A 288,358-nucleotide genomic window follows, 5' to 3' on the forward strand; every position below is an offset into this window, starting at 1 on the left:
TTCTTTGGTATTAGGATTTCTTGTTCATATCCGTCTCCAGTACGAAACGGATTAGTGTCAGATTCAAAAAGTTGTGAATTACGGTCAGAGAGTCTGTTACGATCCTCTCTCTTTCTCATGTCAGGGGAGTAACTCCTTGCATCTCGTCGTCTGTCAGAAACACGATCATCTCTACCCCTTTCACGCTCATCCTCTCTCCCCCTCCCATCATTCCGACGGGGGGATCCATCACGTTCATAGCGCCGATCATCACGGCGATCAAAATTCACACGTCGCCTCTCATCACCACTGTCATCCGAACCACGGTCATACTCATTCTTTCGCACACGGCGGGCACCCTCCTTACGATCCAAACCACGCTTACGAAACATGTCCCATAAGCGATTATTAGGCTCGCCATCAATGTCTTCCCTTTTGACACCATCAGCAATGAGAGCAAGAAACATGTCACGTCTAGAGAACTTATAGTCCCCACCAGTACGACCCTCAGGTCGGGATTGTCTTTCAGGTTTAAACCATTCACCCAGCTCACCAAGCTGACGAACAGACTCGAGCACAGCAGACAAAGGATTGCCAGTTTGATTAATCAATAGTGTCATCATGACCTGCTTATAAGCAACAGGGGAAGTACGTATAATGCGGTTACGCACAGAAGATGTTAAAAGACCATCCAATAACCTGTCAGCAGTACTAAGGAAGATACACGTTTTCATGACCTCCTCCTTCAAACGTTGCGACGCATCGCGCAGAGTATACCACGGTTTTTCATCAGTAGGCCAATCAGATTCAGTTGGATATTTATGATTACAGCCCTCAGACGCAAGCTGGAGCAAAGAAATTTGAACACCACCATTATAATTCCGAAAATGGTCCTGAATCGTAGAATCAGAACTTAAAGAGCAAAATCGTAAGCAATCAACAGCATCAAGCATAATACCGGCAGCGCCAAGATCATAAAGACGCACCATCCAGGTAAGCAAGGCCTCACCAGGCCGTTGTTTAAATCGTTGTAGGATGTCACTAATCTCCTGCTGAGTAAAATCTTCCATACAATCGAGAGCAATACCACCCGGATTACCAGGGGCTTGTTGTAATTTTCGTCGAAAAATCGGGTGAGCAGAGACTGCGGGAAGAGCTTCCGAGGAAGCCCGCATCTTAGATTTAACAGAACAATCAGGGCAAGCTACGTCATCCACACGGGAAGAACGAGCACGGTCACAATCGGGAGTCAAATCAATGCATGAAGCAGATTTACAATCACGTCCGGAGCGAGAAGACTCGCGCTTGTCACCCTCCTCTGCCGAGGAGTCAGAAGTATGAGAATCCCAGATATTACCGTCCCACTCGTCGGGGTTCCAATCCATTCCAGCTTTCGCTACAATCATACGCACCTTGCGTGAAGACACACGTCCACGACGATGTTTATATTTATATCGTGCAATACGGACCGCAGCTCTTTCGGCAATGGTCTGATATGTTTCAAGTTTATCGGCAAGCAATTTGTTTTGACAACGCAACAAAGTGTGCGCATTTTGCAACTCGACACACTGTCCTTCCGAATCTTTAAACTGTTTCTGTAGTTGAACAAACCTCTCATGCAATATTCTATATGCATTAAGAACAATCCACCCTCTGCGTCCTAAAATAGGAAGCTCATCACCCTTCACTACTGGCGCTTTCTGTAGGCATGACACCACATCGGCAGGCTCCGCCTGCTCCAAGCATGAAGACCAATTTTCACTCAAACCAGTAGAATCAGCCCACTCACGGGCCAAAGCCTCGTAAGGCGTAGATTCCCAGCCGGGAATCTGGATCGGTAATTTGAAAACCGACGTTGATTTTTTCGCAAACATAATGACACGCAAAAACTATATACGCAATTATAAACAAAATTTCATACGTACAAGCCGAGCGCAAACCAACGAGATTAAAACAACACAATGCACACAGGCTTCGTAAACAGTTCGTGACGCCAGATGTAATGGCTGGATTTTCTGTTTAGATGGGATCAGCCCCCAGGGGCCCCTGCGACCCAGCCAAAACGTACTCACCTTCCCTCCTCAGATCGTATTCACAATGAGTAGATATACAAATAAATATACAGGTCGCACCTAAGGACGGGGAATGACAATATATGTATGTACGGATTTTCTACAATATCTTATTCACATCAGTTGGCCTCGCGGTCACCCCGACCCAGACCGTTCTACCCTAGGGCAGATCTGACACACAATCCGGTGTGTCTACACACGGGCCTGCAGAACCCAATGCTCCCTTTTCCAAACTGTTCGCAATCTGGCGAAACTAAGCGCCAGTATCCTCCCTGGCGTTCTCACTTATCCAAGCCACAATCTGGTGGGTATTCCCACTGGTCTCCCACCCAGTGTTATCACTAACGCCGCATATCAACGACGACCACATTCCTATGAACCATTATTCGGGGGTATTGTCTCAGTGGTCTACCTGGAATAAAACTACAGTAATAACTTTGAATATGGTTTCAGATTATGTAGTGTACTCCCTGCTCTTGGCATCAAAGATCCACCCACTCCCTCCTTATTCAGTCACCATTTACCTGATCGGGATTTCTCATCCGTTCACCCAAACAGCTCCTAACTAGAAGTCGGGTTTATCAAGATTGAACATGAGCACCAGGCACACAATAATTCTATATGAATTAGGGTATTTATTAACAATAAACATAAATCACATTACTATGCAGCATTACATTTGCAAGAAAAAGGTAAAGATTAGAGTGCACATCCTACATAAATTGAGTGGGTATCACCTGGTTAGTGGGAAGTCTGGACTCGGCAGTCATCTAGGCTCCTGTCTCATCTCTGGGTCCTGGCTCGCCTTGCAGTCACCCTCAGCCGTCACAAGTACACGTCTGCACCGCTAGGCTCAACCTCGTCTGCTCTCCCTCAGGACCTCGGAACCTTGCTGTTTATTAGCTACCGTCTCTCTCTCTCTCTGTACCAGTGCGCTCCGCGCTACTTCTCGTTCAGTCTATCTCAGAGAGTTTCGGTCTTAAATCTTTCTCCGACTTCAAAGATGGCGACTCATCCACCATGAAAATGAATAATGGCAGAGATGCTAACGGCTAGATGCCGCCTACGGACTAACTAACAAAAAGACTAACACCTTCGCTAATATCAAAGCCCGTTCCTTCATGGAAATTCACGGCCAGTAACCTGCCGCCCACCAAATTCTTGTACCTCCCCGTACCAAGGACACTTTCCCAGCCGGCCGGCCTGAAGTTGTGTCTTCGGAGTGGAGAAAAATACATTCCTTCGATAAGGGTCAGCCTGAACCGGTTCTCTCCAAGCGAACAACAGCTTGAAACTAAAACATTACTCTCACCTAGAAAGCCTTCTCGAGCTACCGGGCAGAAAGCAAAATGGAGTCTGTCTCGTTTAAGGCCTACGGAGCCCATAATATGCATAGCTCCATGAAAAACAGATCGGCATGTTAGCAAATGAGTGAATCATGACTAGTACTTATATATCTATCCCCTAACTTAAATTCATAAGCCTTACTCTAAGGGAAATTATACGAAATGCCTTTATATATGTAAGACAGGGTCCCTGTCTATCGGCCTAATCCCTATGCTATGGGGGTGATAGGCTGGAGTCACACTCCATCATTCTCCATCTCCAAAGAGCTAGCAAAAAGACAGCCATAACAGACGCCTCGGCATTAGTGCACTCTAGAAATACCCACTCAGTCAGTCAGTCATCATGTGAGATTTGTTGGAAGGAACGGAGAGGCTGGGTTAGAGTATTCTTGGATTATTGTTATGTACAAAGGTTAGTGCTGGTGCTTTGTTTCTGTTTTAAGTAGAGTTCCAATGTGTCTGGTTTGTCCGTGTAATGATTTGCCAGTTTGTCTGAAACCTGGAGTAACAGGATGAGTTCCTTCTAGGCAATTTGGTTTGGGAAATTCACTAAGTATTTTATAGAATTCTTTATTTGCACATTTAGCATTTTGAATTCTGTCTGAATAGCACCTTTTCTTAGCTTTTTTGATAGCGGACTTGTGTAATCTGTTAATTTTCTATAGGTGAAGTTTGTCTTGTTTGTTGTTTGTTTTGAGCAAGGTATGTTGATGCTTTCTAATTTGTTGTTTTATGTCTTTTATTTCTATGTTTCTCCAAGGTGCTTTTTTTCTTTTGTTCTACTGTGTGGTTTTGAGTGGTATCAGGATGTCAAAAGCTTCCTAAAGACACTCAATTTTTTGACAGAATTTATTGTTTCCAGATTTGTACTGGATGTTAGTTGTGTTTCTAAGTGTTCCAAATTGAGCTTGTTCCACGGCCGATAGGTGGATGATGTAAGGTGGTTTTAGATGAGTCGTATAGTGTTGTTTTATGTTGGGAAGCAAGCAGGGGGTGGTCTGACCATGTGACTGGAGTTATAGTTTGAAAGGTCTCTAGTTCCCACAATAAATCTAGACATATGATACAACAAGCAACATCTTACCTTCAATAAGTCAGGACTATTGGCTTTCTGAATGGTTGCTGGTTGCATAAGATAAGTAAGCAACAACTATGGCTTGTTAATAGGGCTGCTAACGTCTCCGTGGTCCGCGATAAAAAGTAGTTGATACTGGAGGTCTGTCGAGAATTTTAGAGAAGTACGTGTTTTCGATCCGATGCAGAAAGCAAAGTTTGCTTATTCCTCATGGAGTTGCTACATGAACAGGTGGAGTTATTGCCTGCTTTATTCTCTGAAGAGCAGTATCATTTGTTTTCCATTCTTTACTTTAGAAGTGATGCTGTCCGTGTGCACATTAATATACAGAAGCCTCATGGTTGGATTCTGGCACAGGACAGCCGCTCCTTACACTCTATCAGGACATGAGCCGGTGCTGTGAAGCTTTGTACAGTGCAATACTGTCGCTACATGCCAGAGTGACCCACAGCGTGCAGTGCGGTCATACTCCCAGCTCTTACCACGACGGGAACACATGTCTTTCAGACAGCCCTCCAAAGCGAGAAACGTGAAAACAAGCTAGATACAGGACTCATCTGACACCATCGACTGTAAAATCTCTGTAGTAATGACTGTCTCTGTTGTCTAGTCTTCAAAGATCTGAGTAACCAAAAGAGTGCTGCTATATGAAACTTGAGCTTGTCTGTGCACTCTAACTGCTAGCTCTGCTGTCTGAACACTTTGTAATAGGTGCTATGAGTGTACAGGCACTACTCAAGCACTGTGCTACAGAACCCAGCGCTTCCTCTCTCTTTGGCGGAATTCCCCCCTCCTCTAGCCCCTCCCCCCGTTCCCTCCCTCTTTCTTTTTTGTCTGAATTAATCCTGCAGGCTCCAGATCTAAATGATCAGTTCTCATGTTCAGTGCTTTGCACAACAGAGACCGCTTCCATGACAGTTGCTAATCTCCCTTTGCAGGATGTAGGTTTACTGTTATTCAACCCGAATCTCACTCAGTCCCTCACTTCAGGCCCCGCCCTCCACGGGGTCAGTTCTGCCTCCCCCATTTAAAGTTGGTTTGACAGGCCTGTTCTTCCATCCTTCTCCCAGCCTGGCCCCTCCCTCTGATTTATCATATTTTCCTGGACCCCGCGCCTCTTGTGTTTCACCACACTACTTTTAACATACCGTGTATTTGTAAAGCGCACGTTCACACAAGGGTATCTTGGCGCTGAATAACAGATGTTTATTGTTACCAAACTCGATGGTTCTCCTTTTATTGACCTCAGAAGGATGAAAGGCTGAGTGGAGTCGCTAGAATTTGAACCTGTGACCATGAGCTTTAGCTCTAGCCCCTACAGTGGATGCATTAGTCCATCCAGACCCCGCACTGATTTGTTTGAAAAGGGAAATATTTGGATAAAGTTCAGTGGCAGTGATAGCAATAGGATGTATTCATTGTATTGATTTTTGTAGCAAGTAAAGCCAGAGAAGAGCAGAAAATTAAACAAGCATTGGCATAGCCAATAGGTCTTGCCTTTGGGGACCTTATAAGTGTTTAGCCATGCAACAGTTGATGTTGTTGCACCAAGGATATTGTGCTGCACCATGTTCAAACCAACCACTATACATAAACAAGCACTGGCATAGCCAATAGGTCTCGCCTTTGGGACCTTATAATGTTTAGCCATGCAACAGATGATTTTGTTGCACCAAAGATATTGTGTTGGATAACTAAACACTTATAAAGGTCCCAAAGGCGAGACCTATTGGCTATGGCAATGCTTGTTTTTAAATTTGACTCCCCTGGAGTATTGTCACGGGAACGAGTAGCAACACACACAGCAGTCCTTACGCACAGCTGTTTTCCCCTGCCTTTCCATTTCAGCAGAGTCAAAACAGACATATAAATCTTTCTCTTATTGCAACGAGTAGCAACACACACAGCAGTCCTTACGCACAGCGGTTTTCCCCTGCCTTTCCATTTCAGCAGAGTCAAAACAGACATATAAATCTTTCTCTTATTGCAGCTCGAACACAATGGATTTATGCACAGTTGGGCACAGTGAAAACATCATGTTACCTGTGGCCTTCTTGGAACACGCCCTTTGATGTCAACCAAGCCCACTTCTCGGCTCCAATGTCTCCGAGTCCGACTGCAGTGCATTGATTTTTATCATTTTGCTTGTCTCTTGGTGGTTTGTCCCCACAATTTCCCACTGTCAGAAACAACACCTGCATTCTCACAGAAACCATTGCAAGGCCATGTAGCGGGAAGTTCGTAAGAGCACAGGGAGAGGATAAATCCTCCCGCAACACAGATTTACTGCTCCTGTGGGTCGAGAATGGAAGTTCCTTCAGCAGACAGTAGGTTCTCGTTCACATGCGACTTAGGGCTGCGGTAATAGCTACTACACTGAAAAACGTCACAGTTTATTATGACAGCAATAAAATGACAATCACAAACATCCTCAGCAGATGTCTCCAATGCTGAAGTCAGTCATCACTGTTATGTGAGTGACTTGGAGCAGTAGGTGGTCTACACATAGGCCCCGGTGCTTCGGGATCGAATCACCCACCCTGATTAACAATACTGTGTTAAATTACCCATTTTGAAGATTTGCGCACTAATCACAGCAAGGCCAACTACATGAAGTAAGAATATGGGCTTCAAAAGTTGAGGAAAGCAGTAGACCCAATAAAATCATGCTCATGATGCTTTGTACCATAATCATCTTTCATACAAGGGAAGCCTTGGCTCTGAACCACATCTGACTGGATCCAACCAGAGCAAAACCAAAGGGAATGATGGACGGAGTGGTGAACATTGCAAGCACTCACCCCCAGTCAACTGATCTGGGTTTAATCCATCATCATTCTTTAGCTCACTCTGCCACCCCAGTTCAGACATGGCCATATGCAAATTAGTCTGCCCCTGTGTCTCATGGAAACAGTCCAGCCCGAACTGCCAAGCCAAGTCTTCCCTGCACCAGAACCAATCATCCTGGGACCAGTTTCTGGCTAATCAGTCGCCATCAGCCAGGCTAGCTCAAACCAGTGGCAAAGTGAGCAAGGGATCCACGTCTGGGCGAACAAAGCAAAACCAAAGGGGATGATGGACAGAGTGCTGAACATTGCAAGTAAGCATGAGCGAATTTTGCGGATCTCGCGTTCGCGAATTATGCGGATTTGCGGATTCGCAATCCGCAAAATCCGCGAATTCCCGCGAATTTGCGGATTTTTTTTTTTTGTGTTCGCCCGTGTTTCTGCCAGTTCGCGAGGGTTTTGTACACTTTCGCAAATTGCGAACTTACCTGTCGGGTCGCAAGTTTCGCGAACTTGTTGTTTCTACGTGTCCAGCCTGTTTGGGACACTCTTCTTCATCACTGCCACTCTCTGTCACCACTGCCACTCTCTGACTACTCATGCCACCCTCTGGCCCACCCATGCCACCCTCTGTTTCATCACCACACCCTCTGGTTGTCCAGTGTACATTATTTTCGGCAAAGCAAAGCACACCTTCCCTGCCTCAAGTGACCTGAATTAATTTGGGGCTGATAAATGTGTCACAGAATATTTTTTTAGCTGGCACCTGCTTCCTTAGTGCGCCCTGATTAGTGATCTTTTGCACTTGCTAAGTGCTTTCATTGTTGCAAAATTAGTTACAACACCTGCCCTGCCCCAACTGACAATAATGAATTAGGGGCTGATTAATGGATTTTAACTTCCAGCCTGGCTCCTGCTTGTCTCCCTTAGCTGTAATTCAGGACCTTTGTGGCATATGTGTAACTATTCTGAGGTTCAGAGCAGGGTCACATAATAGTTTCAACTGGCAACTGAACTCTGGAGGGGCCCCTCAGGAAGCACTACAGGAAATGGCTACTAATGATGAGCCTGAACTTTTGAACCTGGTAAGTAGTTACTTTCAGTTTTGCTAAAATCGTATTTCTGCAATTTTGCACTTATTCGCGGGGCGCGAACTCACGCGAACTCACGCGAACAGTGCGAGCAGTGCGAGCAAAATCCGCTGCTCGCGGATTTGCGGATTTTGCGGGAGATTCGCAAATCTCGCGGATTGCGGATTTCCCGAAAATCCGCAAAATCCGCGAGCGGAACGGATTTTCCGCCCATGCCTAATTGCAAGCACTCACCACCAGTCAACTGATCTGGGTTTAATCCATCATCATTCTTTAGCTCACTCCGCCACCCCAGTTCAGACATGTCCATATGAAAATCAGTCTGACCCTGTGCCTCAGGGGAACAGTCCAGTCTGAACTTCCAAACCATGTCTTCCCTGGACCGGGAACAAGCATCCTGGGACCGGTTTCTGGCTAATCAGCCGTCATCAGCAAGGCTAGCTTGAATTCAGTGGAAAAGTGAGCAAGGGACCCACGTCTGGGCATACCCTGCCAACTTAGGGCGAACAAAGCAAAACCAAAGGGAATGATGGACAGAGTGTTGGACATTGCAAGCACTTACCACCAGTCAACTGATCTGGGTTTAATCCATCATCATTCTTTAGCTCACTCTGCCACCCCAGTTCAGACATTGCCATATGCAAATCAGTCTGACCCCGTGCCTCATGAGAACAGTCCAGCCCAAACTGGGGGTGAGTGCTTGCAATGTTCAACACTCTGTTCATCATCCCCTTTGGTTTTGCTTTGTTCGCACTAAGTTGGCAGGGTATGCCCAGACGTGGGTCCCTTGCTCACTTTGCCACTGCACTGGCTGCCCCTTGAACAGCGTATCTGTTTCAAGACGCTCGGCATCACGCATAAGATACTGACAGGAAGTGCCCCAGACATCTTAGGTGATCTTTGCATATGATACACCCCTCCGGGGGCCCTTCGTTCGGCGAATTGCTTGTATCCCTCACATACGTTGAGCTAGATCTAGCGGTCTCCTTTAGATGCCTGGCCCCCACTCTCTGGAAATCTCTCCCCCTTCACATCCCCAGCAACCCTGACCATCAGGCTTTCAGAAGTCTTGTGAAGACTTGGTTCTTTTGCCAGGCCTAATTTCCTCTGCCCTATTCCCTGTCCCTGCCCAGGAATATTTCCCTTTATCTTATCTCTTGCTTAGTCTGGCTTTAAGCGCTGGGACACTCTTTGCAAAGGCAGCCATGCGCTTTATAAGTACTTTAAAGAAAAAACAGTAAAGAAAGAAAGAAAGAAATAGACATTACTCCTGTGACTGTGATTTTTGCCGTACTATTAGAATAGAAACAATTTTTCTCTTTGAGAAAGATACCAAACGAGCCCCAAAACCACAAAGTGAGAATGTGCAGTCAGAAAAGATAGTGAAAAATAACGCCCGATTTGTAGATAGCAGATAGTGGATACTTGGAAAAGAATGAGGTTCAGAAGACTGACCTCTTGAAGTAAATTCGATAGTCGCTTTGTTAGTCAACCATCTCTCACCATTGAATGTTCAAAATGCGTATAACTCTTCAGGATCCAAATATGTTCTGAAATCTGTAATCAGAACAGAATAAATTGACAGACTCCCAGAGGAATTTATTTAGAATTTAACGAGCGTAAGTAATTCCTCCAGTATTTAATTACTTAGGAATTTGCCTGAAAAGATTTGCTTGTTGTTCAAGCAGAATCCAAAATGTCAGCTCGAAAACAGCTACTGGTGAGCTTATTATAAGTCCCTAATAGACGATGAAGGAGAGCGAAGAGGGAACTACATTGCCATGTCTGACAGATCCAACTTGTCCAACCCCAACCCTTATATATTTTAATGGCCCCAAGAAACTTACTTCGTACAAAAAGTAGAAGTTCACGGTTTTAAAAGGTGATGCATTTCCAGTTGTGTTTTCAGTCTACCCGATTCCGTTTCAAGGGTGTCGTATTCCCAATGGTATTACCAGTCTACCCATTGCGGATGAGAACGATACTATGTGCCCCTGAAAGAATTCAAGCAGGCAATTATTTAGTACCCCTCCCGCTATTTTAGAACAACACTCTAAATTCTGGTGTCAGACCCTGTTTATATTGGGGTATGCTTACTTTGAAGTATAGCCGCAAGATTTCACCAGTATTTGGATGCTGAGCAGGGCTATGATAGGCCCCTGTAAAGAACGGAAAAAAAAGAAAGTGTCCATAAAATGTTTTATATACACGCTGTCCCTTTATAGGACCACCAATCAAAGTGTTGCCCCTGTTGACTGTTAAGATCAATAGAGGTGTCACAAACGTATATACTCCAGGTATATTAAGTTTTGTACCCCTGTTCGGTTCCCGTACATACGGCTACCCCCCACCCTTATCTGGATACTAACATATATGACTTTCTAGGACATGAGTTAGTCTCCAAGTGGAACCATAAGGAGTGTCCGGGGAAATGATTTTAAAAGACGCAAAGTCTTTCCCCGCACTCAATGTAGTGTCCTGAGGTGCAGGGTAGCGTTGCAGTCTACCCGCGTCCACGAGGTCACGCTACCGCGGGCGTGTGTCGTCACGCGCCAGCTATATAAAATAAAGAGGCGTGGCCGGCGAGTCAAATGGTGTTGCCGTGCCACGATAGCTAGCGCCACCCGCGACGTCACACTGGCGACGAGGGGCTAATCGACCCCAAGCTGTGCTGAGTGCCCCCCCCCTCTGCTTTGTAAGTGGGCCATTTTGAGGGCGGTTGTGTTCAGGCCCACGGAGACCACGAGGCCTCGTGGTTTGCCAGCTGCAAGCTCATGGTCCTGGGTGCTGCTGCCAGGGTGCCTTTGAAGCCCTTGTCTGTGCGCAACATCGTGGAGAACGGCAGGCAACACTGAGGGAGAGCCCACACCCGAGTGCCATGTGAGCCTACCACTGAGGACTGGGCTGTGCACCAGGCAGGCAGCCATTGTGGAAGAAGGGAGGGAAGGCCGGCCACACAAATAACACCAGCCATCGTCACCAGCGACCTCGGCCAGGCGATTTCCAGTGTGCCCAAAAGGTGTGCAGCACACGGGCCGCGAATCACACTGTGCATGTGCCAAAATGGCGTTGAATACCGCCATTGAGCCATTTGTCGTAGATGGGACTCCATCGTCCCTTGGCCCGCGCTGGAGAGACTGGACTGATCGTCTTCAAATCTACTTCGAAGGGGCGGGCACAACCTGTGAGAGGAGAGGAGCCCTACTTCTACATTTAGGGGGTAAGGATATCCACTGTATCTATAAAACTATAGTGGAAGCCACGCCCAAGACATATCACACCCTCCTCAACGCCTTAAATACGCACTTTGAACCCATGGCGAACAGAGACTATGAGAGGTTCATATTTTGCCAGGCCAAGAAGGAAGAGTCGTTGGATGCTTTCAACGGACGCCTGAAAGAGCTGGCCAACACGTGCGGATTCCGGGATGAACAGGAGGAAATCCGAGGCCAGATAATCCAAGGGTGCTATTCCTCGAAACTCAGAGTCACCATCCTTCAGGAGGACGGAAAGCCACTAGTGGACATCCTCACCATGGGCCGCTCCAAAGAGCTGTCGCTGGCCAGAGCCTCCCACATGGAAGCAACCCTTCACAGACCAGTCAAAACCGAAAAAGTCAACGTGGCGGGGAAAGTGAATGTGGTAAGACCAAAAGTACGCCAGACTGCCGGGAAAAAAACAGCAAGACAAGCGGAAGGAGTGCGGATATTGGGGAGGCACTCCCCACCGCATGCAGGACTGCCCGGCGAAAGGGAAGAGGTGCAGTGTGTGTGGGTGGATGAACCACTATGCAGCAGTATGCCGGTCAACGAAGTCAAAGACTACGGAAACGCCCTATATGCAGGAACCACCGCCAAACTCCAGAAACGACTACAACGCATACAGAACGCCTCCGCACGACCCATCCTCGACATCCCTCGCCACAGCCACATATCCGGACACCTGAGAAACCTGCACTGGCTCCCCGTCAACAAGAGGATCACTTTCAGGCTCCTCACCCACGCACACAAAGCGCTCCACGACATGGGCCCAGAATACCCCAACAGCCGCCTCTCGTTCTACGCCCCCACCCACCAGCTCCGCTCAGCCGGCCTCACCCTCGCCATCGTCCCACGTATCCACAGAACCACCTGGCTGCCAAGACATGGAACTCCCTCCCCACACACCCACGACTAACCCAGGACTATCTCACATTCAGGAGGCACCTCAAGACCTGGCTATTCGAGCAGTGATAGCACCCCCCTCCCTCCAGCGCCTTGAGCCCCTCACGGGTGAGTAGTGCACTCTATAAATATTATTGATTGATTGATTGAAAGAAGGAAGCCGCTCAAGCAATAGTGGAGGAACGCGACAGTGAGGACATGGATGATGAGACAAGTGAGTACCCGGTCCACTATGTGTTCGCAATTGACCAGCCACGACGGAAGAAGCAACATCTGCCAGAATGCCGAATCTAGATTCACCAGCAAGAGGTGAGGGCCGCCATTGACACGGGAGCGTCCATAGAGCTGATGGCGGCCAATGTGTACAACCAGTTGAGCAGCCGTCCCCCTCTGCGGGAGGCAAAGATCAGAGAAAGTCAGTGGGCCCACTCCATGGGTGTCCCCAATCGTAGTGGCCCGAAAGCCGAAGCAGCCAGGACAGGTCCGCATCTGTGTGGACAAGCGCCTCCCGAATGCGGCGGTGAAGAGGGAAAATCACCTAACCCCAACCATCAATGACATCTTGGGAGAGTTGAATGGCGCAAGGTGGTTCTCTAAGATGGACCTCCGGTTCGGTTATCACCAGCTACCGTTACACCCTGACTCTCGGTTAACGGTGGGCGGCCAGCTACGCTCCGTCTGCGGAGTGTGCGTAGTGCCGCCCACTCCGCATTTTGCGGAGCTGGCGGAGCCAGGCGGCACTACGCACGCTCCGCAGACGGAGCGTAGCTGGCCGCCACCCGCCTCCCTCCCGCCCTCCCTAAATACTTTAAAATAAAGGAACGCAATAATTTTAAAAGCACTTACCTTGCCGCCGCTGGCCGCTGCGTTCCCCGGGGCTCGTTATCTTCCGTCTTCGGTATTTTGCAGTAATGCGCATGCGCGGCCGCCCGCGCATGCGCATTTTCTCGTGAAAATGCGCATGCGCGGCCGCCCGCGCATGCGCATTACTGCAAAATACCGAAGACGGAAGATAACGATCCCCGGGGAACGCGGCGGCAAGGTAAGTGCTTTTAAAATTATTGCGTTCCTTTATTTTAAAGTATTTAGGGAGTCAGTACAAACTAGGTTCATCGAATCCTGCAGATTACCTCTCGAGACACCCCCGGACAGCCACGCAAGCAGAGAGAGAGGATGCGGAGGACACTGAGGAATATGTCCGGCTAGTACTGGAAAGGGCCTGGCCTCTGCCCATGAGTCTTGAGGCCATCATTGAAGCTAGCCAGAGAGATGAATGTCTGCAACTGGTCGCCGCAGCCTTTCGGTCGAATGACTGGCTCTCGATCCAAAGCACCCTGAGCAAGCGAACACTGCAAGCCATGTTGCGGGTTAAGGACGAACTGTCGATCGACAGCCAAGGCTGCCTCCTCCGAGGACCGAGATTGGTGATGCCTTCCAGCCTGGCTCAGCAAGCTGTAGATCTGGCACACCGAGGACACCAAGGCATGGTGAAAACCAAGAACCGACTAAGAGCCAAGGTGTGGTTCCCAGGCATGGACGCAATGGTCGAGCAGACGGTCAGAACCTGCACCTGGTGTCAAGCAGCAGGGCAACCAGATCGGCCCCATCCAATCATCACCAAAGACAATACCCAAAGTCCGTGGGAGTGCGTGAGCGCAGATTTCGTACATCTCCCCGATGGGCGATATGCCCTAGTGATCATTGACGATTTCATAAAATATCCAGAGGTGGAGATCGTGGAGACTCAGACAGCTACGGAAGTTATCACCAAGTATGAGAAAACCATTGCCACGCACGGAATATTTGAGGTGGTCAAGACGGACAATGACCCACCCTTCCAGGGACAAGAGTTTGCAGACTACCTAAAGAGCTGGGGAATCCACCACAGGAAAGTGACTCCACGCTGGCCCCAAGCTAATGGGGAAGTGGAGAGATTCATGCGCACGCTTAACAAAACGATACGCATCGCACATGCTGATGGATCACCAGTGGAAAGGGCCATCTACAGTTTTCTAAGAGAATATCGGCTGATGCCTCATCTCACAACCGAAGCAGCCCCGGGCCAGCAACCATGGGCCTAGTAGTAAAAGACACTATCCCGAACCATCCAAACTGGGTCCCAGCCAAGTCGATGCGGAAAAGACATTAGCCAACCGGACATGGTCCAATGACCAAGCCAGCACCCGGAGACGAGCCAAGGAATCCGACAGCCAAGAAATAGACAGTGTATACCTCAAAGACCGGCATTATGGAAGCAAATTCCGGCTCCCGTTTGAACACAGGCCTTGGACTGTTCTTCGCCGAACTGGCACCATGGTGACTGCCCAGAGGGGAGCCGAAGTTGTCAGTCGCAACGTCTCCTTCAAGAAAGTCCATTCAGGAACTCCAGATCGACCGGAACCCGACCATCTGAAGATGAGAGCCAGTTGGACTCAGACACTCAGCTGCTGCCGGCAACCCCAGGAGAGAGCCTGCCGAGCTCCCCGATAAGGCCTCCGGAAAGCAGAAACCCAACAAGAATGACACCGCCGGTGCCATTATCGAGGGGAGAGCAGTCCAGATATGGACTACGCCAGAACCCGGCACCATCTTCCAGGCTAGCTGACTTCATGGTTTGATCACTCAGAGACTGAAGTTTTGTGACTGGTAACAGATCCTCATTATTTCTATTATGTCCGATTTTGTGTTATTGTTCAATAAAGGTTAGAAGGAATGTAGTGTCCTCAGGAGCAGGGTAGCGTTGCAGTCTACCCGCGTCCACGAGGTCACGCTAGCGCGGGCGCGTGTCGTCACGCGCCCGCTATATAAAATAAAGAGCCGTGGACAGCGAGTCAGTCAGAGCCACGAGCAAACAGCAGTACCGGCTCCTGAGTTTAATTGGTGTCGCGGCACCGCGATAAATCGTGCTAGCGTCACCCGCGACATCACACTCACCTCTCATGCAAATGAGCCATCCGTGGTCGTGGGCTCCAAGTTCAATGATTAGCAAAAAGTGATGTGTGGAAACACATACACTCTTTAAAGAAATAGCGGACCCGAAAACGGAAAGAGTCAGATGTAGAAAAAAGAAGTGCTTCGGGTGAGGTAATACTTAGTCTCAAAAATATGTATTTGTGGCGGCCATATTGGAGAGGAATAGTCTGTATATTCGTCCCGTATTCCAGAGGATACAAAATACCTCTTGAGTCATAAATTGTTAACTTGGTGAAGAAATTAGAGGAATAAAGTAGTAAAATGCTTAGCACAGGTACCGAGCACATAGTAGTGAAATTTCACCATGTGCCAACATTGGACCCATATGCCCAATATTTCGTTTAGTTGGCAAACCCAAGTACTACGGTCTCCCCAGTTACGTCAGGTTACCTGGTGCGAAGCACAGGATCAATACTGTAATAATTAGGTCTAAAGCTTAGTGAGCTAAAAAGAAGATCCTAAAAATATTAGCATGCATGCACTGTACAGTTAAAAGTGATGGCACCCAGTGTGAGATAAAAACAGGATAGGCCCATTCGGAGACCAGGTACAAACATGTCTGGTCAAAACATTGTAAATTGCTTATAACAATACGTGTCTTAGAACACTCTATAACAGCCTTCCATGTTCACTACAGTTGGAGATTTCATGTTAACAATGTCTCATAAATGCTCTCAGAACATTGTGTATATGACAAGTGACTTCGTTGACAATCCATATATAGTCATATACTTGATTGAACATTCATTTATTAATATTCCCAGCACCCTGTATCTCAGTAAAACAAAAACACATTTAGCTCCTTGTCAAAATTGAACCCCAGCTCTACAGCCCGTAACTTGAGGATCTATTGTGTTGTAGCTCTTTTCAAGGTTAGTAATGTGTCTCCCCCTCTGGGACTACACTGTATATGTGTTATGCCATTAATCCTGATTCTTCTCATGTCCTCCGGTGTGTATGTTCTATCGAAATGGACCTTAACCCCTTCCGTGCTTTGAACGTCCAACGGTCGTCGCGTGCACTACCTCGCTGGTGCTGCGCACGACCGTTGGACATCCGAATCCCGTTAGCGCGATCGAACGTCCACACTGGGGCGGAATGTTCGACGCGCTAAACGGGTTAAAGGGATAGCTAGAATTGTTGTTACACACTTCCCTTACATGCTTTTGTATTCTCTTTTTGTGAGGGCGTAGAGTGCTCCCTATGTAAATGAGTCCACAGCAACAGATAATGCAATGAACCACATAACTTGTGTTGCAGTTTATAGTCTCGTATGGCATATCTTATTGGCGTATTATACTGAAAATCAGTCATTTTGTGCACTGCAAATTGGCAGACATTGCACTGTGTACATTTAAAGAAACCATGTGGTTTAGTTGGTAACCACGTGGCACCTTTTTCAAGGGGGGCAAGTAACGTGGACATAACTCCCTCAGTGTTGTGCCTCTTCTTTGTGACACTGTCAGTTTATTGGATATGAATGTTTCCACTGATTTATCTAGTTTTAGCAGATGCCAATGTTTGAGAAGAATTTTGTAGATTTGGTGGCTATGTGTATTGTAATTTGTCACTAATGCTATTTTGTGGTCTTTGGCATGAGTTTTATTCTTATTGTTGGCGCTTAGGAGGCATTGTCGCAACTTCTTTTGGAATTTCTCTTTTGCGCAGAACAGGAATTCGCTACCTTAATGGAACATTGGCCCCTCTTTCCTCCTCACATTCAGCACACAGACTAAAGAGAGGCTTACATTCAGTAGAGATTACTGCTTGGCCTGTCCTTGATGGGATTGTGTGGGATGCGGTTAGGTTTCAGATACATGGCCCCACAGAAGTTATTAATGTTCCTAATGTGCTTAGAGTAAACATGGGAGATGTGATTAAGCAAAATATTCGTTCTGATGATTGGGATCTTCAGGCCGTAGAAGCATTGTTCTCTGATTTGAAATATTATGCGGCCTTTGATGCTGAGGATTTGTACTTGGATTCTGTTAATTATGGTGATTTGTTTTGCTATCAACATTATGGGAATCATTTCTTACACAAAACGAGTTCCGTGAGGGTTCCGGTAAACTACACACAGTGGGAACATTGTCCTGCGCCTTTGCAAGGGAGCTCGAGTACATTTCTAGGAAAATACTTATATTTTACAGATTTTAATCAATCAAATCCTGAGTCGTTTTATTTTAAAGTGAAACAGAAATTCATGTCCAAGGTCAGACTTACCGATACGAAATTGCTGTATTCAAAGTCCTTTCTTGACAGGTTAGCTGTAGAGGGCTATGAGTTATGGAAGGAAGCTATTGACCTTAAATCGGTTTGGGGTACCAAAGATTGGCAGGTACAAGGCACTGAGGCTTTGCATCGTGCATGTCTCATCCCGAATCACATGTTGTTTTTAAATTCTACTATTTCCCAGACAACATGTTTTGGATTGGCTACTTCTAAAAAATTAAATGCACCAACCATCCCTGATTTGGAAGAATATTCAGGTTGGAATAATTTCACTACATTGTCCATAAGTGAGATGCGAGACCTATTGCACAATTCCTCCTTTAATATTTCCAGTTTTGATCCAGAGGGGTGGCTTTTGTGGCAAAGAAGCTCTGATTCTTGCCAACGTCGTTTTTTGGGTTTGTCTGAAGGTTTTAAACACATCAGGCCGGATCCCCGTTTTGAAACAGATCACACAGTTACTACTTATTCAGTAGGCAAATTGTGTCAGACCTGGTTGCAACATTCCACTTTGGCTGCAGTAAAACTGCATCTGTCACGTTTGAATGAGAATATAGACCTGAATGATTTTATAAAAGGCCCGGCTAGGGGTAGATCTAAACGCTTTATTTATGCTATTTACAATGAAATTTGGAAATTTTCACAAGTTGAGGCAGCTAAACGCCTGAGGGCTATTGATCAAGCAAATTTGGAAAAAGTGCTTGCAGTGGTCGATAACAGTATTAACATGCTTTCTTCCAGAATTTACACATTGGATAATATTGTTTCTTCTGTTGTTGATATTGTACATGATGAAGTGTCCACGTTCTACCATGGTCAGAATCAATTGCGTTCTGTAATGCAGTTTGCCTGGACCCTACAGACACTTAAGGCTGGTCGAGTTCCCTGGACCTCATTGAACGTTTCATCCCTTTTCGCCCCTTTTAATCTGACTGAAAAACAGCGCATGCTTTCAATGCGTGATGCTTCATTTTCTATGTTACATATTGAGAAGCTAGAATCCTTACCTTTCTCTGTTGCTGAAACCACTACTGCCACGTGGCTTATTCATGGATTGATTACATTACCATTTCCCTTATATAAATTTACTAACTGTATGCGGTATATTGCTATAGGACGGTATGAACCACTAGGCAATGCATTCCTACATGAGGCATGGTCCTTACCATACACATACAGATGTCTGAAGGATGGAAAAGAAGTGAATCTTAATGGTGAGGAATGCACACAGTCACCTGACCATTCATTAATATGCAGACACATTCAGTTACACGGTTCTTCTAATCAGGACCGCCCAAATTTAGCATGTGTTTTAAAAGGCACGCCAGTTCCAGCAGTGGTTCCCACATTTACATTATTGGCTAATGGTAGTTATTTGCTTTTAAACAACGAGTTATGTTGTGGGTTATTAATTGGTGTGGCTTATGTGGTAACTGTATCAGAGCGTGTGGTGTGTTGCAAGAATGTTCTATACCCACCCACGCATGGGTCTTCAGATGTCTCCATCTGGCCACGGATTCCAACCTTGGAAGCGAAGTTCAATGGTTTAAGCAGAATAAGGGCCCTTTTGTCTCAAAAACAAGTGACCCTGAGTTCGGCCCGGGAAACTTATGTCCTTCACATAGCTAACACCCGCACAGAGGTGCAGGCGCTTTTAAATACTGATTTGCCGTTTCATTTCTGTGAGCTAGTGCACCAGATTTTTAATGCTTCTTCCACGACTGGGCTCGCACATTTTTTTAAATTGGTTAGCAGTGGCCTCGTGACTACGTTTGAAAAGGTTTTTGGTATCATTCCCACGTTTTTCCACTCTATTTTTTCGAGTTTGTTTGGCGGACTACCTGTGTTGCTGGCTGTAGCCGCTGGCATTTTGTTGGTGTTTTTCTTCATAAAACATGGATGCCCATCCTGCGCAAGAAGCCGTTCAACGCCTCCTGACACTGTGCCGTAATCGGATGCTCAATTACTATGGAACTTTGCCGCTTGCAGCATTAAGCACGGCCTATAGATTGTCATTTCGGTTCACCGACTTCACGTGTGTCCAACCTGTGTTTCACTGCCTGAGCTGCGAGTTCGATTGGGCCATTGATTTGTGCCTATGCTTGAGGACTGCTCCTGACGTCGATTTTGATCAGCTAATGCGTCCCGTGGTGGCTCACGAGCTGTTCTGTTCTGGCGAAAGAGTTATGGCCTTGGCAGCGATAAATGGAGTTCTGGGCCAATGGGAGATCTCTGCAGCGGCGGATGCCTTTCTGACACACAGCGATCTGGTGAACCCACCGAGTTGTCCTCTGACGTTACAGGAGGATCCGATGCTGGAGGAGCACGTATGTTCTTTCCCATTGCTGAATTGGATTGCTGAACTATTTTCGGATGATGGCAGTGATTTCATACTGGAGGCTGTTGCAACTTTCTTTGCATATACTTTCCAATCATGACATGCCTGGGAGGAGTGCTTTGTTGTGAAATATGACTTTCCCCTCGCTGAATTGGAGGGATGGACTGTGTTCAGCTGATGGAGAGTTCAATCACGTGATGTCGCTGAGGATAAAGTCAATGTGGCACATGACTTTGGATATCGGATAAGTGCCTTGTTCTTTCTCTTACAGACATTTGAATTGATGCGGCCTGGTCCTACATTTCATATTTTTGAGACCTGGCGGATAACTTTTGGTTTGAAAGTTTTGTTTTTATTTTTAGACTTGAGGCCACTGTAGGCATTCATACATATTCATTCATACATATTTTTAGCTTATTTTAGCTCAAGATTATTGAACTTTGCTTTCAATTTTTGTATCTGATTTAGTATTGCCTTTTCCCTTATGTTTGACGGTGCTCGGACCAATGGGGGGGTGTCATATGGATACTTCGTTACATATATTGCGTTAAGTTAGCATGAGTGCATTACATGTTTAAACAGCCTTTTTTCCTTCGGCTTCAGTTTTGCACACGACACATACTTGTTGTTGTCGCTTTCACCCTAGAAGCGGTGAGGTGGTTTATTTGAGAATAATATGTTATTTCTATGCTATCAGCTTTGCCTGGTACACTTGGTACAACTGTCTGCACACTGAGAGCTGCACACTCTAAAATTAACCTAACACAAGGTTGCTGGGAGGCCTGATCCTCGCACCACATTAGACATAACACAAATAATGTTGATGCCAACATTTTGGGCTCTACGCGGGTTTAAGATAGAGTTACACGGAATGAACGTAGACACTTGGTGCTGCGCATGAAGAGAGCTGGTAGCTGTTGATGTGATCTACTCCTACTGACATTTAGAGGTATGGGTTCGCCCTGCTAAAGCCCGAATGAGACCTTCTTAGATATAAAATAATATGCTAAAATAGGGTGCGCGAAATATAGGTGATATAGATTTCTATAGATTTTGCATTATAACATGCTATCACCTTTTGCTTACTATGGATTAGTGACTATGCTGCTGACTCTGATTTTTATAATCTGCATTTTGGTATTATACAAGATACTGCGTTTGAGAACTTTGCATTGAATAATAAATATTTCAAACTTGCACTTGTGTTCTTTGACTCTCAGTTTTGGTTTGAAATGATTATATAACGAAAGAGTGTTCATGTGTTCCACGATTCCTGAGGTATTCTAAAGTTCATGTTCTGGTTTGTCTAAGACATGGATCATTCCATAATGAGCCATGAGACACTGTAGCTAGCTAGGTAAGGGGATTTCTGACACTGAGATGAGTTTTGGATCATCCTAACTCACTGAGGTTCTAGATCTCTATGCACAGTTCTGTGAGAGAACGGAAACCCTGCTACAGTGGACATGCAAGATTCTGATTTGGCGGGATTGGCGAAATGGGCCCACCAGAAAGCAGGACATTTTGGAGAGAGAGCCACTAGCAGGTGGGCCGCCGATCGAGGAATTTATATTCCTTTAAATTACATTAAAGATACTATTCTGCATTGTCCCATCTGTCAACATTCCAGACAACGAAAAGTACCACAAATTGTTAAAGGTTATTTACATCGAGGAAAATTGCCCGCTCAAATTTGGCAGATTGATTATATTGGCCAGCTCCCTATGAGCAAAAATTGTCAATATGTATGTACAATTGTCGATACCTACAGTGGCCTTTTGGTGGCCTTTCCTTGCAAACAAGCTACTCAAATAAATACCATTAAAACATTGGAATTAATCATATTATATTATGGTGTTCCATTTCAAATTCAATCTGATAATGCATCCCACTTTCGTGGAAGATTGGTACAGGAATTTTGTGCGGAAAACAATATAGAATGGGTGTTTCATATTCCTTATTATCCACAGGCATCAGGCCTGATTGAAAGGATGAATGGTTTGCTTAAAGAACAGTTGCGAAAGTTAACTGACGACCGCTATAAAAACTGGCGGGATTATTTAGTTCAAGCATTGTTAATTCTGAATAATCGTCCCTTGTTACATGCTGAATCTTGTGGTAAATAAAATTACCGGGACTATTTTTCTATACATTAAATGACAATAAGGATAGCTCAATAAAATGAGAGGCAGAGTCCGTGGTATCTGAGTCATACGGGCTTTAATTAAGCTTCTCGAGAAACTGGACATCGAGTTCCATCACCACTAAGGTTCAGGAAGGGATATTCAACATTTTATTAACACCACACATTATATATAGTAAAACTGTATAATTGAAATGAATACAGTAGGCGTAACAAGTGAAAAGAGAGAGATAAGAACACATGGGCGTAAAAGAAGGCGTGTACAAGGGCGTACACGGAGGTGTGCACTGGAAACGTCACAGAAGTGCCATAGGTGGGTGGATGCATAGAGAAATTCTGCAGGGTCAGCAGAAACCTTTACCCTGTGTGCGTGTGCATCTGAGCATGACGTGTAACTGGGGAGAGCTGGGGGGCTTGACTTTTAGCACTAGTAGAGGAGTCTGGTGTCTGGGATGTCAGAACGACCTGTACCTATAGCATATCTGGTATCTTGTGTTTAGAGGATGTGTTGTCTGAAGTAAAAGGTCTCTCGGGCAGAGGCCGTTCAATACTGAATGCTAGTGCGTGCATACGTGTCTTGGTGCAATGCGCGGGGGCCATGGGCCTACCATGGTAACGGGTTCAGTAAATTACTTGCATGGAGACAGGAAGGCCGGGCCCTTTGCTCTGCAGCCGGGAATATGTTTACCTTTTTCACTAGACTGGAATGTGTTTTCGAGGAGGCTGAGCAGATAACTGTGGCAAAATACTGTCTTGGCAGGCAGGCCAGGCCGAGCCGGGCACCGCTTCGCTGGGCAGAAAGTAAGGCAGAGGTCAGGGATGCATACCTAAACTGCAGCTTTCAGAGACAGAAAAGACTCGGAGCCTCAATTAAGGGCCTGGCTCGACTGAGCCAGAAAAACGTGAAGAACATGTGCTTTGCGTTATTTAAAAGTGCACCATGTAAAGACGTTGGCACCATAGGCCTAAAAGCCAAATTAACGTGGTTTTCTTGGAGGACTGAATAACTGACATGTTAACGTTGGACGCAAATGCATATGCGTCTTCATGGCAAGCACGGGAAGGGAATTACACGACATACATGGAACATGGGTGCATGGATAGGGTGCGAGTGGGGGACACATTGATTACCTAAAAATTTCTATTTCCTCATTCCCTCCTTGGCCCCTACTACACCCTAGGATATATCTATCTTCATGAGACCATCTATCTGTTCGTATAACATCATTTGCTCATCTTTTTTCATTCTGGAACGGGAACGTGAACTTGGACGGGGAATACAAGCTGTGGTGCACAAGCCGCAAAATCGCTGGCCCACATTGCAGACAGAGACAACAACTGAATACTATAAGCAGTATTATTCCTAGGAATGACAGAACTTTCCATCCCCAGGCGGCTATCACACTCCAGAGCCAACCGGACCAAGTCCAAGAGTCAGGGTTCTGGTGTATCAGGTGAGCTATCTCATGAAGCCTTGTTATTGCTTTATATACTGACGGCGCGTTATTAGGAATAAACACGCAACAACTAGATCCGATCACTCTACAAGCTCCGCCCCTATCGGCCAGGATGACGTCAAGTACAAGGCGGTTTTGAAGAACAACGAGTCTCATAGCAGACTGCTCTTCGGTCAGGTTACCTAAAGCAAAAGTAGTTTCGTTCACTACTGCTTCAAGAGTTCTAGTCAATCTTCGTATTATCTTACTATTTTGGACGGGACCTATGAACCAGAAGTATCCTTTAATATAATCCTTATACTGGTCCCATGCTGACTCAGAATAATCGATAACAGGAGGGAGGTCTCTCTTATGTCTTACATGTACAAGGTGTGAATTTCGATGATAATCAGGTGGGGCTAGGAAAACAGGTGGTAATAGGAATGCAATATAACATGTTCCATCCCAATCTAATGGCAGACGTACATAAGCTGTCTGACCACATATAAAATAAGAATGGCGGGAAGCTTTGAAAGTAGACTTTCCTTTATCACTGAATTCGACTACAGTATTACAATCACTGTGTCCTAGGTGTACTGAACCATTCTTTCTGACGCATAATTCGCCTTTCACTGGTAAAACTGTTATAAACGGCAAGTCCGAATTAGTCTCGGATTGAACGTTCAGAATCATGAGGTTAAGTGTAAAATTTCCTAATCCATACACTTCATTTTCTAGATCGGTCCCTGTCCTTTGGGGAAGACCTTCCTTGTCTGGGAAACATATTTTATTCATAACTGTATTCAGGTTCCCCCATATCCAATTGCCTTGGGAAACTGTGAACTTACTGTCTAGGGAGGACATTAAAGTAAACCATGCTCCGCACGAACCATTATGTGTAAACGGATAAGGAAAGAGGGGCAGAGCTCCCTTGTATTTCTGATAGGGAGGGTGTCGGCCACATACCCAGCAATTTGTGGCATTGCTGGTCTGGTGAGAATGGTGTAACATACGGATAAAAGTATTGTTGCGCATCGCTAATCGATAGGACAGCTCGTGAGGGGGCAGGTCACTGAAAGTGTGCTCTACAGTGTCATTAGAGGAAGTATGTACATGGGAACCAAGAGGAGGAAAGAAAACATGTAGCATTAAACTTATGCATACAATCGATATACTCAGAACAAACATAAAAATTAAAGTAATGACGCATCTGCTGTGCGGGTTTTTGCAATATTTTTCTCTCTTTTCGATTCGCCTATCTCTCTGACTATTTGGGTCTATCTTATACATGTCAGAAACCTGTCTAACCGCTTCACCCGAGGGGGACTTAAACAATTAAATGCTGTCTGACTTACTAGACCTCAACTTTGTTTTGTACTCCTGTTGTGGAGTTTTCTCTAACAGGGGGAGTTTAGAGTCTGTTTCGGGGCAGTCCTTGGGAAATGTCTTTGGACATAGTCCATGAAAGCGCTTGATGTGGCTGGAGTGGAGCCACCCTTTTCTTCCTTCAATCTTCACAGCGGTCCTCGTGGTCATCAACACCAGTTTCGGTTCCTTCCACCTGGGCTCCAGAGGGCTTGAGCGGTCAAAGTTGCGGACCAACACCAGGTCTCCGGGAACAATTTCATGCGGTTTCACCTGGGTGTTGTCTGGGAAGGCAGCCGCGACCTGTGAACGACAAGAGAGTAGTGCAGACATCAAGGAAGCCAGGTAATCTGTCAGCATGTTACTATCAACATCTGTAATCTTACGAGGCATAGGCGTACCCCACATATTTGGGGGACGACCGAAGACTACTTCATACAGGGACAGTCCGGTTCTGTAATGAGCTACCATACGCATGTAAAAGAGGGCAACCGGCAGGGCTACCATCCAATCTACTCCTTTTTCTGCACAGACCTTCGCTAACCGTGTTTTCAGAGTTTGATTATGTCTCTCAACGAGACCAGCTGCTTCGGGGTGTCGTACACAGTGAAATTTCCACTGGTATCCTAACAGGAGTGATACCTGTTTCATGAGTTCGGACGAGAATGGCTGTCCATTATCAGAGTACACGACACGGGGCAAGCCGTATCGCGGGAAGAATTCACGGACCAACTGTTTGGCAGTGGTTACAGCAGTGTAATCTGGGACTGGGTACGCTTCTGTCCATCTGGAAAGGGCACATACAACTACGAGGACATACTTGAATCCTCGGCATCTGTCCATCTGGATATAATCCATCTGGAGGACTTCAAAAGGATGGTCAGGAGGATGAAATCCACCTTGTTCCACGGGAATGCCTTTGCCTGAATTGAACTGACAACAGATCATACAGGTACGTACTTTCTGTTTTGCTGCTGCACGTAAATGCTTGTTGAACCAGAGATTCTGAATGCTGTCTAACATGGCTTTTTCTCCTAAGTGTGCTGGACTATGTGCTGTATTAATGATGACTTGAACCATAGAGTCGGGGAGAAACCATGTGGCTCTTCCCTTCGTCATCCATCCCTGATCTGTCTGGATCCCTCCTTGTTCAGTCCATTTCTTGATTTCATCTGGAGTTGCATGTGTCTGTATGTCGAGTACATCTAGTGTGGGATCCTTAACTGTCATACAATTAACTTTATCGGTTGATACTTCAGTCTTTGTCGTGTCAGTCGATATGTCTGTTTGAGTCTGAGCAGTAAGCTTGGCTGTTCGATCTGCCAGGTCGTTACCCTGGGAAATGGTGTCAGTGACTTTCGTATGTGCTTTGCACTTCATGATAGCAATGGATGCAGGTAAGTGTATTGCCTCTAACAGAGCTTGAATGAGGGGACCGTGTTGTATCTTGGCGCCGTGAGAAGTTAAAAAACCTCTTTCTTGCCAGAGGATACCGAAGTCGTGAACAACTCCGAATGCGTACTGTGAATCTGTGTATATGTTTACTTTCAGGTTCTTGGCTCGTATGCAGGCTTGGGTCAGAGCGATGAGCTCTGCTGCTTGGGCAGACAATGTGTCAATACAATGTGTTTCTATGACTTCAGTTTCAGTGGTCACTGCATATGCGGCCAATAACTCTCCTGTACTTGTTCTCATACATGAACCATCCACGTAAAGTGTCAGGTCTGGATCGGGCAATGCAATGTCTGTCAAGTCTTGTCGTGGCTTGGTTACGGTATTGATGACGTCCACACAGTCATGTGGCGTAGGGTCTGCTGTGATAGAGGGTAACAGTGTAGCAGGGTTCAGTATGTTGCAACGTCTGATTTCTATGTGTGGTTGGAACAGTGTCAGTTCATATCCTGTCAGTCGTGCTATGGTCAAGTGCTGAGTCTGGGTTCGGTTCAGGAGAACTTCCACGGAGTGTGGAACTTGTACTGTCAGGGGATGTCCTAACACTATGGAATCGCTTTGTCTGATAGCTAGAGCTGTTGCTGCATCGGATTTAAGGCACGCAGGCAGAGCCTGGGCTACTGGATCCAATGTACTAGAAAAATAAGCACAAGGCTTGTGTTTTCCTGCATGATCTTGTGTGAGAACAGATAATGCTGTGCCATTGCGTTCTGTGACAAAAAGTGTAAAAGGTTTGCTGTAACATGGTGTCGCTAAGACAGGTGCTTGACATAGGGCTTTCTTCAGTTCGTCAAAAGCTTGTGTATGTTCCTGAGTCCAAGGGAGGACAGTCGAAGTTGCTGCCTCCTGTGTTGTCAACTGTATGAGTGGCTTGGCTAGATATGCATACTGGGGAATCCATTGTCTACAGTAAGAATTGAGGCCAATGAAGGCCCGTACTTCCTTTTGTGTCTTAGGTTGTGGAAGATGTGCGATTAGTTGGATACGGTCAGGTTTCAACTGTCTACCCCTCTTGGACAGCAAGTGTCCAAGGTAAACCACTTGCTGGGCACAGAATTGTAGCTTCGAAGGGGACACTTTATGCCCCTTTTCGGCCAGAAAATACAAGACAGTCAGTGATGCGCGTTCGCAGTCACGTTCGGTCCGTGCTGTAATTAACAGATCGTCAACATATTGGAGTAGGGCAGTGTCAGTAGGCATGTGAATACAGTCTAGTTGTCGTTTCAGTGCTTGGCTGTAAATACTAGGACTCTCTGTGAATCCTTGAGGAGCACGTGCAAATTTGAAGCTTCGGCCATTTAAACAGAATCCGAAGAGATACTGGCTTTCTGGATGAATGGGGACACTAAAGAAGGCGTTCTTGAGATCGATAACAGTAAAGAACGCTGCTTCGGAATCAATAGCAGTCAATAAGGAAGAAATATCTGGGACCACTGGGTACTGGGGTATTATGCATTTATTTAGTTCTCGAAGGTCGATCACCAGTCTGTAGACCGGTGGTGCATTCGGGTCAGTTTGTTTAAGAATCGGGATGATTGGAGAATGACATACATAGGAGTCAGTTTCTACAACCACTCCTTGAGCAATGAGCTCGTCAATAATTTTCAGTAAGGCTGCTACAGCTTCGGGTGGTAACTTGTATTGTCGGATTCGTGGCAGTACAACTCCTTGTTTGAGAGTGACACGATATGGTGTAATATGCATGCAACCTACATCAGTCGGACCTTGCGCCCATAAATGCTGTGGTACATTCTGCAATCTTGGATCAAAATCTCTTAACACATAATGTCCTTTAAAATCACGTAAAAACAATCTCACTCCTTCCGGAGAACAACAAATCACTGCTCCTAGTGCTTTCAATGTTTTAATACCAAGCAAGTTTTCAGGACATGATTTCGTAAGTAACAAGTCTGTAGTACGAGACAATGGACCAATTTCTAGGGAAACTGGCTTTGACACTTCGTTAACAATAGGCTTTCCTGAAAATCCCAGGGAAACATTCTGTGAGCCTGAGAGGGGTGCCCCTGGAACCTCGTCATGACTGATGGTAGTTCTGCTCGCCCCTGTGTCAATCAAAAATTTTCTGTCTTTCCCTAATACCTGACTATGTACATAGGGACCCTCTTGATCTACAGGAACCTCGATAAGAGGCAAGCCAACCTCCCTCTCTAGGCTGTTTCATGAGTACTGCTGATAATCGGGGTAATCTGACTGTGCATACTGGTACATTTGTTGCGTGACATGTTGTGTGGCAGCAATGGGTTGGGGTTGGGGTACAGCCACTGTCTGTTGTGCATTCTGTGGAGGTTGCGTGTTCTGCGGATTATTCTGTGGAACATGCTCTTGTCTAGGTGGACGCGGTCTTTCTTTCGTCCTGCCTGTAGCAATATTGTATTTTAGAACGGCACATTCGTTTATATAGTGACCTGGCTGTTTACAGTAGTTGCAATTCCCTTTAACAGGAGCTGCAGGATGACTAGTCTGTGTCGTACCCCTCTTCTGACCATCAGCTGGGACAGACTGGGCAACCAGTACTTTCATTTTCGTGTCTTTAATACGTCTCTGTTCATGTTCCTCTCTAATTCGGTTCTGGTGGTACTGTAACATTTGTAACATTTGGGAAGGGGTATTAGCTTGCCATGTACTCTCAACCTTCAGTACTCTGTTTTTAACCTGTGGTAAGGAATTCTCGACTAATTTGGTCACAAAAAGATGTGGATACGATTCACTACTTGTTTTCAGGCCGCTATTAATAATGAAACATTTCTCGAATCTGGAATAAAAATCACTAGTGTCTTCGTCTTGTTTTTGTTTGCAGGCTGAGATAGCATCCCAGTCTTCCTTTTTCGTAGTTAGTAATCTTGGTAAAACTTGTATTAACAACTCGGGTAATGCTTTGGCTTTTTCCCCAAGACCAGTACCAGGGACTCGCGTATTTTCTTCGTTTTCTAATACTGCCCAATCAATCTTTTTCTCTCCCACTTCCCATTCTTTTTCTTTAAGTTTTTCGTAAATGCCGGCTGGCAACAGTACCTTTAACATTTTAAGGATATCGGGATACGTATACTCCCCCATGAGGAGCATGTCTTTTAATTCACGGTGGAACCCTGCTGGATCTTTATCATGACAGGGCACTAATTTTTTCATTTCCAATAATTCCAATTTGGTCAAGGGTGTATATACGAATACTCGTTGAAGCTCACCCCCTTCCGTCCGGACGGGATGAACTTCTCGTAGAGGATTCTGTCTGTCTATATAAAAAGGTTTCCTTACTGGAGGTGGAACAGGAACGAAATGTGGAGTCAGGAAAGTTCTGTATTTGTGTCGTTGTTCTAGAATGATATTAATTAAATCGGTACCTAGACCTCTCCATCTCTTTAGGAGTAATTCTTCCAATATATTATATAAGGGACCTGGATCAGAATGCTGACTTTCATACAGTGTAATGAGATGTTGAATCATGTACATACCAGCTAGTCACTGTTCGTCTGGGGAAAGATTCAAAAACGTTTGCGCTACTATGTCATCTTTATATACACTAGTATTGCCAGCCCATTGGACTGTTGACCGGGCCAGTTCTTGTTCATGCATGGTACTAAGTTCACTGTACCCTATTCGTTGTTTCAGTACTTTATCGGTGGCTTGGAATAGATGTTCAAGAGAACATTGTTCTGGTATGGGAGAAAGAAAACGTTTCTGGTTTTCTGGACGTATGCGTCTGTCAAAAGGTTTGTCAAAAGGTCTTGCCCTACCTACATACGCTATTGTATTCGGGGTTTCAGTTTCTATATCTTCGTCCTCTGAGACTTCTTCCTCCGCTTTCTCGGCTTCTCTCGCTGCTTTTTCCCTTGCATGTATGTCTAAAATTTCTTTACGAATCTTTCTGTACATGGACTCTATACAACTTTGTTTACTATGTTTACCATCAGCTATGTTGTCACTCCATTTTATCAGGACTTTCATCTCTTCTTTGTCTTTACCTGGCTGATCTTGTTCCCTAATCAGACAATTTATCAAAAACTGTAAGATCATATTTTGTGTCTCCACCTTGTTGTGTGCAATGGCCTCGTGAATACTTTCTGGTCTCTCCCCCGTTCTGATAAAATGATATATGTTATCTAAATGTTCTCTCATATCTGGAAAAATAGTCAAATAGTTTGTAACCCGTCGTAAACGTATTGAATATAGGATCATCTGGTCTTTGCCAGGTACTGGATCATATCTGCAATCAGTAAGGTACTGTTTAAGGGCTGTGTATGTAGTTACTTTTGGTGTGCGTTGTAATGCTGCTTCTCTGAGTGTGGTTCGTTTTATTTGAGGCGGGGTGATAGGGGGACCTCCTACTGCTCCCCCTGAAGCGGGATCGTCAACCATTACTGGCTGTGCTGTCGCTGGTGGCGGTGTAGGCGGTAAAGTAGGTGTAGGTAATGCAGGTTGGCCCTGAGTTGCAGGCGGATTAAAAGGATTGCTAGGGCCAGTGGCCGGAGCAGCGGCAGGTGAGACAGTGGGGGAAATCGTGTCATCAACGGGATTGTGAACAGGGTTGGGAGGATGAACATTTGGAGGAGGATTTCTGTTTGCATATTCTGGGACGGTGTCATCTAAATTAGAAGAAAGGAAAATATCCGCTGCGGTCTGTTTATGACGGAGTTTAGTCGGGACCAATGGTGGCGGCTAGTTACGGGGTACTTCCGGGGTCGCCTTGGGTAGGCCCTCGGCGAGAACAGGATATATGCCTTTCATAAGGGCATTTCTTTGTCTGTCTAATTGTTCTGCTCTAACTCGTTCACCTTCTTCTAGTAGCTCTCTTTCTTTGGCTTTTTCAGATTCTTCTCTACTTTTCTCTGCTTTCCTAATTTCTTTCTCTGTTCTTCTATGCGCTTCCTTACGCCACAATTCTATGGCATCTTTCTGGGATTGTCTGGCTTTCTTTTTCCATAGTGCTTCTTCTACTCTCATGATGCATTCAGCATCCCATGTCCCTGAGACAGGCCATCTATACTTCTCTTCCAGATCCTTTGTATAATCAACCCATAAGTCTAAGTACAGTATGGCATCTAAGCCATGCTTATGGTACATAAAATGACCTGGAGTGTCCCTAGGCGGGACGGGAACTGCTTCTTCGAGTATCCCTTTCCTAGTTCCTATCTGACGTAATTTCGAAAACAACGGCATATTTGAACTTACTTGAACGTGAACACAATAAACACAGTAATGAATAGCAAACAATCATTCATACCACAACATTAAATACATTAAAACATTTCAGACTGATTTTACCTGGTACATAGAAAAACATAAATTCTGAAAATCTCGAGAAACAATACTAGAATACTGAATCACTAGATGCACCGCTAAAACAGTACAGACATACCGATCCCATAAAGAGACACGTCGTACCGAATCCACCTAAGTGAACACGTCTGGACCGGGTCTGTGTACCCAGACCCGTCTTGACCGGGCACAAATTAATGAACCCGTCTAGATGCGTTCCCAACAACGGTACTCACCGGGAAGCAAAACTGAAGGCCTCGGAAACTGGACTGGACTGGACTGCTACGACGTCTACGCATGCGCTTCGGAACAGGTGGGCCTCCGGATACCTCGGACCTTGCTCTCTCGGCTTGGGCTCTGGTCGGGACTCTCCGCATTCCTCACCGCCTCGTCTGGATGCCGGACCGCAGTCTCCGTCTCCTCCGTGGGCCTGAGGGAGATAGCAGGAAAACCTGCAGGTGTGCACAGGAATCCGTCACGGCTGTAGAAGGGGTCAGAGGCCTGCGTACATCGCCGGCGCGTGATGAAGGGGAGGGGTCCCTATTCGGGCGCCAGATTATGTAGTAAATAAAATTACCGGGACTATTTTTCTATACATTAAATGACAATAAGGATAGCTCAATAAAATGAGAGGCAGAGTCCGTGGCATCTGAGTCATACGGGCTTTAATTAAGCTTCTCGAGAAACTGGACATCGAGTTCCATCACCACTAAGGTACAGGAAGGGATATTCAACATTTTATTAACATCACACATTATATATAGTAAAACTGTATAATTGAAATGAATACAGTAGGCGTAACAAGTGAAAAGAGAGAGATAAGAACACATGGGTGTAAAAGAAGGCGTGTACAAGGGCGTACACGGAGGTGTGTACTGGAAACATCACAGAAGTGTCATAGGTGGGTGGATGCATAGAGAAATTCTGCAGGGTCAGCAGAAACCTTTACCCTGTGTGCGTGCGCATCTGAGCATGACGTGTAACTGGGGAGAGCTGGGGGGCTTGACTTTTAGCACTAGTAGAGGAGTCTGGTGTCTGGGATGTCAGAACGACCTGCACCTATAGCATATCTGGTATCTTGTGTTTAGAGGATGTGTTGTCTGAAGTAAAAGGTCTCTCGGGCAGAGGCCGTTCAATACTGAATGCTAGTGCGTGCATACGTGTCTTGGTGCAATGCGCGGGGGCCATGGGCTTACCATGATAACGGGTTCAGTAAATTACTTGCATGGAGACAGGAAGGCCGGGCCCTTTGCTCTGCAGCCGGGAATATGTTTACCTATTTCACTAGACTGGAATGTGTTTTCGAGGAGGCTGAGCAGATAACTGAGGCAAAATACTGTCTTGGCAGGCAGGCCAGGCCGAGCCGGGCACCGCTTTGCTGGGCAGGAAGTAAGGCAGAGGTCAGGGATGCATACCTAAACTGCAGCTTTCAGAGACAGAAAAGACTCGGAGCCTCAATTAAGGGCCTGGCTCGACTGAGCCAGAAAAACGTGAAGAACGTGTGCTTTGCGTTATTTAAAAGTGCACCATGTAAAGACGTTGGCACCATAGGCCCAAAAGCCAAATTAACGTGGTTTTCTTGGAGGACTGAATAACTGACATGTTAACGTTGGACGCAAATGCATATGCGTCTTCATGGCAAGCACGGGAAGGGAATTACACTACATACATGGAACATGGGTGCATGGATAGGGTGCGAGTGGGGGACACATTGATTACCTAAAAATTTCTATTTCCTCAATCTCCTTTGATCCGTTTGTTTCCCCCAAATGTTGATGCGAAACCCAACACCATTGGCAATACTGTAATGTACTGGGAAATTACCCCCGGAGCTTTGGCTCCATGCAGAGCTACCCCAGGTTCCGCAGGCTTGGACCTGCATGCCATGAACGACATTGTACTAAAGAGTAAAGACCGAATAATTGTCGAGACTGGCATTGGTGTCTGTATACCAGCTGGAAGTTTTGGTCTGATCGCCCCAAGATCGGGCCTTGCCTTAAAAGGTGTTCAAGTACTTGGAGGATTAATTGACAGTGATTATCAGGGAGAGATTAAGGTTCTCCTGCTGAACAGCAGTGAGGTTGATTTATCGATTCAAAAGACTGACCGAGTTGCTCAATTGCTAACTATGCCTGTTTTCAGTGGTGAGATTCAGAAAGGCACTGCCCCAACATTGTTAACTGTACGAGGCCAAAAAGGCTTCGGTTCTACGGATAATCATGGAGCGAGAATATGGGTGCAATCGCCTAAACATCCCCTTGAACAAGCTGAAATTATTGCAACCGGTCATGACAACACCATTTTGGTGATGAGACCAGACAAAGATAGCTGGGAAGCTGTCCCAGCTGACAAATGTTATTTACGAGAATGAATAATGCCTGTATTTGATTTTCTTTCAGATCATTCTCTGGACTGCTGCTGCAGGATGTGCCGGCGTTGGACTCCTTTTGATCTGCTACGTCGGGAGAGGAGAAAACCCACAGACTTTGGTTGATCGGAAAACCCGAGTACCGCGTTCCTTCGCTGCGTGGGATTCATCATCAAACTTTTGGACCACCCTAGCCAAACGAGTTACTAATTCTCCGCATTTTTGCCTGACACCTATGCATTCTGTAACTGACATTTTAGCGACCTGCTTGGTTGCTGTCCCTGCCTCCCTTGAAACTTTGAAGCATATTTTTAATATATCAAATGCTCGACCCAATGTTATTCTGGGCGATTTCGCGGCCCATGAATTTTGTCCCTTATGTACTATCTCTCAGAGTCCATTCCCCCAATTCATTCTCAGATCACTACGTATAATATCACACAGGGTGATTTGTGCTTTTTCTTGACTTGTGATCCTAAGGCAATTACTTAATGTGTAAAGTTAAAATTGAGAGCCGCCACTTCTTTTTCGGCTCATGAACGTTTGCTGTGCTTATGAAGACTCCCACAATCATGTGTTTCTGTTAAAAATAACATGACCTGTAAAAGTATAGTAGTTGCTCCTAGCCATTACCGTACAATGTTGTTACCTTCTGGTTGGCTCTTTTCCTGCGGTAATTCCTCCTGGCCTTATATTCCTGCAAATATTTCCGGAGGCCTGTGTGCCATCACTAGATTGAGTTTATTGATGTTTTCCTCACATCCTAATACCTATTCCCGTATAGTCCGCGATTCCATGATGTTACATGAGGACTGTGATTCTTCCCTACATCTCTATTCCGTGTCGGCCAATCTGACCTTAGAGGCCGAGGGTTTGCAGGCGGACGGGTTGGGCAAGAATGACAGAGAATTCATAGATCTGGTATGGGAAACCCTAAAAAATCTCCTCTCTCCCTTAGATCTCAGACTCTCACGGATCGAAAATAATCTACTCGAGATGGAAAAGAGCATTATTGCTCTTGCCACCCTTGGTCTGAGAAGTCTTGAGAATAAGGGCGTCCCTGTCGCTGATCTAACACCCTTAGCTCCCACACCACAAACCCCCACACCACAAGCCCCCCAACCTCTCCCTACAATTCCTCGTACTGTACGCCCGGTCCCCAAACCAAGGACTGTGGCTGTGGATAAAATTCCAACTATTCCAAACCCTAAGGTCCCCAAATGTGCCCCCACACACCTTCCTGTTAATCCTAAACCTGGAGCCACCACCAAACCACATCCTGGCAAAACGGCCTACCAGTCTACCCAGGATTTTCCAACAAAGAATAACTTTAGAGGGGGTTACATTGATCTTCCACCGGAGGCCAATGATTTTGTGGTTGTCCTGACGGGTGTTCCCCAGATCGGCAACGACCAATATGAGAATCACTGGTCCCTGAAAAATAAAATAATGCATTGGCCTAATGTCAATAGACCCATCCCTAATGGCCTTAGAAGTAGAGTCCTGATGGTGCGCAGAACGACATGGGTGGGCCCAACGAGGAAAACCAATCCTGGGGATTGTATAGTTGTAACATTCGACGACCCCCACACGGCGCAGCATATATGTTCGTGGCCCTGTAGTGAAGGTTCCTCTGTTATCCCCAGGCCACTTTCCTTTTTCTATCCTCCACCTCCCACATACAACCAGTCTAATAATTGGTCACTAGTCCACTATCAATCAAGGAGACGCCATCCCAAGAATGTGGACCCTTACTCACACTGGAACGGCTTCCCTACTTCAAATAGATTCGGAGGCCTAGAGGAAGTAGATTGACGTTCCAAGTACCCGGATTACCACACAGTGGGGAACGTACTACCATTACAAGCGGAAAGGCCCTGCGAATCCCCCTATGTTTGTAAGGTTTCCCTAGATATGGATCGCCCTCTTGATTTGACAGGATCACCACACATTCCACTGCTAGAGGGAGGGTTGACAGCTCCGAGCAAGGTTGTACCAGCTGATCTGATCGCTTTAGGCGATCCTTGCCCATATGGTAGGGAGATACAGTTGGTTCCTTCCCATATTCCACCGATTTTATCACCCCAGGCTACCCCAGCTCCGGTCTACCCTCCGGAGGACATTATGGCCCCCAACAACCCCATAAATGAGCCCTTAGAAAGGCCACCGAGAGTGGCTGTGTCTTCTCCAATTGTACCCACTCACTCCACCATTCATTCTCCCTTGGAGGTACCATTGCTAAAGATTGTAAGCTGGAATGTGGCAGGGCTTGCTCGCAATCTTGATAACCCGGAATGGAATGCGTTCTTAGAGCCTTACAACATCTGCATTCTGCAAGAAACCTGGTCTCAGGAACCAAAACATAGGGCAGGGTTCACAACCTATTTTGTCCCAGCTCGCCAGCAAAGTGGATCCAAGGGTCGTCCATCTGGCGGTCTCCTGATATGGGTCAGCATTGCTCTAGGCTTAAAAGTGAGCCATAGGCCGACCCAATCTCCTGACCTACAGAGGATTTTAATTCACTGCGATGGGGGAAGGATGTTAGAGGTTTTTAATCTGTACTTGAGAGGTGCTAGTAACGGGTCATCAAGTCTGTCATCGACAGGCTTAAGCGATGACCTAGCTGCATGCAACATCAACTCCTATGTCCTCCTTGCAGGCGACTTTAATTGTTGTTTTGAACCACTGGCAAGGGAGGACATTTTGGAGTCTTTCGATGAGGACTCAAAAAGAGGAATCCCGATCTTGACTCTGGACCCAATTCCAAAATGGACGCAAAGTGCGATAGACATCAATGCACTTTGCATGGAACACAACTTGCGTTCAACGAATGGTCGATCCAAGTCGGATCCTAGGGGTGCGCATACATATAACAGGACAGGCCATACCTCGAGAATTGATTTTATCATGTTGAACTACAATCTCTGGCCTTTACACCAAGATATGGAGGTTATTGTGTCTACCGACAGCGATCACAACTCCCTTTCCCTAACCCTGTCTTCCCCGTGGCAGACGAAGAACCAGGTCAAGCCTCTCCACATTTGGAAATCATCCCATAACATTGCACCAACGAACTGTGGCAGACGTTTGAAGTGGGCTAAAGTCAAAGCAGACGAGGCTAGACTGTTGCAAGCTGGGAACATCTTGTCTGTGGTGGAGCCCCGGCTTGACGCCTTATGTTCATCAAGTACAAAAGTGTTACCATTATTTACAGAGACAATAGTAGCCCTGAGTGATCTGTTTGTTATTCCCCAACCCAAGTCCAGGACTGTAGCTAATGGTGTCCCCAAGGCTAGAGACAAATGGTATTCTGCCAAATGTAGAGCTGCTAAGGGGGATCTCATCACTGCAGTAAAAAACAGGGATCCAGCCGCTATTAAATCCGCAAGGAAATTTTATAAAAAAACGGTGACCGAGGCCAAGGAGAACTATGAATATCTTTTTTGGTGTGAGCTAACTGAGGCAAGTAACAGGAAGGACTCGAAGGGGTTTTGGGATCTTTTAAGAGCAAGGAACAAGCCCATTGACCAACAGATAACCTGTAACATTCCTGGTGATGTTTGGTTTGCTCACTTTTCTAAACTATATTCTGTGACACAGGGGATATCCTTTTCATGCCCGGGCCCCTCGACCAGCCCAACAGTTAAACCTCTTGTTATTGCCGACCCCTTCACTAGCCAGGAAGTCGAAAGGTCAATTGGTGGCATCGTTTCCAACAAGGCTCCAGGCCCCGATGGAATCCCAGGCGACCTTTTGAAGTCCCACTCAGTAGTGTGGAGCAGATTAATCGCTTCACTCTTAAACGAGGTTTTGTTGGGAGGTTCTTTTCCTGATTCTTGGAGGGGCGCTGAAGTTGTGCCAATTTTTAAGAAAGGTAGTAGGGATGATCCAGCCAACTACCGTCCCATCAGCTTGTTGGATTCAACCCAAAAGGTCGCAGGCAAGGTGGTTCTGGGTAGGATTTTGCAGTGGGTTGACGAGGAAAAAATTCTGTCTGATTTTCAGGCAGGCTTTAGAACAGGGACAGGCACCATCGAGCAGACATTCCGCCTCCTAATGTTATATTGGAAGGTGGTGGTACTGGGAGGGGGCAGCCTGTACCTAGTCTTCATAGACTTGCGTACTGCCTTCGACCTGGTCCCACGGGCACTACTTTAGAATGTCCTCGATGGACTAGGTTTACCACCCCACTTGCTGCTTTTGCTTAGAAAATTCCATGAAGACAATTTCGCCCAGATCAGATGGGGTGTCCAGGGAGAAAAAACATCTCGTATCCCAGTAGACAGGGGCGTCCGCCAGGGGTGTGTGCTTGCCCCCACTCTGTTCTCCCTCTATGTGAACGGAGTGGTGGAGCATCTTTTGCAACATCCTGCAGATGCCCCTACCCTGGCGGGCAGAAAAGTTCCAACGCTCCTGTTTGCGGACGACACCCTTCTGATATCTAAAACACCTGCGGGCATTCAGAAATTGCTCACAAGCTTTAAATCATTTTGTGACTCTAAGGGATTGGCAATAAATATAGGCAAGACTAAATTCCTTGTCCTTAACCCTCCCAAGAAATCCGTTACCTCTCCTGTCTTAGACTCTACTCCCCTTGAAAGAGTCAAAGAATTTGATTACCTAGGAATACGCCTCTGCGACTCCATGAGTTGGAAAGCACATCACCAAAAGGTATTCCTGATTCATAAAAGGGCCACAGGAGCCTTGCTCAAGGAACAGCGAGCCTCATCGGGGCATTGATAGATATCTACAGAGCGAGGGTTGTGAGCGCAGCTCTGTACGGGGCAGAACTGTGGGGTTTACAGAGAGTTGACACTCTGGCCCACCTTGAAAATAACTTTCATAAAGATCTGATGAGGTTACCCCACAGCACCCCTACAATCCCACTTCTGTTAGACACAGGCACTCGTCCAATCTGCGAGCAAGCTAACTTACGACCTTTGCTTCTCTGGTCCCGGATATGGAATGTCCCCGAACTGTGCAGCTATGCCGAAGCCCTAAAAGATCTTTTGTCGCTTCCTGGTTGCAGTAAGGTACCCTGGTTCAGGGAAGTCAAACGCCTACTTTTTGAGCTGGGTTTGGGTGACGACTGGGTCAACAAAACTGCGCCTCCCAAACAGTTCCTGAAGGAGGTGTATTGGCTATGGGTAAACAATAAGAGAATACGCAATCCCAACCTTTGCAATTCTGTCGCCCAGTTTTTGTTAGTTAAGGAGTTCCCTTACAGGGAACCCTATCTGGACTTAATTCATAATTCTGGAGACAGATCTTTGTATTTTAAATTTAGGGTGGGTGTGCTCCCCCTAGGATTGTTTACCTCCACTTGGAAGCCTCCACTTCAAACGCTTCCGTATTGCCCGTTCTGTGTCTCAAGGGTCAAGTCTGTCCCCCACCTATTGTTTGAGTGTAAGGCCTACGCAGCACCTAGAATGAAATGGCTAAAGCCCTTGTGTAGGAGCCTGGGAACAAGATCACATTCAGAAGCCCTACGCATATTGTGCTCAGATGCCCGTCCGTTTTTTGCATGTTGTATGGCAAAATTTCTAGGTTGGGCTTGGCGCATAAGAACCTCAAGGAAACTGCTGCTCCAGTAAAGTGCCCCTTGATGAACTATATTTCATACGGTTGTACAAATGTCAATGATATTCTTATTTGCACATTCGCTCTTACTGTTTTACTACCAGATATTAAGGTATTTTATATTATGTATCTTGTACTGTTTTTACTTGATGTTTTGTATTGCTTTTATGATATGTACTATATCGAAATAAAGCTATTACTACTACATCTCTATTCCAAATCTGAATATCTTAGTTTAGCGATCTCAATCATTGGTGTCCCAGCGTTGGCGGTTTACAACGCAAAATCCATTGGAAAAATGGCCTGTTGGATGGTAAAATCGATTAACCAAACCTCTACCATTTTATCTGACATGTTATTAGATGCCCAGGGTGAATGCAGAGCAATTCTGCAGAACCGCGCAGCAATTGACTACCTCCTGTTAAAGCATGGACATGATTGTTCTGACTTTGAGGGTCTTTGCTGCTTCAATTTGTCTGACCACACCAAGTCGATCCAGGCCCATATTGACAAACTCCACGACTTGACTGCAGAGGTTAGAAAACATATTGATCAGGGCTGGTTTGACTGGCTCTTCAATTGGTTACCTGACCTCCATTCCCTACAACAGATTTTAGGGGGTATTATGATTTCTATTTGTATTTTAGTAGCTATTTGCTGCTTTATTCAGTGCATTCCTTCTCTACTTCAATATTGTAGATTTGGCAAAAGGAATAGATCAATTAGTTTTGTTTCCTATTATTCTTCCACAGATGTTAGTTCCATATAGAAAATGGTTAATAGACTGGAGTCAAGGGTGAAGTGTTCTGACCGACTTTTTCGGCCCTCCTTGGAGGGAGAATGATTGAAGGTGACTCCAGCCTATTACCCTCCTAGTGCAGGGATTAGAACTATAAATAGGGCCTATTCATAAGGCACAGTAGTGCATTTTCGTACCCTTTTCCTTAGATCAGGGCTTATAAACTTAAGCTAGGGGATAGATTTATTAGTATTAGTGATAATCCGTCCTTTTGCAAGAGTGTTAGTATACCTTCTATGGAGTTATGCTTACTTCGGGCCTTGTAGGCCTCAAACGGGAGAGACTCCATCTTGCTTTTCACCCCGGCAGCTTGAGAGGCTTCTAGGTCAAGTGTAATGTTTTAGTTTCGAAGTGTTGTTCGCTTGGAGAGAACCGGCTCAGGCTGGCCCTTATCGAAAGACTGTATTTTTCTCCGCTCCGAAGACACAACATCAGGCTGGCCAGCTGGGAACGTGTCCTTGGTACGGGGAGGTACAAGAATTTGGTGGGCGGCAGGTTACTGGCCGTAACTTTCCATGAAAGGACAAGCTTCCATATTAGCAAGAGTGTTAGGCTGTGAGTCAGTCAGTCTGTAGGCGGCAGCTAGCCGTTAGCATCAATGCCATTAATCATTTCCAGACAGACGGTCGCCATTTTGAAGTCCGAGAAAGATCATGAAGCTGATACTCTCTGAGAAAGATTGAAGGAGAAGGAGAAGTAGCGCAGAGCGATCAGAGACAGAGAGAGACAGCAGCTAAGAAAGAGAAAGGTTCCAGGGGGGCGGAGCTTGCCGGCATCCATGAAAGACGTGTGAGCGCTGAGCTCCTCGCCTGAGCCCCTTTAATATTCGACAAATCTATCCTTTTGGCGCCTAGCCAGTCCTGAAATCGTTGGCGGACTCTCCTTCTACCCCCCGGCCTTGTGGGGGGCCTTTCCCCGGTCGAAATCGGTGGTGGTTTCGCTCCGCTGTTCGACGGAGGGCACAGTGGCGGACCAGGCCGTAATCTGCGGTCTATCTTGGGGAGCTGCCCGAGCTGCGTCACGCTACGTGCGGCCAATGGTACCGGAGTGAAGTCGGTCCACCCACTTGGTTGCTGCGCTACAGTTCCTGCTGGGTGTTCTCGGGCGGTGCTCCCGGAGGCGGCTGTGGTGGACCTGCCCACGGTTGTGCATTTCATGGAGAAAGACTGCTGATGCTTTGAGGTGCACTGGCAGGGTGCGGGAGACCCCCGGTGGATCGCTGTCTCCTCGCGAAGATTTTTGTCGGCAGCTGCCTGGCCCTGGGACGCCTCGGAGACCGCTGTGGTGCAATGGCTTGGGAGTGAGTTGGAGTGTGGGGGCTCTGTTTGCTTGACTTTGGTGGGGCCTGACCTCGTGTGAACGCCTAGTGGAGTGCTTGTCTGGCTCCTGGGCCTACTTATGTTTCGGCGCCCGCGCCCGCCATTTTGACTGCGCAACATCTCGCCCTGCGGAGCTTGCTTCTCCAGCGCCCCCTCCTCGCCCCACCAACACCACCTGGCGACTTCTTTACTAGCAGTGGGACACTTTGCTGAATGTCCACCAGGAACACTATGGGGAAAGGTGATAAGAACCAACCAAAACTGTCGTTTGACCAGCGGAAGGCGAAAGGTGCGGAGGGGCCGGCTACGGATGCCTCACCGCGGCCCACGGCTGCTGACAGTTCCTTATGTGCGGACATCCGTGAAATGCTGGGTGCCATGGAGAAAGGCTTGCAAGACAGTATGGCGGCGATTGGCACGAAAATAGATGCACTGTCCTTCAGGATGGACCGCATGTCCGAGAGGGTGGACAAACACGCTGAGCGGCTGGATATGGCGGAACGGCGGTTAACGGAAGCGGAGGAGGCCCAAACGGAGTGGGATAAGGATCGCAAGCAATTTAGTCGCCTACTCCAAGTCATACAAGACAAGACAGAGGACTTGGAAGCACGCTCACGGCGCTCCAACGTCCGCATTACCGGGGTGGCGGAATCTACCAACACTGGCAAAATGGAGTTGTTTGTGGAGAAGTTGCTCCAGACACTGTTGGGGGAGGAGGTCTTCTCCCCTATGTTCATCGTCGAGAGGGCTCATCGCACCCTGGGGCCGAAGCCGCAGCCTGGACTTCCGCCACGGCCGATTAGTGCCAAGCTGTTAAACTATAGGGATCGTGACTTGGCGCTCCGGCTGGCAAGGGAGAAGGGAAATCTACAATTCGAGGGCATGAACATCTCCCTCTACCCGGACTTCACGGCGAGAGTCCAAGAGGAGAGGAAGCGCTTCGCCCCGTATAAGAAACAGATGAGAGACCTGGGGCTGGACTATGCCATGTTGTACCCGGCGAGGCTCAGAATCAACAAACAGGGACACTCGCACTTTTTCACGGACCCAGCGGATCTGAAGAAATCGTTGAAGGAGTGGGCCAAGGAACAACGCAACAGCCCGAGGGGTCAGCAGGAAAACGCGGAGGAGGCCGCTTCCATGGACGGCCAGGGGTAATCTGCCTTGTGACCTTTTCGCCGGCTCAGTTGGACTTCATCTGTGCGTTTAACTCAGCTGCAGGTCCTATGAACCTATTTGCTTGATAAAGTGGGGTGTGCTTTTGCTGTTTGCGGATTACACCGCGGCTGTGGCATTGACATGACTTGCAGCCTGGTGATAGCTTTGGGGGGGCTCTCCTCCGACTGGGGGACCTGTTATTTGATGATACTCTTTTTCTTGGGCTGGTGAGGGTGCCGAATGTTGCTGGGGGGCGGGGTGGTGGAGCCACTGAGTTCTGTGGTCCTTGTCCTGATTAACTTGCTGTCTGGCTGGGAACCTCTGCCCCCGCGCTTTCGGCTTTTGGCTCCTCGTGGGCCTTTGGGTTTGTAGTGTGTTTCTTTGGGGAGGGCTGATGGTGGGTGGTGGTGAGTCCTGTCTGACCGGGTTGGGGTTGGTCGGCTGTGGGTGGATGGGCGTTTGCTCTGAATTTCTTTTGTTGATCGTGATATGTGGGTTGTTCGGGGACTGTTGGGGGGGGTTTGCTTGGGCCAGCTACTGGATTGTGTCTACTACACCAACTGTGCTACTCTGATTTGTTCCCTACCCTGCAATGGCGAATGTTGAGTCCCTAGGGCCAGAGGGTGACCCCAACTCTCTCAGACTGCTGTCCTGGAATGTGAGGGGGCTGAATGATTTTCGTAAACTTAGGAAAGTGTTGGCCTATTTGCAGCGGCATAGGGTTGATCTCGCCTTGCTGCAAGAAACCCACCTGCCTCTGACCAGTCCTATGTTACAGACCAGGGGTCTTGGGAGTGCTTGTGTTGCTGCAGGGTTCACCACACATGCTAGAGGTGTGCTTACGTGGGCTAATCCCAAATCTCAGTTGTCATTGCAACAGGTCGCTGTGGACCCGGAGGGTCGGTACGCGGTTGCCCGGTGCGTGGGTAAAGGCCACGATTTGATGGTTGTGAATGTGTACGGCCCCAACTATGATACTCCAGCTTTCTATGCCTCGCTGGCGAACCTCTGTCGACAGTATGAGGGGTCTAAGCTGCTATGGGGGGGAGACTTCAATTTTGTGTTAAACCCGGAGTTGGATAGATCGGTGGGTGCCCCTAGGGCCCCAGCGGCCTCGGCATTACTTATGCAGGCGGAGCTAGTGAAACTCGATCTGCTGGATGTGTGGCGCCATAGGCACCCGGGGAAGGGTGGTTTCACTCATTATTCAGCCTATCATAACGTCCACACGAGGATTGATTACTGGTTTATTTCCCGATCCCTCCTCGACTCAGTGAAGGGGTGTGCTGTGTTGCCTCGCACGCTATCTGACCACTCGCCACTGCTCTTGCTGCTTGATAAAAAAAGAAAAAAAAAAGAGAAAGGTTCCAGTGACTTGGAGGGAAGCAGAGGAGACAGAGCATAGCGGTGCAGACGTGTACTCGTGACTGCTGAGGTGTGATTCCGAGACGAGCCAAGGCACAGACGAGAAGGGAACCTAGATGACTGCCGAACCCCGACTTCAATTTAATAAGGTGACATCTGCCCCACATCTTTTAGTGTGCACATTCTAACCTTTTACTTTTCTTTGCAGGATATATGTTATAGTATAGTGCTGTGTTTATAATCATTGTAATAAAATACCCCAGTTCTTAGTGAACCGACATGTGCCTTGTATTCTTGTTCTATCAGGGTAACCTGGTCTTCTAGTCAGACATCGTTTTCATGAACGGATGTAAATCCCGGTCAGGTAAGAGGTGACTGAATAATGAGGGAGAGAGGGACCATTTGATGCTGAGAGCAGAAGGTACATGATTCAATTTGGAAAGCTGTGCTAATTCGTATTATTGTAGTATCATCCCGAGTAGCCAATGAGAGATTCCTTCCAAAGGTATTCATAGGAAAGTGATCGTCGTTGGTAAGCGGCGTTAATGGGAGCATCAGGCGGAAGCCTGATGTGTAGATCCGCCGGATTGTGGATCGGGTTGTAAGTAAGCGAGCACTGGAGAGACCAGTGTGTAGGTCCGCCGGATTTTGGACCAGATAAAAAGAGAGCACTGGGGCTGCAGCTCAGTGTGTATGGCATGCCGGATTGCGTGTCGAGTGAGCACTGAGGGTGATCAGTGTGTATGGCATGCCTGATTGCGTGTCGAGTGAGCACTGAGGGTGATCAGTGTGTAATGGTACATAATCAGAACTGCCCCAGGGTAGATTAGTCTGGGCCTAAGTGGCCGTGAGACTAGTTGGTATGAATAGGATATTGTAGAAAACCTATGCATGTGTATTGCTATTTTCCCCATCCTTAGGTACGAGATGTACATACATATACATATACCCATTATAAATACGTTCTAAGGAGGGAGGTGATTACGTTCCGACTGGGTTGGAGGGGCTCTTAGGAGCTGATCCCATCTGGTTCGAGAATCCGGTCGTTACAGGTATAGAGTGAGCAAACATCTAAAGTAAAAAAAGAAAATTCACTGGCCCACTCCACGTCTTCCAATTTGCTCAAAAAATCGCTTGTGTCCCTTAGGTACGAGGGAAGATTATATACTAGAGGCCGCAAGAAAATATCTATGTACTCCTATATGTGCTCTGTGGGAGAACCTATACCGGAGACAATAGGTCTACCTTTTGGGAAAATGCCTGGTTTGCATATCTTCGGTAGAATGTACAGGCATGGCTCCCTAGTTGTTGAGTTATAGAGATACTTGAATTCCATGTCCGTAATGTGACCCTGTTCCCTCCACTTAGTAGGTTTGGTATGTATAAGTGTGGTTATGTATTTCAAGGGGTTACCATTCAATTTAACGTAAGCCTGTCCATCCGTCAATTGTCTCTCAATCTCTTTAATATAGTCAACGTTTTGTATGATGATTATATTCCCTCACTTGTCTGCCTCTTTCATTATTACATCAGATTTGGAGGCTAGTACATTTTAAAGCCTTGTTCTCTTCTTTTTTCAAGTTCAAATTTACGTGGCCGATTAACATTGAGTTTGTCCTTCAATTTATGGAAGTCAAATGTGACAGCCTTGTAAAATATGTCCACCAAATTGTCTGGTTGTAAAGTAGGTGTGAACATAGATTTGTGCCTGAGGCCACTCTCCAAGTTAGGATCTGGCATGATATTCAAATCTGAAAGAATGTCTGATATTGAAGGAGGAGTGTTGAACAATCATCCGAGGATAATAATAAGTGCAAGTCTTGTATTTCTTTTATTGCCTAGTTACACAGCATTGGAGCATGATTTATAGAGTACAGAGGATCAGGTTGTTCTTCAAAAAACTTTTTTAATTTCAATTGATGAATGATTTTGAACAAGTCAATATAAATATCAGTAAAGTCTGGTAACATAGTGGGACAAAAGCCTAGTCCTTTGCTTAATACACTCAAGTCAGTTTTGGAGAGAACAAGATCAGATACGTTCACAATGGATACATCTTCCTTAGATGCTGTAGCTTCAGAAGCATGGTCTAAATTTTGGGACTGACTCAGTTCTCCAGATTGCGTGACACCGACCGGGTGGTGGCCCATTCCCTTGCGCATGCGGCTGCCTCGACCCCTCCTTGTTGTTTTGTGTTTTGTCTGCTGTAATTGGTCCGGTGCCTTTTCGTGTAATTTCCTCTAAAAAAGAGGAAGAGGTTGCGTTAGATGATGGACCTGCATTCGGAGATTCTGGATCCCCCTCATTGCCAATTTCACTGTGAATGCTCGAGACATGTAACTTTCTAGTGGATGCCATTACTGTTGGGATGCAGTGTTTCCAGTTCTGCATCAGAGGAAAAATTAATGGGTGTTTCGGAGGTCCAAGTCTGTGGCTGTAGGTGGAAGCTTTCTTACCCAACTAACAGGTAGATTCATCAAAGATCCGTTTTGCGAGTCTTTAATAGCGATTCATAAGGAATCGCTATTACAGACTGGCAAAACGGGATTCATGTAGGAATCCCAAAATAAATCGCGATTCCTACACATTCCTTATTTGCGATTAGCAAATTGCTAATCGCAAAAAAGGAATGACTCGCCATTCATTCCTATGGGCCTAAAGGCCCATAGGAATGAATGGGGAGTCATTCCTTATTTGCGATTAGCAATTAGCTAATCGCAAATGAGATTGCGATTTCAAGGGTGCAGGGGTGTCCAAAGGACACCCTGTAACACCCCTGAAATGTAAATTCACACAGATGTTACACACACACATGTCCAAAGGACATGTGTGTGTGTAACATGCAACTTAGAAAAATGCATTTAAATGCATTTTTCTAAGTTTTCGCTACTTACCACGAGGTTTGACTTCGTGGTAAATAGCGGTTCTAAATTGCGAATTCGCAATTTTTAAATGTTTCAAGAATAGAATTTAAGGAATCTCTAATAGAGATTCCTTAAATGCTATTCCTCGCAAATTAGCGAGTTCTTAAATAGCGAATTTTGCATTTGGGATGATGAATCCCAAATCCAATAATTGCACTCGCAAAGGTCCAGATTCTCAGAATCTGGCCCTTTGCGAGCACAATTTTGTTTTATGAATCGGGCTATAAGTTTTGGGACCCTTTGGCTATCAAAGGCCAAAACCTTTGCTTTTTTGGGCTTGCGCTGCAACAAGTAGATCTCTCCAAAATCCTTCATGTCATTTCAGTTTTTGCCTCGATTTGGGCAGTTTTATAAGCTTCCTTTCCATGGCTACCATACTTCTCGAACCAGTTTTGGTAGCCTCCATCACTGCATGTCTAGCTATCTTATAACACTTATCATATAACTCATTCTTGCTATTACCCTTTTCTTGCCCTAGCCTTCCGTATTATTTTCTTTAATCTTGATCAGTAAACTCATGAACATATCTAGCATAGTTTGCACCTTCGATCTACAGGTAATCGGGTCTTCCAGTGAATGAGCTACAATATTATAGATTTGTGCCAGAGTGCCAATGCTCCTTTCAATTGCAGGCCACTTAACCCTCCTCCTATCGTTGGGAAGAATAGTTGGATTAAGCAAACTCCCTTTGTGGAGGGGCTGGGGTGATAAACAAATCAGATAATTCTAATGTTAAGGCATTATGGTCACTGTCAAATCTCTCAATAACCCACATATCCAGTAGTTTGCACCAGAGAAATACATCAAGCAGAATTTAGTCAATCCCCGTTTTACATTTAGCTCTTTTATATGTGCAACTTGGCTCTTGGTCGGAGATGGAACATCTGTTACCAGCCCTCAACCCATATTTAAGAGTGAGAGAAGCAACTTGAAATGCGGCCCTCACATTCTTAACTGGATTTACTTGTCAAAAGCGCAGGATGCCCAGTTTGGCATCTTCTTTTTCTGTGACATTTATAGTTACCTTAAGAGGTTTGAAAGTAAAATTTAGATCCACTGGGAGAACTATGTAATTATGTAATGAGAGGCCCCTTCTCTTTCCAGGAACTCATCTAGGACCAACATTGTGGGGGAAATCTGGTACTGGGAGAGGAATCTATTGTAGATGTTAACCAAGAACACTGATCTAATACTAGTAGTACCTTTGATGTTATAAAGGCTAATAAATTACTGGAGTTTATACCATACTTTGTAATGTAAACACACAAATTAGTTTTAATCCAATTAATGAGTCCTCCAACGGACAACCCATGGGTGATGGTACTGCTTTAACAATGTAAAAAGTTTGTTAGTGGTCCATGTATCCTGGTAAAGGCATATTTCATAACTGTCGACAAACTTCCCCCAGTCCTCACATATAACTTGGACCAAAGACCAGCTAAGTTCCAAGACAGTAGCCTCAGTTTATTGGCAGCCTCTAAGAGCACAGTGGATTTCCTTTCCTCATCACTGGTCAAATTTGACATAGTAAGTGGTGCTGTGACCATTGGTACAAGGGACTGCCCTCCCACATCATTAATCGTACTGACCTCCGTAGGTTGTACTAACTCAGTTGGTGTACAAAAGTAAAGGCCTACCTTCATCAGACTGGTTGCGGGACAGTGGGATGGCAGTCCTGCACCTGTCAAATGTGACCTACCATGATCTCTGTCTGCCCCTTTGGAGTTGTATTATGGGTATTAGCCAGTGGGCTCCCATTCTTTGGATCAGATACCAACGCCTTACTTGGTGGAGAGTGTTTGAACTGGATCATGGATCCATTGGGTGGTAAAATACGCAGGTCCAGGTTGACCGGGCCATACTCCCTGCTAACAAAATCCAATATGATGTAATCAAATTCCTTGCTTATGGACCAACATTTTGCAGTTAATATTTTGGATCTTACAATTGAGCGGATTTGCCTAACCTGTCTTTTCCAGTGGATTGCTTTATTGGTGAAGGCTTCATTTGATTCTCCTGATGCACAAGCCAATTTGTTATGAAGACTCTATTTCTATTCCCTCTGGGCAATTTCAAAGGGCTGAAATGTCTGACCCCATGCCAAGGCCTGTTAATCTCATCCTCGCATGTCTTTCATCGTGCAAGTTTAAACCAGACAACCCTTTTAGAATCATCACAGGAGGTACCAACTTGCCTTTCCCATTCATACTGCCCTGATCGCGAAATCTGCCATGGGCCCAGGGGGCGACATACTGTTCATTTAAGCTCACTGAGTTCATTAAGTAATATACAATTATGAGTGTTTGATGGACTGTTCCCCTTTCCCTTCTTAGTCTCTACCTTAGAAGTTGTATGAGTAGGTGCATTGTTGCTATTATGCCCATTGGCAGGGTATTTAATCTGAAGAGCAAGGGGATCAAACTAATTGACGCATATGATATCCAGAGCTACTATTTCCACAACTATGGAATTAATTGGGTCAGAATCAGATAGTACTGTTGTGGAGTTGTGCTCCAATGGCTTATTTTTAGTTTTGTCTCTGGATTCAGCAGAACTGACAGCATTACAACTAGAGGCCGGGGACATAATTGGAGACTTCCTCAGGGGTTTTTGCTTCAGAAAGATGTCTGTCACTCTCCGGCCTGCTTTAGGTGGGTTATCCTGACCACTAAGTAGGCTTTCAACTTCTTCTATTAATGTTTCTATATCATCCACCACACAATACATGTACTGTAACAGGGAGCCAGCAGGCCTTTTAATGGTAGAGTAACACTCTGCCATTCAGTAATGTTAGCAATATGTTATTTAGATGTCTGACCACCAACCGTGTAGCATTTGCACTAGTTGTAAACTTTGTTTTGCAGACTTTGCTTTTCCTGACTTTAGTGCTCTGCACACTTTACCACTGCTAACCAGTGCTAAGAAGCCCTCTCCTTAAAACATGGTAAGATTGGCTTATACCCAATTAGAATATTTAATTCATTTGTAAGCCCCCCGTAAGGTGGCACTACCTTTGCCCAGGACATGTACATTAAATGCTAATAGTGAGCCTGCAGCACTGATTTTGCAACTGATTTAAGTAGTACTTTAAACATGTCTCAAGCTTGCCATTGCAGCCTGTGTGTGCATTTTGAAACTGCCATTTCAAACTGGCAAAATAAACCTTTTGTCAGACCCAAACCCTCCTTTTTAGTACATTTAAGACACTCAAAGGGTAGGCCCTCAGCAGCCCACAGGGTCGGGTGCAGTGCTTTTAAAAAGTAGGACATTCACTTTTAAGTTGTACATGTCCTGGTAGTTTAAAACTCTTAAATTCGTTTTTTACTATTGCAAAGGCTACCGCTCCCAAAGGACAATATGGGGGTTACCTTGTTAAATTAAATACTTTGTAATTTCCAATTGGGAGAAGGTAACCAGTTCCTGTTCGGTGTCTTTGGAATTGTAATGGAAAATCCTAACTCAATGTGAAGTCTGCATTACCCATTTAGTGCCTGTAGCCTTTCTTTAGGTCACATGACTGCGGAATTCCAGCATGGGCAGAAAGTGTGGGTGATAGAGCAAATGGAGCCCAGGTCCCTCTAAGACCATTGGATTGGGCCTTATGATATATAAAGAATCAACTCTTTGGTTGTCCTCCCCTCCTGCCCAGGCAAAATTCACAGCACTACAGCAGAGGTCAATTATCAAAAATTATTTATTGGCACACCACAGTGCAAAAACAGGTTACAGGACGCATTACCTCTTCCTAGACTTCTACTAGACCATAGAGTCCCACCGTATAGAGTGTCTCTTAAGGTGCACAAGTGCAAAATCCCTCTTCACTTTGTACTGCTCTTGAGCAGCTAGACTGTTAAATCCATATATATATATTTATATTCATATGTTTGACAAAACTGTAAAACTTTGCAGACCTGGACACCTGTTCCATTGTCAGAGAACTGAAGGTTACGTGGCGTTTTGGTTCATGGGGTGCAAAGAAAGAAGGGAGGGTCTCAAAACAGGTGTAAATTCCAAAGCTTTTCCATAGGCTTTTTAATTTTGCATACCACAAAATCTGTCAGATTTGAGTAAATTGGCTGCATTACCTAGTAGGTGAGTCTGTGGGGTTCAGCAGGTATGTATGTAATGTGGCGAGTTAGGTGGGAAGACTGTGTATAGAGGTGCACAAGTTGTATTAATTGGCGGTGGTGTGTTAATAAAAATGTGAGCTATAAGTATCATTCATAGTAATTCAAAGATGGTGCGTAAATGATAAATTTAACACATAACTGTAAGTTCAGGATTTCTAATGGTTGTGTAGTTTAGTTTAGCTGCGAACTTTAATTTTGGTTTGTGACAATTAAGAAATAAATAAGTGCGTAAGTGGTGTGTAAATCATAAATGTAAGACAGGAGTATAACTGTCACATGTATACCAATTTTATATATTAAATTGGGTTTCTATACCAAACATAAATAATGTTTTCCTAACTATAACTTAGTCTCAAAAGTTTCTTTTATATAGAAAAATGTAGTGTTGTGTACTTTAAAGATCACATTACACTACAATACAGATTTAGAGATTCAACCTCCGATTCTGAGTTGTGCAGAATTTGTGTGACAATTACAGCACCCGATAATTACGGCTACCCTGGTGTATCTTTTTTTTTCTAGATGGTGTAATTATCTTTTTTCTGAGTTCCCCATCTAATGATGAAGCCTAACATGTGGAATCAGCATGTACGGAGTACTGAAAGTTGTCACCTGGGTTTTCATGGAGAAATCTTTTAAGGAACAATTGGGGAGTATGGTGACAGGAGCACAATTCAGAATCCGATTTGTGCACAAACTTCTATTTGCGCTCTGATCTCAATTAAAAATGCAACTTGGGATCAGTGCCTGAGTAAAGTTTGTGAAGTTATAAAATGTAGGGATAGGTTACGTTCAACAGAGCTTTATCTATGTCTGTGTTGCTATTCTTTTAGCAGGGTAGTGCTGTAGAGTTCAAGGATATTATACTGCATTTTTATTGTATTTCTAGAAGGCTTAACACTCCTTACGAAACACTGAAATTTGCTGCTCTGTGAGAGTGCTAAAGATGGAGTGTGTTTGTAATGTGGCCTATAATGGTGGCAAATTTGTTGCACATGTTCAGAGTTGTGCTCTTGCCGTGTGTTGTCGCTGCATCAAGCAGTGGGACAGACCACACAAATGGAACAGATGACAGTCTGCTCAACAAGTGTGAAGAAAGACAAACTACAGAAGAGTGGACAAGTCACGCCAACTCTGGAAACTGGTATACGAACACACCTGAGCAACCCACTGTTCATCAAACTTCTTAGACTTTTCCGAAGAAGCATCAAGCAGTGGGATACATCACACGCATGGCACAGACGTCAGTACGCCCAACAAGCGAGAAGAAGAAACAAACCATATGAGAAGGGGCAATCCACTCAGACACCAGAAATGGGTAGGCGAGTGCACTCAAGACACCCATGACAATGAGAAATCTGAGAGGAGACATTTAACATCATATGAGAGGGGCAGAAATGTCCCAAAGATAGCTCCGACTCCAGGAGCAGGTCATCACAGCCTACCAGCTCAAGAAATTTACCAGTCAAGACATACCCAAAAGAACGTCCTCAAAGGAAATCAGTAAAAGACTCCTCCGATTTAGAATGCATGTCTGTACAATCACTCGGGTCAATGGAATCAAGATCAAGAAAACGCCCATGGCATCAATCACCCAAATGCACAATGGAATCAGAGAACGTTCTCCCCGTCCAGAGCAAAATATCACATGCCGATGACTCAGAACATTCACTTACCCCACCACGCAACATGTCATGTCAGTTACATTCATATCAAGACATGAATAATATACCTTCACCCCTGATGGGGTCCGCTAGGCTGACTCAAAGGGCTTGCAGAATGAGAACGAATGTATGGGACATTTACCCAAAATGTTGAGAAAAGGCTGTCTCATCACTCGGTAAGAAAGGCAAAATGTGTTGACAGAGGGAGGTCATTCTCAAGAAGGGGATGAGAAAGGAACATGCAGATGCCCGGATGGTCAAAGACTTTAACAGTCCTGAACGCAAGTGGGAATGGGTGAGGCAAACAGAGCAAGTAAATGGGTCCCAGAGCCGACTGTTGTTCTTGTGAAGCATCGAAACAAACGCAGTCCTGCGAGCTTACCGAACAACTTCACATGCGACCACTGACAAATGCCCTACTACTCTCATGTTGGGGCGACCAATCAGGACCAGGATACCCACTTTAGATGATGTCTTACAGTCTGATATGCATGTCTTTGAACATGAGGACATTGGTGCCACTGACCAGAAAAGACAAAGAGAAAATGAAATCATGTGAGGATGCTCGGAAGAGAGCCAGAACCCCATCCATTCATGAAGGAGACCGGGTGTTAGTCAAACAAGAGCCACAAAGGAATAGAGACTGCCGCTATCGAGCTGAGCCAGTAATAGTCATCCAACAAAAGGGAACTATGATCACATCGGAGTCTGAAAATAGGAGGATCGCGAGAAATGTGTCAGATTCCCAATAGTGCCCATCTGCAGTCACAGACACCCTGCTAATCCGTCGAGGACCCTGGCTAGTTAGAGTGCCATAGCTGGTAACGTTCGGCCGAAATCCGAGAATCTCGCTGAGTCTGAAGGCGGGAACTCAGAAGCTTACTGGAAACCGCGACGAACCATCCGAAAACCTGCACGGCTGATTGAAGAACTGTAAATATGTTCACACCCTCCCTAAGGTAGCAAGCTGTTGCCAGCATGATTGACTGTGCATTTGTTCAAGAGGGGAGATGTAAGAACGTGATTTAGGATTCTAGTAATTGGTGGGAGGAGATGTGGGAGGGACAGGAAAGGGAGGAGCGGAGGCGAAAGGAAAGGGGCAGAATAGAGTAGGGATAGAAGAGGAAGGGTCATGCTAAATAAAGCTCTTTAAATAAAGCATGTCGTCTGCCTCATCATTGTGGGGACGACGTGACAGTGATGTCCATTGGAAGGGAACCAAGCAGCCAAATGTGGTACAGATGTATACTATTGACCAACCAGAGTAAAGGAATTTTAAAAGGCAGGCCAACCAACGAACCAGAAGCGCTGGGTGTGTTGAGCAGCCCATTGAATGCCTTCGCAGAGCAGCACAATGGCAGCCCAGGCTTGACCTAAAAAAATCAATGCCTTCTCCGCTTTTCAAAAGTGTCAGAATAGCTTGCGAAACACAGCCAAACGTCTGCTAAAAAAATCCTTTTAGCCCAATGCGCCCGTTATAGATATTCAGCAAGGCACTGAAAATGTCTTTAATATCGCACACACATTTGGACTTTAGGGGCGTTAAGGCTGTTTTACGCAACCTTTTAGACTGATACATTACACAAAAGGGAATCATTTCTGAAATGTTTTACACTGTATAACTATGCATAACTATTTTGCCCTAATCCTGTAAAATGTCACTCAAAAGTGTCACTTGCAACGCAACTGATGGTCGCAAAAACACTTGTACACATGGCAAATGTCACATATAAGCAGTCGTAAAACTTGGCAGACGTGTGTACCTAGTTTACTGTCCTTAGAACTTTCTCCTTAGAATCATTCAAAACACTGAAGCGAAATTTTACGTCTCGGCACGAGGCCTGGCTGTGATAACGGATGCATTGCCATAAATCATTTACCATTCACAGCGATTACATGCTCTTCGATGTCGTACACATAAACCAGTCTACCGGTGTTCATTCCTCCAAAGCGAAAAAATAATTTTGCTACACTCATGCTAATATTTCGCCATTTCAACAGCAAACCGACCTACACAGTAGACCTCAGGGTGTCTTCTTGCGACACGCCGTCGTCATCACTGTGCGTCAATTACAGGAAGGAAGCGAATCCCGAAGCGATGGCCGTACGAGTGGATGATGAGGACTTGCAAAGAGTGAGACGCCGGTTTCATCAACAGGCAGAGCTCCTACTCCAGCGGAATCCAGGGGAGGAAAGTGGTGGGTACCTCAAAGAGCCTGATCGAAAAATGTTCATGATGCACAGCAGTCTGTCCCTTCTCTCACCGATAGTGTGAAAGTGTGAGTCGGCCATGTTAGAGTCAGGCACATAAAACACTGTTAGAATATTACACTGTAGGCTCAGAGCAGACCTTTCTGTGAAGTACTCCTACGGCGAGTTTACCAAGCTGACAACTTTTCTATTGCATAGCAACAGGCCCGGAACTTGGATTCGTGTTCTAGGACAGGAACAGGGATGGGTGCCCCCCACTCCCCGAAGATGCGGAGGGGTAGCTCCCATTTGTGCAGCAAGTGGACCAGAACTGGAACTCAGTTACCTACGTGGGCCATTGGACCCTGGTGATACCAATGCCAACATTTTAAAACAGGAAAGTGAGAGATTTTATAAAAACAAAAGAGAGAATGTAATTCTCCCATTGACTTCTATGAACGCCTGATTCGGTCTATTGTTATGTATGGGGCTTGTAGGTGTGCTACTGAAGGATCGGATATCAGAAATGCAATTTGTTTGAGGAAAAAGCCTACCAGACAGCTGCTTCTGTTTTCCTAAAACCATCACGGGGTCATTCAGTAAGATTCCTTGGGAATGCATTTTACCCGTTGCCTACTATTGATATTGTGGTTTGTAACTCACATCGTCTGGCTTTCTATCTGCTGACTTTGTTTGCTTTAGGCTCCAGGGTGAGTGTGTTCCTTCCACGGAGTAAAGTCATTTTTACTCTAGCTCTCCTTGTATTATTCGGCATCTGCTACTTTCTGTAAACAGGCGTGTAAATCTTGTTCTTATCTTGTCACATTTGCTGTGCATTCAAAGACAGATGTCAAATGTCAGACTCTGTCTTCCATTTGAGCTTGCTGTTTACTTTTCTCCCTCAGACTTAAAAGTGTGAGAATTGATGTGACAACCTTGCTGGATACTTGGGTTAGGAAAGTTATTTTTTTTCTTTGGCCCCCAAACACTGGAATAGCCTTCCAAAATTGTTGCGAGAGATTCCATCTTATCGAACGTTCAGGAAACCACTCAAGGCATTTCTGTATTAATTGCTCCCTCCTCTCAGCTATCTTCTCTTTAGGTGTTACTCTTAGTAAGCGCGAGATGCCCCATGGTGATTCGAGCACTATATAAGAACACCTAACATAACATAACATAACATTAAACAAACTGTGCAAGTATTTGTAAACTGTATAGGTTTATTAGTAAAACTGCATTTCTGTGCAAATGTAATGGTATTTTCAATACATACATGCTTACTCCATGCCACTCCACTCTGCATCACTCCATGCCATTGTACTGTACTATACTTCTCACAACTCCACTTTATTTACTCCACACCACTGTACTCTACTCCACTCAACTTCATTCTGCACCACTGCACTCTATCCCAATACATTCTACGCCAATGCACTGTACTCTGTACTACTCAACTCTATGCCCTATGCCCTACGCAAACCCACTGTAGTCTACTCTAATCTACTCTGCACTTCTACACTCTATGCACTACACAATACACCTCTTTACTCTATGCCCCTCTAATGTACTCCACTGCACTCTACCCTGTACCACTCCACTCTGATCTGGAAGATTCCACTCTAGGCCACTGCAGTCTAGGCCACTGTACTCTAAACCACTGCACACTACGCCACTGCTCTCAGTCATTCAACTCTACGCCCCTGCACTCAACTCTCAAACTCTTCAAATGTATGCCACTGCGCTCTGTGCCTCTCTATTCTACACCACTGTACTCTCTGCCAATGCACTCTACACTACTGCACTCTACAAATGTATACTCTGCAACACTGCACACTATGCAATTGAATTCTATGTAACTCTACTCTGCACAACTGCATTCTATGCCAATGCACGCTACACCACTGCACTCTACGTCGCCCTACTCTGCATCACTCAAAACTAGAAACTGTATTCTGCAGTACTCCACTCTATACCACTACACTTTGAACCACTCTATTCCAGTGCATTCTCTACCACTCTAGTCTGCACCACTGCACTCTATGCCACTCTACTCTGCAGTACTTGTCTCTGCACTCTGCACCATTGAACTCTGCTATGCACTACTCTAAACTAATCCACTGCATTCTAAGATACTGCTTTGTAAGCTGCTGAATTGTATGTCGCTGCACTCAACGCCACTGCTCTCTATGCCGGGCTACTCTGCAACACTGTAAGCCAAAGTACTCTTCACAAGTCCACTCTAAGCCATGCCATTGCATGCCACGCTATGTCACTTCGCGCCACTCTATGCCACTGCACTCTGCTCAACGCCATTTCATTCCACTGCACTGTACTCTGTATCACTGCACTCTACCACACTGCACTCTATGCTACTCCACTCAACATCACTCTGTTGTATGGCTCTGTACTTTACAGTAATCTACTCTACACCACTCTATGCTACTGCACACTACAACATTCTACTTCGCAACACTGCGCTCTATACTACTCTACTCTGCATTACTGCATTCTATGTCAATACACTCTATGCCACTTCACTTTGCATGAGTCCACTCCATGCCAATGCACTCTGCAGCACTCCACTTTACGTCACTGCACTCTTTGCCACTGCTTTCTACGGCTCTACACTCTACTGTGCACCACAGCGCTCAATGGCACTCTACACTACTGCACTGTACACCACTGCACTCTACTGTGCACCACTCTAACCAATGCCACTGCATTCTACGATGCTGCATTGTACGCCACTGAATTCTATGCCACTATACTCTGCAACACGCTACGGCAATGCACCATACACCAGACCCAGGACTCCGAAAAATCATTAAATTTTTTACTAGACCTGCATGTCTAGTACTCTAAAAAATGTAATCGACCAAACTGAAATGCACTTGACCTCAGTTTCTGGAAGTGGAGCAAATGTGACAAGTGAACAAGATTTAAAGGCATTTTTATTGCTCATTCACTTTGTGAGCAATAAAGATGCCTTTACACCAATAACATTTAAGCATAATGAAGCATTACTGGGCACAATAAGCCACAACATAGGGAACATAGAAATCGACTTAACTGCTGGTTGAGCAAGAAATGGAAGAGTACGCATCCCAGCAGTCCGTGCCTTTCAAGACGCTTGACGCTGCCTATTGGTTCACCTCTGTTGTTGACCTTTCACTAAGATCCATGGGAAAAATAGTTTTTTAATGTTGAACACTGGTGGTTGTGGAAAATAAAGAAAGTAAAGCATAATCCTCTCCTCCGGTACTGTCATAGAATAATGGTTTGTCAAAAAAGAAGACTATCAAAGCAGAGTCACTGTTATTTTAAAGAATCAAAAGCATAGCAACATTTAGTGTCCTATACCGTTTTGATAAACTTGTGAATGTCTCACACATTGAGTTCAATATATATATATTTAGGTTGTGTCCTTGCGCCCCTCCTTTTCTCCCTTTTTATTAATTCAATAGACTCTGAGCTCAAGCAAGTTAATTCTGATGCTCCGTTAGTTGATGGCCAGGCTGTTCCCATCTTACTTTATGCTGATGACTCCGTCCTACTATCCAGAACTCCTAGAGGCTGACAGAAATTGATGGATAAATTTGCGGGTTTTATCAAGGAAAAAAACCGAAAAATTAATAATTCCAAAACTTTCATCATGCCATGTGGAAAGAAAATGTAGAAGCTGAAATCTTTCCATATAGAGGGACAAAAAATAGAAGTTGTAAACAAATTCTGTTACTTGGGCATAACTTTTAGTAGTAACGGTTTGTGGTCTGAGGAGATATCAAATGTAAAAGCCAAGATGTCCAAAAGTGCCCACGGCGTATTTAAATTTGCAAATAAACTTGGCGACCGGCGCATATATGACATGCTACACATCTATCGTTGTAGATGCGTTGCTATTGTGCTTTACGGATCTGGTGTCTGGGGGCATTGTCGCCATAAAGATTTGCAAATAGAAGAAAATAGCTTCCTAAAAAGATTGTTATGCCTGCCCAAGTCTGCTCCCACAATAATAACTCACCAGGAACTGGGTCTAGAGTTTTTATCAGATCTAATCTGTTTAAGACTATTGTTGGTATGGAGAGCAATATGGCATAAAAAGGAAACTAGCTTTACGAGGAGTATCATTACTGATTCCCTCCATTCAGATAAATGCACACTGATCCCATGGATTGACTATGTTGTGACAACTGCAAGGGATCTATTCAATCTCAATCTCCTCGATGATCAAGAGAGTTTCTCTGATATTTCCAAGAAAAAACTCAAGTGCTCCTATCTACATAAGAAAGCCCTAGTATGCAGAGATACCACAATGCTGCTAACTATCCTCCAGTATTATTACTCTAATCGAGATTCATCTGGCTTTTCAAAATACCTAAAGGTTGTCACCAGACCATCCCATCGTTTTGTCCTTACTAGATTAATATTTGGAATTGTTCACCATTTGGTGGCATTCCCCGTAATGAAAAATTATCCCTCTATACCTTGTCCTTGTGATTGGGTCACCAAACGGAGTACTGTACATTTTTTATTGTTGTGTGACCTTTACAAACATCTTTGTGTTGTTTATTTAAAACCCTTATTCATAAAACGGACAGTTACTACGGTTAACTCGGCTATGAGATTGTTATTTTCCTTAGATGACCCTGACATTTGCTTTTATACAGCTATGTTCATCTTGAAATCCGTGGCCGCAAGGAAAAGCATGATATTTTAATTACTCCGTTTTATTGTATCTTCTAGATGCACCTAATCTGTGATTTTCTAACTTTTAATGAATTTTTTTTGTGTATGCATATGCTTTTATGATTGTTTTTTTAATAATCGAATAAAGCTTTTGAAACGAGTCCAATATTGATCCACATGTGTTAATTTCTGCTGCCTGTAAAGGCATTTGTTTCAGTTGTTAAAGGTCTGGCCTATTTTAGATGCATGTGTTCTTTCCTTATGTCTTCCTCGGAAAAACAATAGCTGGCAGTTTAAGTGATAAGGCTCATATAGCAAATAATACTCGGAAAGCAATGGCACAAGGCAAAAGTTTAATTTCTCTTTATAGATCTACAGGCAGAAGACACTTTGCCCTTTTGCTAGAGGTTTTCCGTGCTAAAATCCCAGCTTCTGTGGTAAATAAATTTACCGTATACTGAATTTCTATGCGGTATAAGTTCAATAAAATAGCTCAATCAAAAATGAGAGGCAGAGTCCGTGGAGGCTGATATATAAGGGTTTTATTCCATGTAATGGAATGGTTCGAACCATGGTATCATGTTCCATCACCACGAAGGTTCAGGAAGGGATAGACAATGCTTTATTAACAGTGCACATTATATATAGTACATGCATACAATGATGAGGAATACAGAAGGCGTAACAGCTGGAAGAAACGAGATAAGAACACATGTGCGTAACAGAAGGCGTGCACGAGGGCGTACACGGAGGTGTGTGCTAGAAACGTCACATGAAAGTGTCATAAGTGGGTGGATTCATAGAGGAATCCTGCAGTGTCAGCAGAAATATGTGGCTGGATGCGCGCGCAGGCAACATGACGTGTGATTGACGTGGAACTGGAGGGTGAAGGGGACTTGACATTTAGCACCAAAAGGGGAGACAGAAGTCTGGCATGTCAGAACAACCTAAACCCAAATCATATCTGATATCTTGTGTTGTAGAACTGTTTTATCTAGAAGGAAAGGTCTTCCGGGCAGAGGCTATTCTATACTGACTGCTAGTGCGTGCATATGTGTCTACGTGTCTACGTGTAATGCGAGGGGCCATGGGCCTACCATGGCAACAGGAGCAATGAATTTCATGCACGGAGACAGAAAGGCCGGGCCCTTTGCTCTGCAGCTGGGGAGATGTTTACCTAAATCACTAGACAGGAATGTATTTTCGAGGAGCGGAGCAGATAACTTGAAGGCTGAATTGTCTTGGCAGGCAAGCAGGCCGAGCCGGGCACCGCTCGCCGCACAGGGAGTAGGGTAAGGGTCATGGATGCAGATCCAGGCTGCAGTTTTCTGAGGCAGAAGGCAGAAAGGGCTCGATGGCAGAAATCAGGGCCTAACTCAACAGAGTCAGGGAAACGTGAAAGTGCACCATGTAAAGACGGTGGCACGGCATAATTAGGAACGGAATTATCGGCCCATTCATGGTGGATCTGAAAGAAGACATGTTAACGTTGGACGCAAATGTATTTGCGTCTTCATATCTGGTCATGGAGGGAAATTACATGTACTTGAAGCACGTACATGGAGCCGTTGGGGTCTACGTTAGGGGACACAATTGACCATAAAAATTCCAATTACCTCATTCCCTCCTTGTCCCCTACGGACCCTTCATGATATATCAATCTTCATTAGTCCATCTAATTGTTCATATAACATCATTTGCTCTTCCTTTTTCAGGCGGGATTTAGAACGTGGACTTGGATGGGGAATACATGATGTGGCACATAGGCCGCAAATCGCCGGCCCACATTGTAAACATAGGCAACAACTGAATACTATGAGAAGGGCTATTCCGAGGAAGGATAGGACCTTCCATCCCCAGGCTGATAACACGCTCCAGAGCCAACCGGACCAAGTCCAGGTGCCTGGATTCTGGTGTATCTGACTTGCAATCTTGTGGAGACGGGTTATGGCTTTATATACTGATGGTGCATTTTCTGGAATGAAAACACAGCAGCTCGATCCGATGACTCTACAAGCTCCGCCCCTATCGGCCAGGATGACGTCAAGAACAAGGCGATTCTGAAGAACAACAAGTCTCATAGCAGACTGTTCCTCTGTTAGGTTGCGTAGGGCGGAAGTAGTTTCATTCACTACTGCTTCAAGGGTTCTGGTTAGTCTACGTATCAGTTTACTATTCGAGACAGTGCCTAAATAGGGAAAGAAACCTTTATTAAAGTCTGTGTATTGCTCCCATGCTGTTTCAGTATAATCGACAATCGGGAGATCTCTCTTGGGTCTATTGTGTACTAGATGGGAGTCCCTATGATAATCAGGTGGGGCTAGGAAAACAGGTGGCAGAAGGAATGCAATGTAACAAGTACCATCCCAATCTAGGGGTAAGCGTACATAAGCTGTCTGACCACAAATGAAATAGGAATGACGGGAAGCTTTGAATGTAGACTTGCCTTTATCACTGAATTCAATCACAGTAGTACATTCACTATGACCTAGGTGTACTGAACCATTCTTTCTGACACATAATTCACCTTTGACTGGTAATACTGACATAGCGGGTAAGTCGGGTTTTGTATCGGACAGTACATTCAGAATCATGAGGTTAAGTGTAAAATTACCCAATCCGTACACTTCGTTTTCTAGATCGGTCCCTGTCCTTTGTGGAAGACCCTCCTTGTCAGGGAAACATGCGTTATGCATAACTGTGTTCAGATTCCCCCATACCCAATTGCCCTGGTAAACTATGGAATCAGAATTTAAAGAATTTATTAAACTAAACCATGCACCACAGGAACCGTTGTGTGTAAACGGGTACGGAAAGAGGGGCAGAACTCCCTTGTATTTCTGATAGGGAGGGAGTCGGCCACATATCCAACAATTTGTAGCGTTGCTGGTCTGATGAGAATGATGTAACATACTGATGAAAGTATTGTTGCGCAGCGCAAGTCGGTAAGATATCTCGTGAGGGGGCAATTCACTGAAAGTATGCTCGACAGTGTCATTTGAGGAAGAGTGTGCACGTACGGAAATAGGAAAGTACATGTGTAATAATAAACTTGTAGCAATAATTGTAAGACTCAGAAAAAACATAATCAATAATGCAACAATGCAATGGCTACGGAGAGATTTACAATATTTCTCTTTCTTGATCTGTTTCTGTCTATCCCTCTCTCTATTGGGGTCTAACTGATACATGTCAGGAACCTGTCTAACCGCTTCACCTAGGGGAGGACTTAAACAATTAAACTGTCTGACTTGCTAGACCTCAATTTCAGTTTGTACTCCTGCTGAGGAGTATTTTCTACCAGGGGGAGTTTAGTATCAGTCTCTGAAACGGGGCAGGGCTGGGAGTCTGTTTTTGGCGGAAGTCCATGGTATTTCTTAATATGACTCGAGTGGAGCCAGCCTTTGCGGCCCTCCACCTTAACAGCGGTCCTTGTTGTGAGAAGAACAAGCTTCGGCTCCTGCCAGCGGGGCTCCAGCGGATTCCTCCGATCGAAATTCCGGATAAGCACTAGATCTCCAGGGACGATCTCGTGTGGCTTCACCTCGGTGTTGTCGGGAAAGGCTGCAGCTACCTGTGAACGACATGATTGTAGTGCAGACATCAAGGAGGCAAGGTAATCTGTCAGCATATTACAGTCAACATCTGTGATCTTACGAGGCAGAGGCGTCCCCCACATATTCGGCGGCCTACCAAAGACCACCTCGTACGGGGATAGCCCTGTTCTCGAATGGGCTACCATTCTCATAAAGAAAAGAGCAACTGGTAAAGCTACTATCCAATCTACGCCTTTCTCTTTACACACTTTGGCGAGACGTGTTTTCAGGGTCTGATTGTGTCTCTCTACGAGACCTGCTGCCTCGGGATGTCGGACACAGTGGAACTTCCACTGATATCCTAGCAGGAGTGATACCTGCTTCATAAGCTTGGACGAGAATGACTGACCATTGTCTGAGTACACGATACGGGGTAAACCATACCGGGGGAAGAATTCACGTACCAGCTGCTTGGCAGTGGTCGGAGCAGTGTAATCTGGGACTGGATAGGCTTCTGTCCATCGGTAGAGTGCACATACAACTACGAGGACATATTTGAATCCTCGACAACGTTCCATCTGGATATAATCCATCTGGAGGACTTCAAAAGGGTGATCGGGAGGATGAAATCCACCTTGCTCTACGGGAATGCCTTTTCCTGGGTTGAACTGACAACAGATCATGCAAGTACGTACTTTCTGTTTTGCTGCTGCTCGTAAATGCTTATTGAACCAAAGGTTTTGAATACTGTCTAACATGGCTTTTTCTCCTAAATGTGCTGGACTATGTGCTGTGTTAATGATAACTTGAACCATAGAGTCGGGGAGAAACCATGTGGCTTTTCCCTTCGTCATCCATCCCTGTTCTGTCTGTATCCCTCCTAGTTCAGTCCATTTCTTCATTTCGTCTGGTGTAGCATGTGTCTGTATGTCGATTACATCTAGGGCGGGATCCCTAACTGTCATGCAATGTGTCGGTGTCGTGACTACTGTCTTTGTCATATCGATTGTGTGAGTATGAGTCTGAGCTGTATGCTTGGCTGTTCGATCTGCCAGGTCATTACCCTGGGAAATGGTATCTGTAACTTTCGTATGTGCTTTGCACTTCATGATGGATATGGCTGTAGGCAAATGTATTGCTTCTAACAGAGCTTGGATGAGGGGACCGTGCTGGATCTTGGCCCCGTGAGAGGTCAAGAAACCTCTCTCTCGCCAGAGTACACCGAAGTCGTGTACGACTCCGAATGCATAACGTGAATCCGTGTAAATGTTAACTCTCTTGTTCTTTGCTTGTATACAGGCTTGAGTCAGAGCAATGAGCTCTGCCGCTTGGGCTGACAGTGTGTCAATGCGATGTGTTTCTATGACTTCAGTTTCCGTCGTGACTGCATATGCGGCCACTAACTCTCCTGTACTTGTTCTCATACATGAACCATCCACATAAAGTGTCAGGTCTGGATCTGGTAATACAGTGTCTGTTAAGTCTTGTCTGGGTTTCGTCGTAATGGTAATGACTTCAACACAATCATGTGCCAAAGGGTCTGTCTCACTTAATGGTAAAAGTGTAGCAGGATTCAATGTATTGCAGCGTCTGATATCTATGTGTGGCTGAAACAATGTCAATTCATACCCTGTTAGTCGTGCTATAGTCAAATGTTGAGTCTGTGTTCTGTTCAAAAGGACTTCCACGGAATGTGGAACTTGTACTGTCAATTGATGTCCTAACACTATGGAATCACTTTGTCTGTTCGCTAGAGCTGTTGCTGCTACAGATTTCAAGCACGCAGGCAGAGCATGAGCTACTGGATCTAATGTACTAGAAAAATAAGCACACGGTTTGTGTGAACCTGCTTGATCCTGGGTGAGTACTGACAATGCAGTACCTTCGCGTTCAGTGACAAAAAGTGTAAAAGGTTTGCTGTAACATGGTGTTGCTAAAACTGGTGCTTGACATAAGGCTTTCTTTAATTCGTCAAAAGCTTGTGTATGTTCCTGAGTCCAAGGGAGGACAGTCGAAGACGCTGCCTCCTGTGTTGTCAACTGTATGAGTGGCTTAGCTAGGAATGCATATTGTGGAATCCATTGTCTACAATAGGAAGTGAGTCCAATAAAGGCTCGTACTTCTTTCTGTGTCTTAGGTTGCGGAAGATGTGCAATTAACTGAATTCGGTCAGGTGTCAGCTGCCTACCCCACTTGGACAGCAAGTGCCCAAGGTACACCACTTGCTGGGCACAGAATTGTAGCTTCGAAGGAGACACCTTGTGTCCCTTGTCCGCCAGGAAATGCAAAACTGTCAGTGACGCTTGTTCACATTCTGATTCACTACGGGCGGTGATCAATAGATCATCGACGTACTGGAGTAGGGCAGTGTTGTCAGGCATGTGGATACTGTCAAGTTCTCTCTTCAATGCTTGGCTGTAGATACTGGGGCTTTCTGTGAATCCTTGAGGTGCACGTGCAAATTTGAAGCTTCGGCCATTTAAACAGAATCCGAAAAGATATTGGCTTTCCGGGTCTATAGGGACACTAAAGAAGGCGTTCTTGAGGTCAATTACAGTGAAGAACGTCGCTTCGGAATCAATAGCTGTCAATAGGGATGAAATATCTGGGACCACGGGATATTGTGGTACAATGCATTTATTCAATTCTCGTAAATCGATAACTAATCGATAAACTGGAGGTGCATTTGGATCAGTACGTTTAAGAATTGGAATGATAGGGGAATTACATAGATTGGAGTTGGTTTCTACAACCACTCCTTGTGCAATGAGCTCGTCAATGATTTTCAGTAAAGCCTCTACAGAATCTGGTGGTAACTTGTATTGCCGAATGCGTGTTAGTACTACTCCTGGCTTCAGTGTGACGCGATATGGAGTGATGTGCATACAACCTACATCAGTGGGACCTTTCGCCCATAAATGTGCAGGAACATTTTGTAACCGGGGGTCAAAATCTCTCAATACGTAATGGCCTTTGAAATCACGCAGAAACAGTCTTACTCCTTCCGGAGAACAACAAATTACAGCTCCTAGAGCTTTTAGGGTCTTTATACCAAGTAAGTTTTCTGGACATGATTTCGTGAGTAATAAATCAGTAGTGCGGGACAATGGACCAACTGCAAGTGGGACTGGTTTCGATACTTCATTAACAATAGGCTTTCCTGAAAATCCAAGGGAAACATTCTGTGAGCCTGAGAGGGGTGCCCCTGGAACCTCGTCGTGACTGATTGTTGTCCTGCTTGCCCCTGTGTCAATCAAAAACTTTCTATCTTTCCCTAATACCTGACTATGTACATAAGGACCCTCTTGATCTACAGGAACCTCAATAAGAGGCAAGCCGACCTCCCTCTCTAGGCTGTTTCATGTGTATCGCTGATAATCGGGATAGTCAGACTGTGCATATTGGTACATCTGCTGAGTTGCATGTTGTGTTGCGGCAATGGGTTGTGGCTGTGGTACCGCTACAGTCTGTTGTGAAGTCTGCATGGGCTGAACATTCTGTGGAACGTGTTGTGGGGCCTGATCCTGTCTAGGTGGACGCGGTCTCTCTTTAGTTTTACCTGTGGCTATGTTGTGTTTCAAAACTGCACAATCGTTTACATAGTGACCTGGCTGTTTACAATAGTTGCATATCCCTTTAACAGGAGCTGCTGAATTTGAATTATTGGATTGTGTAGTACCCCTTTTATGACCGTCTGTTGGGACTGACTGAGCAACTAGCATTTTCATTTTCGTGTCTTTCATACGTCTCTGTTCATGGTCATGTTCTTCCCTGATCCTGTTCTGGTGATACTGTAACATTTGTAACATTTGTGAAGGCGAATTAGCTTGCCATGTGCTCTCGACTTTCAGTACACGGTTCTTAACCTGGGGCAATGAATTCTCGACTAATTTGGATACAAAAAGGTGTGGGTATGACTCGCTACTTGCTTTTAGGCCACTATTAATAATAAAACATTTCTCAAATCGGGAATAAAAATCACTAGTGTCTTCATCGGGTTTCTGTTTGCAGGCTGATATTGCATCCCAGTCCTCCTTTTTAGTTGCTAACAAACGTGGCAAAACCTGTACTAACAATCCTGGTAATGCTTTAGTTTTATCCCCAAGACCCAAACCTGGGGTTCGAGTCGTTTCTTCATTTTCTAATGCAGCCCACTCAATCTTTTGATCTCCCACCTCCCATTCTTTTTCTTTCAGTTTCTCGTAAATACCGGCAGGCAGTAAAACTTTCAATATTTTCATAATGTCGGGATAGGTGTAATCACCCATGAGTAACATGTCTTTTATTTCACGGTGGAAACCTGCAGGGTCTTTATCATGACTGGGCACTAATTTCTTCATTTCCAATAATTCCATTTTAGTTATAGGCGTGTATACGTAAACACGTGTAAGGGTATCATCAGCATTCCTGACTGGATGTACTTCTCGTAAAGGATTCTGTTTGTCAAAGTCAAAGTGAAATGGTTTCCTGACTGGGGGTGGAACAGAAACAAGATGTGGTGCCAAGAATGTTCTATATATGTGGCGTTGTTCTAAAATTGTTTCAATTAGTTCAGTACCTAGACCTCTCCATCTTCTCAGGAGTAAGTCCTGTAGTAAATTATATAACGGACCTGGGTCAGATGCTCTATTTTCATACTGTATAATGAGGTGTTGTGTCATGTATATACAAGCTAATCGCTGTTCTTCTGGAATAAGACTTAAAAACGTTTGTACTACCGAATCATCTTTATATATGCTGTCATCTCCGGCCCACTGTACTGCGGACCGGGCTAGTTCCTGATCACGTAGGGTATTGAGTTCTTGATAACCTATCCTTTCTTTTAGTACTTTGTCAGTAATTTGGAATACATGTTCAAGGGTACATCGCTCTGGTATCGGACAGAGGTAACGTTTCTTCTTTTCTAAACGAATGCGTCTATCGAAGGGCCTATCAAGACGGTACGGTCTAGGAAGGTTCTCTCTACCTACATATGCTATCACTTTTTTGTCTGTCAGTTGCGATGTTTCTGCTAGATCCTCTGTATTATCCTCCTCCTGTGAGGAGTCCTGATCATCTGATTCGAGTGGCTCTTCAGACTCTCGACGGGCATGTATTACTACTATTTCTTTACGGATCTTTCTGACCATAGCATGTACACATCTCTCTTTATCATGTTTACCATCAGCAATATTCTGACTCCATCTGTTCAATCTATCCATCTCATCTTGTGGAAAACCTGCCTGATCTTGTTCTCTTATCAAACAATTAACCAAAAATCGCATAATTAAACCTTTGTTCTCAACTTTCTGACGTGACATGGCGTCACCAACACTCTCTGGTCCTTCTCCTGTTCTAATAAAATGATACATTTTGTCTAGATGGTCTGGCATTTCTGGTAGCAATTGCAAATAATCTGTAACACGTCTTAGACGTAGGGACGCTAACAACATGGGCCCTGTTTTACCAGGCACTGTGTCATATCTGCAATCTGTAAGCTGTTCTCTGAGCTTTTTGGCTGGGGCACCTTTAGGTGTTCGCGACATTGCGAATTCTCTCATTGTCCCTCGTTGTAACTGTGGCGGGGTGCGGTAACCTCCTGTAGCACCTCCTGAAGCGGAGGCTGAGGCATAACCTGGCTGTAGGGTCGGTATCGGCTGTAACGTAGTTGGAACCTGGACCGTGCCAGACCCAAAAGGATTAAGCGGATTAATAGGGGGACCAACAGGTACGGGTGCAGGAAGCGGTGCAGGGAGGGTCGGTTGTTGCGGACCTGGGGGCTGATGATCATGGGGTAGGTTAAGGTCAGCAGGGGGTACATGAGCGGGTACATTGGTATATGAGGGAGCTACATCGTCTAAATAGGATGAAAGAAAAATATCTGCTGCGGTCTTATGACGTAATTTGGTCGGAACCAATGGAGGGGGCAGATTTTTCGGTGTTTCCGGGGTCGCCTTGGGCAGGCCCTCGGCCAGGACTGGATACAATCCTGTCAAGATGGCATTACTCTGTCTGTCGTGTTGTTCCATTCTAACTCGTTCTCCTTCTTCTAGTAGTTCTTTTTCTTTGGCTTTTTCAGAATCCTCTCTACTTTTCTCTGCTTTTCTGAGTGCTTTCTCTGTCCGTCTGTGTGCTTCTTTACGCCACAATTCGATGGCATCTTTCTGAGACTGTCTGGCTTTCTTTTTCCACAACGCTTCTCGGCATCCCATGTCCCTGTAGCGGGCCATCTCTGATTCTCTGCTAAATCCTTAGTGTAATCTACCCATAAGTCGAGATATAATACGGCGTCTAAGCCGTGCTTGTGGTACATAAAATGACCGGGAGTGTCCCTGGGTGGGATGGGAACAGCTTCCTCGAGTATCCCTTTTCTAGTTCCTATCTGTCTCAGTTTAGAGAATAGAGGCATCCTGTAACTCGATACTTGATACTTGATACTTACTCGAACTTGGACACAACTAATACAATAAACACAGGAATGAAGATCTAACAATCACTCATACCACGACATTAAAATACATTTAAACATTTCAGAACGAACAATAACTGAATAACTGGATACTGGATATACTGCTAAACAGTACAGATACACTGCTAAAACAGTGCAGACCGGGTCTGCGTACCCAAACCCGTCTTGACCGGACACAAATTAATGCACCCGTCTAGATGCGTCCCCAGCAACGGTACTCACCGGGAAGCACAGAACAGAAGGCCTCGGACACTCGACTGGACTCGACTCGACACGTGACGTAGGTACTTCAGAACTGGTGGGCCTCTAGACACCTTGGACCTTGCTCTCTCGGCTGGGCTCTGGTCGGGATCCTCCGCACTCCTTACCGCCTCGTCTGGATGTCGATCGCAGTCTCCGTCACCTCCGTAGGCCTGAGGGAGATACAGGAAATCCTGCGGGTACGCGTAGTTGTCCGTCACGGCTGTGGCAGGGGGCAAGGCCTGCGACGCATCGCCGGCGTGTAAGGTGGGGGAGGGGTCCCTATTCGGGCGCCAATTAAGTGGTAAATAAATTTACCGTATACTGAATTTCTATGCGGTATAAGTTCAATAAAATAGCTCAATCAAAAATGAGAGGCAGAGTCCGTGGAGGCTGAGTTTATAAGGGTTTTATTCCATGTAATGGAATGGTTCGAACCATGGTATCATGTTCCATCACCACGAAGGTTCAGGAAGGGATAGACAATTCTTTATTAACAGTGCACATTATATATAGTACATGCATACAATGATGAGGAATACAGAAGGCGTAACAGCTGGAAGAAATGAGATAAGAACACATGTGTGTAACAGAAGGCGTGCACGAGGGCGTACACGGAGGTGTGTGCTAGAAACGTCACATGAAAGCGTCATAAGTGGGTGGATTCATAGAGGAATCCTGCAGTGTCAGCAGAAATATGTGGCTGGATGCGCGCGCAGGCAACATGACGTGTGATTGACGTGGAACTGGAGGGTGAAGGGGACTTGACATTTAGCACCAAAAGGGGAGACAGAAGTCTGGCGTGTCAGAACAACCTAAACCCAAATCAGATCTGATATCTTGTGTTGTAGAACTGTTTTATCTAGAAGGAAAGGTCTTCCGGGAAGAGGCTATTCTATACTGACTGCTAGTGCGTGCATATGTGTCTACGTGTCTACGTGTAATGCGAGGGGCCATGGGCCTACCATGGTAACAGGAGCAATGAATTTCATGCACGGAGACAGAAAGGCCGGCCCTTTGCTCTGCAGCTGGGGAGATGTTTACCTAAATCACTAGACAGGAATGTATTTTCGAGGAGCGGAGCAGATAACTTGAAGGCTGAATTGTCTTGGCAGGCAAGCAGGCCGAGCCGGGCACCGCTCGCCGCACAGGGAGTAGGGTAAGGGTCATGGATGCAGATCCAGGCTGCAGTTTTCTGAGGCAGAAGGCAGAAAGGGCTCGATGGCAGAAATCAGGGCCTAACTCAACAGAGTCAGGGAAACGTGAAAGTGCACCATGTAAAGACGGTGGCACGGCATACTTAGGAACGGAATTATCGGCCCATTCATGGTGGATCCGAAAGAAGACATGTTAACGTTCGACGCAAATGTATTTGCGTCTTCATATCTGGTCATGGAGGGAAATTACATGTACTTGAAGCACGTACATGGAGCCGTTGGGGTCTACGTTAGGGGACACAATTGACCATAAAAATTCCAATTACCTCACTTCCCTACTGTATGGCACTGAATTACTTTATTTAGGAAAATGGGATTTTTTAAATACCACAGAAGGCAAAATCTCGTGGTATTTAACCACAGTTAACACTGCCTGTACTGTGGCTGCGTTTAGGTTGGAATTTGGCCTGCGCAGTAGTTGGGTTCAGGGCCTCGCAGGGATAGTGCGATGGGTTTTTAGCCTCGCAAAGAAAGAACCGGGTAGTCTAAGACAGCTTATTCGAAAATAATTACTAGGAACTCTTCAAGAGCATTCTATAATTGTAAAGATTGGAAAGAATTGTAAAGAATTTTAGAATTGCAGTTGACCTTTTACAATTAGATGAATCAGTACTTTTTACACTATCTGCATATCAGCTGAAGTCCACCCTGAAACAGGCTTCCTGGAAATTAAGCTTTAAGATGGACAGGGAAGGCCGTATTTTAAAGAAAGGTGTTTCTCTGGCCATTGATTCCTGCCTAATAAGAAAAATACAATCTTATGCTACTTGGAATCTCCCTCATGGTGTACGCCGCTTTTGGTTTTTATTAAGGCAGGACCTTCTTTCCCTGAATAATCTATTGTCCAGATGGCATGGTTCCTCAGCTATGTGTAATCTTTGTAATAACTCAATTTAGGATATCACTCATCTGCTCTTTGTTTGCCCGGCTCTTCTTTTACACCGGCGCAAGTGGTTGAGACCAATTTGCTTACAATTAAATATCTTGTCTGCCACTGCATTCATATATGCCATTTATAATCCACCCAATGAAATGTTTTGTCATAAAAAATTTAACTTTTTTAAAAGCTTTTTAAATATATATTAGAGGTTCATAAAATGTTTTCTCTTTTTGTATCTTTTATTGTGATTGTATGAAAATGTATATTCCTTTTTGTTATTCTTTTATATGGATCTCATTTGAGTTCCAAAATCATAAATAAAATACTTGACTTGACTTGAATGTGTTCTTTCCTGTAAGAACCGTATGTTGTTAATATTTTTGGCTGTAAAAACAAAAAACACATAGAGAAACCTATAAACAAAGATACAACTCAAAGAGGCACACACAAACACCCATGCAGCCAGACAACACATATACGGACTCATGCAGACAGGATATTGGATGATATGGTGTGCAGCCTGAGGTATCGCCGTTGACTGAGATTAATTCAAGCATTTCGTTATCCGTTTGTTATTTGAACATCGTAAATGCGATGAGTTTGTTACAACATGAGTCCACTGGAATTAAGCATTTGCTCACCGGTGAGCCCTAAGTAGGCTCAAACCAGTTTGGGGTTGCATGCATTCGTCTCTGGAGGGAAATTGACCTTCTATGAGAGCCTGGACTGTTCCTATTGGAGCAGAACAAGGTTGATTTGGATAAGGCCAACTGTTTCTAGAGTAGTACAGTAGCTGATAAATGATGCGCTGTAATGCTTGTCTGCACGATCTTCCGTGGCTGAGGTTAATTCAGTCATTCATTCATTCACTTTTTTCTCCAGTGTCATTTAAGGATTGCCAGTGTTTGCAACTGTGACCCATGGCATTCCTTTTGTGACCCTTGTTTCAAAGGCCACAGGAAAATGCTACATTCAGGAGGTAAACAAGACTCTCAAGCCATATGTACAATGCATTCTGTAGTTGTGGGACCACCTTGCCCCTTCCCTAGACTCTCAGCAGCCTCTGAGTTGCTGTTGAGAGTTGCTGTGGAGAAGTGTGGCTCAATGATTAGAGCGGCAGACCCTGATGCAGAGGTCTAGTCCGGGACCAGGGTTCAATTCCCCGCCTCGGCGGGTCTTGGGCTCAAAATTCCATGGACCTGCAATTCTCGCCTCGGTGCCTATTCCAATCATGGAGTCCCACTCTGCAACTCTGGGCAATAGCTTGCTTAATCTCCACAACAGCCCCCACAACGCTAAGGATGCCTGGCCTCCACCTTGGGGGTGCCCAGGAGTGGACTCCTCACAGGGAAAGCCAGGATGGGTTCCACAGCGGTATTCGTACAAGTGCCTTGAGTAGTGCGCTATACAAGTATCAATTTACATTTTACATTTACATAGGGGAGTGGTACAGGGTAGGAGCTTTTCCTCACTCTTATTTCATTCGCTGGGCTGATGAGTCAGTCAGAGAAGACAAAGGAAAAGTTTGGAATTCCCAGATTTTTCACTCTTCTACTAGGCTTTTCTGGCCTGTATGAAGCAAGATACAGAGATAGAGCAGTGTGTGAATGATTAACAGTTGAGGCTTACCTTACTTAATATGATGTTGCACTCCTCTTTCGTGGTTACTGGATCCATCTGAATTACTGAGCACTCTGTCTGGCTGCAAAATGTTCTGATGGTGCACGTTCCCCCATTCCACCGTGGTATGCGCCTCCAACGTGGGTGCACCAGTGTTCTGCAAGTTAGCATGTCACATCGGTCTGGAAGTGTCGGTAGTTTTGATCTGTCGCACTTAATGTGAGCTGTTATCTGGAACTTTTGCTATTTTTGCACCGCAAGAGCGCCAGAAATGTAATGGATTTTGCCTCAGGATTTATTTTTAAAAATAAGCTGTGAATTTTTTCAAGAATATTTTACAGATCAGTAATGATAAGTGTATAGTGTGATGATTCGAGGTTTTCTGAACAGAGCACCAATATTAAGCCATAGTCAGCTGAACGTATGGAGATACAATTGGTTGCATTTATATCAAAGCTGAGAGGCAACTCGTATATTCGGTCCACTTCCAAACATTCTTTTAAGTAATTAGTCCAACAATTAAAATTTAGACGTCACGTCCATTCAAGCCAAATTAATTTGAATACATTCTTTATTCATCGTGTATTCATATAAGAGCAGCCAATATGTTTTGCTCACAATCGAGCTTTACCAGGGCTGCAAAATGCAAAAATACTAAAAATATATAACCTCTAATAAAAACCTTCAGTGAATAATTAAGTACATACTTATAAAACATGCCTACAAAGAGCCACAAAAAGCAGTATAACAGCATACATACATGCAATCACATGGACTGAGAACAGTTGCATGAATTTTGGCTGAAACAAGTGAGGTCACATAATTAGGCCCATCATATTGACTTTTACGACTGGCACAAGCTAAGCCTAGAGTACTGAGGCGATCGTTCACCTGTTCCCCAACATAGGGCCGATTAGGATGGCGGACGGACCAGCATCCGTCCGCCACCCCCTTCAAGCAGCACCCACCGCAAGGTTAAATGTGCATGTTTTCATTTGCATGCACGAAGCGGCAGGCACCGCGTGTGCCTGCCGCTTCATGCATGCAAAGGCAGGGGGGTACCATAAGTACCCCCCATGTGCACCCCAACACCCCTGGGCCCGCAACCGGCCCCCATACTCAAAACACCACATGCTTTTCTGCGGCGGAAAACCCGCCATGGAAAAGCATGTCTCCGCCGGCATCCTAATATGGCTGCGCTGTCTGATAGACACCGCCGCCATATTAGAGCTTTTCCGCCGCGGCCGGAAGGCAACAGCAGCGGAAAAATGGCGGACGGAAACATGACCCCCCCCAGCCATCCTAATCTGGCGGGGGGTCTTTTCTGTGTCCGCAGCGGTGAATCCGCATCCTCCGGGCCAGCGGTGGCTTCCGCCGGCCCGGAGGATGCGGATTCACCGCGATCCTAATCGGGCCCATAGATCGTAGCAGTGCGGCACAAAGAGAAGCTAAGGGTTGTTTACTTTGTTGATGAACTGTTTGGAGATGTTTGTGGTATTCAGTGATAATGATGTGCTGTTATTGGTTATATTCCCATAAAAGGTTTAAATATGATCTCATTTTGTAGAACAAAAGTAAAATTCAACATATTGTCTGCAAAGCAAGGTTCATAGATATTAACAGCAGATATGAACCAGCAGGCAGACAAAATGTGCTGTTCTCACCTTGTTCCTCCTGTTTGTGACAGTCCTTATGTAGTGCTTAATCTCAACTCTCTTTTGATTTATTTATTTTATTTTATTAATAAAGTTTTATATAGCACGAACTTGACCCTAGAAGGGTATAAGAGCACTTAACAAATAGTTCAATATTAGAAAATAGATAACCAAGAAACATAAACGCTGACAATGTCCTTTGCAAATCAGGAGTGGGACAGTGAGTTATAAACCAGGACTCAGAAGGCGTGTGCAAGCCCTGGTTGGAGAACTTCGTCATATCAATATCCAGAGAATGAGTCAGTGGGTTCAGGGTAGAATTTGCATATTAAAAGCAGCTTGACTTCTTTTTTGAATGAAGTTATTAAAGGAATCAGTCTGATTTCAGGGGGCAGGAAGTTCCAGATTCTATGGGCCAATTCGAAGACTCAGTTGCAGATTTTCTTTTTCCGAAATTTTTAGGTTTCAACAGTAAGGTGCTGTTGCTTCTAGATGATCTGCCACTGCTGTGGCAGTTCCAGTTTGTCAGCTAGGTACTTCAATGTTGATTACTGCCTTTTAACATTGATCCTCATTCTCTTTAGTGTTTCCTAACGAAAAGAGACCTTCTTACAAGGCACAGTTCTCATCTAACTATCTCCCTCTCTTTCTGCACCAATATGTTTCTCATGTTCCCTATTTCAGTTGATGAGGGTGTTAGGATTCTCTCCCCTATTTTTACTCTTCCCTATTTTTACTGTTCAGGTGGTCGAGTACAATAATTGTAGACCTAGATACTTCTAATAACCACAAACGTTTATTGCTTTTCATTTTTATGAATGAATGACTGATGTTTCTAAAGGTTGCTTTTCAAAGCGTACTTTGGCACCACCCTCTGCCCACCAAAGGAAATTTCTGATCTAGCACAGTCTACAACTAAAAATATAGATAAAATACTCCTATGGGAACCTGCATCATGAACATCTGTCTACAGTTGTCTGCCAGTGCAACAGATATTTAGTGCTGAAATATTGAATGAGTTTATTTTCATATCCTCCTGTGGGCAATAGATTTTGGAAAAAAGTTTGGACTCCTCTTTAGGTCTCTCCTCCCAGAGAGTGCACACTGTTTTGTTGGAAAAGTCCTATGGAAGGCTTACCAAGAATTTAGAGTGGACTTATAGCCTGACCATTGATTACCATTTATTAGCATTACTGTCACTCTCATTTACTTGCTTCTTATTCAGTGGCTTTCCTAGCCCATCTTGTTCTGTCTTGCATTTGTCACTTCTCTGGAGCATAGCATCTTTACCATGTTTGACTTCACCGACTCGTATCCTTCAACTGCTCACTTTAAAGTAATTTTTTTTCTCGACTTGAGATGTCCATGAGAGTTCATGTTTTTTCCAGCTCTCTGCCTCGTGTGCTTTTCCCTCTCACCAAAAATCCACTACGCTCCGTGTTGCTGTTTATTTCATGTTGCAAGCTCTCTCATATGCTTCTTCCCCATCACATTTCCTCATCCTCTGTACTCTTTGTTGCTGTCCCACATTTGCTGTTTTTCCCTTCCCTCTACCCACTCCCTGTTCCTCCCCCCCCCCTTCTCCGTTTGTGCCTTACAACTGCTGTCTTTTTTTCTTAATTATGTTATATTTTATTTATTTTTTGGTTTTGGGTTTCCGCGTGCATTTAATTTTCTATGAAGCTAAAAAGAAAAGCACCTGCTCCATTTATTAGGTGTGCACATGCATGCACAGAGATGCTGTGCATCCTGGCTACAATTAATTGGCAATGCCAGTAGGTCTCAAAGGAGAAACCTAATGGCCTTTGCAAATGCTTGTTATTATTTACCAATTGATTTTCAATCAGTAAATAATTAAAAGAAAAATAGATGGTGCCCCAGTCATTTTGCAGAAGCTTGCATGGGTAATGATGCACGTGCGCACTACAAAATTATGGTGCCATATCATTGCACATTTGTTTTTCTATTGGCCATTTTGCCGATGCTATCTAGCATTGCCAAAAGGCATTGATAAGCTAGTTAGTACGAGGTGAGACCTATTGTCTTTGTAAATGCTTGTTAAAAATACATTCTTTGGAGAACAACTCCTTCTTCATCTACAAATCCCCTCATCTACAAATCACTCCCAATACAGCCTTCGTATTTGAGATATTTTGAGGGCTGCTGTCCAGCCCTAGCTCTAAATTTGATTTGTTCTTGATATATAATGATTCTTTTATGCAGCGCCGTGATGACTTGTTCTGAGAAGGAGAGCTACAACTATAAACATGAAGATATCTTTCTACTTTGTTTTTAGAGATTCCTGAAAAAGAAAAGACAAAACAAAAGCCACTTCACAGAGTTAATGTTCATTCGGTATTCTGGATCTTGGCATCAGTTGCTGCAACTTATTATGTAGAGTTTTTTAAAGTTTTTAAAGAACACGTACAAGAAGGCAGGTAAGCTAGCTTTATACCTATACTTTTCTCACTACTGCTGTTGTAAGACTACTGCTCTCCCAACAAAATATTATTCGGGACTCAGGTGATTTGCTGTATTATTTTATTAGCCTTTTAATAAAGACATCTAATTTATAGCATTGAGAAAACCGGCTTAAATTTTCAGATATGAATAGTCTCCAGGTTATGGCAGGAGGTTGATTTGTGAGGAACCTGTTTTTTGCCAAGTTGACCATGCATGAAGTGGAGTGGAAAGGAATTTTCTTTCTCGAAGGACCATGAATAAAGCATAGTGGAAGTGGGGTGTTGGAAAGCAGAGGTTCTTACCAATAAAGAAGCTATAGGCAAAGCTAAAAATCACATTTTCCAAATACTTTGGTTAAAAAGCTATGGGTTTAAGAGACAAATTGTCTTTTTTCTTAATATCTCAAAAACTACTGAACGGATTTACGCTAGTTTTCAAAAGAGGTCACTTTCTGGACCAACAACTAACTTTCTGACAAATTTGGTGTAATTCCTTTAGCAGTTCAGGCTGTAGTTGTGTCTAAAATCTTTATGAGAATTAACTTGGGGAAAACGCCTTTTAGGACCACCCCTTTTTCTCAGCTCCAGCTTAGTGGATCACAATTAAACTTTCAAGACAGCAGCTGGAGTGAGCGTCATACTAGTTTTGAAAGTTTTGCCAGGATTAATCAAACGACACCAAAGTTATTGTCAAATGAAAAAATACTCTTCCTATGGAAACTAGGTCGTAACTATAACTACCTACTAATAAAAAAATCCTAAAGGCCTTTAAACAGTTCCTCGAAAAATGGATTGGTTTCCTTCTCTTAGGCACCACATAGGCAAAGCAGACAAAGACCACTGAGTTTCCTGAAAGTTAAATGGCTTCCATGTGCACCCTGTTATATGATGAGCAGCGTAAACAAAGAATATCTGGTGAGTTCCGAATGCCTTGATGTGCGACATCACAGAGTGCTGCTCCTTTCCTGTCCAGAAGCATCGTGCTACCAGGCAGAGTGCCAGTAAGCCTGGTGTGCACAAGATTTCCTGCTTCCTGTATAGCGCTAGAGAAATAGTTGCCGCCTTGAGGATGCTCAAGGGTGGTTTACGTGCCTGGACACATTCCAAGTGGTTCTCAAGAAGAAAGCTCAAGCTGCAGATTTAACAGTCTAAAATCAGCTGGCACTCCGAAGAGGAGCCTGCGCCACAGCTTTAAGGTACAGAATATAACATAAAGTAAAAGTGCACTCACTGGAAGCACAGTCCAACAAATAGTTTCCAACAGAGTTTGAAAGTCCATTCGAGAAGAAGCAGGAAAGTATGTTGAGGTCTTTGATCCTGGGTTCTTTGTTGTTCTGAGATTGCTTGTTGCCAGTGTTAAGTTCAATGTAACACCAAAGGTTCCACGTGAATAGATTATTTGTATTCAATGAGCAGGAAGGTAACAAAGACCCAATCAACCGCCAACGTCTCTCTAACACAACTGTTTTCTAACATTCTAAATCCTTAGCAATCCTTGCAACACTCTAGAATACCCCAGGAAGATTCCTCCACACTGAATGTTGCGCTCTAAGATTCCATTCCATCCATTAAAGGCTTGAATAAGATTTCTTTAGATTAAGAAAAGAATGAATAACACACTACTTATGGCTCACGCCAATCCTGATGTGATGCTAGGACTCACTACTGGGCATGCACCATTTCCAAAATGCTAAATCAGTATATTTTGTGATTCTTATTTTTATTTGTTTTAATTTTTTGTTTGAGTGCCGCCTTCTGCACACTGAGGTATCATACTATTATACTTTTAAAGTTGGTTTACTCAGTGGTGTGCACTTTACAAGTACTTTCCCTAACTAACGGATTCTTGCCTCTTAACCACTATGAATGTGGTATTGGTACACCTAGTGAACTAGCATTTGCAATGCAATAGGTCTTGCATTTGTTAAAGTTAGAGCTGTTGTCATTGAAAATAAGTGTTTTTTACATTTTTTTTCAATTTCCAGTGGAGTTATTATATTTGCTTTACACTATTGCCATTAGTGTAAAAAAACAAAAGTAAAAAGCATTGTCACTTTCAACACCAACAGCTCTAACTTTAACAAACGGGAGACCTATAAAATTGGAAATGGAATCAGTCTCAGATTTGTTGGAGTCATTGACATTATAAATGCCAATGTATTTTACCTAGCCATGTTGCAGGGTGCTGTACTGTATGTAGCCAAAAGAAGTCCCATGGGACCTCTTTTGGTCACATACAGTACTGCACCCTGCAGAAGATATGCTAAATCCACCCTACCCATAATTCATTGTATGCAAGACTAGTATCATAACTACATTCAAATAGCTATGTCCATATATACAATTAGTAACTTTGAAATGTGACAAACAAATTATTATATTGATTCCAGATTAGGTTGTGCTCCGTTTGGAGCTGATGAAGGGAAATTTATAGAAGGTCTTGTATAAATGTGAGATGTGCTTGTGAGTAAAGTAAACACTGCTAGCCTTGCTAAGAGCCAAGCGTGTGTCCTGCCTAAAGGCAGGAAAATAGTGCTTTGAGGTTGTAATTGAAACCTTGGGAGTACCAACACATATAACACGGAGTACCACATGGGAGGTTACAAGAAGAGGCAAGGCGGTAATAAGGAGGCATTACTAAGCTCATTGACAAATGAAAAACCACCATTTACAAAGGACAGAGAAAGGAGGCAATTTAAAAGATGGCCGAAAAGTGGGTGGAGCTTTATGCCCATACCCTGAATACAACCTGTCAAGAAGAGACTGCTCAGGCACTGCCTAGGCGAGACCTAAAAATGCAGCTCAGTGTATCCTAGTGCAGTTGTCGGGGTTCTTGCTGTGTGCCCCCTCTGTCTGAGTTAATCATGTTTTTTTATCAGGGTCCACAGCTGAAGCTAAAACAAGGGTTTTTAGACTTTGCTGCACACAATAGTTTCCTTAGGTATTCAGAAAATCATTCCTGAAAATATCCATGTGATGGAGCAGAGGGAGAGTGCACTTAGTACTAAAATGCTGTATAATGTTTTGGTCCACCTATGTGTTCCTGGAGTATTTTCGTAAACATTTATTTAGCTGAAAATAGATACTTAGTTTGCTTTAATAGTAATTATATGTAATACATATAATGTTGCTCTTGAACAGTTGTCCACGATTAGCTGAGACCACAGTATTTTGCATTGATAAACTATTGCACTGTATGTTTTATCAGCGCCCCAATTTATCTGGCTCTAGGTTTCCTGAATAGAGGCTTTGCCTTCATTAGTGAAGTGATCTAAGAGTTCTGTTGCACAGACCCAATATGGTGATCACTACTGTCTGTGCCTTTTTGTATTATTTATAAACAGCAAATTTGAGTATTAATATATTAGCTACATAATTTCCTGCTGTTGGCCTAGAGGTGCTAAACCATTGTGCCCCTTTTGACCTATTTTGATAAGTCTGATATTCCCTCCGTTCAACAAGGACACCACTTAAATCAGAACTGTGATTTACATTCAAACCTTTGAACTGCTGAACCCTGGTTATTGATGCTAAAACAGATTCTCATATATTAACCATTATCTATGTAAATGTAAATGTGTAAATGTAAATGTGCTGGACTTGTAAAGCGCACAGCTGCCCGTAAGCGTCCCGGCGCTTGCTTAGGGAACCCGTCCTGGTATTCCCCTGTGAGAAACCACGGCAGGGTGTCCACAAGGTGAAAGCCAGGCATCCCGCCGCGAGGGGCCGTAGTGGAGATTAAGCAAGCTATTGCCCAGAGTCGCAGAGTGTGACCCCGTGAGTTGAGTAGGCACCAGAGCGAGAATTGTCGAGTCCGTGGAATTTTGAGCCCGAGACCTGCCGAGGCGGGGAATCGAACCCTGGTCCATGGTCGATCTCAGCTTCCGGGTCTGCCGCCTCTAACCACTGAGCCACGCTTCGCCATCTATTGTTTTCATCTGCTGTAAAAATGCAGAATAACTTGACTTCAATAATGCTTTGAACTGGTTCCAGAAACCTGACCTGAAGTGGAAAAAACAAGATTTCCATTAATCTCTCAACTAAGATTAATATTCTGAACTCATATAAGATTAATCAGTGAGGATGAGAGGTCATTTTACATGACTGTCAGAAGTTCACAAAGGCCTACTGATGGCCAGTAGTAATTTCTAAGACTTAACATGTATATTCACCTCAAAATCCAATTTAGTTTCTGGCACCCTTACTGTCGATGTTTTAACTATCCTCTCCGCCTAATTCCTAATCATCTGTCCTTGGCTATTCATCACATTCCAATTTGCCTGAATCTGGCTTGTACCCCTATGTATTCTGAAGATCCATTGCGCTTTTAATTGGGAGCAAGAAGGGTAATATTATCATACTTAATTACATTAAACAAATACACTTGTTACTTGTTGTAGTAGTTGTAATTCTTCATTGTAATAGTTCTTAACGGTCTTACACACATCTGGGATCCATCCTCTGATTATTCGTATTGTTTTTCACAGCTAAGCTGAATGAAACCTTTTTTGTTTTAATGCTCGTGTTCATTTAGAGCAAGCAACATTTTCAGCATTTTCTTATTTGCCTATAAAGCTCCATACACAGACCTTATCTCTTCTGTGGAAAGCTTTATTTTTAGGTCTGATCATAGTAATATAATTAACTAATTGATTTCAACTAAGCCGTTTATTCAAGTCAAAGCTATGTTCCCTACATTCAAAATTCACCGTTTTCAAAATACTAATTTTAGTTGATTCTCAAGAGTGGTTACTCTGGTAATCATGTTTCCAATAATGCCTCTTGATTGCTGTCCTTACCCGACTTCTGAGTGTAGCCTGTTGCACATATTTTATTTGTTAACTTTCTTGATTGCTTGTCATAAGTAATCACATCAGAACAGTTCCCCTAATTAAAAGATTCTGTGCAGACTTTAGGTAGTCCCATTTCAGTGTTGGGTGTCGATTCTTAAAAGTGAATCCATATTAGTTGTCTTGTCAAACCTTTTAGACAACCATCATTTGCATATATCCACAGAGCTAGAAATGTTGGCATTGATTGGACGTTTAATGTACTCTTTTTGACTATTCAACCAATTAAAGGAGGACTCTGGTTATGACTTATTCTCATTCCAATGATGGAAATGTCAGCAACATATCCCCTCTAGCACCTCTCCTAGGGATTGGAACGTCTGTACATACAGATATTACATGCTTGGCGCTGCAAGTCACAGTCTTTAAAAAGCACCTCCAACATAAAGGAGCAATTGTTTATCACACTGCAAGATATTCTTCTTTTATTCTAGTTGAGCACCCTTGATTACTAAGGATTTAGTTGAGTAAGGCCAATAAATATGATGGATCAGATCCTATACAACTGATAGTTGTGGTGTACCAGTGTATAAAGATTCTATTTTAAAACTGCCTAGATGTTCTGAGTGTCTTTAAGTTTCATCAAGATGTGCAGCTTATCAGTCCTACTACTTTCTCAGGATGACATCTTCCTGACCAAAGCTCTGAAAAACCAACAACACTATTGCTTGAGAGTTTCAAGCAGGGAAACTAAACCTGACACAGGAGGGTGCTACAGGGTTTGGAACATTCGCTTAATCCATTCTTTAAGTATATAGCAGAGCAGGGTGTGCCATATTGGCTGGCAGAAATTCAGCATAACCAGTTGGTGGTCCTCATTGACAGAGACCGTAGGGACCTTTCGGTAGCCGTTTGCATCTGATGTCGTCATTTTGCTTCCTCTTTATACACAGTGACACTCTAGAGGAAGATTACTCCGCCTTGGTACGCCTGTTGTTGGATTAGCTCTTTGTTTGTGGTAAGAGATTGAACAGCCTCTTGCTTTTTGGGAGATACTTTGTAATGGTAGTTTAATCTCTTGATCTGTAATTTCACAATTCTTTTAATACTATCTTTTCAAAAGCTGTCAATTCGGCAGAAATTATCCATGGTATAACTACCATTTTGAATTTTTAGGTCTCCTGGCAATGAACCGCGCGAAAGCGCAGTCTCGCCAGAGACCTATTGTAAGCAACTCTGCTTCCCAGGAGAGGGGACAGGAGCTGGCCGCGCGCTGGGGAATGGAGCGGGCCACGCGCACGCGAACGCGCGCTCGCTGTGGCCAGCTCCTGTCTCCTCTCCTGGAAAGCTGTACCACACAGCCCCTCCCCCTTACACATGCGCACACACAGAGACACGAGCACACCTACATACACGCACGCACACATACAGAGGACCCCCCCCGCACACACGCCGCCACACGCATTTACACACAAGCGTGCACCCCCTCTCCCCCCTCCAACTAAGCCCCACTTACCGGCTTTGTGGACTTCTGCAGACTCCGCGGGGCTCTCCCTCGGGCATGGGAGCACCGCGTCACCAGCACTCAAGTGGCGGGACTGTGTTGCACGGCAGAAAGAATTCTGAAGGAGGTCACAGGACGCGACGCGCTTCTGACGCAGCGTACAGGCCGGGCGGCTCTCCTCGGCGGAAGTCTGGACAACGACTCCGGTCCTGTTCACATCTCCAGCTGCCTTGGGCCGGGCGCGCCCTGAGCGGGACAGGCAGCGGGCGGAAGGCTGGGCGCTCAGCAGGTAAGTTTGGTGCCAGTGCTCTGGTGCTGTCAGGCGAGGAGGAACTTTAAGGCGCAGGCGGCCCGGGAAGCATCGGTGAAGTTCGGGCGGCCCGAGCACCTCCACCCGGGAGGGGCACCGCGCTGGAGAGCTCCGCGGCGGAGCGGCTGTCATGAAGAGGGCGCCTCGGCGAGCCATTCCTGCTTTTCATTTTGGCTTCCGACTGCCCTTTACGGAAGACCTCCCCAAAGTTCACATCATAATAGTGTCGGAAGGGGCGACCCCAGTACCCACGGCGGGGTCCCTCGATCATACCGCAGGAACGGGTAACAGCAGCCCCGGTTACCGAAAGACACAGATAAAGGCACTTAAGCAACCAAGTACCACAGTGGAGTTTGTTTACACCTGGGCTGTAATAGTTATTGGTTGGAATCACTGAGGCAATCAACGGTTTAAAAAAGCTGTGTCTTAAGTGCAAGCTCCGCGACGCCTTTCCACTTGGAATCAGGAGTTCTATAGCTTTTAAGAAATGCTATTTCACACATTTAGTTTAGTTCCGTCAGTTGTACACTTGCAGACATATTTGTAACCGCTAGCATTCTATAGAAACACTTAACGTTCAGGAGCCATACTGCTATCTTTGTCCTGCTTGATGAATATACCTCGTTCTTGTATGTGCGGTCTGGCACGTTTTGGTCTCTTTGCCAGTGCTGGCTCGTGATTCAGGGTATGTGTACAAATATTTTGACACGTCTGTAGCAGACAAAAACTTTTAATTGGATAGCACACTGAACAAACTACACAGCCATATAGTATATACATTTTACTGTTATTTTTCAGTGCAACAGCATACTCTTGCACACACTCTCACTGCTCACCAATTCAAAGTTTTCTGAAAATGTTATGCAACGCATTGTCATACACAATGCCAATAACTCAAACTTCAATACTGGGAGACCTATTGCATTGTAAATGCTTGTTTTCTCCTTATTGTTTATGTATTATGTATGTTTTAATGACTCCTACTCGTTCTCACTAAAATATTGGTCTATACTTATTTTCTCACAATTTGGGGTAGCTAAAAGTGTCATAGGAAACAGTAAGGACAAACGCCAGACCTTTATTTACGACTTCAAGTTCTTCAGAATTTTAAATTGTTTTGGTAAAGGTTTCTTCCGAGAGTAGTATCAAACAGACAAAAGATGAAGGGCAGAATGCTTGCAATAGTCGAAACCAGCGACGATCCACTCTTAGGAAGATTCTCTCAGCTATCATCTTAGTCCCAAAACTGTACATTTATGGCAGAGCAGCGAGAATACTAGGGCCTACTTCACTTTACTGCTGCTACTACTGGTAAATTTAAAGCTTTTACAGATGTATGTTTCTAGGCACAATGAAAGTGATTTCTACAAAATCACACAATTTTCTGTCATATAGTCACTAGAACACAGTCATGATGAAAGGTATTCCAGAACTTTATGGTCTGGTGCTGATCCTTAATTGCTTGCTTCCACTTGGTGGCATCCTGGAACAAAGTAAACTTCAGTCCTCCAGATTGCTGTTTACAATAGTGTTAAAAACAAACCTCTGTCAGCCTCTGATTGCTAATTATGTTTGTTTGTGGTATTATGTATTGACATAGTATATTTTTGTAAGTTTTTGTTGTGTGTTGTTTTATTTTGCTCAGATGGCTGCAGTGTCTGTAATGCAACTGGTGCTCATGTAAAGTGCTCTGATACCTTCGGGTCGAGTTTGTGATAAACAAAAGTGAAAGGTGTTCTGTTTTAATTTGGTTAAAGAGCTTTGAAGGTACATTTTGCTCCTCCTTTCACTTTCGACTTGCAAAAATTGTAAATAATCTTGTTCGTCGCCATCTCTTTCTTCAGCTGTAAATAATTATGCTGTCTGGGGCAAGTCATCAATTGGGATCTGGTATAAGGCATATTGCGACTACGTCCCCCAAATATGATTTGAATTAACATATGTGTGTTGGAAGCTGTACAGCAATTACACCGCTGCTGGGTCCCTTGTGGCTGAACCCTGGGCTTTTGCTGGGGGAAGCATGGGATTGCTGATAATGTGAGTTAGGCCTGTGCGGAATTTGCGTAGTCTCGCTCCGCAAACCTCAGCGAAACCGTAAAAAATCTCTGAGCAAGAGGAATTTCCGCAAACATGCGGAATTGTTGGCCCCGCCTGTTCGCGATGTGTTTTTGCTTGCTCGCAGGGAAATATGTCGCTAACTTGCCAATGCTAATGGGTGCGGCCATCTTGTTTTTCACTTGTCCTTCCCGTTTGCGATGCCTATTTTCTGTTCCAGGTCGCGTATTACATGCTCCTGCCTGTTCGCGATGAGTATTTCCTGTTCGGGGAACACGTATTACGTGTTCGCGATGATTTTTGCGTGTTTGGGGGGAAATATTGCGCAAACTTCCCAACGCTGTCGCGTCCATCTTGTTTTTCACTCCATTGGTATGGTTCTAGGCCTGGTTTTCTATCCTCCCTCTATCTTTGCAATCCTCTGTTTCTGTACACTTTAAAAAAATCTTTTTTATTTGTTATGTTATGTCATAGAGAATTTTTATTGCGCACTGTTACTCTAGAGTGTCCTGGTCCTTATCTATCTCTCTATTTTCCTGATTCTATATTTTGAGGTTTTTTTCTACTTTTTGTTACTTTTTCCACTACTTTTTTACTCTTTTGCTATAAACTTGCTTTTTCTTTTACTTACTTTTCCAATTCCTCCCTTTTCTTTTTCGCCCCACTTTCCTCGAGTCCCGGAACCATGTCCAAGGGAAAGAGCAAGGCTTCCCGCAGCCGCGTCCGCCTTCCCTGCGGAAGGCGGCGCCCACATGGAGTGCAGGCACAGGCCTTATTTGGTGAGGCAGAGGACGCAGCACTTGTTTTTTTTGTCCAGCGCCACCTCCTCTTAACCCTGGCGGCAAGTCTGGGTACGAGTACGGGCTCCGGGAGCTTCACCAGCAGTGGAGAAAGGTGCGCCAGGCAGTGTTTCGCTGCTCTGGTGTCCGGCGAACCGATACCCAGCTTATGCACCGATGGTCCGATATCCTGGACCGCTAGCAGGACCTGCTAGGAGTGGAGGTCACGGGGCTTGGTGAGTAGCCATTTAATAGTTCTACTTTATGTTCTTCTGCTCTGAGTTTTATATTGCGAATACATTTTTTCCAGAACAGCAAGAATGCTGCTGCTTACATTGCAGGTAAATTACATTTAAAAATCTTCTGTGATTGTTATGACACAGGTGCTCGGCGCTACTAGTCTTACTTATTTGCAACTTTGCACTCGCTTGGCATGATTATGTAATAGTTTACTTTAGAGAACTTAAGTTAGGCACTGCTAGAGAGACTCTAGTCCTTCCTTTGTCCTCCTGCCACTAAGAAGAGATAGTGGTGGATTGATAGGGTTAGTTAATTGTTATTAGTAGATAATTTTTTAGTGGTCTGCATGACGCATCATCTGTCACGTCACGTGTTGCTGAGTGCTGCTTACCCCAGTCATTAGTAGAACCTTTTGTAGTTTGTTTATTGAGTGGTAATATAGGCTTATTATCACTAGCAGAACATCAGCAGGGACCAACCAAATCTACAATTTGGTGTATGCAAAAATGTATCCATGTATCTTCCATATATGCATTTTTGAGGCTTAAAATAAATGGAAATGCAGACTTAGTGAACAATTGGCCCATCTGGAATAGGTGGGCTAGGTCAGGTGGTACTTGAGCTTAATGAGTATTTTGGAATTAGAATGGACACTGGAATAGTGTTCATAAATATATTAAATAATTACAAGACGGACCGCAAACCCCGCAATACTAGTTGACCAGATTTAGATAGGTCAATTTTATTGCAATTTTTGTTACCATAAAAAAATGTCAGCGTTTTTTAAATTTTTCTATTTGTTTCACACCAATAATCCATGTTTGTCTCTTTCTTTCTTACATCTTTCATGATGAGCAAACAGGAGCAGGAAGATGGGGTTGGAGTCGGCGGGAGCTGTGGAAGATGCCTCCCAGGGCCAGGAACGCTCTTCTATCGAGGGATCTGCTGCTAGCCCCAGTTAGTCCTCCTGTTGTTAATATTGATAATTATACTTCCCTAAAATTTACTGCACCAGCACCTTATTTTTTCCGAAATATTATTTCGATTTCCTAATTCTGTTTTTTACAAAATCTTTCTCAATGTTCAATCTAGACAATCAGTTTCTAAATTCTTGTAATCCCCGCCTCTAACTGCCTCTGCTACGACTCTACTACTATTACTATTAGTCTGTCTGTAGTTAAGCTTGCCCAGGTGGCTACTCTTTATTTAAAAGGTTTTAAATAAAACTCCGATTCACCAATCACTCTAGCCACTGAGTCCAGTCCTTTGGGTTGTCCTCTTCTAGTCTTCTTAATCTTGGGGCTTTTATAATAATATCCACCGACAAAATGCCCAACCAGATATTAACTATTTTTGATAGGATACTACTGTTGTAGGAATTCTGCACATACAAAACTATGCATAGGACGTTGTTGATAGGAGGTTGGACCTTCCTCATACCTCACCCGCAATCCCCTGACCGACTAGCTATAGTGTCTCATTAGCTCGCCGAACCCCCCGAAGAAACTCAATGATTAGACAACCCAGAGCATAACACTACACTCCCGACCTCTCAGAGTCGTGGAAGCAATGCACCCCCATTTGCTCACTCACTCATTTAAGTCTAAACCAAATACAATACTGCAGAGTCTACGTAAGTTCAAAAAGTTTATTTTCAACTCACAAGCTCTGTACGTTGTTCTAGAATGCAGTATACAAGCCAGCATCAACAGCAAAATGCATAAGATTAAAACAATAAATATTGTTACAACTACAAATCCAGAGAAGACAAAAGGAGAAGTCATGATAACTGAACAGTGGTTGAATAACCACCCTCCCCTTGGCAGGAATATCTTCTGTCTGTAATGAGAAAAATGGTGTGCATTAGTATATCGCAAGCATTTCGCAGTCGTGCCAAAAGTGCAGCATGTTCTGGCTAAGCAATACGGACTGACCACCAGAACTCCATAACAAAGTTGCTTTTTTTTCGAACTTGTATGCAGCGCTCAGAAGCAGTATGAGTTCATGTGGGCTCAAAGTCTTCTTACACAACAAGCTGCGAGGTAACGTGCGTAAAAATAAAAGACACAAAGCTAAAATGGTTGCGCAGCTCAGGCTAACTTAGCAAAAAGACTAGCATGACCCTAGAGACCATAACACTACTAGTGTCTACTCTACTCTAGTAGTACCAAATTTGTACTAGTGATGTCTTGTTGTATATGTGTGTATTAACTTTTGTTTGAATCTTGCTAGTGAAAAAGAATAAATAGGGGGAGGTGTATATGGCATATAAAAAAAATGGTGATGCTTTTTCCAGGTGAACTACCAACCACCAGTGCCGGGGCCAGCGACGATGGTGACACGGCCATTCTGGAGGGGGCAGGAGATGCAGCACCTGCAGGTGCTACCGGGGGTGAGACAGCAACAGTGGCGGGCAGTGGTAAGTTATCCTTACTTATTGACCTTACACTCGCTGCAAGGGTGTAAACTGTACTGTTCAGACTTGGTAGGTAAGAAGTTGTGAACAACGGTTGAAGAAGACACCCTTTACTTGGCATTAACAATAGCATTAGCGGTGGGATTTGAGTAACCAATGGCCTCTTCTATCTGACTTTAACTCAGCTGTGAAAGTTTTATGGAGAAGACTAAAAGTCAGATCAGATGACCTTGAACGAAACGGGAAAGAATCGTGGAAGGAGGAAGGATGGGCAAGATGTAATATTTATGACTGGCCAGAGAAGGTTATTTGGGATGCATGCATAGGTGGCTGATAGGAATCATATGTATGGGTGCTTGAAGGATGGGTGGAAGGTAAAAGAAAAGATGCCTGCCTGGGTGGGTGGGTGAAACTGTATGGGTGGAGGATAGCAAGACTCTTCAGTGGTGTTTGGGTCAAATTCTAAGTCAAGGCAAGCAAGGAAGGAAAGGACGCATGGGTGGTGGTTTAAAAAAAAGAAAAGAATAAATGTTTGTTGGTGAAACAAACTAAGGTTTGTTGAGAGATTAAGAAGAATGATAGACATTTACTTTGAATGGATGGATGCCTGGATGGTATCATCATAAATAGCATAGGTGGAGACTGCCACTGGATGAAGAGTCTTAGTTAAAAGAGAATGTGAAGGAAACTGCGACAGAGTAGCAAAGCCAAGGGGAATATAAGTTGTTTTTTTAGAATACTCCCTTGACCCACAGTAGTTTGCAAGCACAGCATATATATTGTGTATGTATGTAGTAGTTATCATCAAGCGCTTTCCACCAACTCAGAGGGCAACTCCCTACCTATGTTAATTTTTTTCCGACTGTCTCAGCCAACCTGCCATAGGTGGCCTATCGGCTGGTTACACAATCAAGCAAAACAAAGTACCTCATGTTGTCCCATATACAATCAATGATCATTGGATCAGATATCATTTGCCTTTTTCTAGAAGTCAGGGCAGGGTGAGTGAAATTAAGCAGTTGCCCTTGATGTAACAGAGTATGGCCAGTGCCACCCATAGTAGAAAAATATGAGCTTCCCCACCTGCAGACAGTAGTACATAAAACGAACTGGAGTCTGCGCCATGACTCTAGGATGTTTGTCAAGAGAGAAGAAGAAGACTGCTGTACTGTGTACTCCAGTCCATACATAGTGCCAGAAACTCCCACAAATGTTAGAGGCTGAGGAAGTGCGATGATAGATACATATCACAAATGTTGTGTACTGTGCTTGCTAGCGCCACTGTGCCACTGTGTGTTTAATTTGTGTTACTGTTTTGCTAAGAGTGTTGGTTAATAGTTTTTTTTCTTTCTTGATATAGCTACTCCTTCCTAAGTAAAACCATCAAGGTAGGAGTTGGCAGCCATGGCCCGGCGCCGGAAGCTGGAGGCCATCTGCCAAGAATACCCGCAGCTGGTGGCTCTGGCAGAGGAGGAGGCGGCGGCAGTCTCCTCCAATGCCCCGGACTCCAGCGAGGCCGCTCCTGTTGTAAGGTGCCACAGTCAAGCAGCCGCCCGCCACCGTCTTTCAATATCCAGCACTGCTGCCCCCCCCTGTGGATGCAACTGCAGGGCATATACGCACTGCATGCTCCTCCGGAATGTGCGCCTAGAGGAGCAGTTAGAGGACGTGAAGAAGAGGCTAAAAGTCCTGGAGAAGGCAAACCGAAGATCCCGCCAATAACTTGACCCTGTTGCATTGCCCCTTTTTTAATCCTTTTTTGGTGGGTGGGAATTGGGGGTTGCGTTGGGGTTTATAGACATTTTAGACATTGGTTGGACTTTATCGTTTTGGACATAGGTTGGGGTTTGGGAGAGGGGTGGGTTGGGTTGGGTGTTATGGGAATTTTTACATAGTTTATTTTTGTTAGGGTATGAAATTATATTTCTACTTAAACATAGCAATACGTTGTTAATGTATTGTGGGGGGATTACTGTTTAACGTCACATACATGGTTTCCTTGCTGCTGCAGGGCCGCACCCAGTGTTGGATTTCATAATCTGCCGATTTTGTAACACACAAACAGATAGATGCGGTACCCCTCACTGAGTGACTTGTCCTACTAGTACTGTCAGTCTCTCCTCCTAATCCATTATTATACCTCCACCAAACTTCTTATGTTACCTGTGATTGATGTTTACGTTTGGTTTTCCAAGAGAATGGAGATGCCATGGACCTGGTGGTAGTTGTAGACACTGGCAGTAGCATTTGCAAAAAAAGAAAATGAGACAGTCAGTCACCTGAGACTCTTGGAGGAGTAGTAGAACGAAGTAAATAAAACATAATGATGGCGGGGATAGCCTAGTAAAAAAAGTTACAACTGTAGTTGTGTCGAGCCACTCAACTAGGCCTACACTTGACACAAGCGTAACCTTTAGTGATGTGTGTAGTATGATGACCAATCCAGTCGATGCCGGCAATTAATGATGATGGATTAAGTTCCTTTGGTAAAAAAGTTACCTCGCAAATATACTGTTCATGGGTGGGCCAGCAGAAGAAGATCTTTGCCCTGCCTTGAAATTGAATTAGTGTTGCTTTTGCCACATCCACCCCAGTAAGCGTGTGATCAATTATTGGTGTACATTTAATTTAGTCACACCTCAATAAATCACACAGCCTGGGGGAAGAGGGTTAGGGTTTAATGAATGGTTGGGAAGGGGGGTTTGGGAAAAGGTTTGACAAAGAAAAACAGTACGCATGGCCAAACAACAAAACACAATCTTTGTAAATGACCATATCCATAAATCTGTTAAGGGAGTAAAAGGAAATGCATGCATGATGATGATAACTTAATGGTTAATGATAAGTAGTACTTACTAACTACTACTAGACATTTAGACAGTACAGGGTAGCAGTATATTAATATTTTGCCATTTGCCTTGCCTGTCTGCCCTCAGAGAGACCCGGATTACATACACTTTGTGTTCTGTTGTACCGGGCTTACTTTTAAAGATAGCAAAGACAATTTTAAAATAGCTGTAGGGATGAATAATAAGCAGAGAGCAAACATAATAATAAAAACAACACACAGTAGTAATGATTAAAGACAAAAAATGAATCAAATTATTTGAAACATGATGAGAGTTGATACTGTTACTGTATGTTATCCTCGTCAAATGGGGAGTTGCATCTCAGCATTCCTCTTGGTCCTCCCTTCCATGGATGCTCCGTCCATCCATCAATCTTGGGTGACGCCACTGCCTGCCTGGCAGATGTAGATTCATTGGTAAGTTAAGTGTGAGTTGTTTTTCCCCAGTATAGCACAGGGTAAGGGCCAGCCTGCAATTGTAGGTGAAAAAACAAAAGGGAAATTTAAAAATTAAGTAGAAAAAAAAGCATACATTTGTGGAGTGCAACAAGAACACTTTCAGAGACGGCATGGATGCATATTGTCTACTCTCGTCTGTTTCCAGCATTAACCTACAACAACAGGACAGAGCAGGCGCACAGCACCCTTGACCTATCCTCCATTTAGCATACATTTTTTGACATCAGACAAAGCACATATACAGCAACATAGCATTTTACAAATTAAGTGACTTAATCAATGCTGTCAGTCATACCACTACACTTGACTTCACCACTACACAGACGTGTAGGTCTGCTGTGGTTGTTGTTGACTTGTTTATCTTTTATGCCTATCATGAAACGCCCTGACTTATTCAATCAATCATCTCTGATTCTACTGAGTGACTGCGAAGATATTATGTCACTGTGGTCTTCATGGTGTTGTTCAACTCATTGTGCAGAGTACAGATTGAGTCCCCTTTCCATATTCCAAATGCAATGGATCGGCCTGCAGTAGAAGTAAACATTTGTTATTAAAACAAGAAGTGAAAAAATGCCTTGAGTTACTTTTAGTGTGTAGATTAGATAATAGTACACAATGAATTAACTTCATGCACAACAAACAACAATACAATCACTCAGTCAGCAACAGCGTCCAATGCATGGCATCATTCATTACCTGTTCCTTCTCATCTTCAGTTAATGCGGCCTCTCTCAGCTCGGAAAGGAAGATAGCTTTAGTAGTCAGCATCATGTGTTCCACTTCTTTTGGTGGGACTCAATGAGGCAAGATTTTCTTTTTTCTTCTATTATGCTACATCCAATCATCATCTGGCTTGAGGGCAATGGATTTAGGGCGATTCAGGAGGATGGAGGAGCAGGACTCGGAGGAGTGTACTGAAATGCAGACAGCTGAAACTCATATATGGCAATAAAAAGACTAGAAGACGGTAGTGATGGATTTGTTGTGATTCGAAGTTTCAGACCAGAAAGACAGACACACAAATAAAGGTAAATAAGGGAGGAATACAGTAAGAAGTACAAGCCTAATTGTCAGGGAAGTCTAGCTCGTCCTCAAACTCTGGGGGTTCAACCAGAAGTAGGTAATCATCGTCTAACCCACTACTTCCGTCACCTGAGCCACTGTCCTCATCTTCCTGTGTTGATTCATGTATTGTGTAATTCGGTGGTATAAAGTGCTGATTCATGTTTTTCATGGTTAACCACTCCATGTTTTTGGGCGAGAGATTGGTCCTTCTCACAGATACAATGGAACCAGCAGCACTGAAAACACGTTAAGAGACACTTGCAACAGGTCAAGCCAGATAGTTTATCACCAGCCTGCTGAGCACTGGCCATTGGCCCCTTTTCCCATACCAATACCGCAATGAATTTTGATCAATGTAGACCTCTGTTGGGTCATCCAGATAGGCCTCGACCGTCCGCTCAATGTTCAGGGGTGCTTCACTTTGTTCGGCCTCTTTTGTCTTTGCATCAGCACTGGATTTAGCAAGTCCTTGCTGTAAATACCAGTCCTTTGCCATTTTTACTGGGGCTGGTGATGATGATCCCGTTCTTGCTGTTGTTGATAGTGTTGGTGACAGCAGTGAGCCAAACGCACTGCCCTCAGGCTCTGAAATTGAACTTGACGCCAGATGCCCTACTGCAGTACTTGTTGTGGGTTTGAGTAGCGGGCCTTTAATCACCAGCCATTGATTTTCCAATTTACTGGCTGCCTCAGCTATCCAAGTTTTGTACTGGGACACCCGCTTCTGAAAAAGGAAGTAATGTCTTACTGTTCAGTGCCGATTTGTACAGTGTGTAGGAGAGTAGGGTCTGCAATCCCATGATCACCCAGATTTTTCGCTTTTGTTTCACTGGTTTACGACTTTCTCTGGCTGTGGGCCTGCCAATCAGACCCACAGCCTGGCTGTTCTCTTTCTAAATTACAAGATGTACCCTAGGTGCATATACCAATTGGTACTGGGCCACCTTATCAGACCCTGTAACCCAGGGCGTAGGTGTATCCAGGGCCGCCAGGGGCTGCAGCATGTATTATGCCACCCCTGACTGGCCTCCTAAATTTGACACAACTGGCTGCATGACAGCTGGGGCAAAGTCGTGTAATCACCCTTTGCTTTAGATATAGTAGCCCTATATCTAACCCTCCAATGGACACCCGAGTCCCTATCAGTCACTCCTATGGCAGGCCTTGACAATCCTGAAGGCAGAGTGCATGGGCTCGCGTGAACTAAGCTCTGGCCCGAGCCGAGCCCGGTTGCAGCTTGCGGAATCAAGACCCAATGGCTGTTCCATGATAACGCGTACCATAACGGTAACTTCGGTGTCGCGTTATCCAGACATGTCGAGTAAGGTGTCATACGAATCGGGATGCTGTCCTCTCCCCAACTCTGGCGACGAGGTTAGCATTCCGCCCTTCTAGAGGGACACGACATGTACGTAACTGTGAACCCCGGTTAAAGTTAACGAAGGCCTCAGTTCCACAAAATGGATGCTGCCACCACAGACACAAGTCTGACCTCCTGCTGCTGGGAGTCCTTCCAGCGAGGAGCACTTGGACAAAGGGTTTCCTGTCGAGGACGGTGTTCGCACCGTCCCAGACAGGGTTTGTGTATTCTGGGTAGGTAGGGCTTTTGCGAGAAGGTGACTGCGGAGTGGCACCCCGGTGCTCACTACGCATCTGCCGGTTAGAACCAGTTCCAGGGGCGACAGCCCTGGCCTGGGGAAAGTCCGGCAGGGGAGAGGGGTGTAACTACCCCCCTTCCTGGTCCCACCCTTAGGGCAGGACCTAGTCATGTTCCCACCCCTTTCTTTAGGATAAAGGCCGGAGCTGGGACCCTTCCAAATTAGATCATCTTTGAATCAAGAATACTTTCTACGAAAGGACTTCAAGACTCTTCTTAAGATTTCTCCCTTGTGACTAAGGAGTAGTCACCCTGCATCAGCGGGCACCATCTAAGAACTCTGCGGTTTGCTGTAAGTCCTTCCTCAAGGAATCCGACGGCCCAGCTCGACGAGAACCGGCTTCCCTGGCACCTCTGACCTCTACCCACGTCATCAGCTCAGCTGTGATCTGTGGGTGCGACGAGACCTCGAGGGACCGGCCATCATCAGAACCTGCACGCTCTTAAAAACCAGCACGACCATCGAGATAACTCTCTGGTGAGTGCTCTGGGGTCCGAGAAGCCCCGACCCTGAGCCGCTCTAGCACCGAAGCGCAGCCTCCCAGTATCTCCACGATCTGCGTGGGGCCCTTCTGCTCGCTGCTCAGCACGTTGTCTGGTCACTAGCCGCTGGCTTGTGCCCTTCTGTGACGACGACCAAGAATCAACACTGCCGGTCTGGTTGCTCCAGACTGGCCCTTGCTTCCATCTTTTGAGAAGCACCCCGGACCCTCCTGGTCCACTCAAGACGCCGACAGCGACATCCGTCGTGGGACAGCTCGCACCTCCACCGTGGTCGCCGACAACGCCTCCTGGTCCGTGAGACTGCAGAGCCTAGCGTCGCCCACTCACCTGGTCGAGGTGACGGCCAACTGGTGCCTTCCTGGTGCCCTCTGACTACTGGCTAGTAGTACGAACTTGGTCCCCTCTGCTTTCAGGTTTCATCGATCTCCGATCCAGGCTTGGATCTCTACGAACTATTCATCACTGGTCGCCGGCCAGCAACTCCTTTTCTTCCGGCTCCTGGCTCGTCAGCGAAGACCCCGACGCCTGTAAGACTTGTGCAGCCGCAGCCCTCGTGGCTAGGTAACTCGGCATTTCGGTGCCTGCATAGCCTCCTTACTCTAGGGTCCCGAGTCCCTCGCTTCCGACTTGCCTTAACCTTTCCGTGTCCTCGGACACTTGTCTTTAAACTGTGCACTTGAAGTATTTGCTAAAGAGATTTGGTTTGTGCTTAGTACCCTGTCCTCATAAAGAGTACAGGGCTGTTGTGATTCCTAATAAATATACTGTTTATTTTCATAACACTTGTGTGGTGTCCTTTCACTGGGTGTTCAAGGGGTACATGTGTGGTAAACAGCTGGCTTAACGCGCCCTCTCGAGTCTTTAGCCTTAGACTGCTCGTATCCACGCTACTAGGATAGCTGGTCTATAGGTTGACTTACAACCCAACACCATAAGGGTCGTTGGAACGATACATAGCGGTCGCTAGAATAGCGAACGTTGCATATCGGGCCAACTTCTCACATTGGTGGGCAGCGGTTGGGATTTGAGCTTGCTGTTGTTTTACCACACGTATCCTAAGAATATCTTGTTGAAAGATCGCACAAGTACTGCTAGTACATATAACTAAAGCTTAGAATACTCTGAGTTCTACTGAACCAGCTGTTGTAGCTCCTCAAGGCTTAGCACACCTTGGCTACAGCTCTTAGCAAGGAAAAAGTAGGAAAACACGTAGTGTAGGTAGGTGCATCACTTACACCACACTAGAAACAGTATGTCGGGCCAAGGAGGAAACCCCGAGTCTCCCCTTGTCAGTTGACCCTCCACAGGTCATCCCTTCAGGATATACTGTGCTGAGCTTCAAGGAGTTAAGACGATTGTGTCACTCCCGGAAGATTCAGCAGGGGTCTAACCCCACAACGTCCTTTCTGATTGGTCTCTTGGAGACTTATGATGCCAGGAGAGCTGAGAAACTTCGTAGCTCTTCTAATCCAGAAGGAGACATGCCTCCCCTCGAGGGAACCCGGGACGATCCTGACCTCATTCACCTCGCAACCGAGAACGAGGATGTGGAGGAGGATGAGGATGAGGATCTCTCAGGGGACGAGGCAGATAAGGGACAGGTAGAAGTCGGCAGACTAAGCAGGTCCAACTTAAGCAAACATGATAGCGGTACTGGGGGACCCCTGGGGCCACTATCAGGTCAGCTTAACATGGGGAATGGACGAGCCAGATCTCTATCAAGAGGCTCTGGCAGATCCCTTCATACCAACGGCTCTCACAACTCTTCTCAAAGAGGGATGACGTCCCCTCAGAGGAGAGTGTACGAAGCGAAAGAAAGGGCAGCTAATCTGCGGATCGAAAGGGAAGAACTTGCCCTGGCCAAGGAAAAGCTTGCTTTCGCTAGAGAGCAACAGTTAAGTGGGACAGTCCCCACTGGTGGCAGCAATGTACCTAGTAATAGGGAAAAGAGTTTCGATACGAAACACCTTGGGAAGATAGTGCCCCCCTTTAAACAAGGGGACGACATCCACAAATGGATTACTGCTTTGGAGAGGGCCTGCACTGTGCAAGGCGTTCCCCAGAGTCAGTGGGCAGCTATCTTGTGGCTCTCCTTTGAAGGTAAAGGAAGAGACAAGCTCCTCACCACAAGGGTAGAGGACGCCAACAATTACCAAGTCTTGAAGAATACACTCGTTGAAGGGTTCGGCCTAACCACTGAACAGTACAGGGTGCTGTTCAGGGATACCCAGAAAACGCAGTCTCAAGATTGGTCTGATTTTGTCGATTGTGCCACTAAGGCTTTTGAGGGCTGGTTGCTGGGCAGTAAGGTTACTGATTACAAAGGATTGTATAATTTGATGATGAGAGAACAAATTTTAAACAATTGTCAGAACCAGTTGTTGCATCAGCATCTTGTCGACTCGGATCTGACCTCTCCTCAAGAATTGGGGCAGAAGGCAGACAAATGGGTTCGTACGAGAGTTAAACAGAACCAGGGCCAGAATCAAGGTGGTCAGAAGAAAGCAGACCAGAAGGGTAAAGATTCTAAGGGGGAACAAAATGACCAGAAGTCTTCGACAGGTCCCCAACAACCCAAAGAGGGTGGGGGTCAGGCTCCCCAAAAGAAGAAAGAAGGCCAATCCAAACGATGGTGCCAGTACTGTAAAAGTAAGTCTCACTGGTTTAGTGAGTGCACCAAGAAAGGAGGAGGGCAGACTCCTGCCACTGCAGCCCCTAAGGCACCTGTGCCCCCTAGTACAGTCAGCAGTGGTAGTGCACCTCCCAAGGGTTTGGTAGGGTTAACCCTGGGTTCTGAGGGGCGTGACAACTTAGTTGGCACACTCACTCAGGCTGTCCTTGTCAGTACCGGGGACGCGGACGTGTCCCCTGACGTAAGCCCCAATACGTTGGGCAAATACAGACAGACGCCTTTTATCAATGGAAAGATGGCTCAGGCCTATAGGGACACTTGTGCCAGCGTCACCATGGTGACGCATAACTTCGTGGACCCTGGACAGATCATGCCAGGTACAGAATTCCTGGTGACCAATGCAAGCAATGTCACTACCAATCACAGTATGGCAATTGTAGCTTTCTCCTGGGGAGGGGTAACTGGCCAAAAGAAGGTTGTAGTTAGTCCAGACCTCCCAGTGGATTGTTTGTTGGGCAATGATTTGGAGTCGTCACAATGGTCAGAAGTGGAGCACCGGACTCACATGGAAATGTTAGGTTTGCCAGCACATGTGTTCGCTGTGACTAGGTCACAGGTCAGGAAATGCCCCACTGAACAGGTGCTGGATCCTGGAACAACGGACCAGACACCTCCCAAGAAAAAGAGCAGTAGGGTTAAGGCTGCGCCTTCCCCCTTGCCCCAGGTCGAGGATCAAGTCTCAGAGGAGGCTGACCTACAGGAATTGAGGGAAACTGAGCCGAGAGAGTTCGAACTTGATCAAGTTGAATTCTTGGGCTCAGGGGGACCCTCAAGGGAAGATCTGGGGAAGGACCAATTAGACTGCCCTTCTCTTGAACCCCTCAGACAGCAGGCTGCTGCTGAGGCTGCTGGGAACGCCACAGGTACCCACAAGGTATACTGGGAAGATGGACTCCTGTACACTGAGGCAAGAGACCCCAAGCCTGGCATGACCAGGAGGCTGGTCGTCCCCTTGTCTCAGCGTGGTTTCCTACTTACCTTGGCCCACGAGATTCCCTTAGCAGGTCACTTAGGCCAGACGAAAACGTGGGACAGGCTTGTCTCGCACTTTCACTGGCCGCACATGAACGAAGATACCAAGGAGTTTTGCCGCTCCTGTGTCACTTGCCAAGCCAGTGGTAAGTCAGGTGGCACGACAAAGGCCCCCCTTATACCAATGCCTGTGGTGGGGGTGCCCTTTGAACGGGTGGGGATCGACATCGTCGGTCCCATGGAACCACCGACAGCATCAGGGCACAAGTTTATACTGGTGGTAGTGGATCATGCCACCAGGTATCCTGAAGCTATTCCCCTTAGGACCACTACAGCACCTGTTGTGGCAAGAGCCCTAGTTGGAGTATTCTCCAGAGTGGGCTTCCCTAAGGAGGTCGTCTCCGACAGAGGTGCAAACTTTATGTCGAGCTATTTAACTGCTATGTGGAAGGAATGTGGTGTCAACTACAAGTTCACCACGCCCTATCATCCACAATGCAATGGGCTTGTTGAGAGATTCAACAGGACCCTAAAAGGGATGATTCATGGACTACCGGAAAAGCTTCGGCGTAGATGGGACGTCCTGATCCCCTGCCTCTTGTTCGCCTACAGAGAAGTCCCACAGAAGGGGGTTGGCTACAGCCCTTTTGAACTTTTGTACGGGCATCCTGTAAGAGGACCCCTGTGTTTGGTGAAGGAAGGATGGGAGAGACCTCTCAAAAAGCCTGCAACCAACATAGTGGACTATGTGCTTGGCCTCCGCTCGCGGATGGCTGAGTACATGGAAAAGGCATCTGAAAACCTTAAGGCCAGCCAAGAACTCCAAAAAGCTTGGCATGACCAAAAGGCTGTCTTGACTGTTTACCAGCCCGGACAGAAGGTGTGGGTGTTGGAGCCAGTGGCCCCAGCAGCACTCAAGGACAAATGGTCCGGGCCCCACACAATCCTGGAGAAAAAGGGAGAGGTCACCTACCTGGTCGACCTAGGAACTCCCCGGAGCCCCCACAGGGTGCTTCATGTCAACAGGCTAAAAGCATATGTCGACAGGAAGGACATGAGTTTGCTCATGGCCATAGATGAGGGACAGGAGGAGGAGAGTGACCCTCTCCCCGACCTGCTCTCTCAGAATCCTGACGATGGCTCGGTAGATGGTGTTGTCTTTTGCGGCAGCCTCTCCGACCATCAACAGAGCGACTGTAAACAGGTTCTTCAGTCGTTCCGACATCTGTTTTCTCTGACACCCAGTCAGACCGATTGGTGCACCCACGAGGTCGACACTGGTGACAGCCTGCCCGTAAAGAGTAAAATCTACAGGCAGCCTGATCACGTCAGAGACTGCATCAAAAGTGAGGTGCAGAAAATGTTGGAGCTGGGAGTCATTGAACCCTCGGATAGCCCTTGGGCTAGTCCCGTAGTTCTAGTGCCGAAACCTCACACCCAGGGTGGTAAGAGAGAGATGAGGTTTTGCGTAGACTACAGGGGTCTCAATGCAGTCACTAAGACTGACGCCCACCCAATACCAAGGGCAGACGAGCTTATTGATAGGCTGGCTTCGGCCAACTACTTAAGTACGTTTGACCTGACAGCTGGGTATTGGCAAATCAGGTTAGCTGAGGACGCCAAACCTAAAACAGCATTTTCAACCCCTGGTGGGCATTATCAGTTCGTGGTGATGCCCTTTGGTCTGAAAAATGCACCTGCCACCTTCCAACGGTTGGTGAATCATGTCCTTACTGGGCTGGATGACTTCTGTGCGGCGTATCTTGACGATATCGCTGTCTTTAGCTCCACCTGGGAGGATCACCTGGTCCACCTGCGGAAGACGTTAGAGGCACTGCAAGCAGCAGGTCTCACTATCAAGGCCACCAAGTGCCAGATAGGGCAGACACAGGTTGTGTACCTGGGCCACCTTGTCGGTGGAGGTCAGGTTCAGCCACTGGAGAGCAAGATACAGTCAATCAGGGACTGGGCTCCTCCAACCACCCAGACTCAGGTTCGAGCTTTCTTGGGCCTGACTGGATACTACAGGAAGTTTGTCAGGAACTATGGGTCCATTGCGACACCATTAAATGAACTGACAAGTAAGAAAATGCCAAAAAAGGTTCAGTGGACAGCGAGCTGTCAAAAAGCATTCGATGACCTAAAGCAGGCCATGTGCACGGCGCCTATCCTCAAGAGTCCGGACTACTCCAAACCATTCATTGTCCAAACAGATGCTTCTGAGTTGGGTGTGGGAGCTGTTCTTTCTCAACTGAATTTTGATGGTCAAGACCAGCCCATTGCTTTTATAAGTAGACGGCTGACCCCTAGAGAGAAGAATTGGTCAGCTATTGAGAGGGAGGCCTTTGCTGTGGTTTGGGCCCTGAAGAAGCTGAGGCCATACTTGTTTGGCACTCACTTCAAGATTCAGACCGACCATAAGCCCCTCTTGTGGCTAAATCAGATGAAGGGTGAAAACCCCAAACTGCTTAGGTGGTCCATTTCCCTACAGGGGATGGACTTCACAGTGGAACATAGACCTGGTACTGATCACGGCAATGCCGATGGGCTCTCCAGATATTTCCACTTAGAACAAGAAGACTTACCTGGTCAAGGTTAGTTAGTTGTTCCGACGTTTGGGGGGGGGGTCATGTAGGAGAGTAGGGTCTGCAATCCCATGATCACCCAGATTTTTCGCTTTTGTTTCACTGGTTTACGACTTTCTCTGGCTGTGGGCCTGCCAATCAGACCCACAGCCTGGCTGTTCTCTTTCTAAATTACAAGATGTACCCTAGGTGCATATACCAATTGGTACTGGGCCACCTTATCAGACCCTGTAACCCAGGGCGTAGGTGTATCCAGGGCCGCCAGGGGCTGCAGCATGTATTATGCCACCCCTGACTGGCCTCCTAAATTTGACACAACTGGCTGCATGACAGCTGGGGCAAAGTCGTGTAATCACCCTTTGCTTTAGATATAGTAGCCCTATATCTAACCCTCCAATGGACACCCGAGTCCCTATCAGTCACTCCTATGGCAGGCCTTGACAATCCTGAAGGCAGAGTGCATGGGCTCGCGTGAACTAAGCTCTGGCCCGAGCCGAGCCCGGTTGCAGCTTGCGGAATCAAGACCCAATGGCTGTTCCATGATAACGCGTACCATAACGGTAACTTCGGTGTCGCGTTATCCAGACATGTCGAGTAAGGTGTCATACGAATCGGGATGCTGTCCTCTCCCCAACTCTGGCGACGAGGTTAGCATTCCGCCCTTCTAGAGGGACACGACATGTACGTAACTGTGAACCCCGGTTAAAGTTAACGAAGGCCTCAGTTCCACAAAATGGATGCTGCCACCACAGACACAAGTCTGACCTCCTGCTGCTGGGAGTCCTTCCAGCGAGGAGCACTTGGACAAAGGGTTTCCTGTCGAGGACGGTGTTCGCACCGTCCCAGACAGGGTTTGTGTATTCTGGGTAGGTAGGGCTTTTGCGAGAAGGTGACTGCGGAGTGGCACCCCGGTGCTCACTACGCATCTGCCGGTTAGAACCAGTTCCAGGGGCGACAGCCCTGGCCTGGGGAAAGTCCGGCAGGGGAGAGGGGTGTAACTACCCCCCTTCCTGGTCCCACCCTTAGGGCAGGACCTAGTCATGTTCCCACCCCTTTCTTTAGGATAAAGGCCGGAGCTGGGACCCTTCCAAATTAGATCATCTTTGAATCAAGAATACTTTCTACGAAAGGACTTCAAGACTCTTCTTAAGATTTCTCCCTTGTGACTAAGGAGTAGTCACCCTGCATCAGCGGGCACCATCTAAGAACTCTGCGGTTTGCTGTAAGTCCTTCCTCAAGGAATCCGACGGCCCAGCTCGACGAGAACCGGCTTCCCTGGCACCTCTGACCTCTACCCACGTCATCAGCTCAGCTGTGATCTGTGGGTGCGACGAGACCTCGAGGGACCGGCCATCATCAGAACCTGCACGCTCTTAAAAACCAGCACGACCATCGAGATAACTCTCTGGTGAGTGCTCTGGGGTCCGAGAAGCCCCGACCCTGAGCCGCTCTAGCACCGAAGCGCAGCCTCCCAGTATCTCCACGATCTGCGTGGGGCCCTTCTGCTCGCTGCTCAGCACGTTGTCTGGTCACTAGCCGCTGGCTTGTGCCCTTCTGTGACGACGACCAAGAATCAACACTGCCGGTCTGGTTGCTCCAGACTGGCCCTTGCTTCCATCTTTTGAGAAGCACCCCGGACCCTCCTGGTCCACTCAAGACGCCGACAGCGACATCCGTCGTGGGACAGCTCGCACCTCCACCGTGGTCGCCGACAACGCCTCCTGGTCCGTGAGACTGCAGAGCCTAGCGTCGCCCACTCACCTGGTCGAGGTGACGGCCAACTGGTGCCTTCCTGGTGCCCTCTGACTACTGGCTAGTAGTACGAACTTGGTCCCCTCTGCTTTCAGGTTTCATCGATCTCCGATCCAGGCTTGGATCTCTACGAACTATTCATCACTGGTCGCCGGCCAGCAACTCCTTTTCTTCCGGCTCCTGGCTCGTCAGCGAAGACCCCGACGCCTGTAAGACTTGTGCAGCCGCAGCCCTCGTGGCTAGGTAACTCGGCATTTCGGTGCCTGCATAGCCTCCTTACTCTAGGGTCCCGAGTCCCTCGCTTCCGACTTGCCTTAACCTTTCCGTGTCCTCGGACACTTGTCTTTAAACTGTGCACTTGAAGTATTTGCTAAAGAGATTTGGTTTGTGCTTAGTACCCTGTCCTCATAAAGAGTACAGGGCTGTTGTGATTCCTAATAAATATACTGTTTATTTTCATAACACTTGTGTGGTGTCCTTTCACTGGGTGTTCAAGGGGTACATGTGTGGTAAACAGCTGGCTTAACGCGCCCTCTCGAGTCTTTAGCCTTAGACTGCTCGTATCCACGCTACTAGGATAGCTGGTCTATAGGTTGACTTACAACCCAACACCATAAGGGTCGTTGGAACGATACATAGCGGTCGCTAGAATAGCGAACGTTGCATATCGGGCCAACTTCTCACACAGTGGATCCAGAATTGGGCACAAATGTAATGTTCTTGTGACATAATCTTAGTTTACGCCCTTGTATTTTCAGTTAAGTGAAGGGATAAGCTCTTCACCAACTCATATGCTCCTTTTTCTTCCCCCACACGTATGTACGCTTCAGACACCTCCTTCAGCTGTTGCTCTAGCATGTGAAACAATGGGATAGCTTGGCCAATAGTACAGTCCTCCTTGCTAACGTCACGTGTGAAGACCTTGAATGAAAAAAGCATCTCTGTCAGGCATTTAACTAAGCACCATTGATCCATCTGAAGGGTCATGCCTTTCACAGTAGCATCCCCTCTTCGCATGACATATTCATTGATTGGTCTGTACTGCTCAAACAGACGGTCAAGCATGAAACAAGTTAAGTTCCAACGTGTTGCCACCTCCTGGATGAGTGCTTTGACTGACATTCTATAGTCACATTGAATGATCCTCAGCTGCTTCTGGGCTTTAAAAGAATGGCTGAAATTAGTGCATATTCTTCGGCAGGTGGTCAGTAAGTTGCAGACTCTGGCTTCTTTTTCAGAAAATCTTGAACTATAATGTTACTGCAGTGCTCCAAACATGGGACCCTGAATAAGCAACCCACCTCCATGGCTTTAAGTACATTACTGCCATTATCTGTGGAAACAAAACCAATGTTAAGCCCTCTTGAGCGCAGCCATTCAAACACCTTGCTATTAAACTCTTGCAAAATGTTTTCAGCAGTATGAGATTTCTCCATGGCAAACATGGCTACAGTTGCATGTTTCAGAGTAGCATTAAAAATCTCAGCTGTGTCAACAGCACCTACTTCAGACAGCTTTTCTCAAACCCCCACAAAAGAGACCCAGTGTGCAGTGATGTACATGTAATCAGTGACTTGGCAACTGGTCCACATGTCTGTTGTTAGGTGCATATTGTAAGCAGCACTCTGCTGCAAAGCTTGTCCAACCAATTCCAGCACATCGTATTGTAGTCCTGGAACAGCAAATCTGGAAAATAGGACCGGCTGGGAACCTTCCATTTAGGGCAGATGGCTGACACAAATTCAAGGAAACCCACCCCTTCCACAAATAAAAAATGTCAATGGTAGGCTGGATTATTTTCCTTTGTGGTGCAGCTGTCTTTTTGCACCCAGCTAGTCTCAACGATGACTCATTTTTTCTCATTGCAGTACTCTGTTGCCTTGGTGTCTCAGCCTGACTCTTACTACGGTGCCACTGAGATGTTGCTGAAGATGTGGGCGGTACCACTACACTGCTGAGAACAGGGCTAGAAATGTCTCCCTCTTATTCACCTTCCACCACAATCATATCTTCCCCTACTTCTTCATCCCCAACAACAGCAATGGGTTCAGTTTTACTTTTTTCTAAGCGAAGTAGGTGAGCCTTCCACTGGATAATGTGGTGTTTTTTTTAGAGGACTTGTTTGGCCTCCGGTACCATAGTTTGTACCACGCTTACCCCGCCTAACAGCCTGCCGACAAATTGAGCATATAGCAATGTTCTCCTCGTTACTGCTAACCGAAAAGAAGTCCCAACCTGGGGAAGAGAACTTTCTGGTGCTGCTGGGGGTGCCACTTTCAATACCAGATGAACTGGAGGGTGTGCCTGGAATTTGACTCTGTGCAGTTACACTACCACTACCTACTGAGGTGGTGGTTGAGCTGGATGTAGGTCCCAGCAAATGCAAGTATGGAAGCTGGAGGTCGTGTTGGTGTTACCTGTGTTGGTGGTATCCGTGCTGCATCCCTCGCAGCGATTTTGGATAGGTTAATAATGCTGGTCTCCATCTACTCTGGGCTGGGAGTGATGTTCATGATGACTGGCTCGTCATCATCATTATCATCATCATCATCATCATCATCATCATCATCACCCCCCTCTTGTACATCTACCTCCATAACTCTAAGGCTTTCTGGAATCTTCCTTTTCACTAGCCTTGTCAAGTGGCGTGCATCACTCTCAAACTGAGCTGGTGGTTTCCAAGTGGAATCTTGATCATGAGAAGTGGGGCTTGAAGAAGAAGTTGATGGACTAACCCTCCGTTTCCTTGCTGTGGTCTAGATAACAATGCATCTTATGAAACAGTGGCTTGCTTCTCTTCGTCTCCAAAAAGCTCGATTTCCTGAATTGCCCCTACTCCAAGAGGAACAACTACTATTGTGGGCTGTTGTTGGGGCTGTGGTTCCGCCTGTTGCTGCGGCTGATGTTGCAGCTGTTTTTGCCCACTTATCTGCTGAGTTTCCGCCTGCGAGTGCATTGATTGGGTACTACTTTGCGATAATGACATTTCAACATCACTGCTCGTTAGTAGACTGGCTACCTCTGCCACACTCATGGTCTTGGGCCTAGGTTGGTGGGGTGGGCCCACTGATGCAGAGGTGCTGCTCCCAGCTTGGTCCCCGCTAGACACCGCTGCGGCAGGCGTAAGTTTATTTCTCCAAAAAACGAGGGCGGCACACCACTCTTGGAAAGTGCCACTTCTTCTTCTGTTTCTTCTTGTCACTGGCAACTTTCTTGGTACTGGAGGGCCCGGTAAAGTTAAAGGGGATGATGGACGGAGTATTGAACAATGCAAGGACTTGCCCCCAGTCAACGGATCTGAGTTTAATCCATAATCATTCTTTAACTTACTCCGCCACCCCAGTTCAGACATGGCCATTTGCAAATCAACCCTACCCTGTTCCTCATGAGAACAGACCAGCCCAAACTGCCATGGTTTCTTGCTAATCATCCATCATCAGCCAGGCTAGCTTGAATCCAGTGGCTAAGTGAGCAAGGGACCCACGTCTGGGCATACCCTGCCAAATTAGGGCGAACAAAGCAAAACCAAAGGGGATGACGGACGGATTGTTCAACTATGCAAGCACTCACCCCCAGCCAACTGATCTGGGTTTAATCTATCGTCATTCTTTAGCTCACCCTTCTGGATACTGTCAAAGCCTACCTAGAGAACGGTAGTCCAAGCCCTTATCACCTCACGGCTGGACTATGGAAATGTTCTTTATCTTGGGTCCTACAAAGCTGTGACGCGCAGGTTACAAATGGTACAAAACTCTGCGGCGAGACTTCTCTACAGGGTCCCCAGAACCTCACCCATCTCCACCCACATAAAGTGGGTGGAGTCCGGGGGCACGACGCGTAAGCGCGTCGGGTCATGTGACCTGAAAATAACACTTGTTATTGGTGCTGAACAGTTTTGGTTTCCAAATGATGAAAGCCCGGGTCATGTGATTTGAAAATAACACTTTTCATTGGTTCAGGGCAGTTTTTCTTCTCCAAATAATGAAAGCCCCCACCTTTTTTCCTTGTTCTGACTTTGTCCTTTGACTGAGGAAGACCTGTTTGGAGATCTTTGAGTAATATTTTGTACTTTAAAATGGCTACAGTAGCAGCAGCAGCTGGAGCATCTGCACCACCACCACCAAGAGGACCACCACAACATCACATTGGTGGTCAAGAAGAAGAGGAGGAGGAGGAGGAGGGGGAGGAGGAGGAGGAGGGGAGGAGGTGGCTGCCAGAAGACAATACCCCATATAGGCCAAATCAGCACATTGTATGGGAGTTTTTTCCATCCCAGAGGGCAAGAAGAAAGTGAATGCGCCAAAGGTGACTTGCCAAATCTGTGGCATTGAACTTTCAAGGGGGAACCCTAATAAGATCTATTCATTTGGTAATAACACCATGATTCGGCACATGCAGCGCAAGCATCCCAACAACTATGCTGCCGCAGAGGTGAGAGAACTGGCCAGTAACCCTCCCCAATCTTCACCCAGCACCTCCAAAAGAAAGCAACCCACTCCATCGGGACCAGAGACAAGGGAGATGGTCCCAAACATTCAATCAAAGTTTGAGCAAAACAAGATCGCTTGTATTTTTTGTGGTAAGACCATCACCTATGGTGAGCAAAGCATAACGCTCATCAACCGTGCTGGTGACCACCACAAATGCCCCAAAAATCCATAATTTTTTCCTGTTTTTTTTTTTTTTGCTCCAGTTGAGCCGTTTTCAATTCCCTGTTTTTTGTTTCTCCCCATAAAAATAACAAAAAAATATAAAATAGTTCATAAAAGCCCAAAAAAGTACAAAATGTTCAAAAAAAATTAAAAAAATATAAAACAACAAAAAGAAGGAAAAAAAACAGTTTTTTTAGAACTACCTCCAAATTATAAAAAAAGGCACCATTTTTTAAAAACTCTATCATTCTTTTTTCCCCATGGTACGCTCCCCGGTACGCTCCGAGGTGCGCGTACCGGGCGCTCCCCCCGCGCAAATCAAAAAAAACTATTTTTTTTTGCCCCGCAGGGCCCTTTTATGGCCCCACATCAAACCTAGGGGGTCAGGGGGGGTCTATCCTACCCCCTTTTGGTCATTCCCCTCTTTGTTTTTGCCACCTCTTGTGTCTCGATCCTACCGAGACACAAGATGGCGGCCGCTCCGGACTGTTTGAAATGTTGACAGACACCCGAGAGCCAATCAGCTTTCCACGCGCGAGCTCGCATAGCGTGCTGGTTAGCGCCCCGGAGCGCGTACCGGGGCGCGCTTATAGATATTTTTTAACCTAAATTACTCAAAATCCACTGGAGCACATATCTTGAGACATAGCAAAGGCAGACCGGGCTACCAGTCCCTACAATTTTGCCAAGTTTGGTGGAAATCCATTCAGCCGTTCGGGCTAATAGTGAGGTCGACCGCCCTATGGAAATTAACATGGGGAAAACACGTTTTGGGACCCCCTTTTATCTCGGCCCCCGCTTGACGAATCCCCCCAAACTTTCAGGGAAGGACGGGAGCGCCGCGAGGCAAATTTTAGGAAATTTTCAGGCAGATTCCTCAACCGGCGCCAAAGTTATTCACAATAGAATGTTGAGATTTTCTATTGCAAATAATCCTAACTATAACTACCTACTGCCGCCAGTAGGTTATATATATATATATATATATATATATATATATATATATATATATATATATATATGAAATCCAACGCGTTGCCGGCGGCAGCCGTCAGCCAGCAAACAGGTACACAGACTCCTTGAATAATCACCGCAAGCCAGACTTCAATTCGAAAAGTTATTTATTCCAACAAATGGTGATGGTGGTGCCAGTCATCAGACGCGTTTCAGGCTTGCGTCCTTGCTCACTGATGAGCGGGTGAAGTGGAGGTCATGTATATATACAAAGTAAGTACACATTTAAATTTCGCGCCTTAACAAATACTAAACATAGATGGTGGACTAACATAGAAAGTCACATCCCAAACCCAATGTGTGGGCGCCATTTTGTAATGGTAAAAGGTGGAATACAATTGTGTACCATAACCATCTCACATATAAAACAAATACACTGCATCAAATTAACTCAAATTAAATCATATATATATATATATATATATATATATCTGGAACTTCGCCATTCGCCCCAAAGAAACTGGAAGCCAAAAACGAAACGGACCCATTCAGGTTGAATTGAACGCTTATTTTATTCTGTGCACCCTCTTGTCCGCCATGACGCGTTTCGGGCCCTGGAGCCCTTGATCACATGACATGGTCGAATTACACCTCGTGATTTGTAGTGCAGGAAAGGTCACATGTCCCCAAGCCTATAGAAATAAACAAAATACTTCAGCCTAATCCGGACTGTTTAGCAAAAACGTTTCTCTCCAATATATTCGTTTTTACTTAATCATTTCCTCATTGCATTGTATTCCACAGAGATGTGCAAAATTCACAATAAATATAATAAATATTTAAAATAAATACATATATGTGCAAATTTGCAATGCCAGTTACAATATTTATATACACCAACAATTATTTACATTATTAGTCAAGTATATACACATTCTCTTTGAACTATTATACAAATAGTTTTATCAAACAAAGGGAAACTCCTGGGCAAAGTTAGCAAAATAAAGTGCATATTGCTGAATCTGGACATATTTTACTGTACAGTGACGGTTTCAATATTTATATACACCAACAATTATTTACACTATTTGTCAAGTATATACACATTCCCTTTGAACTATTATACAAGTAATTTTGTCAAACAAAGGGAAACTTCTGTGCAAAGTTGGCAAAGTAAAGTGCATATTGCTTAACTGACCTTATTTTACTGTGGATTTTAATACTCTATGAGGATTAAGTAATACTGCCCAAGTGGGCATTGTCATTAAAGTTCCGGACCACTGCTACTATACTGCTTGGACTTTTTGTGTTGTCCCTGCACTACGAAAAGAAATAGTGTGGTTTTCCCTTGATTTCGTGATTAAATTAATACTGTTTAAAACCTGGCAGCGCTAGATGGTATAGTATGTTTTGACGACTTTTTGCCCCTGATCCATTTATAGGGCTACTGCATCTAATATCTGATTCATATCACCTGCTTATGGTGTTATTCCAATTGTAAACAGGTATATAAATCTTCAGTCGCATTGAGGCCATACGGTGTCTTGGTGTCGAGCTCCAGAATGTAGCGGGTTTCCAATACTCTTAATCGTGCTTCTCTGTTACCTCCTCTTCGTAAGGGCTGTACCATGTCTATTGCATAATATTTTAGGCAGTTTACAGCCCCCTTGTGGCATAGATTAACATGCCTCGCCACAGGGTAGGCCTCATCTTTGTTGCTTACTGCCCTCATATGCTGCAATATGCGCTTGTGGACTTGTAGCTTGGTGCTACCAACGTAGCACAGTCCACAAGCACATTCCAATACATAGATAACGTAATCTGATTTACAGGTTATCTTCTTGGAAATAGGGATCTCTGTCTCACTAAATGGAGAACTATATGTTGTTTTGTTCTTCCCTATGGTACATGCTTTGCAGACGGCACATTTTAGGAAACCCTTGCTTTTGCCTAGCCAGTTGTCACGAATCGATATCTCTGGGCTACTCTTGACTAACATGTCATTCATGGACCGAGCACGGCTGTATGTAATTGTAGGGAAGGTTGCCATAGTTTTTCCAATCACAGGGTCCCTCCCCTGTGATTATGTGCCAGTTTTTCTTGACAATATTTTGTATTTGTCTGTGCTGGCAACTGTATCCCAAAATAAGTCTTGGTTGACCCTCTGCATTGTTTGCCATTATGTGTTCTGTCCCCGCATCTGCTGACGCATATGAGGACATTGCTGCTTTATTGGCCCTTTCCATTGCTTTTGACACCACACTTTCTGTATAGCCTCTCTGTAAGAATCTTGCTTTGCTCTCATTTTGTGCTGATAAGCAGGCCGCATCTGTGCTACAGATTCTTCTAATCCTTAGCATCTCCCCATAGGGGATGCTTCGGATTAGGTGGTTGGGGTGCTGGCTAGAGGCATGGAGGATTGTGTTGCCTGCAGTCTTTTTACGATGTAATTTAGTCTGCAGTCTCCCTTCTTTTACATAAACCTCTACGTCTAAAAAATTGACTTTGTTCTCACTTATAGTGCCTGTGAAGTTTAAATTCGATTAATTCTTGTTGATGTCACTAATGAATTCTTCTGCTTCACTCGCTGTCCCCTTCCAAATTATAAACAAATCGTCTATGAATCTGTACCAAGCTACCACTTTGCTAGACATGATCTCACTGAAGGCATTGCCCAAGACCTGCTCCTCCCACAGCCCCATGTGCAGACATGAGTAACTGGGGGAGAAGTAGGCCCCCATTGCTACTCCCCGCAACTGCTGGAACATTTGATTTTGGAAGAGAAAATAGTTATTGTTTAAACACATTTCCAACATCTCTATCAACATGATGTTATGCTCCAACATGCACACTGGTCTCTTGCTAAGAAAATGTTTAACTGCCCTCACTCCATCAACATGGTTTATGCTCGTATAGAGAGCAGTGACATCTAGTGTGACCAATAGATATTCTGTACTCCACACTACTGATTTGATTTTTTGCAAAAAGTCCATAGTGTCTCTGATGTAAGATGGCAGGGATTTCACAAACTCCTGAAGGAAATGATCAATATATCTGGACACCTTTTCAAATGTCCCCCCACATGCCGAAATAATGGGCCTCCCAGGTGGTCTAGTGCTGTCCTTATGGATCTTAGGAATCAAGTAGAACACCGGGATTATCGGATGGTTTGTTTTTAAGAATTTCAATTCATCCCCACTCAGAAGTCCTTGTCCTCTCCATGAGTAAAGTTTTGTATTCAACTTGTCCCATGCTTGTTTGAATGCCTGTCGATCACACCTGCTATAGCACAATCTATCGCCCAGTTGTTTAAGTGCTTCCTCCAGATAAAGGTTCAGAGGCCAGAGGACGATATTGCCCCCTTTGTCTGATTACCTAATTACAGTTTTTTCATCATCTTGGAGTTTTTTCATTAGGCTGCCAAAAGAATTGTTATACTTTGTTGTTCTTTTATTTGCCATCAAAGTTTTTTTATTTAACTTCTTCATCTCTGATGTTACCATGTCACTGAACACATCGATATTATCATGTGCCATCACTGGGTTAAACGTTGATTTAGGCTTAAATGAGGTATTGCCTGGATTATTAGTTACAGTTGTGTTCACTGTTTCTTGAATGTTATCCAGATCCCCTTCATTTAAGAGATCTTGTAAGTCACATTGCAACTCATATTCTCTTACCGACAAATTACTACCCTCCACCATACTTGTTTCTTGGGGTTTGCGCGCTTTTTGTTTGTTGACCAGAAATAGCTTTCCAGTGTCCATTCTGGTTCTGGCGTAATCAAGCGTGCATGGTGGACAAAATGATAACCCCAGTGATAGAATTTTCTGTTCTTTGGGACTTAATCGCGTATTAGTTAAATTCACAATGGTCATGTTGTCACTTACTTGTGAATTTAGCGGTGATTCCATCTTTTGTACGTCTTCTTTTTTGTGCCTTGATTTGGCTGCCCTGCATTTTCTCCGCTGGTTGCGCTTGGCGTTGTTCCTTTGTTTGCGCCGGAGTTGGAAGCATGGGATCTTAGTGACTTCTTGCGGTCGTTTTGCAGGCACTCCACCTCCTGACCCAACGACCGCTTTGTAAACCCCAACTGCTACACATTTGATCCTTGTTCCATCTCGGAGTCACTGCTGGGAACCGTACTAATGTCAGTAGATGAAATTGAGTGATGTTTCTGACTCGTAGTCGCCTGTGTTTGTTTTGGCATTTTATTCGTTGCCGGGGGGGGTCAAACTTTCGTGAAAATGTATAAATACGCCTGTTTTGATAGTCAAGTTTGTCCCTTTGAAATTTAAATGTTTTTCTCTTCTTGATAATATCTTCTTCCTTTGCCAACCTTGTTGTCATAGTCTCTCTCAATTTTTTCTCCAGGTCTTCCTCGTTCAGTGCTTTAATTTGGTCATTCAATTCTTTTATCTGTATTTGGAGTTTGGCACCATCACTCTCAGCGTATTGCACAAGTATCCGCATTAGGCGACTGGAATTATCCAAATTGCATTGCGCCCACTCGTGGAGCATTTTTGGGTCGGGGTTCTCAAAGCTGGGGGCCAGCATAATTCTCAAGCCGTGGGGAACTCTCCCCACCTCCAGATATCTAGTGAGGGATTTCTGTTCCCACCATTTTGCCTGTTCGACTTTCATAGCTTTTTCTAGTTGTTTAAAAAGCTCCTTGATGCGGCTGCCCCCAGGTCCCGGTGTAATACTTGCCCCCGCCTGTTGATCCTCCGCCACGGGGCCGTCGTCAAACATGCTAACTGCCGCTTCTTCTCTGCTTCTCTTTCTAACCACATCCTCGGCGTCCATGATAGTGCACCGGTAATTGTTTATAAGTTGTTTAGCGCACACACTCTTGAGCAATTATCTTCGTTCCCAGAGTGGTTCTGCTCACTCGCATGTTCCTTCTCCTGCACCGGCTGTTCTGCCCAAAGGTCACGAATTGTTCTCGGCGTTGCGGACCCGCTCACAGCCGTGAGAGTCCGTTGACACCGATCACTATTTTCGCTTCGGTCTGGTTCGCCGGGGGTAAAAGCGGTTGCTCCTAACGGGGCTGTATAATGCTTCCGGATCACCGTCAGCTTTGCTTCCTGTCCGCTTACCCGTTGCGCTGGAGGGGTCCGTGTCACCTGAATGGGGCTCCTTGAGTCTCTTGAATAAAACCCAAGCATAAAGCAATGGATGAGTGCAGACATTATTTTCTACTTTGGTGAAAGATGATCTGTGGGGACACGTTCATTTCTGCTCTCTGGCACCGACCGTAATAATAATAAATAATAATAATGCAACATTTATAGAGCGCCTGGTTACACATAGAACAGTGTGTCCCCGCGCTAATCACTAATAGCGTGCACCTTCTGTGGAACGAATTGGTGATATATATATATATATATATATATAAACACCTATAACACCTACTGGCGATAGCCAGTAGGTATATATAGTTAGGATTATTTCTCTATGGAACTTTTGAAAATTCTATGCCTAATAACTTTGGCGTTTGTGGACGGAATCGGCTGAAATTTTCAGGAAAATGGCACATTTCGTTTCTGAGCAGCCCCTGAAAATTTGGGGGGGGTTCGTCAAGGGGGGGCCGAGAAAAAAGGGGGGTCCCAAAACGCGTTTTCCCATGTTAATTTCCATAGGGCGTTTGGCCTCACTTTTAGCTCGAACGGCTGAATGGATTTGCACGAAACTTGGCAAAATTGTAGGGACTGTTAGCCCGATGTGCCTTTGCTGGGTCTCAATATATGTGCTCCAGTGGATTTTGAGAAATTAACGTTTTAAAAAATTTATATATCTGTGACAGCGTCCCAGATAGCGCTCCAGATCGCGTACTTTTCGCGTCACGGAGCTTTGCGAAGCGATGCTGATTGGCTCTCCGGTGTCTGTCAACATTCTAAACAGTCCGGTGCGGCCGCCATCTTGTTTCTCGGTAGGATCGAGAGACAAGAAGAGGTGAAAAATGAAGGGGGAATTTAATGAAAGGGGGCAAGGTAGACCCCTCTTGACCCCCTAGGAATGATGTTGGGGTTATTAAAGGGTCCCATGGGGAAAATAAAAAAAATTTGATTTTTCACGGTAGAAGCGCTTCTCGATTCGCCAACCGGATCGCAAACAAACGGCTGAATGTATTTGCACGAAACTTGGCAAAATTATAGGGACTGTTAGCCCGATGTGCCTTTGCTGGGTCTCAATATATGTGCTCCAGTGGATTTTGAGAAATGAACGTTTAAAAAACAGATCTATCTGTGACAGCGTCCCAGATAGCGCTCCAGATCGCGTACTTTTCGCGTAACGGAGCTTTGCGTAGCGAAGCTGATTGGCTCTCCGGTGTCTGTCAACATTCTATACAGTCCGGTGCGTCCGCCATCTTGTCTGTCGGTAGGATCGAGAGACAAGAGGAGGAGAAAAACGAAGGGGGAATTTAATGAAAGGGGGCTAGGTAGACCCCTCTTGACCCCCTAGGAATGATGTTGGGGTTATTAAAGGGTCCCGTGGGGCAAATAATACAAATTAGATTTTTCGCGATAGAAGCGCTTCTCGGTTCGCGAACCGGGTCGCAAACTGGTAGCGAAACGTGAATTCGCCATTTTGTGTTTCGATTTAATTAAATTACTAGGTATAAGGGGGTACGGGAGACATATCCTGACCCCTTTTGTTTTCTGAGGGTGGCTGAGGAGGCTCATATATGTTGATACATGTCTTCCAGCGGCTGTGCGTGAGCGTTTTTTTTTTTTTGCTGCGTGACGTCTGTTAACGTTCGATTCGATGGAAATCAGGAACTGTTGACCGCCATTTTGTCACTGCGAGTAAATATTTTGTTAAAAATAATTGTTATAAATTAATCCTTATTGATAAACATTGTCCGCGCCATCTTGCCTTTTTTGCAATGCCACACTTTTGTTGAGCACGGCAGCCATTTTAGATGCCTTGACCAGACCCACTCTCTGCACGCCGCCGATCCTCAGCATGGCTCCCCACCCTCGCAAGCATCTCTCCCACGCACTGGTCACCCCCGCTCTCTCTCTCATGCATGGGCCAGAAACCTCCTCCCATGTGCGCTGCTCTTCCCTGAGAATCACACCCTGTGCCCGCCCGACACCACCCTTTCACCCTATTCACTACCGCACCCTCTGACACTCCTCTTCCTCTGTGTCCGATTGTTCAGGCCGGTCCCAGGCTATCACCTAGCCCTGCAGATGTAGTTTATGGCCCCAGCTGTAGAGAATCACCCCTCTTCAAAGGAGTTACAGTAGATCAAGGCCCCCACCCGATGAGATCCGTCACACCACACGCGTTCCTACTATCTGATAACCATCCTGTATTGTGCTTGGGGAGGGGATTCTCACTGTGAGGGTGTGTGGGACTGAGCCTGAAGCGGAAGATTCCAGGGATGCCTCTTTGTACATCAAAGTTTTTACAATTATGTGTCACATTAAAAATATATAGCACTCTGTTGTACATTCATACTTTGCTTCTTAGCTTCCTTAGTCCTTTACAACACACTCCAACAAAGTAGTAGGATTATAACACTTTAATAACTTATAAATATATAGAACGCAACAAAAACAGTAAATACATTTAAAAAAAAATTTGAAAAAAGAAGCAACAATGGTCAGTAGCTGTGTTTTGTGCGAATAGTCCCAAGGCAGCACAACGTGCTAAGTTCTGGACGGCACTCAGGTGATGTTACCTGGGTGCCGCACTGGTTTTTAGTATCCTACAATGCAGCTCCGAAAAACGGCGTGGGGCGTCCCTGGGGGTGCGCGGGGAGGCCTCGTCAGTAGCGGTCTGTTGTGCGAATAGTCCCAAGGCAGCAGAACGCGCTGAGATGTGGATGGCACCCAGGTGATGTCCAGTAAGATGTCGCACTGGTTTTGGCATCCTACAATGCGGCTCCGAAAAACGGCGTGGGGCGCCCCAGGGGGGGGGGGGGGGGAGGCGGCGTGAACGGGTCTCCCCAGGTGGAGGCTCGTCTGCTGTACTGGGGCGCCCCTTTACCGTTTCAGTTGCCATTCCGCCCGCTTTTGCTACACTGTGCCTCATCCTCCATTCAGCTGTTTATCGCCCGCTCTTGCGGCTACAGCGTCTCGCTCACCATGTAGTTGAGTTGCGCCCACTCTTGCGGTGCAGCGATAGGCGGCTGCCACAGGACTCTTAAAATGGCGGACGGCTCTTCGGATTTGGGCCTGGTCCACTAAAATGGCCCTGGGACACCTTGGAACTCGGACGTCCCCTGAGCCTTGAAGATTTTACAAAAGTCTTGGGGGGCTCCCGACTCCTGCAGGCTTCCGGTGGGGAGCGGCTGCCATGATTGCTCGCGGAATGACCACGACGGAGCCACGAGATGGTGGTGCTCTCAGGCTGACGCCAGCTTCAGTCTGAAACATCTAGAAACAAGGTGGGGCTTTCATCGTTTGGGAAAAAAAAATGTTTTAATCCAATGAAAAGTGTTATTTTTAGGTCATATGATCAAGCCTTCCATCATTAGGAAACCAAAAGTAAAATGAACCAATGAAAAGTTTTATAAAGAAGTCACATGACCTGTTATGCTTACGTTACGCGCTGCTATAAAAAGCGTAGAAAATCCGTTGGCACGTGAGGCGGCGTCAGTAGCGGACCGATGTGCGAATAGGCCGAAGGCAGCACAACGCGCCGAGATCCGGATGGCACCGAGGTGGTGTCCAGCAAGTTGCACTGGTGTGGCCAACCTGCAATGCTGCGCCAAAAGTCGGCGTGGGGTGCCTGGGGGGGGGGGAGGTGGCGCAAACTGGCCTCTCTCGCCTCCCCAGGTGGAGGCACCTGATGTGCAGTGCGGCGCCCCTTACCGTTTCACTCGCCGTCCAGCAGAGTTGCGCCCGCACTTGCTGCTACAGTAGCCAGAAGGCAGCACAACGCGCAAAGATCCGGATGGCACCGAGGTGGTGTCCAGCAAGTTGCCGCACTGGTGTGGCCATCCTACAATGCTGCGCCGAAAGTCGGCGTGGGGCGCCCCGTTGGCCTGTGAGGTCGCGTCAGTCAGTGGGGGCTGTTTGAGAAAGCAATGTGATGCTGTGCGTCGCCCCCAAGATGGAGGCTCCTCGGCTGCAGTGGGGCGCCCCTTGGTGTTTCACTCGCTATCCAGCTGAGTTGCGTCCGCACTTGCGGCTACAGTAGGCCGAAGGAAGCACAACGCGCCGAGATCTGGATGGCACCGAGGTGGTGTCTAGCAAGTTGCCGCACTGGTGTGGCCATCCTACAATGCTGCGCCGAAAGTCGGCGCGAGGTGTCCCGTTGGCCTATGAGGTGGTGTCAGTAGCGGACCGATGTGTGAATAGGTCGGAACCAGCACAAGGCGCCAAGATCCGGATGGCACGGAGGTGGTGTCATAGTTGAGAGTTCTGAGCAGCGCTTGTAACACTGTCTGAAGCTTATTTGCACCTGCTGCAGCTTCACTATTGCCCTGGTGTGGCCAAAGATCGCCCATGACATAGGCGGCCGGCTCCCATGGTCCAGCGGAACTTTTTTCCTTTTCCTTTCTGCATCTTGTCCCACAATCCGTTTGACCTTTAGACACGACCAGGTCCCTGAATGTGTGCAGGGGGACGCTATTGATTGAATCAAAATGGCGGCTTCACACAAAGCTGACTCAAGCGTTGCTGGTGATGCTATACAGACAAAAAATGGTTTTCAGTTTGTACATTCTTCAGGATTTTTCCATCCAAGTCTGCTTGAGAGTTTGTAGAACAATGGCTTTAGATCTTGCCCTCCCCTCTTTTGACTGTTGGTTCTTGTTGCCTATCTCTTCTGTTGTCATTTAACTGAACCTTTTTTGACTGCCGAAAGGGGTTCTGGTCCGACCGCTGGTTGGTGGAGACATTTTGACTATATCCTGGACCTGCCCGGCCTCGCCCAAAATGGCGCCGGTATAAATGGGACTAGTAACTCTTTGTTGTGTACTGGTTGCACAACCTTGATATCACGAGATACGTATGCAGTTTTGAAGCACATGGCGGGCGGGAACGAGAATTGATTGAATATTTCGAAATCCCTATTGATATTAAGTTCTGATGTGTTATTGATTACTGTACTATTGAAAGTTCGAATTAACGTCACCCATGGTACTTGCCCGCAAATGTATATCTAGATAATTTTATTGTAAGTGGCCCTGTCGTATTTTAATTACAAAATGTACGTCCACCGATTCCGCAACTGTTAGACACCTTAGTTCTTGCAACCTAATGGCCCGCTCGTTCCGTTCCTCTACAGTGTAAATGTCTCCTCATCATATACGATTCCAGTTTGCTCCGTGGCCGGCCCACGTGGTTATAGGCCCGTATTTGTATACTGACATTTTCACAATAAAGGTTTTTAAAACAAAACATGGTAGTAGTATTTACATTGGTAAAGTTTTTAATTTTAGTCACTGTTTTCGAATCAGTAAAAGGCAAGTGAAATAAAGCAGTCCAATTACATGACGGATAAAAGGTATAATACCCAGGAACGCAGTAAAGATAAATGGTCAAGGGCTGTTGTGTTTTTTACTCCTGCAACATAAAGTGATCGATAAGAATCTGATATTCAGGCGTATCGGCGACTAAGACAGCAGGCCGAGCATCTTTTGCTCAACGGCTCCGTCATGGGACGAAGAAACGCCCTTTTTTCTAGAAAAAGGAATATATTTTACTTGCAGGACAGTTGTAAATTTTCCGGGAAAATACATTAGCCTGGAACATTATAACATATATGTTTAAGAAAAAATAATGTTCGAAAGCAATAAAAAGCGTAATTTTTAGGTCATATGACCAAGCCTTTCATCATTAGAATAACAAAAGTAAAATGAACCAATGAAAAGTTTTATTAACAAGTCACATGACCTGTTATGCTTACGTTACGCGCTGCGCGCCGCGCCCCGGATCCCTTCCGGGAAGCTGCGCTTCGCGCACTGGAGTACTTCCGGGTACGCTAACGCGGCGTGTCATATAACGCATTACGCGACAACGTAGGTCCAGAATATAGTCAAAATGTCTCCACCAACCAGCGGTCGGAACACAACCCCTTTCAGCAGTCTAAAAAGTTCTGTTAAATGACAACAGAAGGGACAGGCAACAAGAACCATCAGTCAAAGAGGGGAGGGCAAGTTCTTCCCTACCGGGTCACGTTGGGGCGCTACCGGAACAGATGGAATTGGTAGTCTACAGTGTTTCTGGATGTTTCAGACTGAAGCTGGTGTTAGCATGAGAGCACCACCATCTCGTATCTCAGTCGTGGCCATTCCACGAGCAATCATGGCAGCCGCTCCCCACCAGAAGCCTGCGGGAGTCGGGGGCCCCCAAGACTTTTGTAGAATCTTCAAGGCTCAGTGGACGCTTTCGAGAATGGGGCCCAAGCCCTAGCAGACAAGCGTCCGAGTTCCAAGGTGTCCCATGGCCATTTTAGTGGACCACGCCCAAATCTGAAGAGGCGGCCGCCATTTTGAGAGTCCTGTGGCAGCCGCCTATAGCTGCATCGCAAGAGCGGGAGCAACTCAACTACATGGTGAGCGAGACGCTGTAGTCGCAAGAGCGGGCGGTAAACAGCTGAATGGCGGAAGAGGCACAGTGTAGCAAAAGCGGGCGGAATGGCAACTGAAACGGTAAAGGGGCGCCCCACTACAGCGTGTCTTCAGGTCAAACGGATTGTGGGATAAGGTCCAGAATGGAAGAGTCATCAAAAGGCAAAAAGTTCCGCCGGACCCCGGGAGCCGGCCGCCTATGTCGGGGGCGATTTTAGACCACGCCAGGGCAACACGACTTGGGGAGGGGGCAGAAGTCAAGCGCACCCTCCCAGTCCGCGCCACCACACCGTATGTTGAAAATCTGAAGCCATCGTTCTACAAACTCTCAACCAGCCTTGGATGAAAAATCTTGAAGAATGTACAAACTGAAAACCAGTTTTTGTTTGCATAGCATCAGCAGCAACGCTTGCTATCAGAGTGCATGAGTTTCATGCTCGATCGATTGAGCTAGCCGGATCAGGCAACAAAAAGTATAAAATAGTTATGTAAATAGTTATTTAATAAAATGTTTTACCCTGTTACTTTGCTGGTGTGTTGTATATATTTATAATATTTGCATAGAGTTTATCGTTATTTTGGGCGGGGTGGGTGGCGGAGACGAGCTGTCTTGCAGCCATCATGGTGTGGAGCTCAGTTCATCTCACTAGTTTCGTATTTCTCATGAAGGGTTGTTCCTAATGTTTCTATTTTAGCGAGGTCAAAAAGAGATCCCATTAGTGGCCTACTGATTTTGCTCGATTATTTTTTTTACACGATTTTTTACTATCTGCAAAGACTAAACAGAGTATTGCGGCTTTGTGCTTGTTAGTAAATAGAGAATGAACCAAAGAGAATAAATTCTAAAATAGTAAATGCTTGGATAACAATCAATCAAATGGAGAGACAAGCAGGCACGACGGATTACAACGGGGGCAAAGGCCTGCGTTAACTACCCTTCACTATCTGCAAAGAGAGAGTACTTCTAAGAGAAAAGAGGGGGGGGGGCAGCGTTCAAAGCACATCAGCGTGCATAAACACGAAAATGTTTTTACCTATCACGTACTTGACATTTGACAGCTTTTGATATTTGCTATTAAAAAACCATTGAAATTCAATGAAAAAACCATAGGTTTTAGCCCATATATAGTTAGGGATTAGCATTTACAAAACCTTGAAAATTCACTGAAAAAACCATAGGTTATAGACCATATATAGTTAGGGATTAGCATTTACAAAACCTTATTTTACTCGCATAAAACCATTGAAATTCGCATATATAGTTAGTTGCGCTAACTATATATCGCGCACCCGCAATCCACTGCTGATGATTTCACATATTACATCATTCATGACATGGTCAGTGACATCACTGATGACATCACTGATGACATTATCCAGTGACTGTATGTTTCTGTAATGTTAAAATATGTATTACATATTGAAGAATGAGTGGATGTATAAGTGTCTGGATGAAGGATTTAGTAGGTGCATGACTGACTGTATAAGTGAGTGATTAAATGTGTCTCACTGAGTGCATGGGTTAGTGACTAAACTGTCTTAATTTGTGCATCATTATGTCTGTTGTTCTGTAAACTGCTGCATGTGTTGATCAGTAGCTATATGAGTAACTATATGGGTTATTGATTGGTTGCCCAAGTATTTGTATGGGAGACTGAGTGTGTGTGGGGGTGGCTGGGAGGTGTATGACTCTGTGCATAGATGTGTGAGCAGTTGATTCACTAGATGTATGGGTTCAAAAGTGCATGTGGAAACAGCTGTATGGGCGGTTGACTGTGTGCATGAGTGTATTGGTGAGTGAATGGATATCTCAGTGCTACATGTCAAAGTAAGTACATATGTAAAACACAGTACAAATGAGAGTTGACATATATAAATAACTGTGCATAAGAGCCAGTGAATGTGTGAGTGGCTGTATGGATCATTGTGAACTTGTATCAGGGATTGTATAAGGGAGTAAATATGTGTTAGTATATGTTTGAATAAGTAAGATGTGTATAACTGTATAGTTGAGGAAATGGAGGTGTGATTGATTCTTTGCATGACTGACTAGGTTTGTGAGTAACTCCATGGATGAGTGACAGTCTGTGAGTGTCTGTTTACACTGAGTGTATCTAAGGTTATATCAGAGTCTGAAGAGGTTCATCGTATAATCACATGAATGATGTCATCAGTGATGTGATCAGTAATGTCAAATGAGATGTCATCAGTGATGTCATCAGTGATGTCATTTAAGATGTCATCATTGATGTCATCAGTGATGTCATTTGAGATGTCATCAGTGATGTCATTTGAGATGTCATCAGTGATGTCATCAGTGATGTCACTGACCATGTCATGAATGATGTAATATGTGACATCATCAGCAGTGGATTGCGGGTGCGCGATATATAGTTAGCGCAACTAACTATATATGCGAATTTCAATGGTTTTATGCGTGTAAAATAAGGTTTTGTAAATGCTAATCCCTAACTAGATATGGTCTATAACCTATGGTTTTTTCAGTGATATATATATATATATATATCGCCAGTTGGGACCTAGCTTCCATAGGAAATCCACAACATTCTATTTGGAATAACTTTGGCGCTGGTGGACGAATCTTCTCGAAATTCTCCAAGAAAATGGCCCGCTCCGCTCCTTCCCTAAAAGTTTGGGGGTGATTCGTCAAGTGGGGGCCGATTAAAAAAGGGGGTCCCGAAACATGTTTTCCCCATGCAATTTACCATAGGACCTTTGCCAGGGCTACAGCCCGAACAGCTGAACGGAATTACACCAAATTTGGCAAAAATGTAGAGTTCGGTTCGCAGATTGTGCTTTTTGTTAAACAGTGTAAATCCGTTCAGTAGTTCCTGAGAAAATCAAAAGTAAAATCATAGAATATAAAATATATATGCACAAACAAAACCGGACAGTGTGGAAAATAACAATAATGATGTTACAATTATTGGCATTGTAAACTGGGATGGAACGCTGTGTCAGAAACATGACTTTCACAGAATGGTACAGACACTCATGATGAGAATTGCATCAGGGACTTTTTGTATGTTAATCCAATACTTGGCTCAACACAAACAAAACAGTATGCGACAATGGCACGTGTAAGCCACTGAGTGGGTTACCCTTAAGCACAGGCGGTCTGTTAACCCGCGTGTTACGGGAAGGTAACCCTGGATGGTATCAATTAAATTTATGCGTTTTTTAAAATTTTTGTTTCAGCCTCGTATATATATATATATATATATATATTACCTACTGGCGGTCCATAGGAAATCCACAACATTCTATTTGGAATAACTTTTGCGCTGGTGGACGAATCTTCGCAAAATTCTCCAAGAAAGTGTCCTGCTTCACTCCCTTCATGAAAGTTTTGGGGTGATTCGTCAAGTGGGGGCAGAGAAAAAAGTAGGGTCCCAACACGTGTTTTCCCCATGCAATTTTCCATAGGACCTTTAGCCAGGGCTACAGCCTGAACGGCTGAACGGAATTACATCAAATTAGCATAAATGAAGAGTTTGGTTCCCAGATTGTGCTTTTTGTTAAATGGTGTAAATCCGTTCAGTAGTTCCAGAGAAAATCAACAGTAAAATCATAGTGATATCTAGAGACAAAGTGCAGTACTCTTTACTGTACTCTGTACTGTACTCTGTACCTTCCTGAGCGCATACTGGATGTTCCTGGTGGGCTAGTTGGCCCCAAGGGACGTCCAGTATGCAAGGGGAATTAGTTCCCCGTCTGCAAACATGCCAGGGGCTGCGTTGCAGAGCGGTTAAAAAGGGGCGTGGCCTCATTACACCTCTCTGCAATGCTGCCCCGCGCATACGGGAGGTTCCTGGTGAGCTAGTTGGCCCCCAGGGACCTCCAGTATGCAAGGGGACTTAATCCCCTAACTTAAAACATGCTCCAGGGTGCGTTTGCACAGTGGTGAAGGTAGGGGGCGGGTCTTGGGGTGATATGAGTGTAAACATGCCATGTGGCGCGTTTTAAGTTGGGGAATTAATTCCTCTTCAATCCAGAGGTCCCCTAGGGGGCAACAGGTATCTCCAGTAAGCACCACAGAGCTGTGTTGCAGAGTGTTGTAAAAAGGGGGCGTGCCCTCTGAACACCTCTCTGCAACAAATTTGCTTGGCGCATACTGGAGGTACCTGGTGGGCTAGTTGGCTCACAGGGGACCTCAGGATTGAAGAGGAATTAATTCCCCAATCTAAAACGCGCCACAGGGCGTGTTTGCACACATGTTACCTCAGGCCCCGCCCCCTTACTTCACTATTGAGCAGTATATTCCTGTAAAATCAGCCGAACTACGAATTACGATTTACTCATCTGTTATCAAAAGAAACGTCAGTGCAGCATCTTTGAGTGCACTACTGATCCTGAAAATTAATTCTAACCATACGTACAGTAACTTGAATTTCCTTCCATAGGCTAACATTGACTGGTTTCACTTGGAAATCCTTCTAAGTGTGGAGTTTTGGAACTTTAAAAATTCCTCAAAAATCAGCCGAACTATGAATTCTGATTTACTCACCTGTTATCAGGACAGACCTCAGTGCTGCATCTTTCAGCCCATATTTAAAAAAAAATTAATAAACAAATTGTTTTTTTATTTAGTTTTATTATTTTACATTAAGAATATGAACTATAACTAAAAAAATAAAATAAAAATATTTATAATAAAAATGTAGTAAATCAGTATCAAAACAAATAAATATAACAATTAATACATTTAAAAATTGTCATTTACAAAACCTTCGAAATTCACAGAAAAAAACAAAGGTTTCAGGCCTGATATAGTCAGGAATTAGCATTTAAAAAACCTTTGAAATTCACTGAAAAAAACATAGGTTTCAGGCCTGATATAGTTAAGAATTAGCATTTAAAAAACCTTTGAAATTCACTAAAAAAACTGTAGGTTTTAGGGGTGTTATAGTTAGCTGGACATTTCACTCATAAAAGACCATTGAGATATAGTTGTACTAACTATATCTCGCGCGCCCGAACCCACTGCTGATGATGTCACATATTACATCATTCATGACATGGTCAGTGACATCACTGATGATATCTCAAATGACATCACTGTACAAACGCGCCCCCCAGGCGGGTTTTAAATTGGGGAATTAATTCCCCTTGAATTCTAAGGGTCCCTGGGGGCCAACTAGCCCACCATTTACCTCCAGTAAGCGCCAGAGAGAGGTGGTCTGAGGCCACCCCCCCTTTTACACCTCTCTAGTATGCAACTCTGTGGCGCGTACTGGACATACCTGGTGAGCTAGTTGGCCCCCAGGGACCATCAAGATTCAAGGGGACTTAATCCCCCAACTTAAAACGCACCACAGGGAGTGTTTGCACACGTGTCACATCAAGCCACGCCCCTCCCTGCACAACTGTGCAAACGTGCCCCCTGGTGCGTTGTAAATTGGGGGATTAAATCCCCTTGAGTCCTGAGGGTCCCTGGGGACCAAATAGCCCACCAGCTACCTCCAGTAAACGCTACAGAACTGCTTTGCAGAGTTGTGTGAAAAGGGGGCGTGGCCTTGGACCTTGAAACACAGCTCCCTGGATGTTAGACTTGGCATCTTTGGCGTGGTTTTCCCCTCTCTTTTTGCCTCTACCTCCTGTATTTTTGATGCTGTGCTGGATTTCGTTTTTGCTGGTTTAGATGCTTTGGTCACTCTGCCACTGCTGATCAGTGCCAGAGTGTAAGTGCTCCCCATGTAAATTGTTATTCTGATTGGATATACTTGTTTGGCATATTTGTATCACCATGAAGTCCCTAGTAAAGTGCACTGGGTGTGCCAGGGCTGGTGATGGCAAATGCTACTAGTAGGCCTGCAGCACTGATTGTGCCACCCACAGGAGTAGCTCTAAAATGGTGTCTCAGGCCTGCCACTGCAGTGCCTATGGGCAGTTTAAAAACTGCCATGTCCTCCTGGTCAGTGTTCCCACTGACCAGGCCTAACCCTTCCCTTTTTGCGCACATCAGTCACCCCTATGGAAGGCCCAAGGTACCCCCCTGGGCAGGGTGCAGTATATGTAAAAGGTAGAGCATGTACTAGTGCAGGTGACATGCTCTGATAGTGAATGGCAGCCATTTTCGTTTTTCACTATTGTAAGGCTATCTTGCTCCATAGATTAACATGGGGGATGCTGGCTACAGTGGCTTCCAGCATTTCTTCCCATAGGAACAAGATAGGACATAAGTATCTAGTATCCCTGAACTCAAAATTTAATAACAGATCTTTTAGGAAAGGTTGTTTTTAAATCCTGTGTTTGAGAACAGCACTTTTAGAAAGTTGCTATTCTCTTGTCTGACCCTTCTGTGTGCCTTGGCCTGTTTGTGTATTAACTGTCTGGTTTGAGAGTGACAGGGGCTGGGGATTTCCCAGGAGGCTGGCTGAGTCAGCCCTAGGCTGAATGACTGCATTTGCAACTGGAGTGGTGGGAGGAGTTAGCCCCTGGGCCTGAATAGGGCTGTGCCTGCCTTCCACTGAGGAAATATAAATATTATGGTCAAGTTGTGTTCCCTAGCGCGTACCCCACCGTCTCCATGTACCAGCTTAAAGTGCATGTAACTTCCCTCCTGTGCCAGCTATGAAGACGCAAATACATTTGCGTCCAACGTTAACATGTCCTCTTTCAGACCCACCCTGAATGGGTTAATTAGTCCGTTCCTAAGTATGCTATGCCAACGTCTTTTTGTAATGTATCTTACACGTTTTTCTGCTCTGGCAAAGTAGGCCCTGAATTTCTGCCATCGAGCCTTTTTTCTGGCTTCTGACTCTGAAAGCCTCAGCCCAGGCTGCCTCTGTACCCGTGAACTCTGACTTACTTCCAGCGCGGCCCACCGCGCTCAGCTCAGCCTGCTGCCTGCCAAGACTGACTATAACCTTCGGGTTATCTGTTCTGCTCCTCGAGAATACATTCCTGCCTACTAGCTTCAGTAAACATCCTCCTCAGTTACAGAGCCAAAGGGCCGACCTGTCTCAGTGCAAGTAATTCATAGCCCCTGTTACCATGCTCCCATGGAAGGCCCCATGCCCCACGCTTCTCATGCAGACACTTAGGCGCTTATACACGCACTCACAGTCAGTATAGAATAGCTTCTGCCCCAGAGACCTTTCCGTCCAGATAATAAGGTTCCCAAACATCAGATATCAGATACGATAGACGTACAAGTTGATCTGACATGCCAGACTTCTGTCTCTTTCCGTCAGTGTAAATGTCAAGTCCCCTGCACCCTCCAGTTTCACGTCAATCACACGTCATGCAGCTGCGCGCGCATCCAAGCTTCCGATTTCTGCTGACATTGCAACATTTCTGTTAGTGCCACCCCTTTTGTGACACCTACCTGTGACGTTTCTAGCACACACCTCCAGTTCACGCCTAGTCCACGCCTTCTGATTACGTACTAGTAGCACGTGGATACTGTTATCTTGTCTTCTCTCAGCTGTTACGCCTACTGTATTGCTTTCTATGACATGAATTAAGTATATAAGCTATGTACTGTCAATAAAATGTAGCGCGCTCTATCCCTTCTTCCACCCCTGTGGTGGGAAGAACATGATATCTTGGTCTTGACCATTCCTTTTTGAGGAATAAAACCCCTAAGAACTCTAACACCACGGACTCTGGTTCTTTCTTTCCGACTTGAGTTATTATTGATTAAGTACTTACCTGCATAGAAATTTCGACGGTAAATTATATATTTACATCATTTTGGCGCCCGAATAGGGACCCCTCCCCCACCTCACGCGTCGGTTGGTGCGTTGCAAGCTCTGTCCCCTGCCATCAGTTTTCCTGCATCTCCCTCTGGCCCACGGAGGTGACGAAGACTGCGATCAGTACCCAGACGAGGCGGTGAGGAGTGCGGAGGATCCCGACCAGAGCCTAGCCGAAAGAAGCAAGGTCCGAGGTGTCAAGAGGCCCACCAGTTTTCCGAAGTTTTCCGAAGTGTCGAGTCGAGTCCAGTCGAGTTTTCCGAGGCCTTCTGTTTCCGTGCTTCCCGGTGAGTACCATTGCTGGGACGTATCAAGACGGGTTTGGGTACACAAGTCCGGTCTGCACTGTTTTTAGACAGTGTATCTGTACTGTTTAGCAGTATATCTAGTATTCTGAATTTCTGCACTGTTTCACCAGTGTATCTGTACTGTTTAGCAGTACATCCAGTATAGGGGGTAGTCATATATGTCTCAAATGTCTTTTCATGTGATTAATGTCGTGGTATGAATGTGACCGTTTTTAATGTGCATTATTGTGTTCTTGTATAACCAGCTATATTCAGTATTAAGTAGTAAGGATTGAGCACTCAGTATTAAGTTAGCAAGATGCCGTTTTTCGACAAATTAAAGCAGATAGGAACTAGGAAAGGGATACTAGAGGAAGCAATTCCTATCCCCCCTAGGGACACTCCAGGAAACTTCATGTACCACAAGCATGGCATAGATGCCATATTATATCTAGATTTATGGGCCGACTATACTAAGCATCTAGACGAAAGACACAGATGGCCTGTTACCGGAACATGGGATGCCGAGTGCATCATGAAGGTAGAGGAAGTACTATGGAAAAAGAAAGCCAGACAATCTCAGAAAGACGCCATAGAGTTTTGGCGTAAAGAATCACATAAGCGTGCTGAAAAAGCACTACGTAGAGAAGACAGACTTAAAGAATCAGACAAGGCCCAAGAAAACGAGTTAGTTACCGAGGGGATTCGAGTAAAATCAGAGCAGGTAGACCGCGCACGAAATAACCTCGTAAACGGTATGTATCTCGCGGCTGAGGGTTCGCCTGAGGCCATTTCTGAAATACCGAAAAATCTGCCGACACCATTAGTTCCAACTAAAGTAATGCATAAGACTACTAAAGACATATTCCTGAATTCCTATCTAGAGGATGTAGCACCCGCTTACACCAATCTGCCTGTCCGCTCCCTGCCTAACGCCAGGGACGGGGGTGGTAACCCGCCCCAAGATCATATTCCGCCAGTACCACAACAGAATCCTCCTGTTCCACCACCTCCACCACTTCCCGCACCTAAAATTGATCTACCGAAACCACTTCTACCTGATCCTACTAAAAGACAAATTCAAGCTCAGATACAGACTCCGCCGAGAGATAATGCCCAAGCTTCCGCCTCAGGGGGTGCGGCCGGGGGTTTTCAAACACCGCCGTTAACACGCAGGTTACAGCTCGGGGATTTGCGGGCTCCTTTTACGTTCAAGTCACCCCGCCTTGACATATTCAAGGAAAACCTTTCAGTTTGCAGATATGATCCAGTACCCGGTAAAGACAATATAATGATGATGGCATCACTACGGTTAAGATCTGCTACTGATTTCCTGCTGTGCTATGCAGGAATGAAGGAGCGCCTAGATAGAATATATGAGTTTGTTCGGACGGGGAAAGACCCTGACAGTATTCAGGAGGCCATGGAACGTCAGAAAGTCGACGTTCAAGCACAGACACTACGTTTTTTCATAAATTGCCTAATAAGAGAACGAGACAGGCCTGGGACAGATCAGAGTGAATTAGATGCACTAAACAAGTGGGGTCAAAATATATCTGAAGGAAAACATGATAAGGGGACTTGCATAGCCAGTATGTACAAGAAAATTAGGAAAGCAGTGATAGAAATACACCAAAAAGAGAAAGAAAAGGCTTCCTCCGAGGAGGAAGAAGAACTTGAAGAACCAGAAAAGACTACAGATACTATAGCGTATGTAGGTAAGGGAACTTACCTTAGGAAAGGTATCCGTCCGGAAAGCAAGAGAGTTTTTCTCTCTGCCTTAACAAACCCGAATTCTTCTGAACATCAGTTCCAGGAGACTGATAAAAGACTCCGAGACCGAGTGGGGTACCACCTACTCAATTCGATGGATGAACAAGAACTAGCCCGGTCAGCCATATTATGGGCTGAAAATCCGGATATGTATAATGATGACACAGTAGCACAGACATTTCTGAACCTCTCCCCAGACGAGCAGAAATTAGCAGGTGTATACATGATTCAGCACCTCCTCATGAAATACAGAAACCAACATTCTGATCCAGGTCCCTTACATGAAACACTAGAAGCACTACTCATGGATAGATGGAGAGGTCTCAGTACCAAGTTAATACAAATAATTCTAGAACAACGACATAGATATAACACTTTCATAAGCTCTGAATATGTTCCCGCTCCGCCCCCAGAAAGGAAAACGTATCACATGCAACGCCTGAGTGGCATTGAAAGTCAGAACCCCTTACGAGAAGTGCACCCAGTTATGGGTGAGGATCATCTCTTGAAACGTGTATATGTACACACGCCACTGACTAAGTTAGAACTGTTAGAAATGAAGAAACTAGTCCCGAGCCATGATAAAGACCCTGCAGGTTTTCACAGAGAGCTTAAAGACATGTTACTGATGGGGGATTACACCTATGAAGATATCATGAAAATGTTAAAGGTACTGCTGCCCACGGGCATCTACGAGAAACTGAAGGAAAAGGAATGGGAGGTGGGAGAGAAAAAGATTGTATGGGCAGAAATAGAAGACGAAGAGAACAAACGTGTCCCAGGGGTAGGCCTTGGGGACAAAACTAAAGCATTACCAGGTTTAATAGTACAGGTTCTGCCAAGATTATTGACAACTAGAAAAGAAGACTGGGATGCAATCTCAGCATGTAAACAGAAACCCGACGAAGATACTAGTGATTTTTATTCAAGATTCGAGAAATGTTTTATTATTAATAGTGGTCTTAAACCAAGTAGCGAATCGTATCCGCATCTTTTTGTATCCAAGTTAGTTGAGAATTCCCTGTTAGCAGTCAAATATCGTGTATACAAGGTTGAGAGTACATGGCAAGCAAATACGCCATCCCAGATGTTACAAATGTTACAATACCATCAGAATAGAATTAGAGAAGAACAGGATCAAGAACAGAAACGTATGAAAGACACGAAAATGAAAATGTTAGTAGCCCAGTCGGTCCATACCGACGGAAACAGAAAGGGTACGAACCAGACAGGTCACGTCGCAGGTCCCGTTAAAGGGACATGCAATTATTGCAAGCAGCCAGGTCACTACGTACATGAATGTCCAGTTCTGAAACATAACATAGCAACAGGTAAAACTAAAGAGAGACCGCATCCACCTAGACAAGATCAGGTCCAGCAACAGACTTCACAGAATGTACAGCCCATGCAGAACACACAGCCTATGCATGCTACATCTCATACAGCACAGACAGTAGCGGTACCACAGCCCATTGCCTCGACTCAACAAGTTTCCCAACAGATGTACCAGTATGCCCAATCTGCTTACCCTGAGTATCAACGATACACATGAAACAGCCTAGAGAGGGAGTTTGGCTTGCCTCTTATTGAAATTCCTGTAGATCAAGAAGGTCCTTATGTACACAGTCAAGTAATGGGAAAAGATAGAAAGTTTTTAATTGACACAGGGGCAAGCCGCACAACGATCAGTCATAATGAAGTCCCAGGGGCACCCCTCTCAGGCTCACAGAATGTTTCCCTTGGTTTTTCAGGACAGCCCATTGTAAATGAAGTATCAGAACCAGTACCCTTGGCTGTGGGTCCATTGTCACGAGTTACAGACTTGTTACTTACGAAATCATGCCCAGAAAATCTGTTAGGAATTAAAACATTGAAGGCTCTAGGAGCTATAATCTGCTGTTCCCCGGAGGGAGTTAGACTCTTTCTACGGGATTCCAAGGGTCATTATGTTTTGCGAGAATTCGATGTCAGATTGAAAAATGTACCAGATCACCTGTGGGCAAAAGGCCCAACTGATGTAGGTTGTATGCATATCACACCATACCGTGTTACACTCAAGACAGGAGTTGTTCTACCACGAATCAGACAATACAAGTTACCACCCGATGCTGTAGTGGCTTTACTGGAAATCATTGAAGAGCTCATTGCCCAAGGAGTGGTCGTAGAGACCGACTCCAATATCTGTAATTCACCCATCATTCCAATTCTTAAACGTACTGACCCCAATGCACCGCCAGTATATCGGCTGGTGATTGATCTTCGAGAGCTGAATAAATGTATTGTACCACAGTACCCTGTGGTCCCCGATATCTCTTCCCTATTGACTGCTATTGATTCAGAAGCAACGTTCTTTACTGTAATTGATCTCAAGAACGCTTTCTTCAGTGTACCTATTGATCCAGAGAGCCAATATCTCTTCGGATTCAGTTTAAATGGACGAAGCTTCAAATTTTCCCGCGCACCTCAAGGATTCACAGAAAGCCCCAGCATCTATAGTCAAGCACTGAAAAGACAACTAGATTGTATTCAAATGCCAGTTAACACCGCTTTACTGCAATACGTCGATGATCTACTGATCACCGCACGAAGTGAGCCCGAATGTGAACAAGCGTCACTGACAGTTTTACATTTTCTGGCTGACAAGGGACACAAGGTGTCTCCTTCGAAGCTTCAATTCTGTGTTCAGCAAGTTGTATACTTGGGTCACTTGCTGTCCAAAGTGGGGAGACAGCTCACTCCCGATCGCATTCAGTTAATTGTAAATATGCCACGACCCCAGACACAAAAGGAAGTGCGGGCCTTCATAGGCCTCACCTCGTACTGCAGACAATGGATTCCTCAATATGCATTTCTAGCTAAACCACTCATCCAGTTAACGACGCAGGAGGCAGCGACTTCGACTGTCCTCCCTTGGGCTCAGGAACATACACAAGCCTTTGAGGAATTAAAGAAAGCATTATGTCAAGCACCAGTTTTAGCAACACCATGCTACAGCAAACCGTTTACACTTTTTGTTACAGAACGTGATGGTACAGCATTGTCTGTCCTCACTCAAGACCAAGCAGGTTCACATAAGCCTTGCGCTTATTTTTCAAGTACATTGGATTCAGTAGCCCAGGCACTCCCTGCGTGCTTAAAGTCAGTAGCAGCAACAGCGTTAGCAATAAGACAGAGCGATTCAATTGTTTTAGGACATCAGTTAACAGTACAAGTTCCACACTCTGTAGAGGTTCTGTTAAACAGAACCCAGACTCAACACTTGACTATAGCACGACTGACAGGTTACGAATTAACGCTATTCCAGCCACACATAGAAATCAGACGCTGCAGCATTCTGAACCCCGCAACACTGTTACCTACAATTATGACAGATCCAACCCCGCATGATTGCATAGAGATCATTAATGCAGTAACAAAGCCCCGACGAGACTTAACAGATGTTCCATTGACGAATCCAGACCTGACACTTTATGTGGATGGTTCATGTATGCGAACAAGTACAGGAGAATTAGTGGCCGCATATGCCATGACCACTGAAACCGAAGTAAAAGAAACACATCGTATTGACACACTGTCTGCTCAAGCAGCAGAGCTTATTGCTCTGACCCGAGCCTGTATTCTAGCTAAGAACAGAAATGTCAACATATACACTGATTCCCGTTATGCGTTCGGAGTTGTACACGACTTCGGCATGTTATGGCAAGAACGAGGTTTTCTGACCTCTCATGGTGCCAAGATCCAACACGGTCCCCTCATTCAAGCCCTGTTAGAAGCAATACATCTGCCTTCAGGCATATCCGTCATGAAGTGTAAAGCACATACTAAAGTTACAGATTCTGTTTCCCAGGGTAACGACCTGGCAGACCAGACAGCAAAACATACAGCATTGACTCACACTCAGACAACTGACATGACAAAGACAATAGGACCGACAAATTGTATGACAGTCAGGGATCCCACACTAGATGTTATCGATATTCAAACACATGCTACCCCAGAAGAAATAAAGAAATGGATTGAACTAGGAGGGATCCAGACAGATCAAGGTTGGATGACGAAGGGAAAATGTACATGGTTTCTCCCTGACTCTATGGTTCAAGTCATGATTAATACAGCACATAGTCCAGCACATCTAGGAGAAAAAGCGATGTTAGACAGTTTACAAAATCTTTGGAGCAATAAACACTTACGAGCAGCAGCAAAACAGAAAGTGCGTACTTGCATGATCTGTTGTCAGTTCAATCCAGGTAAAAGCGTCCCTGTAGAGCAAGGTGGATTTCATCCTCCCGATCACCCTTTTGAAGTCCTCCAGATGGATTATATCCAGATGGACCGTTGTCGAGGATTCAAATATGTCCTCGTAATTGTTTGTGCTCTGTCCCGTTGGACCGAAGCATATCCAGTCCCAGATTATACTGCCCCGACCACTGCCAGGCAGTTGGTTCGTGAATTCTTCCCACGGTACGGCATGCCTCGTGTCGTGTATTCAGATAACGGTCAGCCATTCTCATCCGAATTAATGAAGCAGGTTTCCTTGCTGCTAGGATATCAATGGAAATTCCATTGTGTCCGACATCCCGAAGCCGCAGGCCTTGTAGAGAGGCATAATCAGACATTAAAGACACGTCTTGCTAAAATATGTCAAGAGAAAGGGGTCGACTGGATAGTCGCCCTGCCAGTGGCACTGTTCTATATGAGAATGGTTGCCCATTCGAGATCAGGACTATCCCCGTACGAAGTGGTCTTTGGCAGACCACCGAATATGTGGGGGACGCCCATTCCTAAGAAAATTACTGATGTTGATTGCAATGTGTTGACAGATTACCTTGCCTCCTTGATGTCTGCACTCCAATCATGTCGTTCACAGGTTGCCGCAGCCTTCCCTGACAACACTGATGTAAAGCCGCATGACGTCCGTCCAGGCGATCTGATTCTCATAAGAAACTTTGACAGGAAAAGTCCGCTGGAGCCCCGCTGGAAATCGCCGAAGACCGTTCTACTTACTACAAGGACAGCGGTGAAAGTAGAGGGCAGGAAGGGGTGGATCCACATAAGCCATGTTAAACTGTGCAATGAACTGAAATCCGACCCAGGCTCATCCACCCCTTCCAAAGACTGTATCGAGCCCAGTGACTTTAAAATTTCCGAACGAGAAAAAACTCCCCAAGAGGAGTACAGACTCAAGCTTCGATCTAGCAAGTCAGACAGTTTAATTGTTTAAGTCCTCCCCTAGGTGAATCGATTAAATAGTTTCTGACATGTATCCCCTAGATCGAGATAGAGAGAGAGAGAGACAAGTCAAGAAACGTACATACTGCAAATCACTGCGGAGTCACTGTATAGTGACATTGTTAATAATGTTTTTTCTAAGTCTTCTGATAATAGTTGCAAGTATACTCCTCCCTATCTATTGTCCTATTTTCAAGCGTGAACAATCTGCTTACAATGTCTCTGCTGAGCACACTTTTAGCGAGTTACCTCCACATGAACTCTCCTACAGACTTGCGCTGCGCAACAACACATTCATTAGTATGCTACATCATTCCCATCAGACCAACAATGCTACAGATTGCTGGATATGTGGCCGACTCCCTCCCTACCAGAATTACAAGGGAGCTCTGCCCCTTTTTCCGTACCCGTTCACTCACAATGGCTCCTGTGGTGCATGGTTTAAAATAATTAATTCCTTAGATCCTGATATTGCTGTTTTCGATGGGGGCTGGGTTTGGGGAAACTTGAACTTGGTCCTGCTCGACGTCTGTTATCCTGATAAAGAGGGACTCCCCACTAGAATAGGAACTGATCTAGAAAATGAAGTGTATGGATTAGGTAATTACACAATTAACCTTATGATTCTTACTGTTGAATCCGAAGCTGCACCAGTTCTGCCCGTTATGTCAGTACTACCAGTCACTGGAGAAATATGTGTCAGGAAGAAAGGTTCAGTACACTTAGGTCATAGTAAATGTACTACTGTGGTCGAATTCAGTGATCATGGTAAATCGTCCTTTAAAGCTATCCGTCATTCCTATTTTGTTTGTGGTCACACCGCATACATACGCCTACCTCCCGACTGGGATGGTACCTGTTATATTGCATTCCTTCTGCCACCTGTTTTTCTAGCTCCTCCTGATTACCACAGAAATACAAATCTAGTAAAGAATAGACTCAGAAGAGATATCCCACTTGTCGACTACACAGAAACGGCATGGGAACAGTACACCGATTTTAATAAAGGATTCTTTTTCTTTTTAGGACCTGTTCAAAATAGTAAACTAATACGCAGATTAACTAGAACACTTGAAGCAGTAGTGAATGAAACTGCCTCCGCCCTAGGTAACTTAACAGAAGAGCAGTCCGCCATGCGGGTTGTTGTCCTTCAGAATCGTCTTGTTATTGACGTCATCTTGGCAGATAGAGGTGGAGCCTGTAAGGTCATCGGGTCAAGTTGCTGTGTTTTCATTCCACAAAACGCACCATCTGTATATCAAGCTATTACACGTCTCCATAAAATTGCAAATCAGATACATCAGAATCCAGGCACCTGGACTTGGTCCGGTTGGTTCTGGACAACGTTAACCGCTTGGGGATGGAAGATCCTATCCTTCCTAGGCATTGGCCTAGTCCTAGTATTCAGTTGCTGCCTGTGCCTGCAGTGTGGGCCAGCGATTTGTGGACTGTGTGCCACGTCATGCATTGAACATTCCAGTTTCCTCTCAAAACGCAAAAGAAAGAAAGAGGAGCAAATGATGTTACAAGAACAAACTGATCGGTTCATGAGGATCGATATATCATGAAGGGTCCGTAGGGAACAAGGAGGGAATGAGGAAATATAAATATTATGGTCAAGTTGTGTTCCCTAGCGCGTACCCCACCGTCTCCATGTACCAGCTTAAAGTGCATGTAACTTCCCTCCTGTGCCAGCTATGAAGACGCAAATACATTTGCGTCCAACGTTAACATGTCCTCTTTCAGACCCACCCTGAATGGGTTAATTAGTCCGTTCCTAAGTATGCTATGCCAACGTCTTTTTGTAATGTATCTTACACGTTTTTCTGCTCTGGCAAAGTAGGCCCTGAATTTCTGCCATCGAGCCTTTTTTCTGGCTTCTGACTCTGAAAGCCTCAGCCCAGGCTGCCTCTGTACCCGTGAACTCTGACTTACTTCCAGCGCGGCCCACCGCGCTCAGCTCAGCCTGCTGCCTGCCAAGACTGACTATAACCTTCGGGTTATCTGTTCCGCTCCTCGAGAATACATTCCTGCCTACTAGCTTCAGCTTCAGTAAACATGGAAGGCCCCATGCCCCACGCTTCTCATGCAGACACATAGGCGCTTATACACGCACTCACAGTCAGTATAGAATAGCTTCTGCCCCAGAGACCTTTCCGTCCAGATAATAAGGTTCCCAAACATCAGATATCAGATACGATAGACGTACAAGTTGATCTGACATGCCAGACTTCTGTCTCTTTCCGTCAGTGTAAATGTCAAGTCCCCTGCACCCTCCAGTTTCACGTCAATCACACGTCATGCAGCTGCGCGCGCATCCAAGCTTCCGATTTCTGCTGACATTGCAACATTTCTGTTAGTGCCACCCCTTTTGTGACACCTACCTGTGACGTTTCTAGCACACACCTCCAGTTCACGCCTAGTCCACGCCTTCTGATTACGTACTAGTAGCACGTGGATACTGTTATCTTGTCTTCTCTCAGCTGTTACGCCTACTGTATTGCTTTCTATGACATGAATTAAGTATATAAGCTATGTACTGTCAATAAAATGTAGCGCGCTCTATCCCTTCTTCCACCCCTGTGGTGGGAAGAACATGATATCTTGGTCTTGACCATTCCTTTTTGAGGAATAAAACCCCTAAGAACTCTAACACCACAGACTCTGGTTCTTTCTTTCCGACTTGAGTTATTATTGATTAAGTACTTACCTGCATAGAAATTTCGACGGTAAATTATATATTTACATCACCACAATGCTGGCTCCACCTCCTGCTGGGCGACTGACGACCTTGCCCCTCACTCTGAAAGGAAAGAAGAAGCCAGCAAAACAAAGTACTCAGGAAACACCCAGAACTAGTTCAGACCGGGCTCAGGGCCCACATGCACAGAGAGAACAAAGACTTTAGGGGTATAAGTACAGGACTCCTGACAACAGAAAATTAGATCATCCTGGAATCAAGAAGGAACCTCTGCCAAGTAGAAAGCTGAAACTGAAGAAGGAAGACTGTCCTGCTGTTGCTCTGCTGGACTGACCTGTTGCTTTGCTGCCAAGGAGAGGGGAAGGACTTTGCTGTTGTGCTGTGTCCCCGGTCTTGAAGGAGACTCCAAGGGCCTGAGAAGAGCTGGCTCCATGTTCTAAAGTCCCAGGAACAAAAGGACTTCACCCCCCAGCTTCCCTGAACTCTGCTGAGAGAGTTCTGTCCTTCCTAGAGTGCTTGATCCAGTTGCGGGGCCTCTGGAAGTTGTACCTGTGCTGGGAAGCTTGAAACTAAGCGAGAGACTTTTGCAACGGAAAAGTGTCGCATCGCTCACTTGTGGAGCGCATCTCCGACAGTGCGAGAAGTTTCCCGCCGCTACGAAGGCCGAGATCGTCGCAGCGCCTGACGCCGCTGCCAGAGCCGTCGCATCCTTCGTTTGCGGGACGCACCAGACCAGTGCGGGAAAGCCGATCATCGCTGCGAGTGCCGTCGCAGAGCCTGTTGTCGCTGGGTGAGATCGCCGCACCGCTTGCTTGCGGACCGCATCACGTCGCTGCGAGCATCGTCGCAGAACCATCGCATCGAGGAGAAGCGAGAGAGAGGATCACCGCTGGACCACGCATCGTCGCCCAGGAGATCGTCGCAGCCCCTACAAGATCGTCGCATCGTGCCTTTGCGAGAACAAACTTCCTACGGAACCTACGCACCGGAATCCATACAAGTGGCCTTCCTCCCCATACAGACCGGATTGGCCGCAACACGCCCGCTGCTGCAGCGGGGCTGTCGCATCGCCTCCCCAGGGTCTCAGGAGCAACGCATCGCTTGTTTTCCACCGCACCAGCTTCTGCTTTTGGAACTTTGTTGCAACTTAAAGGTACTGTGAGTAAACGTGACACAACTGTGAACTTTTCACGCATCTGTGGATTATTTTATCGCAAACCTTAAGAACTCTTTTTGAAACTATATTCTTGAACTGTGTATGTTGGATTTTTGTCGTTTTGGTCTTGTGTAGTTTAGATTAAATACCTTTATTTTTCTAAACTGTTGTGGAGTCAGTTTGTGGTGTTTTCACTGTGTTACTGTGAGTGTTGATACAAATACTTTACGCATTGCCTCTGGTTAGCCTAGACTGCTCGTGCCAAGCTACCTAGAGGGTGAGCGGGGGTTATCTCAGAGGGTTATCTCCCTGCCCTGACTAGAAGCAAGGGTCCCTATTTGGACAGTGGTACCTACCTCTGCCAACTAGAGACCCCCAGTCCTAACACTGGAGCTTACTGGAGGTGCCTGGTGGGCTAGTTGGCCCACCAGGGACCCTCAGGATTGACAGGGGATTAATTACCCAACTTAAAATGCACCACAGTCGCGTTTGCACAGTGGTGCACGGAGGAGGAGGGGCCTGACGGGATAAGTGTGCAAACGTGCACTGTCGCGCGTTTTAAGTTGGGGACTGCTACATAAATAGATTGCCCCCGGGACTTGGCCCAACCGGGGGCTTTGAAAACGAAGCGCGGGAGACCGCACTTCACTTTTGTACAATTTTGGAGTGGATTCACGCACTGGTGCAACTTCGCCCGAAAAAAAATGCTTTTTTGTCCCTGGCTGGCCTGGGGGTCAGGGTGTATTTACCCTGCCCCCTTTTCTTGTTAGTACACAGTATGGTGCTCAGGGTAGAGAAATGGGAGGAAAGGGTGTGAGTGGTCTTTAAGGGTTTGTGAGGGTGGTGGACACGGAGAAAGTGGTGTGACATGTGTTCATCACATAGACAATAAGATCTCAATCCGCACATTTTCCAAATGTACATAGCTCAACATGGACACCGAAATTTGTATACAATTGTCCCTGCTTTTACTCGTGTGGGTGTGTGTCGATGTTTCGATCCCAGATGATTAAGCTAGGTGAGTTCTGCCTTAGGACGGGGTCTTCATCATGACTGTAGTGGAGCAGCTTATCTTGTCAGCTCGTTACTTAATTGCAAGAGAACATCAGGCAATCCCCGGGAGGTTTGCTGAACTGCCTAGAGGACGTCAAGGAGTGGATGACCAACTCCTCCCTCAAATTAAACGGAGAAAAAACAGAGCTTATGCTTCTAGGTCCAGCCTCGCCAGCACCTTTCATTTCCTTGTGGCCTCGAGCCCTGGGCGCCCCCCCCACTCCCAAGGAAAGCGTTAAAAGCCTAGGAGTGTGGCTGGACAAGAAGCTTTCCTTCTCCACCCAGGCCACCAAGCTGTCCGCCACATGCTTTGGCATACTTAGAACCTTGAGAAAAGTCCTCCCACTTCTGCCCCTAGAAGCCAAGAAGGTGGCAGTACAAGGCCTCATCCAGTCCCGCCTGGACTCAAATAACGCCCTATACGTAGGGGCTCCTGAGATGACTCTCCGGAAGCTGCAGGTGGTGCAAAACTGCGCCGCACGCACCCTGCTGCAGTTTCCACGAACCCAGTCAGCTAGACCTGGACTGAAAAGTCTTCACTGGTTGCCAGTGAAGCACAGAGTGGCATTTAAGGCGCTATGTATTGCGCACCGGGCCTTTTGGAAGACGGGACCCGCAATCAACAACAACCTTGTCATCCCCTACCATCCAAACAGGAACCTTCGCTCCACTGAGGCTTTCCTGGCAGTTGTTCCTAGAGTGAAGAGAGTCAGGTCTGGGGGTAGGCTGTTCTCACTGAACACCGCTAAGCTTTGGAACACTCTCCCCTTCTCACTTCGTTCCAACCCAGACCTGCTGTCATTCCGGAAAAACCTGAAGATACTGCTATTTGCCAAATCCTCCGAGCTCTAACTCCTGTGCTCCGTCATGCCTCTGTCTCACCTTAGCGCTTGGATGCCCCCGGGCAGCAACCGCGCTCAATAAATTTATTTTCATTTCATTCATTTCACAGAAAGGCGGGTGAGGGCACATCCGAGCTCCTACTCATGGTGGAGGCGGCCTAATTTACTCGTCGCGTTCAAGAGATGGCAGGTCAGGTCGATTACTGTCAACTAGAAATAAATCAGTATGGAAAAGCAGAGCATACCCTTTCCTCCCATTCCTCTACCGTGAGCACCACACTGTAAATATCTGTGCATACAGAGTAATAACTCTTGAAAACTGATGCAAGGAATAGCACAATAAATTTGAGATTGTGTCTTCAGAAATAATTCTGCTTTGCATGTGATTTACTATGTTTATATTTATTCTTACTATTGTTTTATGCTACCTGACCACCTTCTATTGTACTGAATTGCTAACCCGGGCCTGGTAGGCTTCTGGGTATCCCCCATTGATACGCAACACCCTTTTCTTGTTATTTATATTTTTTTCACTTTTTTTTCTCCCTCCTTGAAGCACAAGATGGCTGCCAACACTTCCTGGTTTGAAGTCTTGGCAACCAATTAGAGCCATGCTTGTGCTTGGGGGGTTAGGCTCCGCCCAGATATCGAAACTTTTAATTTTTTTAATTTCTCAGGAACTACTGAATGGATATACACCATTTAAAAAAGGGATCTTTCTGAACCAAGACCTACCTTTTTGCCACATTTGGTGTAATTCCGTTCAGCAGTTCGGGCTGTAGCTTTGTCTAAAGTTTACTATGGAAATTAACATGGGGAAACGCTTTTTTCTCGGCCCCCGATTGTCTAATTATCCAGAAACTTTCAAGATAGGAGCTGACCGGAGTGGGCCACTAGTTTTGAAAATTTCTCGAAGATTCGTCAACCGGCGCCAAAGGTATTGGGATAAAGAACGCTATTCCTATGGAAACTAGGTCTTAACTGTAACTAACTACTGGAGACCGCCAGTAGGTCATATATATATATATATATATATATATATATATATATATATATATATATATATATATATAACACCACATTGCCACGCAGGGAGCCCACGACCTTGACAGGGCGGCCAGTGCTGCTGGTGCGAGGCTTCCAGCAATCAATTAAACACACGTCCCTCCTTCACGCTGGAAAAAGGTGCACTGACTCAGGCTGTAGTGCTTTTAAAAACCGTTTATTCAGGGAAAATACACAGAAGCAGCAAGCTCACAGTCCCAACGTTTCTGCTCCGTAGAGCCTTGATCACGGGATGAAGTCTTTGCATTTTTGAATTGCCCACGTGCTTCCTTTTAAAGCGCAGGCCGTATTCTATTGCAAGCTGCGCAGGGGAAACAGTAGTTCATTTTGAAAGGAACGTGAACAGCGCTGTTTAAATCCATAACTTTCAATATTCTAGCGCTGAGAACATTTTTCTTAATTTCATGGTTTCCTTTGCACATATGAAATAAGTCAGCTTGAGCTGCACAGTCTGTTTGTTCGTTTTCCACTCACTTATTAAAAGCAACAGCAGCCCGCAAACCGGAATTTCTTCCCAATGCTTCCCTTACTCGCCAGCCTCAGGGAATCCTTAATGTTCTCCGGGAGCAAGCAGGTCAGGCTCCAACAATTGAATAAACACCACATTGCCACGCAGGGAGCCCACGGCCTTGACAGGGCGGCCAGTGCTGCTGGTGCGAGGCTTCCAGCAATCAATTAAACACACGTCCCTCCTTCACGCTGGAAAAAGGTGCACTGACAGAACAATACCAGCACTCACACCCACTCACTCCTCCATAGAAGCACTCACACACTACTCACTCACTCGTAGAGACACTAACACAACCATTCACTCACCATACAGCCACTCATTCAACCAGTCACCCGTACAGCCACTTACATAGCCACACACTAACCCATATAGCTACTCACACACCCATTTATTTACGTCTACAGTCACTCACCCATACAGCCTCTCAACACAGCCACTCGCTTATCCATTATTTTATTTAATAATAAAAAAAAACACAGAAGAGAAGAAAACATGGACGCTGGAATTTAGTCCGTGCAAGCCACATTTCTTGAGCTGTCTGTGCAAACAGATAACAGCCTAGTAGATTAATTAGCGGACTAGTTATGCTCACTTAAGCACACATAAAGAAACATAATTTGGTAAATAAACAAAAAGGTTCTGTCGACATCTATATTTGCTGTTACCACTTGATGTAGAACGTTCTACTGGGGTCCAACATACAAAGTGCAAAGTATGTGGATCCAGGCTTTGAGGAACAGAAATATTTTGTTTCTAATGCTCGCTGGAGAATCTTTAGTGGTTGCACATAAGTCTGATATTCAATTTCTATTTTGGATAGCTGATTTGTTTGTTTCTTTTATTTTTAATAGACGATAGAAGAGGTTTGTGTTGTGACAGATAGTGTGTGTTTACGGTTTTCAATGATTGAGAAGAATGTTCTTTAGCCTTTGAAATATATGTTTCTGATGTTTATGTTAAAATGACCATTGTTTTACTGGTTGCCTGTCCTTAAATAAGGACCTCATACCATGTACACTTGGACGTGATGAAATCTGTATCATGGCTGGTTAACAAGATAGAAGTTAGATTTTCAGGAAAATACGATGTTCTCTTTGTACTTTTTGGGCCAGAAGGCATCTCTGAACTTGTCATCTCAAGGAGGATGGTATTACGCATGACATTGAGCAGCGAATAATCTAACATGTCTTCTGCTGCAACACTGAAATCAACCTTTTGGTAGTCTGTTAGCACGTTCTGCATTCAGTGTGGTTGAATGCGATTCTGCGATTAATATGTGAATGCTTGTTGCTCAGCATCTCTCGGTCGGTTGTGGATCTACGTCTCGGTACTTATTTCTGTATAGCTGCATGGATAAGATAGTCTCCCAGCAATAGATTTTCTACTTAGAATGACGTGCGACTCCACTGCCTGCACGAAGCCTTTTCTCCATAACTGGTTAATAAATGAAACTTTGATGACGTTTGATGAAATACATTTACTTCGCAGAGATTGCAGGGACTAAAGTCTGATATATAAAAAAATATATATATATGCTGAGAATCACTACATGAAAGCAGAGATGTTTATATCCTAATAACATTCAGTTACTGAGTTATTCTTTGCAGCAACATTTTGCTCTGCAGTAATGAGGCAATCCCTGATAGATACTTGTTTCATACGTCTTTCTTTCTTTCTTTCTTTCTTTGCAGTGCATCACTACTCGTCGGCAGTTTATTTTTGGTTGCAAGTTTGTGCGTTGCCGTTTATTGCATCATTTACTTAGAGTGGCACTGTGGAATCCCTGACTATGATGCCAAGTACCCAGCTTTAGTGCCCATTGCAATTACTACTTTCTTAGTAGCGTCTATTTGGTAAGTAAATTAGGTACATTAATCAACTGCAAATGTTTTTATTTTACCTCTGTTTCTTTTCAATGTGTGTGTTTTTTGTGTATTTTATACATGTGTATGCTTACATATTGACGAGTCTACTATAGCGACTCTGTGGTTATTGTTAAGGCACACATTCCTCTGAAAAAAACACTTATTGCTTTTCTAATTATTTCTGCACTGCCTCGCGCATGTGCACGAAATGTGGTACCTGCTTATAGCGTTTCATAAGTTACCTGCAGATCCGTCAAGACTCGTTAAAGTGAAAGATGGACAAAGGTGTTTCCCATATAAGCTCCGGTTTTAAGATATTTGTGCTACAAAATGAGACCGGCAAACTTCAAAAGCATAAATTGTATAGCTATTTCTTGATTAAATGTATTCATTCTGCAGTGGGACCTCAAATCTCAGTGGGCACACCATCAAGGGAATCTTTAGATGTTTACAGATTTCAGAGGAGACTGCAAAAGACCTGTAGTGGGGGCTCCTGGACCTGTTTTAGTCTGTTTTGCATATGGCTGGGTCCAAAGTGGGGTGGCGTAGTGGGCAAATGAGCAATGGATTTAACACAGATCTTTTAACTGGGGGGAATGTTTGCATTGTCAGCATTCCGTCCAACATTTGTTTCCTCTAATACTGAGAAAAGTCTAACGTCTTCTGCCAGTTCCCGCCCAAAAGACAGTGGTTTAGGCGCTGAAATCCATCTGCCTACACTACCAGAATTCCCTGCATCTTTCCTTACCTAAATTCCTCCTCATTCATCTGCAAATAACCCAGAATGCAGCTTCCAGCTTCTTCTCAAGATTCTATGCCTACTTTCCATCTCAGGCCACCTGAGGTGCCTTTTGTGAGTGTTTCACAAATCAAGGCCCTATGTCCAATGTAAAAAGCGATTGACAATAGAGATGCCATGTGTCTATGCATCCTAGCATCGCGCTACATTCCTGCTCACAATCCTCAGTTTGCTAATGAAACATTTGTCATTATCCCTCATGCCAGGAAAGCCATACAAGGTGGCTGGTTCATTACCGTGGTTTGCTCCTACTCTACAGAACCTTTCCATTGGTGCAACACCAGCAGTGCAGCATCAGGATGCCTCAGTGAGGATAACGATGACCTCTATGAAACTTCTCAACATGAACATTGGGCACCATGGTTAGATGTCTGCCATCAGGATTTCAGAAGATGTCCAAACCTTGTTTGTGGACATGATGGGGCTTTATTGTTTGATGAGAAGGCAGATTCTTGCCTAGTATGAGCACCCTATTCAGCATACTGCGTTCAGATCCCACTGAGCAAAGCGAAAGTCACACAGCAGCTCAAAAAGCCAACTGCCAGAATGTTGGGATACTTTACCACGTGAGACCCTGCTTGCTAACATTCTATTTATTACAGGACTGTGTAGAAGGAGTGAGAAGTGTATATAAAGATCGTTGCCTGAACCGTCTGTACATTCCCTCGCAGAATGTTCAGTACAATTTGATGGGCTGGAGTGGCTCTATTCGACCTGAATGTTTGGGATATATATATCAACGCTCAAGCTGCAAGTCACTGATGAGGCCAGAAAAGTCAAATAAATCTAGGATTGGTTATGTTCTGTTTAGAGGGCATGTGGCTTGCTAGTTCGAGCTGGTATGGGTGGATGGCCTGCCTGACCTGCTTATGGTTTGTCTGCTTCTGTGATGGCACAACCAAAGTAAACAATGTTATGGATTGCAGAAATACTAATTATCAGTGGTTCAAATTAAGTTAAACACTTCTATGCACCACTGTTTTTCTTGTGCATTCAGTTTTTGCACATGCCTTTGTCCACATTCTTCGTTCAGGTGTTGCACCTCTCAGGCCATGGCTGACCTGGTGTAACTGATATGGTGCTGGGGACTTGAACACAAAATAATGTTCCTATTCCATTTAAAAGGATGGGATTTCAAACCAGGCACTTGAACTTGACTTTACAACGCTTTCTGCAAAGAGAGAAGAAAGAAAAGAAGAAGTATGGGAGGTAGTGCAGGAAAAGAAGAGATGGTAAGTATGGCTACCACTAATATTAGGAATTTTGAGGGAAAGGTTCTACCTATAAAGTTATCAGTCTTGCACCTAGGCCCAAACATGTTGATGCAGTGTCTATGTGATGTACACTAGACATCAATGAACTCCCACCATCCAGTAGAACTTAGTAGGGTTTACAAAAAGGTCTTACATCCCTAACGTTACCTGTTAATTTTTAGGTCTCACCTGAGACAGCGCATGCCCTGTCCCTTACAAAACATTGTGTTTATTAACAATGGGCTTAGAGCCCACTCATAGCTTACCATTGAATCATTGATCGTCATCACTCTATTTTCCTCGCTTCTCTTTGCTCAGCACTTGCCAGCTTCACTTCTTTCGGGTTTTTGTCCCTTCTCACACTTTTTCGGGGGTACTTATTTTTCTTTTTCACTGGCAGTTCTTTATAAGAGTGTAAGTGTTTGTAGTCGTTCTCCCATCCTTCCCCTGTCCCCTTCTCCCTCCTCAATTTTTTCCCCGTCTTTGTTGCTTGCCCCATCTTTCTGCCGCATCGTTGCTTGACCCGTGGCTACCTCTCCCTGTCATTGTAGCTGCTCTGCTGTACAACATGGCTAAAACACATTGACAAAGCCAATAGCTCTCAAGTAGGTGGTATCGTTTGTTTTTTGGCAATGCTTATTTCTAATTGAGAAGTTCTAATAAATTGTAATAAATCTTTTTTTTTAAAACAGGGATGTAAAAAAATGTGTGCAATAAAAGTGATCACCTAATAGGCGTAGCGCCAAATGAGCTGAGTCTTCAGTTTTGACCTCTATCCAGTTTCTCATCATCAGTTTTCACTTTGATGCAATCCCACAAGGAACATGTAGTTTATAGAGGGCGTACCGGGAGGCCAGGCACAGTATTCTCCCACCTATAGTATTACTATCCTTGCTTCCAACCATAACTCCTCGCTCTGTCCCTGCTTAATCAATGATGAGTGGTATTACAACTTCAGCACTTTTCTATGTTGGTGCACACTAGGTTCTATTCTAATGAGCCATGACCGCTGCACTCTTAAAAATTAGTGTCAGGTGATGACTCCCTATTCAACTTTATTAATAGATCACCTGCACACTTTCAACGTAATGATTGTTGTTAAAAGACGAGAAAAATATATTTCTAGATTTCAACATGTTTCTTCCCTTACTCTTTTGCAGATTAATCAGGATCAGGTTGTTTCAGGACCCAACCCAAAATACTCACTTATAACAAGCAAAGTTCAGACTATTACCATAATTCAATACTCAGTCACAATGGGTTCATAGTAGAAGTACTATAAGTAAAGAAAGAGTCTCTATAAGTACTCTCCTGTATAGGGTTCCTTCTTAGATCGTTGTTCCAGAATCATGTCCAGTATTTCTGGTAATTTAAAAACAGCATTCACTGACTCTCAAAGAAGTGGATGCAGGAGCTCCAAGATCTCCTTACCTCTAGAACCTGTGGATAACGCTACAACTTATCATTTTTTGCAAAATGTATTTATTTATTGAGTTTTAAGTACAACACAAAAAAACTTGCACAATTGCGCAAGTAACAAAATGGGGATAGCCCCCTAGGCAAGACCACATCGGAACAAACAGGTACTGCAGACATTACCATGAAGACGTAGCACAGGCAATAACACAACAGCCAAATCATGTCGCATCCGTAGATGAGTGGACACTTGTAACTACGTGAACGTAGGCTTAATTGGATCACCCTAATAAACGCTATGTTGTTAGTGCGGTGTATATCTGATCTCCGCCCCGCATACGCGTTATGGCATAGTCATTGGGTGTCCAAAAGTGCTGTATGCCTACCTCATCCCGAGGTGACCTCTGGTTCATATAGCAGTGTCCAGAGAAAAGGAGAACCCCCGTGAAAAATAAGAATAAGCAAAGGTGCTTAATTAAAATACAAAAAAATCACCTGTATGACTTTAATAAAAAGATGAGATTTTGTAATTAAAAAACTTGGATATAACTTGGGATTGTGTAACTTGATCTTGTTATGCAATTTTCAACAAAAACGTCGACATGTTTCTGCTCCTTTTGTGCTCAGCCGGGTCTACGAAGCTTTCGTCAGGACAGACAGACAAAGTACATATAACATTTAACTTTACTTACACTACTTGTGTAGTAAGCTATAGTGTTGTTTGCAACACACTGGTTCTAATTTGTCCTAGAAATCCTTCATTAAAGGAGAATCCAAACTTCATCAGGGGAGAAGGGACTCCTTAGTCCCGAGCCGCATTTGGAACAATCTTCACGTCTAGTGCTGACTCTGCCCCTGTTTGGATTCTCCTTTAGAAGTTTTAGAAGTGGAGAAGTGTGGCTCAGGGGTTAGAGGCGGCAGACCCGGAATCTGAGATCGGCCCTGGACCAGGGTTCAATTCCCCGGCTCGGCGGGTCTTGGGCTCAAAAATTCCACGGACTCGATAATTCTCGCTCCGGTGCCTTCTTGACTCACGGGTTCACACTCTGCGACTCTGGGCAATAGCTTGCTTAATCTCCACAACGGCCCCTCGCGGCGGGATGCCTGGCTTTCACCTTGTGGATACCCTGCCGGGGTTATCTCACAGGGGAATACCAGGACGGGTTCCCTAAGCAAGCGCTGGGACAACCCACTGCGGGTAGCTGTGCGCTGTATAAGCTCAAATACATTTACATTTACATTACACAGGGACAAATCCAAATGCTTGAATCTTCTGGCCTGATACCCCAACATCAATGGGATCAGGTTCAGACGGAACCTCATCAAGATAAACTGATGGTTTGAGAATGAGACCGCTTCTTAATAGGAGAACTCTCCCTCTACCAGTGGAGGCGTCAGTTTATACATCCGGATTGTCTGTACTCCATAATTCCTCTCCCTGCATTTGTAATGAGCCCTCAAGTTAAAAGTCTCAAACAGTCTATGCTTAGAGAACTTTTTATATGAATTGGGTTTCTTAAAAAGATTTATCAAACCTAAGGTGTTGAGTTTCCGCTAGACATAGTTTAACCATCTGCTCCTACTACGGTTTTCCAATTTTAGTAAATTGCTAATGATCCTTTGATTAAAGGGAAGAACAGTAACCCTATGCCAGATTGATAGCCACAGCAGCAGTGGGGCCATGTGATAAGTCGGTGATATACGGAAGACCCAGATCTATATGGGCAACATAATTTGAGTATGATTGTGGCAGGGAAGTTAATGATTTAACAATTTTTTTTTCAATTGACTGGAGGGTGTCAATGGGGACCATCCCCCATACCCCTGCCCCATAAGTCACAGCTGATACTGTTTTAACATGATCAATCTTTTTTATAGGGTCTAGAGGTTTCGAGCCTAGCCTCCTATAAAATGATTTTAATGCCGCTAAACTCCTTTCCATAACCATAACCCTACCTTCCACCAGGTGTGTCTACGAAAGGTTGTAATCAAAAAGAACTCCAAAATATGGGAACGAGTTCACCACCTAATTTTTATGTAGTCCATATGGAAATATGGGATTTTTCCTTTATTCTTGCCCCTGCAATTAAAATAAAAGACTTTGCCTGATTAATTTCAGATCCAAAGTGTTCTTAAATGCCACATATGCGGTGATGAGGCATTAGAGGCAAAAGCCCATTCTGGAAAGCAGTACGGTATCGTCGTCGTACGCCTACATGGGGATACGTTGGGAATCAAAAGTAGGGATGTCCAGTGTTTCACCCATCAGTGCCTCCTCCACACTGTTTGTGTAGATTGAAAAAAGAAGCGGTGCGAGGACGCAGCCTTGCCTTACCCCTCTTAAGATGTTGAAGGGGCGGGTTCGCTCCCCATTCTACTTATACAGAGGCATGAGAATACATTTGCCGAATGAAATCATTTAGGGCCTGTTCGATTCCCATCTCCACCATAATATTCCAGAGCTTAGGGTGGGACACGCAAGGCAAGATGAAGCTTCCCACCCGGAGCTCTGGTATATTTGTCCATTGTAAGGGAGAGGTTCAGGCACTGATCAACAGAGCCCTTCCCTTGTTGGAATCCATACTGGGTCTTCATTAGAAGATTTCTGTCTCGGGCCCAGAGTTCAAGTCTAGAACGGAGGAGAGGACCCATCAATTTGACTGTCGTGTCTATAAGAGCTATGGATCTATAGTTTTTTGGATTCCCCTTATCTCCCGTTTTGTGAATGGGAACTATTACACTCGTCCTCCACGAAGGTAGTGGGCTAGTTTGCGCAATCTTGTTAAAAGAAATTGCCAGAAGGGGGACCCAGAGATCCTAATCCACATGAAAGAAATCTATGGGAACCCCGTCCGGGCCTGGCACTTTCCCCATACTGCATGCCTTTAAGGCACACTTTACCTCTAAGAGAGAGAACACTAATTTATCCTGAGAATTAAACCCTACTGTGTTATGGGGACTGGGCGTGGTGTCAATAAGAACAAAAACTTGACTAATGTGCCACCCAATCTTTTTCACCTTCATGGACTCTAATGTGGGGTCTCCTTGCTTCTTAAAGTAGGGGGCATTAATTGTATCCAGAACTCTTGACTGTTTCCTGTTTGTGAGGTCTCCTTTAATCTTGCCCAAATCTCGTCCCTTGGTACCCTTTCCCTGAACTTTCTTGCCATTTTAGACTCCCTGCGCAGCGATGCAATTAATAATGTGTCTCTAGGTTAGGTCCTGAGTGCAATTGCCAGGGCCTTTCTTGATTTTGAACAAGATGTATCAAACCAGCCCTTTGCCCTTTTGGGTTTATAACATGTTAAGGCGCTGCTTATGTTTTCTAGGATTTTCATAAACCCTAGTAACATTACATGGGTAGAGATATTTGAATCCAAGCAGGTTTCGATGCTATCAAGAGAGTTGTTCACCGTTTCGAAAAGGAATTTAGAACTATCAATCTGGGCCCACTTGAGCTGGTATTCCTTTCTTCTCACTAAGAGTGGCGGATCAATGTCCTGTTCGGTGGGCACTTCTCTGGAGACAAATTGAAACTCACCGGTTAAGATAGCATGATCGCTAAAAGTCGTGAATTGGGCATCAACATTAGTACAGGTCTCATTAGGAAGGTTTGAAACCAGGGTCAAATCAATAGTTGCTTCGTAGTCAGACCATTGAAAGGTTTTAACAGGGAGTCCAAGAGGGAAGAATAGTTATTCACAATCACCAAATTCCTGGCTGATAGTATTCGATTAAGACTGTTACCACAGGTGCAATGTGAAAAATTAGATAAGGGATTACCCGTATGGTCCACAAAACCACATACATTCTCTAGGTTATATTTACAAGGATGAATGTTAAAATCTCCCAGCCATATAATATGTATGGGTGCCTTTAACCTTGTTAATATTTCATCCAATTCCCTATTTACTTTGCCTACAGCCAGGTACATATTAGGCCCGAAATTGTTATTGTAAAAGTTAATTAAAAGCCATGTGCCTTGTTTAGCCAGCTCAAAATTAAGGATGTGGAAAAGCTGGCTCCTGTCGTGTTAGGGATCAGTGTTAACAAGCCCCCCTTAGACCTCCCTGATGATGACAGAGCAGCCCTAGTTTGAAAAGAGCGATTGCCATTTACAAAAAACGCGCCTGTTACCCAGGTTTCTTGGAAGGAAATTATGTCTCAATTCTGCCACATTTTTACCCACTGATCATCACCCAACTTATTTATTATACCCGCAACATTCCAGGATGCTAATAAAAATGTACTAGGCTTCCTTGGCTTCTGGTCAGACGATCTAGGGGACTCAGTAATGTCAAGTGGTACAGTTTGTAGTAGGGAGAGCCCCTCAGGTGGCCTTGGGGGGGCAGTCAGTTGCAGAGATCCATACCTGAGAGTGGGGCCCATCTATTTGAGGTAGGTATGCCTGAGTTTCCCAGGGAGGTAAGATTGGTATGACCCGCTCTATAGTTCTGTGTTAGTTCCAGAGCTATATGAGGGACAGGGGTATAAAAGTGACTTAAAGGGAGGGCTACAATGTGGGAGACCCTAGGTGGTACTCTGTGTAACGGAAACAAAACAAAATCTGGATAGTGATGAGGTAATAAAGTTGAGTACCACACAATCGCCTTCCAGGTTTATTTGGGTCGGTCCCACCCACCTTACCTTTCTTGCCATAATAATATGGCTGAGAAGGCGTGAGCCCCCCTTCATCCAGCTTGTTGTATGGATAGACAACCAGTGAAGAGATTTATCAAATAAATGGGTCGTGGATTCAAACTGACCCTCCTTCAGAATGGAGACATTACCTAAAATCAATACAAGGGGAGCCGCTGAAGGAGGTAGATGCAGCGGTTCCGACCGAACAAGGGCCTGGCCCTCAATATTTTCCCCCTGATTTAAACTGACAACATTGGCTCCCACGGTTTTACTTAGGTGTGGATTACATACGGGCCTATCCGAGGTATTACTACAAATTAGGGGGGAAATTTGAGGAATTGCCAGTCCTTTGCAATATACTGGTTAGCCCTTGCGGGGCAAGGTATGGAGCAAGAGTACTCAAGTTCATATTTCGACAAGGTTCCTGTTTCTTTAATCTATAAGTCCTTTGCCCTTCTTCCATTCCAACAGTGGAGTGTGATGTACGAGTGTCACCCTGCAAACCCAGACCCTCTAGTTTGGCCAGCTTCTCTTCAATTTCAGGTAGTTTCAGCTGCAAGGGGCTTAGTGACACCATAACCAGGGTCCTCCATTCATTTTCAAAATTCGTCTCTATTCAGCTAGGAGGGCAGCGTTGCTTGGTCAGTGGCCAATGAAGTAGGACTTTGCCCCCGTGCTGGATCGCCGTGCCCTTTAAGTTTTGTGAGTTTGGCCGAAGGAGCCCCTTTGGTTGATTTAGGTTTTTGCGCCCCTCTTTCGCTTTACTGGCGGTTCACTCATTAGATCATTATTATGTGACTTGGAAGGCTCGTCCGTTATTCCTATACTGGGCCCATTTGGAGTATCAGAAGAGATAGGGGAAACCTGGTCTGGTGGAGGTGTAGTGTAGTTCCTATTTTCCGTATAGGCCCTGCGCATTGGAATAACCTAAATAGGAGTGTAGACGTAGAAGTGCGGTCTTCCAGGTCTCTACTGACTATGTTAGACTTAATTGGGCTTGTACCAACTAGCTCAGAGGTCACTGTAAACTTTCTTGACTGAATAGGAAGTGATCAGCTTCCCTGGCTCAGACTAGAAGGGATTCAGTTTTCCAACAACCGCATAAACATGACAACTTTGCTCCTGAGTCAATCTCTAGAGTCGTGTGAAACAATAGACGGCTATTTCACTCAGTCAGTTGTGCAAGAATTACTTCCACCAGGATGCAGAGAATAGAGAGACGGGCGTTTTCAATAAAAGGTATTATTTATTGAACATTCTTTCTTCTCATGCAAGAGAAATGAATTGCCACAATTGCAAGACTTGTTATTATAAAAAGTGCGTACAGTAAAAGGAGTATTGCGAAATAATACTGTAAAAGCATTGATATGGTTTCTTAGCCATACAATGGTTAAAATGAATAAAATATATACATTTGGCTAACGTCCTCAACTGGTGCTTCTAACTACGCCTACCCCGGTGTACCTGACCTAAGCCTAATACATGGGAGGGAGTACATAAGTAGCAGTTTGAGTTAAGTTAAGTTTTGCCAAGGGTTTGCTTCAAGAATTCTCTCTAAGGGTTTAGTCAACACCATACCTCTGGAATAGAATATTGGAGTCTGGTATCTCCCCTCAAGACTCGATATTCCAGTCAACCGCAAGGGTAGGCTGGAAACGCCGGAGCTGGATTTTCTCAGCAGGAGAAAAGACAGCGTCTTTCTCAACGCGTCAAGGAGGAGGAGGGGCAGCGTCCGTGGGCTTCTCGCATCTGCTGGGCTCTGCAAGTGACGGCTGTTCTGCTCCTGTATTCACCACCACCATCGCACTTGCTTAAGGCAACGTTGGTATTATTTATACCTGAAAGGTGCCTTGTTTGACGTAAGTTTTTGGACATAAGACGTCAATAAAGATGTCACTAAGAACTGGTCGTTCTTACAGTGCTCATTAGAGTTCTATTACTAATAAAAACAAAGCAAGCGGGGCTTTCCCAGGTTGCTGGGGGTTTTATCTGTTGAAAGAACTCTGTGTGTAATCTAGGAATCTAAGATAGTGGCTTCTGCTGTGTCATGTACTGTAATGAGCTGCAGAGACGAATTTCTGAAATATGGCTCTGGTCGTTTATGCCATTATAGGGGTATGAATTGATTATAGCCGTATAGGGGCATAAGGTCACAATATTGATCGGGTTCCTATATTGATCTGGGTCCTAGATAAAACACACAACACCCACTCCACGAATTTATGTCCATCAAATTACTAAAAACGAATGCAATAAGATGTGTGTGATATTTCCCACCCCAAAATACAAATTTGCATTTGAAATGGCGTATTCAAAATACATGAAAATATAGGTACTGTACGTTTTTAAGCATAGGAATCATTCAAAATATTGCATATGTAATCAGTTGAACAATTTTGCGAAAAAAGATTTACACATGAAAAAGTCTCTTGATACAGAAAAGAAGGGCGAGACTATTTCATCACATATATAAATACAATTGCTGTAAAATGTGCTAGAGGTCGAGGTAAAGTTATTTTGTCTCTAGATGTACTAAAAATAGAAGTTCTGTTCTTTATGAATGGTTCTACTTTAAGCAAAAGTATTTGTGCCAAAAAAAGGGAAATATTTTGGAAAAAAGGTCAGATTCAAAAATACTTCATAATGAACGGGGGAATAGAGTTCCAAACGCTTTGCAGTAGTTTTTGTTGATCAAAACTGAAGGCCGAATACAGAGTTCATGGGAACGCTGTGCGCTGGAATGCTTTTCAAAAATCATTGTTTTTGTTCAGGGGAGAACATCATATCAGACAGGCTCTCAAAGAATAGGTCTACATATTCAGGTGACAGTTCGACCAAGTTCGATAATGCTGTAACTTGGCAGGTGTGAGAATGATTGCTATCATCGGTGACTGGATCAGCAATGCTCACAGAAGGCCGTACCTGGGTGATGTTGCTTTTATGCACCTCTTCACTGCCGCCACCTAGTCGTAGCGCAGGAGTTTCCACAAATGCCGTCATCAGGATTGGTAGCCGCTGGGGACAACACAATGCATGAGCCGTTACAGGACTTAGCAAAGTATCAATATCCATTGGTACTGCTGATGGTAGTGTAAGACAGGTGTCTAACACGCATTCTTCTCCGCATAGCATACATCGAAGCACAGGTAAGATGCAGGTCTGCCATATAGGTCTGAATGAAAGAAACCAGGTCATGTTCAGATCTCTCAGCCTGGCCAATCCAAGGACTCAAGTTATGCGGTCCCGGTAGCGTACTGCTAGGATCGTTTCTTCCATCCTTGCGGGAGTCATGTCTGTATTTTGGCTTGCCATATCGGAGCAGGAGGATCAAAAATAAAATGCCTGCTACAAGTCCCAAAATCAGGGGTATGCCGCCAAAGACTGAATGGACAAAATTAGGAATTATTCTCAGGATTACTTTGAATGGTGTTAACAGTCCCGAAAAAAGGGTCTTAAATACGTTTGAGATACCTACGGCATCCGACATATTTAGAATTTGCCTAAGCATTTCTGTGAAATGCATGGGGCAATTTGTTGATAAAAGGTCATGTATCTCCGATGTTGTCCTTGCAACTTGGAGATCATACGTCTCTTTTGATGACCTGATGGGCACTGTTTTCTATAAAAGCACAGACTTCATTCTGCTTAAAGTATCAATTCGTATAGAAGAGACATTCAAACGAGGCCAGACGGGAGTCTCTGAGTCTCCAGGGCCGTTTGGAAACAATGCTTGCATACAGCAAGTGACCATGGAAGTTACGCTTACGAGATATGCTTTCCCTGGCAGCAAGCCACAACAGCTGTGATCCGTTATTAGAATGTAACTCCTGTTAGAAAGCTGCCTAAAGAAGGGCTTTATCTGCGTTGCAGGTGTGACGTGTTGGTGGCATGAAAGGTTGTTTGAAGTTCCTTCACAGGCCCCGTGTAAATTAATACCCTGGCTCTAAAGTATACCGCTTAGTGAATGTTTACAATTGTCACCACTAAGAAATACATTTTTGTTATTGTCACTATAGCATGTGTGTGTATATGGTAATTTCCATGCTGACTTAATGTACCCTTTACCCAATTGTTCATACTGGCCAGTAGGTATATACTCAAGGCAATTTTTAAATCGGAAAGTTGTTATCGGAATTGTGATAATCCCATGTATTATCCATTCAATGACAGGTCTTTCTGACAGTTATTCGTGTCAGTAGACCAGATTAACCACTTTTTCCAATCAGGATGTGTTCTGTTTAAATGTAAAATTTTTGATACGTCTATTTCAATATCTGTGGTTGTATTATCAGGTATTGGCTTTGGAATAGACGGTTTGTTAAGGTCTTTAATCTTAGCTAGGCCAAGACAGGATGTTTGGTGAATTGTGTCATTTAAGAACATTATTTGTTCTGGGATCATGCAGGCTCGAAATAATGCTTCTACACCTTGTACCTGCCAATCTTTTGTACCCCAGATGGTTTTTGTTTCAATATTGTTTTTCCAGAAATCAAAACCAAATGTCACCATTTTTTCATAAAATGCTTCTGAATATATCAATTTAGTATTTGTCAGCATTGTTTTCGTCCCTGTTTCTGCATCACTGATGTTAAACCCTGAGAAGTACTGAAATTTCTCATAGAATGTTTTCGAACTACTTTTAGGTGGAGTAGCACAATGTTCCCATTGATTATATTTAAAAACATTTCTAGGTTGTGCAGATTTATGCAAGTAATGGTCCCCAAAATGCGAGAAGCAATGCATCTGTTCATAATTAGACGAACCTTGTAAATAATCATGTTCTTGAAATTTTGCTGACAACACTAGATCTGACATCATATTATTTATACTTTCAAAATCCCAATCATCAGAGAATGTACTTGGTTTTACAAAGTCACTTAACGAAACCTTGAACTGGTGAGGATATTTCAAGATTTCGACCGGGCCATATACTTCATAGTCAGTCTTGTCCCATACTACCCCACCGGGTATTGGAATGGCTGTGATATTCACTGATGATAGTTCTCTTTTCTCGATGTAAGATGATTTGTGTTGTTTCAGGACTAAGTTGATGTTCTGACTTGCTGTGTCCATTGAACTGTATTTCCCCTCAATGAATTTTCCCAAACAAAGTACCATGATGAGCCAAAGTAGGAGGAAAAATGCACCTAATCAAAACCAGAACTCTAACCATGGGGAAATAAAATAAGTTTTCTTGAGTTGTTGAAAGAGTTCTGTTGCTTTGTCTTTAAAAGTCTTTGTTTCTGGCTTTTCTTCTGGTTCGCTTGGATCTACAGAAAAGTTATCGAAATTGAGGAAGTAACCAGATGCAGTTCTGTCGATTGTTGGAATCGTTTTCTCAATTTGTCTTTCATTAGCACATTCTGATGCCACATCATTGTACACTGGTGTTTCATGACGAACTGTTTCAATCTGTGTTTCAAGAGGCACGAGTTCCATGGCATTATTGCATAGTCCTTCTCTGTTTACTGCAGGTTTATCAAATGTGATTAGTCTTTCAGTTTGAACCTCTTTGATTGTTGCCAATTTGGGTATTCTGTTGTTTCTTGGGAGTCCACTTGGCCTACTGTTGATTATAGGCCACATGATTGTGGTTTTACCAGGTCGATTGATACAACTCTGTTCTCCTTTATACCAGCAAGAGGCGGTAGTACTACTGATCTTGTTCCGTTGATTGCTAAGACAGGTACTGCTTTTCTGAAAGAAGGCCCAAATTCCTTCTTCACCGCTATTTTCTCCCTGACCAGATCCCCAATCTTTGGAATCCAGACAGTTCTTGCTGGGGCTGGTGGTGTGTCTTCAGTGGTGGTTGGCTGTTGCTTTATTTTTATGTTGCTCAAGGATTTTCTTGTTCCATTCAAGTCCTGTAAAACAGCCAAACGATCTTTGATGTCAAAGTCTTTATTCTTATCTTTTTCCACTGAAGCCTGACTATCAAGATCCTGAATATGCATTCTAGTTCCGAACAATAGTTCGTACGGGCTGAAACCTTTTAGAGAATTTCTTGGCAAATTATTTAGACTAAGTTGGACACTTATTAAATGTTTGACCCACCCATCACCCGAACCTAATACCTTCGCCGTTATAGATTGCTTTATGTCTCGGTTTTTTCTTTCCACTACACTGTTCCCTTCGGGGTGAAATGGACAAGAGTATCGCAACCCAACGCCCATACTGGCCATGGCCTCCTTATAAGCTCGAGAGCTGAAAGCAGGACCCTGGTCAGAATGGAACATGGCAATTGCGTATGTGCCGATAAAGACTCGCAGATCTTTTATAACCGTTTTGGCGTCAGCCGAGCGCTGGGGCCACATTTTTATAAGTGAATGTAGTCTTAAACAATTAATAGGACGCTGGATTTTACGTATAGGTAGCTTCAAGCTAACTTATACGTTTGGCCATGGCATTACTCCGGAAGATTCATTGCTGCGATCTCTGTCGCAGTCCGGACAATTTTTTACAAATTTGTAATGTTGTATGCTCATTCCTGGCCACCAGTACTCTGATTGTAATTCTTTCAGAGAATCTTTCATCTGGTTGTGCCTTGCACCTTCTCCAAAGTGTGCGTCTACTATTAATAACTTTCTCCAGTTCGTGTTTGGAATTACCCTATCCCCCACTCCAGGGATTCGAGCAAAAGGAACGGAGTTTGCATCAATTACGTATGTATAATTGAGTGGATACTTCACGGGTAGTGCTGCACAGTCGCTTTTTAAGGACGTTTTTACTGCCAGCATGGTTTCCCCGTCTATGTATTTTTCTGAACTCTTTTTTGTGGCTACGGAAGCCAGTTTAGTTGCTTCCGTTTTGGCTGTAATAGCCAATGAATTCCCTGCAACGTGAACGCCATCACGTTGATGACTCAGAGTGTGTATCACGTGAGTCTTTTGTAGTTCTTTCTGTAAAAGAACTACTTGTTTCCAAAGCATTTTATGCTTGATTGTGGCACCTGTGTCATCTTTGTAATCATTTTGAACCCAGCTCTGCAACCTATTATTGTAAGAGTCGACGCAAAAATGCGAATCGCACACGATTAGTGTTGGGAATTCACGTTCTGCATTTTCAAGCGCCATCTTCAAGGATCTGATTTCAGCTCGCTGAGCCGAACATTTTCTCAGTGATTCAGTTTTTGTTATTTTCGGTCTGAATTTACCGCAGAGCCAGCGACCTTTAACAATCGCGCAGGCTGCATCGTAGGATTTATTTTCTACATTGTAGTGCTGTACAAATCTGTCCGTACATATTATACAGGAGTACTGTTGTAGAGGAAGAATTTCGATTGGCAGAGGATATTCTTTTTCATAATTTAAATCATTCAGTTTTTTCATGTGCGGTTCGAAATAGTATTTCACTTCTTCCGCAGCAAGAGAATTTTCCCACTGTATCCATTTAGGATCCAGTGACACTGTAGGCAGGTTTACTGGGCTGAAGAGTGCCTCGAAGGCGGATTCTGCTGTGAAAACAGTCATCCTTTTGCCTTGTGCTAGTTCTCGTTCTGTCGCTATAGCAGTTTGCACTGCTTTCACTGTATTTTCTATTAGACTGAATGTTTTTTCTGCTTGTGTGTACAAGTGAGATTTGTAAGCTATTGGTACCATTTCTCCCTCATTAGAGGTCAGGTACGTGAATCCGCATCTTCCTGGGATGACTCGGATTACAAGGTTGCGTGTGTTGTCACGTGTGTCTAATTTTGTTTTTGCTAACATGTCTGTTTGCAGTGATCTCAAAATTTCTGTGTGTTTTTGAGTCCAGTTGATTGATTTAAAATCCGGTTTAATTAATTTGTAGAGAGGTTTAACCCTTTCCGCATAATTTAATATATATGTTCTTCCAAAATTCAGGAAGCCTAGAATCGATTGTAAGTTATTCAGCGTTTTTGGTGCTTGGAGTACAGCGCACTTTTCTAAGAAGTTGTCCGCTAGGCTTTTTCCTTCACTTGATAATTCGTATCCTAAAAATAAGACTGTCAGATGGGCAATTCTTGACTTCTTGAAGTTGAATTTGTAACCCTCTGCAGCGAACCCAAGTATTATGCTGTTCACCCTTTTCAAGTGAGTATCCAAGTCGTCGTCTGTTAGATAGATGTCATCGACATAAGATACTTCCTCATCATCATACATTTGTAGTAACTCTGTTACTCAGGCTGAGAATAGTCTTGGGCTGTTCTTGAATCCCTGTGGGAGCCTACAGAAATTTTTCTGTGACCCCATTATTGAGAAAGCGGTCAAGTACCTACTTTCTGGTGCAATATTTTGACAAAAGAACCCATTAGATATGTCTAATGTTGTTTTATATTTTTTCCGAACTATGTTATTCATTAGTGCAGCACTATGCGAATTTTGTACTGCAAATGTTTTGCAACATGAGTTAAGGTGTCTGTAGTCCAAGACTAGACAATACGAATCGTCCGGTTTGGAGACAGGAAACAAAGGATTGTTCATTTGAGAGGTGCATGTTTCAATCACCTCCTGGTATTCAAGTTGATCTAAAATCTCCTTGACCTGTTTTTTAGCTTCTTGCTTAATTGGGTACTGTCTTTGTGCAGTCGGTTGACTTTTAAACTGGATCTTGTGAGGAGGAGAGTCCTCATCCCATCCTACATGATTCTTGTATAATGCCGGTGTCTGGGCTACTGCCCATTTCCTCGCATATATATATTTAGTGTGAATCGGAATGTGATTCGAGAAGGCAGGCATAATCATTTTTTCGCCATGAGGGCACTTCCTGACAAACTTCGGGGGCCAATCTTTTTCAGCTAACAGGATGTCATAGCCTTTTGAGAGGTTATCCCTTATTTTCCTAGTCTTATCACCCTCTATACGCAGTGTTATTTCGTATATCTTATGAGGTTCGCTAACTCTGGTGTCGGCAGTTTCCACTTGAATGTATTCATTCGTGTCCACTGTCTCCAGATGACTCATCAGGATCTTGCGAGCTATGCTGATTTCAGCTGCACTGTCTAGCATTGTCTGTGCCCACTCCCCGTTTCTCAGCTGTGTCCTCAGTATTCTCGGCATGGTTGATTACTTTAATACTGGCTACCTTCTTTTTTGGAAATTGTAATTTTTTACTTTGAGCAGGTTCCTTGTCTTTGGACTTGGTGTGCTCTTCTGGGTCTGACCGTCCTCTTCTTTCCGATTTCTGCGAAAAAGATCGAGAGGGACGTGTATCAATACTTTGATATCTATCAGGCTTTTTCAAGCTATCCCTATTTCTAAGGTTATATCTTTTCTCAGAGGACTCCCTCTGGGGAGACTGGTGTTCTCGAGTCGGAGTCTTTTCCCTCCGTCGAGGAGACCTTCCTCTGGACTGAAAAACTTTTTCTTTGGGAGTGGATTGTTTATTTCCATCCCAGCTCTTTTTAGGAGTGTTTGAATTATTTTTAATAAATAATTTTTCAGGATTTTCGAGTAGTTGGGGTTTTACTGGTTTCCCACCCAAACTGTCTCTACCTAATTCTTCATAGGATTTTTCTATGATTCTGGCAAGCTCAATTGGTTGATCTGTTATATCTGTTTCCTTCAATTTCTGGCGGATCGCCACAGATGCTGCTTCTCCTTTTATATTGGCTAGTAATATAGCTGAGACCTGTTTGAAGTCTTTCAGTAATTTCATACCAAGAGTTAAAGCAGGTTCTGGACCGTATTCATTCTGAATCTCTTTTAGCACATCTGGTATTACCGCCAGTAACTGAACACCATGTGTTTTTGTGTAAATGGAAGCAAAAACTGTACCCCAAGTGTCACAGTCCTCCACATGTGGTGCGACCTTCATTGGAAGGCAGATGGTCAGAATTCTGTGTTTCTCAATAGGGGTAGTATTCAGAAATACTGCCTCTATTTGAGTAATTTTCTGTGCTAACCAGAAAGAAATTTGTTCCCGTTTTATGGGTGTTTTACCAAGACATGATTGTATGTTCTGTGGTGTAATTTTACTTGTGTTCCCCTGATGAGGGGTCAGCTGTGGAACATTAACAGCTGTTTGGACTGTTGCAGTCAGCATTACATATTGGACTAGTTGTCTATATATTTTAATTAATGTTTTTAGCTGTGCTAAAAGTTCTTCCTTTGACATTTTTGTAATGTCCAGATGTGGTGTGTAGCTGGCTAGAACCGGCCACGTTGCTCCTGGTCTACCTAGTGGACCGAGCCTGGTGATGTGATCATTATGTTTTAGGGGGCCTTTAAACCAGAGCAGGTGCTCTTGGTATTTTAATGGGATTTCAATCTCCTCGAAAAGGAGCGTACTCATCCGGTGGATCCTCTATTTTGTAATAGTGGAACTCGTTTGTTGCAGCGTTTGCTGCTGTAAATTTTATCCAAGAGTAGAATACCTCTGTCTGCCGATATTCGTGTGCCTCTATCACGAAGACGACTGTGCCACCTTGTGTGGTCAGTCCATTTTCTATAAGTTTTAACGTTATAGTTTTTCTTATGTTGACCGGGATAATTATTGCACCCGGTTCCGTTGTTCTCTAAGTCTGACATTTGTATAAATGAAAGTTTGATGCAGAGCAGGTCTCCAAGGAGACAAAGATTAGGTGCACAATATTTTGGAACACTGTATCCTTCAACGTTGAATAAACCAGAAGCTTTACATAGGAATCTCTTCCTACTAAGTTCGGGCGGATTTTAACCTTTCGCCCACTCCAGACATCTATTGGAGTATTTACGGGAGAAAGGGTCTGTGTGAAAAAGCACGACTGAGTTACTCTAGCGTCTTGCGTTAGTTTTATCGCCTTACCAAACGTTGGGCGCCATGTAGTGTAGTTCCTATTTTCCCTATAGGCCCTGCGCATTGGAATAACATAAACAGCAGTGTAGACGTAGAAGTGCGGTCTTCCAGGTCTCTACTGACTATGTTAGACTTAATTGGGTTTGTACCAACTAGCTCAGAGGTCACTGGAAACTTTCTTGACTGAATAGGAAGTGATCAGCTTCCCTGGCTCAGACTAGAAGGGATTCAGTTTTCCAACAACCGCATAAACATGACAACTTTGCTCCTTAGAATAAGAGTCAATCTAGACAGCTATTTCACTCAGTCAGTTGTGCAAGAATTACTTTCACCAGGATGCAGAGAATAGAGAGACGGGCGTTTTCAATAAAAGGTATTATTTACTGAACAGTCTTTCTTCTCATGCAAGAGAAATGAATTGCCACAATTGCAAGACTTGTTATTATAAAAAGTGCGTACAGTAAAAGGAGTATTGCGAAATAATACTGTAAAAGCATTGATATGGTTTCTTAGCCATACAATGGTTAAAATGAATAAAATATATACATTCATATATACATTTGGCTAACGTCCTCAACTGGTGCTTCTAACTACGCCTACCCCGGTGTACCTGACCTAAGCCTAATACATGGGAGGGAGTACATAAGTAGCAGTTTGAGTTAAGTTAAGTTTTGCCAAGGGTTTGCTTCAAGAATTCCCTCTAAGGGTTTAGTCAACACCATACCTCTGGAATAGAATGTTGGAGGTCTGGTATCTCCCCTCAGGACTCGATATTCCAGTCACCCGCAAGTGTAGGCTGGAAACGCCGGAGCTGGATTTTCTCGGCAGGAGAAAAGACAGCGTCTTTCTCAGTGCGTCAAGGAGGAGGAGGGGCAGCGTCCGTGGGCTTCTCGCATGTCCTGGGCTCTGCAAGGGACGGCTGTTCTGCTCCTGGATTCACCACCACCATCGCACTTGCTTAAGGCAACGTTGGTATTATTTATACCTGAAAGGTGCCTTGTTTGACGTAAGTTTTTGGACATAAGACGTCAATAAAGATGTCACTAAGAACTGGTTGTTCTTACAGTGCTCATTAGAGTTCTATTACTAATAAAAACAAAGCAAGCGGGGCTTTCCCAGGTTGCTGGGGGTTTTATCTGTTGAGACAAATTTCTGAAATATGGCTCTGATCGTTTATGCCATTATAGGGGTATGAATTGATTATAGCCGTATAGGGGCATAAGGTCACAATATTCATCGGGGTCCTATATTGATCTGGGTCCTAGATAAAACACACAACAGAGGGTGAGGTGAAGGGGGGTTTATCATAGTGGTGGGAGATAATTTCAGAATGCTAGTCGAGTTATCAATGACTAATGAAGAACGTCTCTGCAGGTTAACTGGATCTGATGAGTAAGTATTGATTCATTGCGCATGATAAAAGCGTCCAAGGTTCCCGCTATTCCAGTACGATTGGGACGGCCCTTGCGCTTACTCATTTTTTTGAATCTTGAGTTTCTTAAATAGGTGTGCTGAGGGAATGTTAATAACTGTTTAAAGAAATCAATAGTACATTACCTGAAGTGTTCACTCTCTGTTGGACCAGATGTTAGTGGGGGGGGGCCTGCCAAGCCACCTACGGGCACTGACTGGTGTGAACGGGCCAGACTTTGGCCCGAGCACGGCCCGGGCATGTCCAGGCGCACGTCCCGTGCCACAGGACTCCATACTTGCTTTTAAGCGCGTTGGGGGTGTTGGCAAGGCTGGGACTGCTGGGATTATGAGTCCCTCCCAATTTGCGGTGCTCCCAGCGGGAGGAAACAGGCAGGAGCAGTGGAAACGCGGTTACCACCAATGTGTCAATCAAAGTTGAAGTTGAAGTTGGGGTAACTTATTGAGCGCGCGTATACCAAAATGTTTTCATGGCGCTAAAGCAGTCGGCAGCAAAACAGGGAAACAATTAGACCTCAAAAGCTCTGATGAATAGCTAGGTCTTCAAACCTCTGCGAAACTCCAAGTAGGATTGAGGAGATCGGAGGTTATCAGGAAGAGAGTTCCAAAATCGAGGAGCCTGGAAAGAAAAGCTCGACCCCCCCATGTTTCTTCCTAACAAAGCGTGGAACAACCAAGCGGTTCTTGGAGTAAGAACGTAAATTCCTAGAGGGAGTGTAGGTTGTGAGCCTAGAGTCAACGTAGAAGGGAGCTAAGCCCGCTAATGATTTAAAAATAAGACACCCTAATTTAAATAGGCATCTAGGGCAACTGGTAACCAGTGTAGTTGCCTTAGCAACGGAAGGGCATGATGGAATCTGGACCGATTATAAATCAGCCTAGCCGCCTGATTTTGAATGAGCTAGTTCATAGGCTGGTGTTAGAAGGAATACCAATATAAAGAGAATTGGCATAATCGACCCGGGAGATAACCAGGGCGAGAAGAATAGCCTTAAGAACATCAGTGGTAAAGAATCGAGAAACCTTGCGAATAGTGCGAAGACATGAAAAGCAGCAAGAGACGATCATACTAATCTGGGTTTGCATTGAAAGATAGTCATTGATTTTGATGCCCAGACTTTTCACCGACTTGACGGAAGAAGGGGCAGGTCCAAGAGAGGGAGGCCAAAAGTTAGAAGACCAGGGAGTGGATGAGCCTCCGAACAGGACTAGCTCCGTCTTGTCGGGATTTAACTTTAGATGGTTTATGCTCATGCTGGATAAAAACCATAGTATTCTGGAAATGAGAGATAGAGTCGGGAGAGGAGGAAAAAGTAAATATAAGTTGAAGGTCATCAGCATAATTAAACACTGTGACCTCCCGGTCGCGTAAAGCAAAAATTTAAGGAAAAATATAAAGGTTGAAAAGAAGAGGGGAAAGAGCAGAGCCTTGGGGGACACCACAGGATACTGTACGCAAAGTAGAAGAATAAGGGGAAAGCTGAACCGCCTGTTGGCGGTTCTCCAGAAATGAGGAGACCCAACTCAAGGCCACATCAGAAATGCCAGCTGCTCGGACACGCTCGACCAAAGGGTGATGGTCGACTGTGTCAAAGGCAGCCGATAAATCGAGAAGTACAAGGGCCTGAGTGGATCCACGGTCGGCACTAACTCTCAGTTCATCTAGAACTGCGAGGGTAACCATTTCCCTAGAATGAGTAGGGCGGAAACCAGCCTGATAAGGATTAAAATAATCAGAAGCCTCTATAAAACAGCTAAGGCAGTTGGTGACATATCTCTCCAAGACCTTACCTAAAAAGGGAAGTAGGGAGATGGGTCGAAAGTTGGAAGGAATATTCGGATCAGCTCCCACCTTTTTCAGCACAGGAACAATCATGGCTGATTTAAAAAGATTAGGGACGACGCCCAAAGCCAATGATTTATTGAGGCTAGTAAGAGGTGGATCGACACAGACCGAAAAGATCTAACGGAGGATATGTGAAGGGCAACTATCAGTGGGAGAGCCAGATTTCGTGGAGCTCGCCAAACTGAGAAAATTCTCTGTCAGAATGGGTGGGAAATGTGAGAAGGAATGTGTACTAGGAGGGGGTGAAAAAGGAACGAAAAAGGAAGACGGAGAAGATATATAGAGTTTGATAGTGGAAATTTTTGTGAAGAAATAATCGTGAAGGGAATCGCAGAGGCCCTGAGAGGGAAGAGGTTTAGCAGTTACTCGATCAAGTTTGGAAAGACTATTGAGGACGGAGAAAATTTCCTTGGGCTTATTAGGAGATGATAGAATCATTGCAGAAAAATATTGAGTTTTTGCAGTGAGGATGTAATTTTTATATTCCCTAAGAATGGTGGAGTAAATGGTTTTGTCAGAGGGGTCGTAATGCAGACACCACTTTCGTTCTGCCTGTTTAAGCTGAAGTTTCTTAGCTTGTAGAGAGGGGGAAAACCAGCTCTGCACATCATGTGGGCGTTTAAGTCGAATCGATCTCCAAGGGACCAGTTCATCCCAGGATGAGATGAGCCAAGAGTTAATGGCCAAGGCCTGGTCATGGAGAGAAGAGTCTCGATTATCAGCATTAGTCGGACTGGAGGCGGAAAGCAAGGAACAAAGAGAATTAATAATAACTCGCTCCTAGTTTCTCACTTTTATGTTGGTAGGTAAAGTGGTACGAGTCGTGGGTTTTAGTAACAAAGAAAATGAGACCAAATAATGATCAGACCACAAACCGGGAGAGACTGAGAGTAAAGAGATATCCAAATTAGCCGACCAAATTTGGTCCAGAATGTGGCCAAACTAGTGGGTAGGTGAATGTACCAATTGTATCAGATTCAGATTAGTAAGCAGATCAGAAAACTCCTTAGAATGAGAGTCCTCCATGGGGTCGCCAGGCCAGTAATTAAAATCACCTAAAATCACTATACGCGAATTGTTTACTTTCAGGTTGGCCAAAATCTCGCTCACTAGAGAGGGAAAAGCGGACATAGATTGAGGAGGACGGTAAAACAAAACACAAACCAACGGGGGAGAGACAGATAAGGTTTTCATGACTAAGTAATCGACAGCAGGGATCATCGGGGAGGGCATTAGGGAAAAAGACCATCTTGAGTGAATGATGGCAGCAACCCCACCCCCACTTTTACCTGTCACACGATCTGAATGCAGAAGATAGTGATTTTCAGGAAGGGCCGCTAAAATATCTGCTGAGGATGTGGGGGAATAAAAAAAGAAATAAACAATCCGGTTGGACTTGGTCAAGAAAACAGAAAGTCTCTAGCTGATGCTTAACTAATGACCGAGTATTAAGCAGGCATGCCGAGAATACCACGGGAGGGCAGACAGAGGAGGGCGCTGTTGGAAAGTTCTCACTATCTATGGGGACAGGGGCTTCCCCAACTACAGGGATCAAGGAAGGAGGGTCGGAAGGACAAAAAAAAAAACAAGGTGACTAGCTTGGCCTGTGTAAGTTTAGGAGTAAGCCATCTAGCCTGACACACCATTAGTTTTGAGGAAGTGTAGGTAAAAATCTGGGCAGCATCCCGGGCCCCTGGCCCCGGTCGGGTGCGGACAGGCTTGCCTTTGGTGCGCCGCCGGCGCGCCCACTGCGCGCATCCGCTGCGCGACCAGAATGACATGTGGGCTTTGTAGTCCACCAACGTGACGCCCTAGGTGAAGCTCCGTCCCCCAGGACCAGGTGTAGAGAGGTCAGGTGACTCGTATCCTCACAGGCCCTCCGCTCGAACGGGAAAACCCGGCGGCGGATCAGGCTGTGACGATGAGGCACCGGCAGTGAGGGGGAGGCTGCACACAGCGAGAGAGGAAGGTGAGACTAGCGGTTTAAAAGCACCAGGGCTGCTGAGCAAAAAGACCCGAAGCTCAGGCCAATGCCCTCAAAGTAAAAGCAAATGAGCAGGGGCAGCTGGGTAGATAAATAGAACCCCAGACTAATGCACCGCATCAAACGAAAAAAGCAAAAATAAGGATCCAACACAACTATTATTAAACAAGCATTTACAATGCAATGGTCTCGGCAATATTATAGGTAGAGCTATTGGCATTGCTCATAATTTTTGTGTTTTTTTTTTATCCCTAAATAAATGGCATTGTCATTTCTATTGGCAATAGCTGAATTGTTTGCATATGTAAGACCTATTGCATTAGCAGAGAGAGAGTGAGGTAGTGAGATAGAGAGAGAGAGTGAGGTATTGAATTTGAGAGAGAGTGAGGTAGTGAGAGAGAGAGTGAGGTAGTGAGATAGAGAGAGTGAGTTAGTGAAAGAGTGAGGTAGTGAGGGAGAGGGATGTTGTGAGGTAGTGAGATATAAACAGAATTTTTTTTAATCATAAATAAATGGTATTGTCATTTACAATGCCAATAGCTTAATCGCTCGCATATGCATGACCTATTGCATTTACACCCACACAGAGCCACACTCACAAAGCCACACACATACAGAGCCACCCACACAGAGTCATTCACATAGAGCCACCTACACAGAGCCACCCTCACACAGACAAAGCCACCCACACATAGAGCCACCTACCAAAAAGCTATCCACACAGAGCCACATGCACACACACACACACACAGGCATAGCGCCACACACAGGCATAGCGCCACACACAGGCAGAGCGCCACACACAGGCAGAGCGCCACACACAGGCAGAGTGCCACACACAGGCAGAGCGCCACACACAGACAGAGCGCCACACACAGACAGAGCGCCACACACAGACAGGGCGCCACACACAAACAGAGCGCCACACACAGACAGAGCGCCACACACAGACAGAGCCAGTCTCCTGCGGCAAAGACTGTGAATCAAATAGGTTACTGTGAAGGACTTGTATGCAGCCAATAGTTAGGAACCTTACCTGAACATGTGTTTTCCAAACCTCAATCTGGCCCACCCAGTGTTCTCTAGAGTTAAATTATTTAAATCAAAGGCAAGTGTCTATCCTAAATAGTTAAGTGGTGGGGGTGGAGGCATGCATGCCAGTTTCCCTCTTTTGAGTCGTGAGTAGTTAAGAGGAAGTGTACCCAAATATTACAGAATTTGCACACAGCTCTCACAGCCCACACAGCCCTCACAGCCCACACAGCCCACACAGCCCTCATAGCCCACACCGCTCTCCCAGCCCACACACCTCTCACAGCCCACACACCTCTCACAGCCCACACACCTCACAGCCCACACACCTCTCAGAGCCCACACAACAGTGGGCAGGAATGCAAGCACACCGCCCTCACAGCTCTCACAGCCCACACAGCTCTCACAGCCCACACACCTCTCACAGCCCACACACCTCTCACAGCCCACACAACGGGGGGCAGGAATGCAAGCACACCAGAACAGGGGGCAGGAATGCAAGCACACCGGAACAGGGGGCAGGAATGCAAGCACACCGGAACAACGCATCTGACTGGATGAGGCGATGACCTGCACAAACCAGAGAGTCTGTAAACTGCAGGATTCCTCGCAGTGAACGCTCACACCCCATCACTCGCACAGTAAGGGAGCGTCAATAAACTGCACAAACGTCCCAAGAGGGTGACACACCCCCTCTATCACCACACAGCAGGGAGAGTCTCAAACTGCACAAAGGACCCCGGAGTGTGTCACAGCACCCCTCATCCCCAATACAGCAGGGAGAAAACCCTGCGGACTTAATGCGTGTTTACCTGGTGCCCGATGTCTACCACTAATACAAACACACAACGTTTATCCCACGCTGGGTTAAAGCTGCATGAGCAGAATAAAGGAGCAGTGGACAGAGCGGCCGCCCCAGAACCACCCGGAGGAAGTGCCCCTCCCATGACAGCGGCTCTAGGGGTTGGAGCGTCAGTAACGGGGCGAGCTGTGAAGGTGTGACATACATACAGATGCCAGGGTGACCCCAGGCCCCGGTCCCACGGCTCCAGTTGGACTGCCCATTCTCCACCACTAATGAGGCGGCTCCCAAGGCATGTTCTCCTCTGCGCACCACCTACGTCGGATAACCTGATATCCCGGCGCATCCTATTCACGGCACGCACAGTTGTCCTGGGCAGGCCACACGGTGACAAAAAACCACAACACCAAACAAAATAGTTTCCGACAACCTTTAAAACGGCCGTTGTCCAGATTGAGCCGGCCTTGGTTGGGGTTTTGTGTGTGGGGGGGGTCGAAGGAGGGGGGCACGCACCAAGTGGCTGTCACTAAAGTGCCAATCTGGGGAAGGTGCCAATGGGTTTCTTCCTATTGGCCATGTTCAGCCCAGTAACACCGAAGACACGTAAGGGGTGCAGGGAGCTCGCCACTGACAGGGGCACGGTGTACCCACGGCCTCTCCACACACCAGGCCCTTCCCCCCCCACATAGAACGACGCACGCATCACCCCAAGGCGTCAGCCGGGCTTTTAATAAACTGCCTTTGGCTTGGAAATAGACAGGCCGGAGACACGGCCCACCCATGAAGGGAACCCGGCCCTCCCCCAGCACGAGGGGTGCCCCAAAATACCCCCTGCAGAGCAAATGTCACACCATCACCTCGCCGGACACGGGACCTACCGGGCACGACCTTCATGGCGGCAGCTGGCCCCTGCCCCCCCACGCACGGAGGGCTGCGGAGCGTCGGCGAAGGGCGAGAGCCAGCCTCAGTGGTCGGGAGGAAGAGGAACGAAGCACTGAGGTCCCCCGGCTTTCGGAGAGTGAATACACTGGCCGTGCTAAATGTCAGCCTGCTCCCCCGTGCCCAGCGGCGGGGTGGGGGCGAGCTTAGCAGGATAAAAATATCAGGCGAGTGAAGGTGTCATCCTGCCCGAGATAGAACATTACTGGCCACAATGGAGAGAGTTAACACCGCGCTGGGTAGGGTACCAGCGCGAGGAGGAAGGGGCAACCGGGCACAGAGTGTACCAGCCACGGGGGTGCCGAAACAGAGAGTCAGAGGCAGAAACAGGGGCAGGGGCACGAAGAACGGCACAAACAGGGGGGCAGAGGCTTACCTCATGTCCAATCCTACGCTGCTCGAACAGCAAAATGGCCGCAGCAACCTTCCGAATTTTTCGGAATCGGGCCGTGGTTTTGCTGTCCTGAGTGACGGACGACGTCACGAGCTAAAGAACAGCAAAACTTACGCCCCCTAATCCGAAAGAGACGGGGCTAAATCGGAGTGATGGCTCTCTCCTCCAATGGCTGGCCTCCGTTTAGGAAGCCAGCCAATGGAGGAGAGACAGGGCAGGGAGGCGGGTTCAACCTTACTAAGAAGCATTAATTCTCCGACCCCAGACTGCGCAAGCGCAGCCTTTAGGTCCTCGACCTAAAAAGATTACCACACCGCTTGGCCAGAAGATCCCAGTAGCGCCAAGTCTTAAGTGTAGTGTAGCACTAATAATCACCCGTGGTCTGCGCACGCAGTATGAAAATAAGAAGCAGGATGCCACGTGATCAGTGCATGATGGACTTTTAACCCTAGTGCAGTTTGAAAAACGTAAATGTAATCTCAAGGGCCATGGATCAGGATACCCGACTTGACTAACAAACTCCCAGTCTCCAAATAGGTCACACTGCGAGAGTAAAACATCCTTGCCTGTAAACTATGCAATGAATCCGATCCTAAAGATTAAGAAAACAAGAGAAAGGCAGCAGGGGTTAATGTGACAAACTGTGAGATCCGGCCTGTATACACATCTCTTATTAGTCTTTTTTTAGCGCTTTTAAAGTTGGCGAGTCAAAAACATTTAGCCTGACATCAAATCTAAACATTTCGCCCTCCATTATACCTGCATTTCTGAAATATATGCATAAGCCAGTTAATGAAGACAGTGCAGCCTTTTTCCGTAGAACGTTACTTTGTACCGTATAAACCCATACATACCTTGTTTGTCAAGTGAAGCTGTTGTTTGTCATTGAGGTCATAGATCCCTGAAGTAGTTCAGCTGATGATGAACCAAGTCTGTTGATGTAAATTCATTAGAATGGCACGCAGGGGGCTTGCATAGCACAATATATCAGAGATTTTAAACCCTATATCTTTGCCACTGTCAACAGTGATCTCATATTTCTTGCATTTATGTTTGTAGAACATATTGTGGTTATACAAAATATATTTCAAGGTTTAATTGTAGGCTGTGATAGAATAGTGCTCTCATAGTTTTCTCAGCCAAAATGTAAACTACTGCATGTAGTAAAAGCAATGTGTAGTCTTTTATTTAGAGAATGCAAACCTGAAACAGAGCCACGTCACTCTTGATTGTTATTTGGAGCTAGGCTTTCACATATGAATCCTTATTTTGTACTTGTACAGCAAGTCTTCCTGGGAGATTGATGGAAGAAAATCTGTGGATTTATGTGAAAGCTTGTCACAGTGCAAATTATATGTGACTCACGTCTGTGGTGACGTCATGTGGTTTCAGCAGCTTTCATTATAATAACTGCATTACGTTGAATAATGCACTCTACTGCCCATGATTTATGCAGGATTCTCTCCTAATCCGAGTAAATACATCTAGTATTCATCGTCCACGCTATTGCTTCTGCCAGTGGTTCCCTTTGTGAATTTGTCAGGAGTGTCAAATTAAGTGGCTTTTTGTTTACTTTGATGGTTCTTGAAATATTTTTATGTGCCTAAATGTGTTTTAGTCTTGCCTGTCTTGTGGTGTTCTTTTAAATATTGTTAACACTTACACCACTCCACATGTTCTAATTTTCAATCGTTTTTCTTTTTCTTTTGGTAGTCTCTCTCGCTGTTTATTTTCCCAATACATTTTAATACTACTTACCTCCACTACCGTCGGGTCCCCTCTGTCTTAGCGCTTTCCACGCCCCTTATCTGTCGTTCTCCTCCTTCACTGTCTTCCTGTTACTCTCCCTATCTCTGGAGGAACTGTGAATCAGGAGATTAGTGTTAGGATACCTTTCTTGGGCTGTGGGTACTGTTCTTGCTTTTTATCCACTTCCTCACAACCCCCTCTGCACATTAGTGATGAAAATACAATAAAAAAATGAAAAAGAATTCTGGAGTTTTATATAGCGCAAACTTAACCCGGGATCGGGTATCAGAGCGCTTTACATAGCACCAGTTGTGTTACATGAGGACACATTCATTTTTGTTAGCCACGGGAGATTAAGTGATTTGCCCAGAATCACAGGATGTTCATCGTCATTGCCAAGACAATATACTCCTGAAGCATTATCACATTTCTGTATACTTCAAATATAGCTAAATGTGTCTGTACAAGTCATCCAAACACCTGGTTATCTCTATGGAGCTTATTACCCCACTGAAACATCTCTGACTTTTACAAGCACAATTACTAAATGTTTGCTCGTAGCAGTAACAGTAAAACATTTTTAATGTGTCATAAATACGCTTTATTTCCAATCCCTTTATACAAACTAAAGGGGCATCGTCTAGCTGCATTAGTAATCCAGATATTCCTGTTTTTTTGTGGCTCTGTTCTTTGTCTCTGCGCAAAGAGATGTAATCACATATTTGCACAGTGGTACAGTCTCTATATTTAACTGCCTTTTGATTTCAGCCATTATTTCCTGTCAGCTGGCTTCTTCATGTTGGTTCTTGGGTTCCCATTTATGTCACGTCTGCTAGTTCTTGAGCTGCATGGTTTTTGTTGATTTTTATTTTCAGAATCTGACTTTCAGCTGGTTTGAGGTAATGTCTGTACTAACTTCTTTGGTTTCTAATGTGTTGACTGTATTTTGACTCCCACATTTCTGCTGTCAAATTGAATTCAGAACTACAGTGAGGTTAAAATTCTCATTATTTCACAAGTATACAAGCACGCCATATGGGAGTTCTGCCCAAGATATTATCTTGAATAACCAACCACGGACGCCCTGTTACAAAGCAGCGCCTTTCATTATTACATTCTGCCGCAAGTTCTGAATACAATTTTAACATCCGGACAGCTTGTCATGTTCAATGTACATGTTCAATGTACATAACTCATAATCCCATTCCCAACTTTCTTTGTTGTGGTCGGGGAGCATCTGTCAGTCCAAGATTCTTCCTTGCAGCTTACATAGTCATTTTGCTTCCTAAAGACACTCCAATGGTTGCAGCTCATCTGAGGCAACAGGTGGACAGGAATGCAAATCCAGTCTTTGACTGCTGGCTGCTTAATGACACATTGGAAGCAGGGTTTTCACTGCAATAAAATAGTACCACTTTTCTTTATGATCTGACGTTCATTATAAAAAATAATTAATTTCTGATGGATATTCTAATGGCAGGCTCTTCACCTTTGAGTATGCCTAGGTGCCAAACTCATTCATTCTGATTCTGATAGAATGCCGCCATGAGCCAGAAGTCCTTCAGAACCCTATTTCGTCATACTCTGAACATAGTCAGGGTGACCACCATGGCAAGGATGATGCATTGCTTTACTTGCTGGTGACAATCCTCATATGGACCTACAGGAGGCTAGTGAGCTGGCCTCCTCCCTTTACACTGTGCTGAGAACCTTCCGCACCAATCCTTCCACAGAAGAATCAGCTATTTTTTCAGTAGTTATCCGTTGTGCTGACAAAGTGTAGGACCGCAACTGCCTTCCATTGTGGTTGAGACCAATGTTCTCTTGGAAGTCCTTCAATCTAATGGGCACTTGGGTAAAACCTTGTACTTTCCTGTTGGCGGATGGGCAAGTGGTTAGAAGACACAGACCCGCCCTAGGAGACTCCGCTTTCCTCATACAATACCCTACTTCTGAATGTCTGATGGTCCTGGCGTCCAGAAGTAGACTGAACCTTAACTGTTTCCCTACATTGCTCTCGATAGGGAATCAATGCACATGGGAAAGTGGTGTTCTCCTACACCAGTCTCATCCTTCTTTCTGTGAATGCCAGCGGCCTCCTATGGCAATACTCCGATGACTTGTGGGTTATGGTTAGCAAGATTTTGGTGACTCCGAGTTGGACACTACTTACTACATGGGCAGGTCAGGGGACTCCAGACTGGTGCTTCAGGACTTCTTGGCAGGAAGTTCTGTACTTTAGTTAGCCTGTCGCTTCTGGAGGACCTTCTGTCACAGCAACAGGACAGGTCCTGCGCCCAGGCATTTCCAACCTACACCTCCATGCATGGAGATTGTGCTGTAACAATTGACTGCTTTCGATCTCTCTCCTGAATTAGTGATGCCAATCTAGAAGCCCGGCATCTATTTGTGAAAACTGTTTACTTCAGACTTTGCAGTAAGTTTGTGGCCTGGTGTAAACACCCAAAAACAAGGAATGTTGGCAGATGTTTTGCTTTTTGTGCTGTCTTTAGTACAGCAAGGACCTGCATGGGCACCGTTAAAGGTTATTTGTTGGCCCTTGCGTCATTTTTGAGGTTACCAGACCAACCTTAGTGTTAGTCCTTATTTAAATAAAGTTTTTCAGGTGCAATTTCATAAAGGTGTGATTCATATGTTTCTACCCAAGCATTTTGTGATGCCACAGTGAGACCTTAATTTGGTGCTCACTTTCCTTATGAGTACTCCATTTTAGCCGATGCACAGCTGTCCTTTGCACCTATTGACCCTAAAATAGTTTCTTAAAACAGTCCTTTTCATAGTAATAGCTCCCACTTGTTGCGGAAGTGAGCTACAAGCTCTGTACACATGTTGGACCTGCCCTTCTCTGCAGGGATCCCGCCAAACGTATTTCCTTCACCACTCCTGCTTTGTTGAATTTGTTTTTGTTAGCTTTAGGACTCTGTGCACCTTGCCATTGCTAACCAATGCTGAAGTGTTAGTGCTCTTTAAAACATGGTGGAATTGGCCTACGCTGAATTGGCACATGCAATTTACTTGTAGATCCTTAGTATATGGTACTATATGTACATTAACTGCTACTAGTGGGCCTGCAGCACTCATTGTGCTGCACAGTAAAGTAGCACTGGGAAACATGTCTCAGGCCTGACACTGCAGCCCACAATACAGTTTTAAACTGCCAATTCAACTTCGAAAAATAAATCTTTGGCGAAGCCTAAACCTTCCTTTGTAGCGCATGTAAGCCATCAAGATTGGCCCTTAAGGCTCAAAGGGCAGGGTGCATTGTAATTAAAAAGTAAGACATGTGGTATATGTTTACATTTCCAGGCAGTAAAAAACACCTAAAGTCATTTTTTCGCTGTTGTAAGGCCTAACTTTCCCATTGATTAAAGTTGGGTTACTGTATTACATTTAAAAAGGGAAAGCTGTGGATTGGGAGCACATGGAGGTATGCTGTTTACACTCAAATACATTGTAATTTAAAATCCTCTTTAATGGTGAAGTTGGGTTTTAAGTCACAATTCTGAAAACAGTACTTTTAGATAGTTGTCATTTTCTTCTTCCAACCATTTGTGCCTTCTGCTATCATCCTGGGTCACATGACTGTAAATGGCTCTGTTTTTGGGGTTTGTATATTCCTCCCACACAGTGGTGCAAAGGGGATTAGGTGTAGACAGGATGGCTGTGGACGGAGCTGTTCCCTGTCCACTTACACTTCAATGGGCTTGCCACCAGCACGCACAGAGGACCCAGACACTAGCCTTGTGTCACCTCAGACTTCTTGGAGCCTTGACAGGGAAAGGAAGAACTTTCCAGAAACCTATGTGGTGTTGGTAGGACAGGACACAAAGGCTGGCACCAGGTATACATATTGGACCCTGAGAACAACTCTTCAGTACTCTCCTGGCCTGTGGACATTACAGAAGAAGGGCTGCCCTGATACCAGATGACTGTCCTGTTGCTACCAGAGGACTGCTCTGCTGCTACCAGAAGACTGCCTTGCTGCTTGAGGACTGCCTTGCTCTTTGAGAAGGAAGCTGGAAGCTGCTCCCTTCATCCCAAGCTAACCTGAGTAACTCCAAGGACACAGAGCCTTTTCATCAAGAATATAAGGTACAGTTTGCAAAGAAACTAGCCTGTCCCTTTACCTGGCCTGTTCTTAATAGCCGTGGGCATGACATTGTTGTCCGGCATCAGGAATCTGTGCTCCAAGACACTTCAGTTCAGTGTGACAGCACACATGCTTTTGCCATAAGGAAAACTTGATTGCAATCAACTGTTTTTTAAAAAACTTTTTTATTAAGGCCATGGTACGTTTGGACAGGAACTACACACATGTATGACAGCTGTGTGTGACTCGGGGGAACACTTCTGAGTCCTGGCTAACTGCTATTTTGGCTAGCTGCTATTTTAAGTCAGTGCTACAACATATAGAATACATCCTCTGTAAAGTAGAACACCTATTTTTACATATTGACTAAGACACTGGTAAATGTTTCCCTTAGGACCAACATTCTGGGTGTTTAATGTATTAAAGTACAAAATGTTGTTTGTGTACCTGAAGTTGTATGTTCCCATGAGGATAATTAATTGTGAATGTAAGTCATTTTTTATATCTCCTGGGAGAATCTAGTTCATTGTTGAAATCTGTAGTAGAAATGTACAAAGTACACTTAATGCAGCCTGGAATCCAAGCAGAACTAAATAAGTTCTGCTCACCTGACCTTCCACCAGTGGCTGTTATAGCTTTCCAACTAGGTGTGAAGTTTTGGGCTGTCAGAAGTCAATTCAATCTTTTCTAAAGCCGGAAAAACTGTTCTACTGCAAACACTGACTACTTAGTGGAGTTGACCCATTTGGGAGGGGCAGCACAGCTGGCATCACAAAGAATTGAAGCAACAACCTTCCTCAAGAGGTGTCCCAAGTGACAGTAACCTTTAATCCAAAGAGGGCCATCAGCAGAGTAAGAATCTGGTCCCAGATCAGGACGAGAAGGTGGTTCCTCATTTCTATAGGGATTATGTTATGCTAACTCAGTTATAGAGTGTGCGAAGACTGAATGGTTTCTCGATACTGAACTGGCACGTAGAGAATTCCCAAGACTCCATGAGCTACGGGTAAAATGCTTCTTAGAAAAGCCATTTTTAAAGGGTTCGGCTTAAAATAAGCTGCATTTGGTTCAGCTTGAAGCCTAAATGGGGAAAGAATCCATAGTCATGGAGCACAGAAAGAAAAGCAGTTTCCTCATCTTCCTTTGTTGTGGATTTTAGGGACCGCCAAAGTTGTCCGAAGGAGAATGCAGAGTATGACCAGAAATATATATATTTTGTTTGCTAGAGATGAAATTAGGGCCAGTTCCGTGAATAGTTTTAAAGATTATACAAATTGAGTTGAACTGAAACCCCTGTTTAATAGGAAGCAGTTGCAACTTATTGAGAAAAGGGTGTGATGTTTCAAATCTAGACGTTTTCAATGTCAGCCCTGCAGATCCATTTTAAATTACTTTGAGAGAGCGGTAGATATATCAAATGAGAGCGAATTTGAATAGTCTAGTCTGAACAATATTCTCTGCTACTGCAGATTTTTTACCATCCTCTTTAGGAAAAATGTTTCCTCAGGAATCTATGACAGTATGTTGATGTGCCCCTTGCCATGTTCTAAACAATGATTGATATCACAAATTCAGTACTCTGCACATTCCTGAAAGCCAGCTTGAAAATAAATTTAAAAAAAATACTTATGCCGGTGATTACAAAGGAATCTGACCTCGTGTTTTTCGTTGATTTTTGCACAGATGGGAAGTAAAGACATTGGGTAATAAGTTATAGTCTTGGGTTCTGTGCGCCCTCTTTAGCAATGGTAACACATTTGATTCTTCAAAGAGGCTATGAACTATATCATGCTCTAAAGAAGAAATTTTAAGAGCAGTAAGAGAATCCGCGATTGCGTCTTCCAATTGTATAAAAATGTTTGGCTGACAAGGGTTCAAGGGTGAGGCCAATTTAATCATAGCAATAGGTGACAATACATCAGCTCTAGACATCTGAGCTAAAGGCGGCAGTTTATTGGAACTGGTTTTACAGCCAAGTAAACAGTAGGAACAATCACTTGACAATATCCAGTCTAATGTTGGAAATATTGTCTACAACATGTATGTTTAATTTATGGAAGATTGAGAGGGAATTATACCAGGAGTGAATTTAGACATACCCGACATCTCTTTAATAATTAGAAAAAACGCTTTCGAGTGTTGAGCAGTGCATTGAGTCTGTTGGAATAACGAGCTTATATAGTAAAAATAACAGTTTTTTTAATAGATAGCACGCTCTTTCCTAAACTCTGCTTTAGCAGATTGATTAAAGGATCTCCGCCACATTCCTTCTAGGTGGTGGTTTTTGCCAGAGCGAGTCTTGAGAGACCAATTGAGCAGATGCAAAGTGTTTAAACACCCAATTGAAAATTACTGAGGTGTGATTTATGACTATCTTTATTACCCACTAGGAAAGTGCCAAAATCTGGATAGCTAGTTTCTTTGACAGAGGTAACCATAACTGACACATTGACTTTGCCCCATTCCCTGAAGGAGACTCAAATTCTATTACATTATGTATTTTCCTCTGGTAGAGGAAAACTTAATAGTATGGGGTTCAGACTAGTCACAGGAAAGAACAGTAGTAATTCTCAAGGGCGAACTAGGAGCCCATAATTGATCTAAGGCATGTCCTTTTCTGTGTGAGTTTGTTAGCTACTCGAGTTCAATTTAGTGAAGCTATTAGCTAAAGAATTAATTTCATTTTCTGCTCTCGTTTGAAGGTTACACTCCAAGTAGTAGTTGAATTATCCCGTCTTATTTATTTTATTTATTGAGCTTATAAAGCGCGACAGCTACCCAAAAGGGTTTCCCGGCGCTGAGAAATAGCAACAAGCAGTAGGTACAGAAAGAAACGCAGTTATTGATTAAAAAGCCAGGTCTTAACGGCTTAGCGAAAACGAGCATAGCAGTCCTCAGAGCGAATTTTGAAAGGAAGAGAGTTCCATAACTTGGGCCCTAGGAAAGCAAACGGGCTTCCGCCCATTCTGGACAATCTAAACTTGGGCACAGTGAAAAGAATTTGAGAGGAGGAACGGAGGGAACGAGAAGGGGAGTAGGCATTGACCAAGGATTGCAGATAGCTGGGAGCAGTTCTCATCCTGATTTTGTGCATGTAACTGAGCGCCTTAAATTTCACTCGGCTATCCACCTTCAGCCAGTGATGATCACGAAGACGTCCTGTTATATGGTCAGTTCTACACAGCCACTTAGCAGACGTGCCACGGCATTCTGCACTAACTGGAGGCGTCTAGTGACTGCCTTGGTCACCGCCAGGTAGAGTACATTACCATAGTCCAACCGGGAGGTAACCAAAGCATTCACCACCGACCTCTGGGCGTCGATTGGCAGCATCCATAGAATCTTCTTCAGCCAACGCAAGATGGTAAAACAGGTTGAGGAGACTTTGTTGGCTTGACATTGCATTGTCAGACCACTGTCTATGATCACCCCATGGTTACGCACGTGCTCCGATGGAGACGGAAGCGGGCCCAATTCAGAAGGCTAGTGCCTGGAGGTCCAGAGGTCTTGCTTATGCCCAAGGACCAGGACTTCAGTCTTCCCTCCATTCAGTTTGAGAAGATTAAGATTTATCCACGTGGCAATTTCCCCAAGTCCAAACTGAAGGAGGGAGGTGGAGGTCTGGTTAGATTGTGAAAGGGAGAAGACAACCTGCGAGTCGTCGGCGTAGGTAAACAAAGTTAAACCGACGCTGTCAGCGATGTGGGCCAGGGGAGTGACATAAAGATTAAAAAGTAGGGGGCTTAGGATTGAGCCCTGAGGAACACCGTGGGGTGAGGGATAGATTTTGGAGGTAGCTGAATGGGAGAAGATTTGAAACGTTCGATCCGTCAGGAAAGAAGCCAACCAGTCAAGAGCTAGGCCTCCAATGCCCATGGCGGCTAGAGATTTAAGAAGAATTTTATGCGGGACAGGATTGAACGCCACACTGAGGTCAAGTAGTATCAGTGCGGCAGTCTCGCCCCTGTCAAGTAGTCTCAAAAGTGAATTGTGAATTGAAGGGTAACTGGTGGACCCACAACTTCCGGGATTTGCACACTTGAAAGGGAACCTGAATTCTGCAACCTTGAATGGAGGCCTCTTGTACAGTTAACTGAAAGGGCGGCGCTGAAAAGGTTGTGTTTTGGTGGGTTTTGTTTAAGCCTGGGCAAAGCACTACGCTACGCTCGCGTAGTTTGCGCTGCTTCGCACTGCTTTGCACTACGCAAATTGCACATAGCACAGTGCAAACCCACGTAGCGTAGTGCAGCAGTCATTTTTTGCTTGCTCGCGGTCCTCAACGTCAAGTTGGCGACCGCGAGCAAGTAAAATTACTTCCCGGCAAGACTTTTTCCTCGTTCGCGAGCGTGGAAAATAAACCTCCCGGCGAGCTTCTCAATGCGGGAAGGTCAAGTTTCTCATTGCGAGTGGTCGCGTATGCTCGCGACCGCTCGCAATGAGAAACTACCAGTTTGCGTTGAGAAAGCTGCTGCTCGAGTAGAAATCTACTCAAGCAGCAGAAATCAACTGCTTGCACTGTGCAAGATGCAGTTTGCACTGATTGCACAGTGCGGACAAGCATCCCTTGCTCATTGCACCATCAGGATTCAAGAAAGCCGGGCCGAAGACGGCTGAAATGCCAGAAACCGGTCCCTGGTAGCTTGTTTCCTTCCCAGTATAAGAATTGGCTTGGTAGTTTGGTCTGCCCTGTTCCCATGATGCACTGGACCAGGGTCAGACTAATTTGCATATAGCCAATTTCTGAGCTGGGATGGTGCAGTGAGCTAAAAAAAACGGTGATGGATCAAGCCCTGATCTTTGGACTGGGTAAGAGTGGTCTGCTTAATTCAGTCACTCTGTTCATCACCACCCCCTTTTCTGAATCATTTTTGTCCACCATAAGCGTGGAAGGGTATACTCAGATGTGAGTCCCTTGCTCATTGCACCATCAGGATTCAAGCAAGCCGGGCCGAAGACGGCTGAAATGCCAGAAACCGGTCCCCGGTAGCTTGTTTCCTTCCCAGTATAGGAATTGGCTTGGTAGTTTGGTCTGCCCTGTTCCCATGATGCACTGGACCAGGGTCAGACTAATTTGCATATAGCCAAGTTCTGAGCTGGGATGGTGCAGTGAGCTAAAAAAACGGTGATGGATCAAGCCCTGATCTTTGGACTGGGTAAGAGTGGTCTGCTTAATTCAGACACTCTGTTCATCACCACCCCCTTTTCTGAATCATTTTTGTCCACCATAAGCGTGGAAGGGTATACTCAGATGTGAGTCCCTTGCTCATTGCACCATCAGGATTCAAGCAAGCCGAAGACGGCTGAAATGCCAGAAACCGGTTCCCGGTAGCTTGTTTCCTTCCCAGTATAAGAATTGGCTTGGTAGTTTGGTCTGCCCTGTTCCCATGATGAACTGGACCAGGGCAGACTAATTTGCATATAGCCAAGTTCTGAGCTGGGATGGTGCAGTGAGCTAAAAAAACTGTGATGGATCAAGCCCTGATCTTTGGACTGGGTAAGAGTGGTCTGCTTAATTCAGACACTCTGTTCATCACCACCCCCTTTTCTGAATCATTTTTGTCCACCATAAGCGTGGAAGGGTATACTCAGATGTGAGTCCCTTGCTCATTGCACCATCAGGATTCAAGCAAGCCGGGCCGAAGACGACTGAAATGCTAGAAACCGGTCCCCGGTAGCTTGTTTCCTTCCCAGTATAAGAATTGGCTTGGTAGTTTGGTCTGCCCTGTTCCCATGATGCACTGGACCAGGGTCAGACTAATTTGCATATAGCCAAGTTCTGAGCTGGGATGGTGCAGTGAGCTAAAAAAACGGTGATGGATCAAGCCCTGTTCTTTGGACTGGGTAAGAGTGGTCTGCTTAATTCAGACACTCTGTTCATCACCACCCCCTTTTCTGAATCATCAGTTTGACCAGCATTTTGCACAGTGCACTACGCAGTTTGCGTAGCTCGCGTAGTGCAAAGTGCACTTCGCGTAGCTACGCGTAGCCCTACTAAGCAAACTACGCCCAGGGTTAGTTTTGTGCCAAGATTGGTATTGGAAATCTCCAGTTGGTGCACTCGATAAACATTCACACCATACCCCTCCACTCATTGGAAGATGCGAAACAATGAGTTATAATTCTTATAAAAGGAAACAAGTTCAGTTGAGGAATCTAGAATTAGCTTCGAATGTCTTGATGGCAGAAGAAAATTAGAAAATTGTGTGGTGTCGGGGCGGGATATCGAAAAAGCATGGGTAGAGCTAGTAAAAGCCAAATGTGAGGCAGAGGGTGAAATTGCCAGCAAAGTGGCGAAAATTTACAACACTAAAAGGGAGAAGTGCTATGAGCTGAGTGAGTCAGTGGGTAGGATACTGGCTACTAGAGCAAGACAACAAGAATCTGTAGGCATAGTGAGGGAAATTAGGGACACCGCGGGCATGATACACACAGACTCGATTAAAATAAGAGAAGTTTTTAGGATATTTTATGAGAAGTTATATGATGACGAGTCACAGGGTCGTGACCCGCTAAAAGATAAGGAAGAAATGAGGGAGTATCTCGAGGATATCCCTGTAGATCCAATAGAGGAAGAGGAAGCAGATGGGTTGGAAGAAGAACTGCAGTTAGAAGAAATAAAGCTGGCAATATGGAACCTACCTTCTGGTAAAGCAGCAGGTCCTGATCAAATACCCATTGAATTTTATAAAGTATTTTGGGATTGTTTGAGAGAAGAAATGGTGAAGGTGATGCAAGGTGCACAACTGGGCATAACATCGCCTAAATCATGGGGGGGTGCAGAGGTGGTCGTAATATTAAAAAAGGGTAAAAAACCAGAGGAACCAGGCTCGTACAGGCCTATAACCCTACTTAATGCAGACGCAAAAGTCTTCTCTAAAGCCTTAGCATCAAGGCTGGCAAGAATTATAGATAAGATCGTTAGCAGCTGCCAACACGGTTTTATACCAGGGAGAGGAACCACCCACCATATATGGAAGGCAATAACTTTATTTGACGTCTCGGCGGTTACAGGGGACCCGATCGCAGTGATGTTACTCGATGCAGAGAAAGCATTCGATCGGGTCTCCTGGAGCTACCTCTGGTATGTTCTAGCTAGAACAGGAATTAAACAAGGTTTTATCAAAGCTTTACAAACTCTCTACTTAGAACCAGTAGCGACACTACGAGTGAACAGTGGAAACACAGGACAATTCCATATAAAAAGAGGTACCAGACAAGGGTGTCCTTGCTCACCCTTATTGTTCGCTATATATATGGACCCGCTTATACGTAAAATAGAGGCATCAGTGATGATAACACCAGTTACAACGCTTATCGGGCAATGTAAAATCTTAGCCTACGCAGATGACATCGCTGTTATCTCTCCAAACCCATCTGAAGCTATAGAACACCTTGAGCTTGAGGCGATGAAATTTGGAAGAATCTCGGGATACAAATTAAATACAACAAAAACACAGATAATTAAAAACTCGTATACCCCATGCTCAGACAACCGAGTAACACAAGAAGGTACATATCTAGGGGTTATCATAATGGCAGACTTGGATAACTTGGTGGAAAGGAATATTTCCCCTTTAATTAAGAAAGTGGAGAAAGACCTGGATAGATGGGATAATTTACACCTCTCAATAGTGGGAAGATCTAATATAGTAAAAATGATTATCCTTCCAAAATTTCTATATCTATTTAGGGCAATACCGCTGTTCTTCGATAATAAAATATTAAAAAAATTGGAGAGTATGCTAAATAGATTTCTTTGGGCAAAAGGGAAAACGAGAAGGGCTCTTAGATACATGACATTGCCAAGAGAAAGGGGAGGCTGGGGAGTCCCAGATTTAAAATCTTATTACTGGGCGGCGGCTTTACAGAACATGGCTGGCTTAATGGGAGGTGAACAGGGCAGTGGAGGAGAGGAGTGGAGCAAATATGGATCATTAGCAATCTATGGCCTAACTCTGGGAACGGAAGCGAAGGATGTTCTCCTGAAATTCACAGAGGCTAGCTATTACAAGAGGACAAAGTTCAAGATAATAGTAGCAGCATTCGAAATTTGGAAAAGTTTTGCTAAAAAAATTGGCTTAGGAAAATTTAATTCTTATACGAGATTATTACATAATCCAACCCTCCCACAAGATATTTTCTCGGGACCTATAATGGTAGAGTGGGAAAACGGGGGAATCAGAACCATGGGAGATATTAGGGGGGAACAGTGTTTTCTACAATTCAAAGATCTGCAAGACAGATATAACCTAGAAGCTAGGCAATTTTTCAAATTTCTCCAGATTAGGAGTTTCCTCCTGGCAAAGATAGGTGGCGTTCTGGGATTCAGGCGTAATGCTATTATGGAAATTATTCAAAAGGGGGAGGATTGCACAATTAAAAGATTGTATGCTGAATTGATGAAAGTAAAACAAGATGATCATCAAAAGTGGAGTGAAAAATGGAAGGATAATCTTACAATCAGTTCTGAAAGTGTTGGTATCTCTCTAGAAATGGGGAGCTCATTACTATGTGCAGCACCATTACGGGCTCAACACTATAAAACACTTTATCACCTGTACTATACACCGGCTAAAATAGCTCAATGGGGAGGGTTAGTGGGTATTACATGCTATAGGTGTGGAAGCTCGGATGCTGATTTGGAACATGTATTTGCTCTATGCCCCCGCTTAGATTTATTTAAAAAGGAAATCGAATGTTTTATAAGTAAAATTTTAGAAAGTGAAATTGTTCTAACCCCAGGAACCATCCTATTAGGAGTAAACGTTGAGGATATACGTTCTTTTCGTGGGAGGGAATTTTTGTTTGTCGCTATGTCTATCATGAGATTATGTATAGCCTCTGCATGGATAGATCCTGTACCACCTACCTTCCATAAATGGCTGGCTAAGTTACTAATAACGTATAAAATGGAGAAAGTGATATATGCAAGGAAGGGAAAAAGGGGCAGGAAGCTGGGTGATATAATATGGGATCCTATAACTCGATGGAAGGAGGAATAATAGTGAGAAATGCTGGATTGCCTGCAGATAAGAAATACCAAATTGGTGCAATTATAATATTGACGCTGTACAATATGAAAATATATGTTGCATCTATTTATGGTATTTTCTGTGACCTAATTTGTGCTCTAATTTATTTCTGGAAATAACACCCTCGCCTGCTGATGATTCAGTGATTGTTTCTTATTTTGATCTATGAATTATTGGTATACATTTCTTCTCCTTTAATCTTTGGTTTGTATTAATGATGCCGTGCTTTGTATATAAATGCAAAATACTTCAATAAAAATATTAAAAAAAAAAAAAAGGAAGGGTATACTCAGATGTGAGTCCCTTGCTCATTGCACCATCAGGATTCAAGCAAGCCGAAGACGGCTGAAATGCCAGAAACCGGTCCCCGGTAGCTTGTTTCCTTCCCAGTATAAGAATTGGCTTGGTAGTTTGGTCTGCCCTGTTCCCATGATGAACTGGACCAGGGCAGACTAATTTGCATATAGCCAAGTTCTGAGCTGGGATGGTGCAGTGAGCTAAAAAAACTGTGATGGATCAAGCCCTGATCTTTGGACTGGGTAAGAGTGGTCTGCTTAATTCAGACACTCTGTTCATCACCACCCCCATTTCTGAATCATTTTTGTCCACCATAAGCGTGGAAGGGTATACTCAGATGTGAATCCCTTGCTCATTGCACCATCAGGATTCAAGCAAGCCGGGCTGAAGACAGCTGAAATGCCAGAAACCGGTCCCCGGTAGCTTGTTTCCTTCCCAGTATAAGAATTGGCTTGGTAGTTTGGTCTGCCCTGTTCCCATGATGCACTGGACCAGGGTCAGACTAATTTGCATATAGCCAAGTTCTGAGCTGGGATGGTGCAGTGAGCTAAAAAAACGGTGATGGATCAAGCCCTGATCTTTGGACTGGGTAAGAGTGGTCTGCTTAATTCAGACACTCTCTTCATCACCACCCCCATTTCTGAATCATTTTTGTCCACCATAAGCGTGGAAGGGTATACTCAGATGTGAGTCCCTTGCTCATTGCACCATCAGGATTCAAGCAAGCCGGGCCGAAGACGGCTGAAATGCCAGAAACCGGTCCCCGGTAGCTTGTTTCCTTCCCAGTATAAGAATTGGCTTGGTAAATTGGTCTGCCCTGTTCCCATGATGCACTGGACCAGGGTAGACTAATTTGCATATAGCCAAGTTCTGAGCTGGGATGGTGCAGTGAGCTAAAAAAACGGTGATGGATCAAGCCCTGATCTTTGGACTGGGTAAGAGTGGTCTGCTTAATTCAGACACTCTGTTCATCACCACCCCCTTTTCTGAATCATTTTTGTCCACCATAAGCGTGGAAGGGTATACTCAGATGTGAGTCCCTTGTTCATTGCACCATCAGGATTCAAGCAAGCCGGGCCGAAGACGGCTGAAATGCCAGAAACCGGTCCCCGGTAGCTTGTTTCCTTCCCAGTATAAGAATTGGCTTGGTAGTTTGGTCTGCCCTGTTCCCATGATGCACTGAACCAGGGCAGACTAATTTGCATATAGCCAAGTTCTGAGCTGGGATGGTGCAGTGAGCTAAAAAAACTGTGATGGATCAAGCCCTGATCTTTGGACTGGGTAAGAGTGGTCTGCTTAATTCAGACACTCTGTTCATCACCACCCCCTTTTCTGAATCATTTTTGTCCACCATAAGCGTGGAAGGGTATACTCAGATGTGAGTCCCTTGCTCATTGCACCATCAGGATTCAAGCAAGCCGGGCCGAAGACGGCTGAAATGCCAGAAACCGGTCCCCGGTAGCTTGTTTCCTTCCCAGTATAAGAATTGGCTTGGTAGTTTGGTCTGCCCTGTTCCCATGATGCACTGGACCAGGGTCAGGCTAATTTGCATATAGCCAAGTTCTGAGCTGGGATGGTGCAGTGAGCAAAAAAAACGGTGATGGATCAAGCCCTGATCTTTGGACTCGGTAAGAGTGGTCTGCTTAATTCAGACACTCTGTTCATCACCACCCCCTTTTCTGAATCATCAGTTTGACCAGCATTTTGCACAGTTCACTACGCAGTTTGCGTAGCTCGCGTAGTGCAAAGTGCACTTCGCGTAGCTACGCGTAGCCCTGCTAAGCAAACTACGCCCAGGGTTAGTTTTGTGCCAAGATTGGTATTGGAAATCTCCAGTTGGTGCACTCGATAAACATTCACTCCATACCCCTCCACTCATTGGAAGATTCCTAGAGTGTGAATAACACACCTGAACGAAAAACCACTATCACATGACATCAATGGTGATATAGTGCATGTTAGACGACTCCCTTGGTTGGGCAGCAGGGTTATGGACACAGATGGTGATCTGGTAGTTATTAATTTTCGAGATCCCCGAGCAGCAACCTATATTTTGAATTGGCCGCAGGGTGGAGGTGGTAATTCCATTATACCACGCCCCCTGACTTATTTTTATCCTAGGTCCCTGGTCTTTCCCCGTAACCACATTGGTGTTCAGATTCCCAACCAGATTGTTCCTCCTTTATTGTCCCTTTATTCCGGGTTCACATTAGAACCTCGACAATATCATCCAGTCGCTGACCCTTTTGGGTGGAATAAGGTACCATCTAGGTCTTCTAGAAACTCGAATAGGAGGATGGAACATCTGAGACCTTTTACACCCTTGGAAACAGCAAATAGGTATGATATCTTCTCTGGGCTAGATGATTGTGATTGAAGATCACTGAATGACCAACAATTAGTTGTCCATATCAATCCAACAGTGGTCACCGTGGGTGGATGTAAAACGGGACAGAAACTATTACAACCACTGCTGGAGAGTATAGGTGCTATCTATTCCAACCCTCTAGTATCTTTTACATATAACAAAGTTCGTGATTCACTTTCGACGCCCATCCCTGTCGAAGAGTCATTGACCCAAGACCTGATACCATCTAGGTTAAACCAAAGGGAAGAAGTTATAGAAACTCGAGGTGTTTTGAAATCAGGGCAGTTGACTGGTAACCCAGTTTCTTCTGTGGCAGGGACTATATTGGGGGCTTGCAACAATGTGGCCATGAATCCAGGGTCACCTCCTGTAAGGGCAAAACCAGTATCAGGAGGGATAAGATCAACCACAATAGAAAATATAACTTTAATATCATGGAATATAGCTAGTTTGGCTAAAAACCTCTCTGATCCTGATTGGGCCAAATACATAGACTCTTGTGATTTTTGTTTGCTCCAAGAGACTTGGTCCCTTGAAATGCCACATAGGATGGGTTACAGGACTTATAACATTGCAGCAATTCCATCAGTCAGGGGGAGATCATCGGGGGGGCTTACAATCTGGATCAGTGTCTCCCTGGAGGTAAAAATTACGCAACTAACCACAGACTCTGCTGATATACTGGGTCTTTTAGTTAAGTTGAATGACGGAAAGTGTATTGTATTGTGTAATGTCTATAACCGCCCTTGTGGGTTAGCAAAGGAGTCTGAAATTTTCGACAAATTGGATAAACTTTTTACTGAAATTGTAGAGGCACCTACTGGTATAATTGTATGTGGTGATTTTAATTGTAACTTCGAACCGATTATAGGTTTTGGTGATGTTTTTTCAGAGGAGGATAGAGCCAATAATATTCCCCCGTTGTACCACTCTAGCTACTCAGATTATGAGACTGGTGGCAGTACATGGCCTGAGGGCTTGTAATGGTCGTTTCCCATCTGATTCTCCGAAAGCACCAACTTTTGTCAAGAACAATTATCAAAGTCGGATTGATTACATTTTGGTTTCTTTTGACATCTGGAATTTTTTATTAGATTTTGAAATTGACCATAAATATGAAAGTGACCATCGACCACTGCGTTTGTCAATGGATAATAGCCTAGTCCCTAGCTCTAGGTTTTCTGTGACGCAAAATACTATGGATAATCCAATCAATACTGGCCCTTTAGTAAGTAATAATAGGAGATCACTTAAATGGGCTAGTTTACTAAGTAACAAGGAGGCATTATCCAGTATCTATTCACTTTTTGCGGATACTTTTGATAAACACTTAGCCCAACCAGTAGAGGGTGAGGTTTGTATTAACCTACATTATGATTTTTTTAGTGCCTTGGTACCAATTGTGACGAAAATGTCGCACAAAAAAAGGTTGAATAAAACCAGTTCCTTTGGTACCAATCAATGGTATAATAAAGAATGTCGTTATTGTAAGACTAAACTCCTAGAGGCAATAAAGAGTAACTCAATACATGCTATTAGGACCCTAAGACAAAAATGTAGGAGAGTGCAGCGAACGGCAAGAACTGCATGGGACGAGGAATGTTGGGAGAAGATGCTTTTAGCTGTTAAACTTAAGGATAATGTGGGTTTCTGGCAACTTGTTGCTAATGAGAATACAGGAGGAAGATCTCCGGATGACGTGTTTATTAATGAGCAAATTTCGGTTGATCACTTCACCCACCTGTATAAAGCCCCTGATAGTGGTAATGCAGAGGTTGTAAATAGCCCGTGGCTGGAATCATCAACTAATTTTGTAGAGTTTAGTCTCAAGGAAACCGAGTTAGCAATAATTGCTGTGAAAAATGGGAAAGCCCAAGGTTTAGATAAAATACCAGGGGACTTATACAAACATGAGACCAGTATTTGGGCGGCATATATAAATAAGCTTTTTAATATAATAGTTGCCGGTGGGAAATTACCACACAGTTGGCGGGGAGCAGAAATTATATTAGTTTTTAAAAAGGGGGATCGACACGATCCTTCTAACTACCGTTCCATTTGTCTTTTAGACATTTTGCAAAAAATCTTTTCTAGGCATCTTTTAAATCGAATGGAAACATGGATTGATGAGAATGAGATTCTTACCAAGGTTCAAGCAGGCTTTAGACGTAATATAAGTACGATAGATCAGGTCTTTAGGTTTTGTTGCATTTGTTGGAAATATGTCTCTTTGTTAAAAGGGCATATTTATGTAGCGTTTGTTGATCTTAGGGCAGCTTTTGATTTAGTTTTGCGGGATCGTTTATGGGATTGTTTATATGCAATGGGATTACCCACATGTATACTCCAGCAGATAGTAAGATTACATGATAATAATTTTGCTAGAGTGCGCTGGGGCCCAAAAGGGGAACTAACAGAACCCATACCTATTAGACGTGGGGTCCGTCAAGGATGTGTGTTGGCCCCTACACTCTTTTCTTTATTTGTCAACGACATCCCAGAAATTTTAGATAGGTGTGGTAACGACTCCCCAAAACTAAATGGTGTGAGGGTCCCATCCCTTTTATTTGCGGACGATACTATCCTGATCTCGCAAACGCCCATGGGCCTCCAAACCCTTTTGAACACTTTTAAAAAATATTGTGATTCAAAAGGTCTTGAAATAAATGCGAATAAAACCAAATGTATGTCTATAAAACCACATAAAACCTTTAAGGGGGCAATTCTTCCTAAATAACCAAAGGCTTGATCTGGTCACAAATTTTTCGTACTTGGGTGTTACCCTAGATTCAAAAACCTCATGGAGTACACAAATTGAAAAGAGCAAAACCATATATAATCAGAGCTCTTTACCAATTTTAAAGCGCCATGGGGCCAGTTTAAGCAAATCCATCTCACAAGCACTAGAAGTTTACAAATTTAAGGCCCAATCTGGTGCTTTGTATGGAGCAGAAATCTGGGGCATAAAAGCAGGTAACATCTTTACGAATTGTGAAAACAATTTTTTTAGAAGGTTATTGAAGATGCCCAGACGTACACCCCTTGTACCTTTGTTTTTGGATTTAAATATGAAGAGAACGGATCATATCGCATTACTTAGGCCACTGTTGTTTTGGGTCAGAATCTGGAGTACTCCAGAACTCAAAGATTATAGACAAGTTATTATAGAAGTCAAGAGTCTGGATGATTATAACACAATCTCATGGCTTAAACATGTTAATAATTGGTTGCATCGAATAGGCCTTGCCCATTACTGGGATGACCCAGCACGTTTGACGCAAAGATGTAAGACTGAGGTTAAGAATCGATTTTGGTTTTATATAATACACAATTACCAAAATAATCCTCCATGTGGGTTCATTACACGCAGTTTTCTTGATTTTAAGGATGTTCCACTGTTTGAGGAATTTTTAAACGAGATACAACTAGCCCTAGCAAAAAGCCTGTACCTAAAATTTAGATATGGTATACTAAAAACAAAAGTAGTACTAGCAAAATGGGATAAGATCCCAGGGCAATCAAAAAGTACAAACTGTACATGTTGTGATTTAAATCTAAGAGAAGATGATATCCACATATTGTTCTTTTGTACTGCCTATGAACATGCTAGGAAAAAATGGATCAAACCCCTGTGTAATGCCTTAGGCACTCGCGCATACCAGGAAGCATATAGGATTGTTAAAACTGACACTAGACGCCTTATAGTGTTTTGTGTTAGCAGATTCCTTTTGAATGTTGGGTATACACGGAAAAACATGGCCCTAGATCTATAGATAGTATACATGTGTATATTAGATGCAGGCTAGGTTGTTTTAAGATGTGCTAGAGATGAAAACTGTAAATACACTTGATTTTATTTATATGCCTTTTTAACGGGGATGATTTCTTAAGTTTTATTTGTCTGGAATGTACAGTTTCTGCTTCCAATTGATTGTGTATTCATTATGTATAATGTATTGTGTTAAAATGTATCTTTTGTGGCTAAAAAAAGCCGAAATAAAGATTAAATGAAATGAAGTGAAATGAAATTCATTAGTCATAGCAACCATTGTTTACAGCAATTACAAAAAAAGGAGGTGCTGTATCAAGGGGATTTTATGAGAAGGTGGCATTTTTTCCGAATGCAAATGTAAGTCTTCTTCCCGAATTCACAATTTTGTCACTGCATGCTCTCGTAGGTTCATCTGCTGTTTATCCTTTTCACTGACGTATCAGAGGAAGACTTAAAGAATGATTGGAAATAATAACATGATGCCGGAAGAAGCCTGTCTTGTAATACTTGGAGGTTATCAATTTACATAAATACACCCTTTTTGTTGCCACAATCTTTTATGTTATTTGCCTCTCTTCTGAGGCTCAACCAGACCAAATAACACATTTTGGATACATTTACAGCTACATTCTTGGTTGCAAGTTTTTAGAATGGATAAAAGTTGATCAAATTAAATTGTACATAGTCAAAAGGTTAACTGGTGTGTTGCACAATGAGGACTGGAAACCCCACAGCACCCCGTTTGTTAATTTTGGTTTCCAACACTGTATTTTTATAGATTATCTACGTGTATAATATATTCAGGTGATATTTATTTTAATCTCTTACAGCTATAATGTTGCTTTCTGGCCAGTCTGGTCATACCTCACTCCCTTTTTGCTGTTCACACAATTTATGGGCCTAGTGATGTTTGTAGCACTACTCGGATAAGATATTTAAGGTAAGGTTAATTTCAATTTATTGTATTTTAAGTTGTTTTTACAGTTTATTTCCACATTCGGCGAAACTAATAGCGGATTTTTTAGTGGAATGAGGTTTAAACAAATACATATGGTGCGAGACACGCTCTCGCTCTGGTAGCAATCATCCACAATTGCGAGTGATGAGACAGCGGTGAAAGAGATTAGGAACCAGATGATCACTGCGACCCAAGAGAATACTTTGTTTCAAGAGATCAGAGACTGGTTCTGAAGTTTTTACACCAGCATTTGAGGACATTAGGAATAACCTGGAAAGGCTTATAATTCACAAGGGACCCCCTTTGGTAAATAAGTACCACCATTTGAAGGAAACTACTGGTACCCCTCAACTGCAGCCTTGCAAGTGACACACCTTGTGCTGGCTCTGGTGAGCCCAATTGGGCCTACTTTGGCTGTTAACCCGCTACCCTAGTCCTGATGAAGACCTGCATTGACCCACCAACTATGCAGATCCAGGATTGAAACATCGACAATACATTAATTGGACCATCAAGAACATTCTGTGGAGAGACTCATTCATTAAGTCCACAGAATTACTTGATATATTGTGCATTTCTGGCCAACTCATTCTCACCCTCTTCTCCCCCAATCACTTTTGTATATATTACACCTTCACAATATCAGCGAGCACTAAAAAGTCGCCTCTTTCATATATTATATGCCACTATGCGCCTTTAACAGCCGAAAAAACATTGAAATATGGTATTTATAAATGATGTCATTTATATATAAAAAAGTATTTTGCAATACCATAGACAGTTTGGTTTCGGATTACTGTTGACTAATTTGTCTACTTTTGAATAAATGTTTAAATACCCCTAATGATGGAAAGAAATATCACGCACCCGACAGAACCAATAGTATACTATTTCATTACTGCCCAGGTTCTGAGAGATACTGGGTCACCCCATTGCAACTTAAGGTAGCACAAGAGCGGTCAACAAATGCATGCAAAATACCATAACTTCTCCCTTTCCACAAAACAAAAGTGAAGTAACAAAAATGCAACAGAGGAAAATCCCCTAGAAAAAGTTACAACTTAGAACTATTTTGAAACAAAGCAATAAAAGGAAAATTATAATTTTCTTAAGACAAAACATACTCATTCAATTTGACAGGCAATCTTCTTTGACGGGTACCTAAATCAACAGGTGAATCAGATGCAAGCCTAGTCATATCATGAGAAGCAGTATTATGCAATACCGTATGTGCACCTAGACACTGTCCACCAGTAGACTTCACAGAATCCTCTAGAGAGACAAACGAAGAAATAACAGATGATGAATCACGTAACCAGTTAGTCCAGTCGCATTGTTCCACCTGCTGTTTGAATATTTTAAGTAAAGAAGAAACTTGTGAGTCAGAAAGCCGCACAAGTGATCTCTTGTTCCACCATCCCCTAGAACCAAGTAGTGCTGAACCTCTGCTCACGTCTGTGACTTGCACTGGAGAGGAAAATTTATACAACCCCTTTGAAACTCTTTTAGGATTTTTAATGAGAACCCAATCATTGAGTTTCCAATCAGAATTGTTGAAAATGTTTCCTTGATCATGTATAGATTTCATGTAAACTTGTTTTTCCAAAACTCGAGATGCAAGATTTTTATCAACAAGTGTACCCTTGACATGTTTATCTTTTAACCAATTGGGACACAAAATAGTGTGAACATTCCTTCCTCTCAAAATAGAAAAGGGTGAAAGACCAGTGGTACAATGTGGCGAAATGTTATAGGACCATCATTTGTCCTCAAGGAAATCATGAACATCTTTGCCTGAGGCAAGGACTGCTTGAATGGCATCCTAGGCTAATCTGTTTGCCCTTTCAACCAAACCATGAAATGAAAGGCAACCTTGAAATGACAAACATCCTTCTCTGCTAAATGAAAGGCAACCTTGAAATGACAAACATCCTTCTCTGCTAAAAATGCAGAAAACTTCTGAGAAATGAAATGTGTACCATTGTCGGTAACCATAATGGATGGTGTAGCCTCTAAAACATTTTATAGCATTGGTAGAGCTGGGTGAATCACAAAACATATGATAAATCCATTTGGAAGGATAATCAACCAACAGAATTAGAAACTTTGAATCATGGGATAAAATATCATAAGGACCTGAAAAATCTACTCCAACCTTGTCCCAAGGTTTATTTGGAAATGGAACAGGATGCAAAGGTGTGTTCATGACTTTCCATTTTTTGTCTGATAATAGGCATTCTGAACATAAATCAGTGTGAAACTTGATCTGGGATTCTAAAGATGGCCACCAATAATACAATTTAATGAGTTTCGAGGTTTTAGAAATAACTAAGTGTCCATGATGTGCACATTTACTGATATCTTCTCTTAGACTGGATGGGGGGACATTAGAATCATGTTTCATAACCATGTCATTAACCAAGGAAAGTTCAGAAGCAACCATGGAAAACCGCTTTTAGCTTATTCCAAAGTTTCCTGCTTTCAGGCCACCCTTTCAAACCTGTCCCAGGCCTCTGCCATGGCAGGGCCTGCGCGCACAGTTTACTGCTGCTGTGACGTGGCACATAAAGTGGTTGCCACGTCTGTGACTCCACTTTTACATATCAGTCACCCCTAAGGTAGGCCCTAGCACCCTGCCTATGGGCAAGGGTGCGGTGTAGGTAAAAGGTAGGACATGTGCCTTATCTCTGTGGCATGTCTTGGTAGTGACAAATAGCCTATTTGGTTTTTCACTGCTGTGCGGCTGCCCTCTCATTGGAATGAATTGGGGATTCCCTGATATGTGTTTCAGTGGTAGCTCCTGATATGAGATGGGTGGCGTGATCAAGTGTGGTATGTTTGAAATAGTGGTGATAAGTGCTGCGTAATGGTGTTCGCAGATTTATTATCACAATTTTAGAAATGCCACTTTTAGAAGAGGGCTTCTGTGTGCTATGTGTGTTTGTGCCGTCCTGTCGTGTATTGCCTATCTGGCTCGTGATAACAGGGGCTGGGGAGGTGCAGTGGCTCCAGAGGGCCTGGGTGAGTCAGGGCTAGGCTGAATAAGCCAGATCTTCACTTGGAGTAGTGAGAGGAGTAGCACCTGACCCTGAATAGGACTGTGCTTGCCTTCCACAGTGCTGGATCCGCCCCCTGTGGTGTGTCTGTGGCCAGAGCCTACATTAACAAGGGGTAGTGCTGTGCACAACTGCTGGGTGCCAGGAGGAACCGCCATGAAGCACTCCCCCCTCCAAACCCCCCCCCCCAACCTCTGCTGGAGGGCCCTGTGAGCTGGCCTGCCTGGGCCTAGCTTTGCCCCTTGTGACTTTGTGGCTCAGGCCGTGGCGAGCACTTGATCCGTTCCCCTGCAGTACTCAGCAGATTTAGCACTACGGGAGCGCTGGATTCATTGGAGGTGCCTCCCCCTTTGCTTGAGGGAAATTCTATCTTTGTTTGCCCAATCCTGGGGGCATCGCACCTCTTGAATTCGCAAAGAGAGCGGTAAACTTGCCGGAGAGTTCTGGGCTGGGCCCCCACCCGACCGAGGAGAAATCATGAAGTGCAGCCGTTCGCCAGGAACTGAGTGCCGCAGAGAAGCCAGACGCTGCTTAGAAACCTGTGGGAGACGGCAGCCTGCGAGAAAGGAAGGTGCAGGAGAGGCTAGAAGCCAGGCAGAGTAAAGCTTGGTTGTGGGCGGGGCTCTGCAGCAAGGTAGAGCCGGCGCTTCACCGGCTCTTTGACCCACGAGCTCCAAAGGAGAAGAACCGGAGCCTCACAGGCTCCATTCTGTGACTTCCCGCCTCACGCCACCTGGTAGAGGGAGAGGTGGGTCACCAGTGATATCCGGTCACAGCGAGGAGACCAGAATAGCCTAGAAAGAAGGTCCTGGGCCGCAGTCACCAGGTCAGTGGGACCCGATAGAAGCTTCCCACGAAGTGTGAGGGAGGGTTGCCGGACGTTGGGCCTGATTGCTCTGAGCCGCTGGTCTCTTTTGGTTTGCTCCGCATCGGGGGAGCTTAAGAGCGTTGTCCGCAGCTACGCCGTCAGAGCACGTGCAGCTGCCCTGTTGAGTGACACATGTCTTTGGGTGAGCCCTGGACCAGCATGTTATGTACAGTGCTTGGGGGCCCTAAGTGTGAGGTTTAGTACCATTGCCCTATGTCTAGGTGGGACCTCATGTGATTAGATGATGTGTTAGTACATTGGCAGTGGGGATTACAAATATGTGCACACTACTAGGGTGCACTGGTGCACTGGTGATTCTGATGCAAATGCATAATGTGCTTATGCTGTTGTGGCAATGTAACCGCGTGAACGCACCGGCTGTGATCAGAACCTGTGCAATTATGTTGCCAACCGGACTGACCCTGGGGCAGCCGATGGATTTGAATTAATGCCAATGGTACGGCTATACTCTCCCGCAATTGCTTACGTGCGGACTAGGTACTAAAACCACGTGTTGGTTGCCTCCTAATCCCCTCCAATCCCGTCCTGAGGAAGACTTGCAGGCAAAGGTTTAACCATCCTATTGGCCACAAGTCTAGTCAAAACGTCAACCAACATATACCCATGTACCTGGACCCACCCAGCCCTTACCTGTTATTTGCCACAGATGATTACAATCTGTGATTGTAAAAATGTATGTAAATTGACCATGTAAAATAGTGTTGGGTCAGGACACTAATATTGATACATTTGATCAATCCCACATTGAACCTTTATATATTTCTATTTTCTTCACTCTGGGAATATTTCCCCACTCACCCACTTTCAAGCACTCCTTCTTTTGCACGTTCCCCTTTGGAGCAATCTTTACAAACATCCAATGAAAAAGCTCTATCAATGAAAATAAATTCATTTCGTTTCATACAAAGTTCATTTGCTGCACATCCACTTTTTTCATTGTAAGGAACTCCTATGTTGTAGTATTGTTTTTCATGAGGAGCATGAATTCACTTTAGCTCTAAACTAAGAATCTGTAAATTAATTTTGCAATTAAGATTGATTGGTTTGAAGACCTTTATTCTTCTATATTGAACTTTACCCAGGTCCACAAACTTGTATCGGGTGGGCCCTTACCTTTAATGGTTGTGGCAATGTATGCACCATATGAGCAAGTACGGTTCATGCCTAGGAGGTGCTCATGATATGTGTACTGCAAGTGTTTACTTTGGTGCACTGTTGCTGATACTTTTGCCTATGCTAAGTGCAATCCTGACAGTATTTACTGGTGACGCTAAATGTTTGAGAGTGGCCCGATGGGCCCTGTGGTGTATATAATCTGGTGGCACAGTGTATTTATGTCATTACGTTCTAATGTGTTTTTATGAATTATACAAAGGCTACTTGTTATATAACCTTGTGTGGAGTTTCTTTTGTGGTGTACCCAGTGTGTCGCTGCTGTGTGAGTGTGTTGCGCAAACGCATTACACATTGCCTATGAGATAAGCCTGACTGCTCTGCCAAGCTACCAAGGGGTGAGCAGGGCTTATCTTCAGTGTGTAACTCCCTTGCCCTGACTAGAGTGGTGGTTTCTGCCTGGCTTAGGCGCATGCCCAAGCCAATTAGAAATCCCATTTCTAACAGTATGAAGCCACCCCAGCTCTCTAATGTTCTTTTTCATGTGCAAACTTTGCTGCAAATATAAAGCTGCTCTCCATTAAAATTTGTTCCAACCAGTTGTTTTTCAGTGCTCTTAGAGGAGTATCACTGAAGAAGAGATCAGACTGTCTTGAATGCCAATACCATCACACTTGCGGTCCTCATTGGGTCCCCACAGTGCCAGTCCTTGAGGTTTGAAACCTGCACACGCCTTCAAGCCTGCTTCCAGGTCGTGGCATTTTGCTTTTAACACTAGTTGAGGACCAGGAGAGACCTTCCTTTTATGTCTGGAAGCTGCAACGAGTCAGTGCTGGTTCATGTGCCATATCTGGGATTGGCACCCAAGGGTAGAGTCTTTCCTAAACTCAGGTCAAGGATGTATCTAACAAGCACTCTTTTTCACCCTGCTGTGGGCCAGGTCTTCTGGATGCATTCTTGAATGTTAAACCAAAGGTTTATGAAAGGGATCAGCCTACTATCCTCTTTTTCTGAGGCCCTCAGCCCTTGGGTGCAAACCCATACCTATTTGAACTTGGCAGGACAACAATACAGCTGCCCTCTGCATGTAAATGTAAATGGTCAGGAATTTATCTAGCGCACATCACCAACCGGTTTCTAAGTGCTTGCTTAGGGAACCCGTCCTGGTATTCCCCTGTGAGATAACCCCGGCAGGGTATCCGCAAGGTGAAAGCCAGGCATCCCGCCGCGAGGGGCCGTTGTGGAGATTAAGCAAGCTATTGCCCAGAGTCGCAGAGTGTGAACCCGTGAATCGAGTAGGCACCGGAGCGAGAATTGTCGAGTCCATGGACATTTTAGGACTCAAGACCCCGCTGAGCCGGGAATTGAACCCTGGTCCCGGGCTGACCTCTGCTTCCAGGTCTGCCTCCTCTAATCAGTGAGCCACACTTTTCTGCATGGTAGGCAGGACAACAATACAGCTGCCCTCTGCATGGTAGTCCGGAAATAGTACAGTCAACATGCCTAATGTGCGCCACTCTCACCCCAATGCCATTATTCACCCACCACTGGAGGACATAGCAAGAGTCACAAATACATTTACAGATAAGGCTATGAACTCACAGTCCCTCAAAGAGTCACCAAATAAGGCCTATCTGAAAGAGACATGTTAGTAATAGATTCCTAACCTTAAAATATCCCCAGGCGTCAGACTATATCAGAAAGTTTTTTGTCAGCAGTACCCCTGCGGGTCGGTAGGTGGCATAGTGCGGCTCTGTGTCTGTCACTGGCATCAAAAGCGCTGAGATGACATCACAGAGACTACTTAGGCGCCACTCATACGCGCTGATGTCAGTTCTTTCTTTTTCCACGCCAGCAAGTGCAGATCCGGTTAAAGCACGTACCCTAGTCACTTTTTTACTAACTTTTTTGAGACTTTTGTCTCTTCTTCTTTTGAGTATTTGACTCAAGAATTTCTTGCCGCCATGGACCACCTGTTCAGGCCTAGGGCTGCCACCGGCGTGCCTTCGGGTCCCGTGATCCCTTTTAAGGGCCCTTGCATGCCTCCGGCCCCGTCGTCGGCTCCGGCCGCGGTGGCGCAAAGTCCTCCACTGGCAGCTCCGGCCCCGGCGCCTCAGGTTCCTCCGCCGGTGGCTCCGGCCCCGGTTCCCCCTGCGGCTCTTTTCCTGGCACCGCCTTGGGTTCCGTTTGTTCCACAACTGCCCTTGCCTGAATTCCCGGGCAATTTTGCTCCTTCTTGGGACCCTAATTGGGACATGGAGCCGGATCGGCAACGGGCACGCCGTTGGAGCACTTGTTTTCCCCTGTGCCTCCACCGCCGCTCCCGCCTGTACCACGGTCTGTGGGTGAGGGGGATGACTGGGAGGGGTCAGAAGACCCTCTTGCATGGCAGTGCGAGTCTGAAAATGAGTGGGTGGAAGACTCGGAAGATGCAGGCGACTTTGACCTCTCCTCTGAGCCTCGATTTATGTCTCCTCCTGCCATCATGGAGGAGGGCGCCACATATAGCATGGTGCTCCGTAGAGCAGCTGAGGCCCTTGACCTTGATCAGCCTACTGTCACTCACATGACCAACCTCCTTACTGAGGTTCTTCGGCCGGCGGCAAGTTCTATGGAACCTCTGCTCCTGTTTAATGATGCTTTGACAGATGTTTTGATAGGCACCTGGTCTAGGCCAGCCACGGGCGTTACTGTATATACGAACGTGGCCAGGCGTCGTTGCCCGGCCTTTCTGACAAATCATCACACTCCGGAGAGCTTGGTCATTGTAGCCTCCACTTCTCAGAGTGCATTCCCTACTGCCCCGCCGAATAAGGAATCAAAAAAGCTGGAGCAGTTTGGCAAGAGGCGGTTTTCCTCTGTCAGCTTGGGGCTGCGGTCAGGCAGCACCACATGCCTTTATAGCCGCTACTCTCACGCTGTGTGGACACAGTGGCGCAGACACTGCCCCAATGTCCAGAAGAGGTTTGGGCTGTACTTCCCCAGGCAGTGGCAGGGGGAAAGGATGCAGCAAAGTTTGCCATTCAGTGTGGCTTGGACACCGTGGATTCCTTAGGGAGAGCGATCCCCACAACAGTGGCCCTACGTCGCCATGCCTGGCTGCGGTCCACTGGGTTTTCGGGGGATGTCCAGAGTTCTCTCATGGACATGCCTTTTGATGGTACTCGCCTGTTTGGCGACAAGGCAGCTGGAGCATTTCAAGTACTCTCGGGCTACGGCCAAGTCCTTGCGTCTCTCCACCACACGCCCGGCCACGTCTACCTTTCGTTCCTTTCGTGGCCCCTGCCACATTCAGTCAGAAGCCTGCGCAGAATCAACATCAGCGTGGCTGTGGGCGTGGAGACCACCATGGCGGAATAGTCAGTCCACCCCCGCTCCCGCAGCATCCGCCTCAAAGCCTTCCTAGTCCGAGCTTTGGGGTGCACCCCATGACAGTGGGCAGCAGGATTCAACATCACCTTCCACACTGGCATTCTGTCACTTCCGACAGGTGGGTGTTGCAACTCGTCCGGAGGGGTTACTCCATCCCCTTCGAGTCTTTCCCCCCAGCCACCACCTCATTCCACCGCATGTTGGGGGTCACTTCGCACTTCTCCAAACAGGAATTCATGGCCCTCTTGGCCAAGGGGGCCATTGAGCGCGCTCCTGGACCGGAAGTAGGACGTGGTTGTTATGCCCACTACTTTCTGGTCCCCAAGAAGGATAAAGGGGGCTTGCACCCCATCTTGGACCTCAGGAACGTCAATCGCTTCCTCCAGAAGGAGAAGTTCAAGATGTTCACTCTGGCTCAGGTCTTCGCTGCCCTCGAGACTGGATGGTAGCGTTGGACTTGTAGGACACGTATTTTCACATCCGTGTCCTGCCAGCCCACCGACGTTACCGGCAGTCCACAGTAGGCCAAGAGCATTTTCAGTTTGCCGTGCTCCCCTTCGGCCTTACCAGTGCCCCTCAGGTGTTCACCTGTGCCAGTCAGGGGTGTCAGTCTTCCCCTACCTCGATGACTGGTTGTTGAAGGCGGGCTCGCCCCAAGCAGTTGACACCCACCTTCAGACTACGGCCGACCTCCTACATTTGCTGGGGTTCTCTATCAATGTGCCCAAGTCGCACCTGAGTCCTTCTCAGAAGCTCCCCTTCATCAGAGCAGTTCTGGATTCGACGCGGTTTCTGGTTTATCCTCCCGAGCAGTGAGTCCGGGATATTCAGGCTATGATTCCGATCTTTCAGCCTCTATCCGGGGTTTCAGTCAGGATAACCCTCCGCTACTGGGCCTGATGGCCTCCTGCATCCTGCTAGCGCAACATGCCAGATGGCATATGCAGGCTCTGCAGTTTGACTTGACGTTCCAGTGGGCACAACATCAGGGCAACCTGTCCGATCATGTCCAGATCTCTGAGGGCACTGCAAAACAATTGCAGTGGTTGCTTACGAATCGCGATTCGGTTAATGGCAGATCCCTCTCCCTTCCCCAACCGGAGCACACAGTGGTGACGGATGCGTCCCTCCTGGGATGAGGAGGCCACTTGGGAGAGGCGGAGATCAGAGGCCTCTTGTCTCCAGTGGAGTCCAGGCTCCATATCAACCTTTTGGAGCTTTGGGCGATCCAACTTGCACTGAAGGCATTCCTTCCCTCTGTCCGGGGAAGTGTAGTGCAGGTGTTCCCGGACAACACCACCGCCATGTGGTATGGCAACAAACAGGGCGGGGTGGGGTCCTGGACCCTATGTCAGGAGGCTCTGCACGTCTGGACATAGCTGAAACATCAAGGCCTTACCTTGGTGGTTCAATACCTGGCAGGTTCTCTGAACGCCAGGGCGGATGAACTCAGCCGCCGGTGCTTGATGTATCGCGAATGGCATCTGAACTCGGACATAGCACAAGGTCTCTTTCAGCAGTGGGGAGAGCCTTGGTTAGATCTATTCACCACCGAAGAGAGTGGAGATTGAAGTTGCGGTCTGTTGTACGCCTTTCCGCCTATACCACTTCTGCCCAGAGTGCTGAAAAAGATTTGGCACGACCAGGTAGAAGTCATTCTTGTGGCTCCGGATTGGGCACAAAGATACTGGTATCCCGAGCTACTTAACATGGTGATCGATCCTCCGATCCGACTGCCTCCCTGGGAGGATCTTCTGTTGCAGCAGCAGGCACGGTCCTCCACCCAAACCTGTCCAGCCTCCACCTCCATTCGTGGAGATTTAGCAGCGACAGTTGAGACCTTTCGACCTTCCTCCTGAAGTCTGTGATGCCATTCTGGCAGCCAGGCGTACCTCCACTAAAACGGTATATGCCTGTATGTGGAACAAATTTGTGGCATGGTGCACAGCAAAGGCTGTGGATCCTCTTTCTGCCCCTCTTGCTGAGGTCCTTCTGTTCCATCTCTCTTTGGCCCAGCAGGGCTCTTCTCTGGGCACTATCAAAGGGTTATCTTTCAGCCATCTCCGCCTTTCAGATCAGCCTTCTCTTTTTAAGTCCCCAGTTGTTAATCGCTTCCTCAAAGGCATTACGCACCCGTTTCCTCCTGTGCCTTTCATAATGCCTCAATGGGACTTGAATCTTGTCTTGACCTATCTAATGTGCGCTCCCTTTGAGCCCCTTCATAACTGTGCTTTACGTCTTCTCACTCTCAAGACGGCTTTCCTGGTTTCTATCACCTCTGCCAGAAGAATGAGTGAGCTCCAACCTCTTTCTTCTAAACCTCCTTTCTTTCTGTTCATCTGGACAAGGTGGTTTTAAGGACCCGTCCTTCTTTCTTGCCAAAGGTTGTCACGCCCTTCCACATCGGGTAGACCATCACTTTGCCCACCTTCTTTCCACCTCCGCATCCCTCAAAAGAGGAGGAGAGGCTCCACCACCTGGACCCAAAAAGTGCGCTTTCATTCTATCTGAAGCGTACACAACGGTTCCGGGTGGATGACCTGCTCTTTGTTGGCTATGTGGACTCCAAAAAAAGTTGGACCGTGCACAAACGCACCATCTCTCGGTGGGTCATTCTTTGCATTAAAGCATGTTACTCGTTGGCTAAGAAGTAGCCTACTGTGGGGCTGCGTGCCCATTCTACCAGGGCAACAGCAGCCACTACTGCCTAGGGACGCAGCGTTCCCTTGCAGGACATTTGTCAGGCAGCTTCGTGGGCCTCGCTGCACACGTTTACCAAGCATTACTGCCTTGACAGTCCAGTCCGGAGAGACGGCTTCTTGGGCCGTTCTGTTCTCAGTGACTTTCTGGTGTAATTTTGTCTAAGTACTCTCTGTGACATCATCCCGGCGCTTACGACGCCAGCGACGGACGCGGAGCCGCACAACGTCACCTACTGATGCGCAGGGGTACAGCTGCCTAAAAAATCTCCGGATCCAGTCTGGCACCTGGGGATATTCTAAGGTAAGGAATATATCACTAACTAATGTCTCTTACAGATATATTATTACACAAGTAGTAACTTGTGTAACTAGGTGACCGCAGGAGAGCAGCATCTGAAAGCGGAGGACCATTAAGATGAATGTCTTAAGCATTCAGTTTTTCCTGCTGAACATGGAGGAGATCCCCCTGAAGGAGATTTTCTCTAGAGGATCAACCCGAACATCCAAAGCAGACTGACATTCCTTGGTGATGTCATTGGATCTCACACAAGTAGGCAGATTTTGGCAGGCATCTCCTTTGGGCAATGTCATAGTATTTCATGTCTGTACTGAAGGGGTGATCCAAACTTCCATTGTTTTCAATAATATGTAGATCATGCAACTAATGAAACTTATGTTGTTGATTCTCAGTTCTTCTCATACAATTCTACATGTCTGTCAAGAGGTGAAAAGAAGTACAGAGCAGTCAAATTGTATCATTGTTTGGGTAATGCACTATTGTCAGCAAGGAAGTATTTCAAACTGGGATTTGAATGTACCTCCTTTGCAGACTAATTTGAATAACATTCAAATTATTCAACAGAGGGAGCATTAGGGGTATTACTCTGATAGCATCCTTCTTAATCCATATCACCTTTTTAGGTCTCGTACCTGGCGACAAAGCCTGTCGCCAGCGAGACCTATTGTCGCTGACTTGCCTCTAAAGGGAGACAAGAGATGGGCACGCGCAGGACGGACTGGAACTGTGAACGCGCGCGTGAACACGCACGTTCAGTCATGTGCCATGCACATCTCCTGTCTCCCTTCCGTCCTCAGGACTTTCACTTTCCATTCACCCCGCACCAAATGGCCACAAAGTTGTATAATTAAAATTAACGTTGCCCCCGATGGAGTGGCCCGCAACGGCGGGACCGCTCAGGATGTGCACTCGCTAGTGCCAGCATGCAGCCCCACTCACCAGGCTGCTGTGCAGAGACTCTTCTTGGTGGCCTGCTCGGGGTTCCAAGGCAACACCGTGCAGGGGCTCCCACAGCATACGAGAGCCCTGCAGAAACACGCCCCGCCACTCCACTTCACCTGGGCCCCCTCCTGGGACACGGGACTTCTCAGAACTTCCACTGCTACCGCGGGGCTCTCCCTCACTCATGGGAGCCCCGCATGAACGAGCCACACCAGCCTCTTCCGGCTGTGTCACAGACCCCGCCCATGTCATGGGCAAGGATGCCTGACTTCTTGATTTTGCCCCCCGGGCTGCAACAGTGATATTTTGCTGCTCCTCTCGGCCGTATCTCCCAGTATGACACAGCCCTCTTTTGCCCACTCTTCCCTACCCTCACCTCTCCCTCCTCCTCAGGCCGCTTTCCCTCTTTCCCTCCACGGACCCTGATGACGCTCCCACCCTCTATCTCCCCGCCACACAACACACACCCCGCCGCATAGCTCTCCTGGCAAAAATACCCAGAGCCATTGTGCCCATGCAGATACCCCATGCTCGCCGCCTCACCTCAGCGCGCCCACAGGACCCCTGCTACCTATCTGTTCACTCCGGGACCGTGTGCGCCCGCGGTTCTCTCCCTGCTCGTGTGTTAAGGGCAGTGGCACATGCTGCCCCACGACCCTCTGACTTCACACACTATTCTGAGTGATCCTGCAGAGAGCAAATGCCACCCGCATATATATGGAGTCATTATACCCCCACGCGATGCTGTTTGTCTGTTACATCAACCAAGGTACTCTTGGCCACTCACAGCCCCACGCTCTTACCCCTTACTGACAACCCTTTGCCCCTGCCCCACGCACCCCGACAGCCACTAGATCCTTCACCCCTTTCGCCAGCCCCGCATTTCAGCGTGCACACATGCCAGCCCCCCGCCCTTTGCTCTCGCAGCAAGCCTCCTAGTGCTCATTATCTACCCCTGTCCCTCCAGCCAGGCAGCACAGGGGCAGGCGGCCGGGCTGTCTCTGCTGTGCCCGGTGCTGTTCGCCTCAATTAAGGCGGCTGGCGGCAGCAGGTTCTTTTCTTGTCACATGTCCTAATTGTTCCTGTGTGGTTTTTTTATGGAACTGTTCGGTCCATCACTATCTCGCTGTGCCCCCGCGCTGTATTCATTTAGCTGCAGCAGAATGCCAGGTCAGGTGGGGCCAAAGATCTCTATCATTCCCAGCCACAACCCCCAGGCGCGGGCCACGGCACAAAGCCGGTGCTGTCAAGAGCTGTAGAAGCTCCGGGGCCGTGCTGACCGCTTCCAAGCGTGTTGCCGAGCAGTAGGCTTCCAGGCACTGCTGACCAGTAATGAAGAATGAACGTTCGGGTGAGACTGATCAGCTCTACTGAAAGAACATTCATGCCAGGCTTGACCATCCATTCAGAATGAACTTCTAGGCGCTGCTAATCAGTCATTTCGAATAAATTTTTAGGTGCGTCTGACCAGTTGTACTAAAAGAGCTACCCCTGTCCAGATCATCAGCCATTGCCATTGTGGCTTTAGGTACTGCTGACAACCACAGTGAGTGAGTTACTGGGGGCTGCTTGTTAAGAAGAATAAGCTGTTTGTAAGCACTTGCTATCCAAGATCTTTTCGTTCAGTTTCATAATGAGGAGTCTTTCTTCCTACACTCCAAAGGTCAAGTCCTCTTCACATGTTATCCAATTAAATCAGTTGCATAACTTATTCAGTAATCCACAAAAGAGTGCGGCAGGGAACCTTTCTTCACATTTTAGATGTGTGAAGGATGCTAGTTTATACTTGCAACTGAAAAGCCTAAACAGCTCTTGGTCACCAACTGTAATATAATATTTGATCTCTCTGAGAACTATAGCAAGATGGATCATATAGTGTATGCAAACCTGTTCCTTCTTAGGAAGTAAACAACTATCCTTAAGACCAAGAGTCACACTCATCTAGGGCTCAAGTATAAATGGCTGCCTTTTTGGTAACCTTTCTCTTAAGTGCAAAATGCAGCTCTGTATGGACTTGTGTATTGTGTTGAACTCAGATGTGGGGCAAGCCTTGCTTAAAAAAGCAGTGCAACTGACTCAGCCTCGAGCCACATGTACCTTAGGACAATGCTCACTACTGCATAGCCTTAGAAAGACAGGTTTAGATGTCAGAGCTTTACAAAACTCCTTAAATTAATTAATACTGGAGTGTTGTTTGTGTTAGTGCCTACAGGAAATCTATTTTTACACTTACGTTCTTTCTACGACCCCTCCAGTGGTTACCAGAATGTCTATGTAAAACAGTTCACTGAGTTGAGATAATGATCAGAATTATTTGAGGTTGCCCTGTTGGACCTCATGCACACAGGGATAGCACATTTTCAGTCGGTCTGGAAAGCAAATGTACAATGCAGAAAGGCAATACACAAAAATTGACGCTCAATACTAGTGACTGTTTGTGTTGCAAGCTCGTTAAGGAAAATGTAAACACAGTAGCAGTCACATTGCTATTGATATTTTAAAAAAAGAATACCAAATGTGCGAATAATGCAAAAAATATTGAAAACAGTGCAAAAATTTGCACCATCCCTATCCAGGTGCCAAAAAAGAGCAAACTATAGAAGGGGGCGGGGGCAGAATGTATTTGAAATGTCCTAAATTAGTGATTTCTACCTAATTTAAAGTTGTTGGTGCTTGTGAGCTGCATAAAATGAGCATAGAAGAGAAGGGAAGAGCTTTTATAGGCAAAGAGTCTCTTGAATATAGCAGTGTACAGAGGACATCCTTACAAGGTATAGATTTATGTAGAACGTGTTGCTAGATCTCACTCAGGAGCCACATCCAACACTCAAAATGACACAAAGACAGCAGATGTACTGCCACGTGTGACTACTTGACTGCATCTGATTGCCTCATGAACATATCAAGCTGTTGTGACAGTGGCAGGTGGTGTCCCAGAGAGTGCGATATCACTGGTTCACATTAAAGCTACACCTGCTTCCCTGCCTGTCCAAATGCTTCACAAGGTGTGCAGGAAGCACTGCTCAATCTGACTGTAGCAGTAGATTTCACACAGTGTGAAATGCCCACCATCAGCCACACAACACACAGACAAGAGCAGAAAGGGACAACACACATTTAATGTGCTGATCCTTTGTGATTTAAGTTACATCATAACTGGCATAGGTATTTGGGCAGCACATATGTTACCTACATGATTAGGTACAGTGCCATTCACCATTCAGTACACAATGGCGAGCATGGGGAGGGGTGGCTTCAAGAATACATTGGCGGAAGTTTTAGCACAACATCTGTACCATGTACCACTCATAAGAGACAGTGCCTTTGGGATTCCTTACTGGATCCTTACACTTTATCTGAATGTGAGCTCTGCAAAGGAGCACAGGGGCAACACTGCTGGCAGGCGGACAAGAAACAAGGTGGAGTAGAGTTATGGTATTCTGAAAGGTATGTTCAAGTGCCTCCACAAATCAGCTTTTGCATTAAAAAATGACTGCTGCAAGACTTGTACCATGCATACCACTGCACAGGGAAATTTAGTCTAAGTTGTAGGAAATGGGTTGGGAAAAGACTATTACGAGGTGGCACTTGTGCATAATGGTGATGGAACCATGTAGATTTTAGGCCTGTTAACAACAGTGTAATGACACAGACAGAGTTATGTGTTGACTTGGTTATAACATTCCTAGATCAGTAAGAATAAATATAAAGATAGTCCAAATGGATATCTATATCGGAGGTCATGAGATGAAAATTGCATGTGCCAAGTGATTAATGGAGATTGCCAACGTTGGCATATTAATATGCTCATTTTTCCAAACTCTCTACTGCATAATACATCGACATTCCGTGGATTATCCACATTCCTTACTGTGGTCCCAGGTGATTGGGCTGAAGGGAGGCCAGCTGACAATCCTTAAATGCTTACTACTGGTACTAGTGGGAGAAGGGTTGTGTATGCTGTCAGTGATGACAGAGTGATCTTATGGTGTGGTATTGGGTTCTCCAGGCCTACATATTCCTTCAAACCCGCTACACCATATAACAGACTTTGGCACGGAAACTGAAAAATGCAAAAGACAAGTTTATTAAGACCCCATGGGGTGGTGGTACATTCCTACAGCACCCTTCGGTAATGCAAGAAGTATCACACCGAACATTGGTGCGAGACATCTTTTATACAGTTTACAGCAATAAAAGAGTAGGCGGAACACATTTGCTCAATTTTAGGTACATATATGGTCATTTTTGGAACACAGCCAACTCATGGGAGGAGTTACAACACCACTGGTCAGTTTGGAGGGTCATTCCTAAGTGATGACTGTCCACTAGTACAAAGGGTTTAACTGCGCATGCGCGTGCTTGACCAATACTAAAAATAGCCGGTTGCTGGGCAAATTCAAGTGGTCAGTGGTACAGAGAAAGGACAATGGGTATGCTGACCACGAGGCGACGCATTCATATAAAATGGCCGCCAGTGTGTTCAAAATGGCTCCTGAACACCATAGTCAAGTTAAGGGGAAATACGTGTAGCAAAGCTTAACGCTAACCCGATCACTGTCAAATTACGACAGACGACCCTTTTAGCGTTCAGCTGAAGCTACCTCATAGTGGACATAATCAGAGTATTCATCTTCAATATCAATGGACATAATTTTCGCTACTTCTCTATGAATCATTTGTTCATTTTTTACAATAGTTCGTTTGGACAGGATACAAGCAGAAAGACACATGGAACGTAACATAGGGCCACATTGGATGCAGAGACATAGGAAGAATAATATCCCAATTATTACACATAAAATTGTCAGCTACTTCCAACCCCAAGTACTAAGTAACGTCCAAAACCACCCCGAAAGTGACCAAGTACCATTATCAGGATGTATCTCAGCAGCTATCTTGTGTAATCATATACGGAAGGTGAATTATCTGGCACGTATACACAGCTACGACGCATTCATATAAAATGGCCGCCAGTGTGTTCAAAATGGCTCCTGAACACCATAGTCAAGTTAAGGGGAAATACATGTAGCAAAGCTTAACGCTAACCCGATCACTGTCAAATTACGACAATGGTTGTAGCAACCTGAAATAAGTCTTTCCCCCTACCAGATCTTCACGAACTTAGAGAGTTGTTCTCAAGAACATAGCAGCATTGAACAACATAGGCTCAGTCCAACTCTGTGTCCGCTACATCTATAAATATGAATAGCCCTGTGGATCTGCAGAAACTATTTTCAATGTATGTACACCCACGGTTTGCACAAACCAGTTTAGAATTTGATTAATAAATAAAAAAATAATCTCCGAATGTCTTTTAGTCACATCTGTCAATATGTCAACACCACCCAGTTCATTGTGTATGTTCATCAACTTAATGAAATGCCCACATTTACGTTTCTCTCAAATAGATACCCATTTCACTTATTTCTTCTGATATTTAAATGATGAATGCCAATGAAATTTCAGATAAGAAGCTGCATCTGAGGCTTTGGCTTTCAGTGTATTGCGAATATCATTGTGCCTTTCTTTTAAGGTAGGTAAAATGCTACTTGAAAGGAGGTAGGTCGCAGTATCATATGATCCGAGATGGAAGTCTACATAAATAATCAATTGATGGTTTTATAATGTCTGGGAAAATATAATTTTGTCTTCTACAGTCTTGTACCATACTGGCATAATGATTTGGGGAGAGGTTGTGGCCAAACGGCTAGGGCGGTCGAGTTCAAATCTGGGAACCGGGCCCGAGCCTCGGCAATGACTCTCAACATCCTGTGATTCTGGGAAAATCACTTAATCTCCCCTTGCCTAACAATGAATTAGTCATTGTGTAACACAACTGGTGCTCATGTAAAGCGCTCTGATACCCAATACCTTCTGGTCAAGATTGCGCTATATAAAATTCTCCCCCCACCCCAACCCCCCCGCCCCCCCCCCTCCCCCCGCTCCCAAAAAATAATGTTCCATCTCATTGTAAAAAATGGTAAATCTTTCAAGTGGAGCAATTTAGAGCAAACTGGCATTTATTAAATATATTAACCAATTCAGACCTGCTTTAATTTAAATGGGTTAAATGGCTATTTGATTATGTAGACAGAGTCCAACACTACTGGTGTTTCTTCTATTGCAAACTGTACCACCTTGTACAATCACACGCTCAAGCTGCTGACACACGCACACTGTGCCCACAGTAGGCCAACACCGAAACCCCCCAGCTCCCTCCGCCGCCCCCCTCCCCCATCCCACTCATCAGTTCACTCTGGAAACACTGTATAATCGGCACTTAATACTGATTAATGCCCAACTCTGCAGTCAGGCGCGCAGCAGACACAGCTGACTTTTCTATCAGCTGTAATTGCAATGCTATTTTTTTAAATATATTGGCCCACCCCAGCCACTTACATTAAGTTGGAACCCTTACTTACTTAATTTCACTCTTTATTCAGGTTATATTTTTCCAATAGATGCATTTTCTGTGTAACGACCACTTCATCAGTTTAGAGATAATGTTATCAAATAATCGTCATCGGTGTTTCTCTTGTTATACAAAACTCCTATTTCCAAGCAGTGATTTGGTAATATTACTATCTGAGGTCATTGCTTGGTGTGCAAATTGCTCCTTCTTCGATGGAATGAATATAGCTTTTGCTTGTTATATCTGACATGCAAGTAAAATAATTTTCATCTCACTAGCTGTGCAATTTTCAATGTATATCACCCAAACATAATCTTACTATATAAATATGCTTCATTCTCTCCAACCTGTTTGTCCGTGCTGTCAGTCTTAGTGTGGGAGTGGTCCCGCTGGCCTAGATGTCTGCTTGGTTGTGTTTATGATTAAACAAACCCGACAGCCTTCTTGTCTGACTCCCTTTTTACTTCCTTTCAATCACAAGTTTTTTTCTTAGCTGTCTTATTTCCAGTGGTTCAATTTCACATACTTCCTCTCTTTTGTTGTTCCTTGCAAACCTCTGGACTTGTACTGATTTCTTATTTTTTTGTAAGTCACCAATTTCACACATATGCTTAAGAAATCCATATCTGGGTATTAAGATCCTTACCTCTGTTAAAGAGATCGTTAAGGTTAATTAGGGCGATATTATTTGGGGAGTAAAACGCTCACTTGAAAGGTGGGAGAATCTCCATCTTTCATTTGTGGGCAGAGCTAACGTCCTGAAAATGAATGTCTTACCGCAAGTTATGTATTTTTTAAGGGCAGTGCCCCTGGAGGTATCCTATAAACAAATTCAATATTAACAATCTCTCTGTACTAGGTTTATGTGGGCTCCGGGGAAACCTTGTAGGGCTGCCGGATATATGACTCTTCCTCGAGAAAGAGGATGGTCTATACCCGACTTTGCTTTGTATTAATATTCCTGTATTTTGGTTAATGCACGTATTTTACTTACCGGAGAAGAGATTAGTAATCTGGCCGAAACCCCCTCAATTTATCAGATAATTCTAGGGTCAGAGGTCAAGCAATGCCTATTCAAAATAGTGGACAGCAGTTATCTTAAAAGAACGCACTTTAAGGTATTAAATGCTGTATTTAAAGTCTGGAAGACTGTACGGAAAGCTTTGAGATTCCAGTACTTTCCATGTATACCCCCACTAATGCTACGGGAGTGCTGCCCCCGATCTTCTGGGATCAGGTGGCTTTAGGCTGGAGAAGGAAGGGGATTACCCGACTTGGCGACTTATATCGTGATGATGGGTGATTATACCTATTTGCGGAGTTGGCGGATAAATTCCATCTACCCACAACTCAATTTTTTAAATACTTACATTATCTGCATTATGAAGTTTAAAATTGTAGAATCTATTAGACCGCAGAGAAATATCGGGGTAATTTATAAAACATTGTTAGAGGGTAGAACGGATGATCTAGAAAAAAATATAATATGAGATGGAGAACTTGGATAGGGAACCCCGAAATCTCATTGGAAAAATCCATTGATTTGGCAGGGAGGATTTTCTGTGCAGCTAAACTTAAAAGTCAACATTATAAAATGTTATTCAATTTATATCATACTCCTCTTAAAATGATGAAGTGGGTGGTTAGCATGATGGAAGGATAGTGCAGACATTATGCACGTGTTTTTTGCGTGTGCGGTATTGGACCCTCTGATAGAATCTATAAAGAGGTTTTTGTTAGAAATAACCGGGGATTCTGTTAAAATCTCTCAATCTATGATGTTGCTTGGTATTGGGGAGGATCTCCGCCAGGGGCAGATACTATATAAACACCGTTATCTCATTTTTATGGCCACGGCGGTTGCTCGTTGGGCAATTGCCTCACCCTGGCTACAGCAAGAGGCAACCGCCATTTGAGAAGCCAAGTTTCTCAATATGTACACTATGGAATACAGTTTATATGCTGTTAAAGGATGTAGAAAAAGGAAATTAGGGTTAAGGATTTGGGGGTGGTGAGGGAGAATAGGGAGGGGTAATTAAGTTTAATATGTATGTTATAGTTTGTATGTCATGTTAATTTGATGTCGAGGGCATTGGTTAGGATTGGGGCTTAAAATGCACAATGATGGATGTCTTGATATATGTGTTCTGTTATGTATTACTTATTTTGCTGCTATGGAATTCTATTAAAAAAAAGAACTTTTTCCAATAAGAAATGTATGGTTGTTTTCCAAATTAGCATGCTAAGTCCTATTGTTGAGTAAGACTCTTGGGTTCATGGTATCATCAATGCCCATTTATAATGTGTTTTTTTGTAATACTTTCTTTTTACTATCAACACCTCTTTGAATCTAATTACCGACTTCCAGTATCTGAAATATTACCCAAGTGATACTGTGGTTTGACGCCAGAAATGTGTACCTGCTCGTAATTGCATATTTGTGATTCTTGCTTTGCCTTTGTTTTCTGTCCACACTGCATGTGGAATCTAGACAGAGCGGAAAATCTACAGGTATGGGTTTAGCAGATAGTTAGATTTGAATTATTTCTCTGGATTTCCTTTCTGTATTCAAAACCTTACCTTACTACATAAACCCTTTCAGGCAGAGTTTCTTGCACTTTCCCACAGTGCATGAGGCTTTTACCCCAGTGTCAACTCGGTGTATGTTTTGAGTGCATATAAATGTAGTGTATAAAATGCAACAGTTTGCAAATTTACAAAAGGATACAGATCTGTAGGGGCTAAATTCATTTGCTTCATATTACCCTCAACTCCCCCAAATGCAGTCCTTGGGGGCAAATTCTAATCCCCTGTGTGGCACTTATAACTGTAGACACCCTACAGTTTTGCCTGGTACTTGTTTTACCTTTTGTTAAGACTAAATGATAGTGATCTTTACATTAGTACGTGAAAGGTAAGTATATAAAGTAAATGTAGTATCAAAGTGTGCTTTAGCTACGGTGGGAAAGATTTTATAGCAATGTTTGCTCTGTTCTGAGTGTTGAGAATTGTAACAAAGAGGGAAAATGCACGTTGAATATTGCCATGATTGTTCATGTCATAATTCTATTCCCCAAAGAAAGATTATAATTTAGATATTAATTTTTAAAGTAGAGAAACTGAACTATATACACTCCATTATCAAAAATAATTTGTTTTAAAAAGTCTTAATGTCTAATATTAGTTTTTTGATTTCCTCTTGTTATTACAGACTTCAGAAATGATTTCTACATGGATCGCTCCAGTTCATCACGAAGAGCTCAAATATTTATAGTAGTAGTAAATGAGAGAAATGCCTTTTAGGAACAGAAAAATATATACTTTTTAACGTATTTCTTTATTGGGTTTCATGGAACATGTACCTTCCACAAAGATTAATGCAAACCTTTAGCTATAACAAGCATGACTGTGTTAAAGAAGCCCCCTCCCTTCCTGCCAATATACCATTGTAATACAGACTGGCCTAGTAGGGGTTTTCCCCGCCCAAAGAGTGATGTGCACATCCCATTTAGCAGTTTATTAACCTTATACCATACATATTCCTTCAATTATTCGTGAGTTTTCCTCTGAGTATGCCCGTATGTGGTGCTTCTTCTCATCATGAGGGCACTTTTAATCACTCCCAACCCCCTGTTGCGTAGGTGATGATATGTTTTCTTTCTCTCCGTTCTGTTCACTGAAGGCAGTGAGTAATTCTTCCCATGTTTCCAGGTTCTCCACTACCTTATCTTCCCTACCTAACATCCTTTTGTGAATCTCTTCCGCTACTACCCATTCCATCATGTCCCTTGCTTAGAGTGTGTCTCCCAGGACCCTCGTTCGCAGCTGGCCCATGGCCTTTTTGCTAACATCAGCGCTAGGTATAGAAATTTGAGGTGCATCTTCCCTTATTTCGACTTTTGAGGATTCCAAACATACAGTGCCACAGTGTAAGTTCAGGGACACCCCCAGTCACCCTCTGGAGGTGAAGCACAAACGCCCACCAATATGTCAGTACAGTGGGACAACTCCAAGCCAGATGAAGGAAAGCCACGCCCCCACTGTATGTTTGGAATCCCAGCCCTGTCCTCCTAATCTCCCTTAAGTATATCCAAAACCACTCGACTTCTCCATCCCGCCAACACCAGTGCGATTAGTAGGCTTTTGAACGTCTGAGACGTCTCTTGAGGTAGCAGGCTCAGTGAATTTTGGACTGCATACAGGCACCTAGGCACAAAGATCATCTTTGCAATGGCCACCTTTCCCATCATGAACAGGGGCAATGAGGTCCAAAAGCATATTGATGAACGCAGCGCTTCAATCACCCTTCTCACAATATACTTATGTTGCTGTTTGGGCTTCCCAGCTACTCTTATCCCCAAGTATCTAACGTTTGTTAGTTCCCTTTGAAGCCCAAGGTCTGGGAAGTGTTCTCTGGGTCATCCTGCCAGTCCAACCAGGGGGAAAAGGATGGGCTTTTGTGAACAGAAATATTTTAACACACTTAGATTTTCTGTAATAGTCAAATTATTGAACCTAACTATGTTTATTCTTGCATCTACTGTAAATGTTGAATACTATCTATATTTATATATCTGTATTCATTAATGTACAAAATCATGTTGAACGTTTTTTTTTACCTTTGCTAGGTGTACATTAAGCAGAAATTGATTTGTTGAAAACCTTTGGTTTAAACCAACTGTGCCTATAATAATTATTGTAATTTAGAATACTCCCTAAATCATTCTCAAATTGATATGCATTGTATTTAGTCAAACATGCCTGTTGATAAAATAAAAAGAGAACTGGTTAGTGGAATGATTGTCAGATGTTATGATTTGCTTTACTATAAACTTAATTTTAGAGGTGCAACAGTGAAGGTGAGATACTGTCTGTTCTATAAAGGTAGTAGTATGTTCATATTCGTTGAGAAATGTATTCACTTTGAGAGAGAACACTGGTTCAAAATATCAAATCCCGAATTCCTTTGACTCGCTCGACAGCTGGGAAATATACAGATCTAAGAAAGTCTCCAGTACTTCAAGGAAGAACATTCCCACCGCCTTCGTACGTCTGTAAATAGGTTTATTGCATTGTTTTCACCAGTATTCACTGGTAGTCGAGGATCTGGAATATGTTCTTGTATCTTCTCAGTTTTATATTTGTTCCTCCAATACGCCTTTCATTAACAAGCATTCGCAAACCCAATATGTCTCACCTAAGTAAGGGCTATTACTTTGTCAATGGCTTTTACTCATGTTGTAAAACAGCACCGCTGCTGTCCAGTATGTCTAAAAGTTATTTTTTTAAAAGCTGTAAGACTCAGGCAGTACAGACTGCTTCATAGACCTTCTTTTCTTATGGCGGGTGGGGGTGCTTAACACAGACAATATGTAATGGGCAACACTGATAACAAGAGCGAGGGTGAGAGGTAAAGGGCAACAGGACAACAATAAAGTGCACTGACACTTTGTTTTCTGAAGGCCTGTGGGTAACATGGACAACAGGAGGGTGGAGCGGGAAGAAGCAATAAGGACAACGAAGGAGGAGTGGGAAGTAACATAAAGAACAGGAGGTGGAATTTAAAAAAGCAGCACAAACAAGGACGACAGGAGAAGAAGAAAAAATAAAAATAACTCAAACACAGTGCGGTCAGCAGAAGGACAGCGATCAAGCTGAAGCACTCAGTACTTTGGCCATGCTGCAGCCGAAAGAAGAGGAAATGAAGTTGGCATGCGCTGGCCAACTAGAATGGTAGCAAATAGGAGTGACGATGAAGCCGGTAAAAGGTAGGCAATGAGCGGGGCGTAAGCACCTTACTGTATACAATATCTCTTGCAAGTGAGCATGCATGAATTGTCACAGACGAGACCTAAAAAGCGGTTACATTCAACAAATAGAGGCAGTTTGAAAATTGTGATGTAACGCTGTATACGTGTTTTGCAAGGTAAGGGTGACTGCATGAACCAACACACCATACCTCTGTTCACGTTTGTGTGTGGCAGTCTATAAATAACAAATATCGGCTCACACACTGGCCCTCCTGACAATGCCAGACTATCCTATAAGCATGACTGAATCTGTAGGTCACAGGTTCAAAGTCTGTCAAGGCCAATTCAGTTTTTCATCATTCTGGTGTAGTTATATTAGGTAAAATTCCCTTTTAAATATTAACATTTGTTATTTATAGTATTAAGAAAACACAAACTGTGGTAGGAAGCACAGTTTATAAAACATGTTAATATTAGATCGTTATGACCAACTCTTTCCCAGCCGTTATTGTGTCTTTACGGAAATTGCATTTCAATGTCTTCCAGCAACCATCTGAAAAATAATAACATTTAAAATAGCCATAATAATGTTTGAGGCAGAAGCCCCAAGACACATGCACCCCCTTATTGTATTTTTGTGACAATATTGCAGTGATAGAAAAACACACATAAGCAATATGTCTGTGTATGCTCATATGTATGTGTGTGCATGCCTCAATGTCTGCATGTGTGTGGTTCAGTATGAGTGTCTGTGTGTATTTATAATAATCCCTAGCGGTGAGGGCTTCCAACTGGTGTGCGCAGGACAGGATTGTTGATATATCAATTTAATGTTATTGATCCAATAAATCACGCTCAACCTTCTGTAGCCCAGCGCTGCAGGAGTACCTCCAATAAAAAATACCGCAATGAAGGGAGGGCCGTATTCAGTAATCAGTATTTGCAAAGGCAAATTTGTTCCCAACTGATTCAATCTTGGAAGAAACAGGGTTCACTGGTTGAATCCGAGCTGAAATATCTTAATGTCTTGAATCCTACCTCTCCGTTCATATATACTCTGCCTAAAGTTCATAAGTACATGGAGAAACCACACGGGAGGCCAATAGTGGTAAGTATAGGCAGCCTAACAGAGCATCTATCTGAATTTGTAGATCAATTTTTGAAACCTTTGGCGGTGAATTTGCCCTCATATATTAGGGACACAATGGATGTTCTAAATAAATTACAAGATGTAACATGGGAACCTGATATGAGTTTTGTATGCTATGGGCTCCAGGCTTGCTCCCTCTTACGCTAACCTATTCATGGGTTGGTTTGAGAGGGAACATGCCTGGAATCGCAGGGCTTGTAAATGGATGGATTTCGTTTTATTTTGGGGGCGCTTTATTGATGATATTTTTTTAATCTGGAGAGGTACTGTTGAGGAACACGGGTAATATCATGAATATTTGAACAACAATAATTGTAACGTTGTATTCACAACGAATCATCATTGTGATAAAATTGACTTTTTGGATGTGGAACTGTTTGTAATTGGGAACACTATTAACAGCAGACTATTAAGAAAAAAGAAATCAACTAACTCAGTTCTGAGGGCTGATAGTGCACATCCCCAGGCAGTGATTAGGGGTACCCTTTTAGGGAGATGGTGAGAATCTGGAGGAATTGTAGCACAAAGGAAGATTTCAGGCTGGAACTTAATGATTTGCAAGAGAGACTGTATGCTATGGGCTATACACATGATTCACTAGAGAAAGGGAAGCACAGGGTATTGTCCATTAAAAGGGATATTATGCTGGGAAGGTTAAGCCTTGCATTAATGACAGGGTGTCATTTATCACAACATATAGTATGCATCATAATAAGATTTTCAAAATTTGGAGTAGAAAATGGTACTTGCTTAGAGGGGTACCTGGCTTGGTACATGTTATTGGAGACAAAACAGGAGTATATACAGGAGATGCTCCACAATCAAAGATCTGATTACGAAAAATTATCTGAAACCCACCAGGCTACCAAAAGGATTTTTTGTATGTGGCTCATGTAACATATGTGAATTGGGTTTGAATCGCATTAAGGAATTTTAATACAATATGAAGAAGGCCTTTCGTATCAATTCATTTATTAACTGCAACAGCAATTGGGTAATAAATGCGCTTCCGTGTGAATGTGGCAAGGTTTATATAGGAAGCACAAAAAGGATACTAAAGTTAGGGATTCAGGAACAAAATCAGACACTACTTAATTAGGATCTCAAGTCACCGATTTTTCAACATATTAGAGAATAGGAAAGGGATTAGGTTCCATGGGATTCAAAGGCTTATTCCCATGGCAAGGGGTGGTGATATGTTGCTGCATTTGCCTCAGTAGATGTAGGTCTGTATCGTTAGGCCTGAACAGTGACAATGAGTTTCACTATTTTCTAGAGAAATAATTGGTATAGGACCTGGTTACATGTGCCCTTTTGGACTTTGTGAATAGAAGTAGAATGAACAGATCTTGCGACAGATTTTCGTTCGCATCAGTTAAATGGAGTTCATTGGGTGTTCATAGTTTTGATTAATTGATTTTTAGAAGGAACAGATCTTGCCATGGATTATTGTTCACATTTGTCAAATGGAGTTTATTGGGTGCTTGTAGTTATGATCATTTGATTTATTTATTTAATAATCTAGGACCCTCTTCATGTTGGGGACAGCACCCAAGAAGTTGGATATTTAAGGTTTGGTTTATGTATAAGATTATAGCTTAGTACCCCTTTTGTTTACACAATTGAAGTTATTGTGGGATCCAGTGGTACGAATTAATTGATAATGAAATGTTGGGAGGAACGAGTTGTTGTATATTGATGTTGGATATTGGGTGAAGCGGCATCTCGTTTTAATTATTTATATATATTCACTGAAAAAACCATAGGTTATAGACCATATATAGTTAGGAATTAGCATTTACAAAACCTTGAAAATTCACTGAAAAAACCATAGGTTATAGACCATATATAGTTAGGGATTAGCATTTACAAAACCTTATTTTACTCACACAAAACCATTGAAATTCGCATATATAGTTAGTTGCACTAACTATATATCGCGCACCCGCAATCCACTGCTGATCATGTCACATATTACATCATTCATGACATGGTCAGTGACATCACTGATGACATCACTGATGACATCTCAAATGACATCACTGATGACATCACTGATGACAACATCCAGTGACTGTATATTTCTGTAAAGTTAAAATATGTCTTACATATTGAAGAATGAGTGGATGTATAAGTGTCTGGATGAAGGATTTAGTAGGTGCATGACTGACTGTATGAGTGAGTGATTAAATGTGTCTCACTGAGTGCATGGGTTAGTGACTAAACTGTCTTAATTTGTGCATCATTATGTCTGTTGTTCTGTAAACTGCTGCATGTGTTGATAAGTAGCTATATGAGTAACTATATGGGTTATTGATTGGTTGCCCAAGTATTTGTATGGGAGACTGAGTGTGTGTGTGGGTGGCTGGGAGGTGTATGACTCTGTGCATAGATGTGTGAGCTGTTGATTCACTAGATGTATGGGTTCAAAAGTGCATGTGGAAACAGCTGTATGGGCGGTTGACTGTGTGCATGAGTGTATTGGTGAGGGAATTGATATCTCAGTGCTACATGTCAAAGTAAGTACATATGTAAAACACAGTACATGTGAGAGTTGACATATATAAATAACTGTGCATAAGAGCCAGTGAATGTGTGAGGGGCTATATGGATCATTGTGAACTTGTATCAGGGATTGTATAAGAGAGTAAATATGTGTTAGTATATGTTTGAATAAGTAAGGTGTGAATAACTGTATAGTTGAGGAAATGGAGGTGTGATTGATTCTTTGCATGACTGACTAGGTGTGTGAGTAACTCCATGGATGAGTGACAGACTGTGAGTGTCTGTTTACACTGATTGTATCTAAGGTTATATTAGAGTCTGAAGAGGTTCATTGTATTATCACATTAATTATATCATCAGTGATGTGATCAGTAATGTCAAATGAGATGTCATCAGTGATGTCATCAGTGATGTCATTTTAGATGTCATCAGTGATGTCATCAGTGATGTCATCAGTGATGTCATTTGAGATGTCATCAGTGATGTCATCAGTGATGTCACTGACCATGTCATGAATGATGTAATATGTGACATGATCAGCAGTGGATTGCGGGTGCGCGATATATAGTTAGTGCAACTAACTATATATGCGAATTTCAATGGTTTTGTGTGAGTAAAATAAGGTTTTGTAAATGCTAATCCCTAACTATATATGGTCTATAACCTATGGTTATTTCAGTGAATTTTCAAGGTTTTGTAAATGCTAATTCCTAACTATATATGGTCTATAACCTATGGTTTTTTCAGTGAATTTCAATGTTTTTTTATAGCAAATATCAAAATCTGTAAAATGTATTATTCTTTTAAATGAAAATTATATTTTATATGTTTTTAATATAATTCTTTTATGCATCTGCCAAACCCTGACCTCTTAATAGTGCACTGTGGTGGAAATGATTTTGGGATTATGACTGGGGTTGGTCTGGAAATGCTTTTAAAGGACACCTTGCATCAATTGATGACACTTTTTCCGCAAACTGCCTTGGTATATTCCAATATATGCCAAAGACAGAAATGGAAGTGTTCCAACCAATTTTTTCCACAATTTGAGAAAGCACGGAACCATGTGAATAAATCTGTTTCTGCTTACATGAGAGACTTTAGAATGGGTTTAATATACAACAATAACTTGCGTTACAACATGCAAGACATCTACAGAGGAGATGGTGTGCACTTCTCCGATGAGGGGAATAGAATATTCCTCCTGAATTTAAAACTGTGCATTGGAACCTGCTTGTAGGTACCTAAATTAGCCACAGAACCCAATAGCTCTTTTCTGAGCTACCCTACCTCTGATCATTTAAAACTTTTTTCTTTTTGTAACTTTTTTACTTTTTTCACTATTTTTCACCAAAGTACGCTCCCGGTTCGCTTACCGGTGCGCGTACCGGGCGCTCCCCCCGCAATTTTTTTTTTTTTTGCCTATATGAGCGTCCTAAGCCCCCCTCACAAAACCTAGAGGGTCAGAAAGTGTCTACCGTGCCCCCTTCTACCCATTCCGAACATTGTTTCCCCTCCATCTTGTGTCTCAATTCTACCGAAACACAAAATGGAGGACTCCCGTAACGCTGCCGGTACGCGTACCGGGGCGCGAACCGGTAAGCGCTCGATAAAAAAAGGTGGGAAAGTAATTTACAGAAAAACCACTGGAGACACTTTCATCAAATATAGAATAGGCCCTACTACATAACAGTCCCTACCATTTACCCAAATTTGATGGAAATCCATTGAGAAAATTATGCTGTAGGCCTGACTAAATATCCTGATGTAAATTACATGACAAAAACACATATGAAGTGTTAGAATTCACAACCAATTCAAATGTTACTTTCATTTTCTACTATTATTTCAAGACATTTGATTGGTTATGTACCTGAATATATATAAAGAAAGAGAGAGAAACACAGCCATTTTGACTACTACTTCCTGAAGTACATTTCAAGAGCATTTTCACTGTCAACTTTAACTACTTTTTCAAAGGTAAGATATAATTTAAAAAATTTTAAAGGAGAACTATGTTATGCACTTTAAATTAATTTAGGAAAACGTTTTCAGATAGTTACATACTGTCCCTCTATAAGAGCTAGTCATTGAGAAAGACTTAATTATTTAAATTATTATTTGAGTTAGGCTTCTGTGGTATAATTATGAATTTACTTAGGCTTCATCACAGGCACTTTTTAATAGTTCTACTTCCTGCCTGAAACCATGCACTGCCCAAAGATTACTTCACTGTTACAAACTCACAAGTACCTGTCTTAACTTAAACCCAACAGTGCCCTATCTCCACTGATATATTTATTTTTTATGCAATTTACAGCAAGAAAATGGAAGCACAGCAAAAAGAAAATACAATTTCATTTGAAATTAAGATTGAAAGCAATCCAAACCAAGAAAAAGAAGAACTAGACTTTATGGATGAATCAGTAGACCAAGAATTATTAAAATGTGCTGAAGAATGTGATTCTTGGAATGAAAAGGAGGACATTCCTGATGATTTAATGTTACAAATTCTCTTAGATTTTGAAAAATCAGAACAATACATTTAAATTTTAAAAGTTAAAATTGTTTGAGACATTATATGAAAATTATGTAATAGTACCCAAAAAGATAAAATATAAACTGAGACTTAAAATATACTGTACAACTTTTTTGTGTTACATAGTAAGTTTGCTCATAGTTACTTCCTTTCTCCCACTATATTATCTCCAATGTGTATTTAACATCTCTTTATCATCTCCTGCCTCCATGTTGTTTCTGCTTTCCTGACAGACTATGGTATGAATTCCATATACCACAATAACTTCTGAAACAACATGCAAGATATCTACAAATGGAACTGTGTATATTTATTTTTAGACTCTGCATTGGTACCTACATGTTGGTACTTAAATAAAAAAAATACAACAAAAAGAACAATCAATAAACATACAATATTTGAACATTCTTTCATTCATTTTTCCCCATAGTACGCTCCCCGGACCGCTTCCCGGTGCGCGTACCGGGCGCTCCCCCCTTAAAAAAACGATAATAAAATTTTTTTTTTTGCCCCGCAGGGCCCTTTTAAAGCCCTTTCATCAAACCTAGGGGGTCAGGAAGGATGTACTCTGCCCCCTTATGCTCATTTGCTCATTTCCCCCTTTGTTTTTGCCACCTCATGTGTCTCGATCCTACCGAGACACAAGATGGCGGCCGCTCCGGACTGTTTAGAATGTTCACAGTCACCGGGGAGCCAATCCGCTTCTCCTCGCGAAGTTCCATTACGCGTCAGGTACGCGAACCGGGGCGCTAACCGGGACGCTGTCACAGATATATATATTTTTTTGAACGTTAATTTCTCAAAATCCACTGGAGCACATATCTTGAGACCTAGCAAAGGCACATCGGGCTACCAGTCCCTACAATTTTGTCAAGTTTCGTGTAAATCCATTCAGCCGTTCGAGTTAAAAGTGAGTCCAACCGCCCTATTATTATTATTATTATTATTATGTTTCTTATATAGCGCCTGAATCGACCCCCGAAGGGGTAACTCCGCGCTTGCCTTGGGAACCCGTCCTGGCTTTTCCCTGTGAGATAGCCCCTACTGGGCATCCCCAAGGTGAAAGCCAGGCATCCCGCCGCGGGGGGGCCATTGTGGAGATTAAGCAAGCTTAATGCCCAGAGTTGTAGAGTGTGAACCCATGATTAGGTCAGGCACCAAAGCGAGAATTATCGAGTCCATGGACATTTGAGCTCAAGATGGAAAAATGAATGGGAAAAATGCTTTTTGGGACCCCCCTTCTTTCTCTGCCCCCCCTTGACGAAACACCCCCAAATTTTCATGGGCTGGTCAGAAACAAAATGTGCCATTTTCCTGAAAATTTCAGCCAATTCCGTCCACAAACACCAAAGTTATTCATCATAGAATTTTCAGAAATCCCATAGGAAAAAAATCCTAACTATATATACCTACTGGCGACCGCCAGTAGGTAATATATATATATATATATATATATATATATATATATATATATATATATATATATATATATATATATATATATTCACTGAAAAAACCATAGGTTTGACACTAGTTATAGTAAGCTGGAAATTTTACTGACATAACATTGAAATTCCCATGTTATAGTTAGTTGGACTCACTATAACTTGTGCGCATGCAATGCACTGCTGATGACGTCACATATTACATCACTCATGACATCACTGATGACACCATCCAGTGAATGTGTGTCTTTCTGTAAAATAAATATGTTTTATATATGTATTTGTAAAGGTCGATGGAAGAATACATTTTTAAATAAGTGTCTAAATGGATGTTTTAAAAAAAAAAATTGATTGGTTAACTGGCTTATTAAGTGTATCTTAGTGAATACATATATTAGCGAGTAATGTTTAAATATTTAAATATATATCTCAGTGTTTCACTTTGTGTATAAGTGGCTGCATGGGTTGGTGAGTAGCTACATGTGTGTGTGTGTGTATGGGTTATTAGATGTATTTTTTTAGTGTCAGTATGAGTGTCTGTATGGTTTGGTTGGGGTATTACTTAGCACATAGATGCATCAATGACCGACTCACAGTTTGTATGTGTTTTGAAGACAGCATATGTGCAGGACTGTATGGGTGGATGAGTGTGTATATGTGTGTGTTAGTGAGTGAATGACTGTCTCACTAGTGTCTTTATCAGTAACTACATATGTTTTAATCTAGTATATGTGAGTATTGATGTATATAAGTGAGTATTTGTGAGAGTGAGAGATTGTAAGAGTTCCTGTTTAAATAAGTATGTGTTTCTATAAGTGATTGTTTAAGAGAGTAAGTATGTGTAAGTTTCCTTAGAAGTAATGTGCTAGTGTGTGTATAGCTGTATATGCAAATAAATGGATGTTCAATAGTTTATTTGCATGTGTGAGTATGTGTGTGAGTAACTTTTGGATGACTGTCAGTGTGTAACAGGATGTATATGTGTATCACTACATATGATGAGTGAGTATATGTATGAGTGACTATATAGAACTGTTGCTGAATGAGTTGATGTGTATATAGATGGTGGAATTACTGAATTGGTTGTTGTAACTAGTAAAGGTATCTCCATTTTTTTGAAAATGTTAGTTTCTATTTTTGAATATGTGTTTCAAGGGTTACATTACACTGAAAGGAGGTCTGTCAGTCTGTCACAAGGATGGTGTCATCAGTGATGTCATCAGTGATGTCACTGACCATGTCATGAGTGATGTAATATGTGACGTCATCAGCAGTGCATTGCAGGCGCGCAAGTTATAGTGAGTCCAACTAACTATAACGTGGGAATTTCATTGGTTTTATGTCAGTAAAATTTCCAGCTAACTATAACTAGTGTCAAACCTATGGTTTTTTCAGTGAATTTAATAGGTTTTTTAAATGCTAATTCCTAACTATAACTGGTGTGAAACCTATGGTTTTTTCAGTGAATTTCATAGGTTTTTTAAATGCTAATTCCTAACTATAACTGGTGTGAAACCTATGGTTTTTTTCAGTGAATTTCATAGTTTTTTTTAATGCTAATTCCTAACTATATATAGGGCCTCTAACCTATGTTTTTTCAGTGAATTTCAAAGGTTTTTTAATAGCAAGTTTCTATAGCTATGAAATGTAATATTTTTTATAATGAATCCTATATTGTATTTTTATGTAATACTATTTTTTTATGTATATTGTTCATGTTTTTTATTTTTTATTTTATTTTTTTGCCCTGGAGCACTCCTGGTGCGCGTCCCGGTGAGCGTACCGGTAAGCGCAGTCTTGTGGTGCGCCCCGGGGCGCGTACGGGTGAGCGTCCCATTAGCGCTATTGCCGCAAACGAAAACATCATCGTGATGTATCGCGTAGCCGCGTCCGCGTGATACGCATGGCGTAAGCACACCCGGAAGCACTCGAGCGCATACAATCGCGCTACATAAGCAATTGACGCGCTTACGCTACGTGCCCCTGGGCGCGCCCCGGGCGCGTAGCGTAAGCGCGTTGGGTCATGTGACCTAAAAATAACACATTTTATTGGTTCAGGACAGTTTTGGTTTCCAAATGATGAAAGCCCTGGTCATGTGACCTGAAAATAACACTTTTCATTGGTTCAGGACAGTTTTGTTTCCCTAATGATGAAAGCCCCCACCTTTTTTTCTCATTCTCACTTTGTACTTTGAGTGAGGAAGACCTGTTTCTAGAGCTATTACTACCTATTTGTACTCCGAAATGGCTACAGTAGCAGCAGCAGCAGGAGCATCTCAGCCACCACCACCACCACCAAGAGGACCACCACAACACCACAGTGGTGGAGATGAAGAAGAGGAGGAGGAGGAGGAAGAGGAGAGGAGGAGGTTCCTGCCTGAAGATACTACCCCATATAAGCCAAAGGAGCACATTATCTGGGAGTTTTTTTCAATCCCAAAGGACCTCAAGAAAGTAAATGCGCCAAAGGTTACTTGTCTAATCTGTGGCTCTATACTTTCAAGGAGGAACCCTGACAAAAAGTACTCTTTTGGCAATAACACCATGATTCGCCACATGCAACGCCGGCACCCTAACAACTATGCTGCGGCAGAGGTCCGAGAAATGACCAGAAACCCTCCCCAATCTTCACCCAGCACCTCCAATAGTAAGCAACCCACTCCATCGGGTCCAGAGACAAGGGAGATGGTCCCAAACATACAAACCCAGTTTGGACAATACAAAATCAGTTGTATATTTTGTGGAAAAACAATTACCTATGGTAAGCAAAGCATTAAACTCATCAACCGTGCTGGTGACAACCACAATTGCCCAAAAAACCCTTAATTTTTTCCTGATTTTTTTTTTGCTTCAATTGAGCCGTTTACAATTCCCTGTTTTTTGTTTGTCCCCATAAAAATATCAAAAAAAAATTTGTTCATAAAAGCCAAAAAAAAGTACAAAATGTTCAAAAAAACAATAAACAAAATATAAAACATCAAAAAGAAGAAAAAAACAGTTCTTTTTAGAACTACCTCCAATTTATAAAAAAAAGGCAAAATTTTTTAAAAACTCTGTCAATCTTTTTTCCCCATGGTACTCTCCCCGGTGCGCGTACCGGGCGCTCCCCCCGCGCAAATTGAATTTTTTCTTTTTTTTGCCCCGCGGGGCCCTTTTATGGCCCCCACATCAAACTTAGGGGGTGAGGGGGGCTCTACCCTGCCCCCTTTTGGTCATTTCCCCCTTTGTTTTTGCCACCTCTTGTGTCTCGATCCTACCGAGACACAAGATGGCGGCCTCTCCGGACTGTTTGGAATGTTGGCAGACACCCGAGAGCCAATCAGCTTTCCACGCGCGAACTCGCGTAGCGCGCTGGTACGCGTCCCGGTGCGCGTACCGGGGCGCGCTTATAGATATATATTTTTTTTTTAACCTAAATTACTCAAAATCCATTGTAGCACATATTTTGAGACATAGCAAAGGCACATCGGGCTACCAGTCCCTACAAATTTGCCAAGTTTGGTGGAAATCCATTCAGCCGTTCGGGCTAAAAGTGAGTCCAACCGCCCTATGGAAATTAACATGGGGAAAACACGTTTTGGGACCCCCCTTTAATCTCGGCCCCCGCTTGACGAATCCCCCCCCAAACATTCAGGAAAGTAGCGGAGCGGCGCAAGGCAAATTTAAGGTAAATTTCAGGCAGATCCCTCAACAGGCGCCAAAGTTATTCCCAATAGAATGTTGCGGATTCCCTATACAAAATAATCCTAACTATAACTACCTACTGGCGACCGCCAGTAGGTAATATATATATATATATATATATATATATATATATATATATATATATCCAACAAGAACGGTGTCTAATTCGTTTCAAAAGACAACAAGTTGAGGCCCAAACTGCATTCAAGGTGAAGTTTATTTGGCGATCACACCCAACGCGTTTCGCAGCCGCTTGTTCACGAGTGAAGAGAGGTGTTAAACTATAAAGTTATATACAGGAAAGAGGGTACAGTGATCAGTGCATAGCGACAGCATGTAATAAAGTGAAGGCAAGAAAGAGAGATGATTTATTGAAAATTCAGGAAAGCCCGCCAACTTGTGAGAAAGTGAGATTAATGACAACATACAGTAATAAAGCATATGAGATGAGAAAATGCTTAGACAAACACTGGAGTATATTAAGAACAGACTTAATATTCACCTTGAATGCAGTTTGGACCTCAACTTGTTGTCTTTTGAAACGAATTAGACGACGTTCTTGTTGGATGTACTGGGGTAAGGCGAAACCCTGTTAAGGCCCGCCATCCGAAAGAGGCCCGCCATCCGAAAGAGGCGCGGGCTCATTTTCGCCAATTGTTTGGTTTTATATATATATATATATATATATATATATATATATATATATATATATATATATATATATATATATATATATATATATAATATTTAATTTTCATTATGAGATCAAAAATAGGGGGATTTATTAATGTAACAAGTCCACAATGGATTTTGGGAGCTATGCAGTGACACACTGCAGTGTGGGTACATCAATTTTGTTGAGAAATTCAGTCGGACACAAGCCAGAACTAATAGAAAGATTTTGATTGGAGAAAACTGCAAGGCGGACCATTGAGGAAACCGGTAACTTGTAGGCAGGACGATTTGAAGGGAAATCTATCAAGAAGGGCTTTTATTGGTTGAAAGGTGACGAGGACCGCAGTGGAAACAGTATTGGTTTTACGCTAATGAATGAACCAAAGGGACTTGTTCATGATTGGTTGTGATTAGTCTTTTAAGGAGATGGACGTGGGAAGTACTCTGACAGCAGTATTTAGCAGGCCGGCTGCGAGGAATGTGGTTGTCTCAGCTGAATGAGGCTTTAATTGAATGTGAGCAGGTTTTGGCGTGGATTGGAGGATTTATATAATCTTGGGCTTGTGTCTTGGACCTTTTCTATTGTTGTTTCAATTATAGGAATTGGACTACAAATAAGTAAGATGCTTTTACAAGACTACTGTAATTGCAGTTTACATTAAATCGTTGTTGAATTTGGATGCGGATATATCGAAGGTGAGCTCATAATAAATATGGTGGGTGGGTTCAATGTAGAAACTTTTGTATGATGAAGACTTTAGTGGACTTTGGTGTAATAGGTTCCATTTTATTTTAGTGCAGAACTGCTGATTGGGAATTTAGTAGGCACGGATGACCTAATGAAATACGATGCACATGACTTTTTGGAAACCATTATTTTAGAAGGTACTTTTAATGGGCCATGAGGTTATCAGATTGGGAACGGATAGAAAGAGATAAGAGGATTGGGACAGATGTAAAAACCATGTTTTATATATCTCCTTTTATCTTCAGAAAAATCTAAATAAAAGTCAGAACCTTTTGCCTGATAAGTAGATGTTACACAGAAAGAACACTGAACTATAAGTAGGTGTTTTACTTTTCTGTCCTAATACTGTAAAGAGGATTTTAGGATAAAGATAGAATTCTGGCACGTAATAATGTCTCAGGTTGAGCTAAATAATAACTGAGTGATCAATGTCAGGAAAGGCAATTAGGTGAGATGAATGAACTCGTCACTGTATGGTTATGATTCAATAACCATGAGATTATGTTTTGGAGGGTCCAGATTTTCTACATATAGGATGAATATGTTTTTCTCCCAGTGTTTAGTTGTTTCGAAGAATTGTTTGAAATTTGCTTTATATGATCGATTTTTGTTGAGATTACTATATAGGCAGGCTTCCTTATAGAGGGACATTGTTAATGCTGATGACAATGATATATTGGGGATGTTGATGATAATGTGAAGAATTTAATGCTTAGGAAATTGTGTCATCAATCAAGATGATTTTAATTATGTGGTATGGGAAATATGAACAGTGTTTTGTTTTTTCTTTTCAGCCCTGATGACGTCCTACGTTGGACGAAATGCGTTGGCTGAATTTGTTAGGAACTTCTGTTGATGAACTGCTACAAGCTTGTCAATTAACATTGATGAACTGTCATATTAGTTGTGGAAACACTATCCTAAAGTGACGTGAAAAAAATTGTGGATCTTTGGATTCAAGGAAGTCTGTTTGTATTTGTCAGTATGTCTGCATATGTGTGTTTGCATATGTTTCTACATGTGTTTTTGTGTATGGTAGTATGTGAGTCACAATACGTGTGCCTGTTTATATGTGTCTGGCAAAGTAAATAAGTGTGCTTTTGTGGCTAGCAGTGTGTGTGGTGCCTGTATGTTTGTGTCCCTGTGTCTATCCGTGTGTTGGATTGTTTGTGCCTGTCTGCAGGAGTTTTTTGTGTACATTTGTCCCTCTGTGTGTATGTGTCCATATGTGATCCGAGCACTGTTTAGTTTCTGTGTACCTGTAGGTGTCTATTCGTATTCAAGTATCTGTGCCTGTGTTTCAGTGGTTTGATAATATGTTTCTGTGTGTCTGGCAGTGTGTTGGCATTTCTGGGCCTATGAGTGTCCAGCAGTGTGTGTGTATGTGCATGTCAGCAGAGTTTATGTGCCTCTGTGTGTATACCTCTGTTCACGTTTGTGTCTAGCAGTGTGTAAGTGTCTGTCCCCAGGTGAGTCTAGTTACATGTATGCTATTGCCTGTTTATCTAGCAGTTGTAGGTGCTCGTGTTTATGTGCGCATGTGTGCGTCTAGCAGTTTTTATAGGTGTGTTTAGCAGTGTGTATGTGTGTGTCTAGCTGTGTGTGTATGTATTTCTACCTGTGTGTGGTTAGTAGTGTGTGTACATTGGTACAGATGTGTGTCTCTCAGTGTGTGTGTTGCTTCCTCTGTGTGTCTTGCTGTGTGTGTGTGTCTGTATCTGTGTGGTTAGCAGTGTGTATGGGCCTGTGTGTCTAGCTGTGTATGTGTGTGTTTGTGCCTGTTTGTATCTGACAGTGGGTTTATAGCAGTGAGTGTGTAGCTGTGCCTGTATGTGTTTAGCATTGTGTCTATCAGTGCATGTGTGTCTTAACGGTGTGTGTTTAGTAGTGTATCTGTGACTGTGTGTCTTGCAGTGTGTATATGTGTGTGCCTGTGTGTGTCTAATAGTGTAAATGTATCTGTGCCTGTGTGTGTGCAGTAGTGTGTTTGTGTGTGCCTGCGTGTTTGTAGCAGTGCATATGTATATGTATATCAATGTGTATGTGTGTCTCTTGCAGTGTGCATATATATATTTCGGAGTGTGCCTGAGTGTATCCAACAGTGTGTGTGTATCATTAGCAGTGTGTGGAGAAGTGTGGCTCAATGATTAGAGCGGCAGACCCTGATGCAGAGGTCTAGCCCGGGACCAGGGTTCAATTCCCCGTCTTGGCGGGTCTTGGGCTCAAAATTCAACGGACCTGATAATTCTCATCTCGGTGCCTATTCCAATCATGGAGTTCCACTCTGCAACTCTGGGCAATAGCTTGCTTAATCTCCACAACGGCCCCCACAACGCTAAGGATGCCTGGCCTCCACCTTGGGGGTGCCCAGGAGTGAACACCTCACAGGGAAAGCCAGGATGGGTTCCACAGCTGTATTCGTACAAGCGCCTTGAGACCCTTGCGGGTGAGTAGTGCGCTATACAAGTATCAATTTTTTTTATGTCTCTGTGTATGCTTAGCAGTGTATATGCCTAGCACTGTGTATTTGTCTGTATTTGTAGTGATGTGTGCTGTATTTGTCTAGCAGTTTGTCCCCATCTGTGCCCGTGTGTCCAGCAGTCTATTTTGTGTGTGTGTGTGTGTGTGTGTGTCTGTGCCGGTGTGTGTCTAGTAGTGTGAATGTAATGTGGCCATCCAGACACTAATAACATCAAGGTTGAACTACGGCAATGCCCTGTATCTGGAACTTACGGACTATCTGCTTAACAAGCTTCAAGTGGTCCAAAATACTGCAGAACGTATTTTACCTAGCCTGCTCTTACGAACACACGTCTCTGCACATGCGTGCTCTTCACTGGCTTCCGATAAGGGAGAGAATTCTCTTCAAAACATTAGTCCTAGTCAATAGAGCACTGCACCATTCAGGTGCAGGCTATCTGAGGGCCAAAATTAGTTTCTATGCCCCCTCCAGAAAATTGCAGTCAGCCTTAGCAAGGATCCCTAAGATTTGTCGCATAAGAATGGGCCGAAGGACTTTCTCCTACCTCAGACCAGTGGCTTGGAATGAACTTAATTTGCAGCTACGATCTATTGCGGCTACTGCCTTGTTTAAGAAAAGGTTGAAGATGTGGCTCTTCCAACAAGAGTAGGTGATCTCACTGCACATTACTGATGGCTGAGAGCTCAATGCCAGAACACTCAATGGAGTAACCATGCCCATTATAAGTCCCAATGCATTCAATGTGTTTTTGCCTGTGTCTGTCTTGCAGTGTTTTTGTGTGTGTCAAGTGTTTCTAGCAATGTGTATGTGCCTGTCTAGCAGAGTGTTTGCAATTAGCAGTGTGTATGTCTCAGTGCCTGTGTGTCTAACAGTGCTTATGTGTGAGTTTAGCAATGTATATTTGTGCTTGTGTGCCTAGCATTATGTATGGTCGGTGTGTGTGTGTGGCTGTGTGGACCTAGCAGTTAGTCTCTATGCCTGTGTGTCCAGCAGTGTATTTGTGTCTGTGCATGTATCTAGCAGTGTGTATGTCTAGAAGTATATGAATGCCTGTATGTCTAGCTGTGTATGTGGATGTGTCTAGCAGTGTGTACATGTCTGTGCCTATGTGCATCAAGCAGTGTGCATGGTGTCTACCTGTGTTATTTCGTATGTGCCTGTGTGTATTGAGCAGCGTGTATGCGAGTGCCCAGCAGTGTGTCTGCAGCCCACATTAAATTATTGCCCCACCCCCATAGATCACAGTGATTAGAACAAATCTCTAATGAGCTGCTCTGTTTGTCATAACGTCGTTTTTAACTGAGATATACTGTGGTGCACCAAGTCCTCTCCAAAGATGGCAAGACATGCACTCCACATCACCTACTTACTTACTTATTTATTTATTCATTTATTTATTTATGTTTTTATTTATACCACTTATAAAGCGCACTATCACCTTACAGGTATCTTGGCGCTGAGGGCCTATCTGTAAACAAAGAGTGCATACTGTTAATACTGCTATCAAGGGCGGGTAGCTGTGATCCTGGGGTTACACTGGGAAGAAGCATGTTTTTAGGGCTTTTCTTAAGTGTAGTAGATCAGTTGCAGATCTTAGGGCGACGGGGAGCTTATTCCAAAGCTGAACCGCTCTGACCATAAAGGCTTTCCCGCCCTTTTTTTTATTTACAGAATTTTGCGGCGCAGATGAGGTTTGAGGTTGATGAACGAAGGAATTTCCCTAGGACGCATCTTTTTAATCTTCTTTGTAGGGTCGTGGGGCTTTTTCCATGAAGTGATTTAAAGACTGCACAAAGATTTAAAGGCAAGCCTCTGCTTAATTGTAAGCCAGCGGAGTTCCTTCATAACACTGGAGGAAGGTGTTCTCCTTGGCCTATTCAGTGCCAGCTTTGCGGCTGAGGCCAGGACTCTGTCCAGTCTCTTTAGTAGGTATTCCAGTACTCCAAGTAGTAGTGCTTTACAGTGGTCAAGCCTACTAAGAATCAAGGTTTTTGCATGTGGGTGCAGCAATTGTAAGACTTTTTAAATCCTCTGAGTAGAGCAAAATAAGTGCCAAAACCGCTCGGTATAAGTGCGCTCAATAAATGTTTTTAAATTCAAATTCAAATTATTTGCATATCTCTCCAAGGACAACTTGTTATCAAACGTGACTCCTAGGTCATGCACCATTTCTTGTTGTTTCAATTTGGTTTCTTTTAAGTCACCGGCCTGAAATCCAGAAGCAGTTTCATGGGGATTTTTGTAGCTGGGCAGCACAGGAACTAGGTTTTGTCCCCACTGAATTTTATTGAGATAATGTCAGGCCAATTGACAATGTCACTTATACAGTTATGAAAGGAGAGAGCATCCAGTTTGTTGCTTTCAATGGACAAGATCAGCTGTATCACCAGCATAATTGACCACCCTGATGTTGTGGGACTTAATGACAGTTATAAGGGCTTCATATAAGTGTTAAAAAAGGGTCGGACTAAGTGCTGATCCCTGTGGGAATCCATGCTCAACTGTTTTGAAGTCAGAACAGTAAGGAGGCCTTGAGACTGCTCGACAACGTTCTGTCAAGTAGGATCTCATCCAGTTTAGTACTCTACCGCTGACCCCAATTGCAGCTAATCTTGCCAGTTGTGTCTTCTGATTCACTCTATCAAATGTGGCTGATAGATCTAGCAATATCAGTACTGCTGACTGGCCACTGCCCACTCTCATCTGGAGCTCGTCCATGTCCAGGAGCTGGGCAGATTCCATGTGATGTCCTGGTCTGAATCCAAACTGCTCCTCTTTCAGGAGATTTTGGTCTTCCAGATGACAAGAAGTGTTCAAGGGTTTTTAATGGAAAGGGCAGAAGCGTTATTGGCCTATAGTTACTGAGGACCAAGGGGTCTGCAGAGGGTTTTTTCAGCAGGGGTGTGACCATAGCCTTTTTCCGGGCCTGTGGAACAGTACCAGCTGCCAGTGATTGATCGCATATTTTCAGTATTGGGGGAACAGTTCCTCTGCCATGTCTTCCCAAACTCTGGACCAGATGTATAACTGTTTTTTGCAGTCGCAGAGGGGCATTTTGCACTTTTGCCACTGCAAAAACTGTAGCACAATGTACCAACCCTATCTTGCGAGTCACTAATGTAATAGCGACTCACAAAATAGGGTTAGCAACTCGCTATTAGGAAGGGGCATTCCAAGGGCGTCCCTTCCTAATAGCGACTCTGAACCCTATGTAAGAATGTTTTGCAACCGCATTAGCAGTCGCGAAACACTCGCAGTTTACCACCCTCTTGTGTGGTAACCATTCGAAAACGGTAAGTAGTCCCCACAAGACCCCTTCTCCTTTGTGAATGGGTGCGCAAACATGTTTTTAAGAGCAGGCAGTGGTCCCAGGGACCACTACCTGCCCTTAAAAAATTAAACAACAATATTTCATTTCATTTTTTTAAATTGCAGCCTGTTTTCCTTTAAGGAAAACGGGCTGTATTTAAAAAAAACTGCTTTATTGACAAAGCAATCCCAGACATGGTGGTGTGCTGACTGCAGCAGGCCACCATCCCTGTGAGTTCCTGCCATTCCCAGTGAAGTCGCAAATTGCGACAGCTAATTATTATGCATGAGGCATGCAATTTGCAACCCCATTGGGAATCGCAAACAGTGTCTCTGACACTGTTTTACATTAATGTTTGCGACTCGCAATTTAATGCAATTTGCGAGTCGCAAACATTAATAGTCATACATCTGGCCCTCTGTGTGGTAGTGGGTGTAGGGGTGACCCAGATGTAGTGGACAGTGCTAAAGCTCGCATCAGTCATAGGTTCAAAATAATGTAACTGACTAATGCAGCTGGCAGGAATGTCTACAGGGCCAAAGCTTGTTATTTGTTGAGAGGACCCAATGCCCTCAGTGATATGTTTGATCGTATTATCAAAGAAGTCTGCAAGATTATGACAAAGAACCTTTGAGGGTTCTATTACTTGCTACAGACACTCTGCACATGATATTAAATACCTTTTTACGCACTGTTGGGAGCTTCTAGAATTGAATTAGCAAAGTAATTTGGTTTTGCCTCAGAAACTTCCTTCTTATAGTCATTAAGGGCGCTTTTTAGGTGTTAAGATGCTAGACTCTACTTAAATATTCCTGTATAGTGCCCATCTCAGTTAAAAAAGATCAGTGGTTTGCCCCGAAGCCAAAAACAGCTATTAATTGATTTCTGGTAATGGACCAGAACCATACATTGGGTCAAATTCTCAATAAGTAAAAATAAAAAAAACTGAAAAATATGTTTCTTTCAGACCTTTTTGGGTGGAAGAAGTGTGGTAAACGTGCACGAAAATTGTGAATTTGTTCTGCACTAGGACGGGCAAAGGCTACTTTGCAAAAAAACACAAGAAACACGGACAACAGGAGTTTTTAAAAAAGTACTATGATGCCTCCAGCACATAGACACAGAAGGGTGAGAAGTAAGGAGCTTTTGGCAGGTTGTGACAAATAACAGGAGCATTGAATGGGGGGGAGAAGAAAGAAAAATAATGCTTGAATCAAAGCCTGAACAACTGAAGAACTCTAATCAAAATTAGTCTATCCGTGCTTGGTTCATGCTGCATACCAAAGAAGAGGAAGTGATGCTGGCAGATGCTGGCCAGTTAGGAGCAGCAAATAAGAGTGACAATGAAGCCAACAAATGGTCAGCAGTGGGCGGGCCCCAAGCCCCTTGTTTTTTGCAATATTTCTTGCAAGTGAGAACGCATGCAGCACCTGCCGGTCACTGGTGAGACCTAAAAATAGGCCGGAAAAAGCAACTACATACTGAAATCTGCAATCAAAGGTCCCTTCTAAAATAACCCACATCTACTACTTAAGGCCTGGCCCTTCCCGGAGAGTGAGCTCCCTCAAATTTCACTTGTTTATGTGATCTCATCTTTTCCGCTCATAAGCCCACCTCAAACCAGAACCACACAATAGTGCACCTATTCATCATCTTGCATTGAGATATCCTCCTCCTTCTCATGCTGAAATTTTCGGCCATACCCTATCATCTTTGCCCCTACAAGGTTTGGTGGGCTCTTGAGCTGCTGTTTTAAGACCTAAATACTCTGTAATCACTGCCCTGGATTAGAATCCTTGAAACCCGTTTCTCAGTTCTGTTTAAGCTAGGGCGTGTAACTCCAGTCTCAAGTTAGGTGTATGAGGCCTGGGAGCGCAGCTGAATGCTGCTGCACATCTTCCACTGTACACTCCGCTACCGATCACAAGTCGAGAAAGAAAAAAACGGAGATATGTTAACTCTATTATCAAAAGCTCTCTGAAAAGGCAAGTTACTTTTTTTGCATTGTAATACTGAATACCATATCCGTAGAGCAGTATATGGAGACTGCTGAAAGTTTGTTTTTTTTGTTTAAGAATTTTTTATTTCGTTTTCAAGAAAAATAAACACAAAAAAGGGCAAAAGCATTCACAAATTATAAATGAACGAGTAATATATAAATGCAATATATAAAAAACAAGGAAAGGAAAAGGAGAAGAAAAAGATAAAAGGGAAAAGAAAATAAGGGATAGATTGTTCTAAAACTTTATATGATAAAAGAAAGGAAAAGAGAGTTAGTGCATAGGAGCATGTGTAGAGAGATATGTTGTAAATGGTAGCCAGAGGAGATCGGATTACATTTTTTGAGAGAGAATGGAAGAAGGGACATTGGCAATTCTATTTTCATCACAAATAAAGTTCCACCAAGTCAATGAGGATATTTTGGAACTATCTTTCCAAGCTCTATTGTAAATAAAATACAAAGATTGGGTCATACGAGCAGCTGCAGAAACTTTAAATAACTTAGACCATAATTTGTCCCAAGCCGAAATAGAAAGAGAAACAAACAAGTCTGTTTCCCATGCAATTTCAATAGGGGATTTAGGTCTTTCAGTAACGTCTAACGACAATAGTTTATAAACAAGAGTGGCTTTAGGTCTCTGCATCTGAAATAAACTGTATAATAGAGTAGGTGGAGTGAGAGAGGGTGTATCAGCAGGAAGGCCAAAAAGAAGCCAACTGTGATTGTAAAGCAGTTGAAATTACGGTATACTCATTAATGCAAGAGCTAGATAAATGAAACCGTGATTGCATTTCAAGAAATGGAATAACAGAGTTTTGGTGAATTAATTGGTGCACAAAGATAATTCCCTTCTCCTTTCAATATTTGTAATAGAATGATTTACCCTTATATTTGAGAAATTTATTGTAGCAGATCGTAGAGGATAAAAAACATTGAAGTGGAGTTAGACCAGTCATGAATGTACTGTATAATACATTCTGGGAATATTTTAAAATAGGGTTATTGGATGTAAAAGTACAATTGGACATATATACTACGTTCTGAAAAGAAAAATCCTTTAATAATGAGTGTTCACAAACAATCCATCTGGGAATAGGGATATTAGCAAAATGATAGGATAAAGCAAAGGATTGTTTAACCAAAAAGGCCGAATGATAAGCTTTAAAATTGGGAAAACGTACGCCACCTTCAGATTTAAGACGTGTAAGTTTTGAAAGAGCAATTTGTGGGTGTTTCTTATTCCATTATTTTGAGAAAAATATGAGATGGTAATCCGAATAGGTAACATAGATATTGTATATAGGACATGTGGTACAATCATCATTTTGATAGTATCTAACCTACCCCACTAGGAGAGATATAGAAGAGTCCAAGTAAGAAGGAGTGATGGAATTTTAGTAATTAATGCCTTGAACGTATATCTAATTGTAGTAGACAATGAAGCAGAGAACCAAATACCAAGGTATTTGATTTTTGTGGGGCACCATGCAAAATTTGTGTCATTAAACATATATTGGTAACAGAAAGAGTTCAGCGGTAAGACTTCTGTCTTAGAGAGGTTTAATTTATATCCAGAAATACTAGCGTAAAACCAAACCTCATCCAGAGATGGAGGGTGGGAAGTAAGGGGATTTGACATGTAAATTAATATATCATCAGCATTTGCTGATATTTTGGTTTCTATGGAATTATATGCGAAGTCAGAAATATGAGTATTAACACGAATGCGTTCAAGGAAGGGGTCAAGACATAAAACAAATAACAGGTGAGAGAGGGGACAGCCCTGACGTGCACCTCTAGATAAAGAAATAAATCTGGAAAAGTGATTTTTTACAAACATACTGGCTTGTGGGTAGGAGTATAATAGTTTAATATATGAAATGAATGGAGATCCAAAACCAAACCAATAGAGAGTTCTGAACATAAATTGCCAATTAGTACGATCAAAAGCCTTTTCGGCGTCTAGAGGGTATTTGAAATTTTTTCCAACGGAAATAATATATGCAAACATTCGAGCATTTTCCGGTGCTAACCTGCCCTTCATAAATCCAACTTGGTGAGTCTTAATCAATAATGGAATAATATTTTAAAGACAAGGTGTAAGAATTTTGGCAAATATTTTACAATCATAGTTGATTAATGATATTGGGCGGTAATATTTACAAAGGAAATAAATGGTCTCTGTCAGGTTTAGGAATGAGAATTATTAAGGCATCCATAAAAGAGCCGTAGGCTTTAGCATCATCAATAAAAGAATTAAAAAGTTGCAGAAGTTTGGGGACAAAAATGGAGGCAAAGGTAGAATAAAATACAACGGAGAGATCATCAGGTCCTGGTGCTTTAGATGTTTTTTTTAAAGCTTTAATGGCATTAGTTATCTCTTGGGCAGTAACCTCTCCCTTTAATGAGTTGAATTCATGGGGCAAGGAAGGGGGGATAGAAGGCCCTTAAAGAATGTATCCAGATTTTGATTAGAGGGATTCGTCTCATCAGAATAAAGTGATTGATAGTATTCATGAAAAACATTAGCAATATCTTCATCTGATAACTACATTTTTAATGGATTCATTTAAGATGGGTCCAATATTTTTACGTTCAGATTTCATTTTCAAATAATTGGCTAACATCTTACCCGCTTTATTTTGGCCTCCATGATATTTAGATTTAATTTTAAGAAGAATATTACAAGCTTCAACTGTCGCAGGTTTGTTAAGGTCAGATTTGGCTTTAATCAACTCATTAAGAGTTGAGAATGATTTGGAAGTAAAATAATTATGCTCCATTAATTTAAGTTGTTCTAATTGATCTGTATACTTTTTCCGATTAGTTTTCTTTTTTCTTGAAACATATTAAATAGTAAAGGCACGTAAAGAGGCCTTAAAGGCATCCCAATTATTGGAAATAGAAGTGTCTAATGGTTTATTGAACTTGAAAAACTTGTAGTGTAGTTCCTATTTTCCCAATAGGCCCTGCGCATTAGAATAACATAAACAGTAGTATCGGCGTAGAAGTGCGGATCTTCCAGGCCTCTACTGACTATGCTAAACTTAATTGCGTTTGTTACCAACTAGCTCAGAGGTCACTGGAAACTTTCTTGACTGAATTGGAAGTGATCAGCTTCCCTGGCACAGCCAAGAAGGGATTCAGTTTTCCAACAACCGTGCAACATGACAACTTTGCTCCTCAGATAAGAGTCAATCTCTAGAGTCGTGTGAAACAATAGACAGTTATTTTACTCAGTCAGTTGTTGTGCAGATTACTTTCACAATATGTAGAGAATAGAGAGACGGGCGTTTTCAATAAAAGGTATTATTTATTGAACAGTCTTTCTTCTCATACAAGAGAAATGAATTGCCACAATTGCAAGACTTGTTATTATAAAAAGTGCGTACAGTAAAATGAGTATTGCGAAATAATACTGTAAAAGCATTGATATGGTTTCTTAGCCATACAATGGTTTAAAATGAATAAAACATATATACATTCATATATACATTAGCTAACGTACTCAACTGGTGCTTCTAACTACGCCTACCCCAGTGTACCTGACCTAAGCCTAATACTTGGGAGGGGAGTAAGTAAGTAGCTTTAAGTTAAGTTGGTTTTGCCAAGGTTTGCTTCAAGAATTCTCTCTAAGGGTTTAGTCAACACCATACCTCTGGAATAGAATGTTGGAGGTCTGGTATCTCCTTCCAGGGACTCGATATGCCAGTCTACTCGCAAGAGTAGGCTGGAAACGCCGGAGCTGGATTTCTCGGCAGGAGAAAAGACAGCATCTCTCTCATCGCGTCGAGGAAGAGGAGGGGCAGCGTCCGCAGGCAGCTTGCATCTGCTGTGCTCTTGCAGGGGGACAGCTGTTCAGCTCGTATGTTCACTACACCATCGTTCGCTCGTTCTCAGCGATGGCATCAGCAGCGATAACGGCAGCGATGTCTATGAGGCAGCTAGCCAGCATTTGCTTAAGGCAACGTTGGTAATATTTATACCTGAAAGGTGCCTTGTTTGACGTAAATTTTTGGACATAAGACGTCAATAAAGATGTCACTAGGAAGTGATCGTCTCTCAGTGCTTATTAGAGTTCTATTACTAATCAAAACATAGCAAGCGGGGCTTTCCCAGGTTGCTGAGTTTTTATCTTGTTGAAGAACTCGGAGTGTTAATCTAGGAATCTTAGATAGTGGCTTCTGCTGTGTCATTTGCACTAATGAGCTGCAAAGGAAGTGGCAGAGGAAGTGATTCTGAAATGTGTCTCTGTTCGTGTGAGGCCAGTGACGAGTTTCTGAATATTGCATTTGATCGGTTATGCCAATATAGGGGAACAAATGGATTATAGGCGTATAGGGGCATAAGGTCACAGTATCGATCAGGGTCCTAGATTAGAACGCGACACCCACTCCACGAATTAATGTCCATCAAATTACTAAAACTAGAGCAATAAGATGCATTTGTAACATTGCCCACCCCAAAATACATATTTGCATTTGAAATAGGCGTATTTGAAATACGTGAAAATATAGGTACTGTACGTCTTTAAGCATAGAAATCATTCAAAATTATAGCATATGTAATCAATGAACGATTTTGCAAAAAAATTACACATGAAATATCTCTGAATACAGAAAAGAAGTGCGAGATAATTTCATCACATATAAATGCATTGCAGTAAAATGTGCTAGAGGCTGGTGTTAAGTTATTATGTCTCTAGATTTATAAAAAAAATAGAAGTAGAAGCTTCTGTTCTTTTTGAATAGGTCTACTTTAAGCAAAGAATTTTCGTGCCAGAAAAAGGGGAAAATATTATGAAAAATAGTTCAATCCAAAAAATATTTTCTTGTGAACGGGGGAATAGAGTTCCAACGCTTTTCTGCAGTTTTTGTTGTTCAAAACTGAAGGCCGAATTCAGAGTTCATGGGAACGCTGTGTGTCGGAATGCTTCTCTAAAGTTATTGTTTCTGTTCAGGGGAGAACATCATATCAGACAGGCTCTCAAAGAATTGGTCTACAAAATCAGGTGACAGTTCGACCAAATTCGATAGTGCTGTAACTTGGCAGGTGTGAGAATGATTGCTGTCATCAAAGTCTGGATCAGCAATGCTCACAGAAGGTCGTACCTGGGTGATGTTGCTTTTGTCACTCGCTCCACTGTTACCACCTAGTCGTAGTACAGGAGTCTCAACAAATGCCGTCATCAGGATTGGTAGCCGCTGGGGACAACACAATGCGTGAGCCGTTATCGGACTTAGCAAAGTATCGATATGCATTGGTACTGCTGATGGAAGTGCAAGACAGATGTCCAACACGCATTCATCTCCGCATAGCATACATCGTAGCACAGGTAAGATGCAGGATTGCCATATAGGTCTGAATGAAAGGAACCAGGTCATGTTTAGATCTCTCAGCCTGGCCAATCCAAGGACTCTAGTTATTCTGTCCCGGGAGCGCACTGCTAGGATTGTTTCTTCCATTCCCGCCGGAGTCATGTCTGAGCTGTGGCTTGCCATATCGGAGCAGGAGGGTCAAAAATAAAATGCCTGATACAAGTCCCAAAAATAGGGGTATGCCGCCAAAGACCGAAGGGAGAAAATTAGGAATGATTCCCAGAATTGCTTTGAATGGTGTTAGCAGTCCCGTAAAAATCGTCTTAAATATGCCTGGGATGCCTATGGCACTAGACATGTTAAGAATTTGGCTAAGCATTTCTACAAAATGCACGGGGCAATTCGTTGATAAAAGGTCATGTATCTCCGTAGCCGTCCTTGCAACTAGGAGATCATACGTCTCTTTTGATGACGTGATGGGCACTGTTGTCTGCAAAAGCACAGACTTCATTTTGCTTAAAGTATCAATTCGTATCGAAGAGAAATTCAAACGAGGCCAGATGGGAGTCTCTATGTCTCCAGGGCTGCTCGGAAACAATGCTTGCATACAGCATTTGACCATGGAAGTTACGCTTACGAGATAGGCTTTCCCTGGCAAAAGGCCACAACATCTGTGATCCGTTATTAGAATGTAACTCCCATTTGCGAGTTGCATAAAGAAAGGCTCTATCTGCGTTGCAGGTGTGACATGCTGGTGGCATGAAAGGTTGTTAGAATTACCTTAACAGGCTCCGTGTAAATTAATACCCTGGCACAAAAGTATACCGCTTAGTGAATGTTTACAGTTTTCACCACTAAGAAATACATTTTTGTTGCTGTCACTATAGCATGTGTGTGTGTATGGTAATTTCCATGTTGACTTAATGTATCCTTTACCCAATCGTTCATACTGGCCAGTAGGTATGTATTCAAGGCAATTTTTTAATCGGAAAGTTGTTATCGGAATTGTGATAATCCCGTGTATTATCCATTCAATGACAGGACTTTCTGACATTGTCAAAGGTAATCTCTCAAGTTTTTCGATGCTCAGGATTGTATAGTCTGCTCCTTTCTGTGCCAAGCTGATTTGTTTATCAGTAAGGTTAAAGATGGAAAACAAAGACGTTGTGTTGATTAGACGCCAAGGCACATAGCCTGAACGAAGATTTTGCAGCGTCCAGCCTAATTGTACAATAGAACGTAATTGTGACTGGCCATGCTGTAACATTAGCAAGTCTTTGTCTATTATATCAAAGGCAGATGATACAATACTGTCCAGTGAATATATTGTGGAGGACAGAGTCATTAACCCATTATCCACTACAGAAAGTGATCTTTCCAAATGAATACGATCAATTTCTCGTATTTTCTCTGCTTTTTCAATTTGTGTGACTTTCCAAGCCTCGCTGTATGCAGCATAGATACTGGTCGCTATGAAACGTTTTTGACGCTGTTTGCATGGTCCCATAATAAAATCGCGCAAATCAGCACCATCTTTAAGTAAAGACAAGTGTTGCTTAATATCAGCCAGTGTGAATGATCCTAGCCATTCGAGGCAGTGTTTCCCTACACTGTATGTTGTTACTATCCCTGGATGTTGTCTCTGGGAGTATCTAGGGTCTTGTCTGGTCATTTTTAACCCCTGTGACAGTTGTTTGTGTCAGTAGGCCAGATTAACCACTTTTTCCAATCAGGATGTGTTCTGTTTGAATGTAAAATTTTAGATAAGTCTATATCAATATCTGTTGTTGCATTTTCAGATATTGGCTTTGGAATAGACGGTTTGTTAAGGTCTTTAATCTTAGCTAGGCCAAGACAGGATATTTGGTGAATTGTTTCATTTAAAAACATCATTTGTTCTGGGATCATGCAGGCTCGAAACAGTGCTTCTAGGCCTTGTACCTGCCACTCTTTTGTACCCCAGATGGTTTTTGTTTGAATGTTATTTTTCCAATAATCAAAACCAAATGTCATCATATTTTCATAAAATGCTTCTGAATATATCAATTTAGTATTTGTCAGCATTGTTTTCAATCCTGTTTTATCAAACAGTTTGTAATAAAACGTTTCTGCATCACTGGTGTTAAACCCTGAGAAGTACTGAAATTTCTCATAGAATGTTTTAGAACTGCTTTTAGGTGGTGTAGCACAATGTTCCCATTAATTATACTTAAAAACATTTCTGGGCTGTGCAGATTTATGCAAGTAATGATCACCATAGTGTGTGAAGCAGAACATCTGTTCATAACTAGACGAACCTTGTAAATAATCATGTTCTGTGAATCTAGCTGACATTACTAAATCAGACATCATATTATTAATACTTTCAAAGTCCCAATCATCAGAGAATGTACTAGGTTTTACAAAGTCACTTAAGGAGACCTTGAATTGATGAGGATACCTCAGGATTTCGACCGGACCATGGATTTCATAGTCAGTTTTCTCCCATACTACCCCACCGGGTATTGGAATGGCTGTGACATTTACTGTTGACAGTTCTCTTTTCTTCACGTGGGATGATCTGTGTGGTTTGAGGACTAAGTTGATGTTCTGACTTGCTGTGTCCATTGTACTATATTTTCCCTCATTGAATTTTCCCAAACAAAGTACCATGATGAGCCAAAGCAGGAGGAAAAATATACCTAGACCGAACCAGAACTCTAACCATGGAGAAATAAGGTAAATTTCCTTCAGTTGATGAAAGAGTTCCGTTGCTTTTTCTTTAAAAGTCTTTTTTGTTTCTGGCATCACTTCGGGGTTGCTTTGATCCTCAGAAAAGTTATCGAAGTCGATGAAGTAGCCAGAGGCAGTTCTGTCAATTGTTGGAATTGTTCTTTCAATTTGTCTTTCGGTAGCACATTTTGATGCCACATCATTGTAGACTGGTGTTTCTTGACGAACTGTTTCAATCTGTGTTTCAAGAGGCACGAGTTCCATGGCATTATTGCATAGTCCCTCTCTGTGCACTGCAGGCTGATCGAATGTGATTAGTCTTTCAGTTTGAACCTCTTGGATTGTTGCAAGTTTGGGTATTCTGTTGTTTCTTGGGAGTCCACTGGGCCTACTGTTGATTATAGGCCACATGCTTGTGGTTTTACCAGGTCAATTGATACAACTCTGTTCTCCTTTTTACCAGCAAGGGGCGGTAGTACTACTGATCTTGTTCCGGTGATTGCTAAGACAGGTACTACTTTTCTGTAAGAAGGCCCAAATTCCTTCTTCACCGCTATTGTTTCTCTGACTAGATCCCAATCTTTGGAATCCAGACAGGCCTTGCTGGTGCTGGTGGTGCCTCGTCAGTGGTAGCTGGCTGTTGTTTTAACTTTATGTTGCTTAAGGATTTTCTTGTTTCATTCAAGTCCTGTAAAACAGCCAAACGGTCTTTGATGTCAAAGTCTGTTTTCTTAACTTTTACCACTGATACCTTACTATCTAAGTCCTGAATTCACATTCTAGTTCCAAACAATAGTTCGTATGGGCTGAAACCTTTTAGAGAATTTCTTGGCAAGTTATTTAGGCTTAATTGGACACTTATTAAATGTTTGACCCACCCAGCAACCGAACCCAATGCCTTCACTGTTATAGATTGCTTTATGTCCTGTTTTTTTCTTTCTACCACACTGTTCCCTTCGGGGTGTGACGGACAAGAATACCGCAACCCAATTCCCATGCTGGCCATGGCCTCCTTATAAGCTCGAGAGCTGAAAGCAGGACCATGGTCAGAATGGAACATGGCAATTGCGTATGTGTCGATAAAGACTCGCAGATCTTTTATAACCGTTCTGGCGTCAGCCGAGCGCTGGGGCCTCATTTTTTAAGTGGATTTAGCCTTCATGATTAATAGGACGTTGGATGGCAGGTAGACAGCATTATGCCTACCATGGCATTAATGGGCTTGACTCATTGCTGTGATCTCTGTCGCAGTCCGGGCAGTTCTTTACATATCTGTAGTGGTGTAGGCTCATTCCTGGCCACCAGTACACTGATTGTAATTCTTTCAGAGATTCCCTCATCTGTATGTGCCTAGGACCTTCACCCATGTGTGCGTCTGCTATTAATAACTTTCTCCTGTTCATGTTTGGAATTACCCTATCCCCCACTCCAGGGATTCGAGCAAAAGGAACAGAGTTTGCATCGATTACGTATACATAATTGAGTGGATAGTTCACGGGTAGTGCTGCACAGTCGCCTTTTACGGACGTTTTGACTGCCAGCATGGTTTCCCCGTCTATGTATTTTTCTGCACACTTTTTTGTGGCTACGGAAGCCGGTTTAGTTGCTTCCGCTGTGGCTGTATTAGCCAATGAATTCCCTGCAACGTGAACGCCATCACGTTGATGGCTCATAGTGTGTATCACTTGAGTCTTTTGTAGTTCTTTCTGTAAAAGAGCTACCTGGTTCCAGAGCAATTTATGCTTTATTGTGGCACCTGTGTCATCTTTGTAATCGTTTTCAATCCAGCTCTGCAACTTATTATTGTAAGAATTGACGCATAAATGCGAATCGCACACGATTAGTGTGGGGAATTCGCGATCTGCATTTTCAAGCGCCATCTTTAAAGATCTGATTTCAGCTCTCTGAGCCAAACAGTACCTCACTGATTCAGTTTTTGTTATTTTCGGTCTGAATTTACCGCACAGCCAACGACCTTTAACAATCGCGTATGCTGCATCGTAGGATTTGCTCTCTACGTTGAAATGCTGTACAAATCTATCTGTATAGATTATACAGGCGTACTGTGGGAGAGGCAGAAGTTCGATTGGCAGAGGATATTCTTCTTCATATCCTAAATCATTCCGTTTTTTGAATTGCGGGGCGAAATAGTATTTCACATCTTCCGCTCCTAGAGAATCTATACACTGTATCCATTTCTGATCCAGTGACACTGTAGGCAGGTTTACTGGGCTGAATAGCGCCTCGAAGGCGGATTCCGCTGTGAGGATATTAATCCTTTTGCCGTGTGCTAGTTCTCGTTCATTTACTATTGCAGTCTGCACTGCTTTCACAGTATTTTCTGTGTGACTGAATGTTTTTTCTGCTTGTGTGTACAAGTGAGATTTAATTGAAATTGGTACCTTTTCTCCCTCATTAGAGGTCAGGTACGTGAATCCACATCTTCCTGGGATGACTCGGATTACAAGATTGCATGTGTTGTCACGTGTATCTAATTTTGTTTTTGCTAACATGTCTGTTTGCAGTGATCTCAAAATTTCTGTGTGTTTTTGAGTCCAGGTGATTTGTTTAAAATCAGGTTTAATTAGTTCGTAGAGAGGTTTAACCCTCTCTGCGTAATTTAGAATGTAAGTTCTACCGAAATTCAGAAAGCCTAGAATCGATTGTAAGTTCTTCAGCATTTTTGGAGCTTGGAGTACAGCGCACTTCTCTAAGAAGTTGTCCGCTAGGCTTTTTCCTTCACTTGAGAATTCGTATCCTAAAAATAATACTGTCAGATGGGCAATTCGAGACTTTTTAAAGTTGAATTTGTAACCCTCTGCTGCGAACCCAAGTATAATAGTGTTCGCTCTTTTCAAGTGAGTATCCAAGTCGTCGTCTGTGAGATAGATATCATCTACGTAAGATAATGCCTCATCATCATATATTTGTAGTAACTCTGTTACTCTGGCTGAGAATAGTCCTGGGCTGTTCTTGAATCCCTGTGGGAGCCTACAGAAATTTTTCTGTGACCCCATTACTGAGAAAGCGGTCAAGTATCTGCTTTCTGGTGCAATGTTTTGACAAAAGAAACCATTAGATATGTCTAATGTCGTTTTATATTTTTTCCTAACTATGTTATACATTAGTGCAACACTATGCACATTTTGTACTGCAAAAGTTTTGCAACATGCCTTAAGGTGTCTGTAGTCTAAAACTAGACGATAAGAATTGTCTGGCTTGGAGACAGGAAACAAAGGATTGTTCATTTGAGAGGTGCATGTTTCAATCACCCCCTGGTATTCAAGTTGATCTAAAATCTCCCTGACTTGTTTTTTAGCTTCTTGCTTAATGGGATACTGCCTTTGTGCAGTCGGTTGACTTTTTAACTGGATTTTGAGAGGAGGAGAGTCCTCATCCCATCCTACATGATTTTTATATAATGCAGGTGCCTTAAGGTGTCTGTAGTCTAAAACAGGACGATAAGAATTGTCTGGCTTGGAGACAGGAAACAAAGGATTGTTCATTTGAGAGGTGCATGTTTCAATCACCCCCTGGTATTCAAGTTGATCTAAAATCTCCCTGACTTGTTTTTTAGCTTCTTGCTTATTGGGATACTGCCTTTGTGCAGTCGGTTGACTTTTTAACTGGATTTTGAGAGGAGGAGAGTCCTCATCCCATCCTACATGATTTTTATATAATGCAGGTGCCTGGGCTACTGCCCATTTCCTTGCATATGTATATTTTTTTGTGAATCGGAATGTGATTCGAGAAGGCAGGCATAATCATTTCTTCGCCACGAGGGCACTCCCTGACAAACTCTGGGGGCCAATCTTTTTCAGCTAACAGAATATCATAGCCTTTTGAGAGTTTATCCCAAAATAGACCCCTTATTTTCCTAGTCTTATCACCCTCTATACGCAATGTTATTTCGTATATCTTATGGGGCTCGCTAAGTCTGGTGTCGGCAGTTTCAACCTGAATGTATTTATTCGTGTCCACTGTCTCCAGATGACTCCTCAAGATCTTGCGGGCTATATTGATTTCTGCTGCACTGTCTAACATTGTCTGTGCCCACTCCCCGTTTTTCAACTGTGTCCTCAGTATTTTCGGCATGTTCCATTACTCTAATACTGGCTACCTTCTTTTTTGGAAATTGTAACTTTTTACTTTGAGCAGGTTCCTTGTCTTTGGACTTGGTGTGCTCTCCTGGGTCTGACCGTCCTCTTCTTTCCGATTTCTGCGAAAAAGATCGAGAGGGACGTGTATCAATACTTTGATATCTATCAGGTTTTTTCAAATTATCCCTATTTCTAAGGTTATATCTTTTCTTCTCGAGTCGGAGTTTTTTCCCTCCGCCGAGGAGACCTTCCTCTGGACTGGAAAACTTTTTTTTTGGGAGTGGATTGTTTGTTTCCATCCCAGCTCTTTTTAGGAGTGTTTGAATTATTTTTTATAAATAATTTTTCAGGATTTTCGAGCAGTTGGGGCTTTACTGGTTTTCCACCCAAGCTGTCTCTACCTAATTCTTCATAGCATTTTTCTATGATTTTGGCAAGCTCAATTGATTGATCTGTTATATCTGTTTTCCTTCAACTTCTGGCGGATCGCCACAGATGCTGATTCTCCTTTTATGTTGGCTAATAATATAGCCGAGACCTGCTTGAAGTCTTTCAGTAATTTCATACCAAGAGTTAAAGCAGGTTCTGCACCGTATTCATTTTGAATCTGTTTTAGCACTTCAGGTATTACCGCCATAGATGGAACACCATGTGTTTTTGTGTAAATGGAAGCAAAGACAGAGCTTTACATAGGAATCTCTTCCTACTAAGTTCGGGCGGATTTTAACCTTTCACCCACTCCAGACGTCTATTGGAGTATTTACGGGAGAAAGGGGTCTGTGTGAAAAATGCACGACTGAGTTACTCTAACGTCTTGCGTTAGTTTATCGCCTTACCAAACATTGGGCGCCATGTAGTGTAGTTCCTATTTTCCCAATAGGCCCTGCGCATTGGAATAACATAAACAGTAGTATCGACGTAGAAGTGCGGATCTTCCAGGTCTCTACTGACTATGCTAAACTTAATTGGGTTTGTTACCAACTAGCTCAGAGGTCACTGGAAACGTTCTTGACTGAATAGGAAGTGATCAGCTTCCCTGGCACAGCCAAGAAGGGATTCAGTTTTCCAACAACCGTGCAACATGACAACTTTGCTCCTCAGATAAGAGTCAATCTCTAGAGTCGTGTGAAACAATAGACAGTTATTTTACTCAGTCAGTTGTTGTGCAGATTACTTTCACAATATGTAGAGAATAGAGAGACGGGCATTTTCAATAAAATGCATTATTTATTGAACAGTGTTTCTTCTCATACAAGAGAAATGAATTGCCACAATTGCAAGACTTGTTATTATAAAAAGTGCGTACAGTAAAATGAGTATTGCGAAATAATACTGTAAAAGCATTGATATGGTTTCTTAGCCATACAATAGTTTAAAATGAATAAAATATATATATACATTCATCTATACATTAGCTAACGTACTCAACTGGTGCTTCTAACTACGCCTACCCCAGTGTACCTGACCTAAGCCTAATACTTCAGAGGGGAGTAAGTAAGTAGCTTTAAGTTAAGTTGGTTTTGCCAAGGTTTGCTTCAAGAATTCTCTCTAAGGGTTTAGTCAACACCATACCTCTGGAATAGAATGTTGGAGGTCTGGTATCTCCTTCCAGGGACTCGATATCCCAGTCACTCGCAAGAGTAGGCTGGAAACGCCGGAGCTGGATTTCTCGGCAGGAGAAAAGACAGCATCTCTCTCATCGCGTCGAGGAAGAGGAGGGGCAGCGTCCGCGGGCAGCTTGCATCTGCTGGGATTTTGAAGGGGGACAGCTGTTCAGCTCCTATGTTCACCACACCATCGTTCGCTCGTTCTCAGCGATAGCATCCGCAGCGATAACGGCAGCGATGTCTATGAGGCAGCTATCCAGCATTTGCTTAAGGCAACGTTGGTAATATTTATACCTGAAAGGTGCCTTGTTTGACGTAAGTTTTTGGACATAAGACGTCAATAAAGATGTCACTAGGAAGTGATCGTCTCTCAGTGCTCATTAGAGTTCTATTACTAATCAAAACATAGCAAGCGGGGCTTTCCCAGGTTGCTGAGTTTTTATCTTGTTGAAGAACTCAGCGTGTTAATCTAGGAATCTTAGATAGTGGCTTCTGCTGTGTCATTTGCACTAATGAGCTGCAAAGGAAGTTGCAGAGGAAGTGATTCTGAAATGTGTCTCTGTTCGTGTGAGGCCAGAGACGAGTTTCTGAATATTGCATTTGATCGGTTATGCCAATATAGGGGAACAAATGGATTATAGCCGTATAGGGGCATAAGGTCACAGTATCGATCAGGGTCCTAGATTAGAACGCGACAAACTCATTAGTAAAAGTAGTGGCTTCTTTCATGAAAATAGTATCAGATAATAAAAAGTTATTAAGCTTCCAACGGCTGAATTCTGGGGAGCTAAAGGAAAGGTCCAAAACAGTATGGACTGGTGCATGGTCGGAGATGAAAATAGACCCAATTTCCGATGATTGAATGGATGGAAGTAGGGATTTACTAACCAAAATATAATCAAGCCTGGAACGTGTTTGATGAACATTGGGAAAAAAGTAAACTCAAGAGAGTCAGGGTTACAAGTTCTCCAAACATCATATAATGAACGAGAGGCAATGGCCAATTGGAATGCTTTGTGGGATTTATCAGGATTAAACTTACATTTAGATTGTCTATCAGAAAAGGGGTCAATCCATTGGTTAAAATCCCTGGCAATAATAATATTAGGGCAATCAATGGAAGAGAGTCAAATCTTAATGTCATTCCAAAACGTAGGGTCTGGTTTGACTGTGCCATAAATATTCAGTAAGACCAGAACTTTGTTTTGTATAACAACCTTGGCAATTACCCAACGTCCATCATCATCATTTTGTATAGATACAATTTGTACAGATAATGACTTATGAAACAATATAGCAACACCACTTTTTTTGCTAGAGGCAGGGGAGTAAACAACTTGACCCACCCACTGTCATTTTTGCGTAACCGATTCCGCTTCATTACAATGTGTTTCTTGAAGAAATGAAACCTGAGAATTTATTTTGGATAAATAAGGTAATACCTTTTGTCTTTTGACAGGATGTACAAAACCACAAACTTACACATGATGGAGGGATGGTGGCGTAATACAGGTAAAGAGCTGATACAAGTCAGGGTTACAGCTAAAAAGGAAAAAACACCACATATGAGATGAATAGAAGAAATATGCTACAGAAAAACAAACATTACTAATGGACACATGCAACAAATTAAACATCATCGAGTTAAAGAAATAGATTAACAGAAACAAGGAAAAAGACAAAAAAGAAAAAGGGAATAGAAATAGAAAAAAAAGAAGTCCAGATCTATGAGAAAGTAACAACTGATGCATGGGGCGTAACTGCACCAACGAAAGATGAAGCGACAGAGAGAGAGATAAAAGTGGTAGAATTACGAACAGCCACAATGATTATGGTATGTAGAAGAAGCAACAAGAACACTAAGGATGGTTGGAAGAACCAGCTGCAGAATTTGTAGAGATGCACTATAGAAATGACCTCAATTTAAGAGGTTCATCAAACGAACTTGTAGAACCGTCATGAGTAATTTTACATAAGGAAGGATGAAGGATGCCATATTGAATATTCAATTGTTTCATTTGAGGATGTAGAGTCAAGAATTCTTTTCTTCTAGCATTAGTAGCATTAGATAAGTCTGGAGATGTGAAGATGTTGTGACCAGACCATTTGAGATGATGTTTTGCTTTGACGGCAGAGAAGTCAGTAAATCCCAAAAACAACATAATTATTCCTCTAGGTTTGGAAGCATGAGGTTGAATTCGACCAAGTCTATGGGCACGTTGAATATTTAATGAAGGCTCTGGCGGAAGGTCCAAAAGTTCTGACAAGATTTTCTTTAGAAAAAGAAGCATATCCGGTCTTTTTCTGGTAGACCATAAAGCCATAGGTTATTGCGTCTATTACGATTTTCAAAGTCCCCTGTGTGAAGCTTACACCTTAGCTTCCATACTAATCCATCTGTCCTCTATTTGTTGAAGCTTATCGTTAGTCGTGGTCATAAAAGACTTAAGGACTCTCACTTCATCCAAAATAATATCAAGAACAGGGTATTGAGAGAGTAAAATAGGTGAAGTAGGATCATTTTTGTCTCTCTTGGGTTTGGTACCTAAAGACGAGGCTCTGACCGAAATTGGAGCTTCATTAGCCATCTTAAAATGATGAGGGCGAGAAGTGATTTTTAATAACGATTTCAATCTGCCAATATGTCTAGTAAAGATACATCAATAATGAATGAGGCTCCAGAGACTAATATATCAAACGAATTACGTCACCCTCCGTCAGCATTCTGGTATTCACTATCAGGTGATGTAGCAAAAGAGATTTGGCAAATATTAAATCAAATGCCAAGTTTCAGGAGGCTAGGAGGTATGACCAACATGTAGAGAAAAATACTAAACTGGCACAAGCATAGACTTAAATGCCAGAGGCACCAGAAATGCAGCAGCTTCTGAAGTCATTTCCATTTATTTAGCTGGAGAAAGAAAAAAAGAGGTGTGCATACAAATAAACTTGAGGCGAAGAGTAATGGCAGCATAAGTTCATTAGGTAGGCTGAAGACGCTGATATTGCATGGTATGGCCAGCAATGACAGTGCTTATGACAATGATGCAGATTAGTGTCAGATGAAAAAAAAAATGAAAAAACCACACATTGCCGCACGTTAATGATCTAAATGCCGGTTTATCTTAGAATTGCGTGAGACGAGCGGCCAATACAAAATGGCGGCCGCCGCTCACATCGCATAAAGGGAAAATACTGCCACAGCCGCAGGTTCGGTGGAAGAGGTTAAAGCGGTTTTAATCACCGCTCCGACCTTTCATGTAGAGGAATCCGTCATCGTAGTACCTGCGGAATGCGGGCTGAAATCCTTCACGAAGTTCCGCGGTCATACAGAGCTCGCAGGAGAGCCGCCATCTTCCTGCAGCACGAGAACATGCCCCCGACTTTGCTAAAAGTTAACATGCCTTCTCTATACATATTTGATGCAATGCAGCATAAGTCAAGGTGAATATTTACAATGAGAATGACTACATATAGCACTGATAATTGCATACCACATATGTCTGATGAACTATGAACATATGTGGGTAATTTCTAGGCCAATATTCAAAATCTTGTGGTCTCCTCAACTTTTCATGCGCTGGTGACTGATAAAATAAGTACTGCTAAAGTTGAGAAGAAGCACCCTGGGTGTGACGTTCAGATCTAGACCACCAATCCTATTTGTTTTTATTGCTGGCAACATCTATTGTTAAATGTCTACTAAAGGAGACCTTGAAGAGTTTCAAGATCTACTCTCTGTGGTAGGATAAGAAGTCAATTATTGCTCCTCCTTGGCATTCTCTCTCTTTCTTCCAAGATCCCTTTTGTTTTTTCCTAACAGATACTCTCATTTAATTGTGTTGCTTTCGGGCTGATTATGAGTTTCGGCTGGGCAGGTGTGGGTGGTACTCCACCGCCGTGCCCTGCAACGCCGAGACTTGCTGCCTCTTCCCGCCAGATTGCAAGTTATTTGTAGTCTGGCGGGTGGGATGTGTGGCATTCCCAGGGAAGTGCCTCTTTTAAAGTCTCCGCACTGGGATGCCTCACAAGGTTCCTGCACTGCATGGACTTGAAAGTCGATGCTGTGCAGGAACGTTTGTGTATGCACAGAGGCGGGCACATGTTATGCCCCCTGTATGCATACACATGTGGAAGAGGCACAAAGGGCACTGTAGGACCCCCTTTGTTTCCTCGCCTCCAAGGTTTACATGGCGGAGGAAATACCATGCAAACTCTGGCGGGGAAGAAACTCGCAATATGCTGTTAGGCATATTGCGGCCTCTGACCTCCATGCCATATACAGGGAACATTAGTTCCCTGTTGGCGGTACCTGGGCAGCCCGACCACCCAACTCGTAATGGGGCGGTCAGACCATCGGCGCGGCAGTGACTGAACCATCACTGCTCCGCTACCATGAGTCTGGCGGTCCTCAGACCACCAGACTTTTATTCAGGCCCTCTGTGTTTTTTGTGTGAGTGCCGCGTCATTGCCGTAGGCAATATGAAACTTGGCTTAACGTCTGTTTGTGGATCAAATGGGTATTACACTGGAAAAATGTGTTTTCTGTTTAATGGACATGCAAGATGGTTGCAAACAACAGTACTTGCTTTTGTACAGCTGTGTGCTTGCTTCTTCCTGTTTTGCCAGGGGAAATGTTAGTTGAAGGATGCAGTCGGCTGTCTGCAGGCTCATTATTCTTAACTGTAGGACAATAACAGCTTTTAATTACCTGCTCCCTCTTTATGGGCCCTCCCGGTTACCAAAGGGCTTTGCTGCTATTTAAGTAGACTGGACGCGAAAGAGAGGCCTACTTCCTGCAGCTATGTTCAATACTGATAGTTGTTTAAGAGTGCAACTAATCAAGTGTAATGTAAAAAACAAAAATGAGTTTGTATACATACGTTTGTCTTTGTATAAAAAGGGTGCTACAAAGGTGTGTCACTATTTCACAATATAACTTTTAAAGTCCAGGTATTGCTATAAAGTGGTAACTATACCAGAATGCCATCCCAGACCCTCAATCCATTGATACAGCTCGAACTATCATTCTTCATATCTCTACATTATAATGGAACATGAGCAGGAATCAAAGGATTAAAGGGAACCCATTTATTGTTTTCGAAACATATTTATGAACCAAACGTTTCACAGAGACACCCCAGCTTCATGTTTAGTAATGTGTAAGTGCATTGTTTTTCTTTTGTTCAGTGCAATCCCTAATAAAACATCGAAGTGTCGGCCAATCATAGCTTTTCACTAAATTAACTGATACACGTAGAGGACTAGAATTGTGAAATGTGTGATCTTTTGTAAGTTGTCCGAAAACGTATAATATTATGTTGTTTAAATTTGTATTGTCATTACATATATCCTTCATTGGTGTAACTTCCTCTTTTTTTGACTGACATAATTTGTAGACATTGAAAACATAGTTTATATTTATTATGATTGGAAGAGAAAAGGCATCTCAACCCCGTGTGAGCAATACTCATATATAAGCCTGGGCGGAGTTCGCTGAGTTTTATTCCACGGAATTGCACGAAGTGCCAGAAAAGAGTTCCACCAGTGGCAGAGTCTGTTAAGTCGGGCTGCTCGCACTGATTTTTAGTGCCAAGAGTTTATCTTACACTGTAAAATCAGCCCGAACGGGACTACACATCGCACCACAGGGCACTGCTGCTTTCTTACACTCCAGTAGACATTCTACTCCAGTAGCATCTTCCTTAATTCGAGTGGCAGATTTCCCAATTAGGCCGATCGTGACCTGCTGTGACCGCCAGCAATGAGAGATCTCTCCAGGAGGAGGTCTAGTGCATTCTTTTTTCTTGCAAGCGCTCTCCAACTCACCGTTGGCGAGCCGCTCGAGGAAAAAAAACTCTGCTGTGTCACTTTGCAAAGCTTTTCGGAACTCCGCATGGAGCACAGAGTGGGCAAAACTCTGAAAACGCTGCCGGCGGAGCGGAATCCTTCGCCCACCCCTACTTATATCTTCGTCACAGACTTCATCACTTATACCTAAATAAGTTACCTAAGAAGTTAAAACAGGGCAGACACCAAACGTTGAAATCAGAGTGCAAATATGAATTAATTAATACATGCTTCATTTGAACAGAGATTATGCTCAACACGGTCAAAAAAGCGTGCAAAATTAACTTCACAATTGACATTAGACACACATACCACTCCCTTATTGGACAAGAGATATTTTACCATAAACAAGCCTGATATTAAACCCCATAATAATTCTCCTCAGAGTTGGTGATCTTCTTGGTTATGTAAGTTGGTGAACAACTGATCAAGTTCCTAACCAGGGGTTGCTGTAGATTTAAACTTTGTATGCAGGAAGAAGGACTGGACTAACCCAAAGCCGCCCTGGCAGTTTTCTCGGACCCGCTCCTGGGGAAGCACTGCTTGTCCCCTGTAGGCTGGAAACGCTTGCTTGCTTCTTTTGCCACTGGGGGCCAATATTGCACCACTGAAAAACTGGCCCTAGTCACAAAAGAGGCCCCCACCACTGCAAAACCGCCCCCCAACCTTCCAGCCTCCCGGGAGAATGCCTGATGTCCGGTACAGGCAGTCCGGCCCTGTAGGAAGAGATATATACTAAGGACAAAGAGAACAAGAAGTGACCACGAGGGGGAAGGTGGAATGGGTTAAAGTCAAAGGATACTTTCACAAGGTGAAATGGCGAGAGCCAGCAGAAAATGGATAGTAGGGAGCAGAAACTGATGTTAATGAGTACAAAGGTTGGTGGGTGGTTTACAGTGTAGGAACATGTGTCACGCGGAGAAAGTGTGATAGTAGGGGTCGAAGGCAACAGTTGACTAAAAATAGTGAAAGTAAGGGGAAAAAGTTGATGGGAGAACGAGAGGCAGAAGGAGGATATCAAGGAACTGATGACATTTGGAGGAAGTGAAACAATAGCGTGACGAAAGAAGTAACTACGGGTGACACATCTTAAGTCCCAATTTCAGTGAATTGTTACAGCTAAGGCACACATTACAGCATGGAGAGCCCTCACGGTTCATTCAGCACAACAGTTACAGTGCCTAGACATAGCCTGCCTTGTCCACACCATCACATCGAAACCCCCACGTTCCAGCTCGCGAACCCCAGCGCCAGAAACAACAGCATCACCCTGGCCTGCGTGATCCAACCAAGATACAATACGGACAGCACGACAAGCCCCCAGCTGTGCCAGCAAGCAGCAGCTACCATGCATGCTCAGTTCAAACCGTGTGGCAGTTTTTTTTCCACTGGTTCTCTGCCAACACAAGGTTAATGCTTTTTCCATGCCTCGGTTTTGAAAAGTTTCCACGCAGATTTCTGAGCGGGCGCTCTGCTTTGGAGAGAATCCGGACACCCTGGCATCTCTGAATGTCATAGTGCACCGCTTATCTGGCTGCCTCTGCATGTCCTGCGGGGTCACCTGCCCCAGGGATGCTGGCACTGCTGAGGGGAGGACGCTAGCCCTGCACCACTCCGGATCCGTTAGAGACTCCGGGCCGGGACTCAGAGGAGGCAGCAGTGAACTAAAGGCTCAGGGTCCTTACCTTTTCTGTTCCTGTCCATTGATGGCGTGCCGTGGCAGCCAGCGTCAAAGACCAGCGTCCCTCGGTCAGAGTGAGTCTAGACTCCGTAGGTGGCAGCCGCAGGGGGAGGCTTGGTCCTGTGTCCGCCGGCAGCATCTCAAACAAGCAAAATAAGTCTAACTTCACTACGCTGCACCTTCTCTGTGGCACAACCCGTGGGTTAAGAGCCACCCGGCCTCTACCGCGTCACGTCGCGTTGCCAACCTCCCCGGTTCTGTGCATTGCCTCTGGTTCGCTGCTGTCCCTTGACCACACGCGCGCAGTCTCATCTCCCCGGATTCCGGTGCGCGCTCGTAGCAGCCGTGGTGGTCGCTGTGAGTGCGACAGACTCCCTCCCGCCCGTGGAAAGAGGCTGCCCGAGGAGATTACCTGCCGAGAGAGGCTGCCAAGTGACACCCAGGCTACGCCAAGGTCTTTGCTTCTTCCACAGCCCGAGTGAGTGGGTGGCCGGCCAGTAGCTGAAGCCCTGAGCACGAGTTTGGGTCTGTGGGGCGGGTTCTATCTGGTGTCAGACCCGGTAGTAATTAAAACGAGTAAAATGAAATTGTGCTGTTGCGGAAAGGAGCACTTCGGGGCGCGTTGACGTGAAGACGACGGCGGAGGGGGGAGGGAAAGTGAAAGTAACTGGAAGAGGCTTGCAAGGGAGACAGGAGATGGGCACAGCGCGTAACTGTACGTGGTGAACGTGCGCGTCCACAGATCCGATCCGGCCTGTAGCCTGCGAGTGCCCATCTCCTGTCTTCCTTGCAAGCCCTTGAAAGCATAGTCGACGACTATAGGTCTCTCTGGCGACAGCGCTTCGCGCTGTATCGCCAGGTGCGAGACCTAAAAAAGGGTGGGACAGTAAACCATATTAATAAATGAATGTATTCCATTCTTCTTCTTGAGGTCAACATGTAATGAATAACTACAGAATAAAAAACACCATGTTCATCAGTTTGTCCTTATGATTTGAGATTAGGCAATCTCCTGAAAGTAATTAACTAAGATTTGATGCTGCCCCTAAGGTAATCATCCAGGCTGAGAAGATCCTATTTATTTTTGTATCTTTATAATAATTATTGGTTGATTACAGAAACCATTGCTAAGGCATATATTTTGTCTTTCACCATGGGCACATCTAACAGAAAGTTCTATTTCATTCCAATTTAGCATGAGCCTCAAATATAATGTTCACATTTATCCTTGCTTCTGGAATCCTTTTGACATAGCCACACTTAAAATTTCTCATCGCTTTCTTTACATCATACTTTATACCTTGACAGTATAAAGAGATGTAATAAAGAAAATTCATAAGACGTGCAAGTTTTTTGGCATTTAAGATTCAACTTGTTATACGTTTGCCACATATTTATTTAAAAAACAGATTCTTGAGTAACAGATAATGAGTAAGTTGTCTGTTTACGAATCTAGAGTATCATGCTTCCCTTTCACATTCTGCCTTCTAGGTCACGTTGCTTTCGTAAAATTCTATAAGGAGATAGGCATATGGGCTCATTCAAGAAAAACCTCAATGCTACCAAGCCATCAAAAAGACAAATATATGTATAGATGATTTGGCATCTAGAGTAACAAAACGATTTCGAATTATACGGAATATTACCTGTAATTCTTAGGACCACTTGGATGTCTAGTAAGATGTGAGAGATCTTACATAAGGAGAAAGAAACCTACCAGCAAAAAATGCCAAATCTCAGTAAGGCAACCTATGCTAGATGGTGGTGGTCTTCTTGAGTCTTCTACATGAATCTATTCATCTTTGATATAGAAATATCTTTTTGTTAATTTGCCGTTACAGTATGAAAAGGAATAGTGATGGCTAAGACCTTTTCGATACCAAGTATTTAACATGCTGTCCAATTCTGCATGCAAGGTTACAGGTTTATCACAAGGTAATTATTGAAAGCAGGTAATGTAATCTTGCCTTCCTGATGTAGTAAGACGGGTTGAGCAGTACAACATCCCATCTTTTGTTGGAAGGTTTACTCAAAAAGCTGTTATCATGTCATAAACGTCTAATAAGATTGCATTAAGTGCTTGTATGGTTCACCTTCATATCGCTGATTTTCTGATACAAGTATCATCTTATGCAGATTTCTCAAAATGCATAAATGAAACCCAAACTGTTTCTGTTCCTTCTGGTGTAAAGACTGATCTCTGCTTCATCCTGCTCCCAGTATAGCATTCTTCATTAGAATCCTAATTACCCTGTTGTTGTTCAAGTAATAATAGCTTCTCTATTCCCCTGACTGATAGAGTTACTGCATAACATTCTTGTTTGAAAGTATCCCCTGTTAACTTTAATTGCAAAATATTATCGAGACATTATCCTCAAACAAAGGTTTCTTTGAGTTATTCTCATAGTTGTTTGGAGACTATTTTGTTCTCCTTAGTATACACAAACACATACGTTTTAAAAATGTGCAAGCATTTGAGATTATATTTAGAGATGAGTAACTCAACAAGGATGTCTGCATCCCACCATTTGTTCATTTATTTTCACAGAATTTTCGCTAATGCTGTTAATTTGGGTTTCATATAATAATTCGAATAGTAAGTGGAGGTAACCCTAAGGAAATAACATTTTGTAGCATTCATAATATTGATTATATCTCAAAAACATGAAAGCCATCATGTGCTGAATTCTTGTTTGCCTGCCATGTTTGTCATGGCTTGTACTGTAAAATGTCACAATCAAAACGGTATTATAAAGTAAAAAGACATGTCAGGCCATTTGCACAAATGGTTGTTGTTCTGTCTGTCGAAATATCTTCACATAAAAAGAAAAATATATTATGCATGTACCTTGCCATGTGCATTTTTGCAAATAACAAAAATAAATAGTTGTATCCTTTCCTTATTTTATTTGTGTTCTCTGTAGAAGGTTACCTTTAATTTGGGTTATTTCATAGAAAGACTTGTTCATGTCTTTTTTATCTGTGTCAGAAAGAGGGTGATTCATTTTGAAAGGGGGCTTCCTTACTTACAGAACACACAATGGTTAGATCTCATCAGAAGTCTCAGTGAGCCTCAGCTGAACCCTTGGCAGCTATGGCACAAGCAGCAGGCAGTTTCCAAGCAAGATTTGTTTAATGTTAGGAAAGTCAATACGTTTTCCAGATCAGTTTAGAAAATTTAAATTCACCAAAATGATTCAATCGGATAAGGGAACTAAAAATATGATGTTTAAAAGTTTTAAGGGAAAGCACCATTGAAAAATATCAGTTCACGGACTGCTGGCTCCTAGACTATAAAAACCTCAGTAAGATACTGGCCAAAAAGTTGCAGCTCTGCCTGCACACGCTGGTGCAAGAGTACAAAAATTGTTGAATTCCTCAGCAAAATACTGCCTATGACATACAATGGTTGTATCGTGTTCTGCACAAGACCCTCCTGTCTCGCTACCCTGAGGCAGTCTTAATCATCGACATATGAAAGGCATTTGACCCTCTATGGTGGGAGTATTTTCAAGCAGTTATGACCAGGATTTCCCTGGGCAAGGGATGGAAAAAAATGGGCCCCTCTGTTGTATGCGAATGCACAGGAGTGAGTTTGCACAGGGTAGTGCATAGCGGACCCAGTTAGGATCCATCGTGGGACTCAGCAGGGATGCCGGCTCTCACCAATGCTTTTCACAATAGTGGTTAAACCATTTGCTAGCCTACTACAAGAATAGAGAGGCAATCCTGTTACCAGATTAGGAGCATATGGTCTCGCTATATGCAGGCAACCTGCTCCTCTACTTGAGAGGGGCCGTAACAGGGATTCTGTGGAGTGTGGCCCTCTTCGAGGACATTAGATGGGTGTCTATGTTGTATACCAGCTGGAGGAAGACATGTACATTCCTGGTGTCCACAGAATAGCTGTACCCTCCCGGGCATGTGCAGGACTTAGGGAACATAGGGATTCAGTGGGAGCACAGAGTTTTTACAGACCCAGGAGTCAAACTTTACAACTGAGATGTAGACTACCTGGGGTTAGCACTGTATAGTTTGAGGGGTAATGTGGTCTTCTGGAGGTTGTTTAGAATACACATTATAGACTGAATGGCACTGGCAGAAATGGCCATACTGCCCAGAGCCTTATACTTTGCCAACCTCCCAATTTGGATCACAAAGGATGTGTTATGATCCTTAAAGACCATGCTGCAGGAATCTATCTTGAACGGGTGGAGAACTGAATGTTGTTGCACATACTCCATTGATTATGAGCTGTACTACTTTGCGGCACAGCTGCAATGAATTGTTTGCTGGCTGTCGGGACTAGCTCTTGCTGAGATGGGGTAGTTGCAAGAGGGTTCATAGAGAGGGTGGTTTGATGGTGAAACTGGCTCCTGCTCATTAACTAAAACTCCTCACCATCACCCTCCGATGCTGGAGGGGAGGGGCACTTCACCAAATGGGGGTGCATCCACCTATGTGGCCCGGCAAAACCTCTGGTGGGTTTGCCAACCACAAGAAGGGGTTTCTTCACTGCTCGCCACATGAGTGGAAAGAAGCGGAGATAGTAATGCTGGAGGACTGCTACTCAGAGGGCTCCTTCTGGAGTCTGGAGTCATTGTCTGCTGAGAGTGCTTTACTAGTTACCCAATTAATAGTCTATGGGGTGTTAGAGGTTAGTCAACATATGGGGACATTTAACCTGGAGCCTACTGCACACAACCTGTTACAGACCTTACCGGTGTTTTATACTGCCGTCGTCTGATATCTCAACTTTTCAAAGCAATGATTGCCATGACTTCTGATATCCTGCCAACTTTTTGTATCAGGTGGGAGACTATAGTGGGCAGACAGCTCCATGGGAAGAAGAAGGACCATACCCTAGCACGCATGTACAAAATTCATGAAATACCCAGTTTAAATTATTGCAGTGTAATTACCTACCTAGCAACTATCTCACGCCTCACAGCTAAACATAATGCTACACACCACTGACTCAAGCTGCCATAGGTATTCTCTTGTGTTAGACCCGTAATGCTTAGGGTGGTCTTTCTTCAGACTTTTTGCCTTTTACCTACTGTTTTGATGATTCTTTTTGTTGGCATTTGGACTCTTAGCACTTCAGCATTATTAACAAAGGGCATGTGCTTCTCCCCTAAACATGATGACATTGGTGTATACCTGATTGGCATATTTGATTTAGTATTAAGTCACTTCTAAAGAGGTACAACCTATATTCAGGGCCTTCAAGTCAAATGCTACTAGTGAGCTTGCAGCACTGATTGTGCCACCCACATAAGTAGATTTTCAAACCTTTATCAGGACTGCCAACACAGTGCATGTGTGTGCAGTGTACTTCCACTTCGACTTGACATTTAAAATTTCTCCTTACCAAGCCTTAAAATCTTCTTTTATTACATATGTCATCCGTAAGGTAGGCCTTAAGTAACCCTAAGGGCAGGGTGCTATGTAAGTAATTGGTAATACATGTACCTATTTTTTACATGTTCTGTTAGTGACAAACAGCCTATTTTGTTTTTTACTACTGTGAAGCCTATCCCTCTCATAGGCTAGCATTGGGAATTCCTTAATACACTTTTAAGCTGTAATTCCTGATCAGAAAGAAGTAGCTTTTTCATGTTTCATATCTTTGGAATGGTGCTGATAAATCCTCCTTGGTGATGACGTTGGATTTAAAAATACTGTTTTATAAATGCTACTAATGGGACTGGTAGTACTGTGTACATCAGCGTTCTTTTCTAATTTACATGACCCACGCAGTAAGGATGAAGCGTCTACCAGGATTGCTCCGCAAGAGAATGAATCAGAGAAACTAACAAAAGACAGTGTGCGAGGCAACTAACTCTTTTCATAGTTTGAACTGTCATCCTACCTGACTCAGCACCCGATAACAATCGGAGAACGACTATCCGATGTAAATAACGATCAAAGCACATAACCAATCATAAAATTGAAGTATTGCAACAACGGACCACAAGAAAGAATATCCTATTTTGTTGTATTCGTCTCTTTGTTTACATTCTACTTTCATTATATGAACTTGTATCGGTGAAAAACTATTGTACGGGCGGCATAGTGATTACACACTTGAGGGAGGGCGGGGTATATGACTATGTTACTGAGGGTGGGTTAATTACGGCAGTTGCGAGTGAAGGGGAAAAGGCGTTGTTCGCTCAAAGATAATAAGATGGGCGTGATTAAGGAGTTGGAAAACCACAGGCTTGAGCGGGAAAACGACCGTATAACATTTTTGAAGTGGAGTTGGGAGAAACAAGTTCGAGGTTGAACAGTTAAGAAAGGTATGTCCATTTCTTTTGGGACCCGATGAGAATAACCATAGTCACCATGTGGGTTGATAGTATAGACTGTTATTTAGAGCGCAACAATTAGGAACAGCACAACTCACTCAACTGATTCAGCAGCTAAGTTTGATGGTGTTTAAATATGCTTGTAGAGGGAATATGCTGCTTAGGAGAAGATCAGTGTGGTTTATAAGGGGACATTGTTATAATGGCTCAACGATGCATTTTGAAATGTGGGGACAAATACATGGCATTCATTGCAATACATTTGATTTTAATTTCACAGATACGAACCCCTGACGAAGATCCACAAAGGCTTGAAATGCATCGGGTTAATTATTCATATTTTCGAAACAAGGGATCTTAACCTGCTGTATTAAAGGCGATTGGGCATTATACATGCACTTGAAAATTAGAATCACCTTGTTTTGAACAAATCAACCAACATATCAATAAACATTGAAAACACAAACTGAAATATGTGGACTAATGGATTAAATTTGGTTAACGTTGAGCATTATTTTTATCCCACAAAACGTGAGCATCCAGGGACTGGTAGTACTGTGTACATCAGGGTTCTTTTCTCATTTACATGACCGACACAGTAAGGATGAAGCGTCTACCAGGATTGCTCCGCAAGAGAATGAATCAGAGAAACTAACAAAAGACGGTGTGCGAGGCAACTAACTCTTTTCATATTTTTAGAAAGTGGAAACAGTTGCAGCTCAATGTGCCTGACAGAATGTCTTCAATACCTATCTAGGATGGTCACAGCTACACTTTGCGCATTCCCTCTAGACAGCCACAACACAGGAAGGATAGGTGTGTTTTCGTACCCATCTGCATACATCTGAATTCTGATTACCTTGATTGGGCAGGATAGAAGTGAGGGGCTAACACTTCGCTTGAGTAGGCAGTGTCCTGTCCCCACACAAAGGACTGATTATCCCCCACAGATAGCCTGGCAGACAGGACTGGGTTGAAAGTGATACTTGTGCACTTCAGAGAGGTGCTTTGAAGACACCGCCACATCAATGGCACTTTTGGGTATAAGTACTGGGTCTCTGACCCCCCCTAAAATCAGACACTACTGGACTTGTAACTGAAGCTCTGCCATAAGAACTGCAGTGCTGCTTAAAGGACTCAACTGGACTGCTGATGTGGAAGGCCTGCTTTCCTGTTTGTTCCCGTGCTGCTCTCTGACTCTGCTGAAGGGGAGCTGGACTCTGCCTTTATTCCAAGTGGTCTCCAAGTGGTTGTTGGCTTGCCTCCTATTGCATGAGATTCAGGTAATGCAAAGTCTCTACCCCTCACCTGTGCCTGGCTCACTGGAAGTGCCTTAGATACTTGCTACACATATTTAAACACATTTCCTGTCTGTGCATAGCAGAATTATTGCATCAACCTGGTTGTGGGACTAAAATCGGCACACAGCATCAGAACCTGAGTTATGCTTTCAGAGATGATCAATGCATCAGACTGAATATCGTGGCTGCTGCAGTTTGGTTAAATTGACGCCTCTCGTTGTGTGCGACAGGAAAGTTACTTGAGTGAGTGAGGGAGGATTTGTAGAGCGCAACTTAGCCCATAGGCATCAAGGCGCATAGAGATGGTACAGCTGTATGAGATAAGAAGAGGTGCAGCAGCTACAGGTAGGCTTCAGAGAAGAGCCAGGTCTTTAATGCTTTGCGGAAGAGCGAATGGGATGTTTGATCCTTGAGCTCAGCTGGAAGCATGTTCCACAGTCTCGGGGCGAGGGAGAAGAAGGCCCTCCCTCCCCATCTGGCCTTAGCCACTCAGGGAACAGAGAGAAGGTTCTTACTGGCCGAGCGGAGGGCCGTACCAGGGGTATAGAGGGACACAAGGGACCTAATATCTTCGGCTCCAAACCCATGCAGAGCACAGTGATTGAGGCACAAGACTTTAAAATTAATCCTGGCCTGCATTGGAAGCCAATGCAGATCTCTCCTGATTGAGGTTCCAGAGGAGTGCCTAGGGGCATCAACCACAAACCTGGCTGCCGCGTTCTGCTCTATTTGAAGGCATTGGACCAGCCTTTTGTTTATGCCTAAATATAGTGCATTGCAATAATCCAACCTTGAGGAAATAAAAGCCACCATGACCTGTTTTCGGGCTTCAAACGAAAGGCAATGTGCAATCTTTCTCATGATTCTTAGGGCACCACAGCAAGTTTAGACTGTCCTGCTGGCTTGCTTGTCAAAAGAGAGCGTGGTGTCCAGAATAACACCCAGGTTGCGGGCAGATTGGGAGGGCAAGGGGCAGGCTCTAAGAGCAGAGGGCCACCAGTTCATCGACCAGATCTCTTGTTTGGCTCCGAAGACAAGATCTTCGGTTTTGTCCCCGTTTAATTTCAGGAAGTTCTTGATCCTCCAGCCTGCAAGTGAGAAGTGCGGCTCAATGGTTAGAGCGGCAGACCCTCACGCAGATGTCTGGCCCGGGACCAGGGACCAATTCCCCGCCTCGGTGGGTCTTAGGCTCAAAAATCCACGGACCTGATAATTCTCGCCTCGGTGCCTATTCCAATCATGGAGTCTCACTCTGCAACTCTGGGCAATAGCTTGCTTAATCTCCACAACGGCCCCCACAATGCTAAGGATGCCTGGCCTCCACCTTGGGGGTGCCCAGGAGTGGACGCCTCACAGGGAAAGCCAGGATGGGTTCCACAGCGGTATTCGTACAAGCGCCTTGAGACACTTGTGGGTGAGCAGTGCGCTATCAAATATCAATTTACAATTTTACAATTTACAATTTTACAACTGCTTTCATGCAGTTCCTGAAATTAAGGGCCGTGATATTCACTGATTGGGAAAGGGAGACCATAATCTGGGTGTCGTCGGCATATGATAGTATTTCCAGCCCGAACGATCTTACAAGCCTGGCTTAGCGCTGGTCCATTCACTCCCATCTCACTGAGGCGGGCAGTCAGAATGGAGGGGGACAGGGTGTCAAAAGCAGCTGTAAGGTCGAGCAGGACCAGAAGGGTAGTCTGGCCACTGTCGACCTTAACACGGATGTTATTGATGACAACCACTGTAAGGGCGGATTCAGTGCTATGTGCCCTCCCGATGCCATGCTGGGAGGGGTCCAGCAGGCTAGATTTATCCAGGAAGGCACTCCGATGATAATTAGGATGGGCCTCGAGCATCTTAGCGGAGCAGGAAGCAGGGAAATGGGGCAAAAATTCTTCAACATCCCAGAATCGAGGGTGGCCTTCTTTAGGAGGGGCTTGGCTATCGCCATTTTCCACGATGTGGGAAAAACACCTTCAGAGATTGCCAAGTTGATCACCTCCAGGAGAGGAGGCAGCACTACCTCCCTACACTCTTTGAGAATTCTCAAAGGGCAAGGGTCTAAAGGGGATCCAGATTTAAGCTTATCCAAAAGCCGATTCAGTAGTTCTAGTGTCAGGGGGGGAAATTTAGAGAGGGTGCTGCATAATTCATGTGCCTGTCTTTTCTGTGGAGCCGCAGGGTGAGCTCTCTGAGTCTAGATTGAGGGCTTCAAGGGCTGTGTGAATGTCCATTATCTTAGTGTGAAAAAAATGGAAATCTGATCACACAGTTCTTGGGTAGGCACTGTGGAATCTGATGACTGAAGGAGAGACAGGGAATATACAATTTTAAACAGTTCCCTCGGTGAGCTAAGAGAAGCAGTCAGCTTTCCAAAGTACACTTTCTTTTCCATCAGCACCGCAGTTTTGTACCCATTGAGCAGGCATTTGTGTTTTTCTTTCTCCTTTGGGTCAAGGTGCAACCTCCAGAGTCTCTCTTGTTTCCTGCAGCCATGCCTTAGTAGTCTGAGGGAATCAGAGTACCAGGGAGCCGAAGGACGTTTCCTGGCAGAATAGTGATGCTTAACCGGGGCAAGGATATCCACGGCTCTTGCAATGGTATTAAAGAGGTCAAGGGCAGCCGTGTCGGTATCCCTCATGGGGAGGTGCCTAAGGCTAAACATCCAGGGTGCCAGTGTCTCATTATTCAAATCCCTGAAATTCCTTTTCAGTACCCACTTGCTGGAATCTAGTATGGGCACAGTGAGATGAGGAGATGTAAATTCGAAAGGAATGGCCATATGGTCTGACCAGGACAAAGGGAGGAGGGGGGCCTATTTCTAGCCTGGAATCGTTGGTGAAGACCCCGTCCAGGGTGTGTCCAGCTGAATGAGTGGGGTTTCTTACTCCTTGTACCAATCCACAGGAGGCCAGGGAATCTAACAGGAGAGAGCGGTATCACAGGAATTCGAATTTTCCAGATGGAAATTCAAATCTCCGAGAATGGTCATGTTGGGTCTATCAACATAGGGTTCCAAAACTTTCAGTAGTTCATGGCTGAAAGTAGACCTAGGGCCAGGAGGCCTGTAGATCAAAATGCCAGTGAGGCCCAAACTTTGGCTTTGCCCCAGTCCAGCGTGACCTATCAATCAATCAGTTAATCGGGGATTTGAGAAGCGCGCTACTTACTCGTGAGAGTCTCAAGGCACTCGGGGGGGGGGGGTGAGCAGCCCCGAATCGCTAGACCTTGAGGATTTTCCTGAAGGTGTGCAGAGTGGGGGAGTGTCTGATGTTGAGCAGGAGTTGTTCCAGGTTTTTGCCACGAAGTAGGAGTAGGCTCTTCTACCCGCTCTGGTTTTGCTGATTCGCAGGGTTTCGCGAGGGCTAGGTCAGGGGACCGAAGGTTTCTCTTGGGTGTGCGGAAGGAGACTCTTTTGTTGCGGTATTGGGGTCCAGTGATGTGGAGGGATTTTTAGGCGTGGGTGAGTAGCTTGAAGGTAACTCTCTTCTCCATGTGGAGGCAGTGGAGGTCTCGTAGGTGCTGGGAGATGTGCCCTTGTCGTGGGATGCCCGAGGACAAGCTAGGCAGCCATGTTCTAGATGGTCTGGAGTTTCTGGAGCAGGGATTTGTTGATTCCGGCATAGAGGGCGTTTCCGTAGTCAAGTCTGCTGGTTATGAGTGAGTGAGTGACGGTCTTTCTGGATTCGGGGGGGGATCCAATTGAAGTTCTTGTGGAGGATGCGGTGGGTGTTGAAGCATGAGGAGAAGGCGTTGATCTATCGAGTCATGGTGAGGGAGGAGTCGCGTATGATGCTGAGGTTCTTTGTGTTCTGTGAGAGTAGGGGGGCTGCAGAGGGCAGAGGGCCAACACGTGAATTCCCATGCTGAGGGGTGGGTCCGAGGAGGAGGACTTCTATCTTCCCCGAGTTAGGCTTCAGACAGCTGCTGTTCATCCAGGATGCAACAGCTCTCATTTTTTTCCTGGAAGCTGAGTCTGGTGGTGTTGGGTTCCCTCATGAGGGAGAAGACAAGCTGGGTGTCGTCAATGTGGGATACTATGCTGAGTCCATACTGTCTGACAATGGCGGCGAGGGGGGCCATGTTGATGTTGAAGAGCATGGTGCTGAGCGACGATCCTTGGGGTACTCCGCAGTTGATCTTTGTGGGTTTAGCCAGTGAGGAAAGAACTTATCCAGTTGAGGGCAGTTCCCTGTATGCAGGCGTGAAGGAGTCTGGCGGTGAGAGTGTGGTGGAAGACTGTATCGAGGCTGCAGAGGAGTCAAGTAAGATGAAGGCTGCTGTGTTACCCTGGTCGAGGAGATTGCAGATGTCATATATGGCGGTGAGGAGGGCGGTCTCGGTGCTGTGGTTGCTGCGGAATCCGGATTGGGAAGATTTATGGATGGAGTTGTCTTCAATGAAGTTTGTGAGCTAGCTGTTGACGATCTTCGCCATGAAGGGGAGGAGTGCAATGGGTCTGTCATTTTTGAGATACGTAGGGTCTTCTTGAGGAGGGGCTTGACTTCTGCATGTTTACCGTCATCGGGGAATGTGCCAGATTCGAAAGTGGTGTTGATGGTGAGTCGTAGCTCGGGTGCTATGGTGGCTCTGTGGAAAATGTTCTGCGGGCAGGGGTCCATGGGGGCTCCTGAGTGGATGCTCTTTATGTTCGTGGCGGTGTCTTCGGTGGGGACCAGGGTCCAGGCAGAGATGGTAGCCTGGCTGGCATTGCTGGGGGTGGCGTGATTTCGGCATTGGGTGCCTGTTCATTGAAGTGGTTGTAGAGGGCCTTGATCTTGAGATGGAAATAGGATCCGAGTTTGTTGCAGAGGTCCTGTGAAGGAGTGACATCCAAGGCATCGCTTGGGGGTTTGGTGAATTCCTGGATGAGACTGAAGAGTTCCTTCAAGTTGCTGGAGTTGGTAAGGATTTTGTCTGGATGAAGGTCTTATTGGTGGATCTGATGCGTTAGTGGTATTCTGTCATGGTGTTCTTATAGGTGGTCCAAACTTCTGGGGTTTTGTTGCTTCTCCATATTTTCTCGAGATGTCTGCAGGTGCATCTGGATTCTCATAGTTACGGAGGGGCGAGTTTATCTGCGCAGTTGGTTATCCATCTGCGGAGTTTCTTGGCTGCAGAGTTGACGTTGGCCGTGGTGGTGGGGGGTAGTGGTTGAGGGTGGAGTTGAGGTGCTCCTCTGTGACTTTGCTCCAATTCCTTCACGGGGGCATGGTGAAGTTTTGTGCTCTGTGGTTTATTTGAAGGAGAACTGTGCGCAGTGTTGGTCCGTCCAGAGGGGCTATGTGGTGTGGCTTAAGCGCATGTTGTTCCCTCCTGCGAAGCTAGGGTCAAGGGTGTGTCCTGCCTTGTGGGTTGGGGTGATGACCAGCTGTTTCAGGCTGATGTTGGTGAGGTTGTCCAGGACGGCGGCGGAGTTGCGGTCGCTGAGGTTGCTGAGATGGAAGTTCAAATGTCCGAGCAGTATGTAGTCATTGGAGGCAATGGCGTGGTGTGCGATGAGGTCCGTGATGGTTGTGGCAAACACGGTTCGTGGTCCGGGAGTTCTATAGGTGAGGGTGCCATGTAGGATCATTTGGGGCTGGTCTGGATCAGGAAATGGAGGTGTTCCATGGGGGATGAGGAGTCATTCGTGCTGCCTTGTGCTGAAAGTGGTGAGTACTGGAACAGTGGAGAGGTGTGGTGCAGCGGCCACGGTGGCTGACTTCGGGGCACAGGGTTCACGGTTCGATCCCCGGCTCCGACAGCAGCTCAGCTCAGCACCATGTGACTCTGGGCAATAGCTCCCTTAATTTCCATGATGGTCCCCAGTGCCTTGAGACCCATAAGGGTGAGTAGTGTGCGCTTTACAAATACAGATTTGTATTTTTAGTAGGAGGGAGTTGTTGTGCACGATAGTGAGTCCTCCTCCTGGGCAGGTGGGGCGTCCCTCCTATGGATCTTGTATCCATCTGGGATGGCGGTGGTGATGTCGGAGCAGAGGTCTACTTGTTCCATTTTGGAAGCCTCTTTGTCTGTTCTTGTATGAAAGATGGATGTGAGTTTTTTTCCCAGACAATGGAAGTGTATTGCTGACATTCTGAAGCTGGGGGGGGAGGAGTCCTAGACTCTGGAGTGGGGAAAAGGGGGCTATGGCTATCAAAATTTCATTAGACCCTTCTGCTGAGAGGTACTGCTGGTTAGTCTTCCTGTAAAAGTCTCTTTTGGGAATTGGTGGGTGTGAAGAGTGAGACTGCACTCTGTTGTTTAGGTTGGAAAAGTACTTTGGGTCAGACCAGCTTTTTATCGCTTTCTTGATCTCTGTCACTATGGTTGTGATTAGCTTGGTGTAAAAAAAGACTCTTTGCACTTCTGTTGTGGGTAATTCAGGCTGGAGACTACCCTGCAGTGAGGAGCTTCACTGAGAACAGCCTGGAGACATCCGATGAAAAGAGAGCCAACACAAACTGCTTCTGGATGTGTAGAGAGCGAATCCAAATCCCCTGTGTTGCGTCGTCCCCACAATAATGAGGCAGACGACAGGTGTCATTTAAGGAGCTTTATTTGGCTTGACCCTTACTCCTCCATGCCTACTCTATTTTGCCCTCCTAGTCCGTCCCTGGCTCCTCCTGTTCCTGTTCCTCCCCTTAACTCCACCCTCCAAACACTAGACTGCATTGCACAGTACGACCTCTCCCCCTTTCTTAACAAAATGCAAATAACTTCTACCGTGTTTGTAATTCTTCAATCAGCCACATAAGTCGGCAGACAGTCTGTTTGGGCCGCAGGAATACATCTCCATGTATGATCTCAGATTCAGTCTGTTCTTCAAGCATCAGTAGTGACGAATCAGTGGTGGGCCTGTCTTTGGTCGATCTTTCTGTTGTCTTAACGCAAGCATCCTTGACCGCTGGAGTGCACCTTTGAAATTGCGAGACATTGCGTGTGAAACGCTTATTCTCAGACGCCGCAGTTATCGTGTGTCTGCTGATGGCTCAGCTCGGTAGTGACAGTCTGTTCTCCTTTGTGATGCATGTTTTTCCGAGCATCCGCTTGTAGTTTCACTTCTTTTGTATTTTCGGTCAGGGGAAGCAATGTCCTCGTGTTCACAGTCCTGCTATCAGACGATACAGCATTATCTGAACTGAGTGTCCTGGTTCGGTTTCGGGACTCATTTGCTGGCTCTGTTTGTCCTATCCGCTCACTCTCGTGTTTGGGAATGTTGAATTCTTTGACCATCAGGACATGGGCAAGTTCCGCTCTCGTCCCCTTTTGTCTTTGTGATGATGATCTATCTTTGTCAACACACTTTGCCTTCCTGACAGGGTGATGAGACAGTCCTTTCCCAAACTAGTGGGTAGCGTCCCATGTGTTTGTTTTTCTTCTGCAAGCCCTTTGAGTCAACCTGGCAGACCCATCAGGGGTGATGGTATACTATTCAGGTCTGGATACAACTGTGACTGACATGACGGGTTACCTGATGGGGTGGTCAAATATTCCGAGTCATCGGCATGAGATATGTTGCTTTGGACGGGGAGAACCTTCATGGATTCCATTGTGCATTTGGGTGATTGAGGCCATGGGTGTTGTCGTGAACTTGATTCTATTGACCTGAGTGACTGTATCGACATGCCTTCTGAATCGGGGGAGTCTGTTGCTGATTTTTTTTGAAACCGTTCTTTCAAGTGTGTTTTGACTGGTAAATTTCTTGAGCTGGTAGGCCGTGACGAACGGCTCTTAGAGTCGGAGCTATCTTTGGGACATTTCTTAGGGTATGTCTCTTGACATGTCTTCTGCGCTGTTACAGTGGAGAGATTGTTTGATTACCAAGCGTTTATTTCTTTTGTTTGATCCCAAAGCACTTTGTCTCTGCTCCTCTCGTATGGTGTTACTTGTCTCCTCTCAGTTTCCTCGTCATCACGGGTGTAAGGAGTGTATTTACCTATCCCTTTCTGGTGTCTGAGTGAATCACCCCGTCATATGTGATTTGTTTCTTCTTCTTCTCGCTTGTTGGGTGCACTGACGTCTGTGCCATGGGGGGGGGTGTGTCCCATGGCTTGATACTTCCGACTCGTCCACGAAGTTTAATGGACAGTGGGTGGCTTGGGTGTGTTCGTGTATCGGTTTCCACGGTTGACATGACTGGTCCAGTTTTCTGTAATATGTCTTTCCTTCACACTTGTTGAGCAGGCTGTCATCGGTTCCATTTGTGTGGTCTGTCCCACTTGATGCTGCTTCCGAGTAGTGTGTAACATATGTTGAATGACTCCTTAAGGTTGTATCAGATATACTGTCATAACCCTGGATCGTCCCGGTCTTTTGTTTGCCATCCTCCCTCGTCTTGCGTATGGTTGAATCAGAGTGATTCATGTCACTTTGTCTCTCATGATGTCTTGTCTCTGGCTTGCCTTTGCCCTCCCTCTTTCTAGTGTTCTTGGTTTCTCGGGCTTTATGCTCTGACATGAGAAATGTCTCCTTTCTCTTGTCTTCCTTTCTTGCATTAATGCGCAATTCTCTTGATAATTCTCTTGCTTTGGCCCGCTCTCCAGCTTCGGCCCTCCTGATGATTTCCTTTAGCGTGAATTGCCTTACCGGATCTTGCGCCTTGTGTCTGGTTTGGCACAGCCCTCAATTATCCGGAGACGAATTGCTTCTTCATTTGAATTGGCAGTATTGTACCAAATTTTGTAACCTTGTTATGAAGTTTGGTAATGATTCCCTTGGTTCCTGCGTGCTGCGTTGAAGACGATGCGTTCATGATCTACGTCTTCCTTTGTGTTGAAATGAGCGCGTAGCGTCTTTTTGAGTTTGTTATATGTCTCTGTGTCCTTTGCTGAAAATGTTCTTATTAGGCGTCGGCCTTCGTGACTCACCAGTTGAAGTAGTAGTAGTAGAAGTTTGCCATCCCTTCGCTCTCCAGTTGTTTCAAGAAATGCATCCAGTGATTCCAGCCACCGGTTCCATCTGGGACCCAAACTCTGGTTGCCGGCTTGTGTCACTGGGGGTGGTACTCCAATGCAGGGGTTAGATTTATGTGTTTCTTTTCTCACCGACATGATGGTGGAATGTGCTAGTATGAAGATGTCACAGGACTGTTCCCTATGCTTCCCGTACTATTTGATGACCCTCTGCGGTCGAGGTCTTGTGTATCGTTGCTTTTGTTTGAATTTGTGAGCGACTCACTCACAGGTGACCACTGTAATGTGTCCACCAGCTTCACCTTTCCCTTTCACAACCAACCTGGCTTGGTGTCCACACTTAGCATGACGGGCTCAGTAGGCTTCAGTGAGTTCAACATAGCCGCTACTCAGCTGCAGCATGCACGGCTCGTGTCTCAGGGAGTTCCTGCTTTCTTTAATGCCGCGTGCTAGCTGCAGGTGTTTTGTGCTTCCTCAGTACTGGTACTTGGCGATGTCACCGTCTTGTTCTTGTCTGTCTTTCCACTACTAGTGCAAGTTACCAGTCACTTAATCGATGAGCGGGAGCTTCCTCGATATTTGTTTACTCGTGCTTCTACATCATTCATTATTAAGTATGGGCGAATTTTGCGAATCTCGCGTTCGCGAATTTTGCGGATTTGCGAACTCGCAATCCGCAAAATCGGCGAATTCTCGCGAATTTGCGGATTTTTTTTTTTGTGTTCGCAAGTGTTTCTGCCAGTTTGCGAGGATTTGGTACTAGTTCGCAATTGCGAACTTACTTGTCAATCGCAACGGTCGCGACTATGTTGTTTCTACGTCTGGTTCATCATCACAGCCTCCCAGCACCCTCTGTTTCACCACTGCCACCCTCTCTTTGACCCATGCCACCCTCTGTTACATCAATGCCACCCTCTGGTTCATCATCACTGTAGAAGATGGGGGGGAAAAGCAAGCCCACCTGCCCTGCTTGAACTGACATGAATTAATTTGGGGTTAGTTTATTAACAACACCTGCCCTGCCCCAACTGACAATAATGAATTAGGGGCTAATTAATGTGTCACTGAATTTGAAGTTCCAGCCTGGCACCTGCTTGTCTGCTCCCTTAGCTGTAAATCAGGACCTTTGTGGCATACAGTTAAGGTCAGAGCAGGGTCACACAATAGTTGCAAGCAGGCAACCGAATTCTGGAGGGCCCCCTCAGGAAGCACTACAGGGAATCGTTACAAATCATGAGGTTGACCTTTTGCACCTGCTCATTGCTTTTGCTTTTGCAAAAATAATTTTTCGTTTTTTTCGCGCTATTCGCGGGGCGCGGCGTCGTGCGAAACCGACCGCAGAAGCCGCCAATTCGTGCGAATGAGCTTTATATTTTTTTGCGGCTTGTTGTTTCGCGAGTTTTTTTGCAGTATTCGCGAGCCGCTTGCAGCGCAACACGCGAATTTACCCCAAGGTCGAGTACGGGCGCGGCCATTTTGTTTGCGTGACGTATTTCTGTTTCCGCCCGCTATGTATAATCTCGCGCAGTAAGCGCATTGCGAGTACAAGTTCGCACAAGATTACTTTCGCGCTCGTGAACGGGCGCCGGCCATCTTGTTTTTCATTCATTTCCTGTGTCTGGGCATGGTGTTTAATCCTCTTGCTATCTTTGCCATCCTTTGCTTGTTTTCAGTTTTTTTTTAACAATTTTGCTTCTTATCTATCCCTCTCTTTTCCTAGCTGTATATTTTTGTCTTTTCTGCTATTTTTCTTTACTTTTAAACTACTTTTTTAAACTCTTTTCTTTTCTTCTTCCCTATCCTATTCCTTCTTAATTTTCTACTTCCTACCTTACCTGCCCAGACCATGGTGAAGCCAGGCGCCGTGAAGCTGCCCAGGCCAGTCAGTCAGTCAAAATACTTTATTGCGATAACTTAATATCATACAAAGACAATGGCACAAAATCCCAAACAACAAATACAGAATAAAAACAGTTAAGAAACATTTAAAAATCATTTTAGTTAAAATCATTGTACTCCATGTTACATTTCATGAATAAAAGATTAGTACAAGATACGAGGTACTAAAGTGCAAAGTGCTAAAGTGCAAAAAAGTTTAAAGTTTTCCTTCATAGCCACCTTGGTGTAAACAATGTCTTTGGATGTTATGGAGTCAATGACAGAGTATAATGCAGGCCTCCCCAACCTAGAAAAGCTATCCTTGATATACATCAACCCCCTAATCCTATACACATTATCTAGAGTCAAACAGTCCCTCATTATGGTATGATTTAGGGGAATTTCTGTATTAAGCCACATCTTGAGCCAGGCGATTAAGGGTGCTGTTTTAATCAAATCTGCGATGTAGCCTTCCCCTAATTCCATATGGACGGTATAGGACGGGGTTGACTGTGGGACACCCAAAACAGATCTAAAAAAATTATTTTCAACTGTCTGTATGGGGTCGACTCCCCTATAACCCCACAATGAGTCACCATATGATGCAACTGAGATGCATTTAGCTTTGTATATTTTACTGACAGCTGCAATTGGCCTACCCCCCAGTTTTTTAGAAAACCCATGGAGGGCAGCGGAAGTTCTGGCCAGCGTGGCTACTCTGCATTTTACGTGGGGACCCCAACTACCTTTCTCATCAAAGGTGATCCCCAGGTAGGGAAAAGAGGTGACGCGAACAAGCTTTTCCTGGCCGCAAAAGAAGGTTTTGTGGAAGGATTTCCTTGAGGCCCGACCCATGAGCATAACCTGAGATTTTTTCGCATTTATTTTCAGGTCTAAGGAACCCATAAAGGATTCAAAGGCATCCAAAAGTCGTTGGAGCCCCACCCCTGTTCGAGCAAGCAGAACTGCATCGTCCGCGTAAAGGAGAACTGGTATGCCCTGTTCCCCTGCACGTGGGATGTCACTTGTAACGCCCCTAAGGGCGGGCTCTAGAGCGTTCACATATAGCGTGAACAGCAGTGGTGCCAATATGCATCCCTGTCGGACTCCCCTTTCAGATGCAAACACGTCAGTGCACCTTCCATTAGTAGAAACTCTAATTTTGGCAGAGAGGCCAGAGTGGAGGTCAGCCAGTAAATTGACTATGGATTTATCCAGGCCCATGTCAACTAGTTTTCCCCAGAGCTTAGTTCTATTAACCATATCGAATGCAGAGGAAAGGTCCATGAACCCTAGGTACATGGACCCATCCTTGGCTCTGGTATATTTCTCAATCAATAGATGAAGGTTGAGACACTGGTCCAGGGTACTTCTCTTGGGTCTGAACCCATATTGCACATTGCTCAAGATATTATTCTCGGAGGCCCATTCATTCAATTTCGCTAATATGACTCTCCCTAGAATCTTAACTGAGGAGTCTATCAGTGAAATAGGCCTATAGCATGCGGGGTCCTGCCTATTTCCTTTTTTAAAAACAGGAATAATTATTGATGTTTTCCATGACTTAGGAATATTGTCACGGTTTAAAGCATTGAAGACCCGGCAAAGCAGTCTTGACCAGAAGTTAGGGAAGCATTTAAAGGCATCGGCAGGAACACCATCCGGTCCTGGTGCCTTTTTAGTCAAGGTGCAATCAATAGCAGCTAAAACTTCCTCAACTTCAAAGTGCAAGTGGTTACCTGATATAACAGTGGACGCTTCCTGTGCATTAATCTCTACATGAAGATGGTCTGAGTATATATCACTAAAGTGTTTAATCCAGCCCTCATCTGGGATATTAGTTTCTAGGGGAGAGCTATCCTCGCCTGTAAGAAGGGGTTGGTTAACAATCCTCCAGAACTCTCCACTATTTTTTATTATTGCTGGATCTGTGAGTTGTGCCCAGGCTTCATCTTTAAGCTGTTTCTTCCTATCTGCGATAGCCTTTTTATATAAAGCTCTGCTGGACCTGATGAGGTCACGGTCTTTTGGATCGGTTTTAAGAGCATTAAGCAATGCAGAATGTGCTATGGAGCATCTGTGATCAAACCATCTTTTAAGAGGTTTCATCTTAGGTTTACTAATCACAGAGAGCCTACCGTTTATCTTGCTACATATACTATTAAATGCAAGGATCACTTCCCCATCATTAGCTTCACTGGATAAACACACTCCGACCTCTTCCTCTGCCTCTAATAGAATTTCTTGAACAAAGGGTTCTGGGATTATACTGTCCCATTTCAGTCTACGTCTTTGGTCCTTGACTTTAAGTGAACCATCTTTATGGAATGGACCATGGTTACGCCCTAGAAGTTCACTCTCTGCTAAATCCAAAGAAACTGGATTATGGTCGCTAAAGGCAGATACCACAGTTCTATACATTAAAACCTTCGATAAAAAACATGCAGAAATAAAAATGTAATCAATGATAGAGCCATTGTCTGAGCCCTTAAAAGTAGGGGCCCTGACCCCCCCTCCCCACAACTGGATTCGTATAGGTTCCACCTTGCGAGAAAGTTTTCAAGACAGTCCCCCTGTTTGTTATGCACAAGATGGACCATTGCACAGTTAGGAGGGGATTCTGTGTCGTCGCAAACACACGAAAGTGAGCAAGGATGTATATTGAAATCCCCTAGGAAGATGATTTCAAATGCACTAACACCTTCACTATAGACTGACAGAAAATCATCCAATCTTCCTAGACTATATGACGTACAGTCGGCAGCATTGGAATTATAAAAATTAATAAACAAAATGTTGGGAGATTCCGCACGAGACAATTCAACAATAAGACAATGCTCAGATCCTGAGTCACATTTCTTGAGGCAACCTTTGATGTCAAGTTTAAAAAGGCTTATCAGGCCTCCCTTCGCTCTTCCTGCTGTGCTAGCCACAGCAGGGATACAGAAGTAACTGTAGCCATCAAGAGAAAAGCTATTGTTTGTGTCCCAGGTTTCCTATAAAGCAATAATGTCATACTTGGATATAAAATTTAACCATATTACATTATCTGCTTTAGTCTTAATACCTGCAATATTCCAAGTAAGTAAGCTAAGAACAGGCACATTATTCCCAGACTGTCCAGAATATTCTGGCTGAAGTCAATCGTTATGATCTAAAAAGGATAAGGGTGCAAAACGATTGGACAATAAGAGAGGTTGAGCGAAAGGATTCTGAAACCCTTGGGGTACTGGTTGATTTACGGTGTTGCGAGTATGTTCAAAACCCCATCTGTGGTGTAGATCAGAATTAGAATCCCATCCAAAGGCTGGTTTTTTAGGGTATGTAACATTCTGTTGCTCACCATAAAAGAATTTTAGAGTTAATGGTACAACAGAACCCTGCCTGCGTTGTGGTGGGAGTAAGTTAATAAGAATATTGGGTAGCACACCTGTGTGTGAAAAGCTTACTGCCACACAATCCCCCTTAAATTTTTTGGGACGATTACCCAGCCATGATACCCTTTTAGCGGTTTTGATCTCTTGAGCTAACTGCTGACCCCCCCCCCCTGGAGCTAATCTCATATTAGTTGTAAGCCACTGTAAGGCTTTGTTAGACAGGGAGGAGGGAGATTCTTCAATGCCGGCTTCTAATGGTGGTACGTTAGCCAGTACTAAAACAACAGGAGAAGCTTCAACTATAAATTGAAGAGGGTCGGTTGGCTGAGCATGTACAGGGGGTATCTCAACTGTTAAGGAACCGTCCCCTCTGTTAATATTAGAACCACTAGTTTTTTGGTCAGGAAGCTGGGGTGGTGGATTATTTGGGGCAACAACTGCGTTCTCCCCCTCTTGATCATCAACTTCCCTGCTGTTATTGCCCAAGTTTGACACTATCGTCATAACACTGTCAACACCCTCAGTTAATTTATTCATCTGCCCTCCCAATTTTTTAACTTCAGATTGTAATTTGTCAATCTTAGAGAGCAATGGTTTAACAATGGATTTAATTTTCATATCTATTAACTCGGCAATTCTGTCAAATAAGTCCTCATCAGGGCTGACCATAGGTTTGGCTCTTTCCCCTCCGGCTTCCTTAAGGGGAGCTTTTGGGGTGTTTACCCTCTTCCTCCTGGTCCCAGATCTTAGTCCCCCCCGCCTAGGCGGGTTTTTAGTTTTCCCCGAATCCGGGCGGGAAGGTAGTTCAGTGATTGAGATATCTTCATCTGTAGGGGATGCAAGAATTTCCTGATCCTCATCACTGTCCGATTTATTTCCAAGGTCCACTATAGGAACCTCAGGACCAGATCCAGATGGTACATTGCCATTCAAGGGGCCGGATTCCTGTGTTGTAGGACAGTTAAAACAAGCATCAGGGAAAGTCTGCAAGGACACTGAGTCCTCAGGTGAAGGGGTTAAAGAGGGGGACAAGCAGTGTAAGTCAGGTGACTGACTAAGTCCCAAAGATTCTCTCCTTTGTGAGTTAATTTTTTCCACTGTTTGCACCAAATAGTTCTTCATGGTGTTAGCTGGTGGTGCAGAACCCTTTTTCGACATAACAGTAAATATGGCAAAGTGCCTGGACTCCTATAAACACACAAAAGGCTGTTGCCAACAATACAGTCTTACTTGGTCAGTAGAATGCCTCGTGAGTCTCGATCAGGGTTTCTGGCCCTGCCCGGCCTCCTCCTGCTGATGAGGGCCGTAGAGGGCCCGCCCTTTGCCCGGGCTTCACCCCGGGCGTCCCGCTCGCGTCCCGCGACGCGGGGGTGCTCCTCCTTTTGAGGGTCTCTGTTGGCGCTCACAGGGCGCTGCCGCGTCACTCAGACGCGCCGCCGCGGTGCCTGCCGGGATTTGGAGTCTCCCGGAGCGGCGGCGCGGAGTTCGATGACCCTTGACTCCTGGCGGTGGCGGCGGTGTAGGCGATGGCTTCTGCCGGTCTCTGTGGGCGTCTGAGAGGTAAGTGTGACTCTCGGCGGTGGCGGCGGATTTTTGGATGTCTCCCCCGCTCTGCCGGGGTGCTCCTCCTTTTGAGGGTCTCTGTTGGCGCTCACAGGGCGCTGCCGCGTCACTCAGACGCACCACCGCGGTGCCTGCCGGGATTTGGAGTCTCCCGGAGCGGCGGCGCGGAGTTCGATGACCCTTGACTCCTGGCGGTGGCGGCGGTGTAGGCAATGGCTTCTGCCGGTCTCTGTGGGCGCCTGAGAGGTAAGTGTGACTCTCGGCGGTGGCGGCGGATTTTTGGATGTCTCCCCCGCTCTGCCGGGGTGCTCCTCCTTTTGAGGGTCTCTGTTGGCGCTCACAGGGCGCTGCCGCGTCACTCAGACCTGCTCAGACTCAGCTGCCCAGGCACTTGAGGGCGGCAGCGGCGGCGGGGAGGAGGAGTCCTGGACCCCGTGCCAGGACACCATGCGGTCGATTGAGGGGGGAGCAGGTGATGCGACGGGAGATCTTCAGCCCGGAGGAAGTGGGCGCGCTGGTCTACTTCGTCCAGCGCCGCCTGCCCAGGACCATCGTGGGAGGCGGCAGGATCGCGGCCGGCGGCTACAACATCCGGGAGCGCCGGAAGCGGTGGGAGAAGGTGTGCTGGGCCATATCCCACCTCTACGGGGTCCAGCGCACCTACAGCCAGGTCACCCATCGCTGGACGGACCTCCTGGACCGGGAGCGCGACCTGCTGGACCAGCTCGGCTTGGAGATCCCCGGGCTTGGTGAGTAGTAGTAGCCATTTCATCACTCACTACTATGATGTTTTCTCCTGCTCTGTGTTGTTGTATTGCAAATATTTGTTTTTTACATGGAGCAAGCCAATAATGCCGCTGATGTCGATTACATTGTAGTTAAATTATATTTCAAAATCTTCTGTGCATTTCAGGTGCACTGCTCTCCTTCTCAGTGGCGTTGCTACTATGCTTATTTGTTTTCTATTTTGTGGTCTCATTGGCCTGAGTAACTATTATGTATGAGTGTACTTTACAGAACTGCGTAATGCTAGACACTAGGGGGCAGATTACATTTACAAGCCCCTTGCGCCACGTTTACGTTGCCTTGCGTGACGCAACAGCGGCGTAAACGTGGCGCATCCCTGCGAATCATTTACAGCATGACGCATCTAGGGATATGTGTCACGTTATAAAGCCATGGGCCTGCACCACAATGGGTGCGTTCCTAGTACGCAGGGTGGGCGGTCCGGCGGCTGTGCGCCTCGCAAAATTGCCTGCGTGAAATCTACAAGATTTAACGCAGGCGCTTCTGCGACGCTGCTACGTCAATTCAATTCCTTATGCCTGCTTGAAGCAGGCGTAAGGACTGACACAGCATGTTAAGTATTGGGTGGCCCTGAGCATTACTGGAGTTGCATTGCGTTGGCGACGTGACTCCAGCGATGCGCCGCTCTTACGTGACGAGATGCGTCACGCAAGTGCCTACCCTTGCGCCAGGGCGCGCCGCATTGTAAATGAGGCGCATCTGCCGTGTCGCAAGGGTACTTTTGTGTGACGCATTTGATCTGGCGCATCTCTGGAGATGCGCCAGAACGCCTAAGTAAGTATGCCCCTAAGGGGCAGAATTGCAATTACCGTCGCATCCCTGCAAAGTAGCAGGGATGCGCCATTAATTGTGCGGCCCGCTACCACCACCAAACATGGTGCGCCGTATTTGCAATGCGGCGCACCATGGGCCCAAAACGTCACCGAAGCTTTACTGCTGGAGTTGCATCGCAACGATGGCGCAGCTCCAGCAATGCTCTGGGGTACCCTATCTCCCCAATGCTGGGTCAAGCCGTACGTCTGCTTCAAGCAGGTGCAGGGTTTGTGTGACGCATCATTGTCCTAAAGGTGACTGATTGAAATTTTGTAGATTTCCCTCAGCCACTTTTAGGATGTGTTCCAGCGCAGGAATGCCCTCCCTTGCGCCGGAACGCCCCCTGATGGCGCAGGGCTTTATAACGGGATGCATCTCCCAAATGCGTCACGTTGTTATAATATTATACGCCGCACCATGGCGCCCTTTTTTGTTTAGCTGCTGCGTCACAAAAGTCACACAAGAACGGAGCAAAAGAGCCGCAAGGGGCTTAAATCTGCCCCTTCCTTTGTACCCCTGACAATAAGAAAAATAGTGGCGGTGGATTGATAGTTTGACTATTTAAATGACTGGTAATGTAGCAGGCAACTGTTAGTGTTGTCACTGATCTGACTGAAATCACAATGGAGTTTGTCTGTCACTTTGCGTCTTGCCTGCGGACTGCTGCCTGCCAGCTCTAGGTGAACCTTTCAGTACTTTGTTTAGTGAGTTACGTGACTTTCGAAGTCACAGGTCCGCAAATAAATGAAAACTAACCCTAATCAATATAATTTCGCGGAAATATTTTGTTATTGTTCTTTTGAAATGTTTGATTTGGTTGACATTGACAAGCAACAATCATCCATGTTTTCTGTTCTTTCTTTCATGTTGTACGTCAGCTCCCCCCAGGGGCGAGGGGAGGACACAGGAGCAGCAGGCGGCGGATGCTGTTGAACAGGGCCAGGATCGGGCAGGCGAGGGCTCCTTTGCTGGCCCCAGTAAGTTTTCATTTTAGACTAGTACCTATTTTTCCTAGCGTTCCTCATTTGATTTTTTTCAAAATCGTCTTTGATCTTCTTGTAGACTGTATTTAAATTCTTATCCTGCCTCTACTATGACTCCCTGTGGTATTACTAGATTATTCTTATTAGTCTGTCTGTGTAGCTAACTAAGATGGCACGGTTGGCGAAACTCCCATTCTAGTCAGCAATAGCTCTATCAACTTAGTGCAGTCCTCTGGGATTGTCCATAATGTCTTTTGAAGTGTTCTATCTGCTTTGAAAATTCCCAACTATAAAATGTGAATGACCACCAAGAAAGAATAAGATACTACCTTTTGGTTTGGATAGGAGGACAATCCATACCACTACAGTGGCGCGGACAATTCTTCTGCAGAAACAGAACTATGGACAATAAATAGTGCATTGCTTATCAATTAGAATAGGCGCTGTTAGAGTTTCCACATACCTCTGTGATAACAGACTTTGAACCCCCAATGTCCTTACTGACTGACTACATAGTGTGGCACAGTCATTTAGCTCCCGAATTCATCGATCATTGATCCCCAATGATGATTATTATCCAACG

The 288,358-nt window shown here is 44.4% G+C and overlaps 1 protein-coding gene across 1 annotated transcript; it reads left to right on the plus strand.

Annotated features, from left to right (window-relative positions):
- Positions 1 to 55,101: 55,101 nt before the first annotated feature.
- On the plus strand, positions 55,102 to 219,084 carry LOC147663283 (transmembrane protein 128-like). Its single transcript, XM_086950563.1, has 5 exons — positions 55,102 to 55,230; positions 77,801 to 77,942; positions 145,766 to 145,927; positions 195,370 to 195,479; positions 217,496 to 219,084. The coding sequence occupies exons 1-4, from the start codon at positions 55,131 to 55,133 to the stop codon at positions 195,467 to 195,469; spliced, it is 504 nt and encodes a 167-aa protein (XP_086806689.1). The 5' UTR covers positions 55,102 to 55,130; the 3' UTR covers positions 195,470 to 195,479; positions 217,496 to 219,084.
- Positions 219,085 to 288,358: the final 69,274 nt, after the last annotated feature.

This window comes from Lissotriton vulgaris, unplaced genomic scaffold, assembly GCF_964263255.1.
Source record: "Lissotriton vulgaris unplaced genomic scaffold, aLisVul1.2 SCAFFOLD_586, whole genome shotgun sequence".
Lineage (NCBI taxonomy): Eukaryota > Metazoa > Chordata > Amphibia > Caudata > Salamandridae > Lissotriton > Lissotriton vulgaris.

What these genes read in the sequence shown, in the direction of transcription:
- LOC147663283 (XM_086950563.1), top strand. Translation starts at nt 55,131, where the DNA reads ATGGCCGTACGAGTGGATGATGAGGACTTGCAAAGAGTGAGACGCCGG. An exon ending in GAATCCAGGGGAGGAAAGTG is followed by an intron (nt 55,231 to 77,800) that starts GTGGGTACCTCA and finishes CTTTGTTTTTAG; the next exon opens with AGATTCCTGAAAAAGAAAAG. An exon ending in GAACACGTACAAGAAGGCAG is followed by an intron (nt 77,943 to 145,765) that starts GTAAGCTAGCTT and finishes CTTTCTTTGCAG; the next exon opens with TGCATCACTACTCGTCGGCA.